This window comes from Diadema antillarum, unplaced genomic scaffold (genome assembly GCF_040938485.1).
Source record: "Diadema antillarum isolate AM-2024a unplaced genomic scaffold, OU_Dant_1.0 seq00001676_RagTag, whole genome shotgun sequence".
NCBI classification, from domain to species: Eukaryota; Metazoa; Echinodermata; class Echinoidea; order Diadematoida; family Diadematidae; genus Diadema; species Diadema antillarum.
In genome coordinates, this window is record NW_027272371.1 from 207154 (window position 1) to 444051 (window position 236898).

The 236898-nt window shown below is 39.3% G+C and overlaps 5 protein-coding genes across 5 annotated transcripts in view; 3 read left to right on the forward strand and 2 right to left on the reverse strand.

Moving 5' to 3' along the window:
• Positions 1-5311, forward strand: part of LOC139711632 (solute carrier organic anion transporter family member 4A1-like) — a 21361-nt gene extending 16050 nt beyond the window's left edge. The window contains exons 7-10 of the mRNA XM_071623492.1: positions 421-586; positions 1299-1471; positions 3381-3445; positions 3897-5311. Coding sequence (XP_071479593.1) covers positions 421-586; positions 1299-1471; positions 3381-3445; positions 3897-4195 — 703 coding nt within the window. The 3' untranslated portion in view covers positions 4196-5311. The remainder of the gene's footprint in view (positions 1-420; positions 587-1298; positions 1472-3380; positions 3446-3896) is intronic.
• Positions 5312-14745: 9434 nt separating this feature from the next.
• Positions 14746-18831, reverse strand: LOC139711618 (translocator protein-like). Its single transcript, XM_071623474.1, has 3 exons — positions 18607-18831; positions 16343-16449; positions 14746-15371 (listed from the first exon to the last, which is right to left on the reverse strand). Exons 1-3 carry the CDS (start codon positions 18815-18817, stop codon positions 15195-15197), a joined length of 495 nt encoding a protein of 164 aa, XP_071479575.1. The 5' UTR covers positions 18818-18831; the 3' UTR covers positions 14746-15194.
• Positions 18832-24280: 5449 nt separating this feature from the next.
• On the forward strand, positions 24281-33377 carry LOC139711629 (uncharacterized oxidoreductase SSP0419-like). The gene is made up of 8 exons (XM_071623487.1): positions 24281-24308; positions 27332-27471; positions 28764-28856; positions 29945-30083; positions 30801-30841; positions 31699-31768; positions 32499-32535; positions 33173-33377. The coding sequence occupies exons 1-8, from the start codon at positions 24281-24283 to the stop codon at positions 33375-33377; spliced, it is 753 nt and encodes a 250-aa protein (XP_071479588.1).
• Positions 33378-34041: 664 nt separating this feature from the next.
• Positions 34042-52355, reverse strand: LOC139711630 (fibroblast growth factor receptor 1-like). The gene is made up of 4 exons (XM_071623490.1): positions 52165-52355; positions 47222-47321; positions 39414-39530; positions 34042-37194 (listed from the first exon to the last, which is right to left on the reverse strand). The coding sequence occupies exons 2-4, from the start codon at positions 47226-47228 to the stop codon at positions 36929-36931; spliced, it is 390 nt and encodes a 129-aa protein (XP_071479591.1). The 5' UTR covers positions 47229-47321; positions 52165-52355; the 3' UTR covers positions 34042-36928.
• A 57520-nt stretch (positions 52356-109875) lies between these two features.
• Positions 109876-232065, forward strand: LOC139711631 (twitchin-like). The gene is made up of 90 exons (XM_071623491.1): positions 109876-110087; positions 124622-124803; positions 125575-125710; positions 126231-126261; positions 126581-126906; positions 128009-128305; positions 128718-128745; positions 129379-129677; positions 130400-130588; positions 132308-132433; positions 132933-133171; positions 133621-133694; positions 134820-134986; positions 136652-136676; positions 137654-137787; positions 138923-138970; positions 141051-141129; positions 142055-142169; positions 142753-142888; positions 153768-153816; positions 154904-154982; positions 155699-155966; positions 158422-158496; positions 162110-162388; positions 163621-163884; positions 164809-165078; positions 169384-169665; positions 170809-170957; positions 172302-172452; positions 173293-173487; positions 174090-174197; positions 174761-174948; positions 175681-175792; positions 176904-177055; positions 177541-177670; positions 178197-178384; positions 178953-179067; positions 179467-179769; positions 180343-180624; positions 181321-181623; positions 182147-182449; positions 182890-183177; positions 183466-183765; positions 183918-184220; positions 184871-185031; positions 185543-185693; positions 187034-187315; positions 187723-188019; positions 188423-188626; positions 189683-189778; positions 190293-190462; positions 191014-191137; positions 191581-191883; positions 192646-192794; positions 193110-193260; positions 194328-194432; positions 196243-196440; positions 197326-197437; positions 198361-198533; positions 199394-199525; positions 200265-200411; positions 201393-201548; positions 202109-202255; positions 202760-202905; positions 203981-204137; positions 204520-204631; positions 205176-205348; positions 206271-206549; positions 207114-207401; positions 208435-208470; positions 208915-208962; positions 209471-209555; positions 210071-210271; positions 211178-211316; positions 212227-212426; positions 213151-213288; positions 214096-214141; positions 214905-214976; positions 215751-215850; positions 216543-216660; positions 217055-217227; positions 218121-218160; positions 218842-218974; positions 219647-219830; positions 223267-223446; positions 225460-225609; positions 227885-228034; positions 228768-228926; positions 229872-229994; positions 230528-232065. Exons 2-90 carry the CDS (start codon positions 124636-124638, stop codon positions 230767-230769), a joined length of 14883 nt encoding a protein of 4960 aa, XP_071479592.1. The 5' UTR covers positions 109876-110087; positions 124622-124635; the 3' UTR covers positions 230770-232065.
• Positions 232066-236898: the final 4833 nt, after the last annotated feature.

Below are 236898 nucleotides of genomic sequence, written 5' to 3' on the forward strand. Positions count from 1 at the left end.
ATGTAGAATATCTGGGGGTATAGACTTGAAGTGGACTCATAGAAACTTGAAATAATATCTGTCGATAAAACTCCTCAGGTTGGTCGATAAAACTTTACTCGCTGGTCTATATTGGCGAGGTCAAAGGGTGACGAGTGATTTTTCAACACGCAACGTAAGGTGACCTATGGGAGATCCATTTTACATTACATGGGAGAAAGATCTCACGTGTTTTCAATTCTTAGGCAAAAAGAGGTGATGGCTTGGTGGTAATGTGTCTGACAAGTTCTTGGGTGATATCAATTTCAAATGAACAGGTTAGGCATAATGTTAGCCGTAAATGTGTTTTTTACGTGCATATTTGTTGACTTCACCCTTTATTCTCCGTTGTTGTTATGTTCTTACATGTACGTGTTCTACTTTCACCGTTATGCTCTCCAGTTCGGACGTTGTTGGCGCTATTCACACCCCCTCTAATTTGACGTACACGTGTAACGCGGACTGCCAGTGTGATACCGCCCAATACGTGCCGGTGTGTCTGAAGGAAGTCGGCTTGGAGTTCTTTACGCCTTGCCACGCTGGATGCACGGTGGAGTTTGAAAACGGGGTAAGTCCCTTTCTCCTTGGCATTTCTTTATTTCTTTGGAAAATCCATTTTCTTCTCCCCCCCCCTTCCCCCCCCCCTTCCCCCCCCCCCCCCCCAGAATGTGTGGTCCCTCCCTGGCATTGCAGCATAGACGTTTGGGACATGTTGTACCGGTCTTTCAAAGACTTTACATAAGACTGTTACATAAGAGTGTAATATTCATATTCTGACGTTTGATAAGATTGTTAGCAAAGACCTGTAGCAAAGAGGTACACTCTCCTCCTCTCCGCCTGTACTTGATCGCTATTAATTGCCCGAATCACAGTTTTGAAATTCATGCAAGTTGAATACTACATTAGTGCACATTTTATGCGTGCGTGGCGAAGTAAAAGTGTAGGTATTGGAGCAATATCGACCAGTTCTTGTTTGTTTTTATGATTTGTTTTTTTTTAAACAAAATTATACAATTTTTACCTGGTTGAAGCTTCTGCTAGCCATTCCATATCCAATATATTATTTTCTACTTAATGCAGTTAAATCAAGCAAACATTATGATCAAGAGAAAAAAAAAGATTACGATAATGGGTTTAAACTGTCTACTGGTCGCGGGATGACATTTGCGAATTTGCGAGTGTGACTTTCTCTAACTATGTGTTGAGATAAAGGAGAGAGAATGTGTTCGCCGGGTCCCTTGACACACTCTTTGATTATAATGATTCGTTGCTCTTTGTAGACGTACACCAATTGTTCCTGCGCAGAGTATGTATCAGGTGGTGCGACATCTACGGTGGAACCGGGAAAGTGCAGTCGCGATTGCGTCGCTCTCCCAATCTTCGTGGTTCTGTTGGTGATACTTCTGGTCGTCATGTTTATGCCGATGGTTCCCGCCTTGAACGTCACGTTACGGTAAGGAGTGGGATTCACCCCGAGAAGCAATGTCAGGTTGACTAAATACTAAATAAACCCTACTTTGGGAGACCACTGCCATAGTGGGCTTTGGCAGTTATATACCTACTCTTGCAATGATGATGATAATGATGAGATTATTGCAAACTGCACACGTTTTGACGTTTGTCAAAGGAATATTTCTACAAAAAAAGAATAAAAATTGCACTGTTTTACGTGTGCGAGCGAGGAGCATTGCTAATGACATTCCAGCAGCGTCCTCTGTACGAGATCCTTGTGTCTCCATATTTCTAGCAGTTCTAGGAAATTCACCAAAGTACGTTAGACCAATAAAGAGTGGCAAAAATCCCAGGAAATGATGTTTAAAAGAGAGGTATGTGACATATTGTGATTAGTCATTGTGTTCACCTCTCATAATTAGGGGTTCATCACATTAAAGATAAAAGAAAGGTTACGATGAGTAGTGAAAGTCGTTTGTCTCCTTTGCTGCCTTGTTGTTTTGTTTTGGTTTTTAATGGCGTGTATCACTCAGAATTGAGTATATACTGGAGTCTTACATGATGTTCGCCTTTTGCAAAGGCAGCTCGCTATAATTTCAGCCCACGCACACAGAGAGCAATGAACTCGCACACACAGCGCGCGACCGGCGAGATGCGATGGTAGGGAGCTCGCTCAAGGCCGTGTCACACCTTTCCGGACAAGCCTTGCTTGCGACTTGCAAAGAACAATTTTTACTACCCGGAGGTCCCCGGAATGAGCCGCACATGACAGTACCTAGCACGTATCTCACCCGTAGTCACCCGGAGGTGTGCACGCAAATCTTTTTACCCGCAACCATGTTTAGGTCCTGTCACACCTTTCCGGGCAAGCTATGCATTCTGTTGCGTGTAGGGATTTTCCAGCATACTGGGAATTTCTGAGGGCGAACAAGGATTTGGGCGAGTCAGTACATGACAGTGTCTTACTTGCTGGACGCGTTCTACTTAAATTCTACTTGCGGGTATACTGTGTGACCTTTGTACCAGTCGCGTGGGGCTGACAACTCAGTGAAGGAATTCCTCTGATGGAATGACTGAAGTCCCACGGAATGTCATTATCTTGGCAGCTGCATACGGGGACTGCGAAGTACCTGCGTAGGAGTTGCCTGCGAAGTGCTGCCGCTAAGGGCCTCCTACTGGCGTTCTGCGCGGACCTCTCCGCGCATCCCCGCGACTCACCCGGAAAAAGTTTTGGTCAGGCTCAAAACTTGGCTGCGGTTAAATCGGACTTGCGTGAGCACCTCCGGGCAAGTACAGGCGAGATACGCGCTAGGTACTGTCAGATGCGGACCAACTGCGGAGAGCTCCAGGGAGCAAATTTGTTTCCCCGCAAGTCAAGCCGCAAAACTTCCCCAGATACGATATAACAAGGCCTTGAGCATGTTCAAAACTTGTTGCGAGTGAGTCGTGGGGTTCGCTCGCAGAGGTACACGCAGAACACCAGTAGGAGACTCTTACCTGCAGCACCTCGCAGGAGTTGGCTCTCACGCAGGTCACACGGAATGCACGCAAGTAGAAGCTAAGTAGTACGCGTCTAGTAGGTAAGAAACAAATGCGAAAATTTGCAAACATTCTTGTTCGCCCGCGGAAAATCTTCTACGTGCTGGAAACTACCTCCTCGCCACATGCCCGCGTAGCTTGCCCGGAAAGGTGTGACACGGCCTTCACATCCGATCGCTGCGTGCGCGCGAGTCCCCCGCCCACCGTATTAATATGCGAGTCCATTGCGAGAGCCGCCTTTGTATAAGGCCGACTTGATGTAGAACATGGTTTCATTTCTGACTCCAGTTGACGAGTTGTATAGTTTTGGTAGGGTTTACAGTAGTCACCGTATTGTTGAGACTACTGTTATCTCGTGTTCTCTATTATAGGTCAGTTCCTGAGACCCAGAGATCAATGGCGCTGGGTCTGCAGTCCGTGATTGCAAGGTGTCTGGGTAAGAAACCTCTTTCTGTATTTATCTTGTTATCTTACAACTCCAACCATAACCTCGTTGGGCATGAGTGGCACGCTATCAATAATGACGACAGTTATCAAAGCGGAGAACAGACCACTATACAGATTTTGTTTAAAGAATTTTCGTAGGCCTATATCATAGAATCACAGTCAATCTCGCGTATTAACCCTTTCTATGCTATAGAGTCAAATATGCACACATGTCACACACAAACCTGTGGAGAGGTAATTAATGTGGCGCGCAGAGGGTTAAAGTCGAATCCAAGGAACCAGAGAAAAGTTCTTCGACTTACGTGAATTTTTGCTTGGCCATTATTTGATTATATCACATGTTTATATCCATTTGGCGTAAACGTTTTCTTAGCTCTACGTATTTAAGGTCAACTTGAATCGGCATATTGTGTTTCTATTTTCTCCTCCGCCTTCCTTAGGCTCCATTCCAGGCCCCATCCTCTTCGGCGTTATCATCGACAGCACGTGTCTGCAATGGCAGGAGACGTGCAGCACGTACGGCTCCTGCTGGCTCTACCACAACGAAAACCTGGCGTGGAGACTAGTCGTGTTAGTGTGCGCCCTCAAGATAGTCAGCGGACTGATGTACATCACGGCCTGGTGTACGTATAAACCAGCGAGTACATACAGGACTCCGAGTGATAATGACGATCAAAGTGATCTTGATGTCGCCACTGGCAAAGACGCAGTCGTTGAGGAAAACGGAGCAACTTCCTAGCACACCTGTAGAAAAATGCACTGTGTCCAAACGTGTTGTTAGATAGACGCAAAGAGAGCCGTCAAGCAATGCGTAGCCTGCGAACGAGCGCGCTGTATCCCAAATGTACATGGTTAGCATCGTCTGGTCCCATCGTGACCCCGAACTCATTACATCGGCGAACAATGCAAAGCATGTTCACAGAGACTAGAGCTGAGCTTCTTCTAAGCAGCAAACTTTTCAGCTGTGACAGCGATGATGATGACGACGACAATGATGATGATGATGATGATGATCGACAATGACGTATGACCTCTTATCTCTTCTCCAAACAATTGTGATGTTGGTTGTCATTACGTCTGCAAAGCATGTTGGTGTGATATCCAGTCAACGCGAGACATTTTGCAACCTCCCTTGGCCCACAAGATGAAGGAGAGAAAGAATTGGTCGTGACACGCGCCCTCAACGTCGCGTACAGCAACTCATCAAAATGACTCGAGCGACCGTCTCCGTGATGATTTACATCCGTTGTGTGTTAAAGACGTCACACGCAGACCGACAGTCAGGTCTATGCTTCGCCACAATGCAATTGAGAATCATTTGGGCAGCGTATTACAATACCTTCACGTCGGTCACGAACGTATATCCGCCATGATAACATCTGACTAGAAAACATTTTGATTCCACACAACAACAAATACAACAGCAGCAGGTTAATGACGTCATATCGGTAGCACGTGAGCCATCCATGAGGCGAATAAGCGATTTCTATTCAAGGTGATGACGACATTTCATTAGACTCATTATTCTCAATTCAGACCATGGGCAAGAACGGTAGCTTCGTGCATAAACCAGTTATAGAACGACGTCAACACGCCACATTTACTATTTCGGCTCAGCAATCAAAAAGTCTCTGAGCAATATAATAGGCGGAGGCGACTATGCAAGTGACAGCAAAATCGGCCGATGAAAGTAATTGTATCACTGTTGAAACTATAGCCGGCCCTTATTTTGTTCCGAGTTGTCCATGACACATGGTCGCACAGAATAAAAAAAAAAGGAAGAAGATATGGTAATCTTTTTGTTATCTGTAGACAAATACAACCTAGGCCTTCATCAAGTTCGACCAGATAAATGTATACAGTGCCACTATATCACTTAAGGTCTAATATTATCACAATTGTATCAGCATCAGACAGCGTTTGTGATAAGAGTAAAATGAACCAGGTTTGTCCCAACTGTCATGATATAGCAACAAGATAATAATAATAATAATAAGTACAGCATTTGTAATGCGCCATTGATCTAGTGGCCTATTCTGAAATTATTGACTTGTATTCCCTTAATTGTTATCTTGTTTAACTCTAATCCGTCCTCCAATTTGTTTGATATGAAATAGCCTCAGTACAGTGTCAAAGCCTTCATTTTCATTTCAAAACTTCGTAGCATGGTTTGTGACGTGTTTTGCCACGTACGTGAGTTGCCGTGGTAAACTGCGATGCATTCATCCCTTAGGGAGGTAACCTCCGCTATAGTTTGTAAGTGAGGACCCAAAGTCGCTACCTGCCTTGAACATTCCATACACACGTCCCTGTGAGCAGTGTCAAGTGGATACACGTTCAAGATTTCATACCATCCAACCCAACTGACTACAGAAAATGCTTTTTCTAATGTTCTCGGAAAAACAACAACAAACAAACAAACACACAAACAAACCGAGATCTGTGTTACCGAAGTTTGTTATCTAAGTGAAAAACCTGAGGCCATTTTTTTTTTTCCAAGTTGAAGTAGAGCGTACCTGTGGTATACATGAAACAAGATAAAAGACAACCAAACCTGTGTGACTCTGGCACCTCCTTGGTCAGAAACGAGTAATCAGCTCAATGATGATTCAGAAGCATCTTGTCATCATATTATTTTTAGTGTATTTTTGTTGCACGGGTCATTATTTAAGTGTATGATATATATTACATGAGGAAGATTTTATAGACGATGTGTGTTCGACTGTCATCGCTTCAGACATACAGAATCATGTAGGACTCTTGTTCAAGAGTTGAATAACTATCATAAATTATCTAAATAGGCCTACATTCAAACCTGTTTTAGCGACCACCTGTCTGTAGCGGTCACCTGCCGTATACGACCGCTAAAAACAATATTCCCTCCGAGAGAAAAAGCATGTTAAAGAACCTGTCTATAGCGGACACCTGTCTATAACGGCCATTTTTTAGTCTCCCTCGGGTAGCTGCTCTAGACAGGTTTGATTGTAACCCGTAAATCAAACTACACCTTTATTGTCATCTTGTAAAGAAGTCTTCCCATGCGAATCAGTATTAGCAAGCGTGAACGCCTTAATAAGTGCCTCATAGTAGCGTTGATAGCTCGATAATGTCACGAATCATGGGATTTCTTTGTTTATATCTATGCACTGTATTATTAATATGAATATATATTTTTATACTGCCTCTACACGTAGAAATCGATGTCACTGTTTGTTCGTTTTTCTGTTATACTCTGGGCCAATGCATTTGTACGAATAATCAAAGACATTGCTATTATATAACCGTAGGTTCCAAACTGCCTTTCAGGGAGGTTGACCAACGCGCATTTTTTATTGAGAGGACTATACAATCAGGCAACGTCAGTGCAGAGCAGTTTATTCTGTATTGGTGACACCTGCAGAGCCACCGCAATGTGTAACGGTGGGAACCAAGTATTCCTAGCTCAAGGCATTACCTTTTTATGAAATAGATTTCATGGAAATACGTGAAATCTAAATATTTCAACGTTTGACTCTTTTTTTTCTGTCCAATTTCGATGAAATTCGACCATTCTTTTTGTTTGTTTTACTTCATTTGGTGAAGTCCACATGGATATGAAATGGACATCAACTTCACGGCTACATCTAAAATTAATGTTCGGTCTTGAAGGTTATAGAACCATTTTGGCAGCCTGTCTGGATAATTAGACTAGCACTACTCAGCATCTTCATTTCGTGGTAGACCTACATCATCGAGTGGCAATGAATAAAAGTAATTATAATGGTGATGATGATTATTATGATGATAAGATGTAATGAAATACATAAGAATTCACCGGTACGAAATGATGAAAAATAATGATAATAACGGCATCTTTGCATATAATTCTTATATAGCAAACTCTTATTAACGTTTCAAGGCGCTTATAAAAAAAAATGAGATTAGGAAGCATGGACAATCATCTACGAAAGATAATGACCAAATTCAAGCATTCAATTCATACATCGATTAAACATTGATTTGGTCAGTATGAGCTACATCAATCTACAGCTAAACCATGATGGTGTAGCCTCTTCCACATGTTGAACGGTCCAGAAAAACCGAAAACATTAGATTTTCATTCTGCCCTTATTTCTTTGTCTGTGGAAAATCTTTGTTAAAGCTATCACGCTGCGGGGTGTGGGGTGGGGGATGGGGCGGGGGGGGGGACTTGCTAAACAAAGGTTGATTATTACAAATCCTCACGGTGCTTTACATGCGGTAGTGGGGAACTGTAGAGCTCTTCTGCATGGGCCTGACGTCACCATGTAGTGGTAGTACCTTTCAGCTTAAAATCATTCGCTGTAGAGACTTGTGTTACAGATATCTTGCCAACTTACCTGATTAAAGAGTAAGTGAACATTGATGTGTTTGAATCACGTGACATGACGTCACAGTGGGCACCTCGAAATGCCGCCACAAGTGATAGAATTTGAGAAGTTTTTATCTATTTTTTCCGAAATGTCTCTAATGCAAAATTGTGTTGAAATCATCACTTTCTTCACGATTCTGTCATATCGAAAACGTTGAAATGCTTGCACATGTTGTCCAAGGCAAAGTATGAGTTCTGCCAAGGTTGTAACATATCGAATAGATTTCGAAATATCATTTGTCTTTTTTTTTTTTTACGCGGCACCTAGTAGAGGGGCCCCAGAGTAACTCACTGTATCATTTAACATAATTTGACCCATTTTCCAGGTTTTTGTCGAGTCGTTGTTTTGTTATTTTTGTTTTATCTTTTGTTTTTGTCAGGCCAGACTTTCACAATATACCTGGCTCGTTTGTTTTCACCGTTCTTCCTCATATGCACATTGCACATAATGGCAATACGGGTAAAGATGGATATTATTTCTATGCATTTAACCGTTCGATAGGCCCGGAAAAAGCTGACGTAATTGTAGATCCAACTGACCACTGTGTAAACTTTAGGTTTGGCAACATCGCATGTGGCTTTAACTATAGAGAGAATTATAATGGCCTGCAATTAGAGCTTTCTGCCTCGCAAGAGTATACCAGTGATTCATGTCTTAGTTTAAACATGTATTTGTGAAGTTTTGTGAACATTAGTGACATAATGATATTTCCACTCCATTAAGATATCCTCCCGCATACTTCATGCAAGGTGTATCTATTCTTCAATAATTTAATTTATATTGATAAACACTGCTGATATGTAACGCCATGAGCCCCAAATCATTTACTCCTGAAGAGGAAGGGAAATTGATAGAATGCTCGTCGTTTTCCGCAATAATATGCATGGAGATATTAATCCTGTGATCCATATAGTTTGTTTCATGAATCGGCCATCGCCCATCACGGATGCATTCTTGGAGTCACATTTGGGAGACTGAGATGATAGATCTGCGACGCGAACGCTAAGACGACGCAAAATACCCCCCCCCCCCCAAAAAAAAAAAAATAAATAAATAAATAAATAAATGAATAAAAATAAATAAAAATAAAAATAGAATAAAAATAAATAAATAAATAAATAAATAAAAATAAATAAGTTAAAAAAATAATAATACATAATGAATAATAAAAAAATTGTGTTCTGCGCATGCGTGAAACAACTGTTTCTATTGTCCAACCCGGGAGGCTGCGACGTCTTAAGCGTTCGCGTCTCAGATCGACAAGCTCGCTATTAATTATCGTTTTACAACTCGATGGCTACTTTGGGTCTTGTAGCTGAAAGACGTATAGGAAAAAAAAAATCTATGTAACGTGGACTTAAAAAGAAAATAACAATTACCTTGTTATATCAGGTTTTCCACTATCGGTGTACAAAACAAAGAAATTGAAAGAGTCGGGACCGGAAAAAATCACCTTGTTATGTGAGTTTTGTTATATCTGGTCTCTTTATAACGATCTTCCATTGTATTATGAAATAAACTACCTCTATGAGTCTTGAGTTCTTGATTATGATAGTAATATTAATATTTACCATTATCATTTTTGTTATATTTTTTGGTCATTATTATACACATCTTTTCATTTTTATTTGCATGGCGAATTTCCAGTCAGAGTCTGGAAGAAATTCGATCTGGTGTGATGTTAAAGTGCTAGCCTATTATTTATGTTGCCAATATTAGTGTCTACAAGTGTCTATATCCCCGACGTGTCCCAAAATATTGTTTTGCAAGATGGAATCATGTTATGCTTTACATAGCATTGTTACTATCTGGACCATTATTTGAAATCAAGGTATCATGCTGAATAAATATCTTTTATACTGTGAACACTTCCATTGATACAATATGTCATATACAAGTGCATTTGCTTGGATATTTGTTTACCGTGTCGTGTCGGTTTGGTGGTTCATGGTAAATGACGACCTTTTTGCTCGCAGGCGTTTCACACTCATACACATACAAACACACACACATGAATACACACATACATGTACGTAAGGTACTTAATTTATAATTATGTAACATGATACATACATAATGCGCAATCATGTGACAAATCTATCGTTTCAATGATACACATATGAATGAATGTGGAAATGATAATCATCATCATCATCATCATCATTAAATGAACTTGCATATCGATCAAAATAAACCAACACTCGTAATGGTGGTACATACATAGGTATTAAACAAAGCTTTAATTTTCTTCTGTGTTCAATTTCAGGATCTAATTGCAACGAGGCATACATATAATTCATCTTATCTACATACATGTAGGTACCGACATATAAATGAAAGTCATACGTCCATAGTTTTTAGATAGAGAGTTTAGCAAAGTGAAGCTAAAACACAGACAACGGATATTCAACATTTATAGTACAATGTGCATCATAGCATCGTGCATTGATAACATACATATCCAACTGAGAGAGATTTAAAAAAATCGCATTTGATTACTGAATACCTGCTTGTGTAAGAAATTGTGCAACCAAAGTTTGTGCTGGCAGCTGTCGAACAGGAATCAGAACCCCAATACAGTATTGAGTTCCTTCCATGATACAATGTTGAAAACAAAAACAAAAACAAGAATCAGTGAAAATTTCATTTCAAACTGGTGACAGGAATCAAAACTGTTATCACGAGTTCCTAACACGGTGCAGTATGTGAGGCTACGATGCTGTGATTTAAGGGCACAAAACAAAGTGCATGATCAAAGGAGGGAGAAAATCATGTTGGGGGACAAGTTGTACACAACTCTCCATGCAGTTTTGTTTGCAAAATCTCATAAGATTCTTACATGAATATATTTTTCTGATCTCCTTTTTTTTTCCACACACCATCTTGTTGTCGAGTCAAATACATACAGGCGTATTAGCATGCTTTATCTTGATCCCAGAAGGCATAATCCAAATTACAACAAACGACGGAAAACATTGAAAATTCACGTACAAGAGACATGGACACTTGTCACTACTCGACACTAGATATAAGATATGACAAATGCCAATATGTGACAACTACATTTCAAAAAGCTGAACTTTCTTACTCTTTGTCCAATTTTTCCCCCCAGATTTTCACAAATTGTCATTAGTTTTTTCTTCACTGTTCAATGAAAACTAACTTGAATTCCTCGGAAGTGAGATGCGAGCATAACAACAGGTACTAACTTTTCATTGAATGATTTTTAAAAAGATAATCAAGAATACAGAAGTTAAGGGATGGTATAGTTTGGGTTGAGATGGGGGATTCAGATTTTAAGTGTTTGCCAGATAATTAGAAACCACTCAAGAAATACTAAAGATCATACAATTCTAAGAGGAATTGATAAAAGTTGATTTCATGAAAATCGGTTTTGAGATGGCTAAGAACAGAGTAAAACAAAGTGGTCCTGATAAAGGATGGGTCCCACCTTTTATTAGGATCTCTTGGTTTTTGGATATCTCGGCCATTTCAAAACCAATTTTCATCAAATAAACTTTCAATTCCTCATAGAATTGTGTGCTCTTTCAGATTTCAAGAGGTTTCTCATTGTTTAACAAAAAATGTTGGAAACCTAAAGCCCCATCTCAATTCAAACTATGCCATCCCTTTATAAGCTTTTTTTCTTTCCAATTTCACAGACTCGTCTCATTTGTGCGGTGTATATTTTGTGTGGAATAAACGCTACACGTCCACCTCTTCCATATCAATAAGATCTTGAACGGAATACACATCACGTAGTGTGGCAGTACATTGGACATGGCATTTGATATCAGCAGCTCAAAAGCACTGGTAGCCTGTATTCTAATTAGGCTACTCAAACACGGATTAATCTAAAATACAAGTGCAAGCACATCTTGGATTATAATCGCAAGTATTGTCCGTGAAAGCTATATGCTGTGGACACACAACATGGCAAGAATGAATAAATAAACTGCACATTCAGTTATATATGAGGCATATACATTCTCCTTTTCTCATACCAGTACATGAGTTCAAAATAAAACATTTCTTCCTGTTGCAAGTACTTATGAGTTTGGTTTTAATATGCATAGATGAGATTTCTGTTGCAAGAATTTAAAGAAAAAAAAAAGATTAATGCGATCAACAGATGGGCAATTCAATGTCATTAACGGTATGCCTACTTATGTTTGCGAAATGACCATAGTACTCACTAAATAATGGAACAGCAATATCATAAAAACTTAAGTGGCGCTAATTGTGTCTATGTCTACAACAACATTACAACTTCAAATTTACCACAATTTTAATTTGGCTGGAATGGAAGAAATAACATGATGTAGACAATCACCTTGAAAAAAAAAAAGATACTGGCTGTTACATCTTAACTACATTTGGTCATATTGAAGCAATTCAGAGTCATTGTATCTTATGAATGCAAAATCATGAGAGTTTACACTGTAAGTCTTAACCAAATGATTGTGGGAGCCAGGTTTGTCTTGTTAAACTGCTATGGGGTTATGCCAGGGACAAGGGGTGACTTACAATGTGAGGGCCTCTGAAGGTGCAACAAACACCAGCTGTCATCAAAGACTTAAATGTTTTTTCATGAAAACTCTTATCATATCCCTCATTCGTGAAATCCTGTCCAGTGATTGGTTTACATAGCCTCATGTGACCAAATATAACATTGCTATGATGAGGTTAAAAACAAAGTTCCAATGGAGAAAAAAAAAATTATAAATTTGTCATACTGTATAAGCTGATATTTTCGCAAGGGTTTAATTTTCACAAATTTCGCGAATCACAGTTGGACTGTGAATTTAACAACAGGCGAAAATGTCACCATGTGCTAAGGTAATAGTGCACTTGTGAAGGCTTCTGTGTCAATTCGCGAAACCAAAATCTCGCGAAAATGTCTGTGACCTCCTCATTCACAAAAATATATGTGCACGAAAATAACAGTGTATACAGTACTCCATTAATATCATCGACTACAAGAACTGCAGATCTATCTTCGGAAGAGAATAACAACAGTGAGCACATCATTCATGCAATACTAATTTGAATTTCCAGCAAAAAAAAAATAAGGAAAGGAAAAAAGAAATGGCAACAACAAGTAATGCAAACAGAACAACAAATGTATGTAGTGAACTGTCAAACCAATTATGGCACATGATCACATGCTGTAGGTAAATTTGGTCAAATCGTCGTGACTGTGAATAAATGCAGTGTTCAGAGCTATAAGAGGAAGACATGTGGTATGTACAGAGTTAAATTTAAATGGTAGATGACTGTACACCTCAGAAGAATTGCAATGTGGCAGTAGTCCCTGTCATGAATACATGAGTGTGCTTCTAATAAAATCTCTTCTTGGGTTATTTAAGGACCTATCTTATTGGGGGAGACTTCGCCATGACTGCTTCGACTAATCAGTCGCCACAACTCATTCGACTTTAAAGACCAAGAAATACACGTAGCTTCCGCTCTCACCAAGAAGGTGACTCCAAGGCAGTGTCCGAGATGTCTTCAACCTAGACAACAACTTTATTCGCCAGGAAGTCGCAGAGATGCCGCCACTATGCCTCTGAGATGTCTTCTCAGTCGAGAAGACATCTCTGCAAGGTCAAGGAGATGTATCACAGACCTTGCAGACAAAATCAGTCTGTATTACTCGGCCGCCACTAAGATGTTGTGGAAACATTGCAGAGATGCCTTGAGACCAACTGAAGACTGGAAAAGTCTCCCAAAATCTTAACATGTTTGATTCTCTGGCAAGTCCCTGGAGGCCAGGGCAAGTCTCCAGGAAACGCCACACAGCAGAGACATCTCCATGACCACTCAGCAACCAGTGAGATTCAAGTCGTCACCAGGTCGCCACTTAGACCCCAAGCCAATGAGATACCCACTTTACACACTGCCCACATGCACCCTGGTGGCTCCTGTACAAAGTCTATAAGGATTTTGGACTATGATTGGAAGAAGGTTGAGAATTTTCTTAGCTTGGTTCTCACTCTATCTTCTTGGCTTATCTGTTTAACAATCAACTGGCATGGAATACCTCACCAAATGCAAATATGACAGTACATCTCCCTTTTATCTAAACTCACAGATTACATGATTTGATTGAAGGACAGCAAATAGCACAAACTTACACACTTTGTGCCAGCTTATTCCACAGTTTTTACTATTACTGGTTTCTTTAGATTCAATGCTGACTAATGAATTGCATCAAAATAAAACTGCTGAAAGATCCCCAGCTGGGAGCTACGGTATCATATCTTTGAGTTTTTGATATCTTTGTTCGTTTATTTTTCTACGGGTCACAGGGGCATGTGATTGTCGAAGATGGCTGCCAGGTAGTGGCACATACAAGCATTATATGTCTGGAATCTCTTTTCATACAAGTCAGTATAAACATTTTCAATTAAAACTGGTTACACGGTAAAGACAATGACAAAATTCAAGAGAAAAAGTCCTCCCAGTTTATAGGAGAATGAGCTCCAAAATCCTCTTGATTTCACTATTCATTATTTTGACATGGGTTTTCTCTCTATTTTTAATGGGCTTATAAGTGCTATTTCCCTACTGATTAGAGTTTGATGGCCATATTTAAACCTGCACTAAACTTAAGTACACAGGTCTACATTATAAAAAGGGGAGATTGTTTACATTCTCAGTGAGAGGAAAGCATTCGCCAGAGTTCCAAAAACACACCTCATACTGTCCAAAGACTCGCATGATATAAGCAGGTGACATTCGTTATTTCCACGGTCCAATTAATCCAAAAATGACAGTTTGCTATTCCAAAACACAGAAATTTCATATACAGTGTACATAGATGTTCATAAACCTGAACATTTATGGCATTATTCTAAAAGTTTGTAATTCCAAAAATGATAATTATATGGTTCATTACTCCGGAGGCTGGTTAATACCAAAAAATGAAATAAAGTTCTTTATTACGCAGGTTCGCTAATCTGAAAATGAAATAAGGTTCTTTATTCCAAAGGCTTGTTCATCTGGAACTGAAAAAAGGTTCGACAATATGTAAATGTAAAGACGGTGTGTACAGATGAAACCTCAGAATTTAAAGCCAGATTTCACTTTCAGGTCAAAGAACCTTCAGAACAATGAAGTTTTTTTTTTTTTCACTTACTGATTAATACAACTTTGGAATAACAAACCTTATTTCTCTTTCAGATTGATGAACCTTTGGAATAGCAAATGTTTGAAATAATGAACCTTATTTCATTTTCGGATTTACAAACCTTTGGAATTACGAACTGTAATTAGCATCATCACATCATCCAGAAAACACTGTCCTCTACAAACTGGGAGAGATGGACTGCCTTGGGGGACACCTCACTCTGTCTTGGTTTCCTCTCGGTTGTACAGCCAGGTGTAGATGTTGATGCTGGATGCCAGGGAGATCCAGCCAAGAAGGGGGAAGAGGAGCATGGATGCGGTGCGATTGATCGGGTGGAAGAGGTACGTCGTCACCCCAGTGACACCACCATAGGCAATGATGATGGCAACGGACTGAAAAATGAAGAAGGGAAGAGGGGGTTTCAGGGATGAATCAGCACCCTAGTGGCAATTCAATGCTTCCTTTGCAGGTGAATGATGCTTACCACAAATGTTTATGACTAATGGGATAGAGCTTTTGTCTATTTCTGTAATAGCTACCACCTCTCCCACAACACACACATTCACACACACTCACAAAATCTACACAGTGTATTGGCAACTCCAGTGGAATTGAACATACACCACACACTACACATACACTATGTGGTGTGATGGCACTATCACTAGCTATGTTCATCCAAAGGCAGAACAGCCCAGACCAAAATGCCCTAGTTACAGATTGGGTTAAAAATTCAGAGTAGAACTGTATGATGGTATGTTAGATACCTTTCAGAATTCTGCTTGACCCATTCAAGATTAATCCCAAGTACTCTCAAGGCAGATGTCCATGGGAAACAAGCATCACAGCAAAATCAGGTGGTTTTCAATGAGTAAAGATGTTCCAAGGATATTGTTATATTCAGCTAGGGTGTTTTCATGTAAACTATTGGTTTGTTTTGTTAAGGTTATTTGGGTTGGATATGTTATGGTTTGACACATGTGTGATGCACTTTCAGGATAGATATTCTGTTCTTTTTTCTTTTTTTTCAAATCCAGAATCTAGATTACTCTGCTATAGGCCTACTCTTTTTCCCAGACACTGAACAAAGATACATGTGCATTTACAACGTAATCCACCTGTCTCTATCCCAGCACTGGCTGTTGCTATGCCAGGCTAGTTTCAGTCTCATTGTCTCGTAGTCAAGAATACACTTGGTTGCAAATACATTATGCAAAAAATTTGAATGATTCAGAGAAAGTCGTACTGAGAAGCTCACTTCTGGGTCCTCAGCACGATACCAAATGAAAAATATAGGTGTTAATATGAAGATGCAACATGACCTAATCATAATATTTTCATAAGTCACGTAGTAATTACTTACCAAGCCTAATTTCTTCATACCAAAGAAGACTGGAGTCCAGACCCAGTTGAGTGCCAGGGAAGCCCCATACGCACAGAGAGGTACCAAGGCTTTTCCTTCAAAACCACCTACAATGTAGGGGGTAGGGAGGGAGGTGAGTGAATGGTAAGGGCATAATCACATCCAACATTGCACAACAAGATTTCTTTAACAGACCCTGTAGTGCTAGGCTACCATGGAGTGGGAAGATTGGCCCAGCTCAGCTATAATTGAGAATCCCCATAATAAATTGTGTGCAGCTTTATCACTGAATGGTGATACAGTTGTAGCATACATGCTGTTCTTCATCAGTATCATCATCATCATAATCATCATTTACCACCACCACCACCATCATCATCATCATCATTATCATCATCATCATCTCTTTGTAAGTACACACACAGCCAAACAATCTTGACTGAAGTCGACAGTTACCGATGAGCATACACTTTGATGAACATATATGTTGCTGACAGGTCCTATTTTGTGGTTTTTAAATGTACTCTGGTGGCCTGCTGGGCAGCGGATATGCAGGGCTCGACACTAGCGGTGGCCCGGGGCCATCAAAAATGAAAGTCGGGCCACCAAATTTCAAAAAAGGGCAAATTTGGTGGCCCGCCTCGGGCCACCAAAATTTTTTGAAAAGTATGTCGATAAATTCGTAACTTTTTGCGCCAGAAATTAGCAGTTAAATTTGTTCAAAGGATGGATGAAAAGGACTGAATGAGTGCCTGAGAGTGAGTGTTGCAAGTTTGTTGAAGTTTATTTATGAGTAACTGCGACCAGCAGCCCCATACGCATAGCGTAATGGGGCTGCGGACTGTAGCATTCAGGATCGTGACTAGGTAGTATCGCGCCCAAATATCAACTTTAAATCGAAAAATTTATTCAATTTGAAGACTAACCAGTGAAGTTGGTCGAGAGAAACCTGGGAGAGCCACACTGAATTGACGGCCAGCGCATGCGCACAAATTTCTAATCCATTGACTGGATATGATGTCTGTCGTGCGCATGCGCTGGCAGTCAATTCAGTGTAGCTTTCCCAGGTTTCTCTCGACCGAGTCACATTAAGTCATCAATTCGAACAGAAAGGGACTATTGACAGAACCAAACGTTGCAAGAACCCTGTTGTCAATACTTCAACATCAGTGGTAAGTCTTCAAATTGAATAAATTTTTCGATTTAAAGTTGATATTTGGACGCGATATTACCTAGTCACGATCGTAAATGCTACCGTCCGCAGCCCCATTACGCTATGCGTATGGGGCTGGTCGCAGTAAATTTATGAGTAGATATGTCCAACTTCTAATTCTTACTATCATAAATCTTAAATATTTGACTCATTAAAAGAAAGGACTTTAAATGTTTTTTATTGTTTTTTTTTTCAGGACACCAAATTTTTCTCTTGGGCCACAAAAATTTGAAATTTAGGATTTTGGTGGCCCCATCGGGCCACCAAACAAAAAAGTTAGTGTCGAGCCATGGGATAAGGATCAATTAAATCAGACCATGGAGCTACAACAGAGTCTGTTGTAGTTCCATGATCAGAGCACCCATGTTTCCCCATTCTACAGGATCTTTAAACCTGTGCTCATTACTCAGCCAGACTGTTCTGTGAATACTGCAACTCTTTGGTTCTTCAAGAGTGCATTAATTGGAAGTGCTAAATTCATACCAATTTTAAAATTCATGTGATACGTGACCACATACAAGCATTGACACAATACATAGACAGATGAAAAGCAAATCTTGCAGAATTGAGTTGGTGGGAAACATACTGACAAGTAGCACAGCCTGTATAAATGAATAATGCACCAGTTTTCCTGGAAATAAAATATAACGACACTGTGAATGTGATGTGTTTAAATCTTATGCATGCATGCATCTCCCCAATGACTACCAGACATAATGGGCAAACATATTTTAAAGCCATTGAAGAGTAATCCAAAGTATACTGGTGCAGGTGTCTACGAGTAATGTGTGTTATAGTGAAATGAGCTCATCCTCAACAGGTTAACATCTTTTCTTTCATATGTCAAATGTTTTCATGTTGTCATAGGTGAACTAATCAAACACACATTTTGCACTTCAAACAAACTTTAAGGTGGCCCCAGGTCTTGATGATGTGCAGTCTAGGTATAAATTGCACCAGTCTATTGTTTGTTTGTGTGCTTGTTACTTTATTCTTTATTTGTCCGTTCATCAATTTGTTTGTTTCTTTGTGAGCTTGCTTTATCCCTCACCACCATCTCTCCAAACAAGGTATGAGCTGTATCCCATCGCTGCATAGAGAGAGGTCCAGACGGGGCCAAAGGCCGCTTTGGGTGGAGTCCACCAGGGTTTCTTGAGGGTGTCGTACCACGTCATGGTGTCTTTCTTCATCACCCTGGCCGAGGCAAAGCCCCCAAGGAAGGGAAGCACCACAGCTCCAGCTATCTTCACATAGTCAGACATGATGGCAAAACTTGGTTTACTGTAGACAGGAGATAAGAGAGAAGGGAATGAATCATTGCACTAAGCTTGCACTTCAGAAGCTGCGAGAGAAACTCCCTATATGTGTCTCTGCATGCCAAAATATTTGGGCACTTCTGATATACTTATCTCACAGAGCCATTGATCACAAATATGTTCATTTCCCACAAAACTATAGATACCTCTATGCTCCATCAGTTATGACAAGGTCATTATTTCACACAGAATTCCACAGTGCTAGCTTGAAGTCAGTCGATAACCTCTATATCTCTCATATAGCAGGCAAGTCTTCATCATCCAATTAATTACCTAGTAACATTATCAACTTTTAATCACCTTCAATCTACTAAACTATCAAATGAGACCCGATGAATCCCACATAGAAAGAGAATGTGAGAATCTTGTAAGTACAGGTTTGAATGATGGCTAAGACAGAGACAAACTTTGTGACTTTGTGTAAGCCATTGACATTGTTGTTCGTGCATCTATTATTAGTATTACGTTAATATAGAGCTAGTCTAGATTAGACAGAAAGATCCGTCTGTCCAGAGGAGTCTTTTTTTTTTTACGTACTATCGCCAACCCTCTTCTGTTTAGGAGGGGATCCGTGAAGCCAGGCGCAGTCTCCGCGGAACATATCCCCGACGACCAGATACAGACTGATCTTTTGACTAACGACTAACATTAGATCTAGATCTACAGTTCAGTTGAGTTGAACCAGTCTGAAGCTGAAAACAAGCCAAGCCTTTGATTGACTCCTATTGAGCAAAGTTTTGATGATGTGAAAGTAGGTACGCGTTGCAAAGTTTATGGTTCGTAGTCATACTTACCAATCGGTAGCAGAATTTCGGGTTACGCAAACGATGTCGATCACAATGATATCGGTGATGATGCAATCGCACTGTATCGATTTGATACGTGCGTGCACGATGACTCAGGACTACAGAACTGAATAGGCCTAAAATACAATTATCCTCGGGTGGTCAAAATTTATGCAGTTTGAATTGAATTTATTGAAGGCTTCTTTTTCCAGTGATCATTGTTTTGTTTTCATCGTCTTCTTTCTAGGCCTATATGTATCAATCCTACCTATATGTATCGATTCACCCAGACTCTCAGATCTGTTGGTGTCACAGGACTTGCATTAGAGTGGTTTCAATCTTACCTTGCCAGCCGTTCACAATTATGTTAAGATCAATGACAGTAACTCTGATCCGGCTGCACTTACTTGCGGTGTCCCGCAAGGGTCTGTAGGTGGATCACTTCTATTTTCACTTTATCTTTCAAGGATTAGACACATTTTTGAAAGACACGACATTCAGTATCACTGTTATGCAGATGATATACAAATATTTGTATCCTTTTCACCAACCAGGACTGAACTCACTGAAGCTGTTAAAACGATTGGAATTATGTATTGATGATGTTAAGGCATGGATGGAAAGAAATGGTCTCAAATCTAATGACAGTAAGTCAGAATTTATTCTGATAGGATCCAAACAGATGTTGTCTACAGTGAATTCTGATACATGTTTTGTTAGAATTGGCAATAGTAATATCAAGCCTTCAAAGTTCGTAATCTTGGTGTTGTTTATGATGCAAATCTGACATTCAAAGACCACATTTCATATAGTATCCCAATCTGTAAGATTTCATTTGCGTAACATGGGCTCAATTCGGAGATATTTAACTAGATCAGCAGCAGAAAAACTGATGCATGCTCTTATTTCGTCTCGTCTAGATTTCTGCAATTCTCTGTTTCGCAGCGCTTCCACAAAAAGAACTCAGTAAACTGCAACGTCTTCAGAATTGTGCCGCTAGATTACTTACTTTTAAGAAGAAAACTGTGCATACTACCCCAATACTTCGGTCCCTACACTGGCTTCCTGTAGAAAAACGTATTATAACTTCAAGATTCTTCTTCTTGTTTACCGTACATTGCGTAAATTTGCCCCTGTCTACCTTCAAAATACTCTTCATCTTCACCAACCACCACGTAATCTCCGTTCATCAAACTCGCTAAAATTACAGGTACCTCGAATCAAGCATAATTGGGGGGATCGGGCTTTTTCATATATGGGCCCAAAACTATGGAATGGCCTACCAAAATCTCTTAGAGAAGCATCTTCCATTGATAGTTTCAAAAAGAATCTCAAGACATATTTTTAATTTGAATTGAAAATATTGTATACCTGTATGTAGTATGTGTACGTATATATGACTATTGTTTGTTGGTTTATTGTCTTATTATTTTCTGTGATACTGTTGTAACGTGACACAATATGTACTCTGTTCTATAGAGCCTTGAGTATCTTTTTAGGTAGAAATGTGCGCTTTATAAGAGTCTCACTATTATTATTATTATTAAAAACGTGAGCGCATTTTCTACCGTGTACACTGTGTGCAATAATACGAACGGAGTTTAGAGAAACATTCTGCACTAAACTTCGGTATAAAAGAACAAAACACTTTTTTTTTCAACACCAACTAATGGTAGGCCAGTGGTTGCTTGCTTCAGTCCAGGGTGACAGTGACTTCAATAACAATTTATCATTATAAACATTGCAGTTGCAAAGTGATCGAAGGACAGTTCTCAAACCACTCAAATGCAGATGAGGCCGAGAGCAGTAGGAGCTGTACGAGTTCTCTGGGAACCACCCATTGCAGAATGACTTCAAGAAATTTATTCTTTCACCACGCAGTGTGATAGGTTTTTAATTACACAGCTGGGATTTGAAGCATAGAAGGCTTTTGTTGTTGAATCGAATGTAAAAAAAAAAAAAACCTAACAAACAAACTAACTGACTAACTAATTAACTAAAAAAAAAAAACCTAAACTAACAATCTTGATAGATAATTAGCGCAGATCATCCATAAGTGCAGGCTAACTTTGTGAGACAATGATAACATTATACTCATCCAGTTAGCATTTGGTTGAGATCACCTTACCAGTGTCCAAGCCATAGTGCAACGTCTCACAACAAATTTGGTTGAATGTCTGTTATTCAGTGTTTTATTTCATAGTCTATAATAAAAGTGGAGTTGAAAAAGGAAGGATACACGAACGCACACGCACACACACACACACACACACACACACACATTAGCACAGAAATACACGTCTGACCCCTTTACCCTCTCTTGTGTTTCCCTTATAATCCCGTCACCCCCTAATATATTCACACCTCACACGCATGGCCATTCATAAAGACAAATAATAATAAAAAAAAACAACAACAAACAAAGAACTCAAACAACATAATAGAATGCGCATACACAATATTGATGATTGCGGTTTATGACAATTGGTTTACTGCTTCCATGCACTCACACATTCTAGCCTGCCAACAATTAAGGAGTGTAAAATTATAAGAATCAACCCGCCATTGAGGATCGAGTGCACCGGAAAATATTAAAGAGAATGAAGAGCCGAGGGAGAGAAGAATTAAAGGACAAGTTCACCTTCATACATGTGGATTGAGGGAAGGCAACAATATTAGTAGAACACATTAGTGAAAGTTTGGGGAAAATCCGACAATCCTTTCAAAAGTTATGAATTTTTAAAGTATCTGTGCAATCACTGCTGGAGGAGAAGACTACTACAGTGTATAATATTATGATGTCACATGCGTACAACAAATTGAATTTCACAAAACTTGACTTTTTGAATAAAGTGCACATTTCTTTGACATGTTACTGACTAATGTTAGGGGTAATATTATTTCCCCTGACTTCTGAAAGAGAGAAGTCGAGTGTTGTTTTATTATGTAAGAAAAGTGAGAATATCTTGAATTTTCTTTATACTTTCTTTATGTAGTTGTACTCGTATGACATCACAAGCTATAGTAGTCTTCTTACCCAGCCGTGACTGAGCAGAAACTTCAAAAATTAATAACTTTTGAACGGATTGTCCGATTTTCCTCAAACTCACATTGATGTGTTCTACTAATATTACTGCATTCACTCAACCCACATGTCTATGAAGGTGAACTTGTCCTTTAAAGAAAGAGAGATTAAAAAATAAGAAAGAAAGAAAGGGGAAGGCACAGAGAGAAAGTTCCTTATTCTAAACGGAATACAAATGAGAACTACGAGCAAGGAACAGTAACAAACAGTGTACAGTAGTAGGGGTATAAGATACTGGAGCTTCTTCCACATCAGTACATCGTTAAAGACAAATATTTCGTTAAATTGCCATGAACATCACTTACCGTGGATTTCACTGAATTAATTCGTTTTATTCAGAAGACTTTATAAAGTTTCCAATTTTGTAAATTAATGAAATGCAACTTCCCAGCCTTGGTCTTGCTGGTAGCCAAACTCTTTTTCACATCTACTAATTCGGGAATAATTTTATTTACCTTTTCTATAGTAGTGAGTAACCTTCTATCTTCTGTCCTAGATCTGAAAATTTTACACTATTTCATTAAGATAATCAAGCTATTCACGAAATTCCACCTAGAATATCTCTCCATCAGTCCGTGAGCATGATAAAATGAGTCCTAATTCCCAAACGGTGATTTACAAATTCCCAGAACGATTTTATAGCTTATCACAACTCTTTGTATAAAAATGAATACAAAGTTTCAGGTTGTAGGTTGCAAAAAGAACAGAGGTTGTATGCTTAGAAAAAACAACAACCAAACATCGTTAAATGTTCCTTTATCGTGTAGACTATAATACGCAACAGCATTATTATTATTGTCTTAGCAAAGTGGAACTCCTGGGCTTAAAGGGATGGTAAAGTATTTGTTGAGATGTGGAGTCAGCTTTTGAGATTTTGCGACATACTTAGAAATCACTTTATAATGTTAAAATTCAAATTTCATTTGACAAAAATCGGTTTTAAATTGACTGAGATATCCAAAAACAAGTTAAAACAAAGCCATCCTAATGAAAGGTGAGTCTCACCTTTTATTGAAATCCCTTCGTTTTGGATATCTAAGCCATTTCAAAACCAACATTTTATCAAATAAACTTAGAGTTTCCATTACAATTACACTGTATAATATGCTCTTTCATAGTTCATACGATGTTTTTCATTATCTCAAAAACTGATCCTCAGTAAACGTTGGAAAGTTGAAGTCTCATCCTGTCCGAAACTATTCCATCCATTTAATGTTTGAGCTGTGTGGTCTTGCATGCTACCAGAGTGTGAAGGTACTTTTGATAGGGAGCTATTAAAAAAAAAAAAAAAAAAAAAAAAAAAAAAAAAAAAAAAAAACATTCGAAGTGCGAGCTCATGCCCGCATTTATAAGCGGGAGACTTATGATGGTGGGTGAAGTACAGCCCGCGTGATAAGAATGCTCGCTTTACATTAAGCCGTATACTGATAGACGGAGTCTTATGGTACTATACAGTTTTAGTTGCCAGAAGACACGATCAAGAGGGAAATTCCTTCTGTTTATAGGCTCTCGTCTGACGAACAACGTTGCTGAGTGAACATGAATGGAAAGGTGGCACTCATCACAGGTAACTGTCTATACTTTTGTGTCTTCATTATCTTATATCCATCGTTTTGCTTTCTGTTTTTAAACTGGGTTCTTTCCCATTCCAAGCAATATTCCCATGTATAAACATCTGAGTGGCACACTATCGTATACAGCGATAGTCCTGTGGCTAGTACCTAGTAAAATCAAAGCGAAGACAAAAACTGGAATTGAAAATGAAGCCAGATGCTTCAAGAAAGCGAGAATGATAGGCCTATACGTGACAAGATTTACCACGTGAGCTTATCCTACGATAGCTTGGTGAATAATCGTTATATCTATTATATTTATCTGTAAGTATTTATCATATTATTTACTAGCATTCTAATTAGGTTTTATTAGCATCATTTACAGCTAGTACAGCATTGATTTAAGAGAAAAAAATCTAATAAAGTTGGGGTGGGTGTTTTTTGTTTTGTTTTTTGGTTCCTTTATCCAATTACACATCCTTAAAAAATCTCAGTAAACAAAACTCGACAATATTTCAATCTTCCCATTATAGATAGAGCCACCATTGTTTAAGATTATGTCTTGAAGGTTTTAGGAGATCGGGACTTTATTAGAGAGGTTTGTCCCGGAAGTGATATCATTGTGGTCAAAATTGTGCGATGCGTCTATTTGTCTGCATTTTCTGCCAATGCTTTTGATCGTACCTGAACAAATGGTTAAGTGTCATTCTTAGTCAACTTTTGCCACATCAAAAATATCAGAGCCAGCAGCTTACACGGCGTCAAGTCGTGTGGTGTAAATATGGTATATGCTGATAATATGAACTGAACATAATGTACTTACGTTTCGTTAACTTGGATAACCAGAGACTTATCTAATCTTGAGGTCCTTCATTCCAGTCTGCTGGTATGCAGCGGTATTCATTCATTCATTCATTCATTCATTCATTCATTCATTCATTCCATCATTTACTCATTAATTCCATCATTCACTCATTAATTGATTAATTAATTGATTGATTGATTGATTGATTGATTATTTCAGTCATTCATTCATTCATTCATTCATTCATTCATTCATTCATTCATTCATTCATTCATTCATTCATTTTTCCTGCCAACAGAAACATGTACATTTTTACAGGAATTGAGTGTATAAAACATGACAATGTACAATAGATAAACGAAATGTTTAAGTTTGCAAAATATTTTGAGTACATACAATTGCTGGAAATGGGAAAGAATGCTAAAAAGACAATACTTGAACGATGCACACCCCCCCCCCCCCCATGTAATGATATAAATTACATGATTGGTAGAGGGCCTATACTACACTGTATCAAAAGCGGAACTACAAAACTCCGTCACATACATAACCTGACTAGTCCTATCATGCCTATACACAAATAATCCTGGACAAAGCCCAACACTAAGTCGCTGTCAAGTATAGAAGAGAAGGTATAGCGTCATTATGTGTTCCATTCCTATCCCCCTTGTCTGTTCCTTCTGAAAGGATCCTACACTCTTTGTAACTTGGTTACTGGATGGCGTATAAGCATCTAACCAATTCCCTGTATCACAGTCAAACAAAACAAAGACAAAATCAAACTCATTGTATATAGTCGGCCCTATTCCTTAGGAAACACGAAGTGGAGTTAAAGGGAAGGTAAACCCAAAGAACAATGTGGATTGAGTGAAAGCAGCAACATTAGTAGAACACATCAGTGAAAGTTTGAGGAAAATCGGACAATCGGTGCAAAAGTTATGAATTTTTAAAGTTTTGGTGTTGGAACCGCTGGAGACTACTACAGGATATGACGTATGAGTGGACAACAATACAAAGAAAATATAAAGGAAATTCAACAAAAATTCACTTTTCTAGAATTATGAAAGAGCAATGGACCAACCGCTTTCAGAAAGCAGGGGGAATAATTGCTATGTCAACATCAAGTTGATGGAATTTGTAATATTCATGAAAAATGGATTTTTGCAGAATTTTCTTTATATTTTCTTGGTATTGTTGTCCACTCATACGTCATAACCTCTAGTAGTCTCCTCATCCAGCGGTTCCAACATCAAAACTTTAAAAATTCATAACTTTTGCATCGATTGTCCGATTTTCTTCAAAATTTCACTGATGTGTTCTACTAATGTTGTTGCTTTCACTCAATCCACATTGCTCTTGGGGTTTATCTTCCCTTTAATGACAAAACATAGGCCTATAATACCCGCCTACATACATATTTGAAAAAAGGGCAAAATATCTTTAGATTAGGAACTTAAGGAATTCGTAATTCATTATTGTAGCTTATATCCGGTCAACCTCACGCCAACACAAAAATAAAGTTATATTCCTTTAAAATAAATTTGGAGCGGGAAATGTGGACCAGACCACACGCAGCTGTAATACATCAAATCTTGTATCACGTGGAAACAAATAGAGCAATACAAGGCTGCAGTTAGTGTTAAAAGATATTTCAATTCTAATAACTCATTTGTGGCGCTGATCTCGCTGCTGGTTAAAGCATAATTTTCCGAGATTGTCGCGGGTTTGTTTGCATTCGGCAGAGAATGCAACATGTCGGATTAGCGCATGTCTTGTAGACATGCTACAGCATTGAAGAGAATACAATCACGTACCTTGATGGTACTACAGTAGCTCATTTGATGGCATAGGCAATTGAAGAGCAATGTATACCAGCATGTTGATGTTATGGTACCAGCGAATCGTCTGAGGTATTCTAAGGTAACTCCTAGCAAAAAGAGTCAATTAATGCAAAACCGTGCAGTTTAACAAAGTGCGTAAGGTCCTTTTATACAGATCACTGTCTGTGATGACTGAACTGAAAACATGGTTTCATTCAACCATGAAGATCACGAAATGACTTTGTAAAACTAGAAATGAAAACTGGGGGTACAAACAACAAATCAGTTTGTGCTCTTCACCTGCAATTGAATAGTGAAACGAAAACATTGTATATTCAATTTGGAATACGTTACAGCAAGTCGAGTTATGGACAAATCTGAATGATGACGTCATGTGTAATATTCTCACTAGGAGCAAGCTCTGGAATTGGCGCGGGCGTCGCTGAGCGTTTCGCTGAGCTTGGTTGTCGTCTGGCCCTGACTGGCCGGGACGCAGACAGACTTCTGGCTGTTGGAAAACGCTGTCAAGATCGCGGCCTCAGCGACAGTGACGTAAGATGTCTCCAAGTACAATGAAATACGACCTGCTCGAAAGAACACAGTGTCTCACAGTGTGTTCACAATGTGTTCACAATGTGTTCACTAGTCGACTTTGTGAAAACGCTCGAATTTAACAGTGTGAAGATGATTTCACACTGTGGTGTGTGTGTTTTTTTTTCCACAGAGAGTTCACATAATAATGTTCTGATTCACACTGTAAATTGATGATTCACGATGTGTTCACATTGTGAACGCTCGAATTTATCAGTGTGAAGAGATTTCACACTGTGTTCACAATGTGTTCACACTGTTCTTCACATTGTGTTTCACACTGTGGAGCACTGCGTTCTTTCTAGCAGGACGGTTTTAAAGCAAATTAAAACTCATACGTGAATGTGGATTGAGTGGAAGCAGCAACATTACTAGAACAATTCAACGAAAGTTTGAAGAAAATCGGACAATTTTATTGATTCAAAAGTTATTCTTTCGGTGCCGTGGAATATTGCTGGACAAAATGACTGCTACAGTTCATGACGTCATGTATGGACAATAATGTAAAGAAATTACAAAAGAAAGTTCAACGTACTGTGTGCACTTTTCTAGCATTACAAAAGAGCAATTGACTAACATCTTTCATAAATCAGGGGAATTAGTATGATAGGACAGCGACAAGTCGATGAAAAATGGAAGGCATAATGGCAACGTGATAAGTATGTACAGTTCTGTGGCTATATAGAAAAAGAAATACAATGTAGTAGCAGCAGCAGTAGTAGTTGTTGTTATTGTTATTGTTGTACCAGGAGTGGTGATGGTAGCAGTAGTAGTAGTAGTAGTAGTAGTAGTAGTAGTATAGTAGTACTGGGTGTTAAAAAAATCCCCATTTTTTATCCTTAATAGTTCAAAAACTATATATCAGATAAAACTAACAATGATATGAGCAATAGCTGAATAATGTACAATTTTGTTGGAGGTAGTTTAAAAATGATGGCATAAATCAGTTTCATTGAATTCAAGATTTATTTTTAAGTCAGGTTTCAGCCATTTAGCTATTACTCATATCAATGACAGTGTTATCTGATATATAGTTTTTTAACTGTAAGGTTCAAAAGTGGGAAATGTTTTTTGTAACACCTATAGTAGTAGAAGTTGTATAGTGATATGAAACGAGGTAGTAGCAGAAATCGTATGGAAAGTAATGTACCAGGTTCGAATGGAAGTATCATTGTAAGGTTAGCCACATTCTATAGAACAAGATATTACACTAGATTGCAGTCGTCACTTTTTCGTATTCCCCTTTACCACAGGTCCTGCTCGTGGTTGCCGATATGACTATCGATGCAGACATCGATCGAATCTTCAACGAGACTATCGATCGGTTTGGTCGGTTAGATATCTTGGTAAGAACTTTGCTGCTGCGTTATTGTGTGTGTATTTCCTCTTGCAGTCATACTTTGATCACTTGTTTTTCCTCTTAGGAAGTGTTTCGGAATTATCTCTCTCTCTCTCTCTCCCTCTTTCTAAATTTTCTTTAAACTTGTCATTAGTTTGTCTAATGAGATTCATTGAGTTAAGTGTACTTTATGCGAGAACATAATGTACAATAGTAAGTTAACGAATATTCATGCTGTTTCTTCGTTTGTCTGTTTGCTTGTTTGTTTAGTATAGACCAGTAATCTTTCTATCTGTTATATTGCGTTATTGAGGAGAAAGCATACAAGCCCTGCTTTATAGCTTCCCCTCCAATTCAACGTTATGCAGTTAATATCATGCATCTTTGCTTTACAACCAATCATATTGTGATTGTAACATATTTTGACATATTTAGAATATGTGTATTGCTCTTTTTTTAATGACAAAGGCTTTTTAACATTTTTTACAGGCCATAGATCATAATATGATACACGAATAATTTGTGTTGAACTATGTTGAAGCAAGGTTTAGAATTGTGCGTGTTGTGTGTATCAGCAATGGTGGATAGATAATTGGTATTTTTTATTTCAGTTTTTTTGTGCGTCGATCCTGTAGCTATCTGCAACTTGCATGATAGCCAGCAAAGTCCAGTAAAGTGTGCTTGTATTTGAAAGTGGTGTAGTTTATGAACACCGTGTACGTTAATTGTCTTGAACACATGAATTGACATTTTGGTGAGTGCGTAAATAATAGCGGCATAGAAACCTATTATGGCGATATTTCGTCAGCACATACGTCTCGAAGCGCTCTAATTAACACAAAGTGGTCAAAATGTACTATACAAACAATAATCATATAACTGGAATAAAAACAGGCCTAGTAATAGTAGTGAAGTCAGTGGTAGTAGCAGTAAGAGTAGAATTAAGAAGTAGAAACCTATAACAGGTTCCTCTTACTGAGCAGAAGTACGATAAACTATGTGAAATTAGCCACAAAGACATTGTTGGAAATCATTTGTAGAGTCGATGGCAACCAAACCTTAGATGGCATACTAAGTTTTCATTCTTTCTTTCAGATCAATAATGCAGGTCGACCAGCAAAATCGAGAATCTGTGAGCTGGACATGGACTTTTTCGACATGGTCATGAGACTTAACCTTCGCTCTGTTATCTACCTTTCTAAGTTAGCGATACCTTATCTCAAGGAATCTAAAGGTAGGCTGAAATCAAGTTGAGCTATACATACGCTAACTTGCCTGTAAGTTAAGTTTCCATTCAGATTATTGTAGATGAGCCAAGTCTTGCTGGACAGGCCCATTGCATCCAGGTTATTTCCGGCCATTCATATATCAAGTTAACAATAACAAAGTCTCGGGGAAACTTCACCCTAATACCGTCGTAACACCATTCAGCGATTCCAGGTTCCATCGTTAAGTTGTAGAGTCTGAAATGGCCTAAAACCTCGGTGAGTGGATGTTAAAAGTTTCACAACTATATCTCCCTATAGCGTTAGTACTACCGAGCGTTTTCCGCACGTGCGACTTGGCTTTCACCTGGTCCACAGAAGAAAGAAGTTAGCGGGAACTTAGCGAGAGAGTGGTACGTTCGGTATTCGATCTATGATATTGGTTGACATATTGATATTGGTACGGTCAAAACGTACGCCGTGGCCCCGTTTCCATTGTTACAGGTCGAGGACTTTCTTAATAAAAGAAAAATCCATTCACTCAATTCTTCCGAGAAAATGTTGAGCTATTGAATTAAAATAAAGTATACTATCAAATGCAAAGTAATATGCATGGAGGCAAAGCAACAAAGAATCTCGATCGTTTCCTCCTCTAATAACAATTTGTGTGCATTTTCTCGCAAATTATGTCTTGAAATGTCATCTGCCAATTTATCATTATGATTATTGTATCCTCTTGATTACAGGTTGCGTTGTAAACACGTCAAGCGTCGCAAGCAAAACAACGGTAAATTGATTTTATTATTGTATTTCATACGTATAAAAATCGTGAACGTCTACTGGTACTTCAGATACTTTTTCTAGAGCTCCGATACTAAACTAGGATTCCTTCAAAATGTTCAGTCATTAGAATGCATCCACTGTAGGTTTGAGTAATAAGTGGAAATCTTAATAAGGGTGGCGCCACACTGTCCCGAAATCGACATAAGATGACAATACAAATGCATATATGCTCATGATATAATTCCTGATTTATGCCGTGTTACGTTTTGTTTGAAAAAATGAGAATGAAAATAAATGAATTGAATTGAATTGAATTGAAAAAAAAAAGAAGAAATGAACCTTCGCATTCCAAGTCTTTAGGCAATGGCGGCCGGGGGGGGGGGGGGGGGGGGGGGGGTTGCCTAGGATTTTGCCACCGCTCACAAAGTTGCTACCAGAGCCTCAGAAACTCCATCCAAGGTCAATTATTGGGATGGCTTAACATGCCTTCATCAATGGCTAGATGTTTTTACTATAAGAGCCGAATTTGAACATTTCCTTTATCGTGTCTCCATCTGAGCTCGATTGTGAGATGGTGTGACGACTGTATTATGCAAGAGTGAAATTCATAAATTGTGCTGTGAAAACTTCCAGCTTGTAATTCGTACCAGTACCCTTAGTTTATTCAGCTTTCGAAAGGAAGAGACATCTCGGACTGATCAGAATCTAAAACAAGTGTTCATTTACTCGAAAGATTGTCTCTTTGCAAACGTGTTAGCGTAAACGAATGATTCTTTCGGAGCACATGCTATCGCTTTTGTTTTTATCTTCCATCGATTAAACCAGTATCATGTATCTTGATTTTTTTGTGTGTGTTTTTAGTGTGATTACAACCCAACGTACACGATATCGAAGGCAGCGCTGGATCAGTTCACCAAATCCTTTGCAGTAGGTGCGTGACGTCATTCTACAATACCTCATAGTCATATACTGCAGTACTAACGTTGATGGCCTGACTATTGATTAGGATTATGCAAAACAAGTGGCATTTTATAACGATGATCCTGAAGGCATTAAGCATCAATCATCATGAGCCGTCATTCATTATTTTAGGATTTATAATGATGTGTGCAAGCCAGACTAATAAACAACGCTCATAATGAAAAAGGATCATGGTGCATTTTTGCCTTAACAAAATGATAGAAGTCGCCGTAGCTGGCGTATATAATGCCGTTTTCATAACGCATCCCGTCTTATTTAACAGTGTTTAATGATAAAAGTGTGCTACAGTGAAGCAATACAATGAAGCTTCGTCAGTCATAAAAAAGCAAAACAAAGTATAACACCATAACATTCGTTTAATTTGGCAAACCTTGATAGGTTACTTGTATACCAACACAGCATCCCATGTACTCTCAATGCCGAACCCGCTAACCTCAGTATTCACAAACAGCGCAAAGAGATTTTTTACCATGGACATGGATTTGCGTTCGGAATATCATCATACAATGAACAGCACCACGTATGTAGTATTCATTCAATAAGATTTTATCGATGCGAATCAAAAAGTGACGATTTGTTGGCAATGATCTGGTCGAAATATTTCGATATCTTGATGACGAGTTTATCTTTAGTTACCACAATGAAATGTATCTTTTCGAATTTGGCTATCAATTTTGCAGAGATGGGTCCGTTCGGAGTTCGGGTGAATTCAGTGAAGTAAGTTTATAAGAGAGGTATCTGATACAACACAGATTTGCTTTTGATTTGATACAGTTAGTTCTCATTCTAAGAAAACAAATGATCAGTGTTCTTCTCACAGGAATCAACATGTTCCATAAACTGTAGCTGCATTTAAGGTTTTCTTATGCATGTTATGTTCGTGTGTGAAATCAACATGATGGAGGTGTCCAAAATATATTTCTTATGTTTCGACAAGAAAAAAAAAACAGTGTACGTGACCAGTGTACGTGTTGGTATCAATTGTGTATGGGAGGTAATATTGTCTTCCCTCCTTTCTCTTTTTTTTTTCACCCTCTCCATATTTAAATTTGGTCTTCTCCTCATTCTAGGGTACTAAGTGGGACAATTAACTTTTTACACAAAACATGACAAAATACTTTGATAAGCTCATCAAGAAGTGAATTTGTGTATATGTGTAATTGTGAGTGTGTGCGTCTTAGAGATACTATTTTTCTCCACTCCTTTTTCTTAATGTAAAGACCTTATTTTTTAATGTAATAAGATTAGGACTATTTTTCAGAGTTGTCGTGGTTGTACAAGTTTTGACTGTTATATCAAGCTAATTACTTAAACGGCCGTTTCGTGTGTCTCTGTGATTATTACGTCATTACAGCCCCGGAGTGATCCTCACCCCTCTCTACAGCCTGCTTGGAAAGTCTGACGAGCAAGTTATCGAGTGGTCCAAGTCCATGCATCCCATTGGTCGACACGGCACGGTGAATGAGGTTGTCAAGGCAACGGAGTATCTGGTATCCGATGCCGCGCGGTGTGTCACAGGTGCACTGATGTCAATAGATGGAGGGAGGTTCTTGATGTAGAACCAGGAAAAAATGGAAAACTTGCACCTTGTAGAAAGAAAACATTTGGTTTTAGTGTATACACTAGTTATTCCAGATAATGCAACAGTTTGGTTGCTGCAAATCTCTTACAATTAGAAGTGGTGTATGGTGTCTGGTGTTGCAAGCGTAAAGGTGTAAGTAGGATATGGTTGTATGAAACAGAGCGTAACTCAACTTGTTGTACTCTTTTCGGTGGGGATTTCACACATGGATGCAAATATATATGATGGATGATAACCATGAGTATAAAAATGAATCGAGATTATACTTGAAGAACCACCTGGTTAAAACATAACATTGTCGAGATTTATGCTGCAGTTCTTTTTATGTTTTGATTGTTTCGCTAAAAATATCTATGACATTGAGTTTAAACATTATCTATTATATGACTGTAGTGCATGTAAGTAGAAGTGCATTCAAAACTATACATGCAGCCACACACATCCACACCCACATCCACATGCACCACACACACACACACTTGTGGACATGTATATCATCGTAATATTTGTGTGTGTGTGTGTGTGTGTGTGCACAGTCACTTGTAGTCAAGCCAATCACCTCACAAATGACGTAAACATTCAAAATCAATCTTTCACCCCAGCAAAAAACATTCAAGGAAAAGCCAGTTCGGTTTATTCCATCCTGCTTTAATGCTGCCACAGGTGTACAGAACAGACCAGGATTTTCCGTCAAAATGACCCAAATATATGTCCTTCAGCCATTGACACCCTTATAAAAAACACAAAATATTCAACCGGTGTTAGAGTTATTTTGTTTTCAAAAAACATCTAGGAAGATATCTTTGGAACTAAATCTCTTATTTGGCAGTCGCTTTTCTTTTCTTTCTTTTTTTTTGTACAGTTACACATAACTTGATTAAGCCTTCGCATATCAGACACGCATCCAACCGTTTTCGATCTCGTACCACTCTGAGGGGAAGTTTTGATTTGTAACCAAAGAAAAGTGATACATTCATGTTAGCAAAATCTGCAGAGATACAGAACCAGTATACCCTTAGTTCCAATGTTTACAATGTGATAGAATCACCATCGTCGGTAACTAGGCGCCCATCAACTCTAAAATCCACATCCTTTATCTCCATCTCGATCGGTATATTCACCCTTTCCTACAGCCTTTTCTTCACAACAAATTAATAGAAATAAGTAGTGTCAATTGTTGTTTATAATCAGTAAGTCACTACACTGTATGAATGTGCATAGGTAGTCGTCTTCACACAAGAGTTGTGATGCTCCAATCTGAAATGTTCAGTATTCGCCATGACCACTTCATATAGAGTCATGACCCGGAAGTAAATGCACCATATCTTTCCAACATCAATTTCAGCCTAGTGCCAGACGAGATGGTGACATGTACACTGATATTAATGAAATAAAAAGACTTCTTGATACGAACATGTTATGGCGTAAGGCCTCAAATGATATCACAGTGAAGCTATTTTTTAGGTCAATAACTATCACCACTAGTTTACTACTAGAATAGGCTACTGCCGCGTCATTTTCATCGCTATATATTATGATTCCGTATCAAATTGTTGGGAGCATGAATCGTCCATTTTAATAATGGTGGTTATTATGGCTATGTAAAGATGTATCGTGGACAACGACATGGGTAAGACATCAGATTTGTTTGCATTCCAAAATTTTGATAACTTTGCTTCTTTACATGCTTTACATGAAAATCTTGGAAATCCACTCCCTAAAATGGTGAAAGTGACATTGTCACTTTATGATGTACAAAACGATATTGTCCACTTTAAGATAATCAACAATCATATAGTAAAATGTACAAGATATTGATCAACTGTCGAGCGCTCTATGTATAATCAAAGCTACACTCATTTTCTTTCGTTAATTCTCCGGTGCATTAAAGTGACTATAAAGTCATGTCTTTTTCATATTTTGACACTTTACACATCATGATAAATGCTGTCATAATTTACAGTTTACGTCTAGAAGTCAAATCAATGGACGGGTTCATGACAAAGTCAAATGAAATGCAAACATTTTGTGTTATTAGATGAATCTTTTATATTGACAAGTTTTCCTTGCCGCATACGCACTCAAACGTAACATTATTAAGGCACAAAGTTTATAAGGCCGCCATTGTACTTTCCTAGAAGACTCTGAGTGTCGTTTTAAAACATGAATCTATGTAAGAACAGAATCTAAGAAAGTAAAGAAACATCTGTGCAAATCAACTCTTCTTCATCGATAGAAATAATGATGCTGTCAACACTTACTAATATTCTAGTTAATTATGTCATAGATCTTGACAATGAGATTTATGTATTGAATGGATACATCACAAATTGTTAAAATAAAATTTGATTTGTAAACCCGCTTTGGTATAATGTCGCTCAATTGTTTTCCAGTGACCATTCGTTTACAGTTAAAAATTGAATTGTACATACATGCCACAGCAAAATACAAGTAAACAAAAAGAAACTATTGCTTAAATCTTCACGCAATTCATCTGTTTCCCTGCTTTAACATCGGTACTGTATCAACTACTATTTGTAACCTGTTAAAATGAACCGATATGTATAAGGACACAATTTTAGTACATTTTGTCTACCGGAGTCTGTTCATTCAAACATCATCTTTTTATGATAGTAAGATCGAACCTGAACCTACTCACCGGTTAGAACTATTCAGTGACTGAAAGCTTTTCACATGTATTTTGAAGACATTTTCCCCAGATATTATATGTACAAAATGTATAGATGAACGGAGTGTATATTCCACATAACTTAATGATTTGCTTAACATCAAAATGAAGCTGGGTGAGATATTGGAAATTGGATGATAAATACTGCGCGATAGGATTTAAGTATAGATATTATTGATAAGTTGAACAAAGACCTAATTACGACATGTACACCAACCGATCTTTTTTTAAGGAGATGAACAACGCTCTTGATGAGAGCAAATTTGCTTTGAAAAAAAAAATCCAACAAATCACAAAACAATGCTAATTCCTAAAGAATAATTAATTTTCCCTACATAATCTTCCTTTGTTTTTCGTTTTGAACAATCATCAATGTTCCTTTGATTGGAGAACCACATGAATATCATTACGCCTTCCAAACGTATATCGCCTCTATCACGCATAAAGTAATTCCCAATATTGTTATTAATCACAATCTATATTAACCCCTTGTCTCTTATACGTAGTTCTATTTCGGTTCGTGACACTTCTTTTAGGTCCCTTGCGAGAATTGTCTTTTTTACGCCAGTAAATAAAGTCAATCAAAAGCAGTGCTCTTCGTTGTTTAATACTACGTTGAGGGAATTTAAATTAGCAACCAACACAAATCGAAACTAAGTGTTTTCAACGTCAAACATATTATGTGTACTACACAATAGACACAAACAGCTGGTGAGCATATCTACTTTCTGAACACCATCGTGACCTGTTGACTTAGAAGAGCGAGTTGGCGGAAGACCTCAACGAACTACCGACCACGAGGTGGGGCTGTACGGAGACAGCAAGTCCCCCCTCGTTTCCTATTTACCGAACAGGTCTTCGTTCTGTTGGGTATTCTGCCAAAGCAGCTCTTTGACGTCGACGTCTGACAATGGTTTGACTGATGGGATGATGTGTAGGCTGAAAGTTGTGCAGCATTCGCCCCTCTTATTTCTGGCCTTGAATACGTACAGACCCTCGTCATCCGGCCGCGTCACCAGGATCTGGCAGTGGCAGTCGCACTTGTCGGTCCACACTTTGAAACGCCCACCATCAACAATGTCCTCATCGTCAAGTATCCAATGTACTGCAGATGGAGGAAATGCAGAAAAGAGTCTCAAACTGTGATGGTTGACGTTCTTCATCAAAAAGGTTTGTTAATTCGAAAGTGAAATAAGGCATGTTATTTCAAATGTTTGCTATTGGGAAAAAACAAATTACGTTTACCTAGATGTTTGTACTTAGAAAAAGAAATAGGGTTCGTCAATCCGATCCTTTCTTGCGTTATTCGATGATTCGTTTGTCCGAAAATTTAATTTAAACAAAGTATATAATTCCGAAGGCTCAAATAAATTCCTTTCATTCTAAAAATCATAAAAAAGTGCGCAGTCACGAACCTTTGGAATCAGCAACCATATTTCAGATTGACGAATCTTCGGAATAAAGAACAAATCACTGGTAGTATCCAATACAACAATATACGGTTGGCCTCATTTACGAGGCCTCTGTGTGTAGAAAGCAACCATCATAGACATCTCGATAATCAATTCGAAGCCGTGATCTGAAGTTTAGGATTACAAATCGATGTGGATTGAATTATGAAGTTAACATAACCTTAAACATTAAGATGCTAATATCAAATGTCCAAAAAGTAATCGTTATGTAACCGCTATCCCTATAATTGCAGGGGCAATTTTATGAATATTTGTCCTTGTAAAGTGAATCAATGTAGAAGGCTGTAAAATGTCTTTGAGGACTGCAACCTGTTACGAACTGACTGAAAATCTTGAACATCTTGATCAGGGCTTCCAACTCTCACTCAGTTCACCAAACCTTAAAGGGGATGGCTAGTAACTTATCAGTGGGAATCAGTGGGAATGCTGGGGGATGATTGTTCCAATTCTTGTGGGATTCATGTAAGAGTACATTATATAGTTATTGTTGTGTGAAAATTATTTGCTTCAGAACAATCTCATATTCTAGTAATGCACAGTTTAATGTCCCATCACTGTACAGGCATGCTAATCTGGAAACATTAAACTGCACATTACTTGAATATGTGTATGAGACCATTCTGAAGCAAATAATTTTCACACAATAGATATATAATGTACTCTTTGAATCCCACACGGATTGGAACAATCATCCCCTAGCATTCCCACTGATTCCCACTGATCAGTTACTAGCCATCCCCTTTAACTGTCTCACTCTGATGAAGGCATTCTCACGTTGAACTTCAAAAAATAGGAGTAACACAAGAAATGCCCCCCCCCCCATCCCTGATAATCCGAACTTTCAAACTTCCAAGATTTTCCAACGGGCAAGGTCTATCCATGTACATGGGGGCGCTGTGGCATAGTGGATGAAACTCCCGACTACCGATCGGAGGACCCGAGTTCGAGTCCCGCCCAGTGTTTACGTCCTTGTACAAGATGCTTTTACCCACCATGTCCCTCTCCACCCAGGTGTATAAATGGGTACCTGGCAAGGCTATGGTAGTAATAATGGCGGGGCCCTCTGGTAGAGCAGTGGTAATACTGAAGAGGTTACCCTGGGTAAATAAGACCTTATTATTATTATTATTATTATTATTATTATTATTATTATTATCATTATTATTATTATTATTTGTTGAAATCTTTACCGAATTACGCACCAGAGTGCACCATCTAAATGTAAAATTGTCAAAGCTCCCTCCGGTTGAATAAGGGAAGGGGGCGGGGGTACACACTCCCCTTCCACTTCATCGCCCCCCCCCCCCCCCCCCCCCGCACACACCATCACCACTACCAGCACCGTCGCTTTGATCGATCGGGTTTGGTCACTAGCTCCCTCACAGTGCCTCACTTCAAACTCTAACTTAAAGGTATCGTTTACCATTGGGAGCAGTGATTTAAGAAATGTTCGAGTTATCACATTTGAAGCATATGCATTGGTCAGTTGTATCACAAAACAACTTCAAATATAAAAAAAAAATTGCAAGAAAACCTAAAATATAAGGAGATATCACTATTTTTCTCTGTAAGCAAAGCTGCACGGTTTTTTCTATAGAGAGACAATTTTATTATAACTATTGTTTACATTTTGTTTATTCAGCAGTACTTAACATTGATTATGCTGATTCAAATTTGTACATTGGCCGTTTCTATCCGTAACACACATTTTGGAACTATTTTGAAGCACTAAAGCTGGGTTTTTGTTTCATCTGCAAATGGTTAATTATGTAGGCATTAAATGATGGTTGTAATAAAACGAACTGCACTTTCTTCTTCCACTTGAAACTCTTCTTCTCATGTCTATACTTACCTGAGTCGGGTTCTTCTGTAAGTCGACAAAAAAGATTGACCCTCTTGCCTTCGTCTATCGACCTCGTCTGCTGTCGGACCTCGATCTTGGGCCCCTTGTAGCTAGGTTTGTTTCCAGCTGGCGGGAAGACAACCGAAACGGACAGACAAAACGAACACACAGACAGACACGCGGAAACGGAACATCCGAACAGACATATGGGATGGACGTATACGATTGATGGAAAATGGGATGGGATGGAGAGAGAGAGGGGAGTGGGAGGAGAAAGAGAAAATGGAAATGTTGCATGGATGTAAATGCATGACCAATATGTGATAATGCTTTGGATTGCAATGACATGAAATTGCATTCCGATAGCCAATGGCAGAAATAAAATGGTGTATGCATGGGAAAACATTAGAAACGTTCAGTTCAATATACTTCTTGTCTCGATTGACCACAATTAAGAAAGTAAGAAATTAAAGATAAAACCTATAGATTGGGGAAAAAAACTTTCACACTCTTTCCACTATTGATGTGGCTCAGGAGGAGCCTTTCATCAAATAAAATTGGTGTAAAATCAAAATAAGATTTAGGTAGAACAAAAAAAAATCTCCCTTAAATCGCTGAATTGGACCCTAATTATGTTTTCATTTAATGCTATTGTGCTTGGCCCTTGGAATTGAATTAATCAGCTGCACAATGCAGTCACTCCTGCCGTTTCGAATGCAAAGTTGTTTTCAAGCTTATGAATAGTTATCAAAACGATGTAGCTTTTGTTGCACAGAGGAAAGAGAAAGTCTACTTTTGTGCTTTGAAATTATCAATACTTCAGTAATATCCTGCGATTGATTTGCAGGTACAGTTCTCTTCTGTCGTAAAATAATCTTGATGCTGCAGTTTAAAATCTACTATAAGAGTGACAACGGAAACCGTAAGCCTGAAAGGAGACCATATGGGCTTTGTGCTTGTAGTGGGTTGGTCCCGTTCATAGGTATTGTCGTTAAATCAATTCTGTCATCTTGCCTTGGACCATCCAACAGACAAATTAAATATTGTAATCACATATCCCTATAAGACAATATTTACAAGCATCAAACATCATAACGAAAGGGGGTGAAATACACATTGTACTCGATAAAGATATAGATAGTCTACCTCACATAATGAAATGTTATACCTATTGCGCTTACTTCTGTTCAGTCACTATTAAGCTCGGTGATGTTCGTTATTCCAAATATTCGTTAATCCGAAAATGAAATATATTTGTTTTTTCGAAGGTTCATTATTCCGAAATACACAAATTCCGTATATATGGATGTTCGTTGTAATCCGACAATGAAATAAGGGTTCGTTAGTCCAACAATGAGCATTGTGTTTGTGGCGTTATTTTGAAGGTTCGTGAATTCAAAGATATGAAATGAGATTCGTTATTCTAAGATTCGCTAATCCCAAAATGAAATGAGGTTCGTTATAATAAAGGTTCATTTATTCGAAAATGAAATGAGGTTCGTTATTCCGAAAGTTAGTTAATCCGAAAATGAAGTAAGGTTCGTTATAGGAAAACGAAGAGAAGGTGCGACTGACGAACCTTTGGAATTACGAACCTCATTTCTTTTTCGGAATAACGAACCTTATCTCGTTTTCGGATTAACAAACCTTCGAAATAAGGAACCTTTGGTCATTTTCGGATTAACGAACCTTCAGAATTACGAACTGTAACCATTAGGATAAGGTAACGGGCCATCATTTATCGAGCTGTACTACATCTGTTGGCACAGATAACAAGTACCGGCAATGTTTGCGTTTTATATGCTGAGTTAAAAAAAAACATAGAATTGAAAGACTTTCTACTCGATCTTGTTGATTTTTTTTTTATTATAGGTAAAAAAGCTATTATTTTATGGCCACTTTATTTTCAAAACCTTAAGCAAAAGTGTTTTTCTATTTAAAATTTAAAAAATGAGCAACTTCTAAATGCCACCACTAGGACAAATTGTGAAGAATTTCGATGGTAAATGCAGTCCAGCATGTAGTTAATGCTACTTATCTTACACGAATATATCAATTCAAAATTCCTTAGTGGCATTATGTTTAATAGAAAGGCCAAGGGTCTCAAATCTTGAAATATTCTAAGATGGTGAATTTTGGAAAGTAGGTAGTTATAAAATCAAGTCTTGATAAATGTCTTTCCTTTTGGGTGAGTCAGCAAATCACAGACTCACAGCTCTCTCTCTCTCTCTCTCTCTCTCTCTCTCTTTTTCTCTCTCTCTCACACACACAAACACACACACATACACACACACACACACACACACACACACACACAGAGTCTTGATAGGTAGTCTATAGGACATACTATGTCTGTGTAATTTCGTTCGTAGTTCTTAATTTTGTTTTGTTTATTATGTTCGTTACCTACGCTTTGTATTTGTTCTGTATAACTCTTATTCTTTCCTGAGAGGTCCACAGTTTACAAGCCACGATTTTATTTTAGTAATCCCTCAATGTCAATTGTAACTATCAACTTGTTCTACTTGTTCTACTTGCTCTATCTATTTGTTTTGAATCGAGCGATGACTCAGAAGTACTCAAAATACTCATGGGTGGTTCTTGATATTTTCAACACGAAAAATAATTGATTTTATGGAAAAATGGTTAATTTTATCCGAATTGATATTCATGAATTACGTTAATAACGTGCTAATTTACTCGGTCAAGATAAGTCCAGTCAAAAGAAATTCTTTGAAAAATATAGGATTTCCTATATGAGTTAAATCACTAAATTAATAGAAGTTTAAATGACTTTAATGTTCATTATCATTCTAAAGTGTGACGTATTTTCTTTGAGAAGGGAATATATTGAAAGTCTGAGCAGGGATGTGTGAGCTAGGATTTAAGGCTAAAATGAAGTGTGGATATAAGGGGAGAGAGTTTTGTTTCATTTGAAAATTACGAAAAATGAGGTAAATCACTGACGGACAGAATATTAGATTTTTTTTTTTTTTTACATTCCACAGAGTTGGCAGCATAGTCTTAATATTACTCTCTAAACTCTCGCTATTCTCAACTTTACTTATGTGTCCGATATTTGTCCTAACTTTTCACGGATTCGCTTCTTTACTTTTCCTGTTTTCACATTGAACAACATTTATACAATCCATAAGAATGGAATTTTCTTTTAATTTATGTGTAGATATGAATTGTAAAAGTAGGAGTAGTGTTGCTCGCCACAAATCGATAACGTTGACACAATACAACACTGATAACTAACATCACTAATGTAAAGTGAAGCACTGTAAGATATTACACTATATATTACGTGGATTATAGATTGCAAAAAAAAACAGCAACAACGAAGAAAGGAATTAAACTTCAATGTACGAACCAAATACAAAGTTTTGAGGCAACGCCTTCAGCTCGTTGTTTTATTTTTGCATATGTCTTTGCAACCGATTATACTCTATGCTGAAAATATTATCAAAATTAACACTTTTATTATATTCTAACTTTCTGTCCGGTTTGAAAGAAACTTTCGATGTTCGATTTGTTAGATTACCGTGTACCTAGAGTTGGCTCAGAAAATTTTCACTTTTAAAGAGAATATACGTGTTTCTAGACTCCCTACCCGATCTTCAAAATCGTCTCCCCCTTTTTACCCTCTTCTCATCACCTTGTCACGTAGTTCTATTCCATCATTGTCATAACAGCTTAACGCCTTGTTGCCATTTTGTGAGTTCAAGAAGGCACGCGTTGAAAAGGTAGGAGCATAATGATACGGCTCAATATCAAGTGTCATGTAATGGTATTTTACAACTTGGCCTATTGTACGGGTATACATGAACGCGTCCTGTAATTGATTGGCTCGGCTGCAGCAACAGGCTCTGTAATGCTACTTTAGCTTTATCAACTGTCATGTTTGTAAGGCCACGGACAGGTGACCCGACCCGACTACAGTACAGTATCAAATAGCGGATGAGATCAACTGCTGCGGAATGACAAAAGACTATCAAATAATTTGTATGGGACTAAATCTGACTATTTGAAATGAAAATTAATTTAGAAAAGAGAAGACCATTTGAACGTAAATCAGGGAGAATTACAGAAATTCATATAACTGCAGAATCTAACAAGGACAAACATTATGAAGACAATTACTGCATGGACGTTATTGAAGGAGAATTCGGAACGATTTTTATAATTTCATATCTTCGTAACATAAATCGACAGCTCTGTGTATACTATACTTGTTGAATTTATTGTGTTCCTTGAGCAGAGAAACCAATACTTTGAAAAATCTCACACAAATTACACTGAACAATGATGATAACATAGAAACCTCACATATTTCAGAGATGTAGCAGTGCATTTCTATTACGATACAGCTTGCTTAACAAGTTCACCTATGTAGAATCTATGCATGCCTTCTTCTTTTTTTTTCTGCTCCTTTGAGCCTCAACTCATACATTCTTATGGTGAGGCTGCCATGTCATCATTCTTGTTCATTGCAATTTGTTATAAAATTTGAAAACATTCTTATTCCTCATCCCAATCTCAATGTACACAGTAACTAATTTATAGTTGTTCAAATGTAAAAGTCTAAAAATCATGCGGAGGTCCCATTTAATGTAGCAATGATGGCACCCTGTAAGCACTGCACGTGACTGCGACGTCAGATGCATAACTTATTTAACTTGTTTAACAGACGAAATATTACCCTGATATTTTTCACGTGTAAGAAGACTTTTCTGCATGAATATGCTCGCAATATATACCGGATTTCTTCTTGCGATTTAATGAAAAGAAAATTCGTTGTCTATTATTTCACCTACAAATACTCTCTCTCTATGTGTGTGTGTGTGTGTGTGTGTGTGTGTGTGTACGTAAACATATAATTATATATCATTATTGTTATATAATAATAATGATAATAATAATAATAATAATAATTATTATTATTATTATTATTGTATTGTTATTATTATCATTATTATCATCATCATTATTATCATTATTATTATTGATATACACGTCAAAGTTTATGTGTGTTATATTACAAACAGAATTAGATTTTATTTTCTGTTTCCATCTTTGCTTGCGACTATTCAGTTTTGTCTTATAAAAACTAGAACACCATGATAAAAAGGTAACCTTGTTTCTAGGACTTTATAGAATAACGTCATTGCGGCAACCTTGATTCTCCTATTTGTCCCTGGGGTATCATCTACTATGAAATAAGACAGGTAAGGCGCTGTAACTTTTGAGTGTCTGCACATGAGTTGGCACACATGTGTATAGGTTATCAATTAAACGGCACCACAGCGAAAGAAGTATGAAAGGCAGGCCTGCGATCCAGCCGTGATTGACGTTCCCCTTTATCTTGTCGATGAATTGTTGGCAAGGCGTCGAGCCTTGTGCAAGACCTTTCGAAACATTTGTAAGATACAGCATATGATACATATAAGGTATATAGATATGTAAGATAGTATAGATATGTCATATACGAATCCTTTTTCACTATTGTGTTCGTTTACCAGTTTACTTTTCCCTCGAAGCAAAAATAGCTTTGACTGAAATGGTTAAACGATAGTGTGAGTGAGTAGGATTGGTAGTTAGAACTTTTTTTCGTTTCTTCCATCTTTGTCGTAAAACGTGTTTGAAGTCTATGTACAATCTGTTCAGTCAAGATGCTGTTATTTTTCATTTCTTCTGTGAATAATGACAAAACTCACGCTCTATCTGTAGTGGTAGTAGTAGTAGTAGTAGTAGTGGTAGTAGTAGTAGTAGTAGTAGTAGTAGTAATAATAATAGTAATAGTAATTATAATAGTAATAATAATTATAATAGTAATAATAACAATTATGATAATAATAACAACAATAATAATAGTAATAGCGCTTGATCCAGAGCAAAAGGCAGCGCTCTAAAAATATTAACAATTATTATTATTTCCTATCGTGTTGATGAGATTATTATTGAGAGTGTTATTGGAGGAGAACTTACATTCGGGGGATGATCTGGACAGCTTAACATCATATTATATTAATAGAATACTCTTTTGCAACGCAAAGGAATAGTCCAATTGAATAGTGTGTTCAAATAAACCTAAGAGCAGAGTACTCTAAATATTCTCTGGTAGCGTTTCACCCATGCTTCTATTCCTTTTATCGTAAAACAGGAGTGCAGAAAAGGTGAGACCGTGAGAAGTACTGTACATCGTGGGACGCAGAAAGAAGGGAGCAAAAGTTAAAAACAAAAAATGTGCAGTTACATAGAGATAATGTTTGATTAAGAGCAGAGAATGTCAATGTATGATTAAAGAGACTGGTGTGATAGTGTGAACGTCGAGACTAAGAAGAAAAAAGTAGCATAAGACATTTTTGAAATGAGAAGATATCACGTGACTGTAGAAGAGATAACCTTAATGACAATGAACGTCAGATAAAAGAACGGCAAAGAGATGTTCAGTATTTTATCAAAGGAGAGAAGAGGTAAATGCACTGTTTGTGTCTGCACACAGGTGAGGCATATCAATGACAGCTTGTAGATACCTTGATGAGCGAACGAGACTGGTGTGATAGTGTGAACGCCAAGATTTAAAAGAGAAGTAATAGCAATAGCGTGAACAAAAATAGAAGTTTTTGACATGAGGAGATATCACGTCGCTGTAGAAAAGATAAATGAGAATGAGCATGAGATTAAAGAGGAATGATGTTTGATCAAAGTATAGGGAAGAGGTAAATGCACTGTTTGTGTCTGCATAGGTGATAATGATGATATATCAAATGTCAGTTTGTAGATATCCTTGATGAGCGGTAAATGGCATAACGTAATGGGAATGGGGTGATAAGCAGTCAAAATGACAATTTGATAAGGACTTTGGCATCGGAAGGCATCATGAAGTTTTAGATTGATACACAGGCTTACTTTGGAATAACAGACTTTATAGAATAATGGTTTATGTGCACAATGCCATGCATGCCCACGTGATTTGAAGGCGCCAAATGTTTGGAATGTGCTTTGTTTAACAACTTTCTTTTTTCTGAGGAATACTGCCATTCCAACTGCGGAGTTGATTGATAACTATTCATGACACTCTCTTCGGTTTAAAAGACAAATTAATAATGAAAATTCATCTTCTTCAGCCATGGAGACACTCTGTTTGGGCTGAGAAGTAGACGTTTTCGGTCAAACACTTATGATACCAAGTACGCCCATAGCAGTATCACGTGAACATTTTTGTCTTTCTGTTTTGCAGGTGGAGAGGCTTTCTCATAATAAAGTGAACATTATGCAAGTTATAGGGTTTTTTTTTTTTTTTTGGTAAATCAAAATGAATCGACATCCAATGTGGACATGTGATCAGAACAGCATTTACTTGCATTATGTAGTGAATTGAATGAATATAAAATGAGCAACGAGCGAGTGGAATAAAATGGTTCAAGATATCTGAAGTGAGGTAAAATGCAAAACAACATTTGCCTGCAGGCAGCAGTATATCATAACATGGAACGATTACGTCAAGGTTGATTATGATCGCTTGACCACGTGACTTTTTACTGACAATGGGATAAACACACATTATCCAACTGTGTGGGGTGTTTTTTTTTAAAGAAAGGTTAACTGGCAGAATGATTACATCTTACAAACATCCTCCTTTGTGTATATTTCTTGTATTTCAGCCACGTACGGACAGTCTTGTTCTTTCTTCCCTTCTTCTTATTTTCTTTTCTGCCTCTTACAGACAGGTTTAGGATGAACGTAATCCAATGATTTTAGCTGACTACATTTTACTTTTTTTTTCAATGGATATTTGATAAAGCACTTACCTGACATGCTTTTATTCCTGTATATTTGATGTAATCCAGAAATGTCCTCGTCTAGGATTGGCTGAGATAATCTGTTGCTTCGGCAGGTTCAGAGGAAGAGCTGTCATTGGAAAACGATATGAGAAAAAGCTAGACATAATTGTCAGCACAAAATTTGGCATTCTGGAATGTATACGTAACATTACTACATGTATACACTCTTCAATATAATACATTGCATTTCTTAATTTCTTTCTCTCTCTCTCTCTCTCTACACACACACACGCACTTTGATGCAATTTACTTCAAGGTAACAAACGTACACATAACACACACACACAATCTGCAAATCTGATAATACCATATACATAATGGAATTAATGTACACATTTATTTTCTTGCTTGGAATCATGTACATTGTAATCTGTATATTGATTTTTTTTCTGAGATAGTACTGAAAAGAGTTTTGATTTATATATGAAATACTAAATTGAAGAAAGTTATTCAAACAAACAAACTCTCTCTCTCTCTCTCTCTCTCTCTCTCTCTCTAGCATTTAATTCACTTTATAGCCAGGGTTCAACTTAGCTGTGGCTTAGACTGGCTGTGAGTGTGTAATGCACTATGCAACCCATTTCTGATATCCCTTAAAATTGAGCTTTTTAAGGAAACTGTAGGACCTTCAAAGGAGGAATGCACTTTTAAGAGCACACGCAATGTCTATAAATCAGATACTCCACGACTATACCCTGTCCTGACTGGTGACGCCAGTAGGTCAGCAGATTATAAACATGTCCATCAGACCCTGGGCCATACAGCAATGACAAGCCTGCGAGGTAGCCTGCGGATTAGCCTATGTTCAAGACTTGGGCAATAATTGTGACAGTCCAGTAAGCCAGTTTATAGAAAGCTCATCTGCACATGGGTACTCTCTAAAAAAATCGAGTGAAAATATCCACTCTTAAAGGAGTGAATACAAAAAAGAGTGAATTTCGAGTGAATTTCGAATGAATTTTGAGTGAAAATGTACATTTTCACTCGTTTTGGAGTGACCTCAGGGATCGCTCCAAAATCTTCGAGTGATCCAAAATGAGTGAAAATGAACATTTTCACTCAAAATTCACTCCAATTTCACTCTAAATTCACTCTTTTTTTGTATTCACTCCTTTAAGAGTGAATATTTTCACTCGATTTTTTTAGAGAGTACAGATGACCCTTCATTTTACTCAGTTCACTCGACTAAAAGCGATACAATGCATCAGTTTGCAAAACATCAATTCATGGAACTCGTGTTCAAACACAGAATGAACCTGCGTAGATCAAGACAGTGACCAGAATGGTTCTTCAATCAACACTTTGGGAAGTATTAATTTCATTGTGTTGTATTGAATGCATGACCAATCTTCTTTTTTTTCTGTTAACATTGCCAAATACCAGGCTTGCTGTCAGGTGGATGTACTGGCAGGCACCATTAATAAGGATTATATGAATAATCATCGCATCACAGATGCTTATCTCAGTGAATTTAAAAACCAACCTGACTCTCAATACGCTACAAATTACCTTTTTCTGTTCATGCGCAAACTGGAACCCCAAACTGGCTTATTAACTTATTACGAATCATCAATCAACGTGAAGCGTTTAGCCCAAAGTCCAAAGCATAATTGTATGATCGAACTATGAAATAAAGCTTTTAAAATCGATGTGAAAGTGAATGTCATCATTCATTAACCCTTTAGAATTTACAGGAGACGCAGAAAGAGCCAGGGCAGAGAGAGATAACATTGGAATGATAACATTATGCAACATGGAGGTGATTACTGATTATAGGATAGGCGGAGACACAAACAAACACACACAGGGGTATAACTTAATGTCCGATCACTGCAATCATAAGTCACAGTCACGACTACTCTTTTTTCAAGACTTAGAGGCCATTTTTTTTTGCACTTTAAACGACCTATGACAATTACCATATCTAACATTAATTTTGTCAAATAAGGCTTTAGGACTTTCAAAAATCAGTGTGATAAGAAGGGATAAGAAAAAGAGAGAAACCTTTGGTTCAGCAGGAAAAACGAATGTGTAGACATGTGCAATGTCCAACATGAAAAGAGAAATAACACATAAATAATTCTAGACCAGGAATGGAACAGAGACTACTACAAGTCCTACACGATGTAGTGAAACAGATGATGCCAATAACGGAACAAGGTGCATACAACACGTTGGGTAGTTATGACCAAATATATATAAGAGAACAATAAGCTCTTGGCAAACAAAACATATAATTTTCTTTTATTACTTAAACCAAGTTAGATTATCACAATTAATTTCTATAACATGGTATAATAAAATCAAGTAGGTACTTCGAAAGTAAAAACGCCATGATTGCATTGCAAGTCACAAAGAGCAAAGTAAAAATGAGTGTATTCAGAGAAATGGACTTATATTGAGCTCCTTAATCATGAAACAGAAGGAGGAAAATCGTGTGTTCAGATGTTTGTGTATACATGCCACCATTAGGTATAAGCGGGTAAAGGTATTACTCAAAGCAGGATGCGTTTCAGAAGTACTGCAATTTAGACCTAAATCTCATTATCCTATAAGATATCAAGAGAGCTAGAGTCAACATTATAAAAAAAGTGTTAAAGACTAATTTCGCAGTTTTCATACGATATTAATATTTCATATTGACCTACAAGTTTGTTTTTTCTTCCAGGACATAAACATATTATTTATTTCTTGTTCTACAGTGGTTGAGTTCACGACTTTTTAAATCTATATTGAAATTGAGAAAATTTTAATATCATAAATGATCACCATACTAGTAATTTGAAGTGAAACTTAAAATACAACTTCGGCCTGAATTTTCTTAGAAGCACTCTAATAACGTATCCATTGTTCTGTATAAAGATAAACATCGGCATAGTTCTGATCACCAGTACGCGTTGAAGAATGGGTTTCATTAAGCATTAGCCAATTTAAAGATGTCCTGGAAGTGTGTGGGAATGTGTAAAATGAGGTAAGCATTTATAACCCGAGTGATAACCCTTGCGTACATTCCTATGAACAGTCAAAAAGACAACAATAAAAAAACATTTTTACTGTATAGAAGTGATACTGAAAATGAACAGCAACAGCCTGGCTCTGTAAATGCCAGTTGATAATAGAACAGTCATGGGAATTACATCTGTCGCGTGACAATGTACATTACGTTTGAAAATTCACAAATTCACAATGACGTGGCAGACAGAAAGACTATTGGATTAAACTCTGTATTTTGGAAGTAGCAAGGTCTGGTAAATTCACTGGCTTGCTTGGCCTTGATTGTTGTTGTTAGTTTGTACAATGATACAAAATGATGTAAATGAAAGTCACAGATAGTAGTTTCTGTGATCCTCACAGTTGAGACTCGACAATCGACTAAAACTACACGGAGCCAAGTTCATTAAACTCTGATATAAGAACCAATTGTTGGCATATATTGAACCCTTCAACAATGTTATTTTGTTATTTCATTTAATGATGAACATTTTGCAGACAATTTTCAAATATTTTCCTTCATTTGCTAATATTTATAAAGAAAAAGACATGGATATTTTGACGACATGAGACAGGGACAAGGTGAATGACTCGCAATACAACCTGCGTCACCATTGCAACAGCTACTATAGTATTTCACTGTTTAGTAAGTACAGCGGCTGAAGCAAGTGTCGGTGTAAGCAACACCGGAAATACATTTTGCCATGAACACACAACAGATACTGTAACATGGCATGATAGAGCGGAAATGTTTAACACTCAAAGAATGTGACTAGTCATATGCAAACCATTTGAGATATCACTACCATCCTCTTACCGAGGAAGCTGGGTATTGCCAAAGGTATGTTATTATGTCAAAGATCCTTGGCATTTTATACCCAAGATTTGATATCTATTATCATTCTATACCACCTCCAAACAACCTTCCCCCCCCCCCACACACACACACAGACACACGAGTGAAGTATCGTTGTCAGCATTTTTTTTTCTTATGAGCAGAAATGTACATGATAAGTTCTATGTATTATGTTCTATCTTCATCTAACCACTCTTTCAACCTCGTGAATATATTATGATGAAAAGTATAGCCTCCAAATTCTTACACATAATTATAACATTTAATTTATGTGCATGTGTTTTTAGTGTGTGTGTGTGTGTGTGTGTGTGTGAAAAGGGTAGAAGAAAGCTATAGAGATCGCTGTGAATAAAAGCAATCTTTTGTTTTTAATAGATATTCTTTAAACATGAGTTTAGTGATCTTGCAAATGGAGTTGTATTAAAGATGCTACATTTAATCCCTGAAGTCGATTGTTTGTCGGTTTATTTGTATAAACTAGGCCAGCTTACTTTTCTGCTGTGTCTGATTGATTCGAACAGAGACATGACACACAAGAGAATAAAATATACATATATATATATATATATATATATATATATATTGTTTTGTCACTTTGAATAAAAAATTGTCTCTTACGTACGCAACACTATACATTAAACTGATTTATCTATCAGTGAAATAATTATGAAGGTATAGGCCGATAGATGACGATGGATGCACGAAAATGAAAAGTCTGTGTAGCAAATGTCCACATGATGTACTAGTGGAAAAAGTACGATTGAGCAACAACTTAAACATCCAATTGAAAAAAAAAAAATCTGACATAGCAACCCTATGCTGGACTACTTCGTTACACGACCAGCATGTAGGCATAGTCACGGTGTAGGCACGTATACCTGTCTACTGAAGTCTGCGCGTCTGGCATACCACGAGATATCACTGTACAACTAGGGGTCATTTAACTAAAATTACACTCACAAAACAGAATCATACAACAGAATATCGGTAAACGCTTCAGTGGCTTAAGCCAGATGTGAGGAAAAACCCAGCGACACAAACCAAACAACATGAAAACGATTACCTGCTAGGCTAATTGGAAGCGGTTTATCCGGGCGCACGGCGTGGAATTCTGGCGATGGCGGCGGGTAAGACGAGGATCTCCGTGTATTGAACGGCGTGTGGCGGGTTTAACGCGCCCTGAGCCTGTTGCATAAAAGAGCGCGAGAAAGGGACAGCAAGGGACCGCTCTAATGGAGATGCCATCCAAACTCTAATCGCCCATCCGTCATCCGATCGCAGGGAGAGGTATGCATGGGAGACTGGGGCGACTACCGACGAACTCTGGGCAGCGGATTGCACAAATAAACTGCCCCGCTTTCTCCGCCTGGATTTTAACTAGCGTATACACACACGCATACACAGAGACACATACACACAAAGAAAAAATACAAGAAGCAATAAAGTCGCTTTTGAAGAGTCAATCATTATTTTTATCAGTAAGGTCACAGGGACCAGATGGACATTCATCAGTTGAGCTCTTACATAATTGTCCATTGCAAAGTCCCTTTTAACTGCTAATTCATTTTATTTCAAATCTATAAGACAGAGATGACATTTTACCAACGTTATATCTTTACTTCTTGTTTAAAAAATAGTATTTCAGAGATTATGTCTTATTAATCGTTACTTAACTTTATCTCATACAGCTGTAACGCCTGCATATCTAATTGAATTTGATGTCGGGAATTCACTGTGCGTATGAAACAAGTCACATGTTCACACCACAAGCTATTGACCTTAAAACAACGAACTGTCATTGCGGTTTGCGTCATTGCCTATCCAGCGGCTCCGTATGTTACGCACGTGTAACGAGATTTAATTGGCAATCTTTGGGTGCACATTTGGAAAAGACTAAAAGGTGAAGGTAAACAGATAGATGGACAGACAGATAGAAATCGACAAGGAGACAAGAGGGATAGATGCAGAAACAGATAGGCATGTAGATAGGTAGACAGATAGATACTTAGCTATAGAAGGGAATATAGATAGAGAAATAATAAATGAAATGTATATATGATCAAAGATGATAAAGAATTGTAATGTGCATATTATCCTTCGGATAATTTGTTGGTACGTTCCTCGACGAATATAATTATGAATCAAAAATTGTTATTGGTAGCGTCGTAGGGCAGTACTGCTGACAATTTTGAGACGTGTTTCTGTGGGTCTATCAAAATTATGAAGGAGGCGAGTTCAGTTCTTGAACGATCGACCAGAAGCCTCCTTAGAGCACAGAGCAAAGCTTGAAACGATAATATAAGAACCAAAGACTGTAAGCCGCAGACAGCAAGCCTGAGACAGAAGGGCATTCAGGGCTAACTCCTCAGCAATGTGACCGGGGCGGGGAGATGCTTCCACTCGTGTAATCAAATCTCTGTCACGTGACCCGTTACCGGGTTGGATGTCTCGGTCCGAAGGGGAAGTGCCCCCGTCAGGAAAGCCCAAATTTAGTTCAGCTGTCCCGTGTCGTCTGCCCTGACGCAAACACCGAGGGTCGTTTAAAGGAACTCACGGCGCCTCAGAAAATAAAATGTTTATGCATTTTATTTACTATACTAAGTGACTACGGAAATTCTGATGAGGATACTAACTCCATATCTACTGATGAAAGTATAAAAACTTGAATGCATGACATTTGATATGGTTGGAATATTATGTATATATCTATATATATTTATGTGTGTATGTGTTTGTGTGTGTTTGTTTGTGTGTGAGTGTGCGCGCGCGTGTGTGTGTATGGGTAAGTGTGCGAGTGTGTGTATAACGTGTGTATTTGTATATATCATGTATGTTATAAGTGATGTTGTACATGGAAGTTAAACACGCCTGTACGGCATGAATAAGCAGTTATAGCTTTGGTTGAGCGGGTTCCCGGATGGCAATTCAAATGGGCTCATGATTGAATGGAAATAAACTACACTGTACTACATATATCAAGAGAGCTGCGTACTCCTGACTATTCAATGTGTGTATACGTTTGTTATTTGTGAGCGCGCACTCGTAACGTCTTCTTGATTGCATGCTATGCTTGTGTCAGTTTTGGTCTTACGAAGCAGACGTAAAGTAGCAGCTTCATTCATAGAAAGAGCTTGTTTATTCATACACTAGTCAGAAGATGGTTTTTTTGCCTCAGTCTTCTCCAAACATTACTTTTGTCAGTCGCTTAATGTAGCAAAAGGTTATGAAAAGCAATTATTTAGTTCATTTGTTTATTGTATCTGATTGCTTTTTTATCTTAAATAGGAATCAGTCAAATTTCAATAATCTGCGATGGGTGATAATAAATTCTCTCTGATTTTGTGAGAAATATGAATATGGAAACCTTAACCGTGTGTGCTTGTATCCATTTGATGGCTGTACAGATAGTTGGTCATACTGTAAACGTAGAGAAAATAAACAGATTAAAAAAAGTGAAAGAAATTTGAAAATGGAAACCACACGGATGAATTCAGTTACTAAATAAATCGGTGATAACAGATAGTGTACTGCTAAAATGTTGTAATTCAACTTTCAACTTTTCTATCCTGTATCATTAATTTGGATCTAAAAGAAGAAGAACAACAATTGTAATATAAATTCATACAAGTGACAAAATTTTGTACAAGCTAATAAAGGCTTAACAGATTGACGCAAGGATCCTGACATTTTGAATAACTTCTCGTTAATCAAAATTAGCCTGGACATTAATGTTAATGATATCAATCATCTGCTTTCCTTCTTTCAAAACTGAATATATCTGAATTATTTTTGAAGAATGGATATCTTGAAATTCAAGGAATGCCTCAGTAATTCGTTTTTCCTCTCATTTGTGTCTTAATCAGGTACCCGATGATAGTCAAGGGCTTTGTGCATTATGTACAAATTCTGCGAATGCTTCCGAAGTATTGACGTCAGAAGTTTTGATTATGTAAACACTGCTGTTTAATTATGTGACCTCCGTCTCGCAGAAACGTACGTTGTATGCTTACCAAAAGTTATGACCTTCTTGATATTATGTGATCAGTTATGACAAGATGCAAACTGATATCGCTTGACTTTAAATTTGTCGGGTACGGATATTTGGGCTTTTGTTTTCGTACATTTTTTGTTTTGCTTTCTTTCAGTTTTTTCTTTTCTTTTCGTTTTTAATCTTTGAGATGATTTTATGTGTACTCCACTTCTTTTCACATAATCATCTTCACAAATTGCAAGATATCATGCAACTCCTATAATATTTCTATGAAAAAAAAAATCCCTTCAAATCGAAATATATAAAATCAGACAGGCGAATGAGAAATTATGAAAGATGAAAATTAATACACGTTAGAAATAATTGTCTTGCCGAGGCAATTTGTTTATTTGCCTGCAAGACAAATGAAGGAAATACAACAAAACTGTCAAGTAGGAGTCAAATGATTCTTTGCAAACAGTTTACAGCTGGTCGTTGAGTTAATCATCCGCCGATATATTGTTGCCTCCTTTTCTACTTCATTTTTTGCTGTCGTAATATGGAGAATCTCACTCAAGTATCGCCGTAACTCAGGTTGCGAAGATATCCTCCAACATTACTTGTTTGTATTTCATATACCTAAAAGTCCGACGCTCATGATATGACGTTGCCCGATAAACATCAACGGAAAGAAATGCTGACAAGGAACAGCTTTACTCCAAGGCTTATTCCATGTCTAACGCTGATGGCGCACTGCCGTTTCTAACAATGTTGAAGTTAATTTGCTATCTAGCCCTCACTCAAACCCCAACACTTGCCGCTATTATGGGAGCCATAACCGTGACTTCATCTACTGACACGTCATATGGTAGTGTTGTAAATACAAATCTCAAAAAATTCACAAATGTGATCGTCTTTATACATATTATTGGTAATACCTCTCATCGAGATGATTGAGGTGTATCTTTACATTTATTTGGGCAGTGTTTAAGACAGTAAGAAGGCTGGTGAGCATGACTGCTTTCCATAACTGTGTATAAGCATGTTCGATAAGTCTTAAAGGCATTTTATGTGTTTTTCATGATTTTTATAATGATGACAGTATTAGATTTTCTATAATGATGTCGAAGAGGCAAACACTCTTCCAAATAAGATGATTATGACCACTAATGACGTGTGAATAGAATCGAGAACTTATTTTTTCCAGAGTGGTGCATCCACGAGTTCTTATTCCATGAACAGAAAATTAATCACACTCACACACACAAACAAACACACACACACACACACACACACACGCACACATACCCTCATACACCACACAGATCCCAGCGAAACTCCGGAGACATTACGCACTATAGTAAGCAAAGTCAGCGTGAATACTCAGTATGAAGATCGGTTACCTGCAAAACATGCCAGATGTATACATTTTTGGTGTGGTTAGCAACATTTTTTGGTGTCGTTAGCAATCTTTTTCGCAATGACAGCAAGTGATCTTGAAGTCCAGTTTGATATTTGTTGTCATGTCTTTTGTTTTGTCTTTTTTTTAGAATACATGAGGTACAGATGTACAGTATTGGCAGGCAAAGAGGTTTTATACTCTATCTCAAAAATTTCAAAACGAAATAACAATATTTTCACGCTAAAAGTCCTTTTCTAATCTATCTTGCTAACTATATTTTTACAAAAGTTGAAATAAGAAAGCACCCAATAGAGTAACTTGATTAGCAGCTGATGCAGTGATACACTCAGTGTAGTCTTTCGCAAATATAGTCCATGCGCCCCCTCCGTCGAACTACGGACAATTGTCTTCTAGCAACCCTGCATGCCATCTCGATCATAGCTATCCCGTCAACCATTTTTTCGTAAATGAGAGATTACAGACACCACTAACGACACCTCAAGACTTTAGATTTGGTTTGTAGCTTGCAAACAAGGTTTAATGGAGATAATTTCGAATGCCGTTATTGACAGTACAACACGTCATTAGTTCACATATACATTGTACCATAACCATAGCCATTTCAATGCAACAAATTAGGTAACATATACCATAGCAATAAACAAATCAGTACCACCCATTGTAAGGTTACATATACCATAGTCGCATAGACATATCACTGCAACACACTACCAGTTGCATAATACCATAGTAATAGACATATCAGCAAACACATCATATTACAAATACCACGGCAATACTCTTGTCATTGGTAGAATTATTTCAAAATTGGATATGTGTTTGATCACAACTCATGTCATGATGGTACTGTACACGTACTGCCTTAGCATCACTTCTGGAAGGACCCGGGCTTTTCGTGTCACATTTATTCTTTCTCATCATATACATGCATCCATCCGCACTGAGCATGGCCATCCATGCCAACTCACCGATGCTTTCTGCATAAGGGCCACCTACAGACAAGCACCCTCCGAATCCCCCCTTGCCTGCTAAGGGTGTATATGAAGACCCCACTGCATAGAACAGGCGAGCCCCCAACGACACCCCCCAAGCGAAGGAAGGGATCCCAATAAGCCCCCTGCATCCAATGACGCGCGGCGCCATTCACAGGCGGGACGCGTACGTGACCCTTCCCGCTATACATAATGATTCACAATAGTGCAAGATGCAAAATCTGGCCAATATTTCATTTCAAATTTATTCAAACAAGTTCCAAACATGAAACCTTCCCATGAGCTCCGCTAAAGCAGTACATTAAATCACAAATTGTTAACGGGGTACACAGGCACAGCGGCTCCTACAATTATCAATTGCCGCCATTCTTTCTCGTCGTATACATGCATCCATCCGCACTGAGCATGGCCATCCATGCCAACTCACCGATGCTTTCTGCATAAGGGCCACCTACAGACAAGCACCCTCCGAATCCCCCCTTGCCTGCTAAGGGTGTATGAAGACCCCACTGCATAGAACAGGCGAGCCCCCAACGACACCCCCCAAGCTAAGGAAGGGATCCCAATAAGCCCCCCTGCATCCAATGACGCGCGGCGCCATTCACAGGCGGGACGCGTACGTGACCCTTCCCGCTATACATAATGATTCACAATAGTGCAAGATGCAAAATCTGGCCACTATTTCATTTCAAATTTATTCAAACAAGTTCCAAAACATGACTACCCCAGCATAAATTTGATCCCCAGGAATGGGTGAAAAACTGCCCCAAAAACCGTTCCGTGACGGAAAACGGGCAGAAAAGCCCCAAACTACCAAGCTATGCTTCGGCAACAAGTTACACTTGTCTGGGGACCAGATCAACTTCATGTTTATAGGCACTAACTACCTCAATTAGCCCCACGTGTGTAGCTCTGACATAGACCTTCTCACATCTCTGCATTATAGTACCTACAATAACGGCTATAAAAACAATCCGTCTTAGCTGACCACTCTCATGCTAAATATGTGATCCAATGATTATTTAAATCGCTATATCACCCCTTGATACTTCGATCCACATATATATTATACAATTGAAAGCATCGAATCATATAACGTCAAAAGTAAATTATTGGGAGGGAAGAAAACAGGGGTGGGGAATGAAATCATGCAGAACCAAGAGCTACAATGAACCGATCTCCATTAAAACCAAGTGCATAATGAAGGGGGTATGCATTTCCCTTCCCAACCGCTAAGCTTAACTCGAGTGCGCGCCACCCCGAATCTATTTTTGATCATAACCGCAAAGCGGTCTGTTTGAAATTAACAACATTATAATACATTGTATGTGCGCGTTCCCACGCCTCACCAAGGTTGGCCACCTACCGGCGGCTCCTGTGAAGTAAAAGGTTAGCTGCCGTCTGTAAACCCATTTTAACAACTATGGCTGTTAAAGGGAATTACAGACACCACTAACGACACCTCAAGACTTTAGATTTGGTTTGTAGCTTGCAAACAAGGTTTAATGGAGATAATTTCGAATGCCGTTATTGACAGTACAACACGTCATTAGTTCACATATACATTGTACCATAACCATAGCCATATCAATGCAACAAATTAGGTAACATATACCATAGCAATAAACAAATCAGTACCACCCATTGTAAGGTTACATATACCATAGTCGCATAGACATATCACTGCAACACACTACCAGTTGCATAATACCATAGTAATAGACATATCAGCAAACACATCATATTACAAATACCACGGCAATACTCTTGTCATTGGTAGAATTATTTCAAAATTGGATATGTGTTTGATCACAACTCATGTCATGATGGTACTGTACACGTACTGCCTTAGCATCACTTCTGGAAGGACCCGGGCTTTTCGTGTCACATTTATTCTTTCTCATCATATACATGCATCCATCCGCACTGAGCATGGCCATCCATGCCAACTCACCGATGCTTTCTGCATAAGGGCCACCTACAGACAAGCACCCTCCGAATCCCCCCTTGCCTGCTAAGGGTGTATATGAAGACCCCACTGCATAGAACAGGCGAGCCCCCAACGACACCCCCCAAGCGAAGGAAGGGATCCCAATAAGCCCCCTGCATCCAATGACGCGCGGCGCCATTCACAGGCGGGACGCGTACGTGACCCTTCCCGCTATACATAATGATTCACAATAGTGCAAGATGCAAAATCTGGCCAATATTTCATTTCAAATTTATTCAAACAAGTTCCAAACATGAAACCTTCCCATGAGCTCCGCTAAAGCAGTACATTAAATCACAAATTGTTAACGGGGTACATAGGCACAGCGGCTCCTACAATTATCAATTGCCGCCACACGGGCACCGCCCGCCGCCACTGTGCAGGTGGACCACGCGCGTAACGTGGAACGAAAATTTCCTCATGATCCGTCTTTGGGGACAACTTATGGTACTACTAGTATTCGAAATCGATTTCCATATGCATATGGCATATCCTTCTTATACTAAATGTAAGCTATAGGTACTGTACACATTGTTCCCAACAAGTACTATATTCTGCTCGATGGTCATAAAGTTCAAACCTGCGTAACTCTTCCAGAGAAAGCGTTACGACATATGAATCATAATTGAATACAAATAAGGTATATTTACTTTACATTTATTTCTCATTATACCAAACTGATAACTACAAGCGCCATGTTATCTTCAATAGTCGCAAAGTTCATACATGCATATCCCTCTTCACGGGTAACTTTATCCACCATTCATACCCCGACAAACATTCAAATAATGAAGCCGTTCGCGAGGAAATCCTCCATACGTACTAAAATCTGCCAATGACCAAACTAATTATAACCAACTCAAACGAGCCACATTACCAAGTACTTCAAGCAATACTATGCATGTACACAACAACAAACCATGCCCATAACCTGCCAAAATTATCCCATTCATGTCACACTGTGCAGCTTAGGCCACCTAACAATGGGCTATTAACTGCTACGAACCAGGTACTTTACATTATACCAAACTAACAACTACTATATTATACTCATTGGCCTATTGAAATATTCCATTCATGTTACCTGTGGACGTTGCTTTATAATGCGTTAAAATCAAGGGTTAACACCCAAACTGATAGTCCCTCTAAAACAATGTGAGTGTGACATCAGATGACTTCAAATGACATACATATCCACAGCATTATAAACACACATGATATTAAATCGAAGGCGATGCTCCGGTGCTCTACTGAGAGCCTACTCAATAACCCACTAGAAATGGACAGACCCCACTTCCTCCCGAATACAAGACTACCCTACAAGGCTTGCTTGAGGCTGCGCAGGAATACTTCAATACCTATTGCCGAAAAGTGTAGGCCTGCCCCATTGACTCTAGACAGATGTTTCTTCTCGTATTACATTATGGAGTGAAGTACTATAGAATCTCCGGTGCGGTCGCACACCGCCTGCGCCCATTTGTTCATGGTATTAAAGCCGCCCTCGTTCTAGCTTTGGCTGTTCTTCGGTCATAAAGCCCCAATGCTCCCTCCTTGGTAATATTTCTAACCACATTAACTGGGTGTGGGGAGGATAATGCATGAATCTGTTGAAAAATGTCCTCTACTAGCTTGCGCAACTCATACTTCGTGGCTCGACCGATATCATTGGTTCCCAGGTGGATAAGAATAAAAGCTGGGTGAAGGGTCTTGTCTCTTCGGAGGAGGCCACGAACTACGTCCGGCACGTAACGCAGGTTGAGCCCTCTACAGCCTTCCCAGGCCACGCTGGCTCCAAGGCCCATGTCCGGCTCCCCTCCGATGCTGCCTGTCTTCGGCCCAAAACACCATGGAGTCACCAACGATCAACACAGCTGGTACCGCCCGATCTAAAGTGAAAAGCAAAAACAAAACTTCCGGCAGCACATATATTCTTACAAATTTAGAAATAATGCCCCTCATTACTGTCTTGATCCCTCATTCACCGATTGTATGAAACAATATCGAACGCAACGTTTAACCTTTAACCTTTGGTTTAGACTCAATTTATACATTTTAGTTCATGCTAAGGCTGGCTCCTGTTAGTGTTGCTGACCGTAAGATACTGACTAATTCACCAAACCTCATAACCCAAAAAAGCAACTGTTAAGAAAACTATGAAAAGCACTGCTTCATAGAACGTGCACCCTTGTAGAACAAGGAAGCAACTTCCCATAATATAAGAACATAACAGAATAACATCATCTCAGTCCCAGAACGCCGCCTACGGCACCCTCCAATAACCGACAAACTACTCCGAAGTGCCTATTCATATCTGGGCGTCCAGTAGGATGTTTCATAAATATAGCCAGCGCTGACTATCTCAATATTTGGTTTTGATTGGTTGAGACGCTCTTGTCACCGACTGTTACTATGGTAATTTTCAGTGACTAACAACTCGTCAGCGCTAGCGCTGACAACTTTCATGACACGGGGCCCAGAAGACCGCAAATGGAATAACAACAAATAAGAATGATAAATGGAACCTATTCAAATAAAAATGATGCATATTCTCCTGGAAAATTAATTACGAAAAAACTTACTAAATGATTCGTGTGCTGACCAATACATCGCATGTGTGTTTAAAACCTAAATTCCCCATTAAAGTCCAACGACTCTAGCTAAAATTCGTCCATAAATGGCTCGAGGGAGGCGTTGGGTACATATCTGAACCCGTTTCAATTTGCCAGAAACACTCGCTCTAATAACAAGAAAGAGCCTCAGCGATCTTATTTTTTGCACGCCTAGAAAATAACACGCCCTAGATTGTATGTTATAACAAAAACACCAGCTCCCTCAACAATTGCATATTTAAACGAAGGCCAGGGACATTTGGATGCCTGTGAATAATATCACTGCAACCATGGTCTGATTATCCGACAAAACACACTCACTTATTAACCAAGTAAGATACCCATAAAAATGTATTCCAACAAAAATGGGGGAAAATTTTAAAAGGGGGCAATGGAATATCTCGGAATGCCGACACCTTCCAGCCGTCTGCCCAGCGACCACAAGCCGTAGACATAGGCACCTAATCCAATGCCCCAAAATGTGTCTAGGCCAATAGGAAAATGGAATACTTTGCGCTCCAGATACAATCCTGCACCACAAAACGAACAAAAAAAAAGGGGGGGCAGACACGAATCTTTAGTTAAGGACAGATTCTAAAAAACAGACTCTAAGCTTTAAAATGATGTATAATTCAATTCACTTGGACGCCCCTATCCCACCAAAATATTAAAAAGAAAGCCACGCTCTGAAAAAATGTGAACTGAAAAAAGAGGCTATGAAGTCCACGGACCATTCCAGCGTTCAATCTTTTCGAGCCGCGCTAGCTGTGCCATGAAAGAGGCAAAACACAGGTACATAAACCACCAAAGCAACAACAATGAAAGGATTCTCAGATTAAGTTGAAATTGACCATGTTCTATTAACGCATTCTGACCATGATTACTGCTGACTTTCAAAGCAGAGGCCTCATCCTTCCAAAAGTTATTAGACTTGAAAGTGAAGAGTGTACAAAAGATTTCAGAACATAAAAACCGGCCTCTAAAACCTACCTAATCATAATACCCGTCCCCCCAAAAAGGGGGTTTAAAAAAAAAACAACTACCAAAAATACACTTTCACATTCATATTAAGATACCAAACTGAAGAATAATATAAAAGGATAGGTCTTTCAAAAAATATACAAAACTTAAGATTGACTTGATTGAACCATTTCACTTAAAATGACTCCGATCAGTTCTAATAAAAAGGACCCCTTAATCTTGAGGCACTCTCACCTGACCTATTACAAAATCTATCTCAAAGCCTATTAAATAAGTTGATAGTTGTTACCGACCCTTCCATCTTCACCTGGGAAATAGATAGCTAGATCTAGGGAGACTTCCAAGGCGTTCGCACGTGGACTAAAAAATATACATTAGGTGCCCATATTCAACGGCCGACGTCCCCACGAAAAAGACGCCGTCCAATCAATGCAACACGTCTCCTGAACCTGCGACCTCCTTCACTTCAAGAAACGTGTTGAACTTTCCAAAGGTTAAACAAACGATCGAACAGCCCATGGGCATGTACCTGTCATAATAAAACTTGCTAACAATGCACATCCCTAACAATTCAAAATCCCCAAAATGGACTGGCAACAGACGAAAGGCTGATTTCCCTCAACACTTAACATACATACACCAATGACTACCCAATGACTAAACCATGAATCATTCAATACTCGCCCGGGGTCTTCTTTGGGACCAACCCCACAGCCTGAACACCAAAATTATGAAATGGCGGAGTTTTGAAAGGCCCTACGATGCGGCCGAATACAATTTCTTTTACAGTTTATTATCCCATACACTTTATACAACCATACCCCGATTTCAAGTTCCTCGACAAAACTATAACTCTTTGTCCTTTTTTAAGGGGCCTAGGCCTAGCCTAGACCTATGCCCATTTAAAAGCTTTACTAACAACCTTCCCATAAAGACTGAGCATCCTGCGCGTTTGAATAACGAGTAAGAGTCTCCATCCTGGCCCACAACCGTGTGGGTTCGTGTTGATGGAGGCGGCGGCATTGTGTGTCATTATCCATCATCCAGAGCCCCCAAACCTAACGTTTAGCAGCAGTACGCACGATATCATGTCCACTTAAACAAGGTCACGTGCCTTATTAATGTTTGTCGGCTTTAAATTGATGCAATTAAAAACCAAAAAGGCGCTCGTCCATTGCTCAATGGAAGTGATGCGTGGGGCCCTGCGTTGTGGTTGCAGCTGAATGGTAGGCCTATGGTGTTATGCCCTAGGCTCGGCCTACTAACGTTTTAATAGAGGTTTCAAGAACCAAACACCTCTAAAAATAATAGTTATACTAATACTGAACAATCATAATAATACCATGATCATATCGTCCCCTTGGGCGGGGGCATTTTTTTTTTTTTTTAATAATTGATATTACAATAATATCTACCAAAGGAACAACACCAACGGAGCCCAACTCATCCCTTGCCATTGTCATCAACGAGGGGGTATCATGCTCCTGCATCACTTCATCCACAGCCATGCCAGTGCCAGTGAACTCATTCGCTCCATTCCTCCACTAACGTTAAAACGTTATAAACACTAATTTTCCAGTTACTACAGGCCAAGAGGCTTGCATACTTTGCAACTCACCGCCGGCCCATACCGCCATAGCTGTCTCTGATGCAGCGGCCCTGGCCTTGGTGTGGTGCAGCCGATGAGCTTGCTGCCCATGTCGAATGAGGTTGAAGTTGATGTAGACATCCTTCTAGCTGAGCTTGTCCAAATACCGTCACCGACAGCTTCCCCGGAAGGCCCGGCCACTGCAGGGCCCCCGGACTGCATCTCATCACCTGCATTCAGCTTGGAATGACCTTCTGCCCTCGATGCCGGCCTCCTAACGTTAGTAGCCAGCCCGAGCTGACGGCGGCCGGGCTCTATTGGCTGGGCCCACGGCTCGCCCTGCCTTAGACTCGGAACTCGCACGCTACTCCCTCTGCTTGAGCTTCCGCTGCAAACGAAATCAGTGATTGTTCCTTCCCGAACAAATTGAACAAATAGCGATTAAAACAACTTAGGCCGAACTCGAAATCACCGCAAAGGTAGGCCTACCGTTATATGCCATTTCAACTTGAAGGTAATTCCTAATACCAAGTCCTGGTCAAATAACAGTTACAACCCGAAAAAGGGGGTTTAATAATATAGGTGAATGAAATCATGCAGAACCAAGAGCTACAATGAACCGATCTCCATTAAAACCAAGTGCATAATGAAGGGGGTATGCATTTCCCTTCCCAACCGCTAAGCTTAACTCGAGTGCGCGCCACCCCGAATCTATTTTTGATCATAACCGCAAAGCGGTCTGTTTGAAATTAACAACATTATAATACATTGTATGTGCGCGTTCCCACGCCTCACCAAGGTTGGCCACCTACCGGCGGCTCCTGTGAAGTAAAAGGTTAGCTGCCGTCTGTAAACCCATTTTAACAACTATGGCTGTTAAAGGGAATTATCTTATGAATATTCGGGGTCATCCCACTAGACCGACACCCACGAGTCATACAGCCCAAGAGTTCGACATTAAAAACACGTCCATGAGTCATACAGCTCACGAGTCATACAGCCCATGAGTTCGACACTAGGCAAATAAAGCCCATGAGTTCGACCCTAGGTAAAAACAGCCCGCGAGTTCGACAGATACAACACAGCGCGTAATGTGTCGGTCTCGTGGGCCTTGTTGGCTTAGTGTCGAAATCATGGGCTGTATGACTTGTGAGCTGTATGACTCGTGGGCTGTATGACTTATGAGCTCTATGACTTGTGGGCTGTATGACTTGTGGGTGTCGGTCTCGTGATGACGTGCACCCGAATATTCAGGTTGTGGAAAGCAAAGAGCATACCTTCTATTCTCCTTGGTGGAAAATCCCGATTCTTTCGTGTACACAAAATAATAGACGTATGTGTGAACTGTGTTTGTTTGTGTGTGTGTGTGTGTGTGTGTGTGTGTGTGTGTGTGAGTGTGTGTGCACTTTCCCATGGTGTAAAACGAGGACACACATGCGAACTTTACATCTATTAAAACCGAAGACACACAAAGAACCGAGGACGTCATCGGTACGTAGACCATTCCAAACGGTTTGCATTTGCATACTTTTGCATGTAGGGGTACATGTTTGTAGGCCCTCGATTAGTATTCTTGTAATATAATAAGTCCACGGTTGGATGGTAATATACGAATGAGTCCTCGGTTGACAAGAGTCCTACTTACGCACAGGTCTTCGGTCATGTGGCAAAATTCTTATGGGTAGAACATGTCCTCGGTTTCTACCATAAATAAGACCCGTATGTGTGTGTGTGTGTGTGTGTGTGTGTGTGTGCTAAAGTGCGTGTTAGAGTTAGTGTCGTACATAAAGTGTGGATATGATTTACTATCAGATGAACCACTACAATATCACTGTTCTATTCTGGTATCTGAAACTGACAGTTGAGTAAATAGTGTATTCTTGGCATTTCCATTGTAAGCCTATGAACGCGTGCCATTTTATTCATCATAACTATAATATGGATGCTGAAGTGCCGTGCACTAAATTGAAGACTGCCTGCAATCGAATTGTACGGATAGCACTCCTCAGTTTGGAGGTCTGCCTTTGGATTTGAGAAGAGAATGTGTGTATTGTACGATGTCATTCATGCACGAAAGAGCAAACGGTTATGTATCCCATGAACTCAATTGTGCCAAAAATACCCTGTATGAGACATAATGTTGGGAGTACGAAGACTTCACACACATAATAGCAAAGCAAACGGCTGCATCGCGGAGAGGAGCGTAACATCATAGAGATGTATACTAATAATATACTAGAACGCGGACTGCGTGTGGCGCGTACGCATTGCTCGTGTGCCGAGATGAAGAGGCCGCGCGCCATCTTTGTCCGGGCAAAAACAAACATCGCGTCCGGGCAGCGCAGTAGTGGTGGACACGTGAACATGTATACAACAAGCGCTCAAACACGTATTGGCTTTCAGCAAGCAGATGAGGGGGTCGGAGATGAGAGAAGGAAACAGCTAAAAAATTTAAGATGCTAGCAATCTCTTATTATGAGTGGTAAAGAAAATGAAAATCAAACAAAATTTACTTTATTCTCAACGAGGTACCGGTAAATACTTTCAAGCCGACCAACACGACCATGGTCCATGCAATACAAAGGGTTCTCTTGGTCTCTAGACAGCCGGATGCCCCTTGTGATACAGTATACTGCGTCAATTTTTGTATTTTTTTTTTTGCAATTATATTTTTTCTGTATGAGGGGACTGCATTCTATAGTCCTATCTGTATATACGAGTGTTTCATTGTATTTCTTTTTTTTTGTGGAAATGAATTAAATCATTTTTATAAGTACGTGTAGGCATATTGGTTCCATGACATATTATTGCATGTTCAAGCTCGAAATGCTAATGTTGAAGCTTACATAAACCCTAACCCAAATCAAAACACCTAACCCTAATCCTCACCCTTGAACCAAAAGCCCATCAGACCCATGATGCTAATTCTATTTTCAGAAAGATATCAACGCCGGAGCATATGTCCTGTCACCAGGCATATATTACGTATTCTGAGCTTTTCTCACACTATCTTAGTGAAATTAACTGCTGGTATAGCAAAGGGTGGAGGAACAATTTTTTTTTTTTTTTTTTTTTTTTTTTGGGGGGGGGGGGGGGGGCTCAAGGGCCAAATAGGGCACTTAGAAATGAGCACTTTTTAAACTTAAAAAGGGGAGTTTTTTTATTTTGGAAATGGGGCAAATGCCCCCCCCCCCCCCCCCCCGTTCCGCCGACCTTGCATATAGTTATGTACTGTATTAGCTATCTATATAGTAGCAATAGATCGAGAATAGCTGAGGGAGGGCGGAGTGCCCCTGACGAATTTTGCAAGACCTTTTCTTTTCTTTTTCTTTTTTTTTTGTCTTGAATCAATCTGTTTAACTCACACTATAATGTAATTTTAGTTACTTGTGAAAGGAAACTCCGCCGGCTCCCCTTCTTTTCTCCTGTTTCTGCCAAAAGCAGCTCATGAACCAGGCATTTTGCAACATAGATCTATGCTACTTTAAGTAGAATTTGCGAATTTAAGAACATTTTCGATTTCCAAACTCCGATGGAGACCTTGGCATAGATGCTAGCCTACTGCCGTTGCATCCCGTCGTCAATCTCCCTGCATGCTCCGCTAGCGCTACACGTTATCGGTATGGTCGCTAGTCGAAATTTGCCCGGACCAAAATGGCGAACGCCTCCTTCTATCGGTCACAGGGATTTTACGGAGTCCGCCCTCTAGTGTTCTTAGTATATATCTCTATGCGTAACATAAACTTCCACGCATTCATTTAACAAAGGAATTCCGTTTGTCTGCGAAAGACTCACTGCTTCGGGTGTGCTCGACGATCGCCATTTTTGTTGTTGTTGAAAATTGTAATAACTGGGATTACTTCGCAGTCTTTCTGGACATTCCAATCACAATGTGCATTTAACTCATACTTGATGAATTATCTTAATCCTTGACTACCTGTGATGGATAGAAGATACAACCTCGTCCTCGTTCTCTTATTAACAAGTGGTGTTACTCTGTTCTGTGGCCAAACTGGACACGGTAAGACGAACTTTGTTTTCTTGATCCCGCACTCAGTTTGGCGATGTCGGTTTCCAACCGAGTAAATAAGATACTGGGTGTTCAAAACGACAGAGCCAATCAAAAATAACCAAGCTTAGGAAATGCCTGTCACTTTGTGTGAAGGATGTTCGTTTATCGTTCATTATTTGCTTCACACAATTTGAACATTGGTCTGATATTGTCACCATTCTCGTGATGTAAACTGAAGTGAGGCCAAACGTAGGTCCTACTTGTGTTTCTCATACTTAAACGTGTTTCTTCACTTTCGTGTTCAAAATCATTTTCGGAACAATGAATATGTAACCTTTGATGTTTTTTTGATACCAAAAATCACCCCTAGAGATCAGCCAACACTAACTTATTCAAATTTACATGTTCATTTCATTTCATTTCATTTCATTTCATTGGAACATCACAACATAATGACAATTGAGAATCATTTTACGCGCAAGCTGTGAGTTTATAAATGAAATAAAATTTACCCCTGCTGGAAAGACAACAGTGTCCCATAGTGTGAAACATATATAACTGTCTACATTATGCGGACTGAATGTTAGAGGCAACTTGCGAAAATTTCATGCCGCGAAAATATGGTGTTACAGAAGTGCAACGCATTGTGAACACGCTGTGAAATCTGTTCACATTGTTACGTTGATGGGTTGTATCATTGTGCATAGATTGCGAATCATCAATTCACAGTGTGAACAAAACGTTACTATGTCAACACGCTGTGAAAGGCCACACCACAGTGAGAAATCATCTTAGTCGATTATGTGAACATATTTAAAGGACGATGTGTTGTCATTGTTTTATTTTTTTGTTGAAATCAACAAGAATAGTAATGCATGTTTGTTTGTTTTTCGGGGGGGGGGGGTCAGTAATATTTGTGGTGCTTCAAAGGAGAATCATGGCGTCGTTGTTCTAAAATCGTCTGCTATGATCTTCGAAATATGGAGAGAAGAAAATAGTCTATTTAGAGTTAAACTGGTGATTGTTATAATAATTAAGCATTACTGCTGTTGTTAGCTCTCTCGCATACAAAACTAAGATTTGAACAGTTGAACATGAATCTTCGACTAAACTTATCCAAAAATGTCCATCTGTGTGTTCTGTACAGTATAAAGGGATCATTCAAAGTTTTGGCGAGACCTTCAGTTTTTCTACAGTTTTGGGTGAGATAATGAGAAGCCTCTTACAAAATATAAAGGAGCATGTAACCCCAAGAAAAAAAAACCCTATTTTTATTTGATGAAAATTGGTTTTGTAATGGCTGTAATATCCTAAAAAGAACAATCCTAATAAAAGGGTGAATGAACCTTTTATTACAATCACTTTGTTTTACTTTGCTTTTTCGATATCTCAGCCATTCCAAAACCGATTTTCATCAAAATAAACTCTGAATTCCTCTTAGAATGGTATGCTTTGTATTATTTCACAAATGGTTTCTTGATATCTCGCAAAAAGAGAAAAGCCCAATTCTCAACCCCACCGACACTATACCATACTTTTAAAGGGCAAACATTAAAATTCTTACTCAAAGCTGAACAAACACGTTGGGTTTTCCACTGGTTGTTAAAAACTAAAGCATCATATGTTCTCTTCGCTGCCCATAATTGGTCATGAGGACATGTAGCATGGATATACGTTGATGTGACTCTTGAAGTATGTTTAACTTGATAATCTATGCCAACATGACGTGAACTACTTTGGTATAATTCCCATTGTGTAGCCTCAGTGGCAGGCACTGCCCCCTACGTTCAAGGATGGAAAGGAGAAAACATCAGATTGCCGTGTGTTGTCCAGGAGGAGCCTCTCGCTGTATTCTGGCTCAAAGGGATCAAAGGCATCTCAGATCAGGAGCAGAGGACGATACAGGCTGAATTCCTGGATGGACAATTTTTGAGCAGTGTGGAACGGTTCGATATCGACAAGAACTTCAGCCTCGTCATCACCGACTTGGAGGTGGCAGATGAGGGTCGTTACTATTGCCATGTGCTGCTGAAGAATTCCCAAAGTTTTGAAAATTCCACGATCATCACAATTAGTTGTAAGTCAGGGTTTATATACATATATAAATAAGAAAAAGACGAACTTAAGACGGCAAAATAAAATTTCTCTCAGTGATTTAGTTTAAGTAGAAAAAAAAATGTCTCACACACACGCAAGATGAATGAATCAAGAAGCGATGTCAATATTTAAATCATCTGTCATGGCGTTACATACAATTTATAACGCTGGCAGTACAGCCAATGTCTATTGTAGCCGTGATGTTGGATAACTGAGACTTTGATTGCAATCACACATTTTGTTTAAAAGCATTTATAACCTTTGACACTAACAACGTATACATTGTAACTCACAGAATGTTCAAAGTAGACATACACTATTGCTAAATTTTTCACACTTTTGCAATACAGGACATTTTGTGTTTTAAACCAAGAATCGCATTAATCTTTTCATACGCTAAACTGGCAAAACTTCTAAGACTTTTACTTAACACGATTTTAGACACCAATCATACATAAAAGGACATTCAAATCATGCACAGTGAAAGTAAAAGCGAATATGTTTTTTAACATTAATGTCAGAGAGGAGTCGTAGTCAACACATGCAATTTCCGTCGCTTTAGTTAGGAACGCACCTAACTTAACGTTTTTTCCTTTCAAACATGGCCGTTTATATACCTTTGCAAAATACAAATGAAATATGCATGGATTGTGAATAGTCAGTGCTTGAACTTTGTGTACTTGTCCTACGTTTGCACCATGTTTTCGGCGACCAAGGCAGCCCCGTTTGCCAGAAACGTAAATGTACAGTGGGTAGATGGGATATTCTCCTGGGATTTTTTCCTCTCTCTCTCTCTCTCTCTCTCCCTGTATCTTTCCGATCATCGTTCCGGTGAACATAATTATGGCTATCAGACGCCACTCTCACGGTGTCTGGTCAGACTAGACTACACATTTTGGCCGCGTCCCAAGGTGTTCAACCTCCAAACGTTGTCACGGCGTGTTACGTGTTGTCACGCTTTGTTGCGTTCACTCCGGCTTATCACGGGCTACGACGTTGCAATTTTTGACAGTTTAAAATTCTGGCACGGCATTCTTGGCAGTCACGGCTTGTTACATGTGTCCATCCCGTCCCACCTCGTTGTCTCACGTCCACCCCGTTTTGTCCACGGTGGCCTGAAACGTGACTGCTGGGGCCGTTGGGAACATGGTGTAAACGTAGCAATAGTCAGTTATGACAATCAGGATTATTTTGTTACAGATATGCTCGTTTTTACCCCTTAAACAGCAATTTGTACAAATGCGCTCTAGAGCAACCACAATGTTTGGAAGGGACATAAACATTTTACCATGTTTTTTGCGTTGTTTCATTGAAGATGTAATTATGTAAGTTTCTGCATCACAATGGTAATGACCAATATCCTAGCATTTTAGGGACCTCAAAATAAGCAGGAATGTATTGTCTAAAATTGGGTAGCTTTAAATATTTAGGTTGGGTCACCTGTATCACGAATTGATAACGTGTGATTGAAAATTATGTAATTGAAAGGTAATGCGTTATTCGCCTAACTTATCGATGCTTTTTTTTTCGGGTAATTAGAACTGGTTAATTTTGTTACTCTCTTCCTATTTCACTTTGATTAATCTTCTATCACTTTACCGATTTTCTAAGAGTAGCTCGATATTAAACACCATCATGTTATATATCAGTAATTTCATCCTAGTAAAACACAAATTACAAAGCAAACATGTCAGCCCTTTCTTTTTTTTTATTTATGAAATTCTCTTGTCATTTTTTTCTTTAATGTAAGTGCTCTTCAGGTTCCTCTTTATTTCTAATTATGCAAATTATGAAAGATAAAAAAGAAGTTATTTTCCATTAACAATATCATGCTGGCACTATTCTTCAGATATTCACATAGGTGAAAATCAGGATTCGAATACATGTCAATTCAAAATTATGTTTTATTTCCCTAGCGATTACGTCAGGACATACGATTGAGGAATGCGCTGATAGAAGTCAGTCTCGTCAAAGCCAGTGTACATATCAGTCTCCCTCCAACACCCCTTCTTTTAACCTCACGTGTGTGGTGAGTGGATTCAAACCTAACGTTTCCATGCTATGGACCGAGGAGTCGGGAAAGATACTGAATTCCGTGGTTTCACATCAGAACACACTTTCTGATGGCACATACGAGAGGTTCGAGACAATCACTGTTTCAGCTATGCATGGGACAGAGCAAACCTTCATGTGCGTGGCTACCGGTGACTCGCTGAATGGAACGTCGACAGTAGAAATCATCGTTCTGCCTTCATCAGGTTTCGTGAAATGTTGCCAATTTTATTATGTTTTTGAATAATATCTGGTATACAATTGATAATACTTAAAGGGATGGCTAGTAACTGATCAGTGGAAATCAGTGGGAATGCTGGGGGATGATTGTTCCAATCCTTGTGGGATTCATTTAAGAGTACATTATATATCTATTGTTGTGTGAAAATGATATGCTTCAGAATGGTCTCATATTCAAGTAATGTGCAGTTTAACGGTTCCAGGCTAGCATGCCTGTACAGTGACGGGGCATTAAACTGCACATTACTTGAATATGCGACTGTTCCGAAGCAATGATTTTCACACAACAGTAGATATATAATGTACATTTTGTACTCTTAAATGAATCCCACAAGAATTGGAACAATCATCCCCCAGCATTCCCACTGATTCCCACTGATCAGTTACTAGCCATCCCTTTAAATTAATACTCTGAATGAGATTGGTCACGGAGAAGTTTAATTCGATGACTCATATTTAGAGCAGAGTAACATTCCAGCACAAAAATGTCCATTTTACTAGGCCGCCAATAATAGTAAAAAAATGCATTGAAAAATATGAACCAATTTCAATGGATAGAAAAATAGGGGGAAAGCCACCTTTATGACTATTTGCAGGAGTACGGTCATAAGTCCTATATACACCAGCGAGTTATACGGCTCACGAGCCACGCAGTCCGGTACCTCGACACTTCTAGGCGAGTAAGGCCCTTGAGTTTAGGTATCAAAAAAGGCCCAGGACTCCGACATCGCTTGGCTTTTGATGCGTGCAGTGTCGGTCTCATGGGCCTTTTTGTTGTTGTTGTTGTTGTTCTTTTTTTTTTTTTTTGCCTGGTGTCAGACTCGTAGGCCTTGTTTACCTTATGTCGGACTCATGGGCTTTTTGGATAATGTCGAGCTGGTAGACTGTAAAAGATGATTTGTGAGTTGTCGCATGACTCATAGACCTTTCATAAATGTCGTGTTCGTTGGGCGTATGACACGTGGGTGTCGGTTTCGTAGGATGACTCAATTAAAAGTGTGTCCTTTGAATAATTTATTTTGTCAACATATTAATGTATAATTATAAATTCGTGCAATCAACCACTTCACTGGGCCAGATGCATAAACGCTAGCGATTGCTTGTGCTAGCCTTTTACTTGAATCCGTATGCATCAAAGCAAGCAGATGCTTGTGAGCTTGCCGCCCGCGAGCAATTGCTAAGAGACCATGCATTTGCTTGAAAACGTATGCATACAACATACGTTTTGTTTGTTCTTGCTAGCAATTGCTTGCGAATTTCCAATCTCTGTAAAATGGGCTTGAGCTTTTGCTTAACTGGGACGTTCCCTTTTATTTCACATTCATGAAAGAAAGACCTAACTTGTGCAGGAGTGGTATAAATCTGAAAGAAATTACTCCTAAGTAGTGCAAGAAACTTTTTCGTTTCAACAACGGGAATGTCCAGTGGTAAGCACACAAAATGTGATGAAAAACAGGTAGGATGTCTGCCTTGGCGGAGAGCAAGGAGACCTCTATAAACGTGCGATCTGGCAGGTCTAATGGGAATCAGCCAGTACGTGTGTGTGTGTGTGTATGTGTGTGTGTATGTGTGTGTGTGTGTGTGTGTATGTGTGTGTGTGTGCGTCTGTGTGTGCATCATAGAAGGTCATTTCGTAGCTCCTTTGCTATGTCAGGAAGCGTTTCCGCACACACACGCCCTTTCAAATACATGCTGTCACACTCGCCTTTGTTCTAATTGCTTGAGCTAGACCTTTTGCTATGACGAGCTTGTGCTTTTCCTTGAAGCAATTACTTACAAGCAATATTGTTTGTTTTATGCATTCGGCCCAATGGCACTATCAACATGGACACACACACACACACTCATTAAGACACCAAATGTTAACCTTGTAAGTATATATAAGTATTAATGTGTATATTTTCGAAATGGAGTAATAAATGAAAGCGTGTTTTTGTCTACTATATCAAGTTTCAGGAAAACGTAATTATTCAGGTCTCATCACTGGACTCACAATTGGTGTGCCTGTTGCCATAGTGATCCTATTTCTCTTTGTTGGGAAATATCTCCAAAACAAACGTCCGGACTGCCTACCGCGAAAAGGTGTTAATCTATTTTCTTTAAGGTTTTATAGTATTAACTATTGCATTCATTTGTACATGTGTATGTGTGTCTCTGTGTGTATGTGTGTGAGTGTGCGTGTGTTTTATGAATGTGTCTATGTGCGTGCATATGTGTGTGTGTGTTTTGTGTTTTGTTTTTTGTTTTTTGTTTTTATTTCAGCATTTTTATCATTTTGATATGAAAATAGCATTAATAAATTTCTTGGTTTTTTTTTTTTTTTAAACATTACGGACGACCGAATATCATTGTCCGAAGTAAACAGAACTTGCAAATCTGTTATGAACGCTGATTAATCGATGTCAAATAAAAAGGTTTAATGGAGGGAAAATGCATCAGACCACACATCGTAATCGTAAGATTGAAATGATCTTGTGGTGAAAAGTGGGGAAACGAAGAAAAAGTGTGGAAAATATATTGCCATATATATTATGTATATATGAAAACTGTTATTGATAATGCTGCTGTTGTTGTTGATGATAATTATGTTTCAGGATGTGGCTGGAACCCCTGCTGGCGAAGACCAAACATGCATGCAGAGCGATTTCACGAGGAGGAAGAATTAATGCCGAGTAAGAAAAACATGTAGATTTTAAATCACAATCTTATTCGTCGTTAAAAAAAGCATTTTTATCATGTTATGCACAGTGACTATTATTTTCAACATTACAGCTTTTTTCTTTCAACCCCATTCGTCCCACAATAATAAAACTGTGTTACGTAATGCAGTTAGTAGAAAGAAACATATGCTTTTGTTATACTTAAGAGGATTAAGAGCCTTGTAATAATATCTTCTATCAGCAATTACAGTTAACTTTTTGAATCTATTTTGAATCTTTCTGAATATACTAATTACCATATATTCCAGGCTCTATTTCTCTCTCACTCCCTCTCTGTCTATCTGGTCTACCTATCTGTGTATACATATATATACTTATGTGTGTGCGGATATCTATGTATATACATAATATGTATGATTTTTCTTTTCTTTTCGTTTCTCTTCTAAGAACCATCATCGCTTACAAAGGAACAAGTTCAGCAATGCAAGGAAGATTTGAAGGCGTATTACCGTGTGACACGACGCAAGGTCACGGTGGATCCACTTAACTTTATGGAACGTGTAGAATTGGATGATATTTATACGAATTTAAGCATGATAGACCGAAATAGCAAGTGTAAAAAACCAATAGCATACGACGATCTTCTGACCAACGATGAATATGGACATTTTTCCAGGCGACTTCTGATACAGGGTGAGGGAGGTGTCGGGAAAACAACACTTTGCGCTAAGATTGCCTGGGACTGGTGCCAAGGTAGGATTCTCCAAGATGTGGACATGGTGCTCTTAATACTTCTTCGAGATGTTAAGAACGCAACCAGTATTGGTGGTATTGTCAAAACATACCTCTCTCATTCAAACAAGCAACACAGGAAAAGATAGAAGACTATATTTCAGAAAATCTTAGTAAGATTGTCATTATATTTGACGGTTTCGACGAGTTTGACGAGCAATTAAGTAAAACGAGCAGCAGTGAGGTCATTCGCATTCTAAGAACAGAGCAATACAATTCATGCAAAGTAATTGTCACTACACGCCCTTGGAGGACAAGTGAATTCATGATGGACAAGAATCTTGCTGAAGCTTACACTTTTCTAAACGTTGAAGGATTTAACAAGGAGAATTTATCAAATTATATTAGGAGGTACTTTCGGATTGGACAGAAGGAAAATCTTGCAGAAAACTTGATCAGTTTTATGAAAGAAAATGATGTTATCCGGTCGAACATGGCCCCATTTCCTATCTTCTGTGCAATGCTCTGCCTCATGTGGAATGACTACAGTGAGAAGAGACGAAAGGAAATGCAAAAATTGCAAACTTTCTCTCAGATTTTTGAAGAAATGATCCTTTTTCTGAAAGAACATTACGCATCAAAACTTTGTGAAAATCTACAGAATCAGAACATTGTTGATCATATGAAGAAAGCTGGTAAGGCAATTCGAGAAATAAGTGAGATAGCGCTGGAGGGTCTGTTTGACAAAAATCTTTCATTTCCTGAAGAACAATTCAGACAGTGTCACGATGCAATGGAAGTATGCTGCAGAGTGGGTGTTTTGACAATAGAAAGAGATGTCATTACAAGAGAGCATCGGCGCGATGTCAACATTTCATCCTTGGTTGCGTCAACTGTTTCTTTTCCCCACAAACTGTTTCAAGAATACATTGCAGCGGTATATATTGGGTACTTATTTGTCAATGATCGCGTCAAATACGACAAGGTAAAAAACAAACTTCTTAGTCGACCTGAGGAGTTCCGATACGTACTCTACTTCACCTCAGCTTCAAGGCATGAACTCTGTCTTGATGTCATCGAGGACCTTGCGAAGTGTTGTGACCAGGATTTCTGCGTTGATGTTGCGTTTGAATGTCAAACTGAAGAGGCCACCAGAGCAGTCGGAGAACGATGGGATGAATACAAACTATGGTCCTTTTCATCAGAACACACAGTTTCAGGAGTGGTGTTCATGGTACGCTACAACCAAGTGGTGAGTGACGCAGCTTGAATATTGATTTGTACAGGAAAAATTGTGTAGAACAAGTATAAATTTCCGTGCGTGTGTGTAATACCGTTAGTGTAAAATAATTGTCTTCCTCACTTCATACAGTTGTATGGTGACTTGGTGTGTGAGTTAATTCTTAACAGCCATATCTAATCAGAATGTTTGGGGTAAATAGTATGAAATGTTTATCCTTGTGGCTTTTAGAAAAGATAGTTATGATGAGTCAAGCAAGAAGTTGTTGTAGCAAAGTAATCGGTATAGTTTCATGCTCGAGAAGAAATAGACCGATTGCTGCCAAACTGCCCCTTGTAGTAATCATTCAAGTGTAATTATACCAAAAACGCTGTTTATCGCAGGGAGATACGGATGGGTCTTGTACGTAATTATGTATTTTGAGCATTCACCTACTCAGGACGCATGATATGGGTTTTGATGGAGACATATATTTGTCACCACTTTGCTTTTTCTCTTATACCAAGTTGAGAATGATATTATATTCCCTTAACGAATAGTGTTTATTGAAATCATGTTATGAATCAAACGTGTATAAAATGATCCCTTTTATTATGAGTTTTAAACCTCCAATTGATTACGTGTATTTTTATCAACCTTATTCTCTCATGGATAATTTCTTTCCTGTACTGTCAATATCATTCATGTTCGCTCTATCAGCAATCACTACATTTGATGAGCATGGGGTGCGGAAGATCTATGTCACGCGACTTGGCGGAGGGCATGTGTTCGAGCAGTGTACTGCGTAAAGTACGAATAAGGGAACCACGATTTCACATGGAATTCTACAGGATCCTCCGGGCAGAGGCTTCAAACTGTCAGGTAAGACCTATAGCAAGCATTCTCATTCACGCTACACAGTCACAGGAGAAGACGATACACATCTTTTTGGGGAATAACATCCACATCGGCCTGTCTCTTTATTCGGTCATGTTGATCCTTCTCTGCATCACCAAGTTAGTCTTGACATACGAGTTGTAGCTGGCGCTATAACTACACTACATCACCCCTTTCCTTTGAAAGATAAGTGTCATCATCTGTCCTTTCAACATATGTATGCTGTCAGAATAACAACTTTCTTTTGTTTTCTTTAAAACAAAATTAATGCATGTTAAGTTGTTGTTTGATGGTATTTTTCTTTTTTTTTCATTAGTCTAAGTCAAAGAAAACATCACAACTGTTTGGACTAGTTTGTGTGCATGGTACCAGAAAATAGTGTGAAGCATGCACTTTGATATTCCATATCACTTGTACATGTTTACTCGTTTTCCTTCCTTGTATATATATATACACGTACTAATAATGCAAGTTTCTTTTGAACACCTAAACCTTATACAGGTATATAAAGAACTATCCTGTGTTCCACCATAACATGTCCGCTACAAAAAGATATGTCATGGAAGTTATTGTGCATGACAAAAACCACACAAGTAAATATTTTGTATGTACATTTCAACTGACTGCAGATGCAAAACATGGAAAACTGATTAACACAACAGTTTTCAGAGTTCAAAAGTCCACGAAAAAAAAATCCAAAAATTAACTCTTCTCATGCTTTCACTGCGAAGCAGCTCTGGTTTGTATTATATTTTTTCGGTCCAAACAACACACAAAATTTATCCAAAACATTTTTGATATCGCCACTTGTGTGAGAAAAAAAGATCCAAATATAAAATTGGAGCACTGACACTTTCACTATATCCTTTTTTTTCGAGGGTAGAACACAGCACTTGTGAAAAAAATGCAAATCGCGAGCACACTCATTTTCCTGACGGTGATTCAATGAAGGAAAAAATTTAAAACGCGAACACACAAAATTCCTATGCAGTTGAGAAAAAACAAATTGCGAACAACACACTTTGCATGAGGTAATTCAATGGGGTAAAAATTCAAAAAACGCAAACACACACTTTCCTGTGCGGTTAAGAAAAGCAAATCGCGAACACACTTTCCAAGAGGTACACGTAATTCAATTTGAGTAGACAACATAATTGTGGAACCTCACTGACATTCGCGCTTGTCTTCGGGAGCGTCGAAGGGGACCGCGCAAGATTGGTTGAGGTCGTCGGTCAGCTTCAGCCTGGTCAGCGACTGGGTGGAACGCATCTGTGACGTCGTCAAGCTCGTCTTCGCTGTCGTTTCAGAGCGGCGAACGACTCCAGCATCCACCTTCTTGAAGAATGAAACGTTACGCGTTATTTCCTTGTTGCCTCTCCGTGCTACAATGATAGTACCCATTTTGCGAACTACTCTGAACGGGCGGGGATCAAACGGGGAGCTTGCTTTAGACGTTTTGGGTTGTCTCACCAGGACGACGTCTCCTTTCCTCAGGCTGCTGTCCTTGCATTTCAGCTGTTGGTCTGCATGCTGTTTCATTTTCTGCTTCTGCTCATCATCTCTGGTTTTCATGGTGTCATTGAGCTGCTTGTCTGTATGGTGTGAGGTGATTGAGGGCAGCTCACACTTCAACTCACGACTGTAGTTATCTTTTTGTGTGTAAAACCAAGATGGCTGGCAAATTCTGAGAACTCGTGGCTGGTAAATGGAGGGCCGTTGTCTGTCTTTAAGGTCACTGGGATACCTTGTCTGACAAATATTGCGTCGAGTGCCGGCAGAGTTGCCATCGATGATGTGGAGGTCACCGCCTCAACCTCTGGGTACCGGCTATATTCGTCTATGACAACCAGCAAATATTCCCCTGCTGGCAACGGGCCAAGAAAATCAGCTGATACTTCTTGCCATGGGCCTATGGGAAGCCGTGTCATCTTCAGTGGCTCAATCCTTTCACCTACATCAATTTGAGCTGCTTGACATGGTAGGCAGGATTTTATTTTTTTGTCTTCCACCATCCTGTCTATACCAGGGAACCACATTTTCTCTCGAAGTAGGCCTTTTGTTTTGACAACTCCCTGGTGAGAAGCATGCGCAAGTGCAATGGTTTTGGATATAAATAACATCGGGAGCAACAACCTGGTCCCTTTCAGCATCACTCCATCTTGCACTGCAAACTCATCTTTGCATGAAGCATATGGTCGTAGCTCTGGTTTTGTCCAGTTCTCATGCTTCTGTGTAGTGACTGCATGCATCAGAGCTTGCATTGTGTCATCGTTTGCTGTTGCTTCTCTGACTTCGTCTATGGTCATTGCTTTCGGCACGGCGCGGCGTTTTCACAAACATAGTTCAGGTACTCATGTGTCTTCGTGGCGGCTTCATCAGACCTTGGATGTCTGCCTAGGAAGTCAGCGGGTTTTTCATCGTCTCGTCCCCTCTGGTAGATCAGGGTGCTGTTGTATGGCATCAATCTCAAACGCCATCTCTCTATCCTTGCTGACATGGGCGTCTGTTTCTGGAAGATTCTGAGTAGTGGTTAGTGATCTGGAATCACCTTGAACTTGGCCCCATCGAGATAGAAATGGAAGTGTTCTACTCTCCAGACAACAGCTATAGCATCTCTCGTTCTGTCTGTGAGTATCTGCTTTCTTGTTTCAGACAATGACCTGCTGGCATATGCGATTGGCTGTTGTTTCTGACACAAGATTGCTCCAGGGCCAACCGGGCTTACACTATTAAACGATCAGTTCAGTGGGCTTGCTTGGGTCGAAGTACGGCATTATCTTTGTGTTTGTGTGAGCTCTCTTCAGTTTGTCGAATGCCTCTGATTCCTCTTCTTCCCATTTCCAGGCAGTGTCTTGATGTGTGAGTTGCCTAAGTGGTGCAGTGATTGTTGCATAGTCTGGTATGAATTAGGAGATGTACACCGCAAGACCAAGAAGGGACTTCACCTCCTTAGCATTTGTTGGTGCCTCAGCATTGACGATGGCTGCCACCTTCTTTGGATCTTGACTTAGTCCTTTCTCACTGAACATGTGACCATAGAACTTGAATTCACTGTGTGAGAACCTATATTTGTCTCGGTTCAGTCGAACATTGTATTTCTGTAGACGATGTAAGACTGCTTTCGGGTGTTTGTCATGGTCGGCTTGTGTTTTGCCATACACGATGATGTCATCAGACACATTCTTAACTCCTTCCAAGCCTGAGAGGAGTTCTGCGACTGCGGATTGGAAAATCTCTGAAGCTGCATTCACACCAAACATGAGGCGTTTGTATCTTATTAATCCCACGTGTGTGCTGAAGGTAGTGATGTACCTGCTTGCCTCGTCCAGCTCAAATTGATAACCTGCAATCAAGTCCAGTGTACTGAACACGCAGGAGCCGTTCATGTCCTCGATCAATTCGTCTAGGGTAGGCATTGGATGCCGTTCTCTCTTAATGGCCTTATTGGCTTCCCTCACGTCGACGCAGATCCTAACTAGGCCTGTTGATTTGGGGACAACCACGATAGGGCTCATCCAAGGAGTTGGACCATCAATCTTTTCAATGATGTCCAGCTGTTCAAGTCGATGAAGTTCCTTCTCCACATCTTTATGTGTGTGGAAAGGTATTAGTCTGTGCTTGTCTTCTTTGGGTTGAACATATTCATCAATGTGCAGCTTGATTTTCCTGTCTTTCACCTTCCCTATACCCTCAAACATGTCAGGGTATTGCGACTGAATGTCGTCGGTCGTCAAGTGTTGATCAGAAACCTGGTGAATTGTGATTAGGTTCAGCTTATTTGCCATTGCATAGCTGAGGAGACTCCCCTTGGCCTGGACTAAATGGAAGTCCGCAAAGCATGACCCAGTTTCCGAGTGCAGTCGTACACGAATCCCGCCTTTCACTGGCAGGGGCGTGTTTGAGCCGTAGGCATAGAACTGGGATGTGGGTCTGGACATTGGCAAAGATTGCTTTCTTCCAAGCATCTGATAAGTTTCTTCATCTATGATGTTGACAGTCGTGCCAGAGTCGATTACAGCCTTGATCTTGGTTTGCCCAGCAATAACCTCGGTCATGGGTAGATGATTCAGGTGATACGCTACCATCTGTCTGTCACCAACAGTGAACGTGTATTGGTCATCAGAAGATTCCGATTCAGCTACCTGATTGACCCTCTTAGACTTTATCACCTTCTTGTCTCCATATGTCCTCCTTTCATTGTTCTGCTTCTGTTTTGAATGGCAGACTTGCTCAAAGTGACCATCCTTGTGACATAACCTGCATTCTTGCCCTGTAGCTGGACGAGTATCCTTGTGCGGGTATGGGCCTCCACAAAAGTAGCAGGTTGCATGCGAGTCCCTATTTCTGGACTGACTACAGCCCCTCGAATGAGATCTCTGCCCTTTCTTGCTTCGGAAGTTCGAGCAAACAGCATTAACATCGTCTGCATGGTTACCTGCTTGCATCTGCTGGAGATTATTTCCATTGCTATGGGAGGTTAGATTGACAGTAGGCCTAGATCTACTCCCTTCTAGTAAGTGTGCTTGCTGCTCGCTAGCTTCAAGGGGCCTACCGGTTTCGAGTAACTGTTGCAAGGTTAGGTATTCTTCTTTGCAGAGGGCCTGTCGTCGTAACCTTGGAGATGTCCCATTCATAATAATCTGGATCATGATTTCACGATCAGCATTGTGAAATTTACAATTCTGGGCAAGTTGGCGGAGCCGTGTGACAAAGTGATCTATCGATTCATTTGCTTCTTCCTTGGCCTGACGAAAAATGTCATACAGAGAGTTAGACTTGGGCTGAAGTATTATTGAAAGCACCTACAGCTTCATCATAGTCAGATTCTTGGCCAACGTCTTGCAATGTGCAGTGGCGGATCCAGAGGGGGGCGTTAAAAACAAAAGAAATAAAATCCGGAAGTGGCACCAGAAATATTAGTCACGCCCCCCCCCCCCCCCCCCCCCCCCCCTTTACAGAATTCCTGGATTCACCCCTGATGTGTCAAAGATCTCATCGACTTTCGGACCTGCATAATGCAGAAGAAGTGCTCTCTTTCTCTTGGGTCTGATACACCCATAGCAATCATCAATCGCTCAAAACGACCAAGCCACTTACCCCATTGTGGCCCTGGATTCTGGTCGATTTCTACAAAGGGTGGGAAAGCAGGGAGTCCCAGCTGATTCATCGTGGTAGAGCTACTGATGAACGACTATCACCTCACAGTGAAAACTCCGCACACTCTGATTACAGTAATGCACGGTAGACTGTAGTATGGGTGGCGTATTTAGCGATTCGGTGTAGGCCTACCGCAATACACGTACAACGTCAGACACAGTTTACTTGCAATGTACGGTACGTCCGAAGTAGAACAACATATTGCCCGAAACGATCGATAGTTACACCATTTCAGAATGACAATTAATGGAATTCAGTGTCCTGTTCCGTAGTTTACCTCGTCGCCATTTTTAGCAAGCATTCTCAGTCACGCGACAGAGTCACAGGAGAAGACGATACACATCTTTTTGGGGAATAACATCCACATCGGCCTGTCTATTTATTCGGCCATGTTGATCCTTCTCTGCATGACCAAATCTTGACATACGTGTTGTAGCTGGCGCTATAACTAAACTACAAGACCGTATCACCATAGTTCCACAACACGTATGTTATTATGTTACAAACTACAGATGGAGTGTTTCTACGGTATTTCAAAGAGGCAATACGTTAATTAAATGATAAAACACTAACAATGAAACTTCATTGCTTCTTTATGATACAAAAAATCTATAGTGAAAACAATGTTTCACAGCAGGAAAGCTTCTCAAACAGAGAATCAAATTTACATCTGAAAATACATGAATGTCGTAGATGTTTTTCAAATACCTTTTGTGTCCATCATCACTATGAAAATCAGGCTTGAGAGGAAGAACTTAATCCTGATTTTTTGCACAGTAATCGGAGAGAACATAATGTGATCTAAATTATACTATGCAAGTTTGAGGGGTATCAATGTCAATATGTATTTATATTGATGCACTTCAGCATGGTTTCTTATTTGAACTTATCATCTTAGATATCTATTGTCCAATCATAGCTGCTTGGTATTCCCAAAAGTAATTACTATAGAAAAAAAAAGAGACGTGAAAACATTATTTTGACAATAACAATGACGACAGTTTAACCCGGCCGGGCTATACAGAGCAATACATTTTGTCTAGACCTATGGACAATTTGTCATTCGGCTGGCACAACGATCAAACAGCCTAGAAAAAACAAGCGGGACTGCTACCATTCCTTGCTGCATATACACGCACAGCGGTAAGATCACTACCCCGTGTTTACATTTAGAAAGACATATTTTGTTGTCATACCTTGGAGGGGGAAATATCTAAATTATGAAACATGAGTGAGGTAGAAGGACTTCACTGGTACTGGTAATCTTCAAGCCCTGAGCCATACTGATTCTATCCTCAGTTTAAGGATATATCCGGCTCGTATTATTGTATAAATGTAGGTTTCCCCGGTCAATTTCATACCTTTGTCATTCAAGTTCTTATTGCGAGCATTCGATTTCACGCATTCCACGCTCGCATCACTGAATCAGCAAGCAAATTAAAAATCCGGTCATTCGAATATTCACTATCCGTGCATTCAAATTCACTGCCGGAGCATTAAAATTCGCTATCGGAACATTCAAATATACGAGAGGAGCACGCATTTCATCATTGAGCATTCAAATTCATGTCAAGCTGGCGAAAGAATTTCGTCGGTCATTTAAATTCGTGAATAGGCAACCATGTTCCAAATAACTGTATTCAATTTAAAGAAGTCCTGAATTTAGTTAGTTTGGGGCCGTGTATGCATGTGTTTGTCATTTGTCATTTGACTTTGAATATATTGGGATTTATGATGATTATTTATTTTGCAGTAGAGGTCCACCTGTTCATTGAAAATTTTGAACTCACGCCTAGCGCAAAAGAATATACAGGCACATATCCCTCGGATTGGACATAAAAATACAGGTCCCATGTGTGAGAGAGTCACAAAACTCATGGACGTAAAACATCCCACTTCATTTATTCATGGCAAAGAGCAGTGTGTTAAGGCTTACATCCAGCAGGACCCGAAAAGGAAGACCAGCTATTGCAGTTGAATGTGGGTTAATATCCAGCCATTTTGTTTGATGGAAAGTGAAACAAACATAAGGCACTGTATAGGCCTACAGACGACCATTATACGGAGGGTTGGTTGACACCTTCGAGGGAAAAAAAAACACACACAATTTCGACTATATTGAAACTGATACATGAACATTTTATACGTCTTGTTTGTTGTGTATTACTGCCTTATTGGTTTACTTTTGCGGGAGTATGTGAGATCATTGTGTGTCAGTTTGTCGTTTAATTGATGTGGTTGGTGTTGGGGCGTTGTCAGCATGCAGTATCATCAAGAAAATATTATGATTATATAATTGTCGTTGTGTTGTTTGGATGCACTGCTGATTGGACAGAACAATTTGAAATTTATTGAGATGAAAAACAAAGAATACATGAACAGAGAACAATGTAGAACCTATAAACAATCATAATTACATTATATACAATCCTTCATTGGTTGTGTCGGCCCTTCTTCATTTCTTAAAAAGCCTACTCCATTTTCCTCGTTAAATTGATTGCATGAAGTAGACTTGATCGCCTAAAATGAAATTGAACGCTCCAAACAAGCTCATTGGGACTAACACATGACTATCGCATGAATTTGAATGCACGAGTAGGAAAGTTGGTGCTCGCATTTTGAAAGTGAATGCCCAATCTTGAATGTGATTTCACGAAAACGAAAAAGAACGCCCATAAATGAAATTGATCGCTCGGATTCTGGATTTGAATGCCCGAATATTTTCGCGTGCGTGCGCTGTGTGAATCTGAATGCACATTAATGAATTTGAATGACATAAGTATGAAAATTGACCAGGAAAACCTATACTACAATAAATATCTCTGTGATCATGGAATGTTGCAGTCCCGATCTGACGGACCAGTCGGGGTTTTTTTATTTTTTATTTTTATTTTTATTCATTTATTTATTGTTGTTGTTGTTTGTTTGTTTTTGTTTTGTTTTGTTTTTTTTTTTTTGGGGGGGGGGGTGATCACTCTAGATACGGTAGACCTTGTATCACCATGTCAGCAACTTAATGAATACAAGTTCCAAGTCATCAAAGTATTACAATCCGACGATTTTCACTTATTCACAAAAGATTGAGAGAGAAGCAGGTATCGGAATGTACTATATCTATGTAATATTTATCCTTCGAATTGATGTACGGGAAAGTCGCATGAGGTCCTTTGAGGATTTCAAAAGTAGTATGGCTTGAATAGATACCTGAGAAAATTGGAGAACGAAGTTCAATTCACCTAGCAGTGTGTTGTTTGTCAACTACGACAGTGAGAAAGTTTTGCTGGAGTACAAGAAACACTTAGGTGTCAAGTCCAGGAAATCTAAGGCGATTGACTGTAGTGGCACAGTATTGCTGCTCCTCCAAACTCCTTCCTTCAAGATGTTTATGCAGGGAAGAAGACCATACCTACTAGAAGGGAAGATCGCTAAACACACATATTCTGCAGGTAGGAAAGTTCGTTCAGGCATGAAAGAAAAAAAAACGTCGAGAACCAAAACGATGACAAAAAGAACCTTATAGCTAGGAGTATAATACAAAACCAATAGCCGCTGTTTTTTCACAGAGAGTTGCGACGGCGACAACGTGGTAGGGTTTCCATGTCCTTCGTTTGGAACAAACTGCCCACATAAGAATGCTTCAAAATAGGTTTCTTCACTCTTTCCACGTTTCTGTATGCTATTATTATAAGTAACAAGTAAAGAGTGTAGTCAAGGTGGAACAGCAAAGATAATTAGCACGTCAGATTGACTTCTAGAAAAAAAGTGAACAAAGAAATGGTTGAACTATGTACAATAAGTGCTCAGTAGATTACCAAGAACCCAGAGAGCAATGCACTGCCAAATTGACAGCACGGGTTATGACATGAGAAACGTTAGGACGTCATGTGGAGGAATGACTTTATGTGGAGAAAAGCTTGTAGACTAGGTAGTAGGAGGACCATTAGAAATATTACCTCACTGGTCTTTTCCTGGGATGCATACACCTGCCGGAGACGTTCATTTTATTTCAATTTCCTGGAAAAAAAAAAGAAAACAAATATATTGATGTACTGTTAGTTTGCATCCTACCTCTTTTTTTCTGTTCTTTTTCATCTCTTTTTCACCGGGGCACTGGATGATAGAGTATAATATTATGCGTTGAATTATACCTTACGATACATTGGATAGCACTCTTTTTGCATTATGACTATATTACAATGTTAATGGTATTTTGTCGCCTTATGCGTACCTCTCTACACTTAGGAAACAGGTTGGGTAACCATCAACTCTGTTCTTAACTTTGAGAGTGCCTTCATACAATATACTTGATTTCACTTCTCCTATGATTGTGAAAGAATGTACCAATGTGAGACAGGTCGGGCTTCCATTCCCACTGCCACAAGCATCCGTTCCTTTAGAATCGGTATTTAAACGAGACCTGACGATTAACCTAGAAATGAAAAATAATATAGTTTGATGTAATGTCTATACTTTTATAATGCAAGTACTATATGGCTTATTCCATCCTTCGATCCACCTTTATATTGAACTCTCATCTCGTGCCCAATCATTCCTTATTGTCATTCCCACACCATTCCATTATTTTCTCTTAGTTATTTTCACAATATTTTGACTCTCTCTCTCTTTTATTTTATTTTACAGATTGAAGAGCTGTTCTTGCTCTTTCACGTGGATGATGTTGACTCGCTAAATCAGTCCTCGATGGGAAAAGACTTGGCCCAATGGGTGTGTGCTATGCCACGTCTTTCGACGTTCACTATGTGGTGCCCTTCTTGCTTACCCGATAGTTTCATTTCAGCAGCCGTCGGCTCAGCATCATCCTGTCAGGTATGTAGTCTTTAACTATTGAAATCATGCAGTGTTGGGAGCATAACACTGCATGTTTAGTTTTTCGATAAATGAAAAGGCAACCTGTTTTCTATGGTATTTGTCTGGTAGTAATAAATTTCTTTGCAACTCTGTTGCACGTGCAGGTACGTCCGTGCTCCGATCCCGGTTTCTGTGTCAATGTGCGATGCGTTTATATATACAGTGGCGGATCCAGGAATTCTGTAAGGGGGGGGGGGGGCGCCCCCTGTGGATTCGCCACTGATATATAAATATATATATATATATATATATATATATATATATATATATATATATATTAGTGGGTTGGGGTGCATATGATGCAAATAGATAAATTATGTCCAGAGTTTTGCATCTTTGCAGTGAAATTAGTCAATAAAAGGATTTTAGTTATAACGTCACTAGTTGAATGAAGAGTATTAGGCCTACCTATATAAATCATAATCTCCAAAACTAGTTAAAATGAAATGCTCGGGACCATGAGATTAGTTTCATTAAACAAATTAGTCTCTCTATTTGCGCTGGAAACTGTTACTGTGTAATTGTTGCGATGTGTCTTTACAACAAGAGCGCTCCAAATACAGTACTCTCCGCATAATCGGGTAGGCTCGGGCAGAGCGTTTCTTACCCGATTAAGCGGAGAACCCGATTAAACAGAAGAACCCTTTTCATTCACAATATTGACACACAGAATGTGTATTTACATGCATTGTATACTGCACCAAACACCTACACTGTTTGATATGCTTAACACCCGTGCTTGCACGGCACATTATAGATACCTTACACTTGCTCAGTCACGAGCAATATAATTTACACTCTTTTTTATGGACAAATATGTCTTCAGAACACTTTGTTGTTTGACTATAGACTCCTCGCTAACACGCATACGTTTTCCGAAATGAACACGTATCTTTGCGTGCACAAGTAACGTAGAACGTCGGGTTACTTTTCGAGAAGTGACCGGGGGAAAACAAAATCAAATGGAGCTGGCCAGATGGTGGATTGCCTGATTTTCGTTGCAAGCTTCTTGTATTGTGAATGTTGTTGCGGAGCAAGGCAGGAAGCAAATGTGTTCAACTCCTGTCTGTCTATGCAGTTGTGAGTGCCAGCTACTTTTGTAATGTTCGTTTTCGTGTGGCAAGTCGGTATGTGTACAAGTGTTTGCATGTTTAATCACTCCCAAAATGATCGGTCTTCTTTGCAAATTAAGCAGAAAATGTGATTAGCCGTGAAAAATTTGACATGTAGGATTTCTTAAAGTGTTATATCTGCGATGAAATGTGGGTAGTAATTAGATTAGAAGAAAATTTGGTCCCCGTTTATGCGGAGAGGCAACCCGATTATCAGGTAATTTTAATGTGCATTGGAACTGACTCTGACAATACTACCCAATTAAACGGAGTACCCGTTTAAGCGATACCCGATTACGCGGAGAGTACTGTACAGGATTTATTTCACAGAACATAGTTTCACTAATTTGTAACATCGTGACAATTTCACCTTGTTACATGATACATTATCAATGCTCGGAATATTACAAAAAATAACGTTAATCAGAAAAGGACGAAAGAAAATTAGTACGAATATGCCCACAACAAAAAAGTAAGTGACTTTTTTTTTTTGTTCTCTCTCCCTGTTACAGATCAAAGGATTAGAAATATATATTGTGGGGCCAAAGGAGCAATTCGTCTCAGAGTCAGCAGCAGAAGATTTGGCTGAATTTCTGTGTCGTCTGCCCCATCTTACACATGCCAGTCTCTATCAGCTAAACCTGCCAAGGACATTCTTCAAGACGATTGCCTCTCAGGCTTCACGCTGTCAAGTAAGAATCAGTCATTGTCATTATTCAGTACCGCCTTGTTCAAAATAGGCATGGGGTAACATCAATAACCTTGACCGCGACATTCATATTGACCCTATAAAGCCCAGAGTGGGGGGGCACATGATGCCCCTACCATATATTTTCTTTTACCACTCCTACGCCCTTCGTCCAATTTCTAACAAATTCGGTGATTTAAAATTGCATTGACAGACATTATAAATTGAGACAATTTGATATTGCTGGATGACAGCATGTCAGCCGTAAAGTGACAGAAAGATTTTGCCTCTATTTTTTGTTCCAATTTCAATTAGTGATAAAAAAAGTATGAAATGGTTGTTAAGGCTGTAATCTAATGGGGTCAAATATGAAGTAATTGTGAATATAAATGGCCCTGAAATGGTTCTATTTTTTTTTCTTTATGTAGCATCGGCAACAAACAATATATGTTTTTGAGATGATTGACAAAACAACAACAACATAGTATTTTCCCAAAATTACCCTTTTATTTCGTTTCATTTTGAATCTTTGACACAAGTTATGACTGTAGTATCATTAGTTTATCGTACCATTAATCTGCAAACTAACAATTCCAGTATTTTGGAAATATGAAATGTGATAATTGTACACGTACCTATATCATAAAAAAATACGTCATAGGTCTCATAATATATTTTATGCCTCCTCCACGAAGTGACGCCGGAGGTATTATGTTTTCGGGTTGTCGGTCCCTCCGTCCGTCCGTAATCAATTTTGTGGACAGCGTATAACTGAAAAAAAAAAAAACACGTTTGAAGTATCATACCGAAACTTGGCATGTATATGTATGCATTTGGCGAAGTACTGTTAATAAAGATTTTCTAGAGAGAGTTTTGGTATCTTCATGGAACTTGCGATAGTAAATATGCTTGCTTTGACTGGCAGTGATTATCGTGGGAATTTTGGGTCATGGAATCAAGGTCAAAGGTCAGAGGTCATGGTCAACTCCTCAATATTTCACTATTTCCCTCATATAAATGTAATGTCTGAAGGATTTTTCTTTAATCTTAGTGTATACATGCATTACCCAACAGAGATTTGCTGGGAAGGTCAAAGGTCAAGTTGAAATGCTAAATTTCAGTTCTTCCTCTATATCTCGGAAGTAACCAAGGAACTCGAATGTATCATCATTGAGCTTAGTATGTACTTATACATGTGCTGCCTGACAGTGATTCTCTTCGAAATTTTAGGGTCCAAAAGGTCAAGGGTCAAGGGCCAGGATAAAATGTTTGAATTTGACTATTTATAACTGAAATTTGAAAAAAAGAGAACTTCTTTTCCTTATCTTGGAAATTACTCAATGCATAAACTGACTTAAGGTGTGTTTACACCATATTCCGGGCTTCCACGGCAGCCCCATTAGCCCAAAACGTACATAAACGCGCCGTTGGAGATGAGACATTCTTCTGTTTTCCCCTCTTCGCATTCTAGTCTTGTTTTCCAGTCATTGCCCTGCGCGGTGAACATATAGCTGTGAGACGCTGTCCTCACTGCGTCTGCTCAGGCTAGGCTATCAGTATTTTCAATCACGTCAGGCTACAAACTGCCTACAAGTTTTGTTGCAGCCTATCAGGCTTACGTGCCGTCGTGTTTCGTTGCATGCACCCCGTTTTATCATGGCATACAAGATTCCTCATTAGTGGTTATCGTGGTTGCTGTGAACATGCAAGGTGTAAACGCAGCATTATAAAAAGGTCAAATGCCAAGTAAAAATCCTCCAATCCCAAAATACCTGCTCTCTTAGAGAATATAGCCATTCATCCAGTTAAGCCTAGTTCAAGGAAAGTGAACAATTAACAAATATGTCATTTAAATATTTTGCCAATTATGTGAAGCTATCGTCACACATTGCAAAGATGTACTATTAATAGACCTATTGGGAGAACCATGCATTTTGGGAAACATACCAGCCGCCATATGGTGACATTTCTAGTTTTATATTGTTATGAATAGCGCCCCTTTTGGTGACTTTGAGAAATTTCAACGATAAAAAAATAATAAAATCTGACTCATTTTTCATTTGTGGCAAATAAGTTGAAAATGACTGGTCCAAAACAAAGACATCAGGGATAAAGTAATTATACACAAAAGTAATTGTTTTTACCATGATTATTTCCTAGTATGCATTTCTTTATATTTTGGTAAATAGCAACCTCCATTGCTGACCTTGAGAAAGTTCAAACGTAGGGTCATAATTTTATTTGAGTTGCTCCACCCATGTGCCAAATGTGACAGTGATGCATTGAAAATAAGAAGTTATGTATCGAGAACAATGCGCCCCGACCCCCTTGGGCTTGAAAAGAGTCAAAATGGCTTGGTCTTTACAGGCTTAGGATTTATTGCACAAGTTATTTATATCACTTTTTTTGCAGGGGTGATGTATTCCGAAATCTGTCCAGCCAGATAGATGTAATCTAATCGTAAACTTCCATTCTAATGTCAGATATTGTGAGATTCAAAATTAGCGTACACAAAATCTAAATATCTCAAGCATATTCATTGTAATCAGGTATAATCGCAATCCGCCCTGACACTTGACGATCAATCCAAAGTTTCGTAAGACCAGGCATCCACTAGGGCGCGGACAAGACGCAGACAAGACCCGGAAAGCAAGTTGGTGTTCCGCACTCGTTCGGCAACATGTCCGCACGTTCCTGAAAGTGTCCGCTCACTGTCCTAAACATGTCCGGGCGTTTCCGCACCTTCGGGAGAGAGAAAAATTTCCGCGTACAAATTTTGATCGAGACCAAAATTTGGACGCGGAAGTAAATTTCCTGACACCTTCGGTAACTTTTCCTGGACACAAATTATTTGAAGAATTAATTTTAGACTTTTATGTTTCTCGTAAAGATAGAAGGAAATATACATTTTTGTTGAAAAGTATACCAAATTCTTGGCTGGAATCCACTAATGTAGAAAATACTGACAATGATGTTGTTGGTATGATTGTTGATGAACTTGTTCAATCTGAAAAAAAAGTCCCTGAGTATGCATATTATGTAACACAATATAAATGTACCTCAGATGACCGTTATGAATATTGGAAAAGATATGTAACTATTCCACCAGACTTAAATTGGGAAGTAATCCATAACGTGAACTTCAAGTGTTCAATCGATACTCGTTTACGTTCTTTTCATTTTAAAATTTTTCATAAATCTATGCTTTGAATGACTTTTTGTTTAAGATAAAGGAGAAAAGATTCGCCTAACTGTAGCTGTTGTGGAATATTACCTGAATCAATTATTCATTTGTTTTGTGAGTGTAATGTAGTAATGCCTTATGGAATGATTTGTTGCAAATAATTTTAAAACATGATAGTAATTTTAGTTTGGATAATTTCAAGAAAATGTTTGGAGTTTCTTCAGATGAATTTTAATCTTTTCTGTTTTTTGTTTATTAAAATATTTCATTTATATATGTATATTTAAAAACATTAGACCAAATTTTTAATCTTTAAAGAAACAGAATATTATGTTGCTAAGAAACGAGGTAAACTTCATCTTCATTTTAAGAAATTGAAATTTGATTTGCAAAACCCAGTAAAGATTTAATATAGACTGTATTTGTAAGGGCAAAACCTGCTAGATGTTATACTGGTAACTATAATAGCACAATGATTTTTTTTTATTAAACAAAATGATACTGCGTTTTATGCCTTATTGATGATCTTACTATTATTGTTATTTATATATATTTTTGTTCCATACATATGATCATAATTATTGTGTAATTTGTATTCTTTGTAATCATGAAAATTAATAAAACATGCAAAATAATACACACACACAAAAAAAAAAATGTCCTGACGATGTCCTCATGACATCCAGCCTGTCCGGAACCTTTCCGCTTCTTCCGCAAACGCTCCTAAAAGAATCCCGCGGTGTGGGGAAGCTTCGTGAATGAAAGCGGAAGACACCAGGAATGTTTTAGGGCAGCGCGGAGCCGATGCGGATCTATATCTGCAAGTGTCCGGAGCCGATGCGGACATTTTGTGATCAAGACATGAAAGAGTCAACACGTTCCATGAGCGAAATGATTTTGAAAGTTGAAAAAATAGATCAGTGCAGCATTATGTCAATGAAACGCAAAAAGACCAATGAGGGAGGCGAGGTCCTAATGCAAGCCCCACAACCAAAGCTCTCTTCCACTGATTAGGAAAAGGTAAATATCAGCATTTTCCAGGAAGGAAGCAAAGCAGAAGGCAGTGGATATTTTACCAACTTTACTGCAACTAGGAAAAAGAAGAAGCAGCACTCTCCGCTACGAGTAAACTTTGTTTTTTGCGTTCTTTTCAGAAGTCATTTTCATTTGAGGGATCTTTAATAGTTGCAATTACATTTGTACATGATTGTGCATCGTTTAGTTTGCTTTAAATGTGACCACCCAACTCAAACACCACAAAAGTGGAACTAGGTCATTTTTCATTATATAAATGGGCACAGGGTCTATATACACTTATGTTAAAAGTAGGGCCTACTATGTTATAAGCTTGACAATTATTTAACTTGTTTGATAATGACCATCCTAAAGGGACCAGGGCCAGTGCTCGTTCGGTCGTTCGTATTTATCATACCCCCGCCAAACGAAGTTTGAAGGGGGTATATAGGAATCAGCGGACGGTTGGTCGGGCGGTCGGTCGGGCGGTCGGTCCGTTGCAAATCTTGCGTCGCAAACTACTTCTTCAGTTTTCAACCGATTCCCATAAAACTTGGCACAGATGTGTGCCTTGGGTTGTAGATGTGCAAGACGTATTTTTTGACAGTACCCAAAAGTACGTTGCCATGGTAACGGCATATTATGGGCAAAAATGGGTACAAATCTTGCGTCGCGAACTTCTCCCACAGTTTTTGATCAATTTTTATGAAATTAGGTACAGATGTTCATCTGAATATGTTAATGTGCAAGACACATATTTCCGCAGTGGCAAAAATTGCGTTGCCATGGTAACGGCATGTTATTGGTAAAATATAGGGCAAAATGCTTCATGGCAAAACTGCTTCATCAGTGTTCTTCCAATTCTCATGGAATTCATATTGAATGTTTGTCTTAGGATATAGGTCAGCATGACACATTTCTTGACAGTGACAAAAAGTATGTTGCCATGCTAACAGCTCACATATTATGAGCCAAAATGATGGAAAATTTTGTGTTGCAAACTACTTCCTCAGTTTTTGCCCAATTTCCATGAAACTTGGTACAGATGTGTGCCTTTGGTTGTAGATGTGCAAGACACATTTTTCGACAGTACCCGAAAGTACGTTGCCATGGTAACGGCATATTAATGGCAGAAGATCAAGGAAAGATCTTGCGGATTTAACTACTTCTTCAGTTTTTTGACCAAAGCTTATGAAATGTTGTTTTGACCAAAGCTTATGAAATGTTGTTTGGCGGGGGTATAACCAGTCGCTGTAGCGACATTTCTAGTTTTTCTTCTCAAATCAAATCAAATAAAAAATGAATTACATCAATGTGACAAATTTAAGCCAAACATAACCAAATTACAAAGAAGCAACACAAACATTTCTAAATTACAATAGTATGCTATAGAGGGAAAAGAAGATGTGAGTGAGTGCTGTGCGAGTGCAATAGGTGAGTTGAATGGTTTTTTTTTGGGGTCATTGTATCATATATGATTATTCTTTAATATATCAGTATATAATGATACAAAAATTCAGACCAAAACATAAACAAACTCATATCAATGAATTATTATACTCTATTTTACTAAATATACTGAGTTGAAATATATTTCTTTAAACTAGCTTTGAAAGAAAACAGAGTTGTTCGTGTTTGTAGGGAGTCGAGTAAAGCATTCCATATATCAGGTCCGTGATACGTCACTGACCTGTGAGCTATAAGTATAAGCATCTCTCACAGCTGGTATTTGAAGCAATAGGGCAAAGCGAATTTCGGCTGGTTTGACCTCCATGACGGCTAGCAGTCAAATGAGAAAAATTCAAAGTCAGCGCCAAATTTATACCTTTCCATTTTCCTGGTATTGTCCGTATGTCTAACTTATGTTGTCCGGAAGACATCCTGATTGTCCGCCCTAAAAGAAAATTTTTCAAAATTAAAGAGAACGGTGGAAGGAGAAACGTGGATGTGTCATTCCATAACAGTAAGAACATGTGATTCAATTCGTATTCGGTATGCTGCCATGGCATACATAAAGCAACCAATATCGTTTTCTGAAAAAAGAGATTCATATTGATATAAAATATGGGTATTTTTTCATTCTGTTCATCATGCTATAGATGGAGTGCATCACCATCAATGACGAGCCGTTAAGCGAGTTGCTGAGTGTCTATCAAGGAGGCACAGAGGTATACATTTCGTGTTTTTTATGTCATCAGTAATAAATGAGATTAGAATATATATGATGTATTATGGTGCATGCTATAGCCACAATGCATTATAGCTTATTCATGATCAGCTGGCAAAGCGAAGCGGGATAGCCTGAAGTGTGGAAAGAAAATCAAATCAAATCTAATTAAAAGCTCCGTTAAAAACTGCACAGACTGGAAAACATTTTTTTTTTCTAGGAACCTCTACGTATGTATATATAAGATTTTTTCGTGCATTTCTTTTCATTTCATTTCATTTCATTTCAATTTAGCATATATATATATATATATATATATATATATATATATGTACATATACTTTATATATAAATATATATATATATATATATATATATATATATATATATATATATATATCATCCTGTAATGACGACATACTTTTTTGGCACTAGTACGTATTGAAGACCCCGCCACTTCAGTTTTACGTAATCTGCTTTGCATTCCCGTCACAACCAGGGCCCACCCTCTTTCATTCACATCTTTGTAGGTTTTAACATTGCTTGTCTGCCATATTTCACGAAGACAGTATCTACATTTGACCCGTGGCTTTTTATGCACCTTAGGAATTTCATGTCAGGCACACCTTGCTTATTCTCATGGTCGGACATCCGGGTATTTAGCGGCGGCTGGAGTGAAAACAAACCCAGAATCCGCGCATGATCGACATATTTTTGGATGAGATTACACCATATATCTACTTTTCTTCCTTAACTGTCTATGAAATTCCATGAAACTGTCAGATATGGTCCATATGAGGCCTCCATCCATTTCAAGCTTAATCGCTTACGATGGTGGTCTCCTGCATTCAATGATCTCTGTTGTTTACTGAAAAATAGTGTCTATCTTATTTTATGTTTCTGTGTATCTACATTGCTCAATGCAATCACCTATGTGTATCTATTTATGTACTGTTATCGATTTATTTCACTGCACTTGTTATTCTTTGTCTTTGTACTTTTTGAAGTTTGTATTCAAATTGTATTTGATTGAATGCAGAAATAAAAAGAAACAAACAAACAAGCAATTTTAACATTTCGGATAGCAACAAGAAAAGTTATTGCTTAAATTACATAAAAAGAATGGTAGATCGAGGATTTTGAACGCCGACATGGCGTCGTCTGTATCACCATGCAGATTCGTACACCTGTCAGCCTGTGCATGCACAGCGTTCACACTGACCGATACACACTCCAGCTCCGTCCATGTACCGTATGTCCCAAAAAAAATTACAACGGGGCCCTACGCAATGATATCTTTAAAGATATTGCATCAATCTAAATACAAATTCAGGGTATGAAACTATAACTCATTGCCCACATCTTACAGAAAACCCCATTAGATTTGCTTTAGTGGTCAAAGAGAAATGAGGAATTTTGTAGAGGATGTCGGGAATCTCTTTTGTCCAAGTTCTGTCTATTGTTCACACACAAAGTCATCGAAGTGCTAAACTTGGAAGAATCAGACTCGTGACATGCTTTACTACAATCCCCATTTCTCTGTGACCGCTTCACCAAATCGAATCGGCGTTTCTGCAAAATAGAGCTAAGATGTTATGTTTTAAGACCCTGAAATAGCATTGGAAAAAAATAATCATATTGGATGTTATCAATGCAAAAATCTGATTGTAATTTTTGTGGGACATACTGCAGTATGTCCCTCAAAAATCACAATCAGATTTTCGAATTGATAACATCCAAAATTATCGACCTGTCTAAGTGCTACTTCGGGGCCTTGAAATATAACATCTTAGCTCTATTTCTCAGAAAACCTCATTCAATTTGGTTAAGCGGTCACAGAGAAATGTAGATTGTTGCAAAGCGTGTCATGAGTCTAATTTTTCCAATTTTAGCAATTCAATGCTCTAGTGCGTGAATAATAGACAGAACTTGGACAAAAGAGATTCCCGACATCCTCTACAAAGTTCCTCATTTCTCTTTGACCACTGAAGCAAATCGAATGGGGTTTTCTGTAAGATGTGGGCAATGAGTTATAGTTTCATACCCTGAATTTGTATTTAGATTGATTCACTATTTTTAAACATATCATTGCGAGGGGTCCCGTTGTAATTTTTTGTGGGACATACTGTACTGTTCAGACGAGCTATTTGTTTTCACTCCAGTAATACCGGAAAGCGACGTATACGCGATCATGAGAATACCGTCAAGACATTTTTGAGAATGTTTCAACCTCAAGTCACAATGCGTACGGATATGACATTATCGGAAAGAACAGTTACTTCGAAAATAAATTATTCAAAATTGTTGTGCCAAACACATCATTCAGTTTAAATCGGTCTTGAAGAATATTTTGATGTGTAATTATATACTATGTTACATTTCCCTTTTAGCATGCTTAGTTCAGATAGTATTTTTAAGTCGAAAACTTCACATTTGTCGAGTACTATTTATGAAATTCCATTAAGAATATTGTTGTCTTAATCCAATGGGCCTACTTGTACAATCATCTTCATCAGTACCGTAATCGTTAGCAGTGAAGAGAAACAAGAGAAAGTAACATATGGTGAGAAAATAATGGACATAGAAGTGGAGGTACTAAGATCAAAAATGTGTGTGATATTTTCCCAGTATAAAATTATTTCCTTTTCAATAAGAAAAAACAAACATTGTAGTTATACAAAAAAAATCTTTAGGAGGTAATGTAAATAACTTCAGAAAAAAAAGCGACCAGTAAACATGAGCATAAAAAGGGCATACTTCAGTTAAAGAAATGTATTCAATTCTAACATTAGCGAGTAATTTTTAGTAAAGATTTGAAGAGATATGTTAATCAGTAAGGAGGGGTGGGGAGATATAACATTTCAATCAGTAATCCATCGTGATGTCTTCAAACCACTCATCTCTAGTTTCGAGTATGACGTGAGAAGCGATGATATCGACGTCGACTTCCATGTCGTCGCTAAAAACATCTTCGCTACTGCACTTCTCCCTGCACAATATGTAAACGAAACTATCCTTCTATTGTGGTTACTTTCATATTTGCGCTGAATTAGGTCGCTAACTTCAGTTTCAAATAGTGCAGGCAGGTTACGCAGCGAAGTGTGAGTTATTTTGAGCGAAGACATTACGCACATATTCGCGTACATTGTGTAGTGCGAAGGTGCATTGGAAAAAGACTGGCAGAACTAAGATATTGTCACATAATTTGCCAATGAATACTAGCCATGCTGGCCATAATGGTTCGGGTAACCAATGTATCTTATTTGGGTCACACAAAAAATTTACAAATCATCTATAACTATCTGACAAAACTTGGTCATTCTGTTCATCTCCTGTCATTCCTCAATAGACACCCGGTGATGACAGCGGCTCAACAGGCGAGAGCAGCCACGAAACAAGCCTTAGTTCCGGGCAAGAAAACGAACAAGCTTCTAACGAATCTTAGAAAACACCTATGAAGATATTTTACGTTTTGAGGAGTTGGTTTCTTGAGAGGACCAGAAAAGGGACACATGCAAGAGGAAGAAGAGAACAAACCCAGAGAACTAAATCAATGCTGAAGAGGGAAAACTTTAATGACACTAGGAAGAGTCACAAAGTTTTTGTTAATGATAAACCAGGACCGAAGGGTTGGGGGTCAAATTAAAGAAGGAAGGTGTGAGAGAAGAAAGAGGATGAGATAGCTAACAAGAAGAAAAAAACCTGAAGAAAGGCATTGAAGCAAGACTAAATCGGGAAAAGATGCAAGAAGGGACAAGAATGAGCGCGAGTGGAGGAAAGGACGTACAGTGTGACATTGCAAGAAATCATCTAGTAGGGATACCACGCAATGGATGACCTCACACCAGATCACAGAGAGCCTCAGAGAGCTGAAACATTAACTATAGAAATCTGAGAGCTCTATTGATTTCATGCAGGCATGCGCCTGTATGCTCCCGAAAGCTGAAAAAAAAACACCCAGTAAACGCTCAGAAACCTATAAGTACGACAGATGCCATCTTGGGTCACTTCGCCAACCTTGTGATAGTAACTTGCGAAAGATCCTCTTTGATAGCTGAAAGATAGACCTTGCAACTGATTGACAAATTGCACTACATTGACGTAAATAAGCACTGAATTGATCAGTCTTTTAGTAATAGCCATGGCTACGACTAAAACACTGATCAATTCAGTGCTTATTTACGTCGATGTATTGCAATTCGTCAATCAGATGCAATGAAAGCATCTCGACGGAAGAATTTCATGAAGTTGAAGTAAGACCTTGTTGACCAGTCTTGTGGATATATGTTCCATGTGTTTCCTTAACTTATTTTGTTATCATTTCTTTCTTGTTCATTATGTAGTCAAAGACAAAGACTTTGTCTTTGACTGTCGCAAAGTAAGTTATCGGTTCCTGAGGAGCTTGATTATGAACAGCTAAAAAAGGATACGCATAGAGCTAGTAGCTCGTGGAGCCGGGATTGGTAAAAACGCCAGGATATGTAAAAACGTCTTGCCGGGAAATGTAAAAACGTTCAATTCTGCCGGGAATTGTAAAAACGCTGGCGGGAAATGTCAGAATCATGTACCTCAACGGTATTATATGCCGATGGTATATACATAAGTGTAGATAATCTCGATGTCTAAAAAAAAAATGTTCATTAACCTTCAACATTTCTTGTAAGCTCCAAAACAGATTTTCACCAAACTTGGCAGCTGATATCTTTATGGAGATATGATCTTAATTTGTTTAAATAAGTCCCTCCATCCCTCCCCCTTCGGCGGTGTGGGGAGGGGGGGGGCTCATTTCAATAAATCAAGATTATATGACCATAAAGATGCTTTGTTCCAAGTTTGGTGAAAATTCGTCATAGATTTTTCAAGAGGATGCTAGAAATGTAGAAAATCCCATTCCTCCCCCTCACTCCCTACCCCTGCCGGGTATAGCCCCCTGGATCCGCCATAACCAAATTTGAAGTTTCAGTCATTAATGGCTTTATAGCAGTTGCTTAGCGCTATCTTTTTGGTTCGACTAAGAAGATTAAAACAATCAAGATTGTAGGGACTCTGAGGATTTTACTCCTCCCCCCCCCCCCTTCCAGTGATGCCTTCGGAGGTTGGGGAGGAGGAGGGGGACTTATTTAAAGAAATCAAGATCATATCACCTAATGAGGCTATTTGCCTAGTTTGGTGAAAATCCGTCATACACCCCTGCCCCCTCCCCCCCCCCCCCCCGCACACCTGGATCCGCCATAATTAATCACGAAATTTCAGTCATTATGGTCTTCATATAGCACTTAATTTAGCTCGACTACGAAGATAAAAAATCTGGACTTTATAGACTCTCAGGTTTTAACACTATAAAGGTGTCCATTTTACTAGTCCTCACATAATTAACTAGTAAGAAAAAAAATATATGCAATAAGAAATATTAACCAATTTCAGTGGATGACAAAAAACAAACAAGCAACAAACAACCAATGTCAGTTGATGAAAAAATAATAATAAAAAACAAACAAACAAACAAACAAACCTTACGACTATTTGCAGGGATACGGTCACAGATCCGACACCAACGAGTTATACATGCCACATTACTGTGTATAAAGAGGTATCTCAAGATTTCTGCAGTTCTCTTTAAGCCATTACGTTTCCAATTCACTCATGTTTTAAGATTCATGAAACGAAATGTTAAGTACATTTTTCAAATTGTGGTAACTTTTTTGTCGAATCGTATCAAGAGAATTTCTTGTTGATAACGGTCTGCTCCACCTGATACGATTATCAACGTATATCATACACGTGATTGTGTCATTATTAAATTTCAGTGTAACCCTTGTTTGTATTTTCATGTGAATCGTTGTCAATTTTCTCATAATGATTTCATTTGTACAAGTGTAGAAATAAAACAAACTGAAAATGAACTATACCTACGTGCAGGTTAATCCTTGAGGAATTTAGAGACGAATTCAAGCGCCGTTTTTAACGAGTTCTATTACGTCATGATAATGTGGCTGACGGCGTCAGATACCCTTTTAATGTTATATTCAGCTTTAATCTTACCTTATTTTGAGTATGGTATCATAGCTTGGGGGAACACACATCCAACCTATCTCGACAGACTATCCCGTCTCAAGAAAAAAAAAAGCTCTTGGAATAATTTGTCATGCATCTTGGAGAGCTCACACAGATGTTTTATTTTCTGGAAAAAAAAAAGACAACCGACATTCATTATTATTGTCTTAGCCAATTCACGTATAAACTCTCTAATAATTTGGTGCCGACTGTTTTCACCAGCATGTTTGCGAGAAACCACTCGTTCCATAAATATCCGACCCGTCACTCTGATGAATTCCATCTGCCTTTAACTAGCTAGAACTATGTTTACAAAATCTATATTTACATTTGCTGGACCTAAATATTGGAACAACATTTCTAACAGTTTAAGGGCATCCCCACGTTTAAGTTCTTTTAAGAATAATCTGAAGAAAAATATTTTGAACAGATATAAGAATGTTTTTATTATGATTATGAAAATTGATATTTTTGTATATTAATTTCATGAAATTGAAAAATTGTGTTGATTCTTTATTGGTTGCAATGAAGTGTAAAACCCAACCTTATTATTCTGTTCAAATCAAAGCTTAGCGGTTCCATCCATCCACTACCTCTCGTCTTGTTAAAGTCTTCTTCTGTTTTTTTTTTATTTATCTTCACTCCACGTAATAACTTTCTCTCACTCCCTCTCTCCTTCTCTCCCTCACACACACACATAGACACATAGACACTTTCTCTCTTTCTCTCTCTCTCTCTCTCTCTCTCTCTCTCTCTCTCTCTTTCTTCTCTCTTCCGGCATGACAGCGACTTAGTGTATAGGGATTTGTTCAGGGTTTTTGTTTCGGATTAGTTAGGTTAGTTGTAGGTCTTTTTGTCTCAGTTTCTTTGTTTTATCCATTTTCAATGTATATCAGCCAATCGATCACATAATTTCTTGTATTGCGTGTGGTGGGAATGCACCCTACAAGCCAAGCTTTTTAGCATTCCTCCCCATTTCCAACAATTTCGTATACTTACAATTTCTCTGTAAACTCGTCCTTTATTTTGTAAATTATGAAATCTATATACTTGTATTCATTTTCTGCAATATATCTTTATGTTTCTGTTGGAAATGAAAAATGAATGAATGAATGAATGAATGAATGAATGAATGAATGAATGAATGAATGAATGGATGGATGAGTGAATGAATGAATGAATGAATGAATGAATGAATGAATGAATGAATGAATGAATATGAAGATGATATTTTATGCAAAGCACGATTTTCCTGGCGTCACTTCAATCGGCTGACAAGAAAATTTACTCCAGGTGAGATTTTTTGTAAAATGTAAATGTTACTTTGGTCATCGTGCGAGTACATGCACACTTTTATTTTTAAAAAAAAAGAATTACAAGGGACGCCCGAGCCCTCACGAACCATTCGCTACTGTTATTGAATTTATACAATTTAGGAGGAGGTTTCTTCTTTAACCCAATAAAGCCCAAACTATTTTGACCCCTTCCAGGCCCAAGGGGGGGGGGGCACAGTGTGCCCCCTATATAACTTCTTTATTGTATAATGAATGGCCGTCATATTTGGCACATGGGTAGAGCCACTCATACTCAACACGACCCAACATTTGAAATTTCTCAAGGTCACCCACTGAGGGCGCTATTTACCAAAATATAAAGAAATACATAGGAAATACGCTAAATTCATGTTTTTTTTTCATTTATTTCTTTATCCACAGTAGATGTGTTTTCATTGACATCAATCATTTTTATGTTTACCTCAAAGGAAAGGCAATTTAACCTTCACTATTTGTTGTGGTTGATAATTCTCAAGGTCAACATACGGGGGCGCTATTCATTACAATATAAAGAAATATATGAAACCTAAGATGTATTGCTTGGAATGGATACATATGATTGGTATTACATTTCATATTTCCAAAATGTTGAAATTTTAAGTTTGCAGATAGATAATATGATAAACAAATGATATGACAGGCAAAGCTTGTGTGAAGATAACACAAAATAAAAGGGTGGTTTTGGGGAAAAGCTGTATTTTCCATTATTTCTATTATATCTATTGTTTGATGCCTGTGTCACATGAAAAATCAAGGAAATTAGAAGAAGACTATTTCAGGGTAATTCACAACCACAATCACTTTATCATTTGGTTCTTTAGCAAATTACAGCCAAGATAACTCCAATTTCATCCTTTATTATATTGTTAACTGAATTGGAACAAAATAATGCAAAATCTGACGAACATGGTTGTCAGTTTCCGGTTGCCATGGCAACCCGCAATATTGGACATAGCGAAACTATACATCAGAATGTTTGCAATAAAATTGTAGGAAAAGTCACCAAATTTGGTTGAAATCGAGTAAAATAGGAGTGGCAAACGAAAATATGGTGGGGGCACATAATCTTTATGCCCCCCCCCCCCCCCTTGGGATTTATAGTGTTAACGGAGGAATTTTCCTGAAGTCCAAAGTAAAGCTTTCCCGGAATCCTCTGAGATCAACTACGGCTACCAAAGTTCGGGCCTCTGTCGGGGATGAAGATGCTCAATATATCCAAACAGCCGAAGAAGTGATAATCTGTTGATTGACCGGTTGACGTCGGTTAACAGTACGAAGTGACCACCGTCTCTCCATCCAACATTGATGAATGATATGAAATCAGCAGACCAACTTACTAAACTAGTCGATAAAATAAATTCAAAACTAACGATACTTTGCGTAGTACAGCTGTTTTATTTGGACTTGCCTTCATATCTTCAAGGTGAGAGTAGAAAATGGCAAATGATTCCGTTGATATTCAGTCAGTCTGTCTCTCCGTCTCTCCCCACATCTCTGTCCATCTTCTTTCCTCTCCTCTCTCTCTCTCTCTCTCTCTCTCTCTCTCTCTCTCTCTCTCTCACTCTCTCTCTCTCTCTCTCTATTTCTCCCTCTTCCTCCTCCTGTCCTCCTCCCACTGTTAGACATCTCCTGTCTCCCACGCCCTCACTTACTTTCCTCACAGTGAGTGCTCAGTTTTGCGCCATATAGGTAAAAGGGAGCTTTAGATTTGCGACGCGGACGTTCAGACGACGGTTGCGTTGGACGTTCTCCTCTCTCCCTTCTTCGTGTTGCAAAGAAGATTTAGATTTCGCGAACACGCCGTTAATAAAAAGTAAAATAGCGCCCACATCTATCGTTCTTTACGTTTGAATTTTTTCCTATTAAATCAAAACAACTGGCTGACGTCTTAATGGCATCAAGTACCTTTCTGCATCGTGAATTTGAGCTGTCGCTAAAATGGCCGAGAACCGTCGTGAAAACTCAGACAATGCGAGATTGATTGTCATAAGCGATCTTGCGCATGCGCAGAACATGTTTTAGCTCCTCAATATGCTTACGGCATTCTCGAGCAAGACTGCTTGGCTTCCTCTTGCACTGTTTCTCTGGCGAGCAAGAAGAGGAAGTACGCCCCCACATTCTCTACATCGGCTTTTCGTAGTGAACTAAATGATTTACACATACTTCATTTGGTGTGTGCTCGTAGTACGGCAACCAATCAGATACACGGTATCATCCCGACCAATGATTATGCAGCTTGTGAAAGTGACAGCTTACACAGGTGAAAGGTTGTTGGATTTTCCTCTCATGTGAACGACATTGTTGATTTCAAAGATAAACATCCCCTGAAATGGATTTGAAAGAACACGGATATCGATAGATTAGAAGATTTATTCTGTAATTTTCGTGTGGAGTGGCAAGATTTTTAATGATGAAGCTTGACTAATAGCTATATTTAAAAAAAAATATTGTTATATCGGGAAAATGTTTTGATTACTGAATAGAAAAAAAATTGTAAAGAAAGGGAATGTGATCAGTGCTCATTCACAGATCATCCAATGTTTTGACAGATTGATGCAATCGTACACTTGAAAGTTACACTTTTTCCACTGCTTGTGAGGTTAATGTCTATGACCATCGATTTGAAACATAAAGATTTTCACGACACGAGTAGCGTCTTCCCAAGACAGCTATGTACCTGCCTGCGATGGACAAGATATTCTTACTGATGAGGCTGGTATGTCGAGTGTCACTGATACGAGAAAAGAAAATACGAAGACTCACTTTGAAGATAGCCGAAGTATACCTAGGGATATTATTATGAGACAGTATATGGAGGGGGCACTATGATAATGTCATAAGCGAGTTGTATCAAAGGGAAAAGGGATGCCATGTACTAACCGGAACGGGTTATCTTGTAAACGTCAATAGCTGTGCCATCTCTGTATGCTATCCCATACATGCCCTTTGGTGCCGACAAATACATTGTTGCTAAGGACAGAAGGAGTACTTAGCATGCTTAGTAGTTTGAGTGGGACGGATTTGAGAAGATACCGTGGATGCATTCCTGTGGCTACTCTTCTGGCTGGCTACCCGGCAGCCACACCGTGCAACTGATATAACTGATATAACTGGAATAAGGGTATATAGACATGATAGATGAATTCCCTGCCATGTCCTTTCAGATAAATGCAATAATAACGCCACTGAAATAACTTTGATACAAAGAGCAGAAACCGTTTGTACAGTAAGTTTTTTTTTTAATTCAAAGAAGCAAACAGTTTAGTATCGTTTGCAAAACATTGTTTGAAATATGATCTACTTATTGTTTTTAACCGTTTCCCCATCCCCATCCCTTCCCCCCCCCCCCCAAAAAAAAAAATAGGTTATTGAATTGCATTTTAATTGCTTTATTTAAAGACGACCTGTGAACCAATACATTGCATAAACTTTGAAGAGCACGGTAATTAAAAGCCTGTTGAGATGCCATGCTGTTAGTGATATCTGGCGATGCGATCCCCACGCTCTTGATCTTTGACCTTTTCCGATCAAGAAGGATCGCGAGGATGTCGCGACGAAAATGTCGAGGGGTATGTTTTAGTAATGAAATACACAACTGGTCCGTCGCCCGATCACGATCCTATATGCGAAGCGTTTCGTATATCATGAGAAAAACAAACGGTGATGCATGTATAAGACCACCACGCCAGATACATTCCCACACATTAGGTAGAACGACAAAATGACGAAATTCTAGATGAAAATTAAGGCAAAATTTGTGTGTGTAAAGTTTATTTGGGTTTGATTTCAATTCAGTTTGATTTCATACATGCATTTTCTTTGAAAAACATACATAAGAGAACAATACATTTATTTGAACAAAAATCTAAAAGATAAACTTTTGCTTTAAAAGTCGATGAGATTCGCTCTCCGACTGTTTTCTAGTCAAAACTTGCTATTCTGTCCGACTGCGTTAAAGCTCCAATATGTTCAAAGATCTTCAGACCTTGCATACGAGAACATGGTTTGGAGAAGGTGCACATGACTGTTGGACTTGAGCAGAGAGATGAAAGAGATGGTCAGTCGCAATGCAAAAAATATGAGTTTGGTTGTAAAGAATATGACAACCTAACGTAAGGTCTTTTCCCGAAAGGCAGACAGCTGGCAGCAGAGTAGTCATTGCTTTCCAAGGTGTATTCACAATATTCTTACATTACTTATCGAGGTGCCAAGTGAAAGTGAAATTCGTTTGTATCTGAAGGAACAGAGTGGGGAAGACATCTTGACAAACGATGTACTCATCTGCACACACACACACACACACACACACACACACACACACACACACACACACACACACACACAATCGAACCAAGAACCTCTTGTTTGAAAGTGTAAGAGGATATTCGCCGGTGCCATAGTGCTCCCTTTAACTTGCCATACCGATAGATTCTCCTTTACCGGGAAAAAAACATTACAGAAGAGTCATAACAAACGGACCTCTTCCAGTTTGGCGTTTTCATAGCTTTGACCTTATGAACCCCTCATACTTCCTACTGTGTAGAGATGATTTGACCCAGCGTTGTGACAAGATTACAGCAGGGGGTACTCTTTACGAGAGATCGTTTGAATTGAAACTTTTCTCCGTTGTCACTGACTAGGTTCGAGCTTTGAATCTTTTTATTTTGTTTTTATGATATTCAAACAAATTTTGGAAAAGCGATTTTCGGACAGACAATAAGGCCTCTGTTATTGCGGTAACCACTTCCCCATCTTCGGTAGATTACAACATAATTATTTTAACAGAGTTCCTCGAATCTGAGTGGGTTTAATAAACAGTATACATGTCCCAGCGTTGTGATAAAGATCACTTTGAAAAAAAAAAAGAAAACAGGAAAAACCTGTGATGGTTTTTTAAGCTTTTGTGTTTTCATGTTGGTAGATCTTCTTCAAAGTAAAATATGATTGGGTTTTATCGAGGATGCATTAGCAACACCTCTCCGCAGATCGAAAGAGCAGATAATCACCTCAGTGAGAATATATCGCAGACGTTCCTTTGTAATATAAGAACAATTATTTTCTTCTTTGACTTCCTTACTGTATACAGGCCTAAATTATTATAACTGTGGGCATACATGTTTTCTAAGTTTAAGTTCAGTTTTAAGATAAAAGATTGGAAATCATAGGGCCAATTAAGTCGTTGCCTTTGGAAGCTTTGGAGAGCTCTGTGCAGATTGTATTGATGTAAGCTTCATTGGCTACAGAGCCACACGTCTAATTGCTACCAAGGTTGTGCCAGCAAAAAGGATGTTGAGATAGTATATTGTGTGTACTTGGCAGAGCCATCTATGAAGTAGGTTACAAAAAGAAAATGCCCAGTCATAGTTTTTGGCTCGTGCTCAATGAATCGATGTTATCGTTTTGCCCTGGGCATTGTGCCGGTGTCGGGTGGTGTATGCCCAGACGAGTGTCGCTGAATTTCTGGGGAATCAGTTGGCGCCAAAACGCTACGGATGTGAATTTTCGGCAGATTTAGGGTACATTAATCGCCCTAGCACACCTGGAGTGTGTCCGCACAAGACGACGATGCACACATCCTCTATCTAGGGCGTGTAGACTCGCGAACACACACCACGTTCGCTCTAAAACCCGGGCTTCCTTATTTGGTAACACGGGCTGGTAGCGTTGACCGCCGCTTCGCTCCGTTCAGGGCGAAGGAATGCAGCTGGAATTTTCACCCCGTATCGTCTAGGCGTCTCGGCCGTGCTATCCCGTCGGTCCGTTCGGCGCTCCGAGCTAACTTGGCTGCCGCTCTCCCTCCGAAACACGGCGGTTTTCTATAACCTATCCTCACGGAAGCACGGATCCCTCGATCGTGTGTTCTCTACGTTCTCGCCACTGGGCCAACACAATTGAGCGCTTTTAAACCAATCTTCTCTGGAATTTCATGAAAAGTGAACTAAAAGGTAGGCCACACTTCATTCTTATTGCATTTGTCTCATACAATCCCTTTCCGCACGCAAAATTTCATTTTCACCCATGACATTAATATCTTACCGTGAATTTCTCATTAACTATGCTAATTGGTTTTACTATGGAAATACGAGGAATCTACTCCTGTCGCAGCCTCTTCGGTGCATCAGCGCCTTGCTACGCCGAGACTTCAGGCTGCTGAAACCATCTCCGTCCGGCATTAGCAGAGCTATTTTTCTCCCTCAAGATGTACACAAGAAAGTTTGAAGACGGCGTCCCTCCATTATACCTCCCCAATTTATTTTGGAAAATGCACGGACTGTTTACTCCTTCCTTTCCACGACAGCGGTCATCGCATACCAGCCGCACTCTGATGGCAGACTCCCCCTGAGCGGTGGCTTGGTCATCCGTCAGCACAGCGCTACGTGTACAAATCTAATTTGATTCGTATTAGGGCTGAAATTGGTTCTACACGTGCCGCGCAATGAAAAGGAAATAACCTATCCACAAGTGCAAGCCACAGAGAAGCTCATAGGAATGTATTCATTGACGAGAATCATCTAAGCTTGTGTTGTAGTAACGTGCATGGCCCAGTATAAGCGTCTCAAAGCTCATACCAAAGTCCCACAAACATAAGTGTAGCTGTGACTACTTTGATATACCACAAGAGCACTCGAATTCCTCGAAGAAATAGCGCACATCTCATCTCCGATAGCTTTGTGTGCCTAGATGTTTAATCCAGTCTTTTTGTCAATTGAATACAATTCGAAGTTTACGAGATATTGTGTACAAATTGATTTGCTTCAGTGTGCTTGGCTTACCATTTATGCGCGTATCATGGTTGATTTACAAGTCTATAACGATATAATTCATGTTAATCACCGGCACTTTCTTTTTAGATTACCTTCAAAATAATTGTATCACGTCTTTATAATAGTAAGTACGCTAGGAACTGTCAAATCTATCAATCATTATAGCCAGTTTATTGTCATGGGAATACACCTGGCTCATTAACTACATGAACGATGCCAAGTAATGATCCTACCCTCCCCCCCCCCCCCGTTTCATGACTCGTTCTTTTTAACAATCCTCTTCTTTTTATCCCTCCTTTTTTATCTTCTCGTCAACCATTTTTTTTTATCATCAATTTCTATCTTCTTTACTTACCGTTGTCACTTCTGTAATCATAAACATAGATTTCCATCAATATCAATTGTATCATTACTGTCATTCTGAACATGAAAGCCTATGCAATGATTGAATCATAATTATACTTACTGCTCTCTCTACTCCAAAAATAGCCTACCATTTCTTCTTGCGCGCAATAATCGAAGGCCGGTTTACTATTGAAATTGAAATCATGCACGTTCTTGAAAGACCTATAGTGACAAGATATTTCATCCATCTGCATACATACTTATGCATTTCAATAATTGTCTTGTACTTGGCATGTATTATTTAAGCATGTGTCGGGCAATATAGCGCAATATTTTGTAAGATTTTGTAAGATTTGTAAGATTTTATTGACTCTTTCGACCCCCTCTCGGGGTATGAGAGTACAAACATATTTACAATATATGAATACAAAAATATAAGTGATAATGTACATATTCATGTGAAAATATTAACAGATATAGCGCAAGATTTCTGAGATATAGGACGAGACCTTCTTACTGAAAGCTATGCATAACATTTGAATAATATGTAAATCAACTGGTGTGTCACATATTATTTACATTCCCATGCAACATATTGTAGTGTTATCAGACAGGTCTTTATAATCGATTTCGATATGACATTATTGTCATTCATTTATGGCTGTCCTTTTCTTCTTAATTACCACAAAGTTACTCGCACCTAAATACTCTTATGGCTATCTACACAATGTCCTGCATTATAATGTCGCGGGGAATTCGGAATGTCAACACACATACTGAGCGAGGGGGCGTGGTTCCTTGGAGTATAATTTTTTTAATGTTTCCGTGCGTGACTGTCCCGTGCGTGTTTAATGCCATAGGTTTTCGGACATCCTTGACCAATAGACGGCCTGTGTAATGTATTTATAGTCTATGCAATTTTTTTTTCCACCAGAGATTGTCTAATGCTACGTTTACACCATGTTCACGGCGGGCACATACGGCAGTCCCGTTTTCCCGAAACGTAGTGCGCCGTGGGTAGATGGGATATTTTCCTGTTTTTCCCCTCCGTGTTCCATTCTTGCTCGTTCCAGTCCTGGCTCCGGTGAACATGTAGCTATCAGATGCCGTTCTCACGGTGTCTGGTCGGGCTAGATTACACAATATTTCCCGTCGCGTCTCACTACGGACCGCCCCCAAGTTTCGTTACGGCCTATTATGTGATGTCACGCTTTGTTGTGTGCACCCTGTTTTATCATAGCCTACAAGGTTTCTCCTTAGCACCGGGACTGCCATGGCAATCTTGTTTTTTGACAATTTAAAAATCCGACTCGGCATCCACGTTTGCTCATCACGTCCCCCCACCCCTTTCCCACCCCGCGTTGTCTCACGTCCATCTCTTTTTGTCCACGTTGGTCTGAAACGTGACTGCCGTGGCCGCCGGGAACATGGTGTAAACACAGCACAACCACAAAGCTTGCCGGAGGCTTGCCTTACCTAACAACAATTCAGGGATGAAACAGGGAAATAACGGGTATCCTTAGGCCCCCTGCTCCTCCGATTTTCTAAAGCATATTTTTTTCTAAAAGGGATTAAAGATTTTAAAAAAAAATTAAGATTAAAAGATTTTTTAAGAGCCATATATTCTATATCTTGAAATAAGATAAGTAAATTAACAGTTATTTTTCGACAGTAAGAAGAATGTCTTTCAATGACGAAACGAGAAAATTAGGGCCTAAGACTGGTCTTACATTATCAATAAGTAGAATGGCGTTGATTCCTAATCCTGCATAACAGCTAGCAGATACTGTTTACGCTGGCATTGTTTGTATAAGGTTATAAAATTATTCAGCTTTTTAGCAGAGCGTGGTCGAGGACTGTTTTCTTTTTTATGTGGAGCTTCATCCAGCTCAAAAAAGGAGGGGGGGGGGTCCGTTTTTTCTTTACCACCCCCCTCCCCCCCCCCCCCCCCCCCCCATCCGCGAAGAGGGCGAAAGACCTTGGAATCCTTTGGTTTTCTTAGATTGTTATTTGTTGTTTTGTTACCGTTTTTTAGTTTCTTTTATTCTTTTATTCTATTGTTTTATTCAAAAAGGCAAAATGAAGAAATGATGTCTTTAATTTCTCTTTTGGCAGAGCTTAAAGGGGTCCTATAGTCTTGGTTGAGACCTAACTTCAAGTTTCTAACATTTTTGAGTGAGATAATGAGAAACCTCAATATAAAACATGAAAAAGCATGTAATTCCAAGCGGAAATTTTATTTGATGAAAATTGGTTTTAAAGTGGCTGAGATACCCAAAACAGAGCAATCCTAAGAAAAGGTGGGACCCACCTTTTAAAACCATAGCTTTGTTTTGCTTTGTTTTTGGACGTCTCAGCCATTCCAAAACCGATTTTCATCAAATAAACTTTGAATCCCTCTTAGAACGGCGTGCTCTGTGCTATTTCATAAGTGCTTTCTTGGTATCTTACAAAAAGTTAAAAGCCCAATCCTCATCTTCACCAATACTATACTATCCCTTGAAGATATATCCCCAACATTTATCCTCTCAGAGAAGGAATAGAGGATAGAAATTTGAATTTTACAGCTGATCATTGTTGAATTCCGGGGTTGTTGTCGTAATAAAATAACAACAGACATATGAAAGATGTTGCAATCAATTGTGTCTTCGTGACCGGCAGAAAATCGAAGGTATCTCGGATTACACTGTTCACCATTGGTATGATTGGGAGCAGTGATTTTAAAAATGCTCGAGTTACAGTATCACATATTTTGATGCATATGTGTGAGTCAGTTGTATCACAGAACATCCTACCATTAAAAAATTGCAATAAAGCTATTAAGATATTAAAGGAACTATTTACCTTTGGGAGCAGTGATTTTAAAAATGTTCGAGATATCACGTTTAACGCATATGTGTAGGCCAGTTGTATCACAAAACATCCTACCATATAAAAATTTTGCAACAGAGCCTAAAATATAATGAGATATCACTACTTTTCTCACTAAACCATAACTGTAGACGGTTAATCTACAAACAGTTTTTATTATGTCTATTGTTCACATTTTGTATATATAACAATACTTAACATTGATTTATACTGATTTACTTTCTTAAACTGGTTGTTTGTATCCCTAACTCACATTTTAGAACTATTTTGAAGCACTAAAGCTGGGTTTTTGTTCTATCTGCAAATGGTAAATAATGCCTTTGACTTGCGAGAGATCAAGAAAGCCAGGATGTGAGAGGGTTATCGTAGTGCTTCATCTTGCTTGCCTCATATTTGTCAATTTATATCAGAATTAGGTATTTTATCTCAACAACGAAAAGAAAAAGTGCATTGAGATAGGAAGGAATGCCTTTTATATAGACTCTTAACTGTTTATGGGGTATAGACACATGTATGCACGTCTGACGTTTCGAAGTGATCAAGTACACTTCACAATATAAGGTTAGATCCGACAAGGCGGAGCGCATCTAATACGGGGTTATCATTTTACCCAGGGTTCCTCGCGCGAGTTTGCCTGTGGTTTGATTGGTCGAGGCAAATACCAAGCATACCTCAGCCTGGAGTGTGTAGATAAAGACCTTACGTGCAGATATCATGTGGTGTAATATGTATAACTGAATGTTTTATGTGTGAGTCCAAATTTTATTTCTCCCTTGTTGATACTTATCATCGGGGATAAATATCATGCAAGTAAGATGTGCCCATTATATCAACTGTAGCAGACACTATATCAAAAAGATGATGTCGGTTTTCATAATCACCATCACAACGCACATGACAGTAAGATAATGGTTCGATGTGATCCCTTGTCATGTGTAGCTGTAAATAGATCAACGAGGCACTTAGACATTGGTAGATAAATCTAAAATATTTGAAAATAAATTAACAATTGTTCGTTTGTTTCTGGCAAGGATAGCTGATCACAGTATCTAGAAATCATAAAGACTTTCAGTAAATTAATAGAAAATAAAGGAAATTCAAGAGGACGAGAGGTTTCTGGTGAAAATGTCAAAGGGTTACAGAGCGAGAAGGGCAAGTGAAGCGGATATTTGAGCGGTTTGATTGCACTCTGAACCGTGTCAGCAAAATCAACTTGGTTAAAATTTTAATGATACGGAGAAACAATCGAGCAAATTAATTCTTTAAAGTGATTTATTCAAAAAAAAAAGATAATAGCCAGGAAAGCAAGAAAAGGAAAATGGCTCCGATCCTATGAATCGGACCTTTAAGAAAGGGACGTCGTTAGTCAGTGGAACGTCTCCCTGGTTTCTTATTGGCCTGTATAGCCTTCGGCTACCCTGCCATATCATGTTAGTGCATAATGGTATTTGTCCAGATTAAAAGGGATCACAACAGCTGATGGGATAGCCTTCCTACCCTCTGCGAACTGACCGCTCCATTTTTTCGGGTGCTACACTGACAGTCTTTGCGATGGTAATTAACATGTGCGCTGGGGTATCAGTGACCGCCGCGGTATTTTGGAGAGTCGGATCCGAGCCAAGTGACCCAGCGATGACTTGATCTAGGTCTGTCCAGCTACTCAATCGTCTCCTTGCCGTGTCGCTACTCGTCATGCTCCTGTGGAAATACAATGAATGGTACTTATATTGATGAAATGAAATTGGATGAATCTCATTCTCTATTCCAGAATTATTAGATCTTTTATGAACAAAAGAGAATATAAAACCGAATTCCAAATATAGATTTTTATGAAGTAAGACAATATAAACCAAAGCCTAAATATAAATTTTTATGAAGAAAGATGATATTAAACCAAAACCCAAGTATTGATTTTTATGAAGTCAGATAATATGAAGCCAAAACCCAAATATAGATTTTATGAAGTAAGATATTATGAAACCAAAGCGTAAATTGATATGGATTGAGTGAAAGCAGAATATTAGTCGAACTCATTCAATTCAATTCAAGTCAAGTGAAATAATGAGACTTTATTTCCAATATCACATTTTTGTTGATGCAAGTCTAAGGGAAAAAATACAATATATACAACACTATACTAGATGATATAAATGTGAAACTAATGCTCAAAACTATTGTGTACTAATGCTCAAAGCTATTGTATTGTGAATCGATTGTCCAATTTTCCTCAAACATTCATTGAAGTACCCAACATTGCTTCTTTCAATCAATTCATATCCATATTTGGGGTTTTGATTTCCTTTAATCAGCACCAACATAATATGCTACACTTAAAAGGAATGGTATGGTTTTGGTTGAGATGGGGATCGAGGTTTTAACTTTTTTGTGAGATAGTTATGGACCACGTATGTGAAATGTTAAGGAACATACAATTCTAAGAGGAATCCAAATCTTTTTACTGAAAATCGGTTTTGAAATGACTGAGATATTACAAAAATAGTAAAACAAGAGGTCTTAATAAAAGGTGGGACCCATCTTTTGCAAGGACCACTTCGTTTGGCAAATATCTCAGCCATTTCAAGATTGATTTTCATCAAATAAACTTTGAATTCCTCTTAGAGAAAATGCTCTTTCATATTTCATATACGTGGTTTTTAGTTATCTCGGGAAAAGCTAAATCGGAATCCCCGTCTCAACCAAAACTACACCTTTCCTTTAAGAAATTTTCAATTTCATGTTCCGGGCAAGAACCATAAATCTTTCAAAGAAGACACGTCAAACTAACTTCAATGATACCTGTAGAAAGTTTTGTTTATATTCCACTTAACCCCTGTCTGAGACTAATCAGAATTGCATGTGTATATATCTATCTTTTCATCTACCTTTCTCTCTTGGTTTATCTTTTCTCCCGAAGGATAATAGTGTCATGTTTGTGAGTTTACACGCTGTTTGCATAATGTATAATGTATGAATACCATTAGATAATATGTACATCCAGGTATCACAGAAGTGTAGTACAGGGCATACTTATTATTATTTTTTTTTATAGTTCAAACAATGAAGTCATGAAATTGTATCTAGTTTGACACGTTTTCTCTGAGGATGGATAGTGTCATCTATGCAAATTAGATGAGCCCAGTCTCGAATTGGCAATGATTGATGTGCACCAATAATTATGATGAAAGTTTTGTTTTGACTAATGATTTGGGTACTACTTTACCTCTCTCCCTTATGACCAGTCGTTTTTCTTACGTCCTGAAAATAATTCAAAAATCCTATTCGCAGGATACAGATATCCAATGTCTTTTTTTTTTTCAAAATGATTAAAGGGTACTGCGCAGGTCATTGAGAGATTTCCGAGGTGATGATATCGTCAACTTTTGTAATCTACATGATTCATATTATGTTTCTGATCAATGTCACTTTTTTAAAAATACATTTGAAACTTTGTTTGTCTGTTTGTAAAAATTTGTTTGCGAATCATATAAAAAACATATACAAAAATAGGTAAGATATCAAAATCATGTACACCAAACTAAAGTAATATACGTAGGATGGCCTAATTTCAGTGATAGTATTAGAATACCACTGTTCTTCCTTGGGTCTTTCGATTAGTTCAGTTTAAGAACAAAAATACATACTTCTGACTTAGCAGGAAACAGAAAGCACAAACAGAAATAATCCCTGAGCTTCTTATTTGTAGTCCGATTAAAATGGCATTTCTGATGTTTTGTTTCTTTATAGTTTGTTTATCTTAAGTCATTTTGAACAATTAGCTTGATTTCACAGAAAATATTCAATCCATCACCCAGTCCCATTCAGATATCTACTTGTAAGATTTATGTTACAACTTTGGTATAACCGTAGATCGAGTTTGCATTTTTTCGCCTCATATAAGACTATATATTTTTAGGTTTCCAATTGCGTATCTATTTGCACTCGCACACAGAACATTGAGTACTAGTATATCATCCTCGGAAAGTATATTATTTCCTGGGAATTCATCAGAACTGCTTGATATTTTAATCAAAACACAGTGTAGTTCAATGAAAAGTAATCACTACGAAGCTGAGGAGAAAAACAACAAGCAGAAACAGAAAAAGAAACAAGACATGGCAAGAGAAGAGTCTCGACTTGAGATGAGGGACTGGGGGAAAGATGAGGGAAAATAACGCAACTTTTCACAAAAGGAACCAACTCACCATTGTATTATCTCTTCGTATCTGAGGCGCATTTGAATGTGCATGAGAAAGCAAGCTTAATCTTGTCTCAATCCACTACCTGTTGTATCCGTTCGGTGTTGTATTTTGTCAAAGACCGAATCGTTTCCAAGACTTCCATGAGTTACTGCAGAACACTTGAAAAAAAAATCAAGATGTTATAGTCAAAGGGCTCCTGTCGTTATTTCTTCCTTGCACCCTCCCCCATATGGAACCACATCTGTTTTTAACGTGAATGTCCATGCTGTATATAGGATTCTCCATTTCAAAAATACTCTGCTTTGAAATGACGCTTGCTGTCAATTCCCACATCAGTTTAGTTCAATTCAACCTACTTCAATCAAGCAAAGGTAACATAAATGCAAAGAATACATTTGGCAAATTATATTGTTTAACTATTTGAAAGAAGTGCTATTCATAAGTATGATACAATACGTATGTACGAATGAATGTTTAGTGAGAGAAAGAATGCATACACTGCAAGGACGACCCCAAAAAAAGGAGTAAAAAAGAGATTGAAAAGAGTGATCTACTGAGTAGCGCAGCTTATAAGACATAGGCCTAGATCACTCGCTATGCAATATGCAATTATTTCACTTACTTATACAAAAATCTATATACATTTGTACTGCTAGAAAATATTTGATTACTGATATATCTAATGCACGTACTACAATGTAAAACATATTATAAACAGTTCTTGCTTTCAAGTATACACAGGAAGTACAAAATGTGGAATGAGATACAATGTTACGGTACAGTCCTCCCAGTTAATACATAAACACATGGATCGATTTTTCTCGTCCCCCTTTTTAAAAACTCAACTGCCACGCCCACTCCACCCTTCTCTCTCTTTTCGCCTTCTCTACCCCTCCCCTCCCCCCCCTCTCTCTCTATCTATCTCCCTATACCCCTCTCCCCCTCCACCCCTCTCCCTCCCTATCAGTTCAAAGCGGCGGAATTCCATTGACCAATATGGAAGTAGGCCGGCTATCAAGCGAATATACATTACATCGTCATTATTTAGTCATCACAGAGCCTGGATCGCCCTGGGTGTTAAAACGCTCCAGTGCCTTTCTGTGGTAGATAGATTTAATGCAGGATATTTTCTTGCTTAATGTCTTTCCTACATACAATGTATATATTTTGCCATAATCCCCAGCGCGTTAGTTGTTGGAGGTTTCTCCCCCCCCCCCCCCTCGTAAATCATCTCTCTTTTGAACCTTGAATTGTGGCGGGTTGACATGACTTTTGGCATTTAGAAGCTATTTTGTTTACTGCTATACCTAAGATCGAAACAACTTCTTCACTTACTGCAATCCTTCGGCTCAGCCAAGTCTTTTTTTTTTTTGCTATATCAAAATTCGGCCAAATTGCTTTATTATCCGATTATGTAAACCATCCTTTGCCTTCAGTATTCCACTCGCCTTGAATGGTAAATACAGTTCTCTTATCACATAATACAGCTGCCAAGAATAGGCAGACAGTATACCCTTTAAACATTTTGATGATCATCATTATATACCCGAAGTAAGCATGTTGCATATACCGGAGCTTTATTACAAGTATAAGCAAAGAAGCAATAATTTAACGTTCTTCCGTAACCGTGCACTCTTTGGGACACCACTATGGCAGACCATTAAAATGTGCTTTCACTAGTGTAAAGAAAAGTAGAGAAATAGTAACGTAAAAACGTAAAAGTGTACGAAACAACTCAAACCTTTTCTTACGATATCAAATTAGCAGTGCCATCTACATTAGATGTGTACCTAGCACGGCACTACTGTGTCTACTATGTTTTCACTTTTGTGTGATCGCAATACCAATATAATTGGTGGTAAACCTTACTTTGTCAAACGCAATGAACACGAACGATATTTTCGTTGTTCCATTTTACAGAGGAACAGATCACTGCTCCCTTTAAGGTTTTTTTTTTTTCAGATGTCCAGATGTTTTCTGCAAACAGTAACCTCAAAAGTATTCCCGCGATGACGTACGTAGCCTCGGCATCACTGACATGCGCTCCTTTTTCTGGACTTATCTTATCTTGGATCACGGTCAGGGGTCGGGTGCCTATGGAACGAATGTGTTTGCTATGTTTTTCTTCTCTGTCTCTAGCAAACTTTACGTTCTCTTGATTTATGTGTATTGATAATACGGCACTACACTTGACAGTGCCTCAGGCTGTAAGACAAGAAGCGTAGGAATGTTATTTACCTTTGATACTTAGTCTAGAATCAAGTATCCCATCTAATCACCTTTAATTCCCTCATTGCATATTAGGACCTTTGTGTTACTAACTTTGGGTTTGGTGAGGTTTAGTTGTGTTCCATTGGTAAACATATGCGTCATTTAAAATGAAAACCAGCATCATGTGGGGAAAAGGAATAAACCGTAGTGTGATATGAAATCTTAAAGAACCGAAGGCGAAATTCCTGAAGTTGATGATTCATATATAGCCACTACATGTATATCTCACAAACTGATAGCAAACAGCACAACCATGGTCAACCATCGTGAAAGGAGTAATTGGATTTGGTGACACTAAACTGCGACACACTTTACACTTAACTGCTTTCCCATATCGTTTCTGTTTTCATGTTGTCTTATTTTGTTTATGCAAGAAATACTTCACGTGCCAGGTGACACACATCACCAGACCCTGATGTCCAGCACGGACTGTCCAGCACAAACACACTCTGTGTGCTTAAAAATAGAGTAATACCCTGTGAATATTGAATTGGTGCTGGTTTGTTGTTTGACCGCATGATTGCAGTTCCATCGACGTCCAACCAATCAAAACAAAGCTAGCGGGATGCAGTACTTGAGGATATCTTCTCTAGTCACTTTGAAGCAAATACAAGTCATTGTTTATCATGGTTTATATTGAAAGAGAAATGTGATATATTTGACATACAGAAAACGGACAGGCTTAATTTGAGTTCCTTTCATTTGTGATGCGTAGAGCTCATTATATTTAGTTTTGGCCCTGTACGCGCTTGCCAAATATGGGTTTGTCTTTAGTATCGTATCTTCTATTCAGAAGTAAATAACTCTGGAGGTGATTTTATCAATCTGACGCATTAGAATGAATCGAGAGCTGATTATCAATGTCTTTGGATTCTAATTTGCTATATAATATGTTTGTAGTTTGCATCACACTTAGGTCTACATGCACATGAATACACAAGCTTCATGATATACTAAACAGCACTTTTTGTGCGGGGCGGTCGGGGAGGGGGTTCAGTGGTAATACTCTTTTTGATAATCAACCCAAGGCACAGGAGAAACGCTTGAAAGTTGAGCTTCCTGTCATTATGTCGAGATTATTTTCTGCTCTTAATTGAGTTTCACCTGCCAAACGTCCCACTTTACACAAGTCTTTGTACCGTTATCATAGCTCATCTACGGACTTGATTATTTGTCAACATACCACTCGTGTAGCTAGCATACTACTGAAAGCTATGTAAGAAAATAAAATGAGAATACCAAGACATGGTGCGAAGAAAAAAAAAAAACCTCTGTACGCTGACTGGTCATCGCTTACGCACACATACGAAAACATCTATATAGCAGATGGATAAACATTGGGAATAGAGGTGTCATTGATTTCGTCACCTAGTAGATATTCTAGGCATGTAAAGAGAATGAACACGCAATCACCTTCCCCCTCCTTCCATAAGATCTTTGTTGATTAGTTTTCATCTAAAATCCAATTCAACTCTTTGTCCTATACAGCCTTTTTGGTATTATATATAGCCCCTTGATCACGTTTGTTTACACTACTGTGATATCATTGTACGCTTTGTTCGTGATGCGTGTCGTTCTTTCCATTTCCTTCGTCTTTTCCTGAAGGGTTAGATAAAAAAAAAATCACAGCATTATTCCTGATCATGATTGACCAACCAGTGCTACAAGGTTCTTCCTGTTAGCCTGTCCCTCGAAGAGCTCTCGGAGAGCAAATCGGTTCAATACAGTGACATGGGGGAAAAGCGTGTAAATGCTTTTAAGCATTAGTCAGCTCAAGGCTTGGTCAGCTGTTCATGACACACATACACAATGTGCTGGATTGTACATGTCTGCTCACACAGCGTGAAAACACGTCAAGTGATGAATGCAAGCTGCCTATTGGTCCTTTATCAATTCAAATTTCAGCTTCGAAAGGTCATTTTGTGGATTACGTGCTCTCACATATTACAATGAATTAGAGCGCGGTGACATTTTTTTTCACATATTTCAGTTCTCTTATCAGTACTATGAGACACTGACAAGTTTTACTCTTTTCACTATACAAAATGATTCTTTGGGTAGTTTTTCGCATTTTTTGTTTCTTTCGTTTGGGAGAGGACGTTTTGTTTTGTTTTGGTTTGTTTTGTTTTGTTTTGTTTTGTTGGGGTTTCTTGGCAGTTGGGTTTCCTTTTTTGGCGAATTCTGAAGAATTTATTGCATTCCATGCTTTGATAAGTTAGGCTATAAAATTCCGAAAATCTGCTGATAATTCCGTTTCGGTGCATCAACACTCCCATGATTGCGTGTTTGTTTTCTTTCTCTTTTCAATAAACGATCCATTCCTTGGTCAATGTAAACTCTAAAGACGGAAAGGAACGCGGACTATAAATATTGAAAATGTTAACATGAGACACAAAACTTCGTCCATTTCGTACATTGATTTTCATTACAACCAGGAACTAACCTTGTGCCGTCATTCGTCCTTTTTTTCACAATGTCTTTGAATTCGATACGTAACTCAAAGCACTAATATATTTCTTTGGATTAAGACATTTTGATTAGCAGACCACAACACAACCCAGCATTCACACGGCAAACAAAGTCCTACAGTCTTATCTTTTATTGTTGTCTACAATATCACGTTAATACATGCCAAACTCCTTTTCAGCCGCGAACTAAGTAGAATGCCCGAGTTTTTTATTATCGTAATATGTTGTCAGCCTGTTAACATGATCTTTGGGGTTGAACGGGTTAACACCTCGGAATTTCTGCCAGACATCATAGAGGGACATTCAAGATGACTTCACTCACCGTAGATGGATAGAATTGCAGACATTAAGTAAGCCTGATCTTAAACATACAAGCTATACTAGCACATATCACTTCGCGCCCATACACAGCGTCGTCTGCGACGTCCGGGGAAGTATGTCGTGCCGATTTATTTTCAGCCTCCTCGGGATGGGTCCGGGCGTCTAAATGTCAGACCAGTCGAGCCACTCCAGGGTCGCACATACCACTCGGAGAGACCCTTTGATTTGCCCAGCCACTTCACATTAGGCTACATTGATGACGTGTGCAGAGGCACTCCCATAATCCTTTGCGCATGCGACGTATATTATGCTGATTAATGTCACGGGGTGGTGATCGATCCACTCATTTTCACGCCCACCGACGAGCTGCCAAGCATCTCGATCCGCCCTACTGCGTGAGGGCAGCATTGGACATATTGCTGAAATTCTGCGACATAGCTCCCGTGTATCCGGCCTTCCCTTTCTTGATCTGTGTCAATTTCTCTGATCGCGATTGATTGATTGTCGAAAGTTGCATCGGTAAGCTGTTTGGTCGAAATCTTCTCAAAAGACATCATTGATGTACTGACATTATTGGGATGCATCGACCCTTGTCATAGAAATCACTTGTGAATGGAGGTGTTTATATTGTTACGTGGGAGGGTGTGAAATATAGCTGGATATGCGACATGTTTCGATAGACAGTGTTCTTCTTCTTCACACATACAGTAACTCTGTGTTTGTTTCATTCTTACTCACCATTAACCAGGAGGAACCGCAAGTAACCTAGCAACGGTCATTCTCCCATCTGTCCGTTTTCTCTCTCTCTTTTATGACGTCACATAGATACGAGGGTGTCAGTGTCGTGTCCTTCCATTCCTTGTCTGTGCAATTTGCAAATATCCAATATGGAGGATGAGGCATGGTATCTGTCACAGATATGAAATAATATCAAGCTTTAGATCTGCTATGCGAGCGCTAAGACGACGTTAATTTGGCAATAAATGGTGTTCTGCACATGCACGGGACAGCATTTCCAATGTCCAACCCGGTATGCTACGTCGTCTTAGCGTTAGCGTCGAAGCTCTAAAGTTCACTATCATTTCATGCGGTAGTGCTGATACACCAATCGCAATTCCATTGAATGTTACATTGAACGACTAAGAGTTTATGTGCTGTTGTAGTCTTTTGCTTTACCAGGCAATTGTTGTATTAAATGTTTGTTTTTATCATACTAGAATTTGTTGTTCCTATTCCACAGCTTGAGTCGCCGCAATGGGGAAAGAAGCGGCTCCTACCTTCGTTCAGAAGCCGGCTCTGGACCAGTCGGATGACGGGCAAATTCTCATCTTCACCTGCAAGATCGCCGGCAACCCGCAGCCGGATTTCAAGTGGTCTGTCGACGACAAATCCATCTCAGATGGCGGGCGGTATTCCACATCGGTGAGATATCAGAAGCTATGTCTTCATCTTGTTTTATGCTTTTGTTCTTGATGTAAATACTCTAAAGGGAGCTTAAGATTTTTGCGACGCGGACGTTTGAGGGGAAAAACTGTCCTGCGGATGCTCAGAATAGCTTTTCAAAATCGATCTAGAGTCCTCTGACATTTCACTAGTTGTGGGCTATTTAAGCGGCCTTTTAAAATTCACAAAGCAAAGAAAACGTCATCGTAATTCCACTGGAGATGCTATTAAAGTTAACACACACTTTATCACTGCATCCTATGTCTTTTGTACTGATAGTGAGGATTCACTAAATTTGGCATCATTAGTCTGCCACAATAATTTCTTTCAGTCTGCATTAAATTCTTTCTTTCTCTCTCTCGTATCTCCTCTCTATATGTCCGTTCATCTATCTACCATGTATGTATCTATCTACTGGAATATATCTATCTATCTACCTATCTATCTATCTATCTATCCATCTATCTATCTACCTATCTATCTATCTATCTATCTATCTACCTATCTATCTATCTATCTATCTATTTATCTATCTATCTATCTATCTATCTATCTATCTATCTATCTATCTATCTATCTATCTATCACGGGACAGATGAGCATAGAAACTCACAAGTATTCTCACAGACATTGTTCAATCTTGTCCAAGCCCAAGTCTACCCATTTTGCATTTACACCACTTCTTCGATCGTCTCAGGTTAATAGCTTGTGCTATGTTAATACTGTTTTTGTTGATGCTCGCCTCACCAGGTCAAGGCTGATGGCGACACCTTCGTGGTCAAGATGGAGATCGCGGACATCGTCGCGCAGGATGAAGGCAACTACAAGATCGTCGCCCAGAACAAACTAGGGACCACGAGTGCAACGATTGCCCTCAAATTTGGCGGTGAGTCACAAGCGAGGTGACACCCAGAAGTCTGCCCGCGGAAGGCAGATGTTCACAAATACCGCCCCAGTTTCTGGTCACTCGATAGGGTTGAACACCACTTGAACGGACGTGAATGGGGCATTAAAAGATGAAATTGGCTGATGAATTTTATATAAACAGAACTGAGCTTATACAGATATAAATCTTATTCTATTTGATGTTAAACTTGTTTTCTCTCCATCGGCTGGTAGGACTATGGGGTGCAGTTTTTAAGGCACTTCCGGTTCAGTATACATTGTATCATGTGTTAAAGGCACGTTACCAATCGACGTGTGAAATCAATGAAAATACACGTATCAAAGAATGAGACAGAAACGTAAACCCAACCGAGAGGGTGCAATGAGGCATTTATTTTCATACATTTATCAAACTATCTATCTCTCTATAAGCTTTAGCTAAGATACAGTGTCGTCTAAGCTCTAAGAAATTTAATTACCATGGTAATATTTTGTTTCTTTTTGTCATTTTGAATTTGCAGACGAAGAAACTGAAATGGAACAAGAAGCAGGGTAAGTCCATGATTTCAATCTTGGCCAATTTCCAAATGTCTTTTAATGTCTGTTTCCGCAACCAGAGACAAACTTGCAAATAGAGGGATGTTTGAAAAATAGAGTTCAAGCTAAACTAGGCTAGTATCTTGTATGATATGTGTTGTAGTTCACTACAGAATAGAATTGGTTTTATGCTTGTTGAAGCTAATTCAATGTGCAGTTTTGAAGTTTTTAGCAAAGTTTGTTTCATATAATCTTCAATGTCGTAAAAACAGGACATTCATGTAAGAATGAAAAATTCGAAAATCATGCTTTCCTCGCGTGTTCTCTTATGAAGCCCCGGCAAGGATGGCGGGCGGGGTAAGCCACCAAACTTCACGATGAAACCGCGCATGCGTCAGTCAGACGACGGCACGAAGCTGACCATCGAGTGCGAGCTGCAGGCCGACCCAGACCCGGTCATCGAGTGGCGGCGCAACGATAACATCCTCAAGGACAGCGGCCCCGGCGGTCACCTTAAACTAAGGGAGACGAACGACGGCGACTTCTTCTTCCTCACCCTCGAGATCAACGACGTGACGGAAACTGATGGAGGGGACTACAAGATCATCGCCAAGAACCAGCTGGGCACGGCCACCAACACCATCAAACTCAACTTCGAGAGTAAGTCGGCAAAGCCCAGGAACGGATCCAAGAATTCCGTAAAGGGGGGGGGGGGGGGGAGGGAGGGGGTGTCCCCCTCCCAGGGCATATAGGGAGATTTATATATTTAAGTTGGTCATCTAACGATTACATGCTTACTTTTGGTATAATTTTTCATGATTGTATAACTCTTTATAAGTCTGGAAATTTAAAAAAAAATAAAATAAAGAGGGGCGCGCCCGGTACACACTCCCGCACCCCCCCCCCCCCGCCCCATCCGCCACTAAAGCCGATAGACCGTCAGCGAATTTCTTCTCATAAACGCAGTGATTGCGTTTGCCGAGTTCATAAAAGAAGAAAGTGTTTGTACATGTTGAAACCTGATTTGTAATTTTTTCCGGTACGTGCAGAAGGGCCAATGGTGGGGCAAGACATATCCACTTGCAAGCTTCCAGAGACAAACAGGAAATCACATACTCAGTATGCTAGATTTCCCATCATATTATTCTATAGACCAGTTCGTAATTCCACTTTGCGCATGAATAGAAAAAGGTTTTTCTACCAACAGGCATTTTGGTTGGTAAATTCACTAAGGTAAGCATCTGTGATGTAATGATTATTCATGTGATCCTTGTCTAAATGGTGCTCGCCAGCACATCCACCTGACAGCAAGCCCGGTATTTGACAATATCAAAAAGAAAAAGGTCGCTATTGCATTCAATACAAAACAATGAAATGGATGCCTGCTAAAATGTCAACCGACGGATTATTCTGGTCACCACGTCTAAACGCAAATTCATTTTTCTTAGAACACCAATTTCATAAATTGTTACGTCAGGCAAGCTCATGCATTATGCCGCTTCGAATACGAGTGAAGTGCATAACCAACTGAGAAAAACGAAGGTCATGTGTGCTAATGTGTACATGAGCTAACTATGAACTGGCTTATACCCATGACAGCCCCTTGCGGCTGATTTTGAAAAAAAAAAGTGAAAATGGTATCACCCGAAATGTACAAAGTCTTACTAAACGTGCAGATACAGCAAATCAAGCAAGATACATAATGTGTTGGAACGAAAGCAATTATTCAGTACTTTCACTTTTGTGCGGTTTAAATCTTCAGAGCCTGGTGGAGCTCCGAAATTCACGATGGCGCCCAAGATCAAGCAGCAACCGGACGGAACAATCCAGTTCACCTGCGAGCTCCAAGCTGACCCGAAGCCCACGCTCAGCTGGTTCAAGGACGGGAAACCCGTCAAAGCGGGCGGGAGGATCAAGATCGACGTCCAAGAGGACGGCGAGTACTACGCAATCTACCTCGACATCAAAGACGCAGCGGACGCCGACGCAGGGAAATATGAAATTCAGGCCAAGAACAAATTTGGAGAAGCAAGCTCAACAATCACGCTCAATTTTGAAGGTAGGATGTGAAAAGGTGTGAGGCGATCACTTTGTTCTTTTCAAATTGTCTTTTGAAGACAGAAAGACACTATATGATTTTCTATTGTTGGTCGTGTACGCTGTTTTCATTCTCTTGTGGCGCCAAATATTTGCGCTCCGTTTGTCTTTTTGTGTATTTCCAGCTAGCTTGAATGCCATGTCCAATTTCAATTAATTCTGGCACTAAGCGTGCAAAGAATCGTGCAGTGCAATACACTGTTCGCTCATATTAATGACGTCTTCGTAAAAACACAGTACAAATTGATTATTTGCAATCTCTATTACTTAGTAACTTAGTGCTCCATAGTGCAAGAATGATACTGAACATGCGACCGACTGTCATGAACATGTTATTGATACATCTATTCTCTATTTCTCTGTTTTCATCCCAGGATCCCAACAAGAACCACCAAAACCAGAGTAAGTCGCGCATGTCATTTTTTTTTTCATGTTACAAAAACTTGTACCAAGTTTGTCAAAGTACTAGAAAAAGGATCTAAAAACCTCTTATACGTCAACAGAAGTATATTGAAGGAAAATACTTATTTTGAGAACGTTTTTGGGTGAAAGAAACAAAAAGATATGAGATATTTGACATATGAAATGCTACTACGTCTGACGTGTAAAACCATTAAGCCAATAATCATCCCTCTGTTGAATCAAATTTTCAACTCGTTGTTTCTTTGATCTGAAAATGCCCGTATATTCTATGTTTTGCTCGTACTGTTTCAGTGGACAATTGATTCAAGCAAATGTTTGTTCATCATCGCTTTATTTGCAGAGAAAGATACCTTTTTGAAATTACAAGCTCTTTTATTTTATTCACGTGTTTAGGACTGCTCTGAATAGTATTAGTTCAGAATACTAGTGCCCTGGTAATATACCCATCTTGTTCACAAATTAGTGCGTGAGTGTCGATGACATGAATAAAAATGAAACGAAAAGAAGTTTGGCAGCGTTCTTGATTGATTTGCCATATTCCCCTTTCATGAGATGTATTTCGGTCGAAATTGTCCATTATTTTCAAATGATTGCATCTGACTGGATCTGCAGGGCCGCCGGCAAGCCAGTTTTCATCACCCGCCCAACAATGAACCAAAGTGACAGCGGCCACCGACTCACGTTCATGTGCGTGGTCGAGTCCAGCACCGACGTCCAGACCATCTGGACGCGCGGCAATGCCGTCATCAAGGAGGGAGGGCGCTTCACCATGGGCAGGAAAGTGGACGGAAAGCGGTACACGTTGTCGCTGAACATCGACAAAGTGTCGCCGGAGGACGGGGGAACGTACGTGGTGTACGTGAAAAACCAAGCGGGCGACGAACACGCTACCATCAACCTCAATTTCGACAGTAAGTACCAGCGTTTCGTTTTTCTGTTCATCGTAACGCATTGTCAATATTGCAGACAGCCGGTAGAATGTTACGATATAAAGTCGTATGAATCAAATGTTAAATAAAATCGTTATGTAATGAACGGGAAAGAACTAGCACTGATTAGCAAAGTGAATGTGATAAGACACGATTAAGACCCTTTACACCTTCTCTAATCTTACAAAAAACATGGATATGTTTGACAGGGCATTGGTAGAAAATTTTGTTTTGTTGGACAATAGCTACCAGGAATCTGACTCGCCTATCATTCCAAAGACTATACAGTTGGTTTTGTGACTTCCAGGTACAGTGTTTTAATGCAAGCCATGTTACATGAATCTTGACTGTAGAATTTATACATCTTCAGTGCAATATTCTTTTTTAAATCCACAGATGATGAAATATAGGATATCACAATCAGCAATTTACACATGTTAATTCTTGATCTCGACCATTGTTCCAATAAATTGTCGCTGCTGTTTATTTGAACATAACCCGTTGGCTAGATTCTTCATCATAACGTGAACAAAGCGCTTTAAATGACAGTTACATTTCAAAATCAAAATACTACACTTGACACATTGCATTTGATTCCAAAATGTCAGATATAGTGTTAATGGTTTTATTCTGTGTTTTGAAAAATCCGTTTCCTATAAAAGACGCCACCAAAGTGTTTAATGTTTTGAAAATTTCGTTTCCAGTCAAAGACGCCAGCAAAGAGGGCGCCCCAACGTTCATCGAGAAGCCGAACATCAAGCACGAGGACCAAGGACGCCGGGTCGTCTTCGAAATCAAGATGATGGGAGAACCGAAGCCCGACGTCGCGTGGTTCTACAACGACAAGGCTCTCAAGGAAGACAAGAAGTACAAGATGAGGTCGCAGCAGAAGGGTGAGAGTTTTAGTATCGATTCCATACCCACTGGTTCGGTGAGGAATGAGAAAACTTGTTAGACACAAAAACTTGCATCTGCTACCGGGTTTTCAAGAAAAGTAACAAACAAAGTGGCCTCGACAAGGCCGTCAGAGAATTTGCATATCCGTATCCCATTATTAGGCGCGGTCACACTGGCGAAAGATTGAGAAGTTTGGTGGTGGGGAAAATATCCCTAGCTGGAGTGGGAAGTTTCGTGAGAAGTTTCGCGAGAGGTTTCGCGTGAAGTTTGCCATCACACTGACAAAACTTCGAGATCCTAAATATCGCGAACTTCCCAATCTTCTGCCAGTGTGACTGCGCCTAATTAAGATAGGCGAATTTTTTTTCAATATGTATGAAAAGACTGCCCTAACATGATGATAAATGTCCCGAAACCTTACAAGAATCCAATAGACCCTTTCTGTAATCTGTTATGATGTATGCTAATTTCTTTTCCGATACATCGTACTGATGAAGCATTCATTCACCTGCTCTTTCCCATTAAGTTCTATAGGTAGGGATTCACTTAGTTTTTTCTACGGAAAGTTTTGTGGTTTATAAGGGCAACGTTTGTGAACAAAGCATGCATAAAATCCAAATACATTACAGACACGGTCTACTATCTTGGTCATATTGGCAAAACAGCAGCAAAGGATTTTACAATGCCTTGTATAGGCAGTGAATTTTAGAAGAAAATTTGGCTATATTAAGTAACATCGTCTAAAGAGAAATATCGTATTACAATCCTTGCTCCGCTGCATGCAGCACCAACTCTATGAAGCACATTCTCTACCATCCTCTGTTCCATTTCCCTTGTTCAGCGTGTAGGTATTCTCTCATTCTCTCTTTTTTTCTTTCTTTCTTTCCTTCCATACTTTTCATCTATTCTGGCAAGTTGTGTCATGTTGTGTTTCTTCTGTTTTGTCCCGTCCTGTCGTATATCATATTCGTCACAAGTGTTTGTAAATAAGTAATTCATAGGTCTTATGACTGGTTCACAATCCACAAGCTTTGCTTTTTAGTGGACCTCTCTGTTCTTTCTTCCTTTTTTTTTCAACTGAAGCATGACTTTGTATTTTTTTTTTGCCAGTATGCGCTCCTATGTTTATTGATACCATTATTAATTGCAAAGACAAATGTTCTTTGTTTATGATGTAAAACCTGATTTATCTTGTGTTATGTTTTTGTTGAAAAAGAAAAAAAGAAGAAGAATGAATATAAATGAATTGAATTGAATTGAATTAAATTGAAATCGTTGTATTGGCGAGAAAACGACTCAAAAACATTCTCTGTCGAAGCAGAGGTTGAAAATCTTATAGTTATAATGATAATGATGATCATGATCATGATCATGATCATCATCATCATCATTATTATCATAATAATAGTGGTAATACTATTACTTATAATAATAACAATGATAATGATAATATTTATAATAGTAAAAATCATCATCATCACCATCATAGGAACGCATTTATATAGCGCAATTTCCATAAACGTACATATTCAAATGGGCTTTACCAGTGGATTAGTGAAACAAGTGAGTTTGTAGATGTTTTTTAAAGATGTTGAGAGTTTGCTGGTTTACGGAGATCTAGACAAGAAACGGGAGAGTACATCATTCTCAGTTCTCAAGCACATTTTCACAGTTTGATAGAGGCTTAAGACATGAGTGTGTTTTCCATCTACTAGGTAAAATCTACATCTTGACACTGGACGTCAACAACGCGTCCGACGCCGACTCGGGAGCTTACGTCGTCGTGGGAGAGAACGAGAAAGGAAAGAGTTCATCCACCGTCAACCTTAAGTTCGAACAGGGTAAGAATCTTTCTCCATCTTTCTCGCTGCTGGTCGTCAAGCCATCGTCGAAATCACTCGAATTTCGAGTGATGTAGACAGGGGAATATTAAAGTCTTGTAGGAAAAAAAAAAACGAAGAATCAAAACAGACACATCAATACATTGAGTCTCAAAATAAAATTGCAATATTTCTGAAATAGATCTGCCCCATTCTGTCGTCCAAAGTTGGCATCGTCGGTATTTACTTCGTGTTCTTTTTTTAGAACTTTAACAGCAGATTTATGTTCTCTTACAAGTGATCCATGCTAGACAGTGTATTCTAACTATGTTACTGATTAATCACAATTCGTTACGATCCCTGTCATTTCGAATGTAGCCCCTGAAACTTTTGCACGTCAGGCCACAACAACAGATAATGGCCAATTCACTATCTGTTATATCAATCCATTCTTCTCCCATTGGCCACAATGTCGCATGTGTAACGACCGTTGTGTTATACTTCTTATTTCCCCCCTCAGCCCCCGGGTCAAAGTTCGGCCCCAAAAAATTCAACCTTCAGCCCGAGGTGGCGCCCTCAATGCAGATTGACTTCGGGGCCCCGCTCATCGAACTGGACCTCGCTTCCTTCGGGAAGGAGCTGCTCCAGTTCGGCGACCAGTCCATTGAGGTCGCAAGCCAGGGCCCCGAGGAGGTCACTCCGCTCATTGAGAAGGCTGCCCCGCAGACTCCCGTCGTCGTCGAGGAGCTCAAAGACCAGGTCAGTCTCCAGATGGTAGCATAAGGATATCAGAAATTGTATGAGCAAAGAACCTTTTTGTTCCCGTAGGCTTTCTTCCGCTCCTCCGGTGTGTCAGGGCTGTGGTAGTATGCATTATTTCACCTAGGAAGACTGCGCACTGTTCAAAATATACAGGCAAGTAGACAATAAAGCCTGACTTCACTTCCAGAAGGAACTATAGATGATAATTATGTAACAGTCATATTCTTTTAGATTTGACAGGTGAGTAATTCTAATGTAGGTAGTCATTAGAAAATAACAATGTGTGTCTACCACGTGTAACTGTGTTTCTTTCACTTATTTCCGTTAAATACGGATCGTAAGGTCAGATACTGGTTTTACTGGAAAAAGAAGCAGAGTTCTTTTAAGTAAATGTCTCGGATATACAGGGACGGTCTCCTTGATTCATGTCTATATCTTGCTGACAGGACGTGAAAGATGGTAGCCGAGTTAGTCTCCGGGTCAAGATCACAGGCAACCCAACCAAGGTGATCTGGATGAAGTAAGTATGTTCTTAAATTCAGATTCAAAATCATCTTTTTTTTTTCATTTCTATCAAATAAACAGAGAAAATTATATACGATGTATAAGCAGAACATATTTGTCATAATTACAAAAACGTAAATCAACAAAATACATGTGATAATGAGCAACAAAATGAAGAAAACATAATCATATATATTCAAAATACAATATACATATGCATAGTACAAATTAAAAAAAAAAGATGGGAATGGAATTGGAGGGTCCCACTAGAAAGCAATGCTTGTATGATATGGGACCCTCAGAAAATACATAAGAAAACGAATGATGAACTAATGAACCTACAAACATGTCTGTTCTGTCTAGACGTGCGCTGTATAGTTTCATCACCATGTTTGTTTGTTTTCTATGTTTTTCTTTGTTTTTATGTATGAGTTTTGTTTTTCATATCTGATATATTTATGTTGTATTTGATCCGCACAGACCTGCGGAAGAACAGTCTCCGGACTGAAGTATATACCGTGCTTAAATAAATGAATGAAATGAAATGAAAACAGACATAAATCAAAGTCAAAATCAAAGGAACCGGTCCTATTCCGCGGTCAAGCTGACTTTGATAAATGTTGAAAATCATACAAACAAGCTGGATTGGAAATAGACTCAAACTAAGAAAGTTTTGGTAGAGGCGTGAATTGTCTCCAATTTGTCTCCCTCTACGAATACAGGAAATTGCAGCCGGCAACCAGGGATAGCCTGGTGGTAGTGTCGCTGCACGAAAAGCAGTAGATGACAGGTTCGAGTCCCGTGGTTCCTTTTTTTCCCGACATGTTTATGTTTATCAGCAGTTGTGATATTACACATTTCATTTGTAAAGGAAGACAAATATTTTATTGAAGGAAATTCACACCTCAGTCTTACCCCCCCCCCCACCGACTAATTTTTTCTTGCTTTCAAAGTTTTGATATTTTAAAGTTTATTTTGCTACGATAATCGCAATTACACGAGATAAATTGTACCTTACATGTAACTGTATATCCATTTATCTATATTATGTCTATCTATCTATCTATCTGTCTGTCTATCTATCTATCCATCCATTTATCTATCTATCTATCTATCTATCTATCTATGCTGCCTCTGAAAGGGATGGGAAGGAGATCAAACCGTCCAACGAGTTCCGAATGAGTCAGGCGGGTGACCTCTATCTACTGGAGATCCTAGAAGTACTTCCGGAGGACACGGGTGATTACAGCGTGGTTGCCTCCAACGAGACTGGCGAGGCGAAATCCATTTGCGAGATTTTCGTAGAGGGTGAGTGCTTAAAGAGGGTGAATACACTGCAAAAACATCGGTGTTAGATTCAACATCATGCGTGTTGAATATAACTCCGATCAAGTGTCAATAAAAGACCACACCGACAGGTGTAGAAAGTATGATGTGATGGCGTAGGCAAGAGTTCACCTGGCACTTCGTAGTGTTTTATAGCTCGTTATATTTTGACACTGCGCTGGTGATAATTCAGCAATGACACCGCATGGCGTTGATTTGATATTGGTGGTGTTAATTCAATTGTAAAACACCTGTCCAGTGTCAATGGGAGACCACACCATCTGGTGTTATATGATGTAAATGTGTGTACACCTTTTTTCAAAAATCAACTAGGCCTACTTTATCGGAAAGTTCTTGATCGTCTTGTTGAAGTTCAAAATCAACAAGAAGAACAGTAACTAAGTAACTGTTAAAAAAAAGATTTATATTTTGAAGTGACTCCCAGAGGTGTTTATCTAACACCAAATTAATGAGCTCCGGAAATTGAACACCAGCTCGGTGTTTCATATCTAACACCGGACTTTTTGCAGTGCAGACTACAAGCGTATTTATGTACGGAAAACGGGATCGGTCGAAGCGCAATTCCACGGCATGGGTCAAGTTGTCAGTAAATATGGAATAAAACAAAACAAACTAACGATCGATTCGGGCATACGATCGATGATAGACTTTAATGTTGTCAAGGAGAAGTGAAAATGGTTGCAACCGCTTATGCATATTATATGGGCCGCTTGTTTACGCATAAAAAAAATGTTACGTGAATTATGTTTAAGGTCGATGATTTACCAACAACTCCTTCCATTTTGACAGGTATTTACCGTAAAGCTAATGCAATATTATAATAATTTGGTGAGAGGAAAATTAATCTTTTTCTCCTTATGGATTTCATGTCCAATATATGACATCTATACGGTCAAGATCTGTGCGCATGTCAGTGGGGCACCTGTCACACGGTGACGTCATCACATCCTTCCGTCCGATGCAGGACTCTTTCATCGGTTGGAGAAAGATGATGACATCACAAATAGATCAATGTTCAACCAACCTTTATATTGACTGGCTAGCTTTTGTCCACTAATGTAGACTTTCTCAACCCGAATGATAGTTGCCACACCTTCCCTACCTATATTTTGATGCTTAGGGATCATTGGGTTATAAATAGGTAACAATGTGCATCCCTAACCATCACCAGAAGGATAGCAAAGTTGTGAAGGGGGTCATTTTGCTTGAGAATATCAGCACTAGTTGACAAAAGCTATCAAGTCAAAAACAGAGGTTGGTTGAAGTTTAATTTTATTGTGACACGTCATTCTGGGACTGTTATTCCTTTATAACATACATTTTGCCGTACGACTGACCTAAAATGCTGGAGGTGTGATTGTCAATGGCATTATGACACACACCGTAGTGGAAGTAACGTCCATCTAAAGACAATTAAAATAATCAATGTGGATAATGAAAACTGTCAAACTAGTAATAACTTCCCTGAAATTGATAATCTTAAGCAGAACAGGCCGTAACGAAATGAAATCGATGAGTTGTAAATGGTTTTCTCTTGTTCTAATTGCAACATACAATTATTACACGACTTATTCAAGGGTATGTATAATGGTAATGATTGAATGACATGATTTGCTTTTCTTTCAGACACAATGGAACCCGGCAAGAAAGGGTACGTAACAATTTGAAACTTTTCAAGCTAACCATATATAGATTGTATCTGTCTCTTTTTATGAGCAAAATGCTTGAGATAGATAAATAGATAGATAGATAGACAGATAGATAGATAGATAGATAGATATCAATTCAAAGTTTATTTCATTTTTCGACATAACATATGTTTCACTTCTTTTGATAACAGAGAACAAGGTAAATAGAACATAGTGAAATGAAAAGACTGTACAATAATTGAGGACCTATAGTAATCATACATTGTATAGTAAAAAAGAAACAGAAGTGATCGAAATGAAGTACATGTATACCGTGCGAAAAATGGAAAAATGGAAAAAATAGATAGATAGATAGATAGATAGATGTGGTACGTAACAATTTGAAACTTTTCAAGCAAGCCATAATATTGAAAAGTGTATAGATTGCATCTGTCTTTTTCTGTGAGCAAGTATTATCAGAGAGAGAGAGAGAGAGGTAGGTAGGTAGATAGATAGATAAATAAATAAATAGATAGATAGACAGACAGATTATGGAGATAGAGAAAGAAAGAGGGAGAGAGATAGAGAGAGGTGTTTTAAGAAACACTGCTTCATGCTGGTGTGTTGAGGTGTAACAATAACATACAACATTGTGGTATTATAGAATATGAACCCTGTTGCAGGTGCGCTTTAAGACAAGTTATACGATTTGAGATATAGAAACACAATAACACAGCCTGCTAAACAGCATTTTGTATGTATATGATTTATGATATACACGCTTTGTATGATCATGCACGGATTGATATAAGATGTATTGTATGATTATGCCCATATAACTATGTCCAGATAACTAAATATACGTGCTTGTCCAAAATATATCAATATATTGATATAATGATAAGACTTTGACTTTGCAACGAGAAGAAAGTTACTTCTTTTCTTGAGGTTTTATGTTGTAAATTACACTGCCCCCCCCCTTTTTTTTTTCGCCTTACAGGAAGAAGCCCGTGGACGAGGCCATTAAACCAAGTTCAGAGAAAGGCGTGGAGTCCGCCCCTCCAGCGGTCGAGGAGCTCATTGGCTCCGAAGCAGCCCCGGGCACCGAGAGCTCGCCGGACTGGGAATACGCCGGTAGGTTGACATGCATCATGCTTGCCTTCAGTCAGAATATATATCCTATCCACGTCTGGGTCTGCAAAGGATGCAAGCTCTTGAACAATTCATTTACAGGCAATTTACACCACGTTTGCCCTACATTCTCACGGCACTTTTGAAACAATCCATACAATCTTTTTGGATAACTTGTATTTCTTCGATACATTATACTAAGACCAAAGTGAATACAAAGAATTACTCTGGAAAGATATTAAAAACTTCTTCATTTTGTATTATTTTATTTTCAATGTCACAATGGCATTAAATGATATGAATGAACAAATGTAATTTTCAATTTGAAAGTATCGGACAAGGGTTTAAAATTCAAACGCCATTGGAATATGTGTATATCCTGATTAACCAAAGATGTCGATCTTTCACGATGGTTGCATGATGTAGGTAAAACTGGATTGACAAGAGAAGAGTACAATCGTAAGTTTCTTTCTCGTGGATGGTGACAGTTACTAATCTTTGGATATTTCTACTAAATATCCGTCTCCTTGGAAAACAGATTTATGGAGTTTGATTTTGTAATTTGATCCATTAATTTAACAGCGTAACCCATCAGGAATCTACGTAATATCTGTGTTTTTTTAAGCGATTGCCATCTTATATTATGGATCATTTCCATGACATTTCATTGATTTGGCAATGATGCACCAAGTCTAAACTAATTTCTACACGTATACATGAATTGTTTTTTTATTAATAATGTAAAATCCGTGTTTCATTTTATTACGTATAACTCCTAAATATGGTCAAAACATTTGATTTGATATATTATTGTATTGCCCTTGCGTGCAAGTCTTGATCACTTTTTATGCCCCATTGAATCTATAATACTCTGATGGATTCCTATCTACCATCCCTTCACGTTTGTAAAAATCCAGCACCCTATATATCCGATTCCGTGATCTGATGAATGATGCTTGTGATGTCCCTGTAACCACAACAGTAATATTAGGCATGTGTATCTTCATTGTCCGAGCAGTATGATTATTATCATCCTGGTTCACAACGTCCCCAAACTCCCACACTTTACGTTCGTAATGTTTGCAATTGGTAAAGTGCGAGCTATTGTTTCTATATCGACTGTCTAATGACGTAACAGAGCCCTCGGATGCCGCCCCCGCCCAGAGGAAACCGGGCGAACAGGAAGGTGAATCCATCGATGAACTGCAGTCCTTGCACGCACGCGCACTCGCTTTCATGAACTGCCTTCATGCACAACATTATTTCACATTACTGCTTGCACCTAGTTTGCACCGAGCTTTCATGCATGTTACGGCGATGATAAGAAAAGTTGGTTTTGCTTCTCCTCCTTTCGTTTTGTTTAAGAGTCGGCGATCAATTTGCAAGTTGGAGCTGCGTAGGCTTATCTTGTATTTGCTATTTGTGTGTATTTACATGTACATATAAATTATGTATACATGTATTATGTGTACGTATATTTACATGTATATGCAGACAAATATTCTTTATACTGCTTCACAGCATCGTCATAAATGCCGCTGTCAAAAGGCGTAGTGAACAGCATGTGCTTCTTTCTCAAATATTTACTTTTTGTGTTTGTTTTTTGTTTGTTTTTTCTTCTTTTTTATCCATAGTTTTTAAAAAAAAATATAAGAATATGTTAACAAGGTCGAATTGCTCAGGAGTTAAATGTACCAAACATCACACGTTTGGTATATGTCACAAATATTTTATCCTATTTACGGCAGTGCAAAGGGCAAGGGGCGCATACATGCTTTGAAAGTTTAGTTTTCTTTTTTAAGTTTTCAAAAGTTTGTTGTTTTTTATTGTAGTCTATCTTTTAATTGTGGTCGTTTCATGGCATATCTAATTAATGATTATATGCCTTATGTTCTACTGGCATAGGGGAACCGTTTACAGGTGAAATTACGTCAGTTAACGCAAACATATTATGGAAAACAATCAATGAAAAAAATATATAAAGCTCGTTACATGCTGGTATACTGCGCATTATGACCGATAGAGTGGACGTTAGTAATGAGAAAATCTCTTCCAGGTATCCCAAAGTCTAAAGATATAAAAAGATGCATGCTGTCACGTGTTTGAAATCACACACCAAGCACGTCTGCACATAATACATAACTTTGTCATGTTACCAAAAAAAAAAAAACTATAGATGGTTTAATCACTCATTAACATTTTCTAAATTCATGTTTGGAATCTTTTACATTTTGAATTCAACATCTAAACCACTATTGCTGTGAAATAATTTGTTTTTCAACCGTCGTGAAGTTTATTTTCCACTGAATGCGTGGTAAGTTTCTATTCTTTCGTCAATTCTAAATTACTGAGATACTAAACCAAAAACGTACCACTGCTTTTCTATGAATATGTATTTCCGACAAAATAATTGTGTAGTCATGACATCGTCAAGTTTGAAAAAGTACAGCAATCAATGTCCAATATGGACTTCCTACATTAGAATCTCTCTGTATTAAATCAATCTATCATTCCACTCCCCCCCCCCCCCAAGAAAATGGACGCTTCCCAATCAGTTTTGCCATTGAGGGGGATATTGTGCGCATGTTAATGCATGTGTATAGGTTTAGAGCACTGCATGATTAGTGAGCACAGCACCCATAGCTACACAGCCTTGCCAGGCATACCAGGTAAAGCGTCGTTTCCATCAATCCTATCAGCTTAGCAAAGTATAGTAGTGAGACTATAGTGACACAGCATTGTCGTATAGTGGATATTGCTCTGAAGTCCGAAAAGAAAAGTGTTTTACTCATGATGTCCTCTAGGAATTTGTCAAGATCCAGGTATTAACAGAACTTGGTCACCCGGTAATGCTGGGGAAGTGATAAAGGTAGGGCACTCAAAAAGAGTGGTGATAGTAATATGATATTATTGATAATGTACTGGATATAGATAATAACGGTTCTACAAATAAAGAATCATATGGGACCACATTTATGTGGAATTGAAAATATTATGATTCAATTTATCATGATGACATGGATGATAATGACTATCGTTATATTTTCTATTATCATTTTTATTATCAAAACACCATCCTCATAACAACTAGCATTATCTTTGCAATTATTTTCAAACTTTTCATTACCATTGGCAGTAGATGTGTTGATACTAGGACTATCACTGCAATCACAAAATGGCCATGAATAATGATTTGTTCATTCTGTCCCTATTTTTAACTCAGAAATGTGATTTTAACACAGTTGTTCTGTCTTTTCTCCCCGCAGTAATGAAGAAGAAAAAGAAGGAGAAGGAACCTGTAGATATTTCGCCGTACTTCGTCGAAACCCCGAGCAAATGCTCATCCCTGAAGGTGAGGAGGGGCATAGACAAGAAGGACGTTGTACCGATTTCAATTCAAACGTAAACTGTTGGTTGATTCATGAGTCATGGATAATGACAATATTAATTTGCGTTTCTCACAGAATTAGGTTAAACGGTTAGATACCCTTAGTAACATAAAGACGTAGGAACCTTCCATGCTTAGATTAAGATTAAGTGGACTTGAATTGTCAATATGATTTGTAGATCTTGTTTGTAATCATGTTGAATTGTATTATCGACAAAGTCAGTGTGACCACAATTACTGATTTCGTTGAAATTATGTCAACATACATTATCATAATATGTTATAACCTCTCCCTCAAAATCTTGATAATACCCCATGTTGCTGTAATTGAATTTTCATCATGTTTTTAAATCACAAACTTTAAAAAACAAATTCACTTCTTATGTTTTTCCAAGCATTTCCAAAAAAAAGACAGACAAGAAAGCAGGTTTAGGATCCTTTTTTCTCGAAATCAGTATTTTTCAGGCACGTGAAATCTTTGTGTTAATCTTTAAAATGATTACGCAGCTACAGGGATGTTCCATGTTTAATTTCTTAATTGGAATTAAAGTATACTTAGTTTTTAATGAATATTCAAAGAACATAATCCATTAATCGCAGCATTGTATCTCGTTCAAAAGCATTTCAAGACCTTAAAATTTGGACCGGACGCGGCTCGGTTAACGCAAAACACTTTTGATGACAAAACAAATCCGAATTTTCAGATATTTGCTCAAAGATTCTAATGTTGCATGTTTCTCAGGTACAGGATTCTCGACTACATCTGAGTAATTCGGTGACGTGACAGGTTACTTGTGACAGGTTACTTGGTGTAATCGCTTCAAAAAAATGCTTTTACAAGTTGACACATCCGATCGTCCATACTTCTCCCTTATCACTCTGTCCTTCAGGTCAAACGGTCAAGTTCGAGGCCGTAGTGGCTGGAGATCCAAAGCCAACGGTCAAGTGGTTCAAGGGCAAAAACGAGATCAAGGACGGCATGAAGGGCCGCTACGCTGTAAGATACAGTAATCTCTCTCTCCCATCCACTGACTCAGCTTTGTTTTGCATACTAGCTAGGAACTCGTTTGTAAACTTGTAAAGGGTAATGTCAAGTGATTGAATGACTGATGAACCCGAAATTCGTCATGTTGGTAGCAGGCTTTTGTGTAAAGGACTTGCTGCAACTTCCACTTACCAGTGACAGTACAACTTTTTTTAAACCAAAATACTAGTAGGCCCACCTGGATGAGAGTAAATGAATGGGGAAAATAACTCATTGGATGGGGTTTGGAGGAGAGCCACACGTGTTGTTAGGCAGACCATTATTGATGATACAATACGTGTATTTCATTATCATCGATACTGTGTTGCTAAAATCTCAGAGGAGACTATTCTTTTTTCTTTTCCTTTTTTTTGAGAAAGTAACACTGACGAATTAGGTTAAAGTGCTTCAATCAAACCTATTCTACAGAAACTTGCAGCGGAAACTGGAATACGCTAGAGAATATGTAAGAAGAATATCTCTCTAACTTTCAACTTACAAATTGTAAGTGTTTGGCTTCAGTGACACAGAATCTTTCTCCATTCACTTCTTTTAGACAAGATACAACGAGAAACTCGACGTTCACATCTTGGAGATCAAGAAAGCCGACTCGACCGACACGGGCAAGTTCTCCTGCAAACTGGAGAACGAACACGGGAAGGACGAGCGTGTTTTCTCCCTGATGGTCACACGTAAGTTTCGCTGTTGTCATAGCAACAGTACACCTAGCAGAGAACTTGTATAGCAGCACTGACCCATTAGTGTCTTTACACCTAGGAAGATCAAGGTTAATCAGCACTCTTAAATGTAATCTATTAGCCCTCTCTTTAGATTTCATTGGGTTAATCCTCAACACTTTGTGCATATATTTGATGTCTTACCCCTTACAAACTGAAATGACTAGAACTTTGACTTTATATTGACGTGATTTATTCCCCGTAACCAATAAAAGTATCGATCCCGTAGTAAATCCCACGACTAAACACCCAATTTGTACAAACATGTGAACCTAATTTCTAACTAGTACATCTATTTTATATGAGGTAAATGGAAGCAGTCAGTTGATAGATATATGTTTCGACTAACTTCATGATGATGTAATGATGTACTTGATCGGATAACGATAATTACAATCCTAGACCTTTCGTATCTTATCGAGGTTGATGGCATACTTACCGGTACAAGTGTAGAATTTCATAAAAGCATATTAACCTTGTGACCAAGAATTAGCAGATTTTACAATTGTTTCGTGATTTTGTTTGAATTGAACTTTCGATCATTACACCTTTTACTGCATTCGTCATGTAAAATATATCTAAATCTTTCTAATTGTCTATTGGATGCACATTTTGAAACGATGCTTCATAAGAAGATAATTCAAAGGCAAAAATCGGTGTTTTATACGTTAAGTATTTACAGCGACACTGTTATGCTTGTCATCTTTAAACCTTGCAAATACGATGTATTTTGTGCCTTCATTTGCTGTTGTTTTAATGTTTAATACTTTTTGATAATATCATTTGTGTGCCTGGCGTGGAATTAATGTGCATCCTGCAATAGAACACGTAGAATCGAAAGTTGAATTGAGAATGTAGCGAGTTCCTTGTTCTCTCACAATATTGTTATCCCGGACATATACCGTATTTGCACTGAGATGCCCACGTTTAACCCTGCTCTTCCGGAAAAGTCGCATGCTCTATAGGGGTGCCAACGGTATATTTCCGGGAATGGCGCTGACGGGGGTAACCCCTCTTCTCTTGACAGTAGATTTCTCACGTTCACAATTCTAACCTATCATCCAGCACTTCATCCATCAGTTCTTCAGGAAGTGATACTTGACCATTCTATGTCTATTTTATGTATGTCGACGTACACTCCTCATCATGTTAGTCAATACTTAGTCAATGCTTATGGCGATGTAAGAATGTTTCCCTCCAATCGATGTTGATCAAGATCTCCCCTCATCATATTCGACACATTCTCGATTTAATCTCACTTTTTAATCCTTCGCACGTGGTAAAGCTCTTTCAACCAGTGGCACGCTATTTCTGGCACCAGTTTCACCAACTGCAATTCGTAATAGAGTGTGCTGCCATGTCGAGCAGCGTTTGAAATGACACTTTACCAAACTCACTTTCTTCGAGTTTGTTGCAATGTTGTAGCTGTGTAATTCTCAGCCCTCCGATAAAAGAGCGAGGGCGGGAAGTGTGCTAAGCCCTATAGCATCAGAGCCAACCTGGGACCACCGCTGCCCTGCTTGCTCCCCGCCAGCTGCCCGCGAAGGGTTTGTGAATGACTCGTTGTGGATGTTGGTGTTGTGAGCCCTTCTCACGTATTCCAGTAGCTGTTGGATGTCTTGAAACTGTATGTCGAGTTTGTTGTTTGAAGTTACCTTGAAAATACGTTGCTTTTTTTTTCTTTCGAATAATCAGTTCACACTGCGGTCACACATTCGCGGGTTTGGAATGAGGCATAACCGAATAAAGCAACCTTGAGTAATTCGAGTGAAGTGACGTGTGCAGAGAGCAAATGTTATGTCCTTTTCTGTTTCTAAAGCGCTTAATGTTGATTGTATTTAATATTTCCAAAAAGACATAACTTCCTTAAGATGTTTGAACCATCTGCATAAAGGTAATGTAAAAATCTGCAGACACTCACACTTGGTTAATGATATTATTCGTATAGCTACAAGCAACGTTCTCTCTTGTGTGATAGTTCCTTTTACTTTTGTTGTCATGAATTCTCATCGAAAAATAAAAATGAAAAATTTCCGACAAAATAAACCAATCATATTCTTAGATGTGTATACTCATTGAACTTTGTTAGTCTTATATTCCCCACTAATGTTTATTCGGGAGCAGACATAAATCTTTGTGACGTAGTCTCAGATCCATCCTTTGGTTCATGACGTAGCTGTCACGTGGACAGCATTCCTTAGCGAGAAGACAATAAGCAAATATGGTGGCCAACTGACGCACGCACGGGATTCTGGTACGGCTGTTCGTGGAAACTTGTGCATCCGGTATGCGAGGATTCAGTCCTATACCCTTACCCAGGCCTTAACACTTTACACCCTCAGTTCAACTCCTCTTCCAGTCCCTGTCCTCGCTTTCATTATGATTTTCAAGACCTTTTTAACTAGCCTCCCGAGTCTCTCCTTTATTTCCCTGATTCTATTATTACTTATTTTTTATTTTCGTCACCCCTTGTCCTCACTTTCACATGCACTTGCTTATGCGGCTCGGCTACGGCAACTTACGATCATGACACTTCGAGCACTTTTATTTGCACCCAACACACGTCTAGAAGAGATGCATACAGACATTTCTTTTTCCCCCTTTTCACGAGATTCTAAATACGACCCGAGATGGGTCAGTTAATGCCAGATGCTCTTCATGACATCTTTTTATCTATTGCTTTGGACGTCTGCCGTCCCGTCCTACAGAGCGAGGCCAAGTTGGTGAACCGGGCTCAGGTACAATGCTATCCTTCTTCGCTACCGCCGTGTGTCCAAATAAAAGAGTCATGGCGGCTCACGTGACTTCGTAAAGCGCTGCGATGCTTAACTGGAAGGCTCTGTTATAAACTCCTCGAATGATCTTTCGTCTTTTTTTTTTATTGTCAAGATTCATAACCGAACAATAACCTTACTATTTGTTGTCAGCCCCGTTACCCCAAACGACGGATGTATGCTCGTAACAGCGTTTTCGTCAGACGATTGCTTGATTTTTTGTTAGTTGATTATGATTTCAATTTTTTCCAAGTTCAAGTGAAAAAGATAAAAGATAGAATAGATGAAAGCTCTATCTCACCGGAAATGGAAGTTATCTTGTAGTATCGTTCAAAAAAAAAAACTATCCCTCCAAAGAATATGCATACATACACAAAGGAAGCACGCTTGCCTTAGGTCAGATAACAAGAAGAATCAAATAATGGCAGCGACAGAGCAGTGGTTCTTTCTACATTGTTCTAATAAATATCTGCAGATTTCTTGTTTCATTATAATCGAAAGTGTAAATTTCTAGCACAGAACGTACCAATCTGTGGAGCTCAACAATTCCATCTATTTATAGTTTTTTTTTTCATTGATTAAAACTGTGGATGTGAGAACCTGTGGGATGTTATCACTTTTTCATTGGTCAATATATTGAGATCAAAATTGGAATACAATTTCATTCTTGCTTTCATTCATTCCAAATCAGAATACAATGTATACTTGCTTCCATTCATTCCAAAGTGGCAAACAATTATACGCCCACGCGAATGCTTGAATGAAATACGTGTGAGAAATTAATCTTTGACTGCGTTGAAAGGACAGATTTATCTAAGTTTATCATATATTGTTATATTCATGAGAGGATGCAGAGCTACACAAGAAAAGAAAATAGGAAATGTCATTTTCAGACAAGCATCGGCGTTTCTCGTCACGTGATGCGTCATGATCTTTTCTTTGAACACATGGCCAGTTCACATATTAAAATTGATCTGGAGTAATGAAAAGATATTTGATAAAAAGCCCTTTTTCATATTAGTTTCCAAATCTATCTCCTTTGACAAGTCGATACAGCACAAGCTGATTTTAGTTTGTGATAGGAAATACGAAATGAGCATAACGAAAAGGAAAACATGCAAATGATTTGTAAACAAAACTCATAAGCATGATGGTTTGCCGGGAAGGTACAGGAATGAAATTGATACTTGCTTTCTTTGCCGCTTTGCTCTCATTCTTTCAACAAAACATGGCAAGTGTTCAGTTACATTTGATTTTGGTCAGTTAACCAGTTTGTCGGGTGTGTTTGCCAAGTAGAGTGCGATCCAGTTTTTATGGTGCAGAGCGAAAAAAAAAATTACTTCTTTCGATATCATATAAGTATCAGATGACGAGGAAAACTGATAACTGGGACGCTCCATAAGATGGGTTCTTCAACGAAATGCAAAGATTGCATTTATACATGATATGTATTTATCAGGATTGAAAATTCTCTTGAATTCCATTTGCCAATTGTCACACAACGGTTGGGTCACTATCTCAACAGCGACGCAATATTTGCGTCGCTTATACAAATTCTATCTAAATTAATAAGATTGTGTGTCATGTCTGATGCTACTCTGAAGACAGTCATTTTCAATCATGTATCATGTACGTCGACCCCCTAGTACAAAACAGTGTATAGGTTAAAGGGATAGTATAGTTTTGGTTGAGACCTAATTTCAGGTTTCTAACATTTTTTGGTGAGATAATGAGAAACTTCCATTGAAATATGAAAGAGCATGTAATTCCGAGAGGAATTCAACGTTTATTTGATGAAAATTGGTTATGAAATGGCTGAGATATCCAAAACAGAGCGATTCTGATAAAGTGTGGGACCCACACTTTATTACGATTGCTTTGTTTTACTTTGTTTTTGGATATCTCAGCCATTCCAAAACCAATTTTCATCAAATAAACTTTGAATTGCTCTTAGAATGACATGCTCTGTACTATTTCAGAAGTGGTTTCTTGGTATCTCGCAAAAAGTTAAAAGCCAAATCCTCAGCTCCACCAAAACTGTACTATGCCTTTAATGTCTTTAAAACTGGATCGCACCTGCAGAAGTGAGCGAAGCGACCATGCGGACTGCGTTGAAATCAGGATGATCCCCAAATCTCGTGGCAGATCTCCACGTGATCATTCACAAAGCAGTGCACTCATTTTGTGATTGCCACTTTGTTCTTTTCTGTTGTGTGTGAACACCTATCAAATCACGGGTTTGTGTCATGAGTAATGTCCATTGTTGAGAAAATATGAAAACGTGTCGGTGTTAGCCAATATTTCTCATTCTCTTCATCTTTACATTCCATATGTCATTAATTCCCCTTAGTAGACATTCCAGTAACCACATTAGCTCTCAATATTTGAAGTGATTCATCAAGTTTCGTGGTTAAAGTGTGAAACTTCACAGACTATGTAAACCGTGGTATCGTTTCTTTATCGATCATATACCTAATTAGATAAATCACGTAAACATTTGAAGTGGGTTTTCTATTCTCCATTGTCCGTGATCTTAATATCATCTCAATGTGAAATTCAGCAATTCATGTACACTGTCGTCTTAATTGTTTTCTAAATCAACCTTCTAACTAATTATTGGTAGAGTCTGGCGAAGATTTCGAGTGTCTATTGGATTGGTTTGTCGTCTAGCTTTAGCCTAACGAGTTTTCAGTTTGAAGCCAGGCGCTGGCAGTGTCACACGCGTGTGGAAGGTACAAGATGTGGTTTGTTTTTATTCAGCTTACGCACATGCACAACCATCCTCCTCGATCCGTGCGTCATTGTACATTCCTTTCTCAATTTTTCCTTTCAGAGTTTTGTATTTTGTCATTCACTTCACAACCTGTCGCCTTTCATCACACCAACGGACAAAAAACATCCGTTTTCTTCAGTGACTTCTCAAGTTTTGCATCACCAACACGATAATCTTATTCACTCCTTTGCAAACGGCATCACTGAAATTATTCTGAGTTCTTTCTTAAGAGCTTTTCCGAAGCTTTTTTTTTAAACAAGATTTATACAAATCGATTAACGCACCTGACAAAATGTCTTTGTCATGATAACTTGGTTCAAGAAACTATTGTGGGATACATTTAGCACTTCAGGATAACCACCCCTCAGTAAACTGCATCATTAAAGCCGGGTGTTTTTTTTTTTCTTCTATTGCAATTTTCGAGTTTTTTGTGTCAAGATTCATACAAATCAAGTAATATATCTGACAAAATTCCTTCGTCATAATGACATATATTTCCCTGCGGAGTTGCACTAGGAGCTTTTGTGCAATGCAACAAGCACTTTAGGTTACTTCTGTTTTGAAATTAAGCGAAAGAGATTAATGTTGGCTACTTAGTCACACATCAATTCAAAGTATTCATGAGGAGTTCGACAGTAGCGTTTATAAAGGGTTTTTTTTTTCTTTATACCGTCCATGTCAGTATACTTTTTTTTTTCCAGACAGGGGGTAACGAAGCTTGTCTTTCAGTCATACATTCCATTTCGTCAGATTTATTCCTCCCCCCCCCCCCATCCCCTCTCCTCCCTCATGCACTCTTTCTTCCTCGCCTTTTTCTTCCTCCTAGTTATTCTTAACACTTTTGCCACAACGTCTTTCTTTCTCTTTTCATCTCATCTTTAAAGGGATAGTACAGTATCGGTGGAGATGAGAATTGGGCTTTTAACTTTTCGCGAGGTACCAAGAAAACACTTTGAAATAGTACAGAGCATATCATTTTAAGAGGAATTCAAAGTTTATTTTATGAAAATCGGGTTTGGAATGACTGAAACATCCAAAAACAAATTAAAACAAAGCGATCGTAATAAGGTGTGGGTCCCACAGATATAAGAATCGCTCTGTTTTGGATATCTCAGCCATTTCAAAACCAATTTTCATCAAATATACGTTGAATTCCTCATGGAATTACATGCTCTTTCATATTTCATAAGAGGTTTCTCATTATCTCACCAAAAATGTTAGAAACCTCAAATTAGGTCTCAACGAAAACTATAGATCCCTTTAAGCGTATTTCCACACCATGTTCTAAGTTGGAGCAAAGTCAGTTTCACAGAATGGTATAGAAGATTCATCTATAATGGACATATAATTTGACAAGTAATTATAGAATTTCAAAGTTTCCAATGTTTTCATTAAACAGTGATGATGTCATTGGATAATGCACACACTAAATAAAAAAATGTCACATTTTGTTTTGTTTGATAATCACGCAGCTACAACTCCCTTTCCTTTAAATCATAATCATCGTTACTGGGTTGCATCATCACTACATCAATTTCTCGCCAGTTATAGAACGTAATGATTTTGTTTTAAAAAATAACAAATAAACAAACGAATAAAAAACCGTTGTGAAGATTTAGGAATAGGTGTGTTGGAGATTCGATAACATCATATCAATCCAATTAAATTAATTTGTTACTCTTAATATCATTACTTCACGAGAAAAAAAAGAAATCAAATTTCAAAATTCAATGACCTTATTTCAACGTCCAATTTTGACGAATTCAAACCCAAATTCTATTTCCAACATCACACATTCTTTCACATACAACAATTACAACAAAACAATGTAATACACAATGCATTTGAATGCAGAAGAGAAAATGAGTAAGTGCACAACCTATGGTATTTGAACAAAATTATTGTGTTATTGGAAAAAAGACAGGCCCTCTTGAAAGACAAACTTGCCTAAAAATATGGGCCACTCAAATGAATGGAAGTACAAATGAAAATCCAATTTCCAACATTTCAAGAATTCCAACATTTTATGCAATGGGCTTCTATTCATTTTGTACTCTCATTTTTCGTTTCATCACACTCATCATTTCTGTCTATTCCTATCCACTATCGTCATTATCTCTATCATCTCGATCCTATCACCCCCACCCCATTCCATCTGCACTTGCTTTTGCGCAAACTAAACATCATACGAAAAGAAAACCAAAAAAAGACTCTTCTGTCGCTGGGACTGTTGTCACCTCGCCGAGCAAGATGACTGACCGTGCCAGGTTCTTCTCTTTCTTCTTCTTCCCCCCTCACTCCACAACCTCATCCCATCCCTACCACCCCACGATGTCTCGGCACTCCACCCCACAGGGAGAAAAGGTATATGCATCGTTGTTTTTTGGGAGGGAGAAATCACCAGAAATGAGTCTGATGTTTCTCTCATGTCAAATCTCAACAAAGTGGTTCTGTATCTCACGTTGTGCAAGTTGAAAATCACAAATCTGCAGCGTTTGCAGCCGTTCTATTAAATTGGCAACACGCCTACGCAGTCATCCCATCAACAATGGTGTTTTCCTACAATTCCCCAAATCCAAGAGTCATAATTTGACACTTCTGATAAATTCATTTAAAAATGGATTTGTTAGGAAATGCTTCTTAAATTGAATGTGGCTACAAAATGCATAAAATAAAGTCAGGTTGCAGAAGTGGGTTTTTATCTTGTTGTTCCTCGTTTAAGTTTTAAACGAAAACGCCAAATTCAAATAAAGAGAGGAAAGACAAACAAGCCACCCGCTACAAACATTATGCTATGATTTTTGTGGAAAAGCGTACTGGCTTTGTCGTAATTTTGTTGAGATACAAGCTACTAGTTGAATCTTGACACTCAAATCAATGATACATTATAATCACGATTTAAGAAATAAAACTCAATTTCACTGGCAGTGAGCACCAAAATGTGTTTGTTTGCAAGTTTGTGTAGTGTACGGTGTGTGCGCGTTCGTGAACGCGGATGTGTGTGTATGTGAGATAGGCACAAGTCATGTTCTGTGGCAAATTTGGCTGTAAATGTTTCGGAGAAAAAAATCTCACATCAATTTCTATCTTAAGCATGCCTTTTGTGACAGCATCATTGATAAAAGCCCAATGACAGCTGGGTTCAAGTGAAGCACACTCTCGCACAAATGCACAACGTAGTAAGCTGCTCAATGTAGCTTTGACGAGAAATTTTGCGTACATACACCATTTTTTTGTCAATTTCTTGTCTTAATTGCTCGCAATACTGCTCTCGCCATTTGCTAGAAAATGGTGAAATTGTCATGATTGTGAAATGTGTTTGAAATAGAGGTTGACGTGAGAGTGACCAGAACGTTGGTAGTTGCTTTTTTAAAACATTTCTTCTTTTTTTCACCGCGTGTGTGAAAAACCAATGCAGTCACGTTCAAGGTCGTACGGATTTTTGCACCATCTTTTTTTGATGTCTTCACTTTTTTCTAGTTTCTAGAGCGATGGCATGGTAACTCGTCTATTTTGTCGATTCGAGTCATTTCTTAATCTCCTTTCAATTTTCAGTTACTACTGTAGTATCTTGTGCGAATAGCTCAGTTATTTTTGTGTAATTATTATTATCATTTAACAAAGTAATTACAAAAGGTACTTATTGTCAAAGCCATTAGCAATTCTCAATTCATTGCGATGTTGTTTGCTAAGGGTACGAATCCGTTAAAAAAGGAATAATCCTGTTTATGCTCTAAACCATACATTTTCTTAACATGTGAAAAATAAACATTTCAGTGATAAAGCTATTCAATATCTACATGTTTATTTATGAAAATATTCTGAGTGATTAATTGTCTGTACGTGGCTTATAGATACTCATGCTATTCCATGTGGATGGATTTATTTTTAGAAATTCAATGAACGATATTTGTATTTCTTGAGTGTAAAAACAAAAAAAAAAAATGTGTATGACCCATTTAGGAAAGGCAAGCAAGCTCAGCTGAAGGCGGTGCCCAACTTTAAGCACCTCTGCTCAGCACTGAATTGACAGTATTTCGGTGATCAAAATAATATATCCTCCATTCTTAGCAAAAAAAAAACAAAAACAAAAACATTATTACTAATGTGTTTGTATCATCTATTTACATCGATGACTGGGCAGTGAATGCCGCCATCCAAAGTATATTAAACGTGATACTTTTAAACGGAATGTTGGCTGTAACCAATCAGGTATTTAAAAATTTTGCTGCAAAAACTGTTCTTTTGCCATCACTAAATTGGAGCATCTATATTTCACGGCATATTGCATATTTCAGAAAAGACATTCGATGAAACTTGTAATATAACTTTATCAATTCCTAACATGTCAAACAGATTAAATAAAAACAAAAAGTTAATTCGTGAGAAAAACTGAAACTTTAATTTTCAAAATTATATTGTTTATTTAAGAAATAAAAAATTGGCGGTTACAGACTTTTTAAAATGGTGAAAACGAAACAAGTTATTATACAAACAAAAAAGGGCTGAATCTTGGAAATTTGGTAACCATGCCTCATGAAACACTAAGGAATATATAAATTACGTTAAAAAAATGTAGTACGGACCTACTGAAGTGTGGTATTTGAGACTTGGTAGGCTTAAATAGTTGGTTTTAAACGAGAATTCCCATGAAGTATTAGAATAGACTTCTGACTCAGATACTGTCGACACTCTTACGGCTCTTGTTTCAGCATTGTACAATCATTTGAATTGTCTCACTGCAGTGTGCTGCTGAACATTAATGCGCTCTTCAGTTTGGTTTCACGAGGGAACTTCGGACGAAGGAACACTCCTGTCAGGATTACTGTTGTATTTGTTTCTACACTATCCATGAAATGATACCGAGCCATTATGAGAACAAAGTGACGAAAAAATAATGTCAGTGTAAATATGCGGGTCACAATATATCCTTCACGGCGTACAAGATATGAATCAATAATTGCTTGCTTTTGTCCAATGCCATTGTCTGCGTAATTACAATATTCAAATGGAAACTGATTAAGAGAGCAGAGATTCATTGCTTCATTACATACTCTGTTATCTTCACATCAGGTTAGAAGGTCAGAGACTATTATTTTTCTGACGAATGCGAGCTCTTCTTCTTCTGAATCTTATCAAATCACTTCACCTTTGAGCAGATCAAATTCATCAGAACAACGAGGGAGAAAAAATATTGTCAGCTGATTTTTTCCCCAAACTTCAATTCTCTTATTTCTCAAGTAAGAGAAATTCACATCATATGTTACGTTTTTGTTGCAAATCACAGAAAAGGCACAAACTGACGAACTGGACTTCAGGGCCCTACTCAAGCACAGGTAAGATGTCAAAGAAAGATCATGAAATATTGCAACCAAACAAATTTTTATAAATGTGTCAGTGTGACGTAATGTATTCGTGTTAACACTTCGATATTTCGAACATTGTTGGATTTTTTTTAGCAAAAAAAATTATTTACTTGAAAAAATAAAGATTTTTGGATGCAATAACAACAGGATAAACATGATAAAACGGCAGTTGATATTTTCCTTGATCTGTTTGCTTCATCTTTCTCACCACAACAACTAAAAAGTGGGAAGTAGCCGAGAATGATGTATCCGAGGTTAGCAATAATTCAGGATTTTACAAGCTGTAATTTACAGCTTGTGAGATCCTGAAGAATATTTTTGAGCGACCCAGAAATTACTATAGTATATAAGACGCAGGTTCTAAAGCTGGCGGATGGAACAAAAGAAGATTATTTGGATTTGGGAAGTTTTCCAAAGGTATATTTCATTGAAGATCATATCACAAACTAAAATATCTCACCCATCAGATCCATTTTGACCAGAAGTAGGTATAAGCGGGTGGACGTCACGAGTTCCACACGCACGAATCATACAGCGCACGAGTCACACATCCCACGAGTCTTACAGCCCATAAGTTCGACACTAAGCAAATAAAGCCCATGAGTCTGGCACTGGGCCCACGAGACCGACACATTATGCCTCGTGATGTAATGTGGAACTCGTGGTCGGACTCATGGGCCTTATATGCCTAGTGTCGAATTCGTGGGCTGTATGACTCGTAGTTTGCATGACTCATGGATCTTTATTCAATATTGAACTCGTGGGCCGTATGACTCGTGGGTGTCGATCTCGTGGGATGACCAATATAACCATGATCATCTCATGAACCACTAGTGAAAGCGCTGACCAATTAATCAAGTGCACAGTGTACTTCACCTATCTTGTAATTGACTGCATTAACCCAACTGTAAGCACCTCTATACGTTTCTATCTTGTAAGAAACTACTTTCGTTATATCTTTACTCTAGTAATATGTCTGCTTTATCACGGTTTACAATGCGCTTGAAAAATTCCAAACACGCTAAAAATATGGATTGACTATTCTGTCTGATATCAGAGAAATTGAAAGGAGGGAATCTAAGCAAGTGGAACCTGACTGGGGTGATCTCAAAGAAACGCCTGGAATGAAGGCTAAGGTCAGTATCTTGCATTTATTGTAAACCATTTAGATAAACTCGGTCTGTTTACTGGACATACAATAATAATTACAAAAAAATACTTTCTATGATATTCGTTCGATGTCTACAATGCAGGAAATATGATACTTTCGGTTGTGCGGAAGTTTCAAATATACAATGTACTGTCATTGACTGTAGTTTAAGTTTTCAGTGTACTGTAGCTTCTGGTTTGCCTGTATGCTAGTTAATTACAATTCATTGTACGATTCATAATTCAAGTTCATACCATGGATGTTTGGTTTACATGCCATATGTAAACCACTGGACAAAAATTTGACCAGAGAATAAGATAACTTATAAAATTTACTTCACTGTGTATTAGTGTGTATTTGACCGCGGGGTAATGGAGCACTTGACTGACTTCTCTTTATATTTACATCTTACTATTTATTTCACTCTTTCCTTTGTTTAATTCACGCGAAGATGTTCAAAGAGCGTATATTTCACAATTCCATATATCGTCCAAAACTTCGATCAATCAATTCAATTAGATACGATGATCTTATGAATGGTTTGGTTCTTCTACCAGTCGAACTACCCGCGAAATCAGTAACAAACAAACTTATACAGTACATGCATACAGGAGAAAAAAATGAAATCATGTAGATGTACATTTCAGGCTCTTTCATTACGTTTACAATTCAATCACTTACCTACGATCACTGGTTTAACAGCCCGTCCAGATCGTCATGCCCTTGAAAGACGTCAAGGTCAACGAGAAGGAAGGTCGCCTGAAGCTTGTCTGCGAGGCGAAGAATGAAGGCGCCAAACCGAAATGGTTCAAGGACGGCAAGGAACTCGCGCCGAGCAAGAAGTGCCGCATGAAGAGCTCGCCTACCGAGACAGAGCTCCATGTCTTCGACATCGCACCCGGCGACAAGGGCGAATACAAAGTCGTCTTCGACGATGGCACCGAATCCAAGTGTAAAGTGACCATTGACAGTGAGTACTCTCCTGCGCCACCTACATGGCAAATACCTATTTTTGGCATACGCGGGTTTTGATTTGCTTGACAATGCAGCCAAAACAAGTGGATTTCCTGAGCCGAGCAACGTGTGGTTCTTATTCAGTAATGGGAGGAATGGCTTGATTTTATACTGGAATGAATATTTCTTTGTATATCCTGCGCAGTTTGTTGTTTTCATGGAAAGTTTGCTTATGAACGACATGAATATGCCATACAACATACATACCTGCGGTATGAGTAATTACTTTTTAAATGATGAGAAGATAGGTACATTAAATCTAAATTGAAGCAATTTTCTTCGTATCAATAATATAATGAATTATCTTATAATTATGTTTATACTTAAAGCATATGCTTCTAAGCCATAATGGCCTTTTCTTGGTCTTTAAGCGCAATATTAATCGGTATGAGAAAATAATATCTATTTTGACTCCAAAGATATACCACTTTTTAAATCTTGTTCGAGTAATCCTACAATTGCATGTTTTATACAAATGTCCGATTTATTTTGTTTCAGGCATAATGACTTCACATGAGAACAAAAGTTTTGATATCATTATATCATGTATTAAACTGTATCTCACAATATCTTGACAATACTTTACCTAACTCTGCTTTCTAAAGGATTCAACTGAAGTTCAAGTAATGTAACATATATCACAAATGTGATTAACCCATATCCTAACGCGTTGCAGTTGTGGCTGTACTCGATACTATGTATCATCACCTGCGTAGAATACGCTTCAATTAATCACATGCGTTACTGTATATTCATGCGTAGCAATATATAGTTGATGTCGCTGGTCTAGAAAGCTGCCAAGCTGCGCAGAATTTAATGCAATATCAGCTTGTATTGTGCATAGCATCATACTTATATCAAAGCTACTAAAGTTAGTTCAGCTCGTGCAGAGAAAACTTTATTTTCCATTTCATCTTCATCATCATTAACACAACCACTTGTACCGTTTTTCAGAAGCCATGATACTTTTATGTGACTACTAAAAAGGGCATACCATGACTCATGACCCCTGATGATATGCATTCACGAAATATCATTCCATTTGAGACGGGTTGCTTGTCCTACGAGTTCAACTCAAGCAACCCTTCCGTTACCATGGTAACTCCCGCATCGTCAGGTTTGGAGTTCTCTACTGTGGTGTTTCAGGCTCATGATCATGCATGTAATGCTTTTGATGAGTTTTTTCATCCCTTTCATACAAAAGTTGCCTCGTCCCTTTTTTCGAAGATCAACTGGAACTACAGCCACAATTATGGCAGGATGAATATATGATTCCTTTTTCATTTTTGTCATTTCTTTCTTGGAAGAGAGTCATAATCAAAGAGTCGGAGAAGTGATTTTATTTTAAGAATGAAATATGAGATAGTGTTTCTCAAGCGCTGAGTAGATAGAAAGCCTGTGACTAGGTTTTTTTCTTCATGAATTTGTCGACTGTATCTTTGCAGCCACCATACTCAGTGTTTCCTTTCCTCCTCTGCATCTCGCTTCCACAAAAGTGTAGTGTCTAACGATACATGGGGCAGAGATAGATTAAAGAAACGTGAGATTCTCCGTCTTGCTTCATTCTGACTTTCTGCACGTATTGCATGTCCAGCATTGTCGAGAGTGCCGGTGTCCTGGTAGAAGTCAGCGGTCTCATGCGTGAACGTCTAACTCCATTTTTTTTTTCTCAGCGTGATTCTTGTTACTAACCCTCATCAACACACTACACAAACACGTACACATACACTGTACACAATCCATACACATGGGTACATATAGATGATAATTTTGTTCCGTGCCTTACTTTGTTTCGGAATGTTCCATATTCATTAATGCGTATTACGACATTACTGAACATTTAAAAAAAATAATTACAAAATAGTTCTGTCAAACGGTCTGTATAAGCAAAATGTATATATTCGTCAAGTATCTAACAGCAAAATCTCAAACTTTCTGGCAGAAAATAGTTTTATGTGCAGCAGATATTTCAAAATACGGTCTTTTTCTATGTTAAATTCTCCATAATGAACTTAAGTACAGTGAGGATGGATAGTTTGTTTCTATAGTCTTTCTAAACAAAACCCGATTTATTCGACTGGATTCATTGGTGTTCTCCAAGCATGCATACAAGCATTATGAATTCCAGTCGTCATTGCAGGAAAAAAAAATCTCATACAAGCAGGTACTTATACAAACATACATACATACATACATACACGCATACACACACACACACACACACACGCACACACATACGTACATACATGCATACAAAGTCACACATTCACCCACAACACACTGACATCACATACTTTCGATACACAACACATACACGTGTACACACCTTCACATTCATTTATTGTCGGTGTCCGAATTGCTGTGAGCGTGGCACTGCTCAATACGTTCTCTTCCCTGAACCACCCATCCAGCGCATGTGTGTTTGGCCCAGATCAGCGAGCCCGAGTACAGGAAGATGCAGAAGCAGGGACTTCAGCCAAAGGATGGTAGGCACACCACACTAGGAGTTGACTAGGGCTCGGTGCATGCCCCGCCCCCTATACTCAAGGCCCTGTTCACATCTTGCAATTAAGTCATTCGGTTCGAACATCTCAAACCCAAATTGCACTTACAAAACCTAGAAGGAACGGCAGAATTGCTGTATCCATTTGAACATAATTACTATCCCCCATGGGCAGCAGGACGAACTTTTTGTTCCTGTATGCATGTGAACTTTGCTTAAAGGAGTTTATCATGTTTGCCAGTGGAATGACTTTCATATAAGGACTATTTTTCCATTATTCACAAGTCTCTTCGATTTAATGAATTTCAGCAAAGGCAGACTTGATTGCTGACTGGTCACAAGTGTACCAGGCAGAATACCATTAACTTTGATCGCCTGTTTTGCAAGACGAAAACATTCGATAAAGGCACATCTTCACTTCATACGCTCATGGTTTAGATACAGAAAATCCAAGGGTTTGGATGAAACCATAGGCTACTTGCACATTGTGAACAGGCCTTAATTGAAATGAAAAGAGAAACATTACGTCACAACTGAGCTGCTACTTTAATAATGAAGCGGATGCCGGATTATGAGGTCAAAAAAGTAAAAGGTTGACGAGAAAGAAAATGTCGTTTTAGACTTAAAATGAAAGCATTTGAGAAGAGTGAAATATGCAATACATTTGTACTCTGCTGAAGTCATAATACGGTCGTTGTCAAGAAGGCATATGATGTCTTGCATAAACGTTAATGAATTGTGGAGCTCTGCACATCCATGTCCAATGGCATCATTGCTAGTCCACAAACCGCAGTTTCTCAGTTGCTGGTGAAGTGTTTCTCTTGCATTACTTGTAACCAAAAAACTGTACAATTATATACTGGGGCATGGACTCTGTGATTAAGAAACATCCTAGAGAGTAAGTCCATGATTAATTTAAAAAAAAATGACTTCATTCGATATGACGTTGAATTTGGAATTGGTTCTCTGCACAAGAAAGTATTTCAAGAGTCCAGAACCACAGCATGATGAAGGTGCTAGGATGTTTCTTAGACTCACTCGACTTTGGAGGAGCATCTCCCCCATCTGAAACGGCCTCCCTATCCACGCATGGGTTATGTTACCCTATATACCAGAATGCATCATTGGATCGTACCTCCACTCTTTTGTACCCCTTGACTGCCCATGTCTATAGGAGATTGCCTGCTCCTTTTCATAGGATCGTTGTTTCATATCTCCATGGCAACAATTTCATAAAATGAAATGTAATTCCTTGCCACACAGTATTCCTGAAAACAATTGAATGCATCGGGAGTTTTAATGAACGACGGTATTTTGTGAGAATATTATCAAATAAGAAGAAAACGCGAGACTTCTGCTATTGTTAAACTCACAGTTACCACTAAAAAGTATCCCATAAACTCCCGCCGTTACGCTGTCGCTTTACGCTGCAGTATTCGTTCTCAGGTGAGTCGACAGTGAATCGTGGCGGCGCTTTACTTTTTATAAAATGTTGTACCAACTATCAGCGCGGAGATTACAATTCATCAAAACAAACTGATCTATATTTTACCAACACAGTCCAACTGATTTTTATCTATTTTTAACCATTCTCTTTTTTTTAACTGTTGTCATTTCAGACGTTGAAAGCAATGATAGCCCAACCTAGCGGTATGAAAAAAATGTAGAATGTAATGTGAATTTCAGAAAATGGGAAAATGTGACAATCTCCTGCCATCATTTTGGGAATGTTTCTTTTTTTCAAAAAACTAAAACTTTGTAGGATTTTCCACTTGAAAACGAATTAGATCCTCTCGCGGATATTCCTCTACCTACGCCAAGTACAGTGTATTGTCATACATGCTTGTTCTCTGAAGAAGAAAATGGTACAACGGAACACTTTCATTTAACAGCTCTTTAAATCAATAACTCTTTAATTTAATAATTATTTAAGTCATTTCATAACTCTTTTAGATATATAGCTGTGAATTTCTTCCCCTACCTTTTAAGTCAGACCTCGCAAAAACTGCATCACATATCGCTTCCATATGATGCGTATAATACTGTACATCCGTACGACAGTTCATGGCACTCATGACATAATTTTGTCTCATGATCGCATATTGGACGGCTCACTACGATTTCAAATCAGTTTTATATTGGTCGTCCGGAGAGAGAATTGCATTTGTATTGGTGAATTCCTACTCTACCAACCAGCTACTTAAGTTATGGTATCTCGGAATATCGGCTTTCATATCAATCTTTCCAACAGCACGTTTTTCTTGATCTGTACACCGTCTGATGGGCAGTTAGCTCTTTGCAACGTCACAAATAAAATGGAGGAATCTTTGCAAATGGCAAAACGTTAAATTCACGTGAATTGATAAATAAAATACATTTCTTATTTTTGGGTGGAATGGGCTTAAAGGTGCACCACGTATTCTTCCTTGGGTATGTATGTGGCCCTGACACTGCCTGAAAAGGGCCCTGACACTGCCTGAAAAGGGCCTACCAACTCCCGACGTCTTGAAAACGGCAAGCACATGCTTGTCGAAACGTCGGAAGTGGGTAGGCCCTTTTCAGGGCCACATGCATGCCCTAGAAAGAATATGTGGTGCACCGTGAAAGCCTTCTACAATCCAACGTTCTACCGCCACGGAAACCTTCACAGATTACTTTTGTTATCATTCCTGAGTACCAGTACATGTATCTACGAGCACCGTGACAAATATAATATTATCTATGAGCACGTGTATCCGAGCACAGAACTTATATCTATGCAAGCAGCTATATTCATGATGTTGTGGGAAAACTGAAGTATATTATGTTGATTTGTATATGCATATGTATATACACTGTATTTACAGGAAGTAAAGCACTGAGCATGATTATGCATACACTACTGCATAATGTGTTGTCGAAATATATATACCATATACACTTGTACCAGATGAATGATATCATATATCAGCATGGATTATGTATAAAATTAAGTATTGTAAATTGATCTATCCAGAGATTATGGACAGTTATTGTACACAATAATGTTGATTTTTGATAATCTCATCATTATGGAATTACATTATTACAACATTACTTTCCGGGGGAAAAACACGATTTTCTTTTTATAGGAATATCAGAAAAGTGTGATACCAAATTGCAAAATTCAAGAGCTTCGTCATGTAAAATAAGCTTAAAAGGTAAACAATTACCTTGGTTTGATGTCTTTGGTATTAGACATATTGAGACACAACCATAATGCTGAAAATTGTTTCTCTCGATTGAATAATCCCAAACAAATAACAAAAAATTAGCAATATGTAACGTAAATTTGTGATCTCTCATCAGATGCAGTATTATACATTAATAATTCCATCATAATGATAACAATAATAACAATAATGATAATAATAATAATAATAATAATAATAATAATAATAATAATAATGAATATGAAAGTCATGAAAGTTATAGTAAAGATGATGAAAATGATAATGATAATAGTAATAATAACAATCATTATGATAATAATAATGATAATAAAGATGATAATCGCCGCCAGCGACTAAAGTGCAAGGAGAGTTGTTCACATTCGACACTTTCTTCTAAACTTTCAGCCTCCAAGCCCAAGGTGGATTTCATTACCCTCATCAAGACGCAGGAGGTTGACGAGGGGGCCGACGCCAAGTTCACCGCCGAGCTCAGCGGCGACAAGTTCGAGATCACGTGGTTCAAGGACGGCAAGAAGATCACGTCCAAGGACGCCGCTAAGTACGAGATCAAGAAGCTTGGCAGGAAGCACTCTATGGTGGTGAAGAAGGTGACCGCCGAGGATCAGGGAGAGGTCGTGCTGAAGGTCGACCGACAGGAGTGCTGTGCTGGTCTTCTCGTTAAAGGTATGTTTCTTCCCACTATCCCCTCCTCCCCCCCCCCCCCCCTCCTTCCACGCCCTGCCCTCCCAATCAGCTAGTGGCATCAAAGCCAATGATATGATTCTTGAGATTTATTGCATACAGTTTCGTGTTGGGTTATTTGTTTTGCCTGTAAGATGTTTGAATGGGCATCGATGAAATACATTTTTTTTTTGGATGTTCGTTATGATTTATGACGCCAACAGAGTTGGTATAGACAGAGCTGTTTTCTTTCCATAATCAGTTTCCAAAATGTCTTGGTTTGACGTCAAAGAAAGATGAAACTGTAACGATATAATACTTGGACCAGGGAGGTGCTAGAGAAGGAGAGACAACTACTGCTCTCCTTTGAAGTCATGCGCGGCACCGCCGAGAAGTTATGCGTTCAACTACAGGTGTTAACCATGTGCTTTGACAAAAGAGAGCATCAATAATCGGGACTAGCGCTCTCACATCTAGGAATACTTGCCCTACTGCAATTCCTTCTCTCTTTCAATGTGATGGCAACAATGAATTTGTGTACGTTGAATTGGAGCAGCGAATCAAATGCAGTGTAAAACTGACAATTTTAAAAGCAAATAGTTTAAACGCATGCTGGATCATGCTTTAATCGAGCATACTTTAGCGGAGTACTTTATTTGAAAGATCAAAATATACCAGATTAAAAGATAGAAAACTAACATGCGGAAATGTGCGCATTATAGAAAAATATTAGGTTTTTAAGAGGGCCTAATTTTCATTTCATTTCGATTTGCGCATTACGAAGAAACTAGGAATTCTTTCCTAAACTATTCTAAATGAATTCGAGTATTTCATTTAAAATTTTACGGTGAAATAAAGCTTGTAATTCAACGAAAGGTGAAATGCGCTCTTCGTCTCCGAACTTCGTCTTGCAACTAGAGCGGTGCCGAGCATGGCTTAAAAGCGTAGTGGAATCCTAGACATCCCATAGTAACGCCTTGAACCCAAACATGTGTTTGCATGAATTACGAAGAGTTACCACTCCATCTCTGTAACACCTCCCTGCTTGGACACTCGTCAGCAAAATGCCTACTGTGAAAACGCACTACATCAAAACACCCATAGACATAATTTCTATAATCATATCAACTGCATTATTAGCAGTATCGTTGGAATTGTCTCTCTTAATAGCATTACCGGCAATAATAATAGGAATCACTAACCATGATTATCAACGATCTCCGAACCACGAACAGCTAAACCAAAGTTCATCCAGGAACTGAAAGACATCACCATCGTCGAGAAGAAGGTCGGCGTAATGGAGTGCGAGATTACGGACGCGGGTGCCAAGGTGGAGTGGACCAAGGACGGCAAACCCTTCAAGGGAACCGACACCATCCGACTCGACGAAGACGCCTGTGTCCGCAAGATCATTTTCGACAAGGCCTCCTTTGAAGACGCCGGAAAATACACCTGCAAGTTTGGCAAGCTGGAGTCAACCGCAAACTGCGCCGTCATTGGTGAGTTGACGCTCTGCGATTTCTTGCGAAGCAATGTCGCATCGATAGTGATAACCAATTAATGGCGCACAGTCGACAGTGTGAGGGGGTCTGCGATGTAACAGCCTGCGATGTGTTTTTTTTACATCCTGTAACGGAAAGCAATGGCGAGCGATATCGCACAGTGTTGCGTTCTAGTTGAAACGCATCGCAAGCTATCGGTAGTCGAAATTGCACAGCGTGAGACGGGCTTTTATGCTGTTTCCTCATGCCCGTTATAAAAGTTGCAACAAATCTGAAATATCATCACAAGGTTAAATAGTTTAGATACGTAACACTTTATTCATCGTACGGACTTCTCATGATATCATGTCTTTTATCATTAATTTTCGAATGGGTGCATTTTTTGCATGGATTTTTGTTATGTGTTTCAATTTTGTGAAGAGGAATTTACCAGATTTTTATTAATTACTTACAAGAATGTTCATTACTTGAACACAGGGTTTGATAGCCAAGAAAGTTCTGACTTCCATGTTCGTCTACTGTTCATCTCCAATTCATCATAAGTTCGTACATGTATACTTTCACTTATGGACCTCCTTGTTAAAATCTACAAAATCTCCAGTGACTAAGATGATTTATCTTCTCAACCTTTTTGCTTTCCTATTCACCAATGCGCAGAGGCACCCACCTTGTCCGCCAAGCTGGACCCCATCCAGGAAGTCAAGAAAGTTCTGACTTCCACATACGTCTCCTGTTCATCTACAATTTAGAGATTCTAAATCATTGCTACCTTTGCTATGATTTCAAGCAATAATCATAAGCTCGTACATGTATACTTCCACTGATAATGGACCCACTTTTTTTAATCTACAAACAGATCTACAATGACTCCAAAATTATTTAATCTCCTCGATTCTTGCTTCCCTATTCACCAACGCGCAGAGGCACCCACCTTGTCCGCCAAGCTGGACCCCATCCAGGAAGTCTTTGTCGGCGAAGACTGCGAGATGGTGACCCAGGTCAGTGCCCCCGAGGCCGATGTGTTCTGGTTCAAGGACAACGAGCCACTCGAACCCTCGGACAAGTTCGAGGTCCTCACCGACGGCAACACCCGGAAGCTCATCGTGCACGACGTGCAGCCAGAGGACAAAGGTCGCTACGCATGCGCCATGGATGCGGAGAACGCCACCTACTCCAGCCTGCAGATCCAAGGTTGGTTCCTTGATCACGTGACACTGCTGATATAACGGGGAATACACATGCATGCTCAGCTTTCTGTCATTTTAAATCATTTCCACCAGAAGTCATGTATATCAATCATACTTGTATTGGTATTTAAGGGTTATCATTTTTATCCCTCCTATTACATTGTATTAGGAGGCATGTATTTGGTGTCAATGAATGAATGAATGTTTGGGAATTTGATTATTTAATCAATCTATACAGCAATTAAAACAAACGCATACAACTATGTAAGCCCCATTAAGGAAATAACTGAACCTTGAATGCAAAGATACAAAAATTTAAATCGACTTCACCGTATTCACCGTATCTTGTGACTCAGGGGTTTAATTTGTTTGATTTCTGATCAGTTATCAACCAAAGTTGTCAACATTTTGATCTTAAATGATTTCGCAATGAGTTTGACTGAAGAAGCAAGCCCACCAACATTGATGTTCAACAAAGGGATTTAAATTCTATCCATGTCTCAAGAAAAGTTATAGTGACTGAGAGTAAAACGACTCTCATGTACTCCATCCAGATTTCTACCTTCCTCGCTCGTTCACTTCCTGTCTACACCTCTCTTTCTGTCTCCATTCTTCTGAGATCTATCTTTACTGCTACTCGAACTTCTCCCATTTTGTTTTGCTTTCCGTCTACACTCTATGTAATTATTACGATCGCTCACATTATGAACCATCAGCGCGACCAGGTAAGACAACATGTTTACTGCTCAGCAAAGTTCTTGATTTTAATACATGTCACTGTTGCTTTCTGTCTTTCTATGACTTGGTGCTTTCAGCAAATATTATTAACGTTTCATTTCAGTCAAAGGTAGTAGCCGTCTTGTAACGCAACATATGGAATACTGTTTTGAGGATCTATCGATCACGAAAAGAAATCGAAGTAAAATGCAGAAATGCATTTCTCACACCCAAATCTGCCGCAATTGCGAGCTAAAAGCAATAACCTCAAAGCGTTGCAGCCGAAACAGTGCTGATTTAACAAAAAGAGTTTGACGTATGCAATTTTTACTGACGAAGTTTAAAAGGATTGCTGATTTGGATTTGCTACCTTTGACTATAATTCGATGTCGCTTTCCTGTTTTATTGTCGCCACTTCTTCTACGTGGATGATAACATGCCAGTATTCTCTCTCACTGTTCTTGTGACTGAAATGTGCTGCTGTATATATGTAAATATGATATAGATGACCTGTCGTGAATTTGTCAGTCAACAAGCAAGGCGTGGTCCCTACTGGTTTGAAACACAACGTGATATCGCTGCAATGATTCCATGTGCTTGAGTATGAACGGAGTCTTAACCCTGTCGGATATCACGTGAAAGCGCTATTCGGAATTACGCATTCTCTTTATTAAATTGAAAAGAAAAAAAAATTAACCGCGCTCTCAAGTTACCAACCATGCGAGTGTATTAAGTCAAAGTAACGCATCCAACAACTAGACCCATTTTCCCAGACTCATTCTCATATTACACACATGGGCACTGTGTTGAACAAGGAAATTTGAACGCAAAAAGTACTCTCAATTTACAATCTAAATCTAAGCAAGATTATCTAATGCTAAGTAATGTGCATATTTTCAACTCGCAGAAATTAATCAATCAATAAATTATTCATACTACAAGAGGATATAGAACAAACAAAATTATAAGTCCAGCAGCTGCTTTGGTGATGTATTGTTCAGGTCTGGCAGAGTGATACTGTGTGAGACTGCTCTATCAATGTCCCTAAATTAATAAAAACGTCCATTCGTCAAATTATTGTAACTTTTCGGGGGGGGGGGGGGTTCTCCTTTTTCCCTGTAACTGTTAACAGCTATGAAAGTCAGGTTAGGTTTCACCCCCGAAATGAATCCTTTATTTTAACTGTAATGACCGGGAACTATACGGTTCATTAAAATCGCAAAATGTGTGAAACAAACTCTGCATTAATGTCAATAAAATTGACCTAAGAAATGTTTTCTTGCTGATATTCACAGCATAGCATTGCCTTTTGGCTGTATCAAATGCGGATAAGAAGGAAATATCTTGGCACTGCTTATTCTGCCGTACTTTGCTGTGTTGAAGCAGAGTTTTCCTCAGCGGAAACATGGGTTATAGTTGCTAAATATCATTCGCTAGTTTGCTTTCAGAATGTAATTCATGCTAATTTGATAACTAACTATTACATCACGACCTTACTCTTTACCTTAAGGTAAACATTAAAAGAGGCAATGTTGTTCCTAATTCCGTTTGAGGGTTTGTGTGTGTGACGTCATTTTCTTCGTATAAGAGACGAAATCACAAAGTACTTTTGAAATGAGTTGTGGATTTGTCAGATGCTTTCTGTAACATGTCGACAGAAAAATACTCTTATCATTTTGACACAGATGCAATTAATCATCTAGAATAATCTTGGGATTGAATGAGTGTTTTAATAAACTGGACTTGTCTTCAACGACTTAACATTAATAGCTGTAATAGTACCATGTTAGTACGACGTACAAACATTTAACTGAGAAACAAGTATTATTTCCTCATATCAATAATACCCATAGTGCACGTCATGAGTTCGACACCCACGTGTCATACACTCCACGAGTCATGCAGCCCACGAGTTATACAGTCCACGAGTCACACAACATGGCAGCCCGTGAGTTGGACACTATAAGCAAACAAGACCCACGAGATCGACACATTAAAACCTCGTGTTGCAATGTCGAACTCGTGGGCTGTTTTTACCTAGTGTCGAACTCCTGGGCCTTATTTGCGTAGTGTCGAACTCATGAGCTGTGTGACTCGTGGGCTGTATGACTAGTGGGCTGAATGACTCGTGGATCTCGGTCTTGTTGGTGTCCCCTTGCTGACGGTTGTGCTCTTTCTGTAGTGGAAGGCTCAATACTCGCTTAAGTCATCCGAATAAGCGTGCTACCCATTCTTATATACCAAAATTATAACGTAATTGAAAAGCGCGAAAAGGCAAGGTCACAGACAAAACTCTGAGCGTAATATCGCTCATTTGCATGGAGCAATATTAGGCTGAGAACCAGAATTTTGTGTAAGCGATAAGTACTGGGATGTTTCAACAAACTTGGGTTATCTAAAGGTGACATTAACTGAAAGCGTATGCAGAGTTTCTAAGGTATTTTGCCAGATAAAATTACACATAGCTATTATCATGATTAATAACATGATAGAATATTTGTATATAATTATTTCATCAAAGCTCTTTTCATGGCGTACGTGCAACGCTCGAATGTATTCGCTTCTGTCATTTATGTGTATATACATTTGATGTTATAGCCATCATCAGTAATTAAATTCCATATGCGTGGTACAGCTAACTTTATAGCAAATGCTTTTTATACCCAGTAAAGATGCTTCGATACCGGCAGCAGTATCATATTTTAACACGCTTCTTTGCTCTCTAACTATGGAGAATTTTGCGCTGCATTTCAACGTGTAGAATGTGACTGAAGTATGCGCATTGTCTTTGAAAAGAAGAGAAAATACTATGTATCATACTACAAAGAATCTATATACTTGATTACTGTAGAAGGTGCGTTTTCATTCAAATAGAAATATAAAACGTACTCCATGGAACACTAAGCCAAAGTTTTACCCTAATCGTCCTCCTTCATAGCCACAGGTTGTTTCCTCTTGTTAGAATTTGTCGTAAGAATTTGGGAATGACACCCCAAATAAATCAATGCGAATGGAACATTTTCCCTATATGTTAGGTAACACAAGTGGTGTGCTCTTGCTTTTATGGAATATAAAATATGTATGATTTGTCTTGCTTTTATAGAATATAAAAATATATAATTTGACTTGATCTTTAAAATAAGTTGAGTGCTCCTGTGTTGACATGACATTAATGTTTCTTCGTGCTTAATCTTTACTTATTACAACTGATTTATAATTGCCCTACATCGACGTAAATAATCAGTTGCAGTAATAATAACAACTCGACAGAAGCATTTCATAAATTTGAATAATCTATACTTCTCTTACTACCTTGATTTGTAACGTATTTAAAGAAAATCTTAAAATTATGTATTCAGGTATAGTTTGTTTCAGTTTTAGTTGTCTGAAAACAGTGCATAGGCGGGAAAGGAACGTCTCACCGCTCATTGAAAGTACAAGAACATGTTTTTTTTTATTCCAAGAGTGCACTAAGATAACGTATGCGTGTGTACATTGGCTTTGCTTGGAATGACAACTAAACAATACAAAAAATCTCGCGTGCGATGTTATGATTTTAATCCGTCTGTCACTTCACACCAACCGTCAACAGAGAAGCCCAGCCTCAAGGTGGATACCTTGAAGGACACGACGGTCAAGGCCGGGGAGACCATTGAGCTCTTCCTAGAGATCTCGGGCTCGCCTGCCGTCGAAGTCGTGTGGACGAAGGGCAGCACCAAGCTCACCGAATCGGACCGGGTGGAGATCATGACCACGCCCAACGACGCCACTCTCTTGATCAGCAAGGGCCAGCGTTCGGATACCTCTGAATATTCGGTGGACATCAGCAACAAACACGGAAAGGCCAATGCTAAAGTTAAAGTCAAAGTGATTGGTGAGTGATCATTACCTCCTTTTTTAACTTTTGTGGTGTTGTTGTGGTAATGTTCTATGAACTTAAACACGAGGTCCATAGTTCGAATCTTGTCTCGTTCGTACATTGGAAGATGCTGTCCATAATGTCTCCCTTGACCGCAATGTTTGAAATCATAAGATCAATACTTGCTCAATAATCATAAAGAATCAGCATAAATTATGATAGATTCACAAAGCTGTTCTTTCTTATTTGGAATTAAAACGAGAAAATTATACTAAAGGATCAAGATTCAAGATTTGAATTAAAGGGTCTTATCACACTAAAGCATTGAGTAAGGTAATAGAATAAGTTACCATGATCATACATATGAAAAGATGATGAATGTGCAATTATATAGTACTTTATTTGTAAGTCATATTTGGCCAATTGATTTCTCACAGTGTGGGACCATCTGATTCACAGTGTTATTGATGGGGCTTAAGACTCTTAAAAGGGAAATTCGGAGATCTATTTTTGTTCCTACGCATATCCTAACACAAGCAGATTAAATAGCATAGTGGGTAAAATAATGATATGGATAGTCTTGGCCAATAATGACGGCGGGGACCTTGGGAATACCAGAGCTGTTTACTGAAGAGGTCTCCCTAGCAACTAAGAATAATTTTTCGTACTGCATTTTCATCATCATCATCATCCATCATTATAAGAAGATGTAGCCATATTGTTAACGTTCTTACTATCATCATCATAAAGGCATGTGATTTTACCTTTTGCGGATAAAACAAACACCAAACTTTAGAGCTTTAAAATAGTTCTAAAATGTGAGTTAGGGATAGAAACAACCAGTGTAAAAAAAATAATCAATATAATCAATGTTAAGTATAGTTGAATGTACAGTATGTGAACAACAATTATAACGTTATATTGTTTCTGGACTAAACCATCTACAGTTGTGGTTTAGTGAGAAAAATAGGGACATCTCCTTATATTTTAGGCTTTATTGCAAAATGTTTCATATGGTAGGATGTTTGGTGATACAACTGACCTACACACATACATCGAATGTGATAACTTAATCATTTTTTTTTAATCACTGCTCGCATTGGTAAACAGTACCTTTAAACGATGCCATCATTTCCAACGCTCCGACCTTTCTCCCAGATCTTCCTGGCTCTCCGGAAAGCGTGAAGGTCACAGCGTACAACGAGACCACCGTCTCCATCGCCTACGAAGCGCCCAAAGATGATGGCGATTCTCCAGTCACTAACTACCAAGTGGAGTACAAGGAGAAGAGAGCCAATAATTGGGAGGTAAGACGCAGAGTTGAGGACGTGCGGAAGTTACAATATGAAAGAGGGAATTCCCCAGGGTTTTTACGCTACGTCACCGAGTCTGTATACGAGACGGCTCGTGCAGTTATATTTCGTTATTCCGGAGGTTCGTCTTTCCGAAGGCTAGTCAATCCGAGAATGAAATAAGGTTCGTACTTCCGAAGGTTCGTCAATCCGAGAATGAAATAAGGTTGTAATTCCCAAGGTTCGTCAATCCGAGAATGAAATAAGGTTGTAATTCCGAAGGTTCGTCAATCCGAGAATGAAATAAGGTTCGTAATTCCGAAGGCTCGTCAATCCGAGAATGAAATAAGGTTCGTAATTCCGAAGGTTCGTCAATCCGAGAATGAAATAAGGTTCGTAATTCCGAATGTTCGTTTATCCGAGAATGAAATAAGGTTCGTAATTCCGAAGGTTCGTTAGTACGCACCTTCTTTTTGTTTTCGGATTAACGCATTGTAACCTTCGGAATAATGAAGCCTGTTTAATTTTATGATTAATTAACCTTCGGAATAAGACGCCCCTTTTCCATTTATGGATTAACAAACCCTCTGAATTACGAACCTTATCTGATTTTCGGAATAACGAGGCATCGGAAAAACGAAAATGGTCCCTTCTCTCACAAAGTTAAAGAAGGCAGTGACCACCGTGCATTCAGCCGTGTGTGTCTCTTTATAATCTTCGATTAGGCAATGTTAGGAGTAAAGCTGATACTGGATCAAAGTTTCCCTAGCACGGCTAGCTTTTGTTGTGTATTTCTTGTCCTGATGTTATGGAGAGTAACTGAAATAATTCTTACTCCTTCGTAGAGACCGTTTAAAAAATGAATTTCTTTCCTGCTCCATTTTATCTGCTGGCTGAATGTACTTTTTGTTATTCACGATATTGTGTTAAGCAACTGGACAAGCTACTAGTGTAATACTGATGAAATATTCCAATGAGGAAAATGATATGTATACTCGGATTCGGATCAGCTCTCTCCAGCTCAGTCCAAGTGACCTGTTTACACTGTATTAGTTTGTTTGATTTTCAAGTAGTTGCACACAGTAGCTGCTGTAAAATTACAATTACAGTTTTATGAGCATTGATGAACGAATGTGTCAGGCTGTCCAGTAAAACAACTGCGTTTGGTACTACATTTTGGGATGTTATCCAACATCTATTTCACCCTTCTCATTAACAATCCGTCTCTCGAATGTACCCCCAGCATTTTATTCAAAACTATCGCATTGTTATTTATACTTATGCATATTGTTTGCTGGATATGAATGTCATTGAACTAAACTGAGCTGAGCTTCTTGATTTTGTCTGTACTCCCGTCAGGTGGCCGACAGCAAGGTGCGAGACAAGCAGTACACTGTTACCGGGCTGACCGAGGGCAAGGAGTACCTCTTCCGGGTCGCGGCGGTCAACGCCGTAGGCGCCGGCAAACCAATCCAGACTGACAAGCCACAGCTTTGCAAGGAGCCCTCAGGTGAGTGCAATCTAGCCATATGTTCTTCCCCAATACCGTTTGGTTGATTGCGACGCTAATCCTTCGACGCGAAAAAAATGTTGTTCTGCACATGCGCGCGACAGACGTTCCCACTGTCCAACCCGAAAGGAGGTGCGTCATAACCATGAGACTAAAGCTCGCTAATGTTGTTTCTATACTACTTTTGCTGTTGGTGCTGTTAAAGGCGGCTGAATGGCCAGGTTTCTATGACCTTCTCTTTCAATTCAAATATCATATTTACGTGATGTGATTTGACCTAAGATTCGTTAACCGTCACTCTGAATAGATGCGGAAAGTGTTTGTAAAATCGAATTCACATGGATGGACAGGAAATTTGCAATGATACGATGTTTATTGCTATAGTTTAGCTTTTGCTACTCTGATGCCATAGTGTTATCTCTAGCTAAGAAACCAGTGTAGTATTTTAACAAAGATGTTAACTAATCTGATAAAGTTTACACAGTAGAATCGAATGTTGTTTTGATTGGTAATTAGCTTGTCTCTTTGGTATTTTTATACACTGCTCGTTGGATGAAGAGAACAATACTGATTTGAAAACCCTTGTCCAAGCAAAAGCTTTCCTTTACTCGTTAATGATAAAAAGTTCATACCCCACTTCTGCTGATGTGTTCTAGTCTGTTGTGTACATTATATTGGTGTCTCTTTAAAGACTTCCAAAGTGGGTTTTACATACACAAAATCCGTATCATTCCTTGAGCCCCCTTTCCGAGTTACAGATCTAATGCTCTCATAAAATTGGAGAATATTTCACCATATAGATCCAGTGATGATTGTCATTTCTACATTGTTCGCTGACAGAGCCCCCAGATGCGCCGGAAGCACCCAAAGTCATAGCCACCGCCAACGGCTGTATCTCACTCCAGTGGAAGCCTCCCGAATTCGACGGCGGCCGTCCGGTCACCGGCTACTTACTGGAGAAGAAGGAGACATCAGGCAACAGGTGGTCCAAGGCATCCAAGGATGAAATCACCAACACCAAGCACAGCGTCACAGGTGGGTGTCTCTTTGAGTAACCATGGTAACCATGTTTAGAGGTTGCGCGCTACATCGAATCATCTTGAAAGGCGGATAGCCTGACATAATCATGATAATGCACTTATTTTGTTCTCAACACAGATTGATAACTGTATATGCACATCAACATAATCGGAGAGCAAGAGAATACTGAGTAGAGGGGTAAAGATTGAGAAGTGAATTTTCTTCAATTTGTCTCCCTCTAACAAATGAAATAAAATGAAATGAAATGAAATGAAATGAAATGAAATGAAATGAAATGAAATGAAATGAAATGAAATGAAATGAATCGTATTTGCAATATTGACAGAAGTTCAGTTTCAACATTCATGTTAGGAATAATATTTTACGCGGAACCAATCAAACGTCATTCGCTAACAGGTATTTTCGTAACGACTTGCGAAAAGTGTTACTGCGTGAGAAAGTCAAATTGTATCTTCAGATCATTAGGGAAACCTCTCCTAAATATAGGCCTACTACCTGCATATGACATCTCGGCATAAATCCCGGATGAATGACGTGAACACCATTGAACTGCAAATACATTGTCACCTTAAACGGTTTTTTGTTTGGTTTCGCAGGCCTCACACAGGGTGCCGAGTACATGTTCAGAGTGTCGGCAATCAACAAAGTCGGAAGCAGCGAACCCAGTCCACCTAGCAAAGCAGCGCTCGCAAGAGAACCACTCGGTGAGTATTTACGCATCCATAAAGTTCGATTTTGTGGCGAGAAGCCGCAATACGCGTTTGAAAAACCCCTTTATGTTTGCAATGAGACGCTCTGGAAAAAACTGCATTTGTCACTCACCACGAGGATTTATGGAAAGTATTTTTTTCGACTACTACTGCTCACTGGACATTTTGCTAGCAGCCAAACGAGTACCTCCAGAGGTTTAGATTACATTGTGCATCAAATATCACAGATCACCAGTGTTTGCAGTGAAAGGTCGAAGTGATCGTGTAATTACTATCTTCATTACGCGATACTGTCACAAGATGTGATCGCGCGAAAGATTATAACGACTATAAATTATGTTTGGTGCCATCACCAGATTACCTAGTTCGTAAAGCAGTATTGTGTTGCCTTATAATCATTTCATGATATCATAACTATGCCTCCGGTGTAAACGCAATGTATCAATTGAATCGTTTACCACAATCATTACCGTTTTCGTATTTTCCTGTTCATCTCAGTATATTGTAACCATCATGTATAACGATGCGGTGTAATCGTAAATGCTCTACTCGTTTAGACCCTGCCTCGGCCCCTGGGGACCTGAAGGTTGGAGATGTGACCAAGGACAAGATCCCCTTGGAATGGACCAAACCCAAGAGGGATGGTGGCGCTCCGATCCAGGGCTACAACGTGGAGAGGAAGAACCCAGACACCGGCAAGTGGGAACCGATCAACAAGACCCCCATCCGTGGCACCAAGTACACCGTAAGTAGGAAGTAACAATGTCCTCATTAATAGTCTTCATTTCTGTGTATCTCTCGCTATCTATAAATGAACATACATATACATATATATATATATATATGTTATATCACTCTTGTTCTTTCTTTCCCTTTCTCTCTCTCTCTCTCACACATACACACGCACACACCACCACCACCACCTTCACCACCAACCCCCCTCCCATTTTCTTCCCCTCTCCCTCTCTATCTCTCTCCCTCTCTGTCTATGTATCTCCGTATGTCTTTCGTATACTATACTCTCTCTCTCTCTCACGCACACTCTTTCTGTCACCCTCCATATCTCTCTCCCCTCTCATTCTTTCTTTTTCTCATTCTGTCTCATAGCTTAGGTTACACCCCTTTTCCGGCACAAGCCATGGATACTTTTAGTATAAAATCATGATTTTAAGTGATATGAATACTCCTGATCAGGGTACACCATGCACCAACCTAATTTTACCTGCAGTATTTCGCAGTTGTTGAGATCTAGCTGTAGCAGTCAAATTCTTTACGTTTTTGATATGTAACATCTTCTCCAAAAGAATTGTCTGAGCAGGATACTTGGGAACTCCCCCCCCCCCATAAAAAAAAAAAAAAAAAAAGCCGAATTGGAAAGTAAGACATTTATTTAGAATGTTTCATATGCGTATTTTGTGACGTTGATAGACTTTCTAACAACAGCAGTTGCCATGGTATATCTTTGTCACGTGTGTAGGTACCCACTGCTGAAGGGGAGGAATATGACCTGAGGGTAGTAGCAGAGACCGAGGCTGGTGCCGGAGAGCCGTCCGAGGCGACAGGCCCAGTGCTCGCCAAGGACCCCGAGAGTAAGTATCATGGTTTGGTGAGGTGTCGGCTGATGGTATAAAAAAGCGTAATGCGGGCAAGGCTCCCAAAAGGCACCCGATCAATAGAAACCGAATTTTGCATATTCGATATCAATAATATTGCCAATCACCGGAAATTGCGATTTTGTCATTCATCGTATTCTGCCAAATTAGTTCTATTTTCGTGAAGTTATGTTATTGTTGTTTTTCCTTCCTGTTAAGAAGGCGATCAACACAACAAACACCAGTATCAAAACAAAGTAGGTTTTGTAATGCACCAGGATGCTATTGATTTTTCATAGGCTTGTTAGGTCGCGTCTTTCGCGGAATTCCGCATCGCATCCCCTGTTTTTCTTATTGCAAACTTACGTGCCTTCACGGAACAGATAATGTGTTCTGCTATCAGCAATTCCATACAATTGTATACATCACTTTCTCGTCGCTTTCAACGCTCTACACTTCTAACATGGCTAATAGTCTCTGTTGGTTTGATCTTGAATGTACCGATTGATCTAGGCTTTTTGTTCTTAGTTGTCTCGTCTCTTTACTTGTATTTCTGCTTCCTCCCTTTCCCCTTTTCCACTTCTTTTTTCATCCCGCATACTTGTAGTTAAGTTTTCACCTTTTTTCTTTTTCCTCCTGTGAGGTGCCCACGTTGTACAAGCATAGTCTTTTGAGTGGGTACCTCCACTTTTTTTTCGCAGAATGTATAAATATGTCTGTATGAAAAATGCCTAATTTTGTAATGAGTATTGACAAATGTTATTCTTTGCTATCTATGTATCATTCCTTCAAACGCATGTCGAATCTATATTTTTTGTTCATTCTGTTGAAAGAAGTGAAAATAAAACCTTTGAATTGAAAAAAAAAAGATACAAAGCTAGCACTAGCACATTGTATGAAATCAATCCTGTTAAAAAAGACAACTAAACGCATCTGAATGATGACACAAGTAGTAAGACGGAACGGTAAATGTGATTGTAGACTATTCTTTTTCAAACAACTCTTTGTCCGTTTGATAACAAAATCTGAATGTGTTACATGTTGCCATTGTTATCACTGTTTCACGGTTCCCTGTGTGTTTGTTTGCCTTTGTTATTAATAACTCCAGTTCCTCCCAAGCTTGAGCTGAAGAATATGAAAGATTTGACCGTCAAAGCGGGCCAGACATTCAAGCTGAACCTGAAGTACTCCGGAACTCCCTACCCAACCTGCAAATGGTCTCACAGTTCCAAAGAGTTGACTGGGGACGAGAGAGTTAAGGTGAGCCCATAAATTCCTTCTATTTGAAAACATCTTAGAGTATCACCCGCCTCCCAGAAGATATCCACTCCTGGGTCCTGTTGCATAAAAAGATGCAGTCAAACATAAGTCAGAAATTAGCCAATCAGAACTGAGTATTTGGAGACATATGTTTGGTTGTCTGACTCATGTTTTATCTGAACTTTTATGCAATAATCCAGTTCACAGTTACAATCTGAACATGTGCAGATAAAGGTCATTGCAGACTTTCTCTTGAGTGGAGTGTCACTGAGATATTAAAAAAAAATAAGCTTAATAGTCTTTATGAAGACTATGTTATAAATATTCATGTATGAACCAAGTGCATAATAATGTGGACGTCATGGTCGTAGACCTCTCTCTGAGATGTTAGTGGTCAGACACAAAATTTGAACTTGAACTTGAACTTGAACAAAAATGTTTTAGAACTGAGATGACCATTAAATATTTTTGATGCTTTCTAACAGATGCGCTCAACACCCGTGGAGAGCGAGATGTCGACATGGGGAGCCGCCCGGGCCGACTCCGGTACCTACACCGTGACGGTCAGCAACCCGTTCGGCACGGAGAAGGCGTCCGCTGAGGTCACTGTCATCGGTAAGCAGAAGGGCCATCCAGATCGACATGTACACTGCAGTCTTCTCGATCTGAAAAATTACAACATGATGTCAAAGTTTCGCGAGAATACACACAGATGCACAGATATATCGTATGCTTATCCAGCCCCATTCATTCTCAAAAGAGGCACTAAGCATCAGATATTTGCAGTTAGAAACACGCCGTTCAGAGTCCATGATACAGCAATTTAACTTTCGAGGGGATACACACGCGACAGCTATTACTAACATTCAGACTTTAATATGCATGGCATCATATGATTGATGAAGTTGAAATACGAAGTCATTTTACTGTCTCATAAGATAGGTATATGTCCGAATGCGTCATTCATACAAAGAGAACTTACTGAAATGGATTATTACTTGTAGGCAAAATGTCGAAACTGATGCCGCATGGAAGAAGGAAAAATGGACGTCAGGACAGTCAGTTGTATGTTAGTTGTATGTCCCATTGAGCACCATCCTGTAATCTATCTCATTCACCTTCTACAACACCCCTCCTCCAGACAAGCCGTCGCCTCCTCAGAAGCCGCTGGAGATTAAGGATGTCTTCTCTGAGTCCCTCACTCTCACCTGGAATCCACCCGAGGACGATGGCGGCATGCCGCTCTCAAACTACATCATCGAGAAGCGCGACGTCCGACGATCGGGATGGTCAGTCATCAACGACACGACCAGGGACACCACATACAAGGTGGGTGGATACCAGCAAACATGACGACATCGTAAAGGTATTCATCAACGAGCTGTAGATGTTCCACGCTAATCCCTCGACCTCGACTAGAAGCCAGAAAAAAAAAGAAGAAAATGTTGTTCTGCGCATGTGCAAGATATCTGTTTCCACAGTCCAACCAGGAAGGAGGCGCGTCGTAATCATTACCGTCGCTAACCCACAGCTCGCATTGGTGCACGTCCCAATGCTGTTAGAGAGATCACAATCTCAACAGCCTCTAAGTTTTACTCAGTTTTCCTGGAACATCAACAGAGAATCTCTTACTTGTATTCATGTAAAAGAAAAAACTTTGAACGATTAATAACCACCCTCAATGGAATGTTTTGACCCCGAAAACTGAACTCGTTTATTGTGCTGTAAAGCATCTACTACATGTAACAACATACAAAGCTAAGATAAATTTGAATCTGTTTATACATCCTATACAGTAGCGTTGTCTAGATTATTCTAGGAACGTGAATGTAATGTCACATGATCACGATGATATGATCACATGATACTAATGTCACGTGAATTCCACAACTACCAGGTGACCAGACTGGTGGAAGGCACGGAGTACATGTTCCGTGTCGCGGCTGAAAATGCTGAAGGCACTAGCAAGTGGCTGGAGGCGTCCAAGTCCGTCGTTGCCAAGAACCCGTACGGTAAGTAATCATCGCTCCATTACTGCGCAAATACACCAGTCACAATTAACATATTGGAAGCACAAAAACTCAAAGTTCTGTTGTTATTGTTGTTGTTTAAATGCATCGTTTATGAGTAAAAGAAGGGGGAATAAGCAGAGACCCCTGCTACAAGAGAGAAACCAATTCTGATTCTTTCCATGTGAGATAACGCGAAGGTTACCCCCCCCCCCCAAAAAAAAAAAAAGACGATATTAAGCAGTCATCAGCTCTTTACGTAATATAATGATAGAAATGCTATCGAATATTTTTAGAATCTTATGTTTCTGATAGGAATGAGAGCACTAATTCTAACACATTCCAATCACAAGCACGGGTACAATATCATTAATTCTTATTCTTCATGTTCAATGATTTCAGAGGAGGCTAGCGCACCAGGCACACCCGAGGTCGTCGACTACGACAAGGACTTCGTCGAGCTCGAGTGGGAAAAGCCGAAGAAGGACGGTGGCGCCCCGATTGAAGGGTACGTGGTGGAGAAGCGGGAGAAGGGCAGCAACCGATGGCAGGAGGTAACGACTAGCCCCGTCAAGGGAACTAGCTACAAGGTGCAGGGTCTACCGGCAGGCCGCGAGCTGGAGTTCCGGGTGGCAGCCGTCAACAAGGCCGGGCAGGGCAAGTTCAGCGAGTGCTCCGCGCCGCAGAAGACTAAGCCGAAGTTTGGTGAGTGCACACGAATGGAATACCACCAACACTGAGTTCATGCTTTCTTTTGAGTTTTACAGGATTTACATGATAACTATAGTTTGATCAGTCACCATTCCCGACGACATACTCGAAGACGTAGGATTACTTGGAGCACATTATTTTCTTCACTTTCTGGAATACATATACTGAATCGCAGATAAGAATAAAAATTCAAGCAACATTACATCAAATGGATTCTTTGATTAAACAGACTTTAATGTATATATACTACCTACCAAAAGTTTATCATGTATCAGTGGTGGTGGGATGCATACTTATTAGTCAAAATCATGTTGAAAATGACGCTTGTCAAATATAGGCACTGAAAGTCTCTCTTCTCAACTGTTTGATCTTACAGCGTTCATTATGGCGCTTCATGAGTAACCAACGAGATGGGTATCTTTATACAAACAGGTCTCCGACAAGTTTAAGCCCGAAAGAAATTCCTAAAAGTGTTGTATTCGTAGGGAGACAATATTCTAGAGTGCGCCTCATGATTGAAAACGTATCAGTTTTAAACGAGTGTGTGTCTGTCATTCCCGACATCAGCTCGCCCTGAACTGAAGGGCGACAAGCTCCGTGACATCAAGTTGAAGGCTGGCCAAGATTTCACCCTCACCCTCAAGTTTGAGGGCGCCCCACCGCCGACCATCACGTGGAGCCTGAACGGAAACAAGCTGTCCACGTCTGACCGCTTGACCATCAAGGAGGAAGAGGAACAGACCGAGCTGAAGGTCAGGATGGCCGAACGATCGGACACAGGAACGTACGAACTGAAATTGACCAACGACGCCGGTGACGTCAAGACCAGCTGCAACGTCAACGTCCAAGGTACGAGAGAGATTCATGAAATTCTGTTTGGTCCAGTTTTTTGTAGGTAACATTGGAATTGGTGATACAATTCTTAAAATTATGTCAATAGCTTTCAAATCATGTACTTACAAGTACTAATGACGAGCCTATCATATTCCCAGACGTATCAAAATAATTGCTAAACATATCTGAAACACATTATCTTCCAGTGACATCAAAATGCAGGCATACACAGATAGCACGAGTATGTTGCATTGCGTTTGACAGACACCTCTGTAGTAATACAGACATGACCAGCAGTGTTCAAACTTGTGAACATAAAGTGTTTTGAAAAAAAAAAAACAGTACGTGCATGAGCCCAAATACACTACAACAGATCTATTATGCTGGACAAATTGGGCAAATGCCTATCCAGCCAAACGTAACAGTATCTTTGCTCCTGTGAAATGAATCTGCATGAGGGGAACTTTAACACTATTGGAGTGTGAACAAGCTAGAATGTCGGCGGGCAGGTTGTGCCATATCACTTCAAGTAACCTACCTGGGTGTTTTTCTGCCTATTATACTGAGTTAACACGGGATTTTCGCGAATAGCGAACGACCATGACCTATCCTATATAGAAACTCTAAATATCCGTGATGCTTAATACTCAACCATTTTTCATTGAATAAGCCTACAGAAGATAATGAAAGGTTATCTGATGTTCTAACCAGATGCCCCTAGTGCTCCACGTGGGCCACTAGAGATCTCGGACGTTTTCGCCGACCACTGCCAGTTGACATGGCAACCACCCGAGGATGATGGCGGCAGCGACATCCTCAACTATCTGGTGGAAAAGTGCGAGGAGGGCGACGATTACTGGTCAAAGGTCACGGGATTCTGTCAGGATCCGCAGGTCCAGGCCAACAAGCTTCACCAGGGCGTGACCTACAAGTTCCGGGTCAAGGCAGAGAACGCTGCCGGGTTTACCAGCGCTCCCCTTGAGTCTGAGATGGTGAAGGCCAAGAACCCGTATGGTGAGTATAGAATCGATCTACCTTCAAAGCTAGAACACATATTTCCGTCCAGTTGTTGTATTGTATGCTTCAGCCACAAAGGTTTTAATTTTTTTGTGTGGATAAGAGGGATTTTTTCAATCTGCCAGCTGACTGACGAGCAAGTCTGTTTTTGTGATCGGAAGGAAATATATGACTTGCCACAGCAAATATATATTGGATAAATAGTTATATTGGCGAAAAAACGTATAACAGATGGAAAACGTTTCTTTTAGGATAGATAAACAACTAAAAAAAAATCCCTTTTGCTGAAAAGTACATATAAATATTGATTATAAGTAACATGATTTCGAGAGCTATCTAGATATATAGAGAGATGACTTTGATACCTATATTTTCTTTAATATCATTATGATCATGTTGGGAAGTGTGGTGACAGGCGTGTGCCTTACCAAAGACCTTAATAATGGAAATCCCTAAATTTGAGAATGAGTTCAAGATTCATCGTAAATCCAATTTATGGCCTCTCTCATTACATCTGCAGATGAGCCAACCTCACCTGGCAAACCACGCATCCCGAGCTACGACAAGACCACGGCTGACCTTGAGTGGGACAAGCCCTCTTCGGACGGTGGCAGCAAGATCACCGGCTACGTCGTGGAGCGTCGGGAGACTCGCAGTCAGCGGTGGGTGAAGGCCACGCGAGACCCCGTCCTCAATACGGAGTTCACCGTCACGGGTCTGATTGAAGGACGCGAGTACCTCTTCAGGGTGTTCGCGGAGAACAAGGCCGGGCTCAGCCCGCCCAGCCCGGAGTCAGACCACCACACCGCCAAGGCTCAGTTCGGTAGGAAACAGTTCTGGAACCCTTCTACCTTAATACACTTTAACTACGTAGGATGTGTTTGAATTAACAATAAAAATCGAAAAAAATATCAAGAGAAAAGCAAACCATCTTGCCAACTACCTTATGAAAAGAAACTAATATTATTTCGTAGCAGATACTTTATGTACTACTTGACAACACAAAACTGATGATCTTCCCCCACACATCAGTAAAGGAGAATATGATCACTGAATTAGTCACCGAGTTCATCTTGCCATGGAGAAATCTAAAAATGAAAAATGATTTCTTGGCACGAATTGCCTTAAATGGAGTTATCTAATTTTGTGTGTTTGAACAGAATGTATCCAGTTTACCATAATCTCTCTTCAGATGAGAAAAATCATGCAGTTGATTTTCCAAAATAATTTATGTGATATATGCAATAATTTCTAAAATCACAGAGGCACCAAAGATCGACACGTCGGCCTTCCTCGTCAACGACATGCGAGTCAAGGAGGGAGACAAGTTCGACATCACCATCCCGTTCGTCGGCGCCCCCGCCCCCAGCGTCGAGTGGATGAAGGACAACCGCGAGCTCAAGGTCGGCGAGCGCTTCTTCGTGGAGACAACAGAGACGAGCTCGGTGCTCCGATGCTCACGAGCTGAGCGTAGCGACTCTGGCTCGTTCAAAATCAGCTTGGAGAACAGCCGCGGCACCGACAACTTCACCATCGGCGTCACTGTCCTGTGTAAGAACCAAATATGGTGCCATACTTTTGCTCGCTAAAATCGTAAACAGCCAGTAAATTGCTTTGATATCATCGATGTTTGCTAGGATGGTTATGACTGTAGCTGTGTAAATTTCATCGTTTTTTTTCTTCTTTTTGTAGAATGTTGTCTTTCTTTCTGTTATTTACTTATCAATTTGAAATCAAAATACCGGGTTATTGTTATTTTCCTCTGACACTGATTTCATCTTCGAACTGCTTTATGTCATGAAAATCATTGGTTACCTGTTTGTGTGAATAAAACTACAGCACCACCAACCGCCCCCAACGGCCCACTTGAGTACAGCGAGTTCACAAAGGAAACTGTGCGCGTCAACTGGAAGGTGCCTGACCACGACGGCAATGGCTCCATCTCTGGCTACCTGGTCGAGAAACGCAACGCCAAGCTGGACAACTGGACCCGCGTCACCGCGAGTGCCCCCACCACTTCACAGGTGGCCAAGGATCTCACGTACCAGAGTGACTACGTGTTCCGCGTCTGTGCCATCAACCAATACGGCACTAGCCAGCCCCTCGAGGGACGCACGGTCAAAGTCAAACTTCCCTTTGGTAAGTCGCTAGTTGCATCATTCATGTACGAACCTTTAGCTTCTTGCAACTTATAACATTAACAAGGTGACTCTGTCATTTCGGATCTGTTTAGAATGATCTAATTTGCTTTTTAAGACTTACAATTCTTCGACATTTCTTTGGTTTCCCAGATGAGCCCGACGCACCTTCAGCCCCCAAGATTGACGGCATGGATCGCAACTCGGCTCAGCTCGGCTGGGAACCTCCCACCAACGACGGCGGTAGCCCGGTGACCGGCTACATCGTGGAGTTCCGCCCCGTCGATGCCAAGGACTGGCAGAAGGCCAACTCGTTCCCGATCAGGGACACGAGCTACACCGTGCCGAACCTGAAGGAGGGTCGCGAGTATCAGTTCCGGGTCACAGCAGTCAATGACGCTGGAGATGGCAAACCAAGCCGCGCCTCCGAACCAGCCGTTGCCAAGGAACCAATCTGTAAGTCCCTCCCACCAGGGAAGAAAATCCTCAGTCTTCCTATTCAACAAGCGCTGTCAGAGTGCTTACAGTATGCTCAACCTTTGACGGCGGTCTCGATTGCTTGAAAATTTCAGGAAAAAACTCTCGTAATTAGTAGAAGGCACACTGCATTAATACTGATTGTATCTTAGAGATGTTTCCCTGAACACGTACATTGTCTGTTACTTAAGGATTTGTCACCTCTACTATGATATTTTGACACGAAACGCCGTGGTGATACCAAATGAAATATGACCATTCTCAATCACATTTTTGGTTATTTTGATGATTTAATCATAGGCTACATCCTGAATAACAATATCAGAAATATACTACCTTGAAAAAACTCCTAGACAATGTTAATCTGCGCTTCTCTCTACACATTTTCTATTAACTAAATGATAACGAGTTTTCACCATGATTAAATATCCGATAGTTATTATTTCCACAAAATAACCAAATCGCTTTTCCAAAGTCTTTGCAATTTCAACTCTTAGGAAAAACGATTTTGGATGTGACAAAAAAGAGTAACAGTACATAATTTCAATACACGCAAAACGTGATCTTCTAATGGAACGGCTTCCCCCACGAAAGCCCTGACAACGAAGTTTTCCCACCTTTGTACGCAGTACCTGCCGACGCTCCGGGCAGACCTCAGCTGGACAAGGTGACCAAAGATAGCGCCGCCCTCTCGTGGAGCAAGCCCGTCGGTGACGGCGGAGCGCCCATCCAGGGTTACACCATCGAGAAGAGAAAGGTCGGACCGGGTCCCAAGAGCGACTGGACACCTGTAAGTGGTCATCTTTCCTGACCAGACCATGTCTGGATTTTAAGGCATTCATTGATGAGATTGTCGATGAAAATAATATTTCTGTTTTCATCGCTGTCCGCGCCGATGATAGATTGTCGGGAGTATAGAGGACTATTCTTAATTGTCCATCACAAATCTTCTTTTAGTCGACTCCGTTGATGACGAGAAGTGGACATTTCAGGTAAGCCTTTGTGCCCTTTACGGCCAGCCCCTGCGGAAGCTGAAAGTATGTCAGCAGTAATCACTACAGAAGTGTACCTGTTACATTGTCGTAAGGAGATCAATAACTACAACATGACTGCTTGCTTATTGAATACAATGTATTGAATAAGCTCTGTGAAAACCTCCCGCTGGTTCATGTGTGTGATCATAGCAAGGTGCTGTGTAAGTTTGCCAAAATTTGTCAAAGTGGTATACAAGTGTGTATAACGTTTTTTCATGAGTCTTAACAATTCATCGTTCGCTTGTCTTTATGTGATATGGTAAATAGGTCAAGCAAGTGTCACCCAAGGAGAGCTCAGCCATCGTCCCTGACCTCACGGAAGGAGAAGAGTTGGAGTTCCGGGTCATCGCTAATAACGAGGCTGGCCCCGGAAAGCCCAGCGCGCCGACGCCGTCGACAATTATTGAGGATAAGCCAGGTAGGTCGTAAATTGTCCTGCAATACTGCTGCATCTTTACGCCCGAAGTCGCGCCTAGGTGAGCTTACAAAATGCTGCCATGTCATAGTTGTGAGGTCAGTGATGTATCCTACGCGGAAAGGCGCACACTGGTTAGTCTGTGTCCAGTTTGGCGGATTTTTTTGCGCGTCTGTGAGAAGAGTGGCTTGAAAGAGCTGCGCACGCACCAAAAATCCGTCAAAGGGGGAGTGGATCGGTCAGTCTGCACTTGGCCAAAGAGGAGATATTACTGATTCTTTGACATGACTTAGCAAGAGCTTTTGTGACCACTTAGGTACGCCTTTCGTCGTGTAGCTGCTACAATATTGCAGGATGATATACAGCCTACCTGAATTGTTCAGTAGCTAACGCACACTAACCTGCATACCGCTGTCCGGCAGACGTTCGTGAGAGTTTTGTGGGCCTAACGCTTCATGTCGCCTCGTCATTTGTCGCTTTTCATGTGTGTCGCGGTTTGTATTAGTAGTAGTACTAGCAATTCACAGTCATAGTAGTAATAGTATTAGTAGTCGTGGAAGAAAAAGAAGTAAAAGAAGTAGTAGTAGTAGTAGTAGTAGTGGTAGAAGTAGGAGCACAGTTATGGTAGGTAACACATTTTTATAGCTATAACGCTTCTTGTCGACACGTTGTGCAATGCTTTTCGTGTATGTGTTTAAACTAAGCCTAAATGTAGTGGTTGTACTCGTATATATTAGTAGTGATAGTTGAAGTAGTAGTTGTTGTTATTGTTGAATCCGCAGCTATTTTGTGTGCCTGACGTCAAACTTACACCTATATATACGTCATCCTAATCGAATATTTCACACTATAATTTTCATTCAAATATGATAAGAACATACGATTATATCTTCTGTTATATGTGCTTGTCGTCACTGATGTTCCTCTTTTTTTATTCAGTCTAGATTTTATCATATCTTTCTGTCTATCCCTGTCTAGATTGTTATCCCACAAAGTGATAGTACATGCATTCGGCATATTTGATGTACTGATTGCTGCATTTCGATTGATTCGAAATGTTCAAAGCGTTTACAGTCTTCAAAGTGTCCATAATGCCACACCCATTGTATTCATGACACATGAACATGTATTAATTGAGAGAAACCGATATGTGAAAAAGTTTAAGGAAATATCACTCTTTGTAATGCTCAAATACGTGCAATGCCACATTAATATCACTTCTTGTAATGCTGTATAAGCTGCAATGTCACGTGAATATCAATCCTATTAGTGCTGAACTACGTGAGATATCACGTACGTGAGACAAGCCCTTTGTGCATGCCCCAATCTTTGTCCCCTCTCAGAACGTCCCAAACTCGACGTAAGTGGTCTCGAAGACCTCAAGGTCAAAGGTGGCGAGAAGTTTGAGATCGAGCTGACCTTCACCGGATTCCCCAAGCCAACGGCCACCTGGGAGATCGGCACCGCGCCGGTGAAGGAGGACGGCCGCGTCCTGATCAAAACCACCAAGACCTACACGAAACTCATCGTCGACAGCGCGCAGCGATGCGACGCCGGACGGTACACCATCGGCGTCAAGAACGCCTCGGGTGTGGACACCGCCAGGTGCAAGGTTGTAGTTCTCGGTAAGGTCAAAGCGTGCTGCAGAATGAGTTGAAGAATACCTAGCATCTTGCTATCATTATTGTGGCGTTCCCAAAATTTGCAGTTGCTAAAGCACTTTTACAATTACAATAATTACAGTTGATTATTCAACTCTCCCAACGTACTGTATCCATTTGATGCTAATTTCAATAGTTACCTCGTACATGTACACAAGAATATAGTCCTCATTATCCCTTGCGTAGCGTGACAGATTCACTTACAGCGCAGGTTGTTTATTGAACAACATTACTATAATGCAGACGTGCTTCATGGCAAAGATACCTAACTCGCCTTTACGTAAAATACGTTTAGCGTTTTAAACAATTGAGACCAAACAGTTCTATTTTGCCATCACCGGTAACCTCTCCTCTTGGTCTTGACTGAACAGCCGAACCCGACCCACCCCAGGGTCCGATCCGCGTCGCTGACATCACCCCAGAGAGTGCCGTGTTGTCATGGAAACCGCCCATAAACGGCCCAGAGGACGTAGAGAACTATGTGGTGGAGAAGCTCGACCCGGATACGCACGCCTGGACGAAGGTCAGCAGCTTCGTACCCACCCCGCACTTCAAGGCGAAGAACTTGAAGCCGGATGCAGAGTACCAGTTCAGGGTCTCGGCGGAGAACAAGTTCGGCGTCAGCAAACCGGTTATCACGGAGATGTTTGTGGCCAAGAACCCCTTCGGTAAGTACTTCGAATCAGATGACTGCTCCGCTTTAAAGGTTGTATATCCCTTTTGCAAACGTCACAAAATTTTGCACGCTTGAAGAACAATGCCTCCAAACATCGACTATGAAATCATACGGTAATTCTCCTCAGAGCTTTCGAATAAAAGAAATTAAAAATCAACCCTATGTTATTCAAAAATACGCTTCTCTTTTTTAGGAAAAAAAAAACTGATTATGATTTGTTAGTTGTTCGAATAAATTCGGACTTATTTCACCTTCGTCATATACAAGTTACCAGTATTATTATTTTAAGGAAAGGTCTGAATTACCTATCAACAAAAATTCGTCATACATTTCTGATATCAATGTCACAGTCGTCTGACTCCCACCGATTGTTCGATTACGCGATCATTTTGTAGACCCTCCTGGACCTCCCTCGCAACCGGAAGCAACGTCTACCACGTCGACGACGATCACCATCGAGTGGAAGCCGCCGACCAACAACGGCGGCAACCCGGTCATCGGATACCTCGTCGAGAAGCGCAAGGAGAACGGTGACTGGAGCAGTGCCAGTCGAGCCACCATCAAGGATACCAGCTTCACAGCTTTCAAGCTCACCGAAGGTATGACGTCAATCATAGTTCATTTCATCATTATATCAACCAGCAGAATGGGGAGATGCAATGTTGTAGCAACCATTGTTTTGTTTGTTTGTTTGTTTGTTTGTTCATTTCCATCTGAGAAGATGGCTGGATAGCCCATAGTCAGCTACATTAAGCTGGTCTTCCATGGGGTCCAGTTGGATGTGCGGTGAGACCACTTCACCGGGTTAAACACCCTGCTCTTTGCGATGAATGAATGAAGCGGGATCTTTTACGTGCATGAGTTGTTACTCTCTCATACACGGGACCTCCATTTTATGTCCCATCTGAGGGACAGAGTGTTTTGCCTCTTGCTAGAGGGGACGGTATGCTTACACACAACATTGCTCGATCAGTCCAGACTCGGGTTCGAACCCGGGCCCTTAGGATCGTGAGGCAGACTCGCTACTGACTGAGTCACCTCAACTCTGTTGAAGCAACCAAAAAAAAAAAAGATAGCACGAGTATCAGACGAATATAAGTTCTAATTACCTGTCTGTGAAGTTGCCTTCACCATGATTGATTTTTAAGAAGGTGAAAGGTGATAACAAAGAAAAAGGAATAGGTATTGTCATTTGAGACTTTGATCAAACATGTTCTTGATGCAATGTTGTATCAAAATCACAACAAAAAGTTAGTCATGTTAGTGCACAATCAAGTGCTTCAAATTAATCGTGTAAAACAAAATTTTATTGTCCAGACTTGATCTCAGTATATGATCTCGAATGATAATCTCTCTTTTTTTTTTTTTTGGTACTTTTCTTGCGTCTTATTATGTATTTGTGTTATCGTTTGTTTCCTTCTTGTTTTGCGGAGATGGGAGAGGTGGGTGTTTCACATAAGGGGAACATTGCCGACAGGATCTGACCATTTATTTCCCTGCAATGTTATTTGAACATTCATCTTGGCACCCCAACTAATGACACCAGACAATCTCAAAGCTACGCACTGTTTGCTGTCGAGCAGAAGTGCATGGCCATCAACGTCCAAACACAGACACATCTTGACAGAATGCAATACATTTTTGGTCTCTTCCAGGTACCAGCTACGAGTTCCGGGTCAAGGCAGTGAACGAGGCCGGCCCGGGCAAACCCAGCGAGCCGTCCGAAGCTATCACCGCCAGACCTCCACCAGGTTTGTTGCGTGTAGATTATCCCTTCTTTGTCTTTGTCAGATATTTGATTTGGCAAAATACGAATAAGCGCACCCATGGTTGCGACTCAGGCATCCCGGTGCAAACTAGTGCCTTATTCTGGGGGTAGTACTCGCCCGTCAGTTCCAATCTGCATTTCGCCAGGAAATGGAGTCGTCTGATGATAGATAATTTGATACGTCGTTATGTTTTTCATCACCATTATCGTTTAACCCATTGAAGACGAGTACCGCGAATACTCGGACAGGTGTAGGAAATGCGTGTTATAGCAAAATCAGTCAGTTAAGCTCCATTTTCTCAGTCAGGGGTTGGGTTCCTTGATGGTTTTCGTCCATGCTATCTTATCACCTGAGTGAAAATAAAGCTCTTTTCGTCTTCTCTTTCTCATGTCTTATGGAGTTTCAGATCATATAGAAATTTTTGCAGAAGAAAACAATCTACAAATATCAAAACTTTTTCAAGTAAATGTTTCAAATTCGTCTCTTGTCACATCAGTCAAGCCCAAGGTTGACTCTTCGGCCCGTAATCGTGAGATCACCGTGGTCGTCGGAGACCAGTTCCGCGTCGAAATCCCATTCGAGGCCTCTCCCGCGCCACAGGTCACTTGGTCTCGTAGCGACAAGGACGGCATCACCGTCGAGAGCTCGCACAGGATCAAATTCGAGGTAAAAAGTGGCCGCCGTAGCTAGCGTATGAATAACTCTTTAAGTATTTGATGGTACAAAAGCTTTCAAAGATGCATCGATTTGGAGTATTCTATACAGAGCGAGGATTGGATTTTTTTTAAGGTAGTCAGTCGACCAAATGTGTTTATTGTTTTCAAGGGGGTAATTTACCTTTACTTAATATCATAGATGGACTTTTCGAGCTAATACCTTCCAAAAGTTTTGCTTTAAAAAAACTTTTTGAATAAAACAATCCTTTAAGAATGTGTGATATACAGTAGATATCAAGGGCATATTCCTGGAAGCTCACATTTTTTCAGCTGTCTTTGAAAGTTTTGTTCAGCTGATGATCTCTATGCTACTCTGTACAGATAATGACAGATCTCTTTCCTAGCCAGCATGCCAACAGACTAAATCTACTTCATTCGCGAAATAAAAGAGCCTCATTTTCTCTTCCTTATGTCCTTGTTTGGATAAATGTTTATTATTTCCCTGTATCTCTGAGTTGATAATATACACCTCATATGCAATGTATACATCTAACCCTGAAGGAAACGGAGATCAGCGGCATTATGGTGAACACCTCAGCGGAGCGAGGCGATGCCGGCAGCTACGCCGTAACTTTCAAGAACGAGAAGGGAACTGACACGGCTACTGTCCGCATCACCGTAGTTGGTAAGTGCCTTTCAGTATAGCCACGCCCCCTTTCGAACACTCTAAGTAACCTTTCTGTAAGATTTCGCGATGCTTCGATTTGCTCCCTGCGTCACACGCTCAAGGGAGAGACAAATGAAAATATACAAGAAATGTTATGTCATTGTTTAAAGTTGTTTATGAATATATCTCATAATTGTTCTGTCTGGTAATGGATACTGAAAGAATTTCAATTAATGTTTCGAAAATTATGAGCTTTGTTTCAAGATTCCATTTCTCTGTCCATAGTATTAAAAGTAGGGACAGGCGAGAATTTGTTGGTTTATTTCTAATTACTTAATCACCCTAACCGATGTTTAGCCGATGTTTTCAAGACGAGTTCTTTAACAAGCCATCCCGATTATTGCCATTCAATAAAACGTTCACGGTGAAATGCGATTTAATTGTACTTCATTTTCCATTAGACAAACCGTCTGCCCCACAAGGGCCTCTGGAGGCCACTGACGTCACAGCAGACTTCTGCAGGTTGTCATGGAAACCTCCACAGGATGACGGAGGCAGTCGCGTGACAAACTACGTGGTTGAGAAGCAGCTAGAGGGACGCTCCGCCTGGAGCAAGGTCTCCACCTTCGTGCGAACAACGACCTATGACGTGGTGAACCTGGAAGAGGGGTCAAGCTACAAGTTCCGGGTCATGGCTGAGAACCAGTACGGCGTTGGCGAACCCCTGGTTGGCGATCGGGCCGTGGTCATCAAAAACCCTTACGGTGAAATGTCACAGACCTCTCCTACATTTTTTCTTTTTTTAAGTTCTCTTCTTCGTCGTTTTCTATTACATTTTATTCTAATTTCGTGTGTAGGGGGTCAGAATTTTATCATTCAAGAGAAACTAATTTTTTTCATTCTTGCAGACTTTGTGGGAAGTATAGTCATCGTTTTCCTCAAACTTTGAGTTGTTTTACCATAACTGATTTCTGCTTTCTACGTCTTCTGCGGACCAATAGAATCTTGCGTTAGACCTGAATAACAAACACCAGTGAAAAGTGAACATGATCTATTCTTTATTAAAACGATTGAAGAAATGGAAAACCTCAGCGTAGCTGAATCAGAGTCAATCAGAGTCGATCTCCTTACGGGTTCTTCACTTTATACTTTAATACAGTTAAATACAGTAAGATAGAGGTAGTAAGGTACACGACGAAATTATGTATCACGTCTAGGCCTATATTTCATATTCTAGACTAGGTCCCTCCTTTGATGTATGTATATCAAGCCTCCTCAAGTTTTTGCTGCTTCCCTGATGAGAGTGTAAAAGTCGGTGTAATATAGCATCGGACAACTTATCCATGTATGGGTTATGACAATCACAAGCAAGAATTTATTCATATGCTATATTTTATCATGTACACCTTGGCCTTTGCTCGTTCAAGAAGCAAGAAGCATTAGTATGAGGAAATCCTAAGGGAACTTTAAGACGACATTCGGTTCACTAGCAAATAACACATATCTTTACTTATGTCTTGCTTCAGATGTTCCCGACGCCCCAGGCAAGCCGAACGCTGAAGAGGTGGACCGCGGCTACGTGAAGCTATCCTGGACCGCTCCAGAGGCCGACGGTGGTTCCCCCATCACTGGCTACATCGTGGAGAAGAGGGACCGCGACTCCGACTGGATTCCGGTAGGTTCGGGAATGATGTTGCCATGGTAACTGCATCTCAAAAGGACATTAAGATGATTGGAGATTTCAGACGCAGCTGCGAAGTTTAACAAGTGATTGCATGTGACCACTGTATAAAGAGAGTAAAAAGGAAGTCATGAAGAACTTGGGTTTTTTTAAGTGTATCTGAGTGACAACTTGAACTAGTCAAATTCACCAAGAGCACTAAAAAAAAAAAAAAAACACTCACACACACATACAAACCTTCTGTTACAGTCCACATTGCCACATGAAACTGGTAATGAATTTGACCTTTGCCCCTTCTTTCAACTGTAGGTCAATGATTATAACATCAAGGACACCGTCCTTCCGGTCAGCAACCTGAGAGACACACAGGAGTACGAGTTCCGGGTCATTGCCAAGAACAAAGCAGGAAAGAGCGCCCCCAGCCGACCACTCATCGGCATCGAACCCAAGGCTGTGATCAGTAAGTGTTAATCTTGATACAAAACCATGCCCATCAGCTTTTCAGCAAAAATTGCTTCCTGAATAAGGATTAGCGTGATGACATCAGTAAGCATGTCGAGCATGTCGGGGACATGTGCTGCATCTAACTTTGATATTGTTATTTTTGTATTATTTGGATATGTACAAATAAATTGTTGTTTTGCAATAATTTTGTATCAAGTGGACATAGAAAAATAATGAAATTAAGCGACATGATATTATGACTAAAAGGAAAAAAATCTATCGAATTTGACCGCTAGAACTTTTGAACCCAGACAGGGAGATTACCTGGTAAGCCGACAAAATGATGCAAACCTTTTTATCAGTTTTTTTTTTCTCAATCAAATAATTTACAGCACCATACCATTGACGGACTACTCTTTTATATCCTACTATCATCAACACTATTGTAAACATTTTAAATTTGATTAGGAATTGGTCAAATTTGATAACTTCATCAGTATTGATCATAACAAGCAACAGTAGCTGAAGTAGTTATAGCGTTAAAAAAATAATGAACATTTATTTTCAAACTCTGGGTTGTGTATGTCAGTGATGAGATAGTGGTATTAATGATACTTCTTGGCGAGGTATTCAAAACATGAATACATCAATTTACCTTATCTCTGAGGCTCACCACACCTAGCTTCCATGTCAGTATAGCTATGTTTTCATACTCGATAGGATTATCTCTCCTCAGTATGACTTGTTATTGATAATGTACGCTGTCAAATGATTGAATGAAATACTTTTTTTTAATCTAATAAAGAAAAACAGAAAACTGCCTAATAGTCCAGTTTTCATTTTAGGTTTTAGTTTAAAATCTCGATCATTTTCTATGTCTCTATGAGCAAAAAAATTCTATCCTCAACTTTGACAATGGTGGAAAACGGCTTTGTCTTAATGACAAATTTGAATATAAGCACTCCAGCTGTTATGTCTTTTATGATATGGAACGGACATAGAAACTACACGTAGTAGATATGAGGTGAAGTGTTCGCATGGATTTTCTGTAAACCTGCCGTGGTCCCCACCGTTTCTTCCCAGCTGCCCCGGCCGCTCCCGGCAAGCCCGTTGCATCCAACATCGGCAAGGACACGGTGGACCTGCAGTGGGACAAGCCCTCTTCAGACGGAGGGTCCAAGCTTGCAGGTAGGCGTGATGGATCGAACTGTTGTCATGACAACAAAATCTCACCCACGTGTTCGTGTAAGCTTTTGGTTACCTGTGTCGAAGAGAGACGGCAAAGTTGATAGGACTCAGAACCCAAACATGTTTTCATTTTTCATTGCATTTATTAAGTTTCCACACAAATGATTACGCAAGTGCACCTAAATAAGCGTGCGTGCACACTTTTTTTTTTGTAATATTCTTTTATTTGAGTTTCATTCAATGTGAAATCCATATTAACAATAAAATTAATACGTCCATCAACAAAAAAAAAAGAAAGCAGCTGCATTCTTCTTTCTTGTGCTGCTAAATCATTTTTCAAACATACAGTACAATATATTTGATTCTTTTTACCAAATCATACCCTGTTTTTATAAAAGAAATGACATAAAAATCTGCATAATTCTCAGAAAAAGCTATTTTGATCAGCCTAATCAAGCCAATCCGAATGTGCCTTATCATTCACACACCGACTAAGAGATGTGTGCTACTCAATCACTTTTTCACTTAACTTCCTTCTTTTTTGTTTCTTTTTTTTTGGCAGAGCACACACTATATACATAAATATATCAGATAAAGTATAACTCTTAAAAGGGAAAAAAAATCTTGATCAACTTGATCAGATTGCTCAATATCCACTTCATTATATAAATTCTCTTACACTCTCTTGAGAATACAGCAGTTCCTAAAACATATTTAAAAAAGCATTCTTTACTTAACCGAACAAAACTCATCATTTTTTTTTCTATCTAACCTATCAACCACCCCTCCCCCCCCGTACAGCACAAAATAACCATATGTGTATATCATCAAAACAAATCATATTCCTGCCTGACCCCTTAACCATTATTCTACCATTGCCTAACTACATCTACCTAACCCTAACCATCCCCACCTATTTCCCCGCTAACCATTACTCTACTCTAACCTAACTACATCTACCTATGACCCTAACCATCCCCACCTATTTCCCCACTAACATACCCCCACCCCCGTAGCCTTCCCTCAACACACACACACACACACCCATATATGCACTAGACATCAACCAAAACAACAACAACATACCCACCAGTGCGCACTCACAAACACCAACATTTGCACGCCAAGTCACACTGCATATTTGTGGTATCTTGGTTACCTGTTTCTTTGACAGTTAAACACACACCAAATTAAAACCGAAGCTAACTAAACATTTTACCACACACACACACACACACACACACACACACACACACCAAAGAGAAGAGTAAATGTGAAAAAATAGGAGGAGAAAACACCAACAAGACCATCATAGGGACAGTACAAATGACGGTACCTGCAACTGCAAGAGGAAAGAAATATGAGAGAAAATAATTGAAAATGAAACCATGTGAACCTGTTCTGCAATCATGCCGAAGAATCTATATCTATATTATTTAGTTTATTATGCTGTCCCATATTGTAATCCTGCCCAGCATCTACTTCCTCAAGCGAGAAGATTTATCTATCATGTTCCTCTTGATCAAGATGGGTTGTGTTGACACCTTGCATTTCTTTCTCGGCTGACAATAATGTCAGGTCCCTCTTGGAGAACACGATACACACTCAAACGGCTACATTTGGGAATGATGAAGCTAATATTATGATTGTAATACAATGACTCTCTAACTACCAAAATGCTGACCATTATGTAATTCCTGTATTACTACGGATATATTTGTAAATGGGTCGCCTGCCTGCTGATGGACTTATATTCTTAACTTGCTGAGACGAAGGGCATCAATTTATTTCTTCCACCTGTTGTTGCTAGGTTACCACGTAGAGAAGCGCACTCCAGGCTCCGGAGACTGGGAACCGGCCAGCAAGTACCCCATCCGCGGCACCAACTTCACCGTTGAAGGTCTAGAGCCCGGCACGCCGTACGAGTTCCGGGTGATTGCTGAGAACGAGGCGGGACCTGGCGAGCCTGCGGTCATCTCGGCTCCCATTGAAACACAGAAGCCGCTCAGTAAGTCTCGGTTTGTCGCGCTGTATGTCCTTTGTAAATAAATGAGACTAGCTCTCGTTCGAATATACAACAACTAGTATCATTGACGCTTTTAAAGTGTCAATTTAGTCACCTTGAGGTATGTTACTTGTTTGTCATATATGAAATTTACGTTTTAAGGACGAACTTGCTCCAACAAGAAATGTGTAGATATACATATGACTTTTCTGTATCGAATCTTGAGAACAATATATAAGATTTTCAAATTAGTAAACACGAAACATGATTGAAAACCAGTCATTTTCTTCGTGTGTAGCAGGTAGGGCTAACGAGATTTTTATGACATTTTTTTTTTTTTTTTTTTTTTGGGGGGGGGGGGGGGGTATCTAAATGTTTGTAGCTTTTCGGTATTCAAAATTTTGCGATGAGTGTGTTATGATCGCCCTCTAGTTCGGGTAGCCACGGCATCAACATCATTTTACAGTGGCTGATCGGGGGAGGGTGGTTAGGAGGTGTTAACCCCCCCCCCCCCCCCCCCCCCCCCCGCTCAGTGTTTTGTTTTTCTTTGTTTATGGGATGTAGGAGTTTTAAATCCCTCTCTGTAGATATTTTCCTTTTTCGTTTTCTTTTAATTGCTTGTTAGCGGAGAAGTGGCAGCAAAGCCCCCTTTTTTACACCAAACATATCCCCCTCCCAAATTTAGCAAAAAGCTAGGTCGGCCTCTGTTTTATGTCTCTACACAAAACCGATCTTCAAATTTTTATTTGTATTTTTTTACTACTAAAACACTAATCAATTCAGTGCTTATTTACGTCGATGTAGGGCAATTTGTCAATCAGTTGCAATGGAAACCGATCTGTTGTGTAATCCTGGTTTCATTTGACACCTTGTTTCCAACTTGGACAGAGGGCAAGGCTCCATATTTCGAGAAGAGGATCCAGACCGTAAAGGGTGCCTTCGGTGAGGAGGCCAAGTTTGAGGCAGAGATCACCGGAACTCCCCAACCCGAGGTCAGATGGTGAGTACGGACCGGACATCGAACAGTCCGCTTTTTATCTGATTGATTACACCTTGCTTAATTCATTATTATTATAATGATAATGCACAATTGTTGCATAATTCATTATCTTTATTATTGCTGGGTGATAGATGGATGAATGGTATTTTATCGAGATATTCATGTCTCGCAGTCATAGACTGAATTACACAAAGAATTACATGGTAAAAGACACAACAAATTACATGGTAAAAGACACAACAATGATTACACGACAAGTATCCACATCAAATAAAGAGTAATGTACATACAAATGAATAAAATGAGATACATCACAGAGGATGTGCTGACAGGGCAAGCATTGAACTGTTCCCCAATGCATATTTTTGGAAATAACTACTTATTTCTGAAATTTAAGGAGATGCCAGGTCCCGATTCTAATAGAGCAATGATGTGTGTAATCATGTAGTTCCCTCTAGTAAGAGGAAAAACATTCTGTCCGTCGGATAAGACATAAAATGTGGGCCCCGTGTGTGAGAGACTTTGAACACATGCTTGTAAATGACCCTACTTACCGCAAAGAGCAGGGTGTTTAACCCGGCTAGGTGGTTCCTCCTTACAACCAGCTGGGCCCCATCGTACCCATGGACGGATTTGATGGAAGACCAGCTTGTGCAGCTGAATATGGGTTATATGGGTTATTCAGCCATCTTTTCAAATGGAAAATGAAGCGAACAAATAGACAAAAATGTCGCAACATCTCTCATACTGTTTAAGTGGCTCCAACGACTCGGCACCTTTGAATAAAAAACAATATTGTGATTCAACCAGGAAATTTGAAATTCTATGAAGGATAGATTTGATGCAAATGTGAAATCATATTTAATATCTTTTAATGAGACTTCCTGAATTTTTCTTTAATTTTCATTTTCCTGTGTCCGTAGGATCCGCAATGGCGAGGAGCTGTTTGCAGGATCGCGAGTCAAGATCCGCGAATCGGAGACCACCTATACCCTGATCCTGACCGACCTTCGGGAATCGGACGCTGGTGATATCATCTGTGAGGCGTCCAACAAGAGCGGAACGGAGAAGGGGCGCGCTAAACTCAGCGTCCTCAGTAAGTCATAATCCGTCGTCACGACCATGATCTCCAACGAGGAGTTTCATTGAAATTCATTTATCTATTTATTAAGTCTTCTTTAAATGCAGGGTAGTCCCATTCAGAGCCACAAAGGCCTGCTTTACAAGGGAACGCTGCGTCGATATATATTACATTACATGTGCACACAATTAAAAACGAGAACAAAGCGAACGTAACCATGGTACAGTTAAAGAACAATCGGTTTGTAAGAGCATGAAACAAATGAAAAAGAAAGAAAAAACGAGCGGAGAAAATTAAACAAAATTGATACTGTGATATCTATCTGCATAGCTAGTGCAAAGAGTTCATATCAAATGAAAGATTGTAGCTGTCGTACACGATTCTTAAATGCTTGCAATAAAGCGGCTGTTTGAATAGAAATGGGTAACGCATGAAATGATTTGCTTGCAGCATATCAGAAGGACCATTTCTTAAATCAGTTCTAGGTTTGGGTATTATGTAATTGGATAGAAAGGGCTTACCGAGTGGTATAAGTAACAGAGCGTTTGACATCTTCCGATCTACCACAGATTTCAAGACAACTTTAGATATTTAGAAAATCGCCGTATTACCAAAGTGACCTCTGTGATGTACCCATACATCATTTGGCACATTTCCATACCTTGGATTTGAGATAGAGGACAATTTAGCAATAAACAACGACTTCATTCCCTAAAATATATGATATGTCACAATTTACACGGATATCATTCCTCGTCAAATAGGCTGCAAGACGTGTGAATAGTCTGTACAGGTCCGTGAAGTGGTCTTGTAGTTCTGTGGTTGCATGTTAGAGCCTGTTTATAGCTTTCCTATGCTCTATATTCTATACTCAGTGCCACCGAGTATCCGTTCTCCACCGAGGAACGTGGAAACAGATGCTGGAGAGCCGTTCAAGGTGAAGATTCCATTCGATGGAAAGGGTGACATCGAAGTCGCCGTTCACAGGGGACCAGAGAACATCACAAGTACGTACTGGTTGCAGTAGGCCTACTCTTATTAACCACCCCCACTACATAGTGTTGGCATCCTTTAAAATCTACCGAGTAATTTGCCCCCTTCGTTAGTTGCATTTAAAAAAAAAGATACTTTGGACACACACACAACGTATCAACTGGCTCCTGGTTGATATATTAATGCCCCTGGATAGGTTTTCATAGATAAAATGGTGCTCTTGTTAATTTTGCTCTTTGTTAATTATCTCTAAGAATTTTGGGATAACAATTTTATTCAGAGGAAACTGAACTGATGAATGCTTCTTCAGAAAGATAAGCAGTGAATTTTCTACCAATCGTCGAAGTGTGTAGTCAATTGTATCACAGAAAGGCAAGAATAATGTACAATCTACCAGCTCTGTTTTATCAAGACAGCTCACAAAGCTGACCCGAAGGCAAAGGGAATGCAGTCAGTAAGACATGATTAGCTGTCCCTGTAATCGGCGCAGACGTATCGCCGAAGTATAATCACGTCACAATAAAGAAGAAACAATTAGTGACAGTGGATTTTCCTGTTAACAAAAAAACATCGGGCATTAACCATTTGCCAAACTACTAACGGCATGTCAATTCATAGGAAACAGTTTTCGGCATCTTTAGAGTTGTATCTTTCTCGTCAACGTTAGCTACAATGACAAGACAACAATTGATAGCAAGAAAGTCGTAAGTGTCCTCAGAGGCCTAATATCTCCGTAACTCTGTCGTGTTGCAGGCGACAGCCGAGTGAAGGCCATCGTCTTCGACGAGTACGTGCAGGTGAGCATCAAGGAGGCCGAGCCCGAGGACAACGAGACCTTCAAGATCGTCCTCAGCAACGTCGTGGGTTCGGACTCGTGTACCTTTGATGTCAAAGTGACCGGTAGGTCCTACACCGTTGCCATGGTAATATCGATGGATGAATATTGATAAAGTCATTGGACTACATTGCCATAGTTTGTTCCTTCTTCACTGCATTGCTTTATATCTTGGTGATGGGGTTGAATTGATTGCGAGGACAAGAACTTGTCGACGTTCCAGTAAATGGTCAAAAAAATCGAATGAAAATTGTGGATCATTGTTACGGAACAAAATAATCTGTTGTTAAACACCTTCCACACAGTTAGTAGCGTTGATGGTTGATACTTTTAACCTTGGATTGTTGGTGTTTCGACTTAAGATACTTCATGTGAATATCACCTAAACTGTGTGGAAAAATTCATTTTTTACTAATTTTCCAGGGACGGAGCGATGAGAAACAATTACCTTAATATGCTTTGCCTGATTGGTACGCATTCTCGATTAAACAATACAAAATTCGATCTAATTTTATTATGATTTTAAAAATTAGTGAAACGTATGGAGCTGCCAAGTTAAACATTAGTTTATGCAAATAAATCACGAAATTATGTTCTGATCCTAAGAAAAATAAATGATATGCATTTCATGCATGGTATATGCCATATTAGGAGATTGCTGCTTGCTCTAAATTGATGATTTTTTTTTTCTTGTGAATTCCTCTTTTCCATGTAGAGTTACAAATTAAGATTGTATTGCTTACTTGTTTATTTATCCAAACCAAAGTTGATATCATTATCATATTGTATTCATGTTTTGTTGAAACTTACGTGATTCAAAGTTCCTTAAAATATTATGTACTCATGTAAGCGTTTTTGCATATTACTTTGTATTACTTTATATGGAAATAAAATCATTTTGAATTGAATTGAATTGATGATTACCTATTCAGAAAAGATGTAGGTGGATATCTCATCGTAGTCCAGAAGGAAAATGCCAGAAAACACAAACTGAAGTTAAGACATTTACATCAGATTGATTTGTTTTCTTTCATTCTTTTTTTCAGATAAGCCGAGTGCACCTAAGGGTCCTCTGGAGGTTGGCGAGGTGACGAACACGTCTGTCGCCCTCTCTTGGAAGGCACCGACCAATGACGGGGGACGCCCCATCAAGGGTTACACCGTGGAGAGGCGAGACGAGGAGAACCCGAACTGGGTGACAGGTGGGTGTGGAGCAGTGACGGGCAACATCTGGCCGATAGTGGCTGGAGCTCCCGCTGCTTCATATCTTCCTTGCATCGCTCGTATATTACAGCTGATAGCCATCTAAGGCATGCATATGAAAGATAAACACTGGTGAATATGACATGTCAGGAAAAACCAGAACTGCAGCTCAGTTTAGGACAGATTTTCATACGCTCTGTGTTTGATTTGCAAGGTATTGTCATCTTCATAGATATAGGCTAATACCACTCCAAGTCTCTGGACCTGCCTTTCCTCTGATTATTTCATTTTACGTATAAATGTTCATAGTTTGGGGCGTAAGATCATGTATACTATAATGCAGCAACTAAATTAGCAAAGATGAATGATGTAATTTTCGATACAATGAAATGAGTGATGAAACTTGGAATGTTTGGATACGTAATTTACACACACGCTCTGAGCGTTGCCTGTTGTTGTTGTTGTTGTTGTTGTTGTTGTTGTTGTTGTTGTTGTTGTTGTTGTTGTTTTATTCGACCACGTGATCGAATTGATTTTTTTTTCACTTTTCAACCTCCAGCCGGAAGTTACATTCAGGGCCCTGCTTTCACTGCCCAGAACCTGGTCAAGGGACGTGCCTACGAGTTCCGGGTCATGGCTGAGAATGACGTAGGCCAGAGCGCGCCGCTGGCCACCAGGGAACCGATTGTAGCCAAAGCGCCATATGGTATGTCTTTGTTCTTCCTCATGATTTCTACATATTCACAGGGGAAATTTTCAGAAGAATAAAGTGTGGTGAAAATTAAAGCTTATTACATAACAGAGGAGGACTGGTGAAGATTTAGTCAATGTATATATGCATCATCTCAGAGAGTTTTGAAATGCAAATTTGTGTGAATTCACCATTGTTTCTACTTAAACTGACTTAAAATAAAAAGGAAAATCAGACTATTCGACGGTATGATTGGTTTGCGATTAAGGGACTTATGAGCCCTAATTGCGGCTTTGCTTCTCAGAGTTGAAAGTACAGTTATATTACTAAAATATCTCTAAATAAAGGGCATCGTAAAGCGAGAATTCTCATCTGTCGATTAAGCTCTGAAAATTTAGTGAAATTCAACAGCACGAAAAGAATGTAGATGTCCCACATTTCATGCACACGAATGTTTCGTTCTTACCACTCCTCATCACTACACCTTTGTCGTGTTTGTCGTGCAACTCGAACCCCCAGATCCTCCCGGTCCTTGCAGCAGCCCCGACATCGCTGAGGTGGGCAAGGACTTCGTGAGTCTGACCTGGACCAAACCAGACGACGACGGCGGAAGCCCCGTGACAGGCTACATCGTGGAGAAGACCGAAGCTGGAGCCGAAAGATGGGTGAGAAGACCTGGATCCATGCTGGCTGGAGGAGAAACCAATGTCTTAGAACATCGCCTCCAGCTATCAATAGCGAGCTTTAAATCTGCGACACTTATCCTCAAGGCCGCCTCACACTGTGCGATTTCTTGCGATACGATGTCGCATCGCAAGCTATCGCCTGAAAAATTGTGTAGTGTGAGGCGGCCTTAAGACGCGCGGCTATGAGACAAGAATTATGTTCTGTACATGCGCAGGCAGTTGCTGTTACCACTGTCCAACCCGGGAGGAGACGCGTCGTACACATTAGCGTTGCAGGCTTGAATCTTGCTATTGACGACGAACACTACCCTAAAGCTTGGTAAACCATGGCCCCATGTCATAAAGAGTTTATTTGATGACAACTCTTTGCTGGAATGACTATTGTCATGGCAACGACAAGAATACAGCTTCCTGACTGGATGTTTGCTGTGGAAAGTTGTCATTCCAGCAAGAGTTGTCATCCTAACATCTTTTATGAAATGGGGCCCATGTCTCTCAGCAAAACTGATTCATGTTACGCATCTGCATTTAAAACAGCTTCATTTTATTCTGTCGTACCGTCAGGTGATTGTAGGAAACCAGTGAAATCATTTGTTTGAGAAATGTATGGACATTGTCTAAAGGAGTACGTGACAGGGGTACTTTTCACATGATTTCAAATTGATTGTTTCACCATACACAGTCACAACATGATAGTAGTGATCAGCATAAAACACAATCCCCTTATCATCAAGCAATGACAAAACATTGTTTGACCAATGGCGTAAGGTATGTCCCTGGTAGCCTCGCATCAAATGTAGTAATAGAAATATGCTGCTGCGTCACTTTCTTTGTGATATGCTATTCTAAGTATGCTTTGAATCAGTTGACTAGGTCTACTGTCCTACCAATAAGAATCACCTTATTGAGTTTGAAGTCATAAGCGTTCGTTAGATACAAGGTATGCCTACATTCTCTGCAAGACCTAGAAGAGGAGTTTCTTGTCTCTCTCAAAGAACAAAGAGGACGCCCTCTCTGACCTTTATATTTGCCCTCTTTCATATCTTTTCCTTAGGCTGGCGTGAATCTGAACCCCGTACCCATGCTGTACTTCATGGTACCCAGCCTCATCGAAGGGCGCGAGTACGAGTTCCGCATCGTCTCGGTCAACCGGGCAGGACCGGGCGAGCCGTCCATGCCTAGCCTACCAGTTACCATCAGGGATCCCAACCGTAAGTCCATGAGACATGTTTTATCATCATCCCTATCATTCTTCTTCTGTCATAAAGATTCTCAATGAGTTGCAGTTATCGGCGCTTGGGATACCATAATAATTTCGTTGTGTTGCAAACATCTAGCCTCTTATATCTTGCCGCAGGATCTCACATCTTCTCTTTTGTATTTCCTGCACCAATACTGTTTATATTTAAGTATCAAAGAGCTTCATTCACAGTATGTTAAACGAAGTAGTAATTTCGTACGATGAATGATCAAGTTTTGCATAGTTTGCTCAACGCAAGATCACCAAAAACATCCGTATCTGAAGATACCTGATGTACTGTTGTAATTGGTGATACAGACCCTATAATGATTGCCCTGACTTTGTTCATTCAGCTGTGACGAGGCCGAAGTTTGAGCAGAACGTGAAAGACACCGTGGGTGTGGAAGGGAAATCAGCCAAGTTTAGCTGCTCCTTCAGCGGTCTCCCCATGCCTGAAATCACGTGGTGAGTCAACGGTGGTGGCGTCCTTGCCTTTCTCATGTCCACTGAAAAGTTTGTCTCAGCCATAGATGTGGATTATGAAACGAATGCACTCTATCGCCTCATCTTGCCTACCCCATAACATCTCGTAACCCAGTCGTCATAGCGCAGTCACCGTGACAACATGTAACATTCATCATTTTCCACTGCCCTTCACTCTTCTTAAGGGCCTCCCGGTGCCAGGTCGACCTACTTAAAATATGCTTTCATAGGGCCTACCTGTCAGAGGACGATGGAACACATCTTTCTTGCATCAGTGGTCGTTGCTTTACTGTCTCAGATATGTACAACCTTTTCATTTCGTTAATGAAAGAACACCTACTCAAAAAAGATGCGTTGAAAATCATATTCTTAACGACGTCAAAATTTGGGCAGTGAATGTCGTGCTTGTTCCATTCCTCTACCAATATTAGACAATGAAGTGCTGATATTCTTGTGTCACACAATTGTCTCTAGGAGATACGATACATCGGTATTTATCTTCTGCCTTTATTTCACTCGTTTCCAGGACAAAGGGACAGAGGGAGCTGTTCAACAGCAACAAGTTCGAGATCGAGACCTCCGACGGCACCTCCACTCTGATCGTCAACGACCTCACGCTCGACGAGGAAGATGAGTACATGGCCGAGATCAGCAACGCGGGCGGCAAGAAGTACAGCCGTGGAATGCTTTCCCTCAAGAGTAAGACGTTCGGAACGCAGAAGATTTATTTTTCCTGTTCTGCGCAGCTGAACAGGCGATGCTTTGTGACGTATGGATTGTCACCCTTGTAATCAGTAATAGTACTATTGGAGAGAACTATACAAAAATGTTCGTCATTACGAATGGTGGTAGTTGAAGTTAAACTTGGGACTTTATCAAGCCGATATTTTAAAATGTTGAAGTGAGAACAATTTCTTGATTATTGCCGCGATTTATGTTTCTGGCATTTTGCTGGTTCTCTTCAACGTGAATAATTAAATCTGTCGTGTTATATCAACGTTAATGAAACAATCAGAATCAATTGCAGCTTAAAATCGATTGCAGTTTACTGCGCACTCGTTTTATTTTTTTTTTGTGTAGTTTAGTTTATTTTCATTCATCATAAAATACATTACAATATAAAGACACATACAACAGCAAACTTAGAAAAACTTGTTTCATGTGAATGGGGATCAACAAAAGAACTTTAAAGTCTTATGACACGTCAACTCCGGAAATATAAAATATTACATCAAGAAGGACACAAAACACAAACACAGCCGTACAATCATAAAAGAAGTAGATAACGTTACAAAAGTAGCCTTCAGACAGATCAGTGATAGGAAGAATACAAACTCATAAGATGATCTTATATGCACGTTTAAAACCATTAAGGAATGGGATATTTTGAAGAAGGAGCGGTAAACTATTCCAAAGGATTGGACCTTTAAAAAAGACGGTGTTTCTGTAAGCATTTGTTCGGAACAAAGGAAGGTAGAAATGATCAGAGTTTCGAGTATGATAATCATGAATAGTATTATTTATTTTGATAGTTTCAAGTATCTCGCAGCCTAGGAGGAGTGATTAATTTCAGTTTCGAGGATGCTCAGATCAGCTGTCTTTCCCATTTCGTCATCCACAGCCAAACCCACCATGCGGGTACCCCTGCGCTACCAGGGAGCCACCGTCACCTTCGCTAAGGGCGAGGAGGTCCACCTCAAGGTAGGCTTCTCCGGCCGGCCGCAGGCCGAGGGCTCGTGGCTCAAGGACGGCCGGTCCGTCTCACGCGGCGTCGAGAAGGGCGACCGCTGGGTATCCATCCGCATCGAGAACGCCGAGAGAAGTCATTCCGGCAAGTACACGGCGGTCGCTGAAAACGAGGTCGGTGAGGCGTCCGAGGATATCGACATCTGTATCACTGGTGAGGGAGCTCTTCAACTTTCCTCTTAGCCCACTATGCCTTCTCTTGAGTGCGTCAGTTGTGATTGTGAATATCTAATATCCAAGTAACGCTTGAAAATAAGTCAGCAGTGCAGATGACATTAATTGTTATATACTTAGGTTGATAAGAAAAGTAACGTTGACTGGTAGAAACAAATCAAATTCTTTGAATTAGGCCCTGCAGGAAAAAAAAAAGCAAGCAAACAAAAAAAAAAAAAAACAACCCTGAATATCCATGTACAAGTATCATGAGTTTTTGGCGCTCCTTCAGTACATTGTAAAACATTAAAATATTTGACAGTTGACAGGAAACCTACATGTTCATTGCTTCAACCCAAAGATGTATAATATTATAATCTACCCTTGGACTTCCCTTGCCATGTTTGTACTCCTATTAACTCTGTCTATTCACATGATACTTATCATCAAAATTGAAGGGAATCTTCAATTTTATATAGCATCGACCTGGCACAAACCGGCACGATTTTATATGGTATTGACCTGGCACAAACTGTCGTTTCCACGCATTCTCCCACTCTCCCAGACGCTCCATCGAGAGTGAATGGCCTCCGATGCTCCGACATCTCCCACGACGCCGTCGAGCTGACATGGGAGAAGCCGGACGACGACGGCGGCTACAGCCCGCTGACCTACGTCGTCGACCGAAGCGACAACAGCGGCGAGAGCTGGGCGCGATGCGGGGGGACGAGCACGACCATGATCGCCGTCCACTTCCTCGACAACAACAAGCCGTACAAGTTCCGCGTGCAAGCAGAAAACATCTACGGACGTGGAGAGGGTGCCGAGGTTTCACATACCATCACGAGGGAAGGTTAGAACCGCCTGGAATACTTACACTATGTGCGTGGTAGAAGGCTTAACTGTGCGCCACATATTCTTTCCTGCATTTAGGTGTGTATGTGGCCCCGAAGAGAATGAAGTAATGTTCGCCGTGCTCATTCCCTTGAGAACGGCGAGAACATGCTCGCCGAAGCGTCGGACCGCGAAGGACCTTGTTCAGGGGCACATACACACCCAAGAAAGAGTATGAGGCGCACCCTTAAGCCTTCTACCACCCAACGTTCTACCGCCACGGAAGCCTTCAAAGATTCCATTATATTACTTGTGTTCTGCATTGCTCACCGGTGAAACACTTCAACACTTGAGGAAATTTAAAGGAAAACAAGATTAAACACTTTGAAGACAATAGATGATGGCAGGGGGAAAAAGCGATAAGATAAGTCATTTATATATTACAAATATTTACGACGTTTTATCATGTAACGTTATTCATCAAAGCAATAGACGAAAGAATGGGGAATGTAACGCATTCATTCATGAAGGATATTCAAAGAATTGATAAAGATATTAACTGAAAATTACTAAAAAGAATCGAGCAATGCCATATCCTGCAAAGGTAGTACATGCCGACATCTTTTCATCTTGATTGAAATTCAAAAAAAAAGTCATAACAGACTAACAAAATTTGATACTATTCAAGCCATTACGTCATATCGTCGATCCTACGTTACATGACAACATTTTCATCTGACCAGCAGACAACGACACACACACACAAATCCCTATTAAGGAACCACGAAGGAGAAAGTATGTAACAGGTCCAGATTTCCGTGAAATTTTGACATAAAGCACGTTCAAGGTTGTATGTCAAAGTACACGCAGTACTTTGTTTATTTTATTTGTGTTTAAATGTTTTATCTGTAAGACTTGATATGCAATAAATCTCCTGCTGGACCCCCCCCCCCCCAAAAAAAAAAAAAATGAAATTAAAATCGAAATGATATGATATGAACAACAACAATTTGGCTCTCACACTTCACATTATTTTTCTAAATCGTTTGCAGGTCCCGCCAAGAAGAAATTCATTGTCGAGGAAGAAGGTAAGAAATTGATTTTATGTGACATAGTTCGTGATTATATTTCATCCTGAATTGATTAGTGTAGCCGTTCAGTCAGATATAATCTTCTCAAAGTGCAGTGAATCTTGCTCTGCGATATCCAAGCGAACGATAGACACAAGGAGACAGTACAAGCCTCAAGTGCTAAAAAAAGAAATGTCATGTTTCCAAGCAGTACTCTGCGCCTTGGGTGCGAGTTGCAAAGATTACACTCATGGTGCTGTAAACACTTTTTTTTTCATGCAAAATGGTTTCATGATTGAATGAAAAGCTGGCAGTTTTGACTATTTTGGGCAGAATCGAATGTAAAATATCAAACACAATTTACACTCATTTTATTTAATCAACTTGTGCAAGACTCCCTTCAATAAACCTTGTGTTTTTGTTTTTGTTTTTGTTTTTGTTTTTGTTTTTCATCCACTGTAGAACCTCCGAGGCCTAAGGTACCTCCCGTGAGGGACTACGACCAATGCGGTGAGTCAAGGAGCCTTAACTTCTCTTACTATTTTTCCTCTAAACTCCTCTATTTGCTTTAGACTCCCTTAGAACCTTAGTCCCCCTGATTAATTTGTAATCCCGTCCGAGTTCCTTCGACAGTATTGCACAAGACCTTAGTTGACCGAGACACCAAACGTCAATGTTCTTATCAAAGGCATATGAAATCTTTTTATGGTATTGCACGAACATTTTTGTTTCTTTTCCTCTGTAGAATGAGAAATAATCTCACCAATCAAATACTCGAAAGCATGTTTGGAACATTCTGACCCCTTTACGAAGATGCCTTCATTAATTAATCAAAATTATTGACCTTAGCTATAGCAGGAATGCCTTTTCCCTGTTCTCACGCCCTAACGCCACACGGTGTCATATTGGTTCATTAGCATTATAAACATAACGTATAATGTAGTAAATATCAGCAATATACCATGGTTATCAACCATCATATTTGAGAGATTTTCTTTATCTTCTTCTTATGTCACAGTTGACGAATCGTTCCAACCAGTCACCGCAAAGGTTCGCCGAGGAAACGTCGAGGACAAATACCACATAGGAGAAGAGATCGGAAGGTAATGTTTGTTGTGTTGTTGGCGGTGGTTTTTGTTTTGTTTTGCTTTGTTTGATTTGGTTTGGTTTTGTGTTTTTGCTCAAGGACTAGTCTCCGATCTCAACCCCCGCACGAAAGTGGACACTTGTGCACCTGTGAATTTAATTCATTCTCTGAGTAGCTTTCCAAAATGTTAGCGCATTCAAGCAAACTAGGTAAAACGTGTATCATTAAAAACGAAAAATACAGTACCTACATTACTTTTGTAACTTTTCGGGGTTCAAATGTACATTGTTTTATGTTTATTGTCTATTGTTTCAAAGAAAATGGGCAAGCTTTGATAAAAAATGAAGGTTACACCGCTGCACTCCTGACCATGTTTCACACACCAAGATTTTCGTAGACAGATGTCATTAACTTGAAGCAATGAAAATATGAACGCGCGATGTTGGGTTATTAATTGAAGTGTTTGAGAATGTTTCGCATACGCAGAGGTTTTTCTTCTCATTATGACGTCGAACATTCCATTTCGATCAGGGGTCCTTTCGGTGTCGTCCACCGCTGCATCGAGAGGGGAACCGGCCGAACCTTCGCCGCCAAGTTCATGGACGTCGAGCCGAAGGACAAAGCCTTCATCAAGCAGGAGATCGAAACGATGAACCAACTCCAGCACCCCAGGCTCCAACAGTGCCACGACGCATTTGACATGGACGACAAGTTCGTCCTCATCACAGACTTGTGAGTACCAGGTCGACGACGACGACGAGTTGTGGTTAACCTCGGGCAGTGAGACAGGAAGGTGGTTCAGATATAAAGATGATTTAGGAAGAGAGGGAGAAGGCGTAGGTAAAATCGTGTTGGACAAACTGGAAATATTTTTGGCGCCAAAAGACAACAATGAACTGAAGGAGGGGACTCAACAATTGTATGTTTGCTCGAGAGCACGAGAAATCTGACTCGCTCAGAGAGCTTTTGTGTGAATTAGCAGCTGTGTTGTCGAGGTGTTTTCGCGGGAAATATCGTTGATCAGTTTGGTGTAATCTTATTTATTCAAATGAAAGAGGGGTGAAAGAGTTCAATGAAGCAAGATATAAACATGACAATTCCCTTATCAGCTCTGTTGCAGCTATCATTGATTATCATGTATGCCATCATCTTCTAAATAAAACTTTTCATTTGTCCTTACCGAAATTGTTCTCATAAATGTTATTGCAATATTGCAATGTGGATTAATTACGGGATATATATTTTAAAAAAATGATAAACATCACAAGAGAAGCTGTGTTCACAAGTATCGTATTCTTTAAATGGAAATAAAGCAGACATTCTCCAGTATCAAATTATTCCAACTAGGTCTTACATGAAATAAATTGTCGTAATCAGGTACCCTCCGAAGTAGACAAATCTTTAAAAGTTTCTACATACAATGTATGTGAAATATAAACCAAACAGGAATTTACGTCAAGGTTCTTGCTTTGAATCCAAACATGAGTACCGTTGATCTGAAACCCAGATTTTAAACAAGCTAACAAAAGCTACCCCCTAATTTCGCCCTACCATTGCCTACGGTGCTTTTGTAAGACAAGAAATGACTACACAACCGTTTGACAAACTGATGACTCCCTGTCGACCTTTGACCCATAGTGTCAGCGGTGGAGATGCATTCCAAAGAGCCAAGGAGAGGGGTACGCTCTCCGAGGAGGTAGTGGCTCGCTACACCAGGCAAGTCTGTGAGGGTCTGTGTCATATCCACCTCCAGAACCACATGCATCTAGCGCTAAGGGTGAGTACCCCACACCCCTTCCCCCGTCCCTACTCCTCCCCCATATCGCACATAGTCTCCCTCTTTCTGTGTGTTGCCTGTCTATTTATCTGTCTTGTCGAAACTGCTTTTCCAATGTTGTGCAGAGTGATCCCGTTAAAACGAAGTCCTCGTTATATTGATATTTTGTTATGACCAAAACAGTACAATGTATGAAGATTTATGGATGATAATTTTGGGACCTGAATTTCGATTTCGTTGTAACGAGAATTTCGTTATAAACGTGTTCGTTATAACGGACTTTGGTGCACTGTATACACAAGCCGCCGTCCTTGTTTGTCCCCGGAAACACGTGGCATACGCTCCGCATTCATCTCTATTCTTCCTTCAGATGATATATCAAAGGCTAAGTTTGGAAACACATCACAAACAGATGCACACGTGCACGTCATTATACGCACACACATATGCATATACTTGCAGTAGGTTGTTCTTGTGTGAAGTATTTCTTCTCAGTCTGCAGACTTTGCCATTCTCATTGGTCAACTAGTCTGCCCAATCCTGACCAATGCCCCACCCCACCCCCTATATATCTCTTCCTCTCTTAATTCCATATAATTACCAATCAGTTTTCTATGTTCTCATAGTTTTCCTGACACTCTCATGACACATTCCTGACACTGACACTCATGTTTAATTTGTCTCTCTATACTATGAGAGCATCAGCGAATATTCTAAGTTGATCTGTATTTCACCAAGTTCAATTAACATGCAATTTCCTTCTATTGCATATCTAACTAGGAAGTTTAACCGCAGTTTAATTGTTTACTTTTAAGGAACTTGGAAATGAAAATGTGTATTCATTTCTTTCAAATGTCTACGATTTATAGATGTCCATTGTGAAATACCTTATTTTGTTGACACCCTACAGCCACAAAGTATACTTTTCGAGACCAAGCGAGGCGACAACGTCAAGATCATCGACTTCGGTCTTGCGGCGAAGTTAGATCCCGACGACCGAGTCAAGATCGCCCACGCCGAGCCCGACTACGCCGCGCCCGAAGTGCTGAATGGCGACGCCGTCGGTTTCTCCACCGACATGTGGTCTGTGGGTCTTATCGTCTACATGCTGTAAGTCTGGGGCGACACTCCCCGCCCTCTCCCACCAACAGCACCGGATGAATGAGCCTTTTTTATATAATCGTATTTGACTCATCTTGCGTGTTTTATACCGCTTTGGCTCAACTTGCTGTCTTAGAAGAGTACTTTTTTTAACAGTGAAGGAAACAAAGTAGTGAAAAGCTTGGCAGGAGAAAGAGTGTACATGTCCACCTTTCTGCTAGCTACTAGTGTATCACAAACTGCCTTAGTTGATTTAAGTACAGGTGACGATTCATGCGTTTAATTACTCGATTGATACATTGAAAAATCGTTGAAAAGAATTTTGTTACCTTTTCCTTAAAAAACAAGAGCATTTTGATTTCATTGAACCAGAGATATGGGAAGATTTGTTGCAAAATCCTTTTGGCTCAGAAAAATAACTCAAGATTATAATATTGTCAAGAACAGTCACTGAGCCACCAAAATCTCTAAGAAATCTTTAGATACACTACCTGTCACACGATTTTTGCTTGTATTCAGGAAGCTTTACTTTTGATATGGCGAGGGACAATTCAAGGGAGTGTATTCTAATACTGCAGAGCTCAGAAGAACTTGTTTGATACTCTGGGCTGCTAAAAACAAATGCGAATAGTCGTCTAACAGCGTCGATGGGATACTTCTTCACGGCGAGGATAAACATAATGATATGACCATAACAACTCATTCCATATCCTCCCCCCCCCCCCCCCTCCAGCTTGAGTGGTCTCCATCCCTTCGAGAATGACGCCGACAGGATACGATCCTGCAAGTGGTCATTCGACCGGTCAGCCTTCAGGGACATCTCTGAGGAGGCCCAGGACTTCATCAGCAGGTTGCTCATCAAGGACAAGTCGTGAGTATAAAATATTGTATACAATGTTTATTCTCCATTCGAGACCCAGTAGCGTGGGGACCCGTAAAAGGGGAAGGCTGGCCCAACTCGGATATGTTCGAGAATCCCCGTGATGAATTGTGTACAGCTTTATCACTGATCTCTATGTAAGTACACACACTGCCGAAGAACCTCGACTGGAGTCGAACATTACCGATGAGCGTACGCTTCGATTCCAATGTTTGCTGACAGCCAATTGCATTCCAGCAGGCCTGCCCTCATCGCAGTTTTCGAATGTACCCGGGAGAGCAGCGAACAAAGATCAATTCAATCGGGCTAACCTTCTCTCCCACGCTGCCGGGTCTTTAAGCTGTGTTTTAAACTCACTTTATGATATGACCTATGATCTGTAATATTGCTATCAGTGATCGCAGTGCCAACTTTAAGATTTGACGATTCTTAACAAGTGTATAGTGAATGACCGAAGATGTATTCAATAATAAAAAAAAACAAATGAAAACAAAAATGAAATCACATAGCATTGTACCAGTTCACTATTCCTGTTTAGTTGCACATTCCCTTCAATAATTTCTGAGCTCTAGTTTTTCGAGGCTAATTAAGCATTACGCCATCCCACAAAGATTTGAGCGCTGTTGTGTCCTACTAATCATATTTCGGCGTCACGTCTATCCGTTACCTACACAATCCTTATTGTTGGCTTTCATGCGGAGTTTGCAAAGGGTCTTTGTTGTTCGATGCTATCCCCGCTATTCAGTGATAAGCTGTCCTCCTTCAAAACATTTTACGCTGCTCTTGATCTATTACTAGGGAGCGAATGGCTGCTCACGAAGCTCTGGAGCACCCCTGGCTGAAGGTAAGAACCAGATTAACCCTTTCAACCCTCGAAGAGTATAGGCACAATTTTCATCTTCTGCTGTTTCTGTGTTTTGTATTTATACACCTATAAAGTAAGTCATTCGTCTTAATGAGGCTTCTATCATTCTAGTGTCATTTATGTGTTAATTTCAATTTCAATCCCCACTTTTTTTCACGATCATAACATGACATATATTCTACAAATTCCTAGATATGTGCAGTATTATTAGGCAGGATTTTACTTTATACTATTCCTTTTTCCATTTATGTATCATACCATATTTTCTACGTATGATTAAGAAATTGTAAAAAAAAATCAATCCAAAATTTATTTTCGCACAGCATATACATGCCTGCATTTTGATTTTTCATCACATTAATTATATTCAAATGAAAGGTAACTTTTTGGCATTGGTTTTGCATGAATATCATACAATTTCTCTTTTATTTATTTCTTCTTCTTTTTTAGTTTTCTCTTTGAATCTACAAGAACACCTTTTAACAGTACAAGCAGTAGCATTGTTTATAGAGAAAAATTCATGGTCATGTAAACAAAACATTAGAAAGAGTTCATATCTACCGTAGATTCTCCTCCATCAGTTCAGTTTTATAGATTTTTGCTTTTCTTCACTGGCTTACCCCCGATCCCCTAAAGCTGAGTAGTATCTATACGAATTTGTGCTTTAGACTATGCCTGTGTACTTATGCATACCAAGTTCATTTAAATAACGCAGCAACACTCTTGTTTTCTCGTCCGACAGCCTGAATTCCGTGGAGGAGCAAAGAACATTTCTTGCGACAACCACGCCAGACTTCTGGGCGAAAAGTGGCTGGTGAGTGGTGTCATTCTTCTATGACCGTGTAGTCGACCTCTTGACACAGAATTTGATCATGGAACCCAAGTCAGATAAACACTATACGTACACCACATTAATAAAATGTTCTAGCGAAGGGAGATGATTACGTAGAGAAGGAACGTGTGACAGTGATTTTCTAGGAAATCTGAACGAGATGTAATACATGCATTGATTGTATCACAGCGTGAATATGTGTAGGTAATAGTATTTACTCTCTAAAGACGGAAGTACACCATTGATCCATTTGTTGTGTGTGCAATTTTGGTACTACTCGTCATTATCCACATGTAGCTGATACATCTAACCTTAGGAGACGCAAATCTTTTTCTCGAAGCGAATTTTGACAATTGCTTTGTGGCGTCTATCTATATAACACAACCAACATCATGATCGAGTATTATCGACACATGCAGGCAGTTCTTTTAAAGGGGGATAAGTAGTTAGCGCTTACTGACAATGGTAATCCAGTTTTAACCTTCTGTAAGTGCAGTGTTTAATCACAGGATTGTAGGGAATACGATATTGGTATGACAGAATATTTAGGTTTTTTACATTTTGATTTTTCTTTAACTGTGAATGTTACGATATCATACACGTAATTTTACTCTGTACGCATGGCACTGTTAGTCTGCAGATACTGTTATACTTTCATTTGATTTGCAATAAAACCGAAATTGAATTGAATTGAATTGAAACGATATGAAGCCGATCACCTGTCCAGTTAATAATGTAATCTAACCTTTTCTGCAGGAGGGAGAGCATAAGATCGGTCTGGGACGCATCGCAAACTTCGGAGCCCAGAGAAAGAGGAAACCCCTCAAGACAGATTTCACAGAAGATCTCTCCATCGGCAAGTATTCTCATTTCTTGACTCTTTCTTTTCTATTTCCTTTTTTGGCGGGAAAAGCTAGGAATCACAGAACTGAATCATAGATCTTCTTTTATCACCCCCATTATCAATCATTCTCTTCCTACTACTGAGCGATAGCAAATGCGGCTGTGTCAAGAGCTGTTACAGCACGAGGGAACATGATTCCTACTAGAAATCCCGCTAACCCTCCAACATTTGACATCTACAATAATTTGAAGAACTTTTCGCAAAACGAGCTAACCTATGATGCTTGTTAAGTTGAGATATTTGCGATCAAAGCTGCAAAAAAAAATGAAATGCTCAGAAAAAACCAGACGGGATATTTCAATCATATAACATCAAGAATATTCCTTGCTATGTTCCATGTGAGGTATGACTAGAAATATTGTATTTTGCTCTGTCTGATGATGGACTTACTTTCAATGTCTTAAAAATCTAGCATACCCAGTTTTGCGATGAAACTATTCATTCGTTGTATGATATTTATCCTGATGAATCAGACACTGACGATAGATTCAGAACAGATCATCACAGTCACAATGAGTTTGGAGGATCAATTGCCACCCTCTGGAGTAAATGTCTGATGAATAATTCTGAATTTTGGCTCGATGGTATCAACGTTTGTTGATGATGCTGACTTTGATTGTTTTGTCGAATTTCCTGATATCCAGACCGTAAGGAAGGCAAACCAAGGTTCCTCAAGAGACCAATAAACACCAGCGCCATGGAGGACAGAGATGTCAATATGACCTGTCAGGTGACCGGAGCCTCACCTCCTGTGATTACGTGGTACGTACAGCAGGCCAGAAGAAATACTTGGGTTTAATCTTACCATGTGCGCAATTGGGCAGTTACGCTGAAAGCCGCTTTACTGTTTCCATTGGTGTATGTCGTGGTCTTTCGTTTATGAGAAAGGATGTAATGCACTTAAATCGTGCATACTTTCTTTTTTCTCAGAAAGCGCTAGAAATAAAATCGAACACATTTTGAAAAGCATTTCCTTTAACGTCTTTGGACAAATTGAAGTGGTTAGAAATAGCCATAGGCCCTACTATCGACTATTGTGTGATGCCATATTTGCATATACAATGTTAATGAAATTGCTGAAAATCGATGTAATTGTACAAAAATATGCCATACAGAGAAATAAATCAATCAAGTCAAATAAAATCAAATGCAATAGGTGGAAGGACGGCAAGGAGCTGAAGCAGTCACTCAAGTTCAAGCAGAAGTTCGACAACTTCAACTTCGGCCTCCAGATCTCGGGCGCCAACCTGGACGACGCCGGCATATACACGGTGACGGCAACCAACTCGTTTGGCAAGGTTTCCTACGATGTCAATGTGGCCATCGAACGTGAGTGCACCTCTTTTACTGATTCCCTACGTCCGTAAATATATACTTTTCATCATTTCAGTCGCTCAATCAAATTGAAACAAAAGAAGAGAATGTACACTTTGCTTACGGACGAGTATGATGATAGACGAAACACACTCCAGCATGCAAGAGTGGTGAAAATCATGCTGCCACACCTATGGTATATTCGAACAAATGCCACCATGCGAGTGAATATATTCCAAAATATTTTATTTCAGCAGTGATAGATTCTGTCACTCAGAAAGCTTCACTGTTTCTTCAATGATAAATCTCAACTGAAGTTTCCACATAGCTAAAATGATATCAGAGACATTGAGTGCATGTAGGACCACGCATGCCATTTTTGTTCAAAGTGGATTTACCCGTTTTTTTCACACAGTGCATATATTGAAAACTATTTCACTTTCGTTATCTTAGCAACTATTGCAATGTATCGCTACTGTTAGTTTTTTTTTTTGCTATTATTGTTGTTTTCTCTGTACAATTGTATGCATTGATTTTATCACTTCAGAAAGTGAGATTTATGTTTTGTTATATATTGTGGGAAAAAAAACCGAATGAATATGAACTTGAACTTGAACTTGAACCCATTTGAAACGTTATCGAACAATGCCTTTAAAGTTCTCTAGCTGTTGTTGTTGTGGTAGTGGTGGTGGTGGTGATGAGGGTGATGATGGTCGTTGTCGTCGGTTTGGTTGTTTTGTGGGTCATTCACACGATTTAGATAGATCAAACTGTCAGAGGTGTGCCGTGGTTTGTGTCTATATTTTCGAGTATTACGTAGGTAACCCAAGTATTCGTTGCATATTGATTGCAAAACTTAGAGTGTTTACATAGGCATTGTTATCTATCTCTTTCTTTTCCTTCCACAGCCGATCCACTGAAGCACAAAGCCGCCCCGAGGAAGCCAAGGTAGGTTGTTCACGTGACCTCTATCGCTGATTTGATTGGACATTGAGATTTTGTCATCTTTTTTATTCATTATTCCTCCACATGAAGTAACGCATAAATATACTCAGTTATGAGGTTCAGTAGTTGAATATATGAGAACGATACCTCACGTGTCTGTCTCTCTCTACGTGTACACATGAAATATATGCCATATCAATTCACGTTCTCCTGGTCATTGATAAAGACGGTTACATTCTATGTTTAAGTTTCTCTAGATACCATAGCATTTTATCATGAATTTGTCCTCACTCATCAAAATGCAACCAATCACGTCAAAACTCTTCATGGCTTTTTTTAATGATCACTCGTCATACATTGTACCCTGATATCGAAACGTGATAATTGCCAATTGATTGATACTGGCTGATAATTGTCAAAATTGTTCCACAATCACGCTATGATGGAAGATACAAAATTTCAAATGGAAGTATAGCTATGCCTAAAGACAATCGATATGACAAGTTTTTGTTCAAGAATGTAGGCCGAATACTCGGTCATTTACTACCTCGATGCAAACTATCCCTTTTTTCACACGTGTTTAAGCGATAAAGCAATCGTTTCGATTTCTGTGTCATGTTTCCTATGTCATGTCGGAAGAAATGAGTTTTTAGAAGGGTGAATATTTTCTCATCGCTTCCGCAGGGACTTCAAGGCCGACCTGAACCTTGAGCCCGACAGCAGCCCGTGGTTCGAATTCAAGCTCCGGTCACGTATCATCCAAGAAAACTCTGCTTTCAAGCTCAGCTGTATCACCGCCGGCTACCCCGAGCCCAGGGTAAGTCCAGGCCTCCATTTGATCTATAGATGATGCAAGTCCATTTATCATGATCCCATTATAACCCATTCAACGTCTTCAAACCACTAGGTGGCGTCTTTTTTTTTTCTAGACATTATTAATCTGATACCCTAGACAAACTACATAATTCTTGCCATGTCGAAGTGTTGGCGTTGCAGGATCCGGCTGGCGGTGAATAGTTTCCACGCTAAGACATTTTAAGAAAAGAAAACTGTATTCGTTATGAATTCGGAGATAATGTCGAACCTGAAATTGGTTAAAGGTCTATCTCATTGTACTAATGAAGACACATAGCAACATACAGTTATTTATCAGTCTGTTATTCATCCAAATTTGTTCTTTTTGCCACCATATTAGCAATCCGTCATCTTCTGTGCACATCCTTCTCGTGACTGTGCTAATCTCTTTCCATCTTTTCCACTTTCCGTCTATCTATCTATCTATCCACCTATCTATCTATCAATCTATCTATCTATCTATCTATCTCTTTGTCTGCTTGTCGTTGATATACTGATTTTAATTATATAAATAAATAAATATATATATATATATATATATATATATATATATATATATACATATATATATATATCTTTCTCTCGTTATGTATTGTCCGGTTCACATCTACTCCTTAATCTGGTTTTATGTTAGGTGCAATGGTTCTACAACGGCGAGCTCATCCCCAAGGCGAGCCCAGACTACAAGCAGGAGTACACCTACCGCCTCGCCACCCTCGAACTCGACCGGGCCCTCATCGAGCACTCGGGTCGCTACGCCTGCGTGTGCGAGAACTCGTACGGCACGGGCGAGACGGAGTGCATCGTCAAGGTGCAAGGTAAAGAGCTGCCGATCCAGGCCGAGTACCCCGTGCTCGAGCACGAGGTCTTCCAGATTCGCCATTTCGTCGACGATAGATGGAAGGAGAACTTTCGCCTCAAACCTCGCAAATAATAGCGTGCATGAGAATATAAACAGAGTGTAGGAAAAGAAATGGAAAATCTCCAATTGGTGTCCTTGAGTAGTCAAATGCATGAAAAAGCTGAATGCCAATATCGGATTTCAATAGACACGTATTTCTCTGATTACTCCATTCAATGTTCTTTTTACCATTCTTTTTGAAGACCTAAAAACAAGCAATTTTATCTACATGCGCAGAGGCCTACCGATTTTTTTATGCGCATTTTAATATACTCAATATCAATACGCATACATTAATTGTTGTTATGTCGGGCAAGCCCTGGTTAATGATTTTGATTTACAGAAATATCCTGTGGAAAAGTAGCCTGAAAGTATAAATACAATTTGAATACGTCAGTAAAGCGGTCTATCAAAGGGCATGGATGTCACAGAATGTCCCTTTGCTGCGTTTAAATTTTCGTCCACTGCGTGAGGTCAGATAAACAAAATCATTTCTTTTAACGACTTCAATCCATGCATTTATTATTATCGATGCAACTACACACTGATGCAATTTGCCTTGTAATAGTCTGTAAATGTTTGGCTTTCTTGCAGTCCTTGAGAATTTTGCAATGCAAATCACCTTTTTTTTTTCTTTTGAGTTTGCTAGCGACATGAAAAGATAGGACGAATGTCATCAAAAGTATAAAACCATGCATGTGGACATGATAATTATATAATCATCGACATTTTTTACCCTGATGTGCCTTGTGAATTCATTCATCAAAATGATCCTGACGAAATTTTTGTAAAGTAAACTGTAACCGCTTTTTATATGATTTAGTGCATTTACGCAGATAAAGTTCCTAAAGGTCTTTAAGATACGAAGGGCTAACGTGTCTGGATACACGTACGGTTGTCGTATCAACAAGACAGGTGTAGAGTAGATGACCCGGATGTAAAATAAAGTGTGATAACATGAAACTTGCATGCAGTGCACACATATCATGTGAACAGTGTAGATCATTTTCTTTATTCCTGTCTCCAGCTATTGTATGTGTGTTTTGTCTCTTTCACGTATAGCATTTCTTACGCGCATTATCTTGCATAAAGCTTCTTTTCTTTTTTTTTCTTTTTTTTTCTCTCGCATCTTTACTGCCCTGTTACGTTTGCATGTCATCACAGGCTCGCTGCATGACAAAGCTGGTATCATGCACTTTCGCAATAACGCACATGTTACTTATCAACTTTTTTTCAGTTTAGGAAATACATTAATTAACATTACATTCCTTGGCAACTTTTGAATTCTTTCATTACAATTACAATCTCAAATTTTTATAAATCGTGTTGAAGCCAATAGAGAAGCACCAGTGGTCTCAAATAATAAATTCCATTTTACAACTCTTGTTATAACCATCACCTAGTTTTTCGAAATCCGTAATGTGCCAGTCTAAACGTGCTCTTCAAGACAGTGTAACACTCCAGTATTCAGTGCACGTTGGGACGTTGGGTGTTGAATCGTTAATGGTAAAGCAAAGACCATGTGAGCTTCTTTGACGCACAGTTTATTTACGTCCGCAGACAGGTATTTACATTTCACAGCGCTTAGTGTACGACATTATATAACACACTGGCGCATTTAAAGGGGCTGTACAGTACTGGTTGAGGTGGGGATTCATGTTTTATACATTCCTATTAAAATGAGATACAGTTTTGTAATGAGAAACCTCTTATGGAATATGAAAGAGCATGTGATTTTAAGAAGGATTCAACGTTTATTTGATGAAAATGACAGAGATATCCAAAAAGGTGATAATAATAAAAGGCGACAGGCCACAACTTTATTAGGATCTCTTTGTTTCACCTTGTTTTTGGATATCTCGGCCACTGCAAAACCGATTTTCATCAAATAAACTTTTGATACCCCCTTAGAATTGCATGCTCTTTGACATCTCATAGAGTGGTTTCTGAATATCTCGCAAAATGTTAAAAGCTAAATCCTCACCTCGACCAGAACTGTACACACCCTTTATTCCTCAGTTTCTTTGTTATTTCGTAAGCTGTTACAGTGTCTTCTGCTATAGTTTTCTGACTGTGCATGTACACGTGCCGTTGTTTCACTGCTTGCTGCTATTGAAAGTGATTTTTTTTCATGATCAAGTTTTGCATTGCTCGCGTAATCACCCGCTTCACCAGCCTCCACAATTGTTGATGCCTGATTTTTTTTTTTCATCCTGCACGAAGTATTTTTTTTTTTCATCTACATCAATTGATGCTGCCACTTACGGTGAGAATTCGCCTGTCCTTATTTCATTTCACTCCATTATACAATCATTATCTATATAGGCTTAGATCTACTGCACTCTAATTGCTGCACTCAGATGTTCATCATCATACATTTTCATCCCGCATTATAATTGTGATAACTTTGGTTATCAACAGAATGATATATTACCAGTTGAAATCCAAACTAAGATTGACTATATATAGCGTATTGCATCTGCAATTGAATCAAAAGAAATATATATATGCCCATCGGAGCCCTGCACCAATGGTAAAGGCGTGCTAAGAAGTTGGCATGATGATTTCCAATGTTATTTCAGATTTCCACTAACTTGCTAGCTGTATCATCTTCGTTACACATATAAGTAAGGTGGTCATCGCATTCCGTTCAGTTAACGCATGTCATTTTGTGATGAAGCTGTGGGCATGATGTTTTACTGAGCACTACAATGGATAGTTTGATTTCATTATTTCAGTTTTGGTTATTTTCTTAGCTTATGTTACATTTTTATCATTCATCGTTATATCAGGCAATAAGTGATTTACATTTGATGTGTTCTTCCCTCACAAGATAATAGAGGCATTAGCAGAGGGGGGAAAAATGTCTGTGTTTTTCCGTGCCCAGTACGTCTAACGACAACTGCCGCCTGTACATGTACTCTGTCGACATAAAAACAGGTTTCGTTTGCCTGATATGAAATGGTTTAAAACTCTCTTCTTCTTTTTTTTCGTTTACTGCAACGTCACCAGAAGGTAGAGTCGATTTTGTTAATTTTGTTTAACACCTTTAAATTGAAGAAAAACTGACTAACGATTGATATAAGGTCTTACATTTTGGTGAAAACTTTGGAGGCGGTGTCTTCATGTCATAGCCTTAACAATCTGAAGGCAATGATTCCTATGATTTAGGCAGTGGTTCCTATGCCATGTGCAATGGTTCCTATGCTATAGGCAATGGTTCCTATGTGCTATTGACAATGGTTCCTAGAAAGTGTTGATGTGATGAACGTTGGTGTGATAATGGGATGAAGCATATGTCTTTCTGAGTAGTATAATGTGATGTTTGCCTATTTTGACTTCCTGCTGGGCAGTACGAGACGCGAAGAAAACCCAGGAACATTTGGAAACCAGATCCTCTCGGAGGAAGCGAACCGAGATCGAAAGTGACGACTCGAGCTTCCGGGAGTACCGAAGCAGCCGGCACGAGGAATCGTCCGTGGTCGAGGAATCATCGAGCACGACACGGACGTCGAGGAGGGAAGAATCATCAGGTGAGGGCGTCCTCGCCAATAACGATTTCTCTCTCCAACTTTCTCTCCATCTCGTGTCCCCTTTCTCTTACTTGTTATCTATCTATCGCTCTTTTATCGCTCACTCTTTCTGTTTTTTCTCTCTATCTGATGCATAAGACATATAAGAATCGGAAGGTCGTTGACCTCAAAGTCATATCTAGCATTCTATTGTCAGGTCAAATTTTGAAGGGAATCCTCGGAAGGTATGCTTCCCCAAACGTGAAATAAATTGGACAACAGATTCCGATGTCTTTCCGTATGTAAAGCTTATCTCGGCCGTAGTATTTTTTATTATCCATTAATGAGTATTATCTGTTGGAGATTGCTTATCACGATTAAAGATAAACTCTTTACTGTATCATATTTTTGTTCATCCAAATTGTCATGAAGTTTCTATTTCACGTACTACCATCATCAACCAAATCGCAGTAGCAAATGTTTCTATACAAACTATAGAGGTCCTTGAAAACGTACGAGTAGGCGCATTAAATTTGCCGCTAACACGTCGATACTGTGGGTATAAGTATTTACTCGACAAGTATTCCATACGTGTTATCATACGTCCACTCCTGCACAGTCATACATTTCCCTCTTAGCTTTATACTCCGTCGATTTATTGGGCCTGATATCAATATCGATTTGCCGTTTTGGTGATCATGTGCGACGGTCAGCCGCTACCAGTCAGCAAGAGTTCTGGGAGTTGAGTTTAAAGAGACAGACACGGACGTGGATGATCCTGAAACAGGGAGGAGCGCCCTCTCTATCCAGGCTAATTCCATTTTTGTTAGAAGACGGAAGTCGTAGCGTCATCTTCGTCGGCAACGTTGAAAATCGAAGTCTAAGGTTTATTCAGAGCTTGTATAGAACAACACAATACGAGTAGTTGTTCCGTTGCACATTTTGTAATATACAGCACGTATGTCTCCTCATATGTTTTGATATTCTACTCTTTAGTCTGTCTGTTCCACTAGTAGCTCTTTTTTCTTTCTCCCGCGTCGCTTCTCTCTCCCGTCTCTTACTTTCTCTCTCTCTATGTTAATATTTTTTATATTATACTTCTCGATGCTTGATGCCTTTGCAAAATGGTTTGTAAAGTATAATGTCCTGATATTTTGCCTTTCTGTTAACACGTGGTTAATGTCTGTCATTGTCCTCGATGGTTTTAATTCATTTCTTTATTTCACTTCGAAATTATAATATATCCATGCAGGTTCACAATGAAAGATACTAATTGTGCGCAGCAGACAGTTTTAGTTAACTGAATTAATTCCCAAGGACAGAATATTTCATTACAAAAATTTGATCTTTCTCGCGTTTGTCAACATGATTGATTATCTTCCTGGACAAATCTTATGACAAGTAACGTTCCATATCTCGCTAAAGACATTGACGATGATGAAACGAAACGAAAATTCTTACCGCAGCTTGTGTTCTAGCGCAGTATCATGCCGATCAAATTTATTTTCTCTAGTGTATGCCGATGAAGGTTCTTCTTGTGCCTTTTCCATGTCATGTGTTCAAGTCTAGTTTGTATATTCCCATATCAATGTGGTTATATTCAGTATATCGACATACATTTAAAGAAATAATTGATAGATCGTGAATATGTGTATATATACATAGCTTACAACTGTTTTGTAATACATCGCATCATAATTACATACGACTTTTCCAGTTTGATCATTGTAATCGAATTTTTTAAACAATCACTTTGTGAACAAAAGTACTGATTGTTCGCGTAACACAAAATATCAATATGTATTTCAATTAACGCCTGTAAATTTTGAACTGACCGATATGTGTGATTAAGAACACAAGAAGGGAAAGACTTCAAGACATGCTAAGGTGAGACTGTGGGTGAAATGTATTAATCGATCTTCCACGAAGCATCCTGATGTTTTGCTTTTGTTGTCGAGATACTTAATGTGTAAAATATCTAAAGTAAACATAAGATACGGCGTATAAATATCCTGACATGCAAACATTGTACAGTGGAGACATCCGCCAGTCAGTCGTCGAAAAAGCAGCAGGAAGAGGAGGAGGTGATCGACATCGACCTCGATGCTCCCGAGACCGAGAAAGCTGCGCTCATGATCCAGGCCGGCTTCCGAGGACTTAAGTCAAGAAAGGCGAAGAGCTCAGGTTGGATGAGAAAACCAAAACAGTCTTGCTCACGTGCCTTACGCGGGAGACCGTTCCGATATGTTTTCATGTCGTCTTGCTCCGTGAAATGATTGACCAGTAGTCTAGATGAGTGTGTGTTCATAGTATGACGTGGCGTGATTGTTTCGCACCTGTGTTTTTTTGTTGACGTTCCTCTGTCTTGCCAGAAGTGATAAACTCGCACACCACATAGCGGGACTCACTGCCTGCACCCTGCCAGCACTATACTCTCCCTTGACGTGAAAGCGCAATAATGTTGCCACGGCAACGTGATGTAATTTTTTGTCTCTGAGAACCGCCCTTTACTAGTACATGTATATTATGTGACCGTATAATCTGTCAATCGTTTCAAACTTGAATCCATGTTTCAATGTGAGCCTTGAAGTGTCTGTTATAACGTTGTTCTAGATACTTTTATACATCAGCTATCTCTGTGTCTTACAGTCGACAAAACTACATTGATTCTTCTCCTATTGTTTGAATTTAAGTTCTGTCATATCTATTCTACAAATGAGAAGTCGAATCACTCCTGTTGCTATAGTCTTAGGAACAACAACCAAAAATATATATTCATGAGATGCTAACTGTTAATTTTTTAATATACGCCTACATGTATCCGGAACAATTCAAAGATGTTGAAATTCAATTTGAAAATGTGCACCTCTAAGAAGGTCTTACGAAGAAAGTTTGAAACGCACAACGGGCGTGAGTGTGAATGTGACGTTAACGAAAGGAATATTGTTGAAGCACTATTATTGTCTTGTTGTTGGAAGTTATTTCTTATTTGCACGAGCACCCTGTATACAGACCATTCCTGTAGCTATTCCAGAAAGAATAGATTGCATACCTACACACGACCCCTATCCCCCAAGAAAATGAATAGATGGTAGATAAACGAAACGAAAACACGTCATATTTCTATCAGCAAACTCTGTACCACACCTCCCCATTCCTCGCTGTCACGAACACGAGATGATCAACTTTTTCCTACAATTTAACCACTTAGAGGCGTATATCATGTGAGTGCGCAAGAATGGAGAATAATCGCGGTGGCGTCTGACAATTATATATCCCATACTTCATGGGGGGCATTTCATAAAGCGTTTCGTCCGACAAATTTTCGGACAAATTTGCGCTCAGCAATCAAATGCAAGGATTTCTGCAGCTTATAACAGTTTGTCATTAAAAAGAAAAAAAATCTGACCTAAAGCTTCATGAAATGCCCCCAGATGTAATTTGCATGAACAGACATTCTGTTTCAGTTTGATGTTATTGATGTTCTTGTTGATGTATAATACTTATGTTTGAGGTGGTTAATAATTGAAATATTTACTCCGTTCTGTGCTCTCTTGTGATAACAAAAACAGATGACGTCTTTCAAATATCTTGGAACGTTGTTAAAATGAACACAATCTGTGTAACGTAGATATATGTTTTCGTCACACTATCTGAGAACATTGTCTGTTCAACGCGTCAATTCATGTTCTTGTCAATGACAATTTATTGGTTCCTTTATATTTAGAAGATTTAATATAGTTCTGTTACTGATTGTGTATCCTTTCTCTCATGCACCATGAATAATTGTTTATGTATGAAAGGTTTGTATCTGACTTATTCGTCCCGTGTTGTTTCGTTGGAAGTAAATGCATTGTACTCTACTGATGTGGAATACCACACCAAGAAAGATTCAATTTTGCCTTTAAGGCAAAGAATCAGAATTCATGAAGTACTAGTAAAGAGAATACTCTAGGAAGCTGTATTCGCACGTGCAATGATTATGCCATACAAAAACATCAGGTTTTCTTGCGATTGGCTTAGAGATTAATTAATTTGCAGGACTGCTAGTTGTTTGCTTTGTGATTTCGTAAACTAAATAATATCAGCTGATGATGCACGTTGTCACAAATACATGCCACAGGTCAGATTACATGCAGTCGTCTAAAAAAAAAAAGACATAACAATGATTCTGTTTCGATACGACTGTCTTACACTAAGTCCAGATTTTATCGTATGTTGATTTATAGCTCATAATTAAAGAGGTCAACATTTTTGAAGACTAGAAAACCATTTTAAATATCAACGCATATTTTCCAAGTTGTTATGTCCGTATGTGTATATCAAAGAAATACAAATAAGCAAATGCCCACAATTTTACCTTAAATTGTAGAACCCCATGTGATATATGGCAGCAAACCATGTGTGAAAAAAAAAAGTAACGTATGAACATGATTGTCGTCTGCTTGACTTCCGCTAGGCGCCACGACCAAGGAGGCGGTCTCCGAGCAGCGATCGGAATCCTACGAGAGCAAGAAGATGGACATCGTCGACGGGGAAGCCAAGGGCGAGGTCTCAGCCGGCTACGACACCATGGAAGCACACAGGGAGACCGTGCAAGAGGGAGGCGGTACGTACGATGATATGGACGTCGATGCGCTCCATAGGGTGTTGATCGCGGGTGATAAAAGGGATCGCTAGTGTGTTTAAAAGTTACTGAGGTGGTTATATAGTAGCGGTGGAGTACTTTTTGATACACATCACATACATATTATACCTTGTGTGTTTGCCTCGTATTACCAGTACACAATGTATCCTTCCAACGATGCGTTTCAGCACTACGATGCTTGATAACCTATTTTCCAGAAGGTTTTAGAGCACGTGACAGGGACCGCGGAACGCCCCCTTCCCTCATCACCCCCTCACCCTTTCCCTCTCCGATGTGAAGAATCGGGGGAGAGACTTCGAAACTTATGGGTATTATCGTATTCCGATGTGGTTTTTTTTTTTCTGCTCTTTAAAGAGCCAAGAGGATGCGGGGTAGGTAGGCTGGTCTGCAGTCCATTCCCGGCCGTTCTGCTGCCCCTGTATGACGAACAAAATATGGGAGCAAAATAAGACAGCAACAGATGTCATTACTTCGTCTACTAATGTTTGGTGCCATCGGAAGTACCAACATTATCTCTTGCATACTTACATGTCACGGAATTAGACATCCATGGTGGAGAATTTATATGACTCTTTCGTATACATTTTCACATCATTGTTACATGAATACTGACATGTTGTACTATACTGTTTGAGGCCAAAACATCGTTTAAATTCTTCCTGTTTTTGTTGGTAATGTAACTCTGCCGCCGCAGAGCCGGCTCAGACGACGGGAGAGGTCTCGGTGTCGCAGGGCGAGATGCAGGCTGAGATGGCCGTCGACCTGCAGGATCCAGGTGCAGCGGTGAGCATGTCGGCTGATCGTGCCGAGTCGGCCGGTACCGTCGCGATCACCGATGAAGGAGCGTATGACGGTGAGTACATGGGGGCGCCCTTTCATTGAGTACTCTTTCGTCTAAAACTGCAGCAGTACACTAGATCTGCGACGCGAACGCTAAGACGACGCAGCCTCCGTGTTGGACCATGGAAACAGCTGTCTCGCGCGTGCGCAGAACACCATTTTTTTTTTTTTCAGAATTAACGTTGTCTTAACGTTTACGTTCCAAATCCAAAGCTCGCTGTTGTATCTACGTTTAGAACCGACACCTGCAAGTAATATGCCACAGACGTTGATAAGGACGAGAACGAAAAATAGGAAATCAAAAATTACAATATTATAGAGTATTTTAGCATCCAAGTAAACCTGCTTGTTGTCAGTCCCGATCTACGTACTCTTCCACTTTTTTATCTCTCTCTCTCCTGCTACAACTCCTTCCAGTGAAAGTTGAGGGAAGACCGCGATTTCACCTCTCAAAAACACATCGAATCCTTCTAAATCCACAGGGAAGCATGTCTAACCTCCATTATTTTATGGCGTGTAATGTTCAGTGATTCACTCGATTTAACCACAGCTAAATAGTTTGTTATGAAGCTTGGATTAGATTATTGTTTCTTTTGAAGGAAATTTTCAGATGTATCTTGTATCTTTGATACAGTGAGAAAGTGATGGAGCTCGAAATACGATCATGGGTTTTAGACCCATAGTCACTGCGCCTAGCCATGCAAAAGACGCGAAGTCTGAAGAACATTGACGAAACGGGCCTTAGACTGAAATCGCAATGGTTTTTTAACAGACTAGTCAAAATCATGACGCACAAATATTTCCGTTTGGAATAAGCATTGTCTTTCATTTTCAACATGTTCAATGGACGCTGAAAAAAAAAATAATATATAGTGCTTCTATTCATCTATCAGTGTCTATTCTTCTATTCATCTTTGGGTGTATATTATAAAGAGATTGTATCTTTTTTTAATAACAGCTGCGACGTCCGCCCCACCTGGCTACCAAGGTCCAGTGGTCGTCAAGCGGCCAGAGTCTCAAAACATCGAGGAGGGTCAAGCGGCTACCTTCACCTGTGAGCTGGCCGAACCAGCCGAGTCTGGTGAGTAGACTAGAGATGGACGGTTAACCCTTTCTATGCCAGTGACTCGAATGCACACAAATTTCACACACATGTCGTATGGACTGGAATTTAATGTGGCAAGTAGGGGGTTAATGCATGGGGCTACTCTGTAGTAGCTCCATGGTTAATGCGTGAAGGGTAATTCTTTACCTCGTTCGGTTATGCGTGGAGAAACAACAAAACAGAGCTAATAAGGCTATCTCTCCTTTTTTTTGGGGGGGGGTGTCACTATTTGATGTATTCTAAACTCCATTACTTTGGAAGAAACTAGTTCTATTCCTATTTTCCCGCGCAAATGAGACAGAGAGTTGAGCTATTTCATCAACTGACTATAGGAAGACGGGAGAATGTTGAGCGTTAAGTGTTGGTTTTCATAGATACATCAGTGTACACTTTCAAACAATATTGGCAAACAGAGAATAATCATAATGTATTTCAATTTCAGTCGAATATATAATAATCCTTCACAAGTGTCGCTTTTGTGTTCTTGCATTATATCACCTTACCTGCAGTCTCGTGGGTTTTCAACGGCAACGAAATCGAGGACGGCGGTCGCTTCAAGGTGTGGGCGGAAGGCGTCAACTGCAACATGAGTATTCCCGTGGCACTCTCAATCGACTCCGGCACCTACGAGCTGCGGGTGCGCAACGAGCACGGCGAGTGTTCCACCACGTTCTCGCTCAACATCACCGCGTCGGCTGAAGTCCCGGTCGAAGAGATCGACGTCCAAGCCCTGATTGACTCGGTCCAGTGAAACTCATACGAAACTCTCGAACCAGGACTCTCGGGGAAAACGAGGGATTTAACAGAAAAATAAGCGCATCACACCCTAAAAACAAAAAGCGACATGACGAAACTCCAGAGCATAATTTTCTAATTTGAACGTAGAGAAACCATGACTTGGAAACGGGCTTCTCGTGTATAGATTATAGACTGCCATAGTGTGACGCATAGAGACAGCCAGTAGAATTATTTTGTTGTTTGTCTTTTCACAAAACCTTTAGATCTATTTTGATTTCATCTTCTTTCTGAATTTGTCAATGTGCTTCCACTTACAACAGTAAAATGTGTGTATCTTTTTTTTTTCTAAAACGGATTAATGTTTATTAGAGTAGTGGTAGAGATTAACGTTATGATACAAAGTTTATAAAGAGTATATCGATACAAAAAAAAAGTAGAAAGTCATGCAAGATTTTGTCGCAATGTGGATGTATGCTTTAGTCTACACTGGCTGTCGCCAAATACCACACACTTATAAATGGAGCTGTAGCTGGCCATAATCTGCCCTCTTAGTCTTCTGAAGAGCAGTTATCAATATCGAAGACAAGAAATGAAATTGTTTATTTATTGAGACGTGACCGCCTGGCAAGATGTACATAGATGACTTGTATGCATGCTTCGTCATCGCTCTGTGTTTTATATATAACGACTTCTCTTTTGCGTGGAAGTCTTTCTTCTTCGCATAAGATTAAAGACGAAATGTGATTTGGTTGTGTGAAAATTGATGCAGTCTGACCGAAGTGAGATCCGACGTATTTGTTCTTTCTTTGTTCACAAAAACAGGGGGTCGATGCGCAATTGTCTTACAAACTTAACTGGGCGACAACAGCGCCCTCTGAATGTGAGTGAATTACTGTGCTGTACCTGGCGGCCTCACAGAAATAAATCACCCGTGCAAATCTAGCGTTCTGATGTTATTGCGAGCACGCATGGACGTTGTATACTTTCGCAAGTAGATCGATTTACATCGCAGTGGACGGATCTCGCTTCCTTTTCTTTGTATCCAACAGATTATTTTACATTTGTATAAATGTATTCATGGTTATCCCTGAGGGGTAACACTCGGATACCTGATTGATAAAAATGATTATATATGAGTGCAATTACAGTAAGTTAGTGGTGAATTTCTTATGTTCTTTTTTTTTTTCTTTCGGCATACTTTGCTTGCCTTTAAATGTCTTGCCAAGCTCCGTCGATGACAGAATTCATTGCTGTGGTATTAACGTAGAGGGCAGTAGTCAGCAATAAACCATGTGCAGACGACAAAGGAACCGCCATCTTGTGTGAAATGAGAATGTTTTGTCGAGTGTCATTGCTTACCACGGACATGAAAACGTGAATCTCTCGTTCCCTCTTATCTCTCCTTTTTTTCTCTCCCTCTCTCTTTCTCTGTCTATCTATCCAGCTATCTATCTATCCTACCTATCTACTACCTATCTTTCCATCTTTCTATTTTGTCCATATTTCTATCTATCCATCTACAGTACATATCTATCTATCTCTTTTTATCTTCATATTTATCCATCCATCTACCTATCTATATATCCATTTATCTTTTCATCCATCTACCTATCTATATATCCATTTATCTTTTCATCCATCTACCTGTCTATATATCCATTTATCTATCCATCTATCTACCTGTCTATATATCCATTTATCTATCCATCTATCTGCACATCCATTTATCTATCCATCTATTTACACATCCATTTATCTACCTATCTATCCATCTGTCTCTCTATCTTTTTCTTTTCCATCTATCTCTCCCCCTTACTCTCCACCTTCTCTGTCCCTACCTCACTCTATCTTCATCATCCTTTACTGAGGGGTTGTTTGTTTTTGTGTGAGTGAAACACCACCCAAGGCTTGAATTAACTTTAAACAAAACACTGTGAAATCAAACGTACAGAATAATGAACAAATCCTCAAAATTCGACGAAAACATAGGAATGCTGTGGGCTTTTTAAGGTGTCATATGTTTTGAAAGACAAAGTGGTGTAAGTTACAATCAAAAATGCAAATTAGGTGAGGTGATTGAGAGTGCTTGGGTCTCAGTTTATGTGTGTATGTGGGTGGGTAGATGGATTTACTGGTATGCATGTGTGTTGTGTAGTGTGTTAACTAAGCCTGCAATTTATACATTTTTGAGATTCATGCACACACATACCATATAAATTAGCAACATATTTTTTCTTCTCAATCTACCCAACCCCCCCCCCCCCAAAAAAAAAACACACAAACAAACAAACAAACATACAAAGAGAAAATGTTAACATACAAATTTCAATCAACAAATTTCTTGGGAGATCAATACAGTCTTGGTTTAATTGCATAAAACCAAAGTATGTAAAAATTCATGTTCCACATACAACTTCAATGAAATATTGCAGACAAGGCATAATCATTTTCATCTCTTTAGTTGAATGAAAAAAAAAAACAATAAATGCATAAGACACACAAAACTAAAATACTGGTAGCAAGATTGCTTCATGCATTGTGATCATCCTAAAATATACACATATCCTCAGATCTCACACTGCTATGTAAACAAAGGCTTTTACTCCCCTGGATGACCAATGTCTGTGTGTAACATATTACAAGTACCTAGAAATTTGGCAAGGTGAAAACATCCTTATACAAATACGGTATAAGATCATAAGATTAAGATTGTGTACATATAGGCTCCTGAATAAACGTCGGTTTCTTCCAATTTCATATTTAAGCTACTCAGATTCATTTACTTCATCACACAAGATGATTCATTAAAGGGTGTGTATAGTTCTGGTTGAGGTGAGGATTTAGCTTTTAACGTTTTGTGAGATATTCAGAAACCACTCTATGAGATGTCAAAGAGCATGCAATTCTAAGGAGTATCAATATTTGATGAAAATCGGTTTTGAAATGGCTGAGATATCCAAAAACAAGGTGAAACAAAGAGATCCTAATAAAAGGCGTGGCCTGTCGCCTTTTATTATTATCACTTTCTTGGATATCTCAGCCATTTGAAAACCAATTTTCATCAAATAAACGTTGAATCCTTCTTAAAATTCCATGCTCTTTCATATTTCATAAGAGGTTTCTCATTATCTCACTTAGGAATGTTCAAAACATGAATCCCCACCTCAACCAGTACTGTACAGTCCCTTTAATGTAATGTGTATGGCAATCAAAATCATTAGGTAACACACCAAAGTATGAGACCCTTTATTTCTCGTTTCCATATGTGAGTTCAGGATCAAATAAAGTGAAAGCTTCCAAAGCCTTCTGTGCCAGAGCAAGCCAAACCATGCACGGTGGGTGGCTCAGTCAGACTCAATTTAGAGACTGTTAAGCAATGCTTTGCCCATGTGAACAAAGTTTTGTGAAATCTTGTTGAGCATTTTCAGGAAAAGGGGGAATATTTGGACAAACAATACGGTATTCAATTGATTACGTTTCATTTGTTAAATTCTTTTGATTAATTTCTGGGTGTGAAGATGCTGGAAAAAAAGACTTATGAACAGCACTCCAATGTATCCATTTATGACAAAATAGTTTGTATTTGCCCATTGTCTATTAGGTCAGATTCATTATTTTGGAAATAAAATGTATCAATTGTTTTAGTGTAAAAAATCTTGACAAATAGTCAAGAAAATGTTGTTGCTGTGTTGGGCAAGATGAGTAAAATCAAAATTTGCTATAATTCCTTTTGAAAATATGAATGTATCTATCCTTCAAACCTACACAATACCTTCAACAGTGTATTACAGTAAAGAATTTACATGCAAGGGTCACTTATGGCACGGCTGCATTGGGTCTCATTTTGTGGTGTGGCACTCATTCATTGACATTCCCCTTCTCAGCTCATCGCGGCATGGTTGACTGTGGAAGCGGTTCAGTCTCAACACAAATCTAGCTCTGGCACCCTTTAAAGATTGGGACAAACCTCACTCTTTAATTTCAGGCCCTAAGGGCCTTCCATTAAATGAGATTACTGGAATACCTGTTTTTTTGTTTTTTTGTTTTTTTTTTGTTTGTTTGGTTTTTGTTTTTGTTTTTGTTTTTTTTTTTTTTTGGGGGGGGGGGGGTAGGGGGGTAATAAACTTTGAAGAACAAGTATACATATTACCTACTGTATACACCATATATTTAGCGAGTCTAAATTTTGGCGAATCGGGACTTCCCGACATTATCACGAGTGGTTAAATTCGCGATCGCGGAGTACCAGTATTGAACTAAGAAATGTATGCATGTACATTGCATTTATGTAGGATGAGAGATGTTATTTTTGCGTGTTTTTAAATTCATGAATAGCACCCAACTCGCAAATTTCGCAAAAATAGAAATAAATATTCGGCATATACAGTAGTGCATCCAGTGCACATTTGCTGATTGATATGACTTACATGTATATCAGTGTGAATTTATTCCTGAAATATTTTGCACATACCAAGAACACACACATGATTCTTTTATTATAGTCTTCAAAATTAAACAATATTGGCAAGCTCCTAAGTTTCCAAACGTGACTTGTCAACCTTTGATATGTTACATACAGTTGTATGCATCTCATTTTACAGCATTCACAACTGTAACAAAACAATTCATGAACATCAACAAAGTGTGGTGGGACACCAAACCTTTAGTGTACAAACACTTCTACCTTCACATGATCAATATTTTTTCCCTTACAAGACACAGATTGAGAGTAAGCGATACACACACTATTACAAATCAATTCTTTAATGCACTTTCCAACAATTTCAACAGGTTTTGTACAAGTGGAGGTGGAGGATACAGCTATGGTCTTAACTGTTATCATCTGATGCGGCGAAACTACGAATAGTGGATGCGTGCATCCACTGCCTATATCCACTAGTCTCTCTGTAGTCGTTTTCTTAGTATCGATTTTGAGTCTGTGGCAGTTTTTCACAGATTCAAAATTGATAATAAGAAAACAACAACTAAAGCAAGACCAGTTGATATAGGCGGTGGATGCTTCCACTGTTTGTAGTCTCGGCACATCAGACGTATCACGTAGTGAAGACAATAGTCTCGCTGTATTAGATGCTTAGCGTAACGGCAAAGACAATAGCTGCATCTGCCACCTAGTTTATAGGTTAATTTTGTACCATTGATGGACTTTCCCCAAGGCACTATCTTTATCACATGGGGCCAGCGAAAATCCAACCATTACAGATATACATGTATGTATTCTAAAGATGAATACCCTCTGATAATCACCTTTATGATCTACATGATCCACATACACTGTATCAACCACAGGAAGTCCTGCAGTGGTTGCCTTTCACACTTAAGCACTGAGATGACTCAAATAATGACAGACATGTGTAGGAGTGTGATGAAGCTTGGCTTAAAGCCTCCATTTGATTCGATTCCAATCACTGGGTGGAACCTGCCTCTGCTAGAGGTACTATCAGTCTGTTTACAATATTCCCTCACACAACTCCTGTCTGTCTGTCTTACACAAGGATCTCATAGGCCTGGAGACAAAGGATGCGTTTGAGTGCTCAAAAGTGAACCAAAGCGAACTAAACCAAAGCAAACCATACCTTGCTGTGCCAAATAGGGAACGTTTGAGCGCTCTGAGGAGAAAGCGTACCTCATGAGTTATTTCAAGAGGGGGTCACGCATTTTGTAGCAAGAGGGTCATCCACCTGGCACGCTTAAACCACTTACAGGTGTTCAGAACACTGAGAGAATAAACTCTTTGCATTATGACGTATGTGCATGTAACATGCATTCTTCACATGTGAACTTTTGGTACGCTTTTGATACCCTTTTGGAGCCCATCGGGAAGTGATCCACTTTTGGCTCGGTTCAATTCGGTATGGTACACTTTAGGAGTGTTCGAGCGCTCTTCTGACGCCAGTACAGTACAGTCGGATTTGCTTAACCCATTGAGGATGGGCTGATTTTGCTTCAACATGCATTTCCCATAGACACTTGCCCGAGTATACTCGGGACTCGTCCTCAGCGGGTTAAAGAGAGCGCTCGAACGCACCCTATGCGGCAACCTGGTGGCAATTCGGGTCTCCACATGTCAGGGAGACATATCCTTCGTCTCCTGGGCCCCATTTCATAAAAGATGTTATGATAG

What these genes read in the sequence shown, in the direction of transcription:
- LOC139711618 (XM_071623474.1), bottom strand. Translation starts at nt 18,817, where the DNA reads ATGTCTGACTATGTGAAGATAGCTGGAGCTGTGGTGCTTCCCTTCCTT. An exon ending in CCTTGTTTGGAGAGATGGTG is followed by an intron (nt 16,450 to 18,606) that starts GTGAGGGATAAA and finishes CCTACATTGTAG; the next exon opens with GTGGTTTTGAAGGAAAAGCC. An exon ending in GTATGAAGAAATTAGGCTTG is followed by an intron (nt 15,372 to 16,342) that starts GTAAGTAATTAC and finishes TTCATTTTTCAG; the next exon opens with TCCGTTGCCATCATCATTGC.
- LOC139711629 (XM_071623487.1), top strand. Translation starts at nt 24,281, where the DNA reads ATGAATGGAAAGGTGGCACTCATCACAG. An exon ending in AAAGGTGGCACTCATCACAG is followed by an intron (nt 24,309 to 27,331) that starts GTAACTGTCTAT and finishes TATTCTCACTAG; the next exon opens with GAGCAAGCTCTGGAATTGGC. An exon ending in GTTCGGGTGAATTCAGTGAA is followed by an intron (nt 32,536 to 33,172) that starts GTAAGTTTATAA and finishes ACGTCATTACAG; the next exon opens with CCCCGGAGTGATCCTCACCC.
- LOC139711630 (XM_071623490.1), bottom strand. An exon ending in TACAGAAGAACCCGACTCAG is followed by an intron (nt 37,195 to 39,413) that starts GTAAGTATAGAC and finishes CTCCATCTGCAG; the next exon opens with TACATTGGATACTTGACGAT.
- LOC139711631 (XM_071623491.1), top strand. Translation starts at nt 124,636, where the DNA reads ATGGGGAAAGAAGCGGCTCCTACCTTCGTTCAGAAGCCGGCTCTGGAC. An exon ending in GCTCGCCAAGGACCCCGAGA is followed by an intron (nt 175,793 to 176,903) that starts GTAAGTATCATG and finishes TAATAACTCCAG; the next exon opens with TTCCTCCCAAGCTTGAGCTG. An exon ending in TGTGGCCAAGAACCCCTTCG is followed by an intron (nt 188,020 to 188,422) that starts GTAAGTACTTCG and finishes ATCATTTTGTAG; the next exon opens with ACCCTCCTGGACCTCCCTCG.